The following is a 288,358-nucleotide window of genomic DNA, read 5'->3' as shown; positions in this document are numbered from 1 at the left end:
ACATTGATATTTTTGTTTGTCTGTTCAGGTGCTCAGTCATGTCTGACTCTTTGCAACCCCATGGACTGCAGCATGCCAGGCATCCTTGTCCATCACCAACTCCAGGAGCTTGCTCAAACTCATGGCCATCGAGTTGGTGATGCTATTCAACTATCTCATCCTCTGTTGTCCCCTTCTCCTCCTGTCTTCAATCCTTCCCAGCATCAGGTTCTTTTCTAATGAGTCAGTTCTTTGTATATACTTACTTGTTAAAAAGAGAGTGACTTTGCTAAAATTCTTATCCTTTGATAATGATTTTTATCTAGTTGACCAGGAACTATATCTAAGTTAAGCCTGCTATATTTCCACCCACACTCTCTGCCAGCTTAGAAGTGTAAATGACATGAACCTACTCAGGGGTATCTGCAGGGGCAGGTCCAATCACGGAAGAGACTAGGGCCAACCCCAACCTGGAGGGGCTTTATCCGAAGTGGCTGTTCCAGGGGAAGCAGGGAGACATCAGGAATAGAAGGGTGACCTTTGTCCCACTTCTAATAGGACAGGATGTCCTTCCAGTTCAGTGGAGAGAATCCGGTCATGACCTCACTCTGAGTGAAGTCAAGGGAGTTTGGCTCCTGGGGCAGTGATTTCCAGAAACCAAATAAAAGTCACAGATGCAAAGTGGATCCACATTATCAGTAAGCAAAGACATGTAAATTCAAACCATCCTTTCTCCTAACGGACTAGGAATGATTTATAATACCTAGTACTGATGAGTGCGTGAGAAAATGGCCATTCATGCGCATCATTGAGATATATATGTATGTTGGTTGCTCAGTTGTGTCTAACTCTTTGTGACCCCACAGACTGTAGCCCGCCAGGCTCCTCTGTCCCCTCTGTCCATGGAATTCTCCAGGCAAGAATACTGGAGTGGGTTGCCATTTCCTTCTCCAGGGCATCTTCCCAACCCTGAGACTGAACCTAGGTCTCCCGCATTACAGGCAGATTCTTTACGGTCTGAGCCATTGTTGATAGAGGTGAAAATTGTTGGAAATTTGCTGAAGGGTGACTTGACAATATTTGTCAAAATTATTTTAATGTGTACTCTTTGACCCTGCAATTCAACTGTTAGAAGATATGTTTTAGGGGAATAACAGATGCATACATACATATAGAAGTTACTTGAATTTATATAATATCACCACACCTAGCACATAGTAGGTGCTCCACAAATATGTGTTGATAAGAAATCAATAAAATAATAAATTGAAAGCAATGCAAATGTCCATCAATAGGAGACCAGGTGAATAAGTTAAGGAACTTCTGTATTATGGGATTGTCCCACAGCTACTGAAAAGGACGAGGTTAAATGGAAACTGGGAAAGACTGACTGCAAAGGAATATGAGGGAACTTCTGGCAAAATATTCTACATCTTCATTGTGGTGATGGTTCCAAGTGTGCTTTTAAAATGGGTGCTTTTTATTGTTTGTAAACAGTTCTTTCAACAATACAGCTGATTTTTTTCAAATGGATGAAGGTATACTATTTTCAATAAGACGGAAAGTTGCCTGCAATGTAACAATAGAAAAGGTTACCAAATGATAAATAGATGATGATCCCACTTACATAATATATAGAGGAAATATGTATGTGACAAGGTGTGGAATGGGACTTTTCCTGTGGTCCCAGAATTTGGCAGATGCCCTAAAGTCAAAGATAAAGATAGTGAATGCTCCCATTTTCTAAAGAGAGATGTCAGACCATGTATTTGGAATATACCAACAGATGGTCAAGCCGGTCTAGTAGCTACTGCTCCTGATAGCCTGTGAGAGAGAAGGCTAGAGAAACCCATGGCAGATGCCCAGGCTGACTGGGACATGGCAGGTGGCCAGGAGAGGACAGAGAACGTTGGTGGGAGGAACCTGCCCTTAACCACCAAGCTAAGCAGGGGTATGGCATCAGTCAAGGACCTTAGTGAAAATTAAACTCAATAGTTGAAGCAGAGTATACGTTTTTAAAGGATGCTGCATTCCAGGTGGGTGAGAGCACCAAGTTTCAAACATTTATGGTCAGGAACATGGACTGGACCCTGGTACTGCTCCAGGAAAAGCATCGCTGATGCCACCGCACCACACCCACATCCTCTCCTCCCCAGCTTCCCAGGTCCCAGCTCCACCTGATGAAAAATCGGCAGAGACAGATCACACAGCTGTATCCTGGCTGCAAGGGAGGCTGCCACCTTGCATGGGGGTGGACTCAATATGGGAATTTCCCCAAATCTAGAAAGGCCACTGGAAGGATGTGAGCTGATCACAAATATGGCAATAGTTATGGACTATAGTTATGGACTCCCGTGGACATCTTGATAGGACTCGACCCAAGAGGACCAGAGGGGTGCCAGGGACACAGCATCCAAAGCAGGAACTGAAGGTAGCCCTCTGAAGTTAGGCAAGAATCCAGTGGAATAGTGCGTGCAGCTCCCCTACTGCACCCAGAGGGGCTAGAGTGGGCAGACCACAGAAGGTGGGTTTCTAAGGAACTTGCAAAGTATCCTTGGGTCAGGCCGGGTGAATACAGGGAACTGGGGCTGGGAAGGAGCAGAAAGGCTGGCCTGTAGGTCAGGTTGTGTAGCCTGGACAGAAGTTTTCCTTTACATGGAATATTTTAACACCTGAAAATGAGGCTGTCCTAAATCCTGAAGGGCTTCCCTGGCGGCTTAGACAGTAAAGAATCCGCTGCAATGTAGAAGACCCGGGTTTGATCCTTGGGTTGGGAAGATCCCCTGGAGAAGGGAATGGCTACCCCCTCCAGCCTTCTTGCCTGGAGAATTCCATGGACAGAGGAGCCTGGTGGGTTACAGTCTACGGGTCCGCAAAGAGTCAGACGTAACTAACACTTTTTTAAATTCTGAAAGTGACTAGAAAAGCTAAGGCATCTTGCCACATTCATGTCAGGTGATGGGAGGAGAGACACAGCAGAATATGTTGAAAAAAGTCATCGCTTGATTGTTCCTATCAACCTCCACTCATCTAAAAGGTCCAGATGGCTGCATCCAAAGTTATTAACAGGTAGGGAGGTAGGGGTAAGAAGTGGTATTCTCGAGGAGAGGTTTCATTTCACTGCTTTTTGTTCCTGAGCGTCTTTTGTTAAAAAAAAAAAAAAGACAAGGATAATCCAGATACGACGAACTTTGAAAACACTATGTTGGATAAAAGAAGCCAGACACAAAAGGCCACATACTGTATGATTCCATTTACATGAAATTTCTCAAATTGATAAATCTCTAGAGATAGGAGACAAATTAATGGTTTCTGGGGGCTGGGGAGAGACAGGAATGGGGAATGACTGCTTAGTGATTGCAGGGATTTCTTTTGGGGTTATGAAAATGTTCTGCAACTAAATAATATTAATGGTTGCACAATGATACAAATATACTGTCAGTGACAGTACATTTCATGTTATGTATATGTTAACCACAATTTTAAAAACTAGGAAAGCAAAACCAAAAGTCAACCAAAACAACAACAAAAATCTAGAAATACTGCTTGACAAGAAAAGATGTTCACTACAAGGTAATTAGAAAAAGTAGGCTTTAAACTATGTTCATATCTGGGGGAAAAAAAAGCCCATATATTGTGATGTATATATAAAGCAATCTGAAAGGACAGACCCACAATGGTAAAAGACGTTATCTCTGGGTGGTGGGACTACAAGGAACTGTTTACTTTATATGTTTCTATATTGTCTCATTTTCATTAATAATGTACTAAATCTACTTTAAAACTAAAAAACGTAGATAAGGTTAAAAACTGGTAAGTGTGTATGAGAGATACAGGAAAAGGGCTGTGGGAATCCCAAGGCAGACTAGACAGATTCCAACTGCCTGGGTTCTCGAATCTTCCTCAAAGCAGTCTCCTGACGAGGATCCTTACCTCTAGGCTTCTCTTCTCTGACACATCTTACGTGCAGCCACCACATAACTCTTCTGCTGAAGTTGGGGTTTGCTCAGTCCCCACTACTTACCAATTTGGTGGTGTTCAGCTGCTCAGTTATGACCGACTCTTTGCGACCCCATGGACTGCAGCATGCCAGGCTTCCCTCTCCTTCACTATTTACTGAAGTTTGCTCAAATTCATGTCCATTGAGTGGGGGGGTGTTATCATCTCATTCTTTGCTGCCGTTTTCTCCTTTTATCTTCAGTCTTTACCAGCATCAGGGTCTTTCCCAATGAATCGGCTCTTCGCATCAGATGGCCAAAGTATTGGAACTTCAGCATCAGTTCTTCCAGTGAATATTCAGGGTTTATTTCCTTTAGGATTGACTGGTTTGATCTCCTTGCAGTCCAAGGGACTCTCAAGAGTCTTCTCCAGTGCAATTTGAAAGGATCAATTCTTTGAGCTCAGCTTTCTTTATGGTCCAACTCTCACATCCATATATGACGACTGGAAAAACCATAGCTTTGACTAAACAGACCTTTGTTGGCAAAGTGATGTCTCAGCTTTTTAATATGCTGTCTAGGTCTGTCATAGCTTTTCTTCCAAGGAGCAGGCATATTTTAATTTCATGGTTTACTGCTTACGAACGTGGTCTCAATTCCTCAGCCTGTGGTTCAGAACCCTCCACCACCTGACCTCAACGTTTTAAGCCATTCCTCATCCTCTTTCTGTGCTGTGTTCCAGCCACCTTGTCCAGACACCACTGTTCCCGACGCACAGACACAGGCACACAGTTATCCACCCTCTGCTTCTGCTTATGGAACTCTCCCGGCAGGAACACGGATCCCCCTATTCCACAGGTCCCAACTGTAATCTCTCTCTCATCCAACCTTCTATAACCCAGTGTCACTGCTTGCACCTGAACGCGGTGTCAGGGAGCCATCTCTTTTCTCTCTTCTGTACACTTCAACTGTACATCACTCAGGGCGTGTACCACTTTTCTACTTTGTCTTACAGAGGTTTAGACTCTATTCTAGGCTATAAGCTCCTTAAGGGCAGGGTTCATATTAGCAAACTGAAAGGAAAAAACCTCAAAGCACTTGAAAAAATATTTCATGGTGCTAATTATTAGAGAAATGCAAATCAAAACAGCAACGAGGCATGACTTCACACCGGTCGGAATGGCCATCGTCGAAATGTCTATAAACAATAAATGCTGGGGAGGGTGTAGAGAAAAGGGAACCCTCCTACACTGTTCCTGGGAATGTAAATTGGTGCTGCCACTATGGAGAATAGTATGGAGGTTCCTCAGAAAACTAACAACTTAACTACCCAGCAATCCCACTCCTGGGCATGTATCTGGAGGAAACCATAATCTGAAAAGATATATGCATCCCAATGTTCTCTGCAGCTCCATTTGCAATAGCCAAGACATGGAAAAACCTAAATGTCCATTGACAGAAGAATGGATAAAGAAGATGTGGTACATGTATACAGTGGAATATTACGCAGCCAAGAAAAGAATGAACGAATGCCATCTATAGCAACACGGATGCACCTAGAGAGGATCACACTAAGTGAAGTAAGTCAGGCAGAGAAAGACAAACACCATACAGTATCACTTATATGCGGAATCTAAAAAGATGATACAGATGAACTTGTCCATAAAACAGAAACAGACTCACAGATTTCAAAAACAAATTTACAGTTACTAAAGGGGAAAGGTGGGGGAAGAAGGGTAAATTAGAAGTTGGGAATAATACATCACATTATTATATATAAAATAATCAACAAGGAGCTACTAGATAGCACAGGAAACTCTACTATAGGTTAGAGTTATTATTCTGTAATAACCTATATGGGAAAAAAAGAATCTGAAGCAGAACAGATAAAAGTGTATGTATAACTGAACCAGTCTGCTATACGCCTGCAACTAACACAACAATTGTAAGCCTATACCTCAATATAGGATAAAAATTATATTAAATCCTTAAAAAAAATAAAAGAAAAATCTCTCAGGCACATTTCTATATGCCAGATTTAGTTCAGCAGCTTTTCTAAAGGCAGAAAAATGAGGCAGGGTCCTTGGATGGCCCCATGAGTATGCTTTCTGCATTCAAAAAGTATTCCTCAGTTAACTCATCAAACTCGAGGACAGTTTTCAGCAAGTCAGTGCTGGAGGCACCCTTGGAAGGGCCGTCAGCAGTGAAATGTGCAAGGTCATCTTTGTGCCTAAGGAAAAACACGACTGAGCAATTACCCAGCAAATGATCTCCTCTTGGAACTCAGTAGGATGTTACAAAAATTAATAGACTATTTTTTTAGAGCAGTTTTAAAATTTAAAGTATAGAGCATTTCCATGTGACCACCACCCCTCCCTCCACCCCCCCGCATAGCTTCCAGTGGTATATTTGTTGCAATTGATGAAATCAGAAATCTGCATCTTAACAAGATTCCCAGGAGACTTGTAGGACACTATAGTTAGAAAAGCACTAGGGTGCATGATATTTAAATTCCCTTTCAGTTCTAAGCTTCTAATATAATCTATGACCTTTACTATGACCTGATCAGGAGGGAGGCTGCTAGGAGTTCCCTGGGAGGATGCTGACTGGCTGCGCCTGCAGTAAGCCCGAGGGCGCCTTCCCAATCAGGCTCCAGGGCAGGCATCCAGGCACAGCAGGCAGCTGCTGGCATGACCCTCTTGGAGAGTCGTGCTGCCCTCCAGCCAAGGAAACCTCTCGAGTTGTCACGACGAGTGTGACCCGAGATGAAAGCTGGGGGTGGTGCCCACATGCAGCGAGCTTTGCTGGTTTATGCGGCTTCACGTGGAGACCTGGAGTCCGGGTCCTTGAGCAGGCTCAGCTGCTGGAGGGTGGAATTAAGAGGAGATGGGAATTGCAAGGAAGATTTCTGGCGAGTTCTGAGGCTGTGGACATGGGGAAGAAAATGCCTGCTGAAAATCTGTCCCTGCAAATACAAAGAGAATTTCAGATGTCAAACTCCCATGGTTTGGGGGGCTGATCACCTGCATGACAGAATGACATGGAATAATAACAGTGCAGCGATAATCAGCAAGGTGGGTTCTAGCCCCTGGAGTCCCTTTTTCCATCGAGTCGGAAAAGTCTCCTCTCATTTCCCAATTTCTCCTCTGTAAAGTGAGACCAGATTTGCTCACTGAAATAGTTGAGCTCCTAGGACGAGCCAGACACTGAGGGTTGGTGCTGAAAACACAAGTGATATTCATGGAGATAACAGTTTGGATAATTTTCTAATGAACCTTCCAACTTACATATTCTATTTTATGGACAGGCTTTGGACCCAGTTCAGTTCAGTTCAGTTGCTCAGTCGTGTCCAACTCTTTGTGACCCCATGAATCGCAGCACACCAGGCCTCCCTGTCCATCACCAACTCCCAGAGTTCAGACTCACGGCCATTGAGTCACTGATGCCATCCAGCCATCTCATCCTCTGTCGTCCCCTTCTCCTCCTGCCCCCCAATCCCTCCCAGCATCAGAGTCTTTTCCAATGAGTCAACTCTTCTCACGAGGTGGCCAAAGTGCTGGAGTTTCAGCTTTAGTATCATTCCTTCCAAAGAAATCCCAGGGCTGATCTCCTTCAGAATGGACTGGTTGGATCTCCTTGCAGTCCAAGGGACTCTCAAGAGTCTTCTCCAACACCACAGTTCAAAAGCATCAATTCTTCGGCACTCAGCCTTCTTCACAGTCCAGCTCGCACATCCATACATGACCACTGGAAAAACCATAGCTTTGACTAGATAGACCTTAGTAGGCAAAGTAATGTCTCTGCTTTTGAATATACTATCTAGGTTGGTCATAACTTTTCTTCCAAGGAGTAAGCATCTTTTAATTTCATGGCTGCAATCACCATCTGCAGTGATTTTGGAGCCCCCAAAAATAAAGTCTGACACTGTTTCCACTGTTTCCCCATCTATTTCCCATGAAGTGATGGGACCAGATGCCATGATCTTCGTTTTCTGAATGTTGAGCTTTAGGCCAACCCAGAGCTGGGTTCAAATTTGAGCTTTGTAACTTAGCATCTGAGTAAAAGCAAGCTCTTAAATCTCAGTTTTCTCTACAATATTTATATGTCAAATGTTTCTCAGTGAAGATACTTTAAGGACTTCTCTTGTGGTCCAGTGGTGAAGAGTCTGCCTTGCAATGCAGGGGACATGGGTATAATCCCCGGTCAGATGTCATGAGACCCACATTCTGCCCAGTGAACTCAGTTAATGATCCGTAGGACATGATCTCTACACACATAGAAAACAAAAATTTGTGGACCTAACTTGACCATGTGGGGTCAAGAAAACTCTCCTGCACAACCTGGAGGAGGAGCTGATGATGGAAGCACAGAGTCTACTCAGGAAAGACAAAGAAGCTCTTCTTCCCCCATCCCACTTTTCTTTCAATTATAAAACTATAGCCCTGTAAGTTCTCAGGGTGCAGCATCCTCTTGCCTGCCTGCTTGTAAGGCTCACAAGTGTCCTATTCTAATCAATCACTTCTTATCTATCACTTTGCCTCTTGCTGAACTCTTCTCTGTGCTGGGACATACAGGATTATAGTATTGGAGCTCTTCAGAGTCCCCAATACAATATCCAATGGTGTCAGAGAGTAGGAGGAAAGCCCTTCACAAGGAAGACTCGATGCGGCCACTTCCCAGGCACCTCCCACCCTCCCTGCATGAACTATGCACTCTAGTGCGGGAGCCACTGGTCACATGTGGCTACTGAGCACTTGCAGTGTTGCTGCCCAAACTGAGCTGTTCTGTACAAGCAAAATACACACCGAAGACCTATGAATAATATCAATAAAATCATTTTTTACATTGATCACATGTTAGAATGATAATCTTCTAGATACGCTGCTAAGTCGCTTCAGTCATGTCTGACTCTTTGGGACCCAATGGATGGCAGCCCACCAGGCTCCCCCTTCCTTGGGACTCTCCAGGCAAGAACGCTGGAGTGGGTTGCCATTTCCTTCTCCATTCTAGATATACTTGTTATTAAAAATACATTAAAATTAATCTCACCTGTTTCTTTTAGGGCTTCCCAGGTGGCTCAGTGGTAAAGCATCCGCCTGCCATCACAGGAGACACAGGGGAAGCAGGTTCAGTCCCTGGATCAGGAAGATCCTCTGGAGTAGGAAATGGCAACCCACTCCAGTATTCTTGTCTGGAAAATTCCATGGACAGGGGAGGCTTGTGGGCTACAGTCCATGGGGTCACAAATAGTTGGACACAATTGAGCACACACACATACACACCAGTTTCTAACTTTTTAATGTGTTACTAGAAAATCTGTAAACTGTGTGTGTGGTTTATACTTCTCTTGGACAGTGTGAGCTCAAAGAAACAAAAGCACACTCTGCTGTCCTTGGTCTTCGCTGGTCGCTAATATGAATGGGGAGAGGAGATTTACATGTGAATCCACCCCCAAGAGAAGCCCAGTGTGGTGCAAAACCTCGGGACAAAAAAATAGAAAAGAAGGGGGAATCAGGTGGGTTGGGGTGGCTCTAGCAAGCTTTAAGGAGGAGCTCAGGTATGAGTATGGTGAGGGTAGGCAGAGGGCACTCCCAAAGGGATGCTTGGACTGAGTAAGCTTCTTCAGGGAAGGGCCTCTGATTCTCCCACTGTGCCTTGCATATGACAGAGACCTGGTGACTATTCATTCTCTGCAGGGGCTGAGGGATGCTGGGCTGGAGGGAAGCACAGGAACTATGAGAGGAAGGGTGAATACGGAGGGCCTGTTTGTGAAGAGGCTGGTCCCTCTGAACTGGGAATCTGTGCACCTGGGAACAAGTAGGAACAAGGCTGGCTAGCCAGGGTGGCAGTTTAGCATTGATGCAGTGGGTGGCAAGGCCATCTCTGATCTTTCCTGGGTATCGAGGACTCATGCTCCCATGTATAATCCTTCCCTAGGCACGGGGTGACTGTGTAATGACAGACCGTTGACAAACAGACTAAAATTTGCATGTCTGAGGGAACACGGTTCTGCCATCTAAGTAGGACAGGCCTAAATGTTTATTCATGCACATCCACTCTTCTATCGTCCATTTAAACATTTCCTGAGCCCCTAACTGGTACCCAGGTACGGGGGCTCCTGAGACAATTGAGACATCATCTCTGCCATTCCCTTGAGCAGGGGTTGGCAAACTATGGCCCAGAGGCCAAATCCAGCCCACCGCCTGTTTCAGCAAACAGCATTTTACTGGAACACGGTCACACCCCATCTTTTATGTATTGTCTGACTGCTTTTGTGCTACAATCTGTACAGACTGAATAGTGTGGCAGAGACTGAACAGTCTACAAAACCTAATATATTCACTATCTGCCCTTCTGCAAAAAGTGTCTGCTGACCCCTGCCTTAGCGCAATAGCCATGTAAGCAAATACTGTTCATGTGACACGATCAGAATTCTGGGGGGAAGGATGGGCACCGGTGAGAAGAAAGGGAGGGAAGGAGGTATCAGAGGAGCTGCTGCTTACGCTGTGCCTTGCAGAATCATGGGTCTGCTGGGCAGAGGAGGGACTAGAGAAATGGGAAGGACCCACCGAAGAGAGAAAGCAGCATGTGAACACACAGAGGCAAGACAGGGCAAATTCTGGAAGCTGGCTCTAGCAGGACCACAAACTTTAAGCAAGCCTTCGGCGCAGCGTGGCAATTCCACATCCATCCCCTAATCCCACCATGCTCCTGCTTTCCTGGATGACTACTGATGCCCTCCTCTCTCTCCTCACCCCTCCAATGCCTGTGTTCACACTCAGTGGATGAACTCCTCCTAACTGCCCCAGGGGAACATTTCCAAGAGAACCTCCCCACGCTCCCCATCCCCCAGCCCCTCTCTTATCTGCAGCCTTGCCACTGACTCTGTCCTCCCTCCATCCTCCAGACAAGACATCCATATCTTAGCCATGGGAGCCACGAGGGGATCAGATCCCCTCGGCTCTTCCTTACTCAAGGCATGGTTTTCTCAATTTCCCCTGTGGGGAAGCTTTACTTCCCTTAACATCACAAACCTCTGGCTATTTCTCTGCTCCTTCACAGCACCTTCATCTGAAAAGGTGTGAAGGTGTGTACATGTGCTGTTTCCAATTCCTCTCGCATTCTCTCCAGAATCTACCACCTCACTCAAGCTTTGGTCTCCACCTCTGCAAAACTGCCCTCCCTGAAGTCACTGACGACCTACTTGTTGATAAATCTGCTGGTCAATTTTTTTTAAGGTTATTTAAAAAAATTATTTATTTATTTTGGCTGTGCTGGGTCTTCGTGGCTGCGTGTGGGCTTTGTCCAGTTGTGGTGAGCAAGGGCTACTCTCTAGATGGCGCAGGCTTCTCATTGCAGTGGCTTCTCTTGTTGTGGAGTATGAGCTCCGGAGTGCATGGGCTTCAGCAGCTGTGGCGTGTGCGTTCTAGCTGCTCCATAGCACGTGTGATCCTCCCGGACCAGGGATGGAACCCCTCCCTGCACTGGCAGGCAGATCCTTAACCACTGGACCACCAACAATTCTTGATTTTCAGTCTCCCTGTCCTAATAAAAGCATCTGACCTCCTCTCCAATATACTTTCTTTACTGGCATCCAGAAATCCACCCTCTCCTGGATTTTCCTATTCCTATACAGGCCACTCCAATATTCTTGCCTAGGAAATCCCATGGACAAAGTCTGAGCCTGGTGAGCTACAGTCCATGGGGTCACAAAGAGTCGGACACAACTTAGCAATTGAGCATACAGGCCACTCCTCTTTATCTTCCCAACTGAGAAAAGCTCACTTTTCTCCATCCACTCTCCCGGCATCTCATCCAGACATTATAAGCACTGTCTAAAGAGCTTGCTGTGATGGTGGAAATGTTCTCTATCTGTGCTGTCCAGTATGGTAGCCTCTGCTCACATTTGGCTGTTGTGCACTTGAAATGTAGTTAGTGGGACAGAAGGGGCTAAATTTTAAATGCTATTTAATGTTCAGTCAGTTCAGCTCAGTTGCTCAGTCATGTCTGACTCTTTGAGACCCCATGAACCACAGCACGCCAGGCCTGCCTGTCCATCACCAACTCCCAGAGTTCACCCAAACTCACGTCCATCGAGTCCGTGATGCCATCCAGCCAGCTCATCCTCGGTCATCCCCTTCTCCTCCTGCCCCCAATCCCTCCCAGCATCAGAGTCTTTTCCAATGAGTCAACTCTTCGCAAGAGGTGGCCAAAGTATTGGAGTTTCAGCTTTGGCATCAGTCCTTCCAATGAACACCCAGGACTGATCTCCTTTAGAAGGGACTGGTTGGATCTCCTTGCAGTCCAAGGGACTCTTAAGAGTCTTCTCCAACACCACAGTTCAAAAGCATCAATTCTTTGGCACTCAGCTTTCTTCACAGTCCAACTCTCACATCCATATATGACTACTGGAAAAACCACAGCCTTGACTAGACGGACCTTAGTCAGCAAAGTAATGTCTCTGCTTTTGAATATGCTATCTAGGTTGGTCATAACTTTTCTTCCAAGAAGTAAGCGTCTTTTAATTTCATGGCTGCAATCACCATCTTCAGTGATTTTGGAGTCCACAAAAATAAAGTCTGACACTGTTTCCATTGTTTCCCCATCTATTTCCCATGAAGTGACAGGACCAGATGCCATGATCTTCATTTTCTGAATGTTGAGCTTTAAGCCAACTTTTTCACTCTCCTCTTTCACTTTCATCAAGAGGCTTTTTAGTTCCTCTTCACTTTCTGCCATAGGGTGGTGTCATCTGCATATCTGAGGTGAGGTTATTTAATTCATGTTAAATATAAAAAGCCTTTTGTGGTTAGTGGCTACCATATTGGACAGTGCAAGTCTATTTGCTGATGACTTCCAAATATATCTTTACCCTCAACTGTTCCCATTAATTTCAGACTCATGGATCCAACCGTCAACCAGAAAACCTGACTTAGATGTCTCATCTAGCCCATCACAGCCCTTCCCCTCTCTGTGAAGAACAAACTCATCCTTCCAGTTGCTCAGGCCAAAGAGTCTTGGAACCATCCTGATTCCTTCCTTTCATGCCCCATATCCAATCTGTCAGCAAATCTGTCAGTTCTACCTTCCAAATACATTTCAAATTTTAACACTCCTCACCACCTCTCCACTCCAGTCCAAGCCCCTGTCATCTCTCAGCTGGATTACTGCAATTGACAGCTCACCTGTTCCCCTGCTTCCACCTTCACCTGTCCTTCACACAGCAGAAACCCTTTTAAAACCCAAGTCAGACACATCCCCTCGCTGCTCACCACCTCCAGTGGCTTCCTGTCCTGGCCACTGAGTGATGGCCCTCAAGGTGCTATCCTCTTTCTCCTGCCTTCTCTGCAACTTCCACCTGTCTCCCGTGACTCTGCCTCTCCAGCCTTGCTGACTGTGTTCTAGATATGCCAAGCACACTCTGTTCTGGGCCTTTTCTCTGCCTGGGATGTTTCTTCTCTGCCTGGAATATCTCAGGGCTTGCACCTTCACTTGCTTCAGGTCTTTGCTCAAATGTCACCTTATTAGCAACATCTTCCCAGGCCACCTTAATTCAAATAGCATGCTCTGCTCACATTTCTTATCTCCTCTACCTGCTTTATTCTTTTCACAGCATGTCTCACCATGTGTATAATATACGATATGATTAGTATTTGTTTACTAAGTACCTCTCCCATTAGAACATAAGCTCCTTGAGAGCAGGAGTTTTGTGTCTCTTTCATTTACCACTGTATCCTCAGCATCCAGAACAACAGGTGCTCAAGAAATATTTACTGAGTGAATGAAGTATAAGTGGTGACAAGCATAGGAAGGTGGAGAGGCTTGGGAGGTAGATGACCTGTGAAGAGACTGGCAGATATGACCCTCGGGGACTGGACATGGATGTAGAGTCGCCACCACAGGTCACCCAGCCACCCTGCCCCTCCACCCAGGTGGCTTCTTCACCCCCCACTCAGCAGTGCACCCAGGACCGCTGACCTCCTGCCAACCCCCATCTTCGTGGAGGAGGAGGAAGGCACACCCCTGTTTCCAGCTGAGAAACCTGGGTCTTTGTTTACCACCCAAGTAGTGCCTCCTCCAAAGGGAGGCATCTCTGAAGAAGAGTACCTGCTCCCGACCCCACTCCTACCTCTGCTGGAGCGGGGAGCTGGCCAGGGCTGGCTGGCTACCTGTCTCAGGCTGTCGTCCCGCAGCTCTGGCTGGCTGCAGAGGGCATGGAGTCCATGGGTGACAAAGGGGTTAGGGGAGGGATAGGTCCTCTCTGTGGACCCGAGGCTGGAATCCCAGCCTTCTCTGGATTCTGACAAGACGTTTTGCAATTGTGGTGTCGGGGCGTTTTCATATGGTTAGCGCCCTTGGACATCACCCATGGCCTAGTCCAATCACCTCGCCTCGGAGGTAAAGACACCGAGGCCCAGAAAGAGGCGGTGACCTACCCAAAGTCACTCAATGACTTAGTGCCTGAGCCAGGACCGGAATCTGGGTCTGCCTCCTGTTTCTCTTCACCACATGATACCACCTGGATAACAGTGTCCTTTGGATCCATTTCCCTTGGCCCCTCCTTCAGACCAGGCCTGGTGGCTTCAACAAAATGCTGATTCCTGAATCTAGCTAGGGCTGTGCCATCGCAGCCTGGGTAAGGAGTGTCTTCCTTTGCACCTTAACCTCTGAGCCTGTGCATTAGGGTCTGATCCTGATCCCCACACACTCTGCTGGAAATTAGAGGACTACTGTAGTTGTCACGGCAACTCAGAAGTGCTTTTGTGTTAGGTACTTCAGCTGCTTGGCATCCCTCAGCGAGATGCTTTGCTAGGTCTTGGCTCTGTCATCGACCAGCTATGTTATCCCGGGAAAGTCACTAACTTATCCATCTATCTACTTATCCATCATTCACTGCCATCCAAAAAGAATCTATGCCAACTTAAAATATCACCTACAAAGCAAGACCATAAAAAAATGAAATAAAAGCTCCAAACCATGTTTAGGTAGAAATATAGAGAGATTATAGGGGTTAAAAAAACAAAACAAAACAAAACAAAACCAAGCTAAGTATTGCTTTGGCAATTAGGAACAAAGCTTAAGAACCTAAGCTGATATACAGCTATTCCGATTTCATTGTGGGCTTTCAAGTCTTTTCTGCTCCCTGGCCTTAGTTTCCTCATCTGTAAAATGATGGGGTTGGACGTAATGATCTAAGATTCATTTCAGCGCTGTCATTTTGTGACTCTGCTTTTATAGAAGGATGGGGCAAAGGGGCCACTCCACACCCCTCCTTCTCTCCCCGTCTCCCTCTTCCCAGCGGCAGCATAGTGACTGACACGTAGACATACTCAAGCTGTGTGTTCTGAGTTCCCCAAATTGCGGGAAATGGACACAATCTGCTGCTAACAGAAGCCACTCATCCAGTTCATTCAATATTTACTGAGCACATAACATAAGCAGGGCCCAATGCCAAGGCCACAGAGGTAAGTCAGGTAAATCTGACAGAGACACTGTCCCCAAGGCACTTTCAAAGGCAACGTAAAGTCAGAAGTAGTGGGTTCTAAAGAGGGCAGAAACAGAGACATGGCCTTGCAGGAGCTCAGAGGATTCGAGAGCCCATTTTTTCCTGAAGGAATTAGGGAAGCTTTGGGAGGAAATTTTTAAACATGGCCTTGGAAGAAGGTAGGACTTTTAAATGATGAAAGTAATCCACGCACATAGTAATAATGATTCAATGGTTCGTTAAGTATATAAAATGACAGTAAGTTCTCTCAGCCTCCCACCCCTCAGTCCTAGCCTGCTGAGGCAACCACCTCAGGTGACTTGTAAAATATGTATTTTAAGCTTCCTGTCTGCTGCATCGACTTGGGTCAGTTTCTCCTCCCCCTCCCCCTTCCAGGAAGTGGGATGAAGTTGCTGGCACCTGGGCACTTCTCTCTGCCTCACCTGAGGAAACAGGACAGTGGACTGGAGTATATGTAGATGTAGGCTCTGGAGCCAGACAACTGAGGTGCTAATCTCACTGCTTCTATTTGCTAGCTGTGTGACCCTGGGCAGGTTACTTCACCTCTCTGTGCTTCAGTTTCCTTAGCTGGAAAATGGATATAAAAATAGCACCTAACTCATAGCTTTGTCATAAATTCAATAATCTTTAACAGGCTTAGGATAGTGACTGGGACATAGTGGAGACTCAATGAATGGTAGCTCTCTTATTACTAATACTCTTCTCCACTTCCAAATTTTGATCACCTGTTCAGGTTCTTCTTTACATGTCAAGGTTTAACTCATTCAGATTCTGCTTTGGAGCTACATGAATTTTTGCATGCTTTGTAAACTTCACAAAAATTGAATCTAAAACTTGAAGAACAATAAGCAACATTTGTATTTATGATTACATACACTGCAGAATCAGGTAGGGTGAATAAATCATGACAGAAAGGGCTCTAACACTATTTCCAGCCAAGTTACTGGATGGAAAAAATTCAAATATATAGGTTTATTGTTCTTTTCTTATCTGCCATCAAACTGCTCAAAATCAGATTATATTTCATTTTGCTTCATGTTTGGCCCAGACTTCTTCCACAGGCTTTTCTCTACGTTACTGAGGTTTCTCATTGCCCTTTTTCTTATAGAAAGTAGAACTATATGTTTTCTTCATCTTACAGTAAGACTGTCAAGATCCCTAATTTTCCTGTTAAATGATCAATTTTGGACACATTCCTCTATGGTTCTGCTCCACCACTATCAATTTGACATGGCTCTATTTTTTTCCCCCTCAAATCCCATGTTTCCTCTTTGTTGAGTTTCTTTCATTTTTTTCTGGAGTACACCCTCAAGTAATTTTCCTGAGTAAAATTATGTGGAAAGGAAATGTTCCAAGTATTTGTATGCCTGAATGTGACATTATTTTACACTATGCTTTTTCTAATATTTCTCCTAAATTCTCTTCAACCCTATGGTTTCCATCCCTACCCTCCAATAAAAATGCTCTTGATGTGTTAGTCAGGGATCTCCTAATTACCAAACACAATGGACACTTTTAGCCCTAAACCTTTCTATGACATTTGGCATTGTTGATGACCCTCTGATTCTTAAAACTCTTTATTTTCTTAGTTTTGAGGATTCTTTGTCCTTTTCCTCTTTCTCTGTTTATTTCCTTTGAGGTTTTCCCTTCTCAACTCTACAATACTGATATTAACTTAAAAAAATTTTTATTATTTATTTGACTGTGCCAGGTCTTCTTTGCAGCACATGATATCTTTGTTGCAGCATATGGGATCTAGTTCCCTGACCAGGGTTCAAACCCATATTGGGAGCATGAGTCTTAGCCACTGGACTACCAGAGGAGTCCCAGTGCTGATATTCTTCGATGTTCCATCTCTGCCAAACTCATGATTTCTTCTATATGGGCTTTCAAAAAAGGCTCATCTAACCCTAGGGCTATTTAGGTTGGTCATAACTTTTCTTCCAAGGAGTAAGCATCTTTTAATTTCATGGCTGCAGTCACCATCTGCAGTGATTTTGGAGCCCCCAAAAATAAAGTCTGACACTGTTTCCACTGTTTCTCCATCTATTTCCCATGGAGTGATGGGACCAGATACCATGATCTTTGTTTTCTGAATGTTGAGCTTTAAGCCAACTTTTTCACTCTCCTCTTTTACTTTCATCAAGAGGCTTTTTAGTTCCTCTTCACTTTCTGCCATAAGGGTGACCAACCTAGATAGCATATTCAAAAGCAGAGACATTATCTTGCCGATTAAGATCCATCTAGTCAAGGCTATGGTTTTTCCAGTGGTCATGTATGGATGTGAGAGTTGGACTGTGAAGAAGGCTGAGTGCCGAAGAACTGATGCTTTTGAACTGTGCTGTTGGAGAAGACTCTTGAAAGTCCCTTGGACTGCAAGGAGATCCAACCAGTCCACTCTAAAGGAGATCAACCCTGGGATTTCTTTGGAAGGAATGATGCTAAAGCTGAAACTCCAGTACTTTGGCCACCTCATGCGAAGAGTTGACTCATTGGAAAAGACTTTGATGCTGGGAGGGATTGGGGGGCAGGAGGAGGAGGGGACGACCGAGGATGAGATGGCTGAATGGCATCACCGAATCGATGGACGCGAGTCTGAGTGAACTCCGGGAGTTGGTGATGGACAGGGAGGCCTGGCGTGCTGCGATTTATGGGGTCGCAGAGAGTCTGACACGATTGAGCGACTGAACTGAACTGAACCCTAGGGCTTCAGCCATGGTCTCTGTGTTGAAACAGAGTTCTAACTAAATACTGTCTAATAATTTCAAAATTAGTATGTTTAAATCTCTTTTTTTTTTTTTTGGCCATACCATGCTGCTTGTGGGATCTTAGTTCCCTGACCAGGGACTGAACCAGCATCCTTGGCAGTGAAAGCATAGAATCCTAACTGGTGGACCCCTACAGAATTCCCAAATATGTTTAAATCTTAATCATTACTGTACTTCCATTCAAAGGCTATTTCCATTCTTGTGGTTTTAATTTGGGGTCATGGAGTCACCACTGACCCAAATCTCCCCATTTAAGCTCTGTGCAGTCATCCTCAACCTCTCCTTTGGCATCTCCCAACCAGTTGCTTCACCAATTCAAGTCTATACCAGAAATATCTCTGGAATTTCATCACCTTCCCTATTCTCAGTGCTGCTGCTGCTGCTTCACTGCTTCAGTCGTGTCTGATTCTGTGTGACCCTAAGGACTGCAGCCTGCCAGGCTCTTATGTCCATGGGATTCTCTAGGGAACAGTACTAGAGTAGGTGGCCATGCCCTCCTCCAGGGGATCTTCCCAACCCAGAGATCAAACCTGGGTCTCCTGAACTGCAGGCAGAGTCCTCACCACTGAGCCACTAGGGAAGCCCCATTCTCATTGCTGCTGCTGCTGCTAAGTCGTTTCAGTCGTGTCCGACTCTGTGCGACCCCAGAGACAGCAGCCCACGAGGCTCCCCCGTCCCTGGGATTCTCCAGGCAAGAACACTGGAGTGGGTTGCCATTTCCCTCTCCAATGCATGAAAGTGAAAAGTGAAAGTGAAGTTGCTCAGTCGTGTCTGACTCTTCGCAACCCCATGGACTGCAGCCTACCAGGCTCCTCCGTCCATGGGATTTTCCAGGCAAGAGTACCGGAGTGGGTATTCTCATTGCTACCTTAATTCAAATCCTCGTCACTTCTCACCCGGATTACGGATACAACCTTCTTGTCAGCCCCTCTGCCCCCAGCCTCCTCGCAGTCTCTCTAGCCTTCATTCAGCTAGTTATGTTCCAAAATTTCTTGTGTGATAAAGCATGTGTGTGTGCTAAGTTGCTTCGGTCATGTCCAGCTCTTTGTGACCCTATGGACTATTGCCCATCAGGCTCTTCTGTCTATGGGATTTTCCAGACAAGAATATTGGAGTGGGTTGCCATGCCCTCCTCCAGGGATCTTTCCAACCCAGAGATCGAACACATGCCTCCTGAGTCTGCTGCATCGCAGGCAGATTCTTTACGCACTGGACCACCTGGGAAGCCTGTGTGTGATCATCTTTCCTCTATTTAAGACCCAACTGGCTCCCTACTGCTTATATATATAGAGAATGATGCTCAAACTCCTAAGAATTACACACGACACTTTGCAATTTACCTCTCTACATTTATATTTCAAATCCTTCTCTCACCCTTCAGCCCCACCTTTTCTATACACACTTCAGCCACAGAAATTTCCATGGATCCCATCCCTCCCTAGACTCTATGCATTCTTATTTACTGTTTCAGGCTCAGCTGTTCGTTCCACAATCCCAGAGAACCCTGCTAAGAACTGTCTAGCATACAATACTGTTGAGATCTATTTTCTTCTTCCTCTGTGGCTATGCTGTCAACTTCTGGGAAGCCAGGCCTACGTTATATTTACTGGTCTCATCGGCACCTACCACAGGTCTAACCACAAGATGATTCGATTGATGTCAAGGGAAGAAAAGACAGCAAAACCTCAGGAAATGAGTATGTTCAGGAGCAGAAAGAGGAGGCATGATGAAAGTTTTGTGAGGGTAATAAGAAGCCTGCAGAGTCCCAGAGGCCTAGGGGAGAGAATCTCAAGGAGGAGGGCATGGTTGGTGATGTCGAATGTGCAGGAGGTTGAAGATGAGGCTGGAGATGGTGACACCACTAGATCTGGAGACTTGGAGGTCTCTGGCCACCTTCAGGAAAAACACACCAACAGCAGGAGAAAGGAGTTGATGAGATCCGAAAGGTTTGGGAGGGAAGAAGGGGCGTGGAGGCAGTTATTTTCTGACCTGACTGCTCCAGCACTTGACATTGACCCTCCTCATTTACTGAATCACTTTCCCCTTCTTTGGCTCCTACCAAGCACATTTTACATCTCCTCAGATTCCTTCATGGGCTCCTTGTTCTCTACTGACCTTTAAATGTCAAGGTTTCCAAGGTTCTGTTTTTAGCCTTGTCTCTGCTTAATCCTTAAACTCTCCCATTCGTGATGATTTCAATGATGCCTACCTCTTGCTGACCCCACACTCTTATCTCCAGCCCTGGACTCTCCCCAGGCTTCAGACCAGTCTTTAGTTCTGCCTGTTGCACATGGAGATTCTTCAGGGTTACAAGCTCCACCTTTCTGGAACCCAACTCACCGGCCACCACCAAAAATCCCCCCTCAAAACCTGCTTCCAAATTTTCAGCAACTGTATCAACCTATTAAAGGGCACAATCCAAAGACTTCTGAACTCTTTCCTCCTCATTTTTTGAGTTCTGTCAATCCTACTATCTCCTTTTTATACACTAAAAACAAACTAGGAAGAGAAATTAAGAAAACAATCCCATTTACAAATCACTTCAAAAAGAATAAAATGCCTGCTAATAAATCTAACTAAGGAGGTAAAGAGTCTTCCCTGGTGGCTCAGATGGTAAAGCGTCTGCCTGCAATGTGGGAGACCCGGGTTCGATCCCCTGGGTTGGGAAGACCTCCTGGAGAAGGAAATGGCAACCCACTCCAGTACTCTTGCCTGGAGAATCCCACGGGCGGAGGAGCCTGGTAGGCTACAGTCCATGGGGTCGCAAAGAGTTGGACACGACTGAGAGACTCCACTTTCACTTTCACTTTAAGGAGGTAAAAGACCTGCACTCAGAAAAATGATGAAGTGATGAAAGAAACTGAAGATAATGCAAACATAATGGGAAGATACACTGTGCTCATGGATTGGAAGAATTAATACTGTTCAAATGAACATACAACCTAAGGCAATTTACAGATTCAATACAATCCCTATCAAAATGCCAATGGCATTTTTCACACAACTTGAACAAATGATTCTGTAGAGAAACACAAAAGTCCCTGAATAGCCTAAAGCAGTCCTAAGGAAGAAGACAAAGCTGGAGGTACCTTGCTCCCTGATTTCAAACTACAAATCTACAGTAATCAAAATAGTGGGACTTCCCTGATGGTCCAGCGGTTAAGACTCTGCATTCCCAATGCAGAGGGATTGGGTTCGACCCCTGGTCAGGGAACTAGATCCCACATGCTGGAGCTAAGAGCCTGTGTGAAGCAACTGAAGATCCTGCACGTGACAATGAAGATCTTGTGTTTTGTAACTAAAACCCGGTGCAGCCAAATTAAAAAAAAAAAAAAAAAAAAGCACGTACTGGCACAAAAACAGGCACATGGATCTAGGAAACAGAATAGAGAATCCAGGGGAGGAAACCCACATTGATATGGTCAATCCATCTATGACAAAGGAGGCAAGAATATTCAATGGGAAAAAGACAGCCTCTGCAATAAAGGAAATAAAGGAAAACTAGACAGAGAATGAGATGGCTGGATGGTATCACTGACTCAATGGACATGAGTTGGAGTAAACTCCAGGAGTTGGTGATGGACAGGGAGGCCTGGCGTGCTGCAATCCATGGGGTCGCAAAGAATCAGACACAACTGAGCGACTGAACTGAACTGAACTGAGGCAACTATAAGCAAAAGAATCAGACTAGACTACTCTCTCACATCACATATGAGAATAAACTCAAAATGGATTAAGGACTTAAATGTAAGGCCTGAAACCATAAAACTTCTGGAAGAAAACATAGGCAATATGCTCTTTAACATGAGTCTTAAGCAATACTTTTTTGGATGTCTCCTCAGGCAAAACAAACAAAAGCAAAAATAAGCAAATGGGATTGCATCAAACTAAAAAGCTTTTGCAGAGTGAAACTGTTAACAAAATGAAAAGGCTGCCTACTGAATAGGAGAAGATATTTGCAAATGATATATCGGTTAAGGGGTTAATATCTGAAACACACAAAGAACTTACACAACTCATCATCAAGAAGACAAAAAACTTGATTAAAAAATTAACAGAGGAGCTTAATAGACATTTTTCCAAAGCAGACATACAGATGGTTAATAGACACATGAAAAGATGCCCAACATCACTAGCTATCAGGGAAATGCAAAGCAAAACCACAAGGCAAGAGATGACAAGTGTTGGTGAGGACGTGGAGGAAAGGGAACCCTCACGCACTGTTGGTGGGAATGTAAATTGGTGCACCTACTCTGGAAAGGAGCATAGCGGCCTCCCTCAAAAAATTAAAAACAGAACTACCATACAATCCAGCAGTTTCACTCCTGGGTATTTATACAAAGAAAATGAAAAGATATATGCACCCCTATGTTAATTACAGCCTATTAACAATAGTCAAGATATGGAAGCAATCTAAGTGCCCATCAATAGAAAAATGGATAAAGAAGATGTGATACACATATATACAGATACACATATACACACAATGGAGTATTACTCAGTCAAGAAAAACAATGAAATCTTGCCATTTGTGACAACATGGTTGGACCAAGAGGTACTAAGTGAAATAATATAGACAGAGAAAGACAATACTGTATGATTTCACTTATATATGGAATCTAAAAAACCAAAATAAATGAACAAACATAACTAAACAAAAGAGTCACTGATACAGAGACTAACAGGTGGTTGCTAGAGGGGAGGGGGTTGGAGGAAGAAGAAAAAAAAATCCTCTTACCTCAATAAACTGGAAATTCATTCCCTCTTTTTCCAAACCCATGGCTTAAATTCTAGCATTCTAAAATTTTTCTATTGCATTGTTACAATCACCCCAAGTCAATCCTCAATTCCTCTTTGAGCATTCTCCACACTGTGTCCACAGAAGTCTTTTTCCTCTAGTACTTAAAAAAAAAAGATGCATAATTTACATACAATAAAACACACAAATTGTAAGCGTAAAGTTTGACAGGTTTAAACATAACCACCACCCCAATCAAGAAATAGAACTTTTCCATAGCCTCAGAAAGTTCTATGACTCCCTCCAGTCAAGCCCCTGATGCCCAGATTTCTATTACCACACAATAGTTTTGCCTGTTCTTAAACTGTGTGTCGGAGAAGGCAATGGCACCCCACTCCAGTACTCTTGCCTGGAAAATCCCATGGACGGAGGAGCCTGGTGGGCTGCAGTCCATGGGGTTGCAGAGTCAGAGAGAACTGAACGACTTCACTTTCACTTTTCACTTTCATGCATTAGAGAAGGAAATGGCAACCCACTCCAGTGTTCTTGCCTAGAGAATCCCAGGGATGGGGGAGCCTGGTGGGCTGCTGTCTATGGGGTCACACAGAGTCGGACACGACTGAAGCGACTTAGCAGCAGCAGCAAACTGTGTGTAAATGGAATCACATGGTATGGATTACCTTGTGTCTGGATTCTTCAGTCAACACAGTGTCTGTGAAAGTCATCCAGGCTATGGCATTTTCACTAGTTTGTTCCTTTATGTTGCTGTGCATGCATGCTCAGTCACTTCAGTCACGCCCAACTCTTTGCGACACTCTGAACTGTAGCCCATCAGGCTCCTCTCTCCATGGGATTCTCCAGGCAAGAATACTGGAGTGAGTTGCCATGCCCTCCTCCAGGGAATCTTCCCAACCCAGGGACTGAACCTGAGTCTCCTGCATTGCAGGTGGATTCTTTACTGCTGAGACACTGAGGAAGTCCTTTATATTGTTGAGTAGTACACAATTGTATGGATATACCACAACTTATTTTTCCATTCATCTGTTGATGAAAAATTGAGTTGTTTCTAGTTTTTGCTCTTATGAAAAAGCTGTCATGAACATTTTTGTATGTCTTTTTGGACATATATTTTCAATTTTAGATAAATACATAGGAATAGAAGTGCCAGTTCATAGGATAGGTGTATGTTAAATTTTGTAAGAAACTGTCAAACAGCTTTCCAATATGGTTCTACTATTTTATATTTCCACAAACCGTGTCTGAGAGTTCCAGTTGCCAAAATAAGTTGTTTTCAAATGCAAATACGTCATGCTATTTTCCTACTTAGAGATCATCTCTGTCTCTACACATGCTCAAATTCCACAGGAAATAGGCAAGGCTCTCCATGATCTATGCCCCAATTGTCCAGCCTCACCTCTTACTATTTCTCCACATGTTCCCTTCATTCCAGTCATAGAAACGTCACTCAGTTCTCTCAACTCATGAAGTCTTTTCACTTCTTCGCATAAGTCCTTCCGTCTGCCACAATGCCATTTTCTCCTCATTTGCATAACGGATGTCTACTCATCTTTTCAGAGGTGTTTGCTGATTACGTCACACCTGTACCTACACCCTACGAGTTAATGGCTACACTTCTGTATCGCCTTAACATACACAATATAATTCCATTAGAATACTCCCCTTGAAGCCAAAGTATTAGAACACGTTATTTTCTTCTTGCTATCCGACTAGCTCCTGAAACTATCACTGTTTAATGATGGTCTACTGCCAGACAACATTACTAGCAGTTGTGCATAAAGTAAGTAACAATAGCCATGGCCCTTGCTCCCCTAGAGCTTAGGGTAGAGCGGAAAAGAAAGCGAGGTAACCACACTCATAAATGGAGAATTAGGTACTGAGTTAAGTGTTCTGGACAAAGGGGATGATGAGTCTATGAGTACATAAAAGAAAAAAAATCTGTCCCGAATACGGTGGAGGAGGGGGCATGGAAGGTTTCCCTGAGCAGATAATCTAATTGGAATCTAGAGATTAATCAGGTGAGAGAATTTGAGACAGTTCAAGAAACTGAAATGAAGCTGGTGAGATTTGAGAACAGAGATTGATGGGCCCCGTGTGATGGATAGAGTTGGACAAGGGCCAGACCAGAAGCTGCTCAGATTTGGTCACCATTTTGCTCATGACTGATCTGCAGGAGACCTGGTGGCATCATCCTCCACTGACAGCCGTGACAGATGCCCACTGTCCACCACTGTATGCAGCATGGGGTCATGTGAAACAGACATTTGTGAAATAATTTTAGAAGCATTCAAGAAGTTAGAGAGCTAAAGGGAAGGAGGGACCGCATGTACCTTGAGTGGGCTGCAGAATTAAGGAATCGTGTTTTTAAGCAAGGGCACAACTTGGGTTTGTTGAGGGAATACAGCTAATAAAGGGATGGACTGTGTAAATAGAGTTCTGAATCACAAATACAGAGATTATCAGTTTTGAAAAGGAAGGATAATTCTTCCACTGAGGTATGAGAAAAGGGCAGAAAACCAGGGAAAGATCTAGAGAAAAGACACGAACTCATGGCAGATGTGTTATTACGGGGCAGGAGTGTTATTACAGTCACGTGGGTTCACTGGAAATTTCATTGAATCTGCATGGTGCTATTAGACGATCACTCTTTGTCAGCGGTGCTGTGGATTCTGCCTACAGTCCTGGCAGCAGATTTATAGAGTGGTGACTCGCAACCAGCACGACACTAAGTTTTCACATACATTTGCCATCTCACTAAATTTTCACAGTTCACAATTTTTCAAAGTATATAATTTTAGGCCCAATTTATGGATGAATTACAATTTACACAACTTGGGTTCAAGGGGGTTGAAAACCTTTTCTGGATCCACATTGTCAGTGAGTGGATGACCTAGTCCTGCGGCAACGTGGTAGACTGGCCATTCTGCTCCCCGTGCCCTGGTTCCAGATGCTTTACTCCAGTACAGCTGGAACATGGGCCCAGCGCAAGGCGGCAGAGGCAGTTCTGCCTATACTACTGCTGAGTCGCTTCAGTCGTGTCCGACTCTGTGTGACCCCATAGACGGCAGCCCACCAGGCTCCCCTGTCCCTGGGATTCTCCAGGCAAGAACACTGGAGTGGGTTGCCATTTCCTTCCTTTTGCCTATAGGGCTGGTTTAATTTGACAGTGTGCTTTCCAGGGTCTCCTTATGAGTGAATGAGGAATAAGAACACAGTTTGGGAAGCTAGAATGCAACATTTTGGCCTAGATCCCATTGTCTTCTTACTGAGATGGGAAGAATCATAAAGAAACCAACACTGGAGTATGCCACAGGTTAACTTAACTAAAGATGAGGTCAGTAACTTCTCCGTAGAGTGCCATGAGTCCAGGAATGTCATGGAGACATGCTTTCATGCAGTCTTCAGGCACAAACGCCAAGATGGCAATAGCTTGGGTAACTAGAGTGACTATGGGCGGGGCAGCCCTTAGAAGACAAACCCATCCCAACAGGAGAAAAAAAGCCTTTGAAATAAGTGCCAGAGTGTCCATGGAAAGCTACAAAGCTGTGAAGACCCTGGGCCAGGAGACAGGTGTCCACACCAACAGAGAACAGCAGGTGATGCGGGAACTGGCTCCATCTGTAGAGAGCAGTACTGCTGGAGTGATCTGAATTAGACGAGGGAAAGGGAGCCAGATGGGCAGGTTCCTCGTTTGGAGAGGTGCCTTTAGGGATCTTAACAGGAGACATTGCGCATCACTGCTGCCACCGGCCAGTGTGGTCTCTTGATCATTATTTAGCTTCCTTATGCTATCTTACTGGAGAAGGGGATGGCAACCCACTCCAGTATTCTTGCCTGGAGAATTCCATGGACAGAGAAGCCTGGCGAGCCACTGTCCATGGGGTCGCAAAGAGCTGGACATGACTGAGTGACTAACATTCACACATGCTGTCTTATGGGCTTCCCAGATGGCAGAGCGGTAAAGAAACTGCCTGCCAATGCAGGAGACATGGGTTTGATCCCACGTCTGGGTAGGGAAGATCCCCTAGAGCAGGAAATGGCAACCCACTCCAGAAATCTTGCCTGGAAAATTCCATGGAAGAGGAGCTGGGCAGCTACAGTCCATGGGGTCCTAAAGAGTCAGACATGATTGAGCATACACACACATATGCTATCTTATTGCCCATGCACTTTCAGATTGAGATCTACTTAGTCTGTGCTGTAGTTGACATATTTTTTTATTAAATTTTTTTTTTATCTTTTGTTCATTCCACATGGCATGTAGGATCTTAGCTCCCCAAGAAGGATTGAACCCTGATTGAACCCTGCATTGGCAGCACAGAGTCTTAACTACTGGACCAACAGGGAAGTCCTCAATTCATATTTATTTCAGCATAACCTAAGACTCATTCCAGCCCTTGAAGCTTTTCCAGCTTAAGGAGATATAGTCAGTTGACCAGCGCCCCTGCAAAATTCATGTGTGACCTTATTTAGAAATAGGTCTCTGCAATTAATTAAGGACAGTAGGGTAGGCCCTAAATCCAATGACAGGTTTCCTTAAAAGAGACAAAGAGAAGACAGAGAAGGCCATGTGAAGACCAAGGCACAGACTGGTGTGATGAGGCCACAATCCAAGAAACACCTGCATCCACCAGAACTGGCAAAGATGATTCACTGCTAGAGCTTTTGGAGGGAATATAGCCCTGTTGACTCCTTGATCTTAGACTTTCAGCCTCCAGAACTGTGAGAGAATAAACCTCTGTTCTTTCAAGCCACTGAGTGTCTGGTACACTCAGTGTACTAGCATCCCCAGGAAACTAACACAGGAACTGAGGTCATTCTCCTGAAAGATACATCAATGAGGTCTCCAGGCCTCAGCAGCCCCTTACTTTACCCCTACATGTGAGCACCAAGAAAAAATGTCTGCTGAATAAATACATTTCCCAGATTTTAAATTGAGGGGGAAGCATGATGTTCCCTGAGGAGCGTAGAGGGATCAACAGTAACAGTAGATAATATCTGGGAGACTCCAAGCCTGTATCTCAAAAAGTCTGATCATGTGGCTTTAGCGGGCAAATTCACTAAGCGTCAGAATGTGGTCTCTAGTTTTGTCAATCTCAAGGTTGAGTCGACCTTTGCGTGATTAGCTAAATCATGCTAATCAAACTCCCAAGAAATAAAAACCAGGTTGCAAATGTATTCAGTAGTACATGTGTGAGAAAGAGAGAAAGCTTCCCTTTCAGGATCCAAAATGCTCAAGTTCACTGCCAGGGGCCCAGAGTGAGCACACCAAAAGCTGATCAGAGACTATATTTTTATATATTTGGCTGCATTAAGTCTTAGTTGGCTCTTTACTTGTGGAATGTGGGATCTAGCTTCCTGACCAGGGATTGAACTTGGGCCCCCTGCGTTAGGAACACGGAGCTTTAGCCACTGGACCACCAGAGAAGCCCCAATAATTGTATTTAAACTTGCTGTATTCTAGTTATGTTCTGGACTTGCTTCCCTTCACAAAGCAGGCGATGTTCACTAAACTACCGGGTTCTTCTAAACCCACACCGACTGCAGCACACCAGGCTTCCCTGTCCTTCACTATCTCCCAGAGTTTGCTCAAATTCATGTCCATTGAGTTGGTGATGCCATGCAACCATCTCATACTTTGTCATCCCCTTTTCCTCTTGCCTTCAATCTTTCCCAGCCTCAGGGTCTTTTCCAAAGAGTTGGCTCTTCGCATCAGGTGGCCAAAGTATTGGAGTTTCAGCTTCAGTCCTTCCAATGCATATTAAGGGTTGATTTCCTTTAGGATTGACTGCTTTGATCTCCTAGCTGTCCAAGGGACTCTCAAGAGTCTTCTCTAGCACCATAATTTGAAAGCATCAATTCTTTGGTGCCCAGCCTTCTTTATGGTCCAACTCTCACATTTGTACATGACTACTGGAAAAACCACAGCTTTGATAGTATGGTGACCTTTGTCAGCAAAGTGATGTCTCTGCTTTTTAATATGCTATCTAGGTTTGTCATAGCTTTTCTTCCAAGGAGCAAGTGTCTTTTAATTTCATGGCTGCAGTCACCATCTGCAGTGATTTTGGAGGCCAAAAAAATAAAATTTGTCACTGCTTCCACTTTTTCTCCTTCTATTTGCCATGAAGTGATGGGGCTGGATACCATTTGTTAATAACCATAATTAATATCATAATCAATATCATTACATTTCCTGTAGCTACTGTAACAAAGTATCACAAACATGGAGATATTCTTTTTAAAGAGTATAAATTTATTCTCTCACAGTTCTTGAGGCCAAAGTTCCAAAATTAATGCATTGGTAGGGCTGTGCTCCCTCCGGGGGAAGCTCTGGTTCTGGCCTCCTCCGCCTTCTTGTCACTTCAGGTGTTCTTGGCTTGAGGCCTCATCACTCCAATCTTGGCCTCTGGGTCACACTGCCACTTCTTCTTCTCCATGTGTCCACGATAATCCAGAATGATCTCATCTCAAGAATCTTAACTTAATCACATCTGCCCCAAATCACATTCCCCCCCCCCCCACCGCCCCCTGCCAAAAATAACACTTACAGGTTCCAGGGACTTGGTTTGAATACCTTTTGCAGTTTGTGGGGGGTGTGGTTTGGCAGTCACCATTCAAGGCTTTTGAACACTGGGACCTATCTGTCTTCATATTTCTTCAGTGTCTCACATATGAATGCAAACGAATAGATAATTAAGGCAATCCTATTTCTAAATTCTAAGGTGCCTCACTACCACTACAGACCATCACTGTCTCTCTGAAAAGTAATCTAGAATCTTTATACTATTGGCCACTCAAGCACAGGCCAGTGTGAATGAGTTTCATGGGTTCATGAATCAATGTGAATTATCTCTTACAAGGAACCCATCTCTTTAGGCCAACCTGTCTGTATAACAGTAATCGCAATCAGCACTAACTTTGACTGTGATGTTAAATATCTTGCATGATTATCTTTTGTTCTACCTGTTCAAATCCTTTCTACCTTTTGAGGCCCAGCTAATGCTCTACTTTCCCAGGACATGACATTTTCTTACCCTCCACACATTTTCACAATCCTGCTTTCCTTTGAGGTCTTCCTGCCCTTTCTGCCCATGGGAATCACTTCTGCTTTGTTGCTGTTCAGTCGCCAAGCCATGTCTGCCTCTGCGACCCCATGGACTGCAGCACGCCAGGCCTCCCTGTCCTTCACCATCTCCTTAAGTTTGCCCATGTTCATGTCCATTGCATCCGTGATGCCATCCAGGCACCTCATCCTCTGACGCCCTCTTCTCCTTCTGCTTGGGACTTGGTAAACTCTTTCTAAGAGTTTCTTTCTCAAATTAGACTCAATGCATATAGTATAGTATGTTGTTGGGATTTTGTTAAATAATTGTTGGGTGATGAATGTAAGGAAAACTAGTGAGCTAAAGAACAGATCACACTAAAACAAGACTTCACTCTGAGGCAGGAAAAAAAAACACCTATTTGCTTGGAGGGTCCAAGAGAAGACAGAATACTCATTTTGGGATCAACTGATTTAGAAAATTAGATAATTATCTCCTGGAGGATGAGATGTTTAACATTCAGCTAAAAGATAAAGTTCTTTTACATAAGTGGTAACTGTTAAGAAGGCTTCCCAGGTGGCACAGCAGTAAAGAATCCGCCTGCCAATGCTGGAAATGCAGGAGACAGGGGATCAACCCCTGGGTCAGGAAGATCCCCTGGAGTAGGAAATGGCAACCCACTCCAGTATTTTTGCCTGGGAAATCAAGACAGATTTTTTGATTTCCCAGAGAAATCAAGAGAAGCCTGGGTGGACTATAGCCCATGGGGGTCACAAAGAGTTGGACATGACTGAGCAAGTACACACGCAGACAGCTGTTAAGACAGTCAGGGACTGTGATTTTCTATCAAGGAATCTATCATAAAGGGGCTTCCCTGGTGGTCCAGTGGTTAAAACCCTGAGCTGCCAGTGTAGGGGGCATGGGTTCCATCGCTGATAAGGGAACTAAGATGTGCTGCAACTAAAGATTTCAAAGAAAGAAAGGAAGACAGCATAGACCTTTCAGGAAGGAAAATTAGAGGGCGCAAAGTGTCTTCCTCTCCTCCCAGACAGGATGTGGTGAAGAATTTGTACAGATAAAAGAGCCCCAATTTCAAAATGAATGTGAATATGCAGCAGAAGAACTCTAAGTCTCAGAAGCTGTGAAAGGAAGGAGAATTGCCTGATTCAAGAGTCCCTGACATCTTCAGTTAACTGGACCTGGCGACGAGAGCCACATCCCAAGTACGAGGCATGACCTTCATGCTGCTAAAGACAGCACTCAATTTCTCAGACACGTGGGACAACGGACCGCTCACTCTTCTTTCTTGGAATATTTTGTACTCTTTATCTCTGCCTTCAATGGATGTTCCTTCTCAGTTTCCTTCACCGGGTCCTCTACCTCCTCTTGACCTCTAAATGTTGATATGCCCCAGGGCTCATTACTCAGACCTCTTATCTTATTCACTCCTCCTCTCTTCCAGGGTCTAGGTGAGCTCACTCAGCCTCATGACTGAAAAATGTCATTCACACATGCTTTCTCCAAAATGCTATCTCTGGCCCCATTCTTTCCCTTGAACTCCAGACTTGCATATCCAGCTGCCTACTTGACATCTTCAATGAGACATCTCATAGATTGTAAAACTGAAAATGACTGAAACAGAACTCCTCATTTCACCCCACCTAAAATCTCCTCCTCCTCTATCTAGTGGTTCCCTGATAGCTCAGTTGGTAAAGAATCTGCCTGCAATGCAGGAGACACTGGCTTAATTCCCGTGTTGGGAAGATCTGCTGGAGAAGGGATAGGCTACCCAATACAGCATTCTTGGGCTTCCCTTGTGGCTCAGCTGGTAAAGAATCTGCCTGCAATGTGGAAGACCTGGGTTCGATCCCCGGGTTGGGAAGATCCCCTGGAGAAGGGAAAGACTACCCACTCCAGGATTCTGGTCTGGAGAATTCCATGGACTGTATAGTCTATGGGGTCGCAGAGTCAGACATGACTGAATGACTTTCACTTTCCTCCATCTCCACTTCAGGAAATTGCAATTTCATTCAGTGGCTCAAGCCCAGAACCTTGAAGTCAACCTTGGCTCCTCTCTCTCTCTCACCCCACATCCAATCCATCAACAAATCCTATTGGTTCTACCTTCCACATATATCCAGAATCCAACCACTTGCCTCTGCTTCCACTGAGGGCAACCTGGTCCATGACACTATCAACTCTTACCTGAAAGCAACTCCCCACTGCTTGTCTGCTTTCTCTCCCACCCACTGCTAGTCAAACTCCAGGAAGCAGCCCAGTAAGACAAACTAAATCATGTTACTCCTCCGCCCTCAAGTATACAAAGATGTCCCAGTAAATTCTGCATGAAATTCAATGCTCACCATAGTCCACACGGCCCTGCAAATGCTCTTTTCCAGTTTTATTTCCTTTTGTTACACAGGCCTCCTTGTCTTCAGTAGGTTATTAAACTGAACATATATGCCTCAAAATATGAGATAAAATATAACAAGAAAATTTGTGCCATCAATAACACAAAGTGTGTGTAGTGGGGTTGTGCAGCTGTAAAAAAAAAAAAAAAAGTCCTTGTGTTTATCAGGTACAGAGCTTCGATTCTGCAAGACGAGGAGCGTTCTGGCCATGGATGGTGGTGACGGTGCACAACAATCTGGATTTCCTTAATTGCAGGCTCTATTTCGTTCAGCAGATCTCCAGAACTTAATGTGAACGCACTTAATGTCACTGAACTATATATTTAAAAATAGTCAAAATAGTAAATTCTATGTTATGCATATTTTACCAAAATAGATAAATGGTAAATTCTTTTTTTTTTTTTGGCCACAGCTAGTAGCGTGGGGCATCTTAGTTTCCTGACCAGGGATTGAACCCATGCCCTCTGCATTGGGAGTATGGAGTATTAACCACTGGACTGACAGGGAATTTCCCCAAAAGGGTAAATTCTACGTTTTGTGTATTCTACCAAAATAAACAATAAAAAAGAAAACAATTATTAATATTTGTATATTTGCAAAACAGGTCTGAAAGCATAAGCACAAAAGGGGATAGTAATTATTTATAGAGTAGTGTTAGTTGCTCAGTTGTGTCTGACTCTTTGTAACCCCATGGACTGTAGCCCACCAGCCTCCTCTGTCCATGGGATTCTCCAGGCAAGCATACTGGAGTGGGTTGCCATGCCCTCCTCCAGAGGATCTTCTTGACCCAAGGATTGAACCAGCAAGGTTAAACCCAATTTCCTGCATTGCAGGCAGATTCTTTACCAAGTCTGAGCCACTAGGGAAGCCTGTTAGGGTAAGAGGATTACATATGATTTTCTTTTTGCAGGAAAAGTGCTTCTAATATATGTATTACTTATGTGTGGTTTTTATATATTACACATATTGTAAAATTCATAAAAAGCTGTGTACAAAACTTATACCTAGTATGGTGATATTTAACTACATACAAACTCTGGAAATAAATATGTTATCACTAAACTTCCTATGTAGTGTCATCAATTTCAATGGCTTCATCTCCACAGGAACTAGACAAGAGAACTTTAAATATAGGAGCACTTAGATTTTCATATGCAGACTCAGGTGACAACATGGATGCTACCTGTCTGACACAGGACAATCATGCTACAGATGAACAAGCTATTGCAAAAACTCTGACACATCTCTACAGTGTGTCATTAGATAATGCGGCATCTTTCGACATAGACCAAGCTACAGAGCTGCCTATCGTGCATAATTAAGGGTTTCGGATGTACTAAGGTTTTCTCCTGCCAAATGCCATTCATCTATGCTTGACTCTTCCAACAAATATAACTGAAGTACAATTTGTAAAGCAAGCTCACCGTGTGAATTATTTTGTCCTGCTGTTTTAAGTCACTGCACGGTTCAGAGGAGTAGAGAAATTATTCTGGGATACCTAAATCACAAAGTACAATCCCATCATTTGGGGAGAGGATGCCAAGACCCAGAAGACAAAGTGACTGGTCCAGAGTTACCCTCCTAGTGTGTGGAATGGCGGGGGCTCGACTCCAGAAATCCTTTTGCCTTAGTCCCATGCATTTTCTCAAAAGTTGGAATGTTATCTTTGGAAAAGGAGAGTAACAACAGTCTGAATGTGGTTACAACTAAAAACAGCCTTATCTCTCCCCAACCTTTGTCTTCAAATAGACTCCATAGCTTTCTGATTACTCACACTTTCAAGGACCACCTAATTTCAGCAATTAAGACTAATTTTCAGGTGTTGTTTTTTGTTTTAAATTCATCTGGTCTAAATCAAATCTTCAATCTCACTTTTAGCTCAAAGTTCTTTCTCTCCACATGGCTCAGACTGACTCACAGCTTGAGGTCTTGGAAATGGGGAAGGAGATGACATCTGCTTTTCTCTCCTTCCCTTCTTCCATTGCTCTCACTTCCCAGGATCAGTGGTGGGCCAGGGGTGGAGGAGTTGACAAGGATTGAAGTAAAGGGGCTAAAGTCTTTGCACTTGACTGTAAAGCTCCCTTGACTGACAGCATTCTCTGGGTTGGTGTCCAAAGATTGAACATACCTTGGGATGCAGCTATGGCTTCTGAAAAGGCCTTATGGGAATCTCCATAGGATCTGAGTCAGGGGCACCAAAGTGAGGGTGCTGTGGGAGCCCTCTCCCTTGGCTGGGAGGAACCAAGGCTCTCCCTGCCCATCTCCAATTGCACTGTCCCTCAAACTCTGCCCAGTGAATCAAATCTTGACTAGTCTTTTTTTTTTTAAGTTGAGAATTATGTTTTATTTTTAATATATATTTTATTTTGTAGAGTTTTTTTATTCATTTATTTGTGGCCATGCTATACATGGCCATATATGGATCTTAGTTCCCTGGCCAGGGATTGAACCCATGACACCTGCCCTGGGAGCATGGGATCTTTAACCAGTGGACCACAAGGGAAATCCCTGTCTAGTCTTTTTTTCACACAGGCTGGTGGGTGATGGCAGCCAGAAAAGTTTACCCACCTTTATATAAATCTTGAGGGGTTTTGCCTAGCTATTCCTCTTCAGAAGTATACGGTACTTACCACATAGCATTTTCATTAGAAAAAATTCCATTCAATATTGTCTTATGGGAGTCCTAAGTGTCAGCAAGTTTGTTCTTACTTTTGGTAAGGAAGACAAAGAGGAAGCAGTTTTGGGGAAGATCCTACAGGGAGAGAGGGAATTACTCATGGACTGGAAAATGGAGGGACTGCCTCCAAAGAAAACCCTCCCTCATCATAGGGAATGTCAAAGATTCTGAGAAGACTCTGAGGGGAGCTGCTTCTCTGGGACCAAGCAGATTGGGGGCATCAGCATAAGATCAACTCCTGCCTCTGCCCTCCACCCACTCAGTGGTAATAGACTGAGCTCTTTCCTCCTCTGAACTCTGGGTTCCCCATCTATAAAATAGGGGGATGGTGACTATTTGTCATTTTCGGCTGCATAGCATCGTAGCACCATCTCCGCTGGAGGAATTACAAGATGGGTGGTGGGCAGACTCCCACTTTGGTCATTATGGAAGCCCAAGAGGAGGCCATAGAGTCTCATTCCCTACCCTTCCCATATATTACAGCATGGAAATGTGACTCAGGCTCATCCAAGGACTTTGAATCCTTAATAAGAATGCAAAAGTGTAACTGGTGGAATGAGAGTCCATGGGTACGGCATGAATGTCGGCTGCAAGTGATCAGCCCAGACAAGTACAGCAGCGCCCAGTGCCTGTGAGCTGCGCCTGGCCACGTTGATTATATTCTGAGCCTGGCTCTCTAGCCCCCGATGGTTCTGCAGAGATGTCATGTTCTCTGTGATAATTACCTTAACTCGGCTCATAAGCCCCATTCAACCCTTTTCTCCCTCTACAGTAGAGGCTAGAAAGCAAAATACTTGAACTCCCAGACACCTTCACATTAAGAAGTGGTAATGTGATATAGCCCTGATTAATAAAATAAAACAAGAAGTCCCTTCCCCAGTATGAAGGTAAAACCTAGAGAGGAAAAAGCTTCTTTACTTCATCTTTGTCCCTCTCCTTCTTCCTGCCTGGAATACACATCAAATGCCTGGAGGTGAAGCATCTGCTCATGACCATGAGAAGCAAAATGCTAAATGGAATCCTGGCCTCTGATGACATTCCTGAGCAGCAAGACAAGCCTAGACCACCCCTTTTAGAAGTTAAATACTGGTGAGAAAATAAATCTTGCTATATGGTATACAGCAGGTCAGAAGAGATTCCAGGCATTGGGTCCAATTTGCTAGAGATTCAAATGGAACTATTTTAGTTTATGATATAACAGATGAAGATTCTTTTTGGAAGGTTAAAAACTGGGTGAAATAATTATGGAAAATGTTGGGAAATGAAACCTGCTTATGTATAGTAGGAATCTATGTAGTGGCTCAGACAGTAAAGAATCTGCCTACAATGCAGGAGACCCAGGTTCGATTCCTGGGTTGGAGAGACCTCCTGGAGAAGGGAATGGCAACCCACTCTAGTATTCTCGCCTGGAGAATTCCATGGGCAGAGGAGCCTGGTGGGGTATAGGCTATGGGATCGCAAAGAGTCAGGCACACCTGAGTGACTAACACACACATACAGGTAATAAACTAGACTTGGAGAAGGAGAGACATGTTTTCATTCAAGAAGCAGAGTTGTATGCAGAATCTGTGGGAGCAAAACATCATACTTCAGCCAAACAGAACCAAGGAATTGACTCTTTCTTGACCTTTGTAAAAGAGAAGATAAATACATATCCTTCTACTCCGCCATCTTGATCGCCTCACCACAATCAAAGAAAGCTAACCAAAATGATCACACACATCACAGTCTTGTATAACTGAACAAAGCTATGAGCCATGCCGTGCAGGGCCACCCAAGATGGATGGGTCATGGTGGACAGTCCTGACAAAACATGGTCCACTAGAGAAAGGAATGGCAAACCACCTCAGTATTCCTGCCTCAAGAACCTCATGAATTGTATGAAAAGGCAAAAAGATACAACACAAGAAGATGAGCCCACCAGGATGGCAGGTGTCCAATACGCTACTGGGGAAGAGCAGAGAAATAGCTCCAGAAAGAATGAAGCGGCTGGGCCAAAGTGTAAAAGACACTTGGTTGTGGATGTGTCCAGTGGTGCAAGTAAAGTCTGATTCTGTGAAGAATAATATTGCATAGTAACCTGGAATGGTAGATCCATGATTTAAGGTGAACTGGATCTGCTCAAGCAGGAGATGGCAAGAGTGAATATCAACATTTTAGGAATCAGTGAACTAAAATGGATGGGAATGGGTGAATTTAATTCAGATGACAAGGGAATCTTCCCAACCCAGGGATTGAACCCAGGTCTCCCACATGCAGGCAGATTCTGTACTGTCTGAGCCACCAGGGAAACCCAAGAATACTGGAGTGGGTAGCCCATCCCTTCTCCAGAGGATCTTCCTAACCCAGGAATCAAACCGGGGTCTCCTGCATTGCAGGCAGATTCTTTACCAGCTGAGCTCCCAAGGAAGCCCAGATTTCTGTGTCCTAAGCAAAATCTGAGTTGAGCATGATATTTATATTTGTGAAATATTTTGTAGTTTGTAACTTCAACTGTCATTTTTTGTACCACCTCCCTGATCCTCACAGCAGTGCTGAGCTAAACAGGGCAAGCACAAGGACTATGAGGAGTGATGGGTTCTAGAGATAAGGATGAGATGGATGGATGGCATCACTGATTCAGTGGACATGAACCTGGGCAAACTCTGGGAGACATCGAGAGACAGGGAAGCCTGGTATGTTGCAGTCCACAGGGTCGTAAAGAGTCGGACACTTCACAACTGCACGAATGAACAGCAACAGCAGGAACAATGACCCGAGGCAGTGGGGAAAGAGGAACAGACATTGGACTAGGGGTCAGGAAACCTGTTTTGTGCTCCAGTTCCACCACTAACTTAGTACCTGGACCTTGGGAAAGTCGTTTACCTCTCTGGATCCAGTCTCCTCATCTGGACAGTGAGGATGCTGGATGAACTAGTCAACTTAGACTCCCTTAACAAAATTCCCTAGACTACACAGCTTAAATAACAAACTTATTTTCTCACAGTTCTGGAGATGAAAAGTCCAAGATCAGAGTGCCAGTACAGTCTAGTTCTAGTGAGAGCTCTTCTCCCTGCTATATCTTCACACTGGCGGTGGGGAACAAGGGAGAGGGAGAGAGAGACTGCTAGAGAGAACTCCCTCTTTTTATAAGGACATAGTCCTAGCAGATTAAGGCCCCATTGTTATGACCTCAGTCAATCTTTTCTTTTTAAATTGGAGTATGATTGCTGTTCAATGTTGTTAGTTTCTGCTGTACAATGAAGTGAATCAGCTATATGTATACTTACATCCCTTCCCTCTTGAAGCTCCCTTCCACCCCTCTAGGTCATCACAGAGCATGGAGCTGAGTCTCCTGTGCTATGTAGCAGGTCCCCACTAGCTGCCTATTCTACACATGGTAGTGTGTGTATGGCAATCCCACTCTCGCAATTCATCTCACCCTCCATTCCCCCATGCCCACATGTGTGTTCTCTGCGTCTGCATCTCTCTTCCCGCCCTGCAGATAGGTTCATCAGTACCATCTCTCTAGATTCCATACACACGCATTAATAAACAATATCTGTTTTTCTCTTTCTGGCTTACTTCACTCTGTATGACAGACTCTAGGCCCATCCACATCACTACTGATGACCCAATTTCATTCCTTTTTTATGGCTGATAATATTCCATCCTACATATGTTCCACATCTACTTTATTCAGTCATCTGTCAATGGACATTTAGGTTACTTCCGTGTCGTAGCTAACGTAAATAGCACTACCATGAACATTGGGATACATCTTTTTTTAATTATTGACCTCATTTAATCTTAATTATTTCATCAAGATTCTTTCTCCACAAACAGCCACACTGGGGGTTAGGATTTCATCATATGCATTTTGGGGGAACACAGTTCAGCCCACAGCACGGACATGACATTTGGAGTTCCTTCCACCTGTTAGCACAAGTCTGGAACATTGAAGATGCTCACAGTTGTCCATGGAATCAGTTAGTCTACTGGCTTCCTTGATTCAAGACATTGCACAAGGCTCATTTCTCAACTCTTGGGTAGTGAGCATCTTGGGGTCTTCTGTGTATGCATTTCCTTTTCAAAGGATATTAACACACCAAAGGTGATCTCTGGCCAAAGCAGGTCTCTCCTGAGGCTGGAGCCTTAATGTTTTTCAGAAAGCAGTATATTTACTGTTACTTTCAGTTTGGGGGCGTGACATGAAAATTAGCTACTCTCTTTAGAAAGAACACAATGGTGACTGTCAACTGGAGTTGGGTTTCAACTGGGTCTCAAATCACACGTATACAGTTACATTTTCTGACTGCCATGGACAGTACTGATTAATTGTGGCCCTTCACCAAAGCCCAAGAGGCCTTGTCATTCCTCCTTCACCCCTGAAGCACCTGCAAGTGCTGTTTTCAAGTAACTTTGTGGTCAGAAGCAGCCTCTGGTGAAGAGAGCCGGCCAACCTTAGGTGAAATATAATTTTCTCCAATGGTAATTAACCAGGATTTCTCCAGAAATATTAATTATTTTTGGTTTAATATACTTATTGTCAAAGGTCTAAAAACAATTATATACTCACTGCCAAAGGCCTTAAATACAATTCCAACAAAAATAGTCCAAGATGGTTGAAACAGCCCTAGAATAAGGTGTTATATTCAGATCCAAGGCCGTTAGGGGTAAAATGGTCTCAACTTCTATAACTACTTTATTTGTTTACTTCTTCTTATTTATGATAAAATCTATAACTGCTTATAACACTAAATTTTCCCTGTGTTAGTAATTTCAAACACAAATTCACCTTTCACAGCTATTAAAATCTTCACCTTCAATTGCCCCTAACTGTCCAAATTCTGGTATTCTTACAAAATGGTAACAGGCTGAGTTTCCATGTTTGATCCTATAGAGCAATGGTTCTCAACTGAGAGATGCCAAAGATTCCCAGGGGGCATCTGGCAATATGTAGATACATTTTTTGATCATCTCAACTGGCATCTAGTAGGTAGAGGCCAGGGATGCTACTAAGCAGTGCACAGGACAGCTCCCCTACAACAAAGTTATCCAGCCCCACTGTCAATAATGCTGAAGCGGAAATATCCTGCTACAGAATCTGAAGATGCAAAGAACGTGGTCTGTAAGGTTGCCAGGGTAAGAGAGGGGACACTTCTACCGGCAGCACAACTCTGACTGTACACGACCTCAGAGACACAGAAACTGATGGAGTACATGCCTTGCCAACAGAATGTCAGGAACAGGACTACTTTTTTTTAAGGAGGCAGCCCCTTCTCTGATCTTCATTCAACTTCGCTGTCCTCTCACCTGCATAGTAAGGGGAAAGAAAACAGGACTGGAACACCGCGGCTCAGGAGCAGGCCTGTGACGAGGTCTAAAGATTTGCCACTTAAACCCTCAGAGCTCATTTTACTTGGGATGGATGACATGAGGACAGAAAAAAGCTCCACTTTATAAAATCCTAACAGCTTCATGGGTTGGTAGGATTTCAAACTCCTTTTTAAAAGCATTAAATAACTCCCTGTGCTCCCATTATTTTAATGATTTCTGTATATCCCTCCTCATTCCAAAAAGGTTGAGGTGGTTAACTCGCCCTGTGGTGTCGAGTCAATCTCCCCATATAAAGCTTACATGGGCTTTAGGACCGATCAATAGGTGTTTCAGTGTAGGAGGAAAAAGGATTTTGGGAGGACCAAGGAAACCTATAAATTTCTGGCAGTTCAAAGATATGAGTTAAATTCCTACTATGTGTAAAGTACAGTGCTAAATGCTGAGGCAATATTTTTTAAGAGTATAAATCACAGCTGGTGTCCTTAAGTAATTTATAATCTGCCTGAGAGAGATAGGCTCGGTGCCCAAGGGAGGATGTCTTTCATTACAAGGCGGTCTGTGCTCAGAGCCTCCAGGCAGGCACAGCCCTCAGCTCTCTTCCCTTCCTCTGGCAGGGGGAAGGAGGATCAGAGCAAAGGCTAGGAAGTGGACACAGGCTGGAAAGGGTTGGGGCAGGGAGCAAACTAAGACTCTGAAGGCATCCAAACAGGAAGTTACAGTGATAAAAGGTGACATTGACTGAGTGACTGCTGTTTACCAGGCACACTCATTTCATCTTCTTCCTGACAGCCCTACTACAAAGCTAGTCTTCTTCCCATTTGACTGATGAAGAAACTGAGGCATGGGGTTACTAAATCATTTGTGCAAAGTCACACAATTAGGAAGAACTAGAGCCAGGATTCACCCCCTGGGCAGAGCCCACACTCTAATTTCTTCTCAGGGCTGCCTCTTGATAGAACAGGAAGGTTGAGAGCTGAGGAAAGATCAGACACGTTAGGAAGATGCTGCCAGCAGGGAGCAGTTCAAGGAGTGGAAGTCAATGGGGTCAGATGTTGCTGAGCCATCAGGAACGAAATCTGAGAAAGGGCCATTGGATTTGTGATTAGGCAATCAGGGGTGACCTTTAAGAGTTCTGTTCCGTAGAAGGGTGGGGACAGGGGTTCCCGGTAAGACAGGAAGTGGGGAGTGAAAATGCAGAGAGAGTCCCTGGTAGAAACTGATAATGAAAGGACAGGGAGAAACGAAAGAGACTCTTCCAGGCTTTTCTTTTGAAGCTATGCTACCAGTGGAACACAATTACAATATATTTCACCTTGTCCTTTTGTTTTGAAGGGTATAACTAATACATTTCAGTAGCCATGGTTAAAGAAGAATTAGCAGGTGTCACAGAAATTTTTTTTCTTTTTAAAGCTGTATCAAATTCAGGTAAAATCAAATATTTAACTGTTTGAAGGGAAATCATTACGGGAGAAAGGTTACTTAACCTTATTTCTATGTTGCATTGGCTGGACATGATGGCAATTCTGTAACTGGGATGGGGGCATTGTCAGAAAATCACGGATGAAATAACTCGCTTTAGACTTAGTTCAAGCCAAGAGGAGCAGAAAGCACTGCACGCGTTATGGCTTGAGGCTGAAATTCAGAGAAGAGCTGCCTGATAGCAGCATGCACTTCCAAAAACCTGGGCTGAAAAGGGCAGAAATACTTATTAAAATTCTTTGTTTTAATGAGCTGTGGGAGCCAGAGTTATCGGCCCTGTCCTAGCTACTGAGTAGTTTCCATTACAAATCAAAAGCAGTTTCAGGCAGGCTACATTTTCTTGGAGGGGAATTCTCTCCTGGTAGATAATTCGGACCGCCTAGGGCAGCAATTAAAGGCACTGAGGAGGAGAGAAGGAGAAGGAGGCTTCCCTGTGGCTGAGGAGAGGCTCCACCGAGACTCCATCCCATAGCCATTCCCTCCCTCTGGCACTCCAGTGTACTCAGTTCTACAGTGTTCTGAGTCACGTTTGTGTCCCAAATGCCCATCATTTTGCTGTTGCCCAAGAACTACTGCAAACGATAGATGAATGAACGGTAACTTGGAGTCTGAGACTGCTGGGACCAAAATAATCTCAGGCTGGGATGCTGCTGGGGTACACTTTCTGCAAAACTCAGACTCATGAGATAAATGCTTTGGCAATGAACTTTCACACTCTGGATTAAGCAGGAAAGACCATACCCTCGCTTAAGCAGGAAAGACACCAACAGGTATTCAACCTTAAAAAAAAGAGGATGAAGCTGGTAGTGCCATGATTAACCTGCCTATATGAGTGTCCACAGATTCCTTTTCCTTTCTAGTGACTCAGGTCATGGGAAAGTTGGTGGACTCTAGAGCATCCTTCTTTGGAAGGCTTCAAAATCATTCTGCACTCCAAATAGAAGGGAACTCACACAGGTCTCCTTTCCATCCCAAGCCATATTCCCATGTACCTTTTGCTTCCTTGTTATACACTGCAGCCCTCTGGAGACTGTCTTTTCATCTTTCCAAGGGCTGACTCTGTCTGGGCGGTTCCTCTTTTGCCAACAGCAGCTCAAACGTAAGACAAGATCTCCCTGGATTCTTCTCCACTTTCCTTGTTGTTCTCCCCCACCCCCAACACATGTACAGCCTTTGCATTTGAGAGGTTTCCGCTGCTCACAACGGGGAACTGTAAGGGCTACAAGAAAACAAGAAGTGTGGGAGGCTGGAAAGACTCAAGGATGCCACGGTGACTTGTCAGTTCTTTTCCACAGCACCAGGGTTAGGGGAGTGAACAAAATAGACAAAATCTCTGTGCTCTGGAGCGTTCATTCCCTGGGGCTGATTTTTATAGAGTGTGTTTGGAGGGGCTGTGGATAAAAGCAAGGCAGGAGGAGGGATGGGAATGCCTGTGGGAGGGTGTGTAGTTTTAAAGGAGTGATGAGACTTTGAGCAGAGCCAAAAGGAGGTGAGGGAGCAAACCATGCAGGAATCTGCAGGAAGCATGGTCTAGGAGAGGAACACCAAGGGTGGGGGGGCCCTGTGGACAGGCAGAGGCAGAGGAGGGTGGGAGGCACTCTCCATCCTGCAGTGCAAGTAAGGAGGAGGAGAAAGCCCAGATTCTGAGCCATACTGACCAGGGCCTGAACCTCAGCCTCTGCTCCTTATGTCATGTACCTCGGACTCTTCTAATCTAGAAAGAGTTGACCACAAAGGGTCCTTGCAAAGGGCTAAAGGAGACACGAATGTGAAACTACCTATGGCAGGTCACAGCACACATCAGTTTCCTTCCTCCAGCCCTGGTTACAGGGCTCCTCTCATCTAGCTCCCATTGTGGCCGTGTCTAGAAGTATGGCATTCAAGGGCTTTCTAGAGGTTCAAAGTATACTGCCAAGTGCAAGAAAAGAAACTGCAAAGCAGTATGCATCTATGTATAGTATTGTTGGTGAACAGTAACATTTTAGTATCCGCATTAAAAAATCCAGAGAAATCCATACCAAACTATTAACGGTGGTCTCATGAAGGCATAAGACTATCAAAGATTCTAACCATGGACTTCTATATTAATGTAATGATTGAACATTTTACAATACATACATATTTGCAAGTAGAAATCACAATAGATACTAATGTTGGTACAGGAGAATTGATTTCCTGGCCCTTTTCTATAAGCACCCTCCATCTTCCCTTGCGCCCAAAGCCCACAGATGTGAGCCCACTTAAGGAACCCTTACATCTTCCTTATGGGGCAACTGAGTGTATACAAGCTCAACCAAAGGTTTAGGTCTCTCAGCAGACCAGGACTATTGGAGAAAGTCCTATGGTGGATGTGCTGGCCAGCATTTGTGAACTCTGGTTCAGTTTGGAAAGGGGATGGATTAACTAGCAGGTTGTGAACAGCTTTCTAAATAAAATTAAAACCCTTGCTATAGCTTCCACCAAGGAGAGAAAAAGAAGACTGGTGAAAATCGAGTATTTCAGAGTAAACTTACTGTGAACTTTTGATTCCAGATTGCTGACACATAAACAAATATCTCATTTTAGAGAATACTAAGTTAAGTGTAAGAAAACAAAACATTTCACAAGTAAGTAGCCTACAAGGTCAGTCAAGGAAAGACAAATATGCAAGTTCCCAGTGTCTTACTCAACAATATATTAAAATGTGCATTACAATAAGTCACTGCAATGCATGCTAGTTATATAGCTTGGAAAAATTTTAGTTGCTTCCCCACTTCCAAAGTAAGAAAAAAAAAATCCTTGGTGAAGGGGGAAAAAAATAATAACACTTAAGCATCCATAGTTGCCCATATGGTTTTTCCCAGTAAACATATGTTTCAGGAAAACAAATATGTAGTCAGAAACGTTTTAATGTTCCTCAAATTGACCACTGCACCAAAAAAGGGTGCTCAGCCCTGCAGTAAATAAAATCCTGCTTGAATAGAAGAAAGTAGACTTCTTGGATGCTTTTTAATTATAAGACAACTGACTGTAGAAGATAGAGGTGCTCCCCATCGGAAAACCCATTTACTCCCCAGAATCAAGCAATGCCTCTCTTTGCTTTCCAATTCCCGCTCAGTAACATCAGGATTTATCTTGAGTTTATCTGATCAGAAACTGGAAATCCCCAGGGCAGAAAGGCTCCATCTCAGCATTTCCATCAGCACCAGAGCCGTGTGCTTCCAAAACCAAGTGACTTCCGTAAGGCAAAACGGTTGTAACAAATTGCTTTACTATCAACAGAACACAGTATAACGAAAAAAGTAACATCATGATGTCCTAAAACCAGTCATATTGCCCAAGAAAGAAAACAGAGCTTATAGAATTTACAAGAGAGTCTTTTATTTCTGGCCTAATATTATTCACCAGTTTAACATTAAAGCTGTAACTTCCATGGAATATAATTTTCAAATAATCCCTTATGCCTATCTATACTTTTCTCACCACCATCTCAAATATGTGACCTGAGTATAAAACTTTGTAGCCACCCCCTGGATGAATTTCCCACCAATGCAACTACAGTGAAAACTGTTAGGAATGTGTAGCAAGATCTAATACCGGCATTATAAAAATGCATTTATATAAAAATATTAAATTTACATCCATTGTTAAATGTACAAATTCCAAGATTTTTCTAATGAAGAGCTGCTATAATCACAGAGAGACTGGATTATGGTCTACAGCTTGCATAGATTTCTTCACCTGGTTAAGGCACATACACACAAGTGTGTCAATGTTTTAATGACTGGCAGTGAGACCAGAAAATGGTGTGCAGTGTAGGGAGAAGATAGGACTGGAATGTGACCATGAAAAATGTGAATGATTCATTTTACCTGATGCATATACATTTTATAGATTTAAATGTGAAGGGAAACAACTTTTTGAAACTGTTCTGGGAGTGTTGAACAGAAACATGTCTTAAAAAAAATTTTTTTTTAAAGTTTTTATTTTGTATTGGGGTATAGTCGATTAACAAACAATGTTGTGATAGTTTCAGGTGAACATCGAAGGGACTCGGCCATACATAGACATGTATCCATTCTCCCCCCAACCCCCCTCCTATCCAGGCTGCCACATAACATTGAGCAGAGTTCCATACGCTATACAGTAGGTCCTTGTTGGTTGTCCATTTTAAATACAGCAGTGTGCACATGTCCATCCCAAACTCCCTAACTATCCCTGCCCTCCATCCACCCTCCATCTGGCAACCATAAGTGCATTCTCTGCAAGTCTAAGAAACATGTCTCAAATCCATGTTTATAGGCTCAGTGCCACCTTAAAAAATTCCACACAAATCCATTCTGAAACAACAGTTTCTATTACTGGAAAGTCACAAAGGTTGAATCGAATCTATGAAATGGAAAATCAGATCCAAGCCTGTATGTTCATTCATAAGCTTTGATCTTAATGAAATGTGGATGGAGTGGCAGTACCAGGGTTAAACATTACTCCCACCCCCTTACCCATGCACTAACCACCCCCCCCCTGCCCCCGCTGCCTCCCCAGCAATCAGATGCACTAGAGTTTGTATCCTTATCCTGTCCCTGACTGTGTGACCTTGGGCAAGTTAGCTAACCTAAGTCTTAGCCTCTTCGTGTTCAACATGGAGATAATAGGTTTGTTATGAAGATTAAATGAGATCATGCACCAATAGCTTATAACTCAGTATCTGGTATATATGACCATTAAAAAAATGTGTTCTCATGATTAAATGTGGCACTCTACTATACATTTTAGAAGCAATTATAGTCCTGTTGCCATATCCAAACATCTTGTGATAACCATTTTTATTCTATACTTCTAGCTTTCGCTATTTTTTCACCATAGCATTTCAAGGGGCGGGGGGGGGGGAAGGTAGTTTCATACGTCCCACTTTTGGAACTGTTTCTTGAAGCAAGGTGAAAAGCTGGGGAAATAGGTGACTGAAGAGAAATTTAGTCTTTAGGATATGATACTATATGTGTATGGAATATAAACAAATCATCTCATTTCAATCTATAACATATGGGACATCAAATCATAGTCAGGTTTTATTTTAAAAGAGACAAAAGCCAAGCAGTATTAAAGAATACATTAGGAATCAATATGGGCCTATTGCTATCTCAGTATTAGTGTCTGAAACAGGGATTGGTGGGCTAGATTACAGGGAATTTCATGGGGTCTAACTTCCAACAGGTGGCAAGCTTTAGTCATCCTCAGATGTAAAACCTTAATGAGTTTGAGTATGCAAGTCTCAGGGATTCTGTTCAAGGCCTCCTCTCGGCAATCAAGGGAAACAATTTTCTGGTTTTAAGACACCCTGGCAAGTTAGCAAGCAGGGAAACTGCCGTAGCTTGCACCTGTCCCTAGAACGGGATTCTGGCCTGACAGTGAAAAACCACCATCCTTTCTTGCCAGTCCATTCTGCCGCTGTGGCGCCTCCAGACAAATGGGGGAAGCCCACTAGGAAGCGGTTACGACCAACCAAGCCACAAATCCCCGGGGTGTGGGATTTCCACCTCAATACCACACTCGAAAACCGAAAACAGGCGCTCGCTAGTTATACTGCAATGGGATTTCCCCCAGCAGCAATTCCCCCCCCCCCACCCCCAGCTTGCATGTTTTATTAATAAATGCAAGATGGCACACGGAGGCAAAGAATGGGAGGTAAGGCATCTGCAGCTGGACCCGAACCAGGGCAGTTTGCAAAAATAAATAAGAAGCATGTGACGAGAAGCAGATCTCCAGGCTAGAGCTGAAGCCCTGGGCTGCCCCAGGCACCCTCGCCTGCCCCAGGCACCCTCGCCTTGCTACCCCGGCCAGAGGGGATGAAGGTCAGTGGTAAGATCCCAGCCCTCCCGGGCACGTACCCTGCAAACCCTGACCGGCCCCCACCCCCGCCCCGGCCACAGGACCCGGGCAGCGTGGCAGGGGAAGCCCCGGCCACGGCCGGCTGCGGGGACACATACCTGCTGCCGGGGCTGGGGATTCGCTCGGCTCTGCAGCGGCGCCGGCCGCGGCTCGCGCTCCCGGGGCTCCCCTCTCCGCCCCCCCGCCCCCTCGCGGCCCCGCGGCTTTCTCCGCTCCTCCGCCCACCGCGCTCGGGGGCGCGCGCGCGCGGCCCCGCGCCGGCGGCAGGACCGGGCCCGCGCCTGCGCCCTCGCCTTCTCTTTCGGCGCGCGCGCCCAGGCAGCTGCGGAGCGGCCGCGCGGCTGTCTAGGAAACCGGCCCCCTCGGCGGGTCGGGCGGGCGGGCAGCGGGAACCGGGCAGGGGGCGGGGGCTGGGGACGCGGCGCGCGCCTGGGCCCGAACGGAGCGCGCAGGTTTTGTGGCGTGGGTGAGGGGGTCGCGGGGACGTGTCGGGTGTGGGGGCTGCGCGTGCGCGTGTGGAATCAGGAAGGGGTCGTGGAGAGAAGGTCTGAGGTAAAAGGGCTGGGAAGCAACAAGTGAGAGGGCCCCATTCGAGGTTATTTCGTGCAACCGAGAATAGAAACCTTCTCTGGCTTTGGTGCAGCGCCTTGCAGTTTCCAAAGCTCTTTGCCAGCCGTTGGTTACATCCCCACACGACACCCGGTGAGGCAGCGAACGGCGGGCATGGATTGCCCTTTGAGCTTTGATGAACCCCTTTCTGGCCAAGGTTGAACCAGAGTCAGAGACCCCCTGACCCTCAGGCTGCTGTCTGGGGAAAAAATTACTTGTCAGGACCTTCATTTCATGGTTGACCTCGGGACCCTTGTAGGTCAGTGTTTCTCAACCTTTTTTTTTTTTCTTTTCATTATCGTTCTCTTAAGAAAAGCCTTTTAAAACGTTTTGCTCATCAATCTCTTCCACCTCGACGCCATGAAATTCCGATACCGTTCATAATACCGCATAGCTGCTTCTGTACTGTACGTGTATCGTGTTTTACACATAAAAGGAGTAAGATCTCACCCTTTGGAGGTAAAACATCTTCCCCGTAGAGAATGGTTGCTTTAGGACAGTGGCTGTTGGTTAGCGGGTGTGGCAAATGGTTTAGGTGAGGGCTCTGGGTGCACCCAGAAGACTATAGATTTAAGTTCTTACATCCTCCCTGTTTCTGATGTCTGTACGGGCTGCTCCCAGCAGTGGAATAATACAATCACTTAAGCACCTTCTGGAGTCAGAGTAGCTTTTGTTACTCGTAGTCTCAATTCATGCTGAAAATCTAGCCATTTCCAGGAGAGTCCCGATAGTTTTTCTAAAGTATTTGAAAAGATGGCAAACTCTCTCTTCTAGACCACCAAGTTCCAGGGTGAGCTCTAGCTCTACAGACAGCCTTGATTTCTGGTTCTCATACCTCTTCAAAAGGTTTTGTTGTTTGTTTTGGTTAGGCCTGTTTGATAAGCAGGAATGTCTTAGTCTAGTCATCCCTGCCTCTTCCTCTTCCCACCTCAGCTTTTCTAGCTAAAAGTTGCAAATTGTGGAGTTGAAAGACTTCAAAACCCAGGTCACAGAATTGCCCCAGGGGCTTGGATTATACGTTTCTTAGACAAAGAAATATCTAGATCCGGAGTGTGTATCTACTTTTGGCAAGTTGGGAAATAAGTAAAATTCCTTCTTCAGGCCCTCCCTCATCTTTAACCCAACTCTAATGGAATTTGAGAGGAACACAAAGCCCTTGGAGGTGATATTTGTAGAAGCTACCTGAGTTGCCAGAGGATTTTTCTTCTCCAATTAATGTAGACTTGAAAAGAGAAAGTGGGGATGAGTCTGGAAAAGTTGGGAGGATGGATGGGATGGGGAATGGGTATTTTCTGACAGGTGGTGGCTACATTTCAACTACACTTGAAAAAGTGTAAGAAAAAGTAGCTTTGGCATAGCTTGTTCGTGTTATTTTCCAACCCCATTCCCTGCCCCCTACACGTAGTAGAACTCCAAAGGCTTGATTAAAAGCGTCCAGTTTGCTAGTTGAAACAGTAGGACATGTGTTTTGAAACTTTCAGACAGAAAAATTGGAACACCACTTTGGATTGCCTGGAATCTTTGTAGTCTAATACCAGTTTTACATTCAGGTGTAATACTACTTCAAGGGAACTCTTTTCCTATAACAGCTATCATTGAAGACCCTCTAGAGAGAGAAGACTGTGGGAATTATATGCCAGTGTCTTACCTGGGTCTTTTAAGTGTGCTGCTTTTTTTTTTTTTTTTTTTGGTAATCTGAGTTCATGGAAAATGTAGGTGCACCTATTTTATTTGGTAGTGTGTAGTCCAAAAAAAATCCCCTAACACCTGTAATTTGTCAGCTCTATGCTGCACCCTGGTGGTGTGTACGTCATATCACCTACCCAAACTAAACCCCCACCTCTAAGTCTTTCAGTTCAGTTCAGTTCAGTTTAGTCTCTCAGTCGTGTCCGACTCTTTGCGACCCATGAATCACAGCACTCCAGGCCTCCCTGTCCATCACCAATTCCCAGAGTTCACTCAGACTCACGTCCATCGAGTCAGTGATGCCATCCAGCCATCTCATCCTGAGTCGTCCCCTTCTCCTGCCCCCAATCCCTCCCAGCATCAGTCTTTTCCAGTGAGTCAACTCTTCCCATGAGGTGGCCAAAGTACTGGAGTTTCAGCTTTAGCATCATTCCTTCCAAAGAAATCCCAGGGCTGATCTCCTTCAGAATGAACAGGTTGGATCTCCTTGCAGTCCAAGGGACTCTCAAGAGTCTTCTCCAACACCACAGTTCAAAAGCATCAATTCTTCAGCTCTCAGCCTTCTTCACAGTCCAACTCTCACATCCATACATGACCACTGGAAAAACCATAGCCTTGACTAGACGGAACTTAGTCGGCAAAGTAATGTCTCTGCTTTTGAATATGCTATCTAGGTTGGTCATAACTTTCCTTCCAAGGAGTAAGCATCTGTTAATATCTAAGTCTTTAGGGATGTTGAAAACCTAAATCAGCTGTGTAGACAAGATGCTATTCTGCTTTCTCCAAACTTTTCCTGCTCTGTTTTCAAATTTCTAAGTCCTAATACCTGGAGGAGGATTAGCCCCTGCGGGTGATCAATTTCGAGGAACCGTGAAGAACTCTGGCAGGCCTCTTTAGCTTATTCTTAAATGTGTCTATAGGAATCTCTTGAGGATGCTTGATTAAAATCAGATTCTGGAGGCTCCCCTCAAATCCATTAAAATTGAATCGACACAAGTGTGGCCTGTTATTTTTATTTTTAACTGCCCCAGGTGATGCTTATCAACAGGAGAGGTTGAGGAACACTGGAGCTATAAATAGGACAGGTGCCCGCTTCAGTAGAATGTAGGTGACTAGAGAAGGGATTTTATGGGTGATGGTACCCCACAGCAAAAGGAAAATAGGACCTATACAGCAGAAATAGAAGAAATTAACTGTAGTTTTAAGGCTTCTGTGTCACTGTCTTGCCAGATATATCTGCTTCTAATGTGGCTGTAATTACCATGCTCTTCCATACCAAAATATCTTTTGAGGTAAGTCAGATTTTCTTTTATTTAAAAAGACTGTCTTTTCAAGAGTACCAGAATCACATAATCAGAAAAATTGTGCATGTATGCAGCTGCAAGATTAGGAGAAGGCAGACTGGAGATTACGTTGATCCTATGAATGTCTGAGAAAGATTGCTATTAGTGTTAAAATTTGTTCTCTTGAGGTAGTTGCTTGAAAAAGTAGAACGTGTGAATTCTGATGCCATGTGATTTGTGAAATTTAAATAATATCAAGAGATTTTAAGTTGTTAATGTTTATGTAAATGTTAATATTTTAAAACCTCTGCTGCATGTTGATTTGGGATGCAGCCTCACTTACTGGGAACACACAGGGAGAAAGCCAATCTGAGTCAATGAAAAGCTTGAAAAATGGAATATATATGAATTTGTGTGATAATTATTTAAAAATTTAGTATACATAATACCTGCTAACAAAATAGCTTTCAAAATCCTGCTGAGTGCTTTAATGAATAAATGTGATTGACTTGTAATTAGCAAAATTCATGTGCATATATTCTGTGTGGTTAAAGCAAAGCACAGTACTGTGCACTGACTAGGTCCTCAATATTCTTTTAAAAAATACTTTCTCATAAGTACGTTAAATTTCACTTAATGTAGCAAGCCCATTTTCAAGGACAGAGGGGCAGATTTTACCTTGAGTGGTGGCATGCCAAGAATGGGGCAGTGAGAACATCCCTTGGGGTATAGGCAAAAATGTTCTCATTGTCTGTAGGGAATTTAAACTATAATATACCCACTAAAAGCCTGTCTGATTTTCATTACCAGCAGTTTTTATGTACCAGAAATTCTAAACAATGTCAGTGATAAAATATTCTTTCTTGAAAAATTTCTTATGAACCTAGTTTCTAAACAAGTTCCATAGTATATATTTTCTTTTTGACTGTGCTAGGTCTTTGTGGCTGCATATGGGCTTTCTCTAGTTTCAGCGTACTCTATAGTTGGGATGCTTTGGCTTCTCATCTCGGTGGCTTCTCTTGTTGTGGAGCATGGGCTCTAGCGCCCACAAGCTTCAGTAGTTGCTGCACACCGGCTTTGTAGCTGTGGAACTCCGGCTTAGTTGCCTTGTGGCACATGGAATCTTCTAGATCTGGGATCAAATCCCTGTTCCCTGCATTGACTGGCAGATTCTTAACTACCAGACCACCAGGGAAGTATTTTTGCCTGTTTATGGGGCTCTCCATGCAAGAATACTGGAGTGGTTTGCCATTTCCTCCTCTAGTAGAGTGTTTTGTCAGAACTCTTCAGTATGACCTATTCATCTTGGGCGGCCCTACATGGCATGGCTCATAGTGTCACTGAATTATTCAAGGCCCTTCACCATGACAAGGCTGTGATCCATGAAGGGGAAGAGAAACAATAGGCAAGGGAGTAAGGGAAAGATATACCCAACTGAAGGCTTCCCTGGTAGCTCAGACAGTAAGTAATCAACCTGCAATGCAGGAGATGCAGGTTCAATCCCTGGGTCAGAAAGATCCCCTGGAGAAGGGAATGGCAACCCACTCCCTTGCCTGGAGTATTCTTGCCTGGAGAATTCCATGGACAGAGGAGCCTGGCAGGCTACAGTCCATGGGGTTTCATAGAATCAGACACAACTGAGTGACTAACACAACAACTATATACCCAATGCAGACTTCCAGAGAATAGCAGGAAGAGAAATAAGGCCTTCTTAAATGAGCAATTCAAATAGAGGAAAACAGTAAAATGGGAAAAGTTAAGATCTCTTCAAGAAAACTGGAGGTATCATGGACCATTTCATGCAAGGATGGGCACGATAAAGGATAGAAACTATAGGGACCTAACAGGAGCAGAAGAGATTAAGAAGAGGTGGCAAGAATACACAGAAGATCTGTATAGAAAAGGTCTTAATGATTTGGATAACCACATTGGCGTGGTCATTCACCTAGAGCCAGACATTCTGGAGCATGAAGTCAAGGGGACCTTAGGAAGCATTGATATGAACAAAGCTAATGGAGGTGATGGAATTCCAGCTGAGCTATTTCTGATCCTAAAAGATGATGCTATTAAAGAGTTGTACTGAATATGCCAGCAAATTTGGAAAACTCAGCAGTGGCCACAGAACTGGAAAATGTTGATTTTCATTCCAATCCTAAAGAAAGTTTGAGTGAAAGTGTTAGTCACTCAGTCATGTCCCACTCTTTGTAACTGTATGGACTCTAGCCCTCCAGACTCTTCTGTCCATAGAATTATCCGGGAAAGAATACTGGAGTGGGTATCCATTTCCTTCTTCAGGGGATCATCCCACCCTAGGGATCAAACCCAGGTCTCCCACATTGCAGGGAGATTTTTTTACTGTCTGAGCCACCAGGGAAGTTCCAAACTACTGGACAATTGTGCTCATTTCACATGGTAGCAAGGTAGTGCTCAAAATCTTTTAAGCTAGGCTTCAGCAGTACATGAACTGAGAACTTTCAGATGTACAAACTGGGTTTAGAAAAGGCAGAAGCACCAGAGATCAAATTGCCAACATTCACTGGATCATGAAGAAAGCAAAGGAATTCCATAAAAACATCTACCCCATTGACTGTGCTAAAGCTTTTGACTGTATGGATCACAACAAACTGGAAAATTTTTGAAGAGATAGGAGTACCAGACCACCTTAACCTGTCTCCTGAGAAACATGTATGAGGGTCAAGAAGCAACAGTCAGAACCAGACGTGGAACAACAAACTGATTCAAAATCGGGCAAGGAGTACATCAAGGCTGTATATTGTCACCCTGCTTGTTTAACTTATGTGCAGAGTATATCATTTGAAATGCCAGGCTGGATGAATCACAAGCTGCAATCAAGACTGCAGGCAGGAATATCAACACCCTCAGATGATACTGCTCTAATGGCAGAAAGTAAAGAGGAACCAAAGTGCTCTTGATGAAGGTGAAAGAGGAGAGTGAAAAAGCTGGCTTAAAAGTCAACATTCAAAACACTTAAGATCATGGCATCTGGTCCCATCACTTCATGGCAAATAGATGGGGAAACAATGAAAAGAGTGACAGATTTTCTTTTCTTGAGCTCCAGAATCACAGCAGATGGTGACTACAGCTGTGAAATTAAAGGACACTTGCTCCTCAGAAGAAAAGCTATGACAAACCTAGACAACGTATTAAAAAGCAGAGACATCACTTTGCTGACAAAGGTCCATACTATGTTTTTTCCAGTAGTCACATACAGATGTGAGAATTGGATCATAAAGAAGGCTGCTGCTACTGCTGCTGCTGCTAAGTCACTTCAGTCGTGTCCGACTCTGTGCGACCCCATAGATGGCAGCCCAGCAGGCTCCCCCATCTCTGGGATTCTCCAGGCAAGAACACTGGAGTGGGTTGCCATTTCCTTCTCCAATGCATGAAAGTGAAAGTGAAGTCTCTCAGTCGTGTCCGACTTTGTGACCCCACGGACTGCAGCCTAACAGGCTCCTCTACCCATGGGATTTTCCAGGCAAGAGTACTGGAGTGGGGTGCCATTGCCTTCTCCGATAAAGAAGGCTGAGTGCTGAAGAATTAATGCCTTCTAACTGTGGTGCTGGAGAAGACTCTTGAGAGTCCCTTGGATAGCAAGGAGATCAAACCAGTCAATCCTAAAGGAAATTAACTCTGAATATTCATTGGAAGGACTGAAGCTAAAGCTCCAATGCTTTGGCCACCTGATGCAAAGAGCCAACTCACTGGAAAAGACCCTGATACTAGAAAAGTTTGAGAGCAAGAGAAGGAGGCAACAGAGAATGACATGGTTGGATGGTATCAGTGGACATGAATTTGAGCAAACTCAGGGAAGCCTGTTCATGGGATTGCAAAAGTTGGGCATGACTTAGGGCCGAAGAACAAACAACAGTGTAAGCTTCAAATTAGCATGTTTTAATTATTGATCCTTTAATAAATATTATATTCTACAGAGACGTTAAATCAGAGCACTCCCAATTATATAGCTGGCCTTCAATAAATCTAGACTCAGCTCTACAGATATTTTTCCAAATAAATTCATAAAAATTCAGGGTAATGCAAGGCTTCAGGTGTAGTTCATGTCTGCAACCCCTTTGGTCCATATCCCTGTATTTAAATAGTAGATTCTTATGCAGTGATAGTACAGAGACTGCAAGGTGAAGAAACAGCTTGATTACTTCAGTATTTCATTCCATGTGATGACCTAAGAGTTTTCATTTGTGTCTAAGAGTGAAACAAAGTATAAACTTTAAGGTGTAATCTTTTTGACTTGTAAGTACAAATTTTAGTTAATATGTGAAATTATCCTTTTGAATAATTAAAAATATATTTAACTCTGAAATTTATTCTTTTTAAATTATTGTTTACTCCACAACTGAAGAAGGAATCAAGAGAATAGGAAATATAATGTTATTATTTAGTGCTTCCACAAACAATATATAGGTTTAAGTTTTTCCTTTTTCAAAACATTAATTCCACTACTTTTTTCTTTTTTGTACTATAATATTTATTTTATATTGACATATAAGTGGAGTTGAGTCAAAGAATTTTCACTGTTTCATTCCTATTATTATTTGTTTCATTTCATGGTCATTACTGAAAATAATTTTGTCACACAGAGAAGGGTATGTTTAAAACAAAGATCCCTCTGGGTATTATATTCTGAGAATACCACTGGACTCAAATGATTACAAAATGAATGATGTTCAAATTAAGTGAGCTTTACTATGTGTTTAATATCTGGAATTTTGCATATACTTCATGAGGAAACCATTTTGGGGGTACTGTTTATATGGCAAATGAAATACCAGTGGTTGTATATATAGTTTAAAACATAAAAATGATCTAATGTTCTAATTCTAGTATATTTAGGCTATTTTAAAATCTAGCAAATACATGTCCATGTGTTTATCAGTAGACTTCTAATGATTTCTGACATTTATTAAATGCTTGCAATGTGTCAGACATCATTCTATGAGCTTTATTTGTATTAATTTTTTCATAATAGTCCTATTGGCAAAGTATAATTGTTATCTCATTTTACAGATGAGAAAACTGAGACAGTGAGATTTAGTAATTTGCTCAAGATCACCCAAATAGCAAGTGGAAGAACCCAAAATTCAAACCTGGACAGTCTGACTCAGAGACCTCTCGTTCAACCCTGCTGTGTCACATATATATTCAAAATTGTGCCTCAGTTAGTTTGAGGAATCATGATGTAGTGGGAAAAGCATTCTGGGTTCCAGGGTTTCACCTCCAGTTTGTTATTTTTTTTCTTTAATTTTATTTATTTGTTTATTTTTGGCTGCGCTGGGTCTTCATTGCTGCAAACAGGCTTTCTCTATTTGCGCTTCTCATTGTGGTGGCTTCTCCTGCTGCAGAGCATGAGGCTCTAGGTTGTGGGCTCAGTGGTTGTAGCCCATCGTGGTCTTAGTTGCTTTGTGGCATGTGGAATCTTCCCAGACCAGGGATTGAGCCTATGTCCACTGCATTGGCATGCAGATTCTTAACACTGGGCCACCAGGGAAGTTCCCTCCAGTTCATTCTTTAACTTTGAAAAAGGCAATTAAATGAATGTCTCTGATTTGGAGAGGATTGAAGTTAATATATCTAGAAATTCTCAAAATTTCTTTCTAGCTCTAAATTTTTGTGATTCTATGATTTTTATGTAAAGAAGAAAATGATTTTTCACTTATCCAACAGACTAAAAATGAACCAGAAAAAAAAAAACTAGCATGATTAAATTTGAAGGTAGATAAATTTTTGATATTTTGTTGCAAAATTAGCTATTATTAAGCCTTTCATGTTCATTATTTTTGTGACTACAGAAAGACCATAAACTTCTTTTTTTAATTGAAATATAGTTGATTCAGAAAATTGTGTTAGTTTTCTATATACAGCATAATGGGTTGTTTTTGCAAATTATATCCTGTTATAGATTATTATAAAATTGTTAAAATATTCCATTGTTGTTGTTATTATATTGGGTATTTTGATATTGGGTATAATTCCATGTTATGTAGTAAATCCTTGTTTATCTATTTTATGTATAGTAGTTTGTATCCGTTAATCTCATACTCTTGTTTATTCCTTACCCTCTCGCTCTCCCCTTTGGTAACCATGAGTTTGTTTTCTACATCTGTGAATTGTTTTCTGTTTTGTATACAGATTCATTTGTATTATTTTTCAGGTTCCACATATAAGTGATACCATGTAATATTTGTCTTTCTCTGACTTCTTTTACTAAGCATAATATTCTCGAGGTCCACGCTTGTTGCTACGAATGGCAATATTCTATTCTTTTTTTTTTATGGCATTGTATACATGGCACACATATATATTCCACAACTTATTTGTCCATTCATCTGTTGATAGACATTTAGGTTGGAAAATTCTGAAAGAGATGGGCATACCAGACCACCTGACCTGCCTCTTGAGAAACCTGTATGCAGGAAGCAACAGTTAGAACTGGACATGGAACTGGTTCCAAATAGGAAAAGGAGTACATCAAGGCTGTATATTGTCACCCTGCTTATTTAACTTCTATGCAGAGTACATCATGAGAAACGCTGGACTGGAAGAAGCACAAGCTGGAATCAAGACTGCCGGGAGAAATATCAATAACCTCAGATATGCAGATGACACCACTCTTATGCCAGAAAGTGAAGAGGAATTAAAAAGCCTCTTGATGAAAGTGAAAGAGGAAAGTGAAAAAGTTGGCTTAAAGCTCAACATTCAGAAAACTAAGATCATGGCATCTGGTCCCATCACTTCATGGCAAATAGATGGGGAAACAATAGAAACAGTGACTGACTGTTTTTTTGGGCTCCAAAATCACCACAGATGGTGATTGCAGCCATGAAATTAAAAGACGCTTACTCCTTGGAAGGAAAGTTATGACCAACCTAGATAGCATATTCAAAAGCAGAGACATTACTTTGCCAACAAAGGTCCGTCTAGTCAAGGCTATGGTTTTTCCTGTGGTCATGTATGGATGTGAGAGTTGGACTGTGAAGAAAGCTAAGTGCTGAAGAATTGATGCTTTTGAACTGTGGTGTTGGAGAAGACTCTTAAGAGTCCCTTGGTGTTTATAATAGCCAGGACATGGAAACAACCTAGATGTCCATCAGCAGATGAATGGATAAGAAAGCTGTGGTACATATACACAATGGAGTATTACTCAGCCGTTAAAAAGAATTCATTTGAATCAGTTCTGATGAGATGGATGAAACTGGAGCCGATTATACAGAGTGAAGTAAGCCAGAAAGAAAAACACCAATACAGTATGCTGACACATATATATGGAATTTAGAAAGATGGCGATGACGACCCTGTATGCAAGACAGGAAAAAAGACACAGCTGTGTATAACGGACTTTTGGACTCAGAGGGAGAGGGAGAGGGTAGGATGATTTGGGAGAATGGCATTCTATCATGTATACTATCATGTAAGAATTGAATCGCCAGTCTATGTCTGACGCAGGATACAGCATGCTTGGGGCTGGTGCATGGGGATGACCCACAGAGATGTTATGGGGAGGGAGGTGGGAGGGGGGTTCATGTTTGGGAACACATGTAAGAATTAAAGATTTTAAAATTAAAAAAATAAATAAAAAGGAAAAAAATAAAAAAGAGTCCCTTGGACTGCAAGGAGATCCAACCAGTCCATCATAAGGGAGATCAGTCCTGGGTGTTCATTGGAAGGACTGATGCTAAAGCTGAAACTCCAATACTTTGGCCACCTCATGCGAAGAATTGACTCATTGGAAAAGACCCTGATTCTGCGAGGGATTGGGGAGCAGGAGGAGAAGGGGATGACCGAGGATGAGATGGCTGGATGGCATCACCGACTCGATGGACATGAGTTTGAGTGAACTCCAGGAGTTGGTGATGGACAGGGAGACCTGGCATGCTGCGATTCGTGGGGTCACACGACTTGAGCAACTGAACTGAACTGATACATGGCACACATATATATTCCACAACTTATTTGTCCATTCATCTGTTGATAGACATTTAGGTTGCTTCCATGTCTTGGCCATTATAAATAGTGCTTCTGTGAACATTGAGGTGCACATATCTTTTCAAATTAGAGTTTTTGTGTTTTCTTATTAGCTTCCCAGGTGGCCCTAGTGGTAAAGAATCCACCTGCCAATCCAGGAGAGACGTAAGAGATGCAGGTTTGATCCCTGGGTCAGGAATATCCTCTGAAGGAGGGCATAACAATCCACTCCATTATTCTTGCCTGGAGAATCCCATGGACAGAGGAGCCTGGCAGGCTGTAGTCCATGGGGTCACAAAGAGTCAGACATGACTGAATGACTTTCACTTTCACTTTTTTCGTACCAAGGAGGGGATTGCCAAATCATATGGTTGATCTGTTTTCAGGGTTTTCTTTAAAGGAACCTCCATACTGTTTTCCACAGTGGTTGTGCCAGTTTACATTCCCACCAGTATTGTATGAGTGTTTCCATTTCTCCACACCCTCTCTAGCATTTATTTGTAGACTTTTTGATGATAGCCATTACACCATTGTGAGGTGACACCTTATTGTGGCTTTGATTTGTATTTCTCTAGCATTGTTTAGCTGGAGAAGGCAATGGCAACCCACTCCAGAACTCTTGCCTGGAAAATCCCATGGACAGAGGAGCCTGGTAGGCTGCAGTCCATAGGGTCGCTAGGAGTAGGATATGACTGAGTGGCTTCACTTTCACTTTTCACTTTCATGCATTGGAGAAGGAAATGGCAACCCTCTCCAGTATTCTTGCCTGGAGAATCCTAGGGATGGGGGAGCCTGGTGGGCTGTCATCTGTGGGGTCACACAGAGTTGGACAACACTGAAGCGACTTAGCAGCAGCAGCAGCAGGAGCAGCAGCATTGTTGAGCATCTTTTCATGTGCCTATTGGCCATCTGTATGTCTTCTTTGGAAAAATGTCTGTTTAGGTGTTTTGGTCATTTTTCATTTGGATTTTCTATTCTTTTTGGTATTGAGTTGTATGAGCTGTTTGTATATTTTGAATATTAGCACCTTGTCAGATGCACAATTTGCAAATATTTTCTCCCCTTCCATAGGGTATCTTTTCATGTTGTGAATAGTTTCCGTAAGTTTATAGGATCTCTTTTCATATTTAGATGATTTCCTTTGCTGTGCGAAAGCTTTTAAGTTTGATTAGGTCCTATTTGTTTATTTGGAGAAGGCAATGGCAACCCACTCCAGTACTCTTGCCTGGAAAATCCCATGGATGGAGGAGCCTGGTAGACTGCAGTCCATGCGCTCACTAGGAGTCGGACAAGACTGAGCGACTTCACTTTGACTTTTCACTTTCATGCATTGGAGAAGGAAATGGCAACCCACTCCAGTATTCTTGCCTGGAGGATCCCAGGGATGGGGGAGCCTGGTGGGCTGCTGTCTATGGGGTCGCACAGTCAGACATGACTAAAGTGACTTAGCAGCAGCAGCAGCATTTGTTTATTTTTGCTTTTATTTCCTTTGTCTTGGGAGATTAAGAATATATTGCTGCAGTTTATGTTAAACAATGTTTCGCTTATGTTTCCTTCTAGGAGTTTTATGGTGTCATGTCTTACATTTAGGTCTGTAAAGCATTTTTGAGTTTATTTTTGTATATGGTGTGAGAGACAGTGTTCTCATTTCATTGTTTTAATGTAGCTGTAAGCTTTCCCAGCACTACTTATTAAAGAGGCTGTCTTTTCTCCATTGTATATTCTTGCCTTTTTTGTTGTAGGTCAGTTCAATGTAGGTTAGTGGGTTTATTTCTTGACCCTCTATTCTGTTCCATTGATCTATGTGTCTCTTTTTTGTGCCAATACTATGCTGTTTTGATTGCTGTAGTCTTGCAGTATAGTCTGAAATCTGGGAGCGATATACTTACAGTTTTTGTTCTTTTTTTCTCAGGATTGCTTTGGCAGTTTGAATACTATGGTTCCTTATAAATTTCAGGGTTATTCATTCTGATTCTGTGAAAAATTTCATGGATATTTTGATAGGCATTAAATTTGTAGATTGCATTGGGTAATATGGCCATTTTAACAATATTAATTCTTCTAAGAACACAGAATATCTTTCTGTTTCTTTGAACCATCTTTAGTTTCCTTTATCAGAATTTTACTTTTCAGCATGTGGGTTTAGAAATACCATAAAAGTTCTGAGGAATTAATTATGCATTCTGATAATTGGCTTGATATAAAAATTTATATTATATATGCCACTTCTATATACTTAAGGTGTTCTGAGCCTTGATCTTCTTAGTGTCATATGAAATAAAGCTCTTTGGAAAAAGGAACTTTTAAAGTGGAAGATAGATCATATTGTATACCACTTTTCCCCCCTCCTTTCTCATGAAGTTACCACTTTATTGAAATGATCATTATTAACACTCTGTCCATAATATTGCATGTAAAATTTTTTCTAGGTGGAGACATAATGTAACAAGTAATTTTTATAGAGAAGGAAATAAAATTCCTTGAAAGAAAGTGAAAGTGTTGGTCGCTCAGTGGTATCCGACTCTTTGTGACTCTATGGACTGTAGCCCAGCAGGCTTCTCTGTCTCTGGAATTTCCCAGGCAAGAATACTGGAGTGGATTGCCATTTCCTTCTCCAGGGGATTTTCCTGACCCAGGGATTGAACCCAGGTCTCTCACAATGTGGGCAGATTCTTTACCATCTGAGCCACCAGGGAAGCCTTGCCATCTTCTAAAGTCTCTGAAAGGTTTTCCTTTCTCCCACCCAATATTATTTTAATAAAATTCTGTGTCCTTCTTAATCCACCTTCTAGCCTTGTATTTGAAGTATTAACAATAAATAGTTTTCCTGGGGCTTAAAAAAGGGGAAGAAGGAGAAATTAAGCATATTAAAGTTTCTCTTAATTATTATGAAGTATTCTGAAGGTATACCTAAAGAAATGAAAAAGCTTATGAAATGTGTAAACAGATGCGATTTTCTTCTCTCCATGTGTTACTAAAAGTGCTATATAAAATATTTTGTTTTTATTTATGGTAGCTACAGTTTCTATCAAAGCAGAAGAAATAGAGGTGAATTATAAAGTGAACTATAAAGCTGGTTTCCTCTCTACTCTGCAGTCTAGGAGAACAACTTTCTCCCAAGGACAAATCAGGTAAGTAATTGTTAATTCATTCTTTGTAATGTTTTGGGGCCAATATGTGGAGCCATAATTTGTCAACTATAGCCATAGATTATTGGTTTAGTTCAACTAAGAGACAATAGAAATAGGTTCCATAGTATGGAGGATTCTTTAACTTTTAACTTACAGAAGCTTAGAGCTCAATTCTAATGTTGGAAAAGCCTGTATGTATAGAACCATGTTCATGTATGTGTTAACTATTCATAAAATAGTAAAAACAGAAAACTTGTATGCTGGTTAAGTCCAAGTCTAGTCTTAGTAATTTAAAAATAATATGAACATAGTTAAAGAAGGTTAAGAAGGTCTTGGAGAGCAAGAATCTAGAAAACAGTTCAAGTTGTTGAGTTTAGAAGAGTGAAGGCTAAGGGATGATATTGCTTTTCAAGTAGATGAGAGACTGAGAATGGTGCCTGTCTTTTCCCCATCTCCATAGAGGAAAAACAGCAGAAGAAATATAGATAAGAAAAGTCAAAGCTTTCGAAATTAAGGATGTTTAAGATTAGAATGATTGACCTTGGGAAGTTGTAGAATCCTTTTTCTGGAAGGTCTTCTAAGTAGTCTGATCATCTGCCAAGAACAGTTTATATATCCATCATAAGGCCTTTTAATTTTATGTTGTTATGGTTTTATTTTGACAAACATATGGTGATATGTGTCTAAGGCAGTAGCTGACATGATATATTTCTAATGACAGAATATGTAAACTAGTAGAACTTGACTTTAGGAGTATTGTGGAAACTTATAGAGTTATTTTATGACCACAGGTATATTCATGTGTTTTATTCAGTTACATTGTTGACCATGTGATCATCATTAGCATGTTTAAATTTTCTGGTGCATATAATTCTCTTCAAATACATGTGTTAATGTTAGTAGAAATTGAATTGTGACTCTTAATGAATGACCTCTATCAAGTCTGGAGAGAAGGATGGGAGGATAAATTTAAAGAACAGTTTGTTCAGATAGGATTGTTGAGGACAGCTCTGTGAAATGTGAGACAAGGTGAAGATTTCAAAGGAGAGTGGACCACAGTGTGATAATCTGAAGATGGCATTTGTCTCTCATTTCTTCTTATTGATTCAGAGAAAGAGCAGAAGGTAAGGACTAAATAAGTTATATTGGAAACTTATAAGGTACCTTGTGATCTTAGGGGGAACCAGATTTTTTTTTTTAAGAGTAAATTGCAGAGAAGTGAAAAATAGTTTTGGATAAAAGAGTTTTTCCTCAAATAAACAGATCCGCTAGTAGTCAGTGGATAGGGCAAGATGGTAAAGAATGATGGAAGTGGAAGAATTGGGTGTGAAATGAGCATGGTTGGGGGAGTTTGAGAGATGTGCCTGGCAGTCAGAAGCAAAAGGGAAAAAAGAATTGTGCTGTTGGAGGTGAGTAAATAAAACAAATAAAAGAAGTACTTGAGTAGTAAAGTAGACACAAGTTAAAGGAAAATCAGGGCCATTAGGATAATAATTCTTTATGAGCAGAGATGTATTAAAGATGACCAGTTATTTATACTAAGGAAAATGGGAGGGGATAGTAATTACTCCAGGTCTGAGAATGGCACGTGCATGTGAAAAATAACCAGCATGACTGGCATCTTATTTCAGGAAAAGTTTTCTGGGATGGTGTTCAAAGCCTTAATTCTGTTTGGATATTGACTGTAGGGTTTCTAGGCTCTAGTGACATTGACATAGAAAACCTCTAGGAAGACCAGGATCAATATGGAGAGGTCAGGGGGTTGGAAGTGCTGTGATATTTATCTGCTTCACATCCCTGTATAGAGCTTTACCCTTTTGTAGGAGACATGCATAATTCAAGACTATTCCTGGCAGCAAAGAATGGAAAGTTTGCCATTGCCTTGTGGCGGTAGCTTAAAAGAGTTTATAAATCACTCACCAGCCAGTTTTGAAACTGTGATTCTTAATGAATTATTAATTGGAGGGAATTTTGCATTATTTCATGTTGTGCACATAAAGTGAATCTTAGTTATCAAGTCATTTTACCTGTGCATAAAATGCAGCCATGTACTGTTAGATTTTCCAGCTAACACTTGTTGAGTGCTTCTTATATTTCAAGCACTTTATACATATAAATTAATTTTATATTCAGACAGTTCTGTGAAGTAGGCACTATTATTTTGTCCCCACTACCTTAAACCTCACTTATGGATGAGGAAACTTGGCACAAAGATTTTTGCTCAATTCTGTGGTAGAATGCTCTAATGTGGTAGAATGTTCTAATTAAGAGAACTAGGATTTGCACTCTGGCCTTCTGGCTGTGGACCCATGCTCATAATCCCTGTACCACATACCTTTTTACATATGTAAAATTTTTTATTTGAAAGTTGAAAGTGAAAGTCACTTAGTCATGTCCAACTCTTTGTGTCTCCATGGACTATACAGTCCATGGATTTCTCTAGGCCAGAATACTGGAGTGGGTAGCCTTTCCCTTCTTCCCAACCCAGTGATCGAACCCAGGTCTCCCGCATTGCGGGTGAATTCTTTACCAGCTGAGACACAGGGGCACCCAAGAATACTAGAGTGGGCAGCCTATCCCTTCTCCAGGGGATCTTCCCGACCCGGGACTTGTACGGGGGTCTCCTGCATTGCAGGCAGATTCTTTACCAACTGAGCTATCAGAGAAGCACAGTTTGAAAGTTACTTGGAAACTATTTTGCTTTGAACATTGTGAAAAGTATATTTATAGGTGGCACAATTTACATCAAAGAAAGTGGCTTTTGTGAGCTGCTACATGGAATGAAAATTGATTTATTGTTTCTGCCAATACATTCAGTGCTACTGTTAATTCAGAAGACCAGATTGAATGGTATAACCTTAATGAGTTTACCAGGGTCTAACTCCCAGTCTTGTGGTCTTAAGAAAGCTGGTCTGGACAGTAAGTGTCCCAGAGAGGATTAAATTAGTCTGACGATCTCATCAGGTTAAGATGTAGAGCCAGAATGCAAATTAATTTAAATATAATCAGATGAAACTGTTACAAAAATCAGTTGTAACAGTGTGATCAGTGTATTTTCTTCCAGGTGGTGCATATAGATGGGAAACCAAATTACAAAAGGTTTCTTGGTGAGCAACAGGCATCATGAATATTTTGAATATTTCTTGTTTTTTTTCATAATATTTATATTTCAAAAATTCCTCAAGGATTTTATCAATAATAGCTGCTATTGGCATGTACTGTCAGTCCTTAACTTATAAATAGCCTCCAGCCCTGTGCCCTCCACCAGGGGCTCTGCTGCCATAGAAACAGTTGTTAATAAACATGGGTATTTTAGAGAATCTGTGGGTTCAGAATTGAAGAAAGGGAAGAGTCTGTTGAAAGCAGTTACTAAGGGTGTTAATTTCAGGGACAGACTCCTAAGTAGGCTGCATTTGCCTAAGTAGAGCTCTGTTTACCTAAAATGTATTTCTGTAGCATTGCCTGAGGGGCTTCCCCTCACTTCTGTTGTTCAAATTTCATCAAATAGAGATTGTTTTTTATTTTTCAAACATTCTCTTAAAACTATAAATGTCTCTGTGTGGTAGATATTCTTAGTGACCTCCCTTCTATCCATTCCCTATTGCTTACCTTCACTTTGTTAGGGGCAGCAGAGTTCTCCGCTCCTAGCAAAAAAACTTGAAGCCAGTCATGACAATCCCATTCTCCTTTGCCAGTGATCATAAAGGGAAGACTGCTGAGCTCAGGGATTGCCTTTGCTTTCCTGATAAAGAGAACAGAGGTGGCTGGTGCTCTCTTCTTTCCCCCTCCTTTGTGCCTTAAATGCAGACATGAAGCCCGGAGATACAGCAGCCATCTTGTAACCATGGGGGTGACAGGTATGAGAGTGAAAAGATGATTTTAACAAGCTGAGGACCATGGAGAAGAAGGTTTGACAGAGTCTGGAACATTGTTGAACAGCTCTTCCAGTCTTGGACTGCCTACCTCTAGACTTATGGAGAAAATTAAGGAGAGGAAAGTTGTAACCCATGTTACATGGTCATAGAGCATTTGATTAACCTATACCTGCTATCCCATGGAAGGCTGACTGTGCAAACTGAGACTGCATGTTAGGAGAAATGAAAGGAAAAACTTGGAATAATGTGCATATTGGTTACTTCTTGTGGCTTTTCAGTAGGATCCTACACAAGAGAGTGAACTCAGATTAGTGCTTCTCAGCATGAAAGCAGAGATGCTAGAAGAATACAGCTTTGCTATAGGGATAACATACCTTTAGCTTGTACTCTAAATTGACAGAGTCCTGTAATTTGAAATATTGGGACTGAGGGGTAGTATCTTCTTACCTAAGACTTTTCATTAGAATTGCCTTGTCTTTTATGATGGTTGGCAGCTAAGAGATGAGAGTCTAGATTATTTCTAGAAACTTCTAGAAACAATTTTTTGGTTGTGATTACTCACGCAAGGACTTCCCTGGTGGCTCAGACAGTAAAGCGTCTGCCTACAATGCGGGTGGCCCGGGTTCAATCCCTGGGTCGGGAAGATCACCTGGAGAAGGCAATGGCAACCCACTCCAGGATTCTTGCCTGGAAAATCCCATGGATGGAGAAGCCTGGTGGGCTGCAGTCCATGGGGTCGCTAAGAGTCAGACACGACTGAGCGACTTCACTTTGACTTTTATTCACACAAGGCACTGATCTGAAGCAGTTAGACCAGAAGCTTGATATGTTTTTGAGGGAACTGTAGTACAAAGCTGACAATTAGTTGTGATTGTCTTTACCTTCCAAGCAATCCTCATCCTTTTCTCCCTATGTCAAGCCAGGATGAAGTAGGCTACAAAAGTTGTGAATCCGCTGGAAAGGTCATCCACTTCAAAACCTACCTTAGATATGGCTGCAGAGGACAATGACAAAGCAGATCCTCCTGAGGCTTAAAGTAGGCACGGTCAGATTGACTGACCAAGGGATTTATTACCTGCAGGGGAATCTGTGATTTCCGTCCAATAAGATATCATACGGATTGTTGATTGTGGTCGACTGTGTACTTCTTATTATCTCCCTTTCTCAGTGGAATTTTTACTGAGATCACTTTGTTCTTTTTCATCCTTGTATATATGTGAGGGGAGTTGTTTAGAGACATCTTCTCTTTCAGCGATACAAATGGTCAGATAAGAGTTGTCGTATTTGGTCTTCATAGAGCAGACAGAAAATCAACCAGAGATTCTGCATCATGCAATGACTGGATGACAGAGTGGGGCTGTCTTCCTGGAAGAGAGGATGAGTATGTTGTGTTTAACACTCATGTAAAAAGTGTGTGTGTGTGTGTGCATATTGAGTTGAGGACTGCAGACACTGTTGGCTGACCAATCCATATTCATTTCTTACCTCTTTTGTAAAAATTAGAGAAGTTAAATATTTGATTTTCCAGTCTTCCCTATTGCTACAATAGTCATATAATACAATTGTAGCCCATAAACCTGCTGAGGGACTTCACTGATAAAAGAATCAGACAGGGCTGGAGTTAATGCTTGGAGCTGCAGTGACCATCTTGAAATCATTAGGCAACAAACTGGAATGGAAAAAGTAAACTCACTCAGGCCTGCTCTTGCCTTCTGCAATGGCCCACACTCTGCCCGTGGAGTGTGTTTCTCTCTAAATAAATCCATTTCTTACCTTAAAAAAAAGTAAAACACACTCAGGGTGGTAGAACAGAAATATTGAAGATATTGATGGCATCATTGATTAGTAAACCACCCTTAGCAATCACCAAGTTGAAAGTTTTTTGTCTTGTGAGAGAAGTGAATCCATATTGTTAAGACTCTTGTGAACTGAGTTCACTGTTGCCTACAGCCCAAAGCATCTTAAACTGATGCAGTATACATGTCTGTTTTCTATACTACAACCTCAAAGATAGTTTTTGTTTATTGGTTCATTTTTAGCATGAAGTCTTATTAGTAAATAGTTATATGAAGTGAGAAAAAAGATTTTTAAAAAAGCTTACATTAGGCTGATTCACATTTAAATGGCATTATTGACGTGTTACTATGGATAGGCATTTTCTCCATACGTGGCCACCTACTTTGGTTCCTTTTTTGAAATAGAATATGGGTATAGTTCAGCATTGTACATTTAATATAATTAGGGAACACCTTTTAGAAATTGGTTTCCCATGCTGAGGTATGCAGCAAGAAAAGCTAAAACTGTTACCACCAAATAAAAGTCTTCAGGAAGAAATTGCTGACTGGAGTAGAATACGTTCAATATGAAGTCTTGGCTTTTGTATAGAACAGTCTTTTAGTTCTGCATCATTGACTACTAGTAAATGTTTACTACTTCCAAAATGGTGTTTTACTCTCTATGCTTTATTTCAGAGCATGCATTTTTTTTAATTCCAGTGTCCTTTTAAATGTTTTTCAGAACATTTCATCATTTCAGAACAATTTTTTATTATAATTTTTGCCTCAACTATATGAGGTTCACAATTGTATTTTTCTGTTTTTTGCCTTTCTTAACATTAATTGGTTGTAGAAGACAGGTGTGCCAGCTTTTTATATGAAAAGGAAATTCTTGAATACCAACCAAAGGTAAATATGGAGTTAAGGAGAACAGGCATATTTCTTTGGATGTATTCTGTAGAAAAATTATATTTGGCTTCAAGAAAAACTGGCTTTTTTATTTGTGTTCACATGTTGACAAAATGTGATCCAAATCATTTTTTTTCACTTCCTAAAATCTATTTTAGTCTGAAGGGATTTTTAAAAATACATTAAAATTTAAAAACAAAAACTTTTAAAATTGTTTTTAAAAGAAGCTGAAAAGGGCTGACACTGAAAATCTTATTATTACCATGTCTAAATACACATGAAGTTATTTTGAGGTATTGAGAGGTATTGGTCTCCACTGATTTTCTGGCTTACTGGCTTCATACATAATATTTTGCTTTCCTTTCCTGATGTACCCTGAGTCAGGCCTGATAAAAGAACTACTAATATTGTAAGACTAGCAAGCTAACATCTAAGTGGGAAATTCTTAAATATATGATAAGGCTATTTTTGAGCAACCAATGTAAACTCTCTGATCTGTTTCAGCTAAGATTTGAACACTCTATAGAAAGAGTTTGAAACAGAGCTTAAAGCTTGAGGATTTTCTTGATTTACTCTTATTTTTAAGCATGTGTTGTTGGAGTGGTGGCTTTTATGACTATCATATACAGTCTGTCTGCTGGGTGATTATCTACTTTTTACCCTGTTTTCTGGCTTTTCTTAAATCATGTATGACATACATGTACCCATCCTTCACTCTGAGATGCAGCATTGCTGGGTGGATGCCTCCCTCTCTGCCCTCATCTTACGCCACTATCTGCTCAAACTGCATAAGTCTTCTCTTAGTACAGATATCTCAGTTATCTGACTACTATCTAAGTCCCCACAGTTATGATTCCAAAGGGAAGTCAAAGGTATAATAATATTCACTAATGAATGAATCACTTATAAAGCTGACTGTCCCTCATACATGCATTCTTATCTAGCTTAGGAGCATTGTTGGCCAGTCTTTTCATGACTGTTGAATATTCCTGTAAAACGCAAATACAATACAGGTGATTTTAGGGCACAATTATGAATCTTGAAAAGATGTAGAAGAGATGATGAAAATGATGTTGGGGAACTCAGATCACAAATGAAACCAATGGCAAATGAAGATGTGGCAGACTTAGGCCGCAACAGTTGAAAAACAGAGAAAGTGCAATGATGATGACGACTCATCTCTTAAAAAAGTTCAATATTAGGATTCAAAGAAGGCCTTGGGAAAATTGTCAGCAATGTTAAATTTTTTACAACCATCTTTACAATTGTCCATATGGAAAATAAACATTAGGTGAAGTCTGTTTATATATGATACAACTTTGTCAGAAAAATTACGCCCCAATCCCTACTTGATTTGTTCATTCTAAGGATTAACACACATTGATATCACTTATATATGGAGTCTAAAAAGAGTGGTACAATTGAGCCTATTTACAAAGCAGGAATAGAGTCACAGTTGTAGAAAACAAACTTCTGGCTACCAGTGGGGGAAGGTTGGGGGTGGGAGAGATAAATTGGAAAATTGGGATTTACATATACACACTACTGTACATGAAACAGATAACTAATACTAATCTACCATAAAGCACAGGGAACTAGCTGATACTCTGTAATGACCTATATGGAAACAGAATCTTTAATAAAAAAAGATATATGTATGTGTATGGGCTTCCCAGGTGGCGCTGGTGGTAAAGAACCTGCCTACCAATACAGGAGACATAAGATACTTGGATTCCATCTCTGCGTCAGGAAGATCCCCTGGAGCAGGGCATAGCAATGCATGTCAGTATTCTTGCCTGGAGAAGCCCATGGACAGAGTAGCCCGGTGGACTGGAGTCCATAGGATCCCAAAGAATTGGACACCACTGAAGCGACTTAGCATGCATGTATGTGTATAACTGATTCACTTTGCTGTACAGCTGAAACTAGCCACGTTGGAAATCAACTACACTCTAGGAAAAGTTAATAAGAATTAGCACATAATTGCAATTATAACCCAAACTCTTTAAGTATAAGATGAAATAAGCATCAAAATTCTTACCCCTGCTTTTATATGAAATTTTCATCTCTGTTTAAAGTGGATTTTTTTTTGGCTATGCTCTGTGGCTCATGTGGGATCTTAGTTCCCTGACCAGGGATCGAGCCTGTGCCCCTTGTATTGGGAGTGTGGAGTCTTAATCACCAGGGATGGTTAAGATGCTGTACCACCAGGGAAGTCCCTAAGCAGACTAACTTTAAACGGCTTTTTTCCCCCTAATAGCAATCGATTATCTTCAGAGAAAGTGATCTCATAAACATTCTGTACCTGGGATATAAAAGAATTTTATCTGTCTATCTGATATCTGGGATTTTGAGACTATATTTACATATTCCATTCATAAGTAAATTCATGAGACTAAATATGTACAGCCTATTTACTATGGTAAATTTTTTAAAATTCTGCCACTTACAAGCTGTACTTTGAGAAATGTCACTTCACTTCTCTTGGTGTCAGTTTCCTCTTTTGTTTTATTTTTATTTTTACTTTATTTTACTTTACAATAGTGTATTTGTTTTGCCATACATTGACATGAATCCGCCACAGGTGTACATGAGTTCCCAATCCTGAACCCCCCTCCCACCTCCCACCCCATATCATCTCTCTGGATCATCCCCATGCACCAGCCCCAAGCATCGTGTATCCTGTATCGAACATAGACTGGCGATTCATTTCTTACATGATAGTATACATGTTTCAGTGCCATTCTCCCAAATCATCCCACCCTCTCCCTCTCCCTCAGAGTCCAAAAGTCCGTTCTATACATCTGTGTCTCTTTTGCTGTCTCGCATACAGGGTTATCATTACCATCTTTCTAAACTCTATATATATGCATTAGTATACTGTATTGGTGTTTTTCTTTCTAGCTTACTTCACTCTGTATAATCAGCTCCAGTTTCATCCACCTCATTAGAACTGATTCAAATGTATTCTTTTTAATGGCTGAGTAATACTCCTTTGTGTATATGTACCACAGCTTTCTTATCCATTCATCTGCTGATGGACATCTAGGTTGTTTCCATGTCCTGGCTATTATAAACAGTGCTGCAGTGAACATTGGGGTACATGTGTCTCTTTCAATTCTGGTTTCCTCGGTGTGTATGCCCAGCAGTGGGATTGCTGGGTCATAAGGCAGTTCTATTTGCAATTTTTTAAGGAATCTCCACACTGTTCTCCATAGTGGCTGTACTAGTTTGCATTCCCACCAACAGTGCAAGGGGGTTCCCTTTTCTCCACACCCTCTCCAGCATTTATTGCTTGCAGACTTTTGGATCACAGCCATTCTGACTGGTGTGAAATGGTACCTCATTGTGCTCTTGATTTGCATTTCTCTGATAATGAGTGATGTTGAGCATCTTTTCATGTGTTTGTTAGCCATCCGTATGTCTTCTTTGGAGAAATGTCTGTTTAGTTCTTTGGCCCATTTTTTGATTGGGTCGTTTATTTTTCTGGAGTTGAGCTGCATAAGTTGCTTGTATATTTTTGAGATTAGTTGTTTGTCAGTTGCTTCATTTGCTATTATTTTCTCCCATTCTGAAGGCTGTCTTTTCACCTTGCTTATAGTTTCCTTTGTTGTGCAGAAGCTTTTAACTTTAATTAGATCCCATTTGTTTATTTTTGCTTTTATTTCCAGTATTCTGGGAGGTGGATCATAGAGGATCCTGCTGTGATTTATGTTGGAGAGTGTTTGTAAAATGAAGCTAATCCCTACACTGTAAGACTGTTTTTAAAAATTTATTTGTTTACTTATTTGGCTGTACCGGTCTTAGCTGTGGCATGTGGTGGGATTTGTAGTTGGCAGCATGTGGGATCTAGTTCTCTGACCAGGGACAGAACCTGAGCCACCTGCATTGGGAGTGTGGAGTCTTAGCCGTGGCTCACCGGCAAGTCCCCAGATTACTGTTAAGGACTATATAATGTATATGAGGCTTCTGTTACTTTGTCTGCCATGCTATGAGTGTACAGTAAATGGTAGCTCTTATTATTAACTCACATGGATATTAATGTCAGCCACATTTGAACATTTTTTTTTTTTGGCTTTGATTTTCATATCCACGGTTCTTGTTCATTAAAGACCGAGAGGGCATAGAGCATTCTGTGACAGCCAAGGTATCATAGATATAATTTAGATTCTTTCTTGAGTAATCAGTTCTATTTTCTGAATCTGATTCACATTTGGGGGCTAACAAAGATTTTCTTCTTGACCAGTTTCTAGCCAGGGTCCTCTAAACTATCTTCTTGACTAGACACCAACCATGAACACAACAGTAGCAATGTCTTCTAACAGTTGATGCCACATCCCTAGAATGACCCTACCGTCCCATCTCCAGCCCCTTTCAAGTGCCTGCTTGAGGAAAATCAAGGCTGCCAAAAGAATTTATTTTTTATTTCAGCCAGCACCTGAAGATAGAGTTCCTATCTCCCAGTCTCTATGGGAGTGTAGGAGCTTACCTTGGATGACTGCCAGTTAATAAACCCAGATGGGACTCACATGGAAAAACCTTTGGACCTTCTTGCTTTATGTAATTTTTCAAGTCCTTCACTCTACTAAGCCTCCACTCCCCTCCCCTCCCTATTCCCTCATTCTCCCTTGAAAACACCTAGTCACCTCATAGATTCTTGCCTTCTTTGTTATAGATTAATTTACCATATATACATAGGTTTGTTTCTGGGTCCTCTATTCTGTTCCATTGATCTATGTGTTTGTTTTTATGCCAATACTATACAGTTTTGATTGCTATAGCTTTGTAATATAATTTGAAAGTGTGGAATGTGATGCCTCCAGCTTTGTTCATCCTTCTCAAGGTTGCTTTGGCTATTTGGGGGTCTTTTGTGGTTCCATACAAATTTTAGGGTTATTGGTTCTATTTCTATAAAAAATACCATTGGAGTTTTGATAGGGCGTGTCATATGTAGCCTTTATTACGCAGAGGTACGCTTCATCTACATCTGCTTTGTTGAGAGTTTTTATCATACATAGATATTGAATTTACCGCATAGTGTTCTTTGTGGAATCAGGCTTCAGTCAGGGATCATTTACCTTTAGCCTGAAGAAATTTCTTCTAACTAGGTCTATTAGCCACAAATACACTTATCTTTCATTTTAGTGTGTCTCTATTTTGTGTCATTCTCTGAAGAATATATTTTTAATTAATTTTTTTAATGGAAGGATAATTGCTTTACAGAATTGTGTTGGTTTCTGCAAAACATGAGCATGAATCAGCCATGGGTATGTGTATGTTTTTGTTAGGTATAGAATTCTAAGAATAGAAGAAGTTTTGTTTTTTCTTTAGCACTTGAAAGATACCATTTTTCTTCTGACTTAGTTTGTGATGGTAACTTAGCCATTGGGTTTTTTTTAAGCTACATCATCCCATTTCTTGAATTCTCCAGCTCCTGGCAACTGCTGTTTCACTCCCTGCCTCCAAGAGTTTGACTTTTCCATATTCCACATGCAAGTAAGATGACATAGTTCTTGTCCTTGTGTGTCTGGCTCACTATACCCTGTGTCCTCGAAGTTCATCCACATTATCACAAATGACAGGATCTCCTTCTTCCCTAAAGCTGAATAACAATTCATTGTTAAATACACTACACCAAAACGACTCCAACCATTCATTTGTTGATAGATGCATAGATTGACTCCCTTTCTTGGGTGTTGTGAATAACACTGCAGTGACTGTGGGAGTTCAAATAGTTTCTCGAGCTTTGATATCATTTCCTCTGGATGCATACCTAGACAGGGGGCCACTGGATCACACGGCAGTTCCGATTCCAGTCTTTTGAGCAGCCACCCTACTGTCTTCTGGAATGTTTGTACCAGTCTACCTTCTTGTCACAAAGGCTCCCTTCTCTTCATATCCTCACCAACAGTTTTTTTTTTTTTTGGTCTTTTTAGTAATAGCAATTCCAACATGTATGCACCTCCCTATTGATCATTGATGTTGAGCATCATCCCGTATATTCGTTGGCCATTTGTATGTCTTCCTTTGAGAAATATCTATTCAGGTCCTTTGCCCATTTAAAAAATCGGGTCATCTGTCTTCTTGCTGTGGAGTTGAGTCCCTCATATATTCTAATTGTTTGCTGCTGCTGCTAAGTCACTTCAGTCATGTCCGACTCTGTGCGACCCCATAGACGGCAGCCTACCAGGCTTCCCTGTCCCTGGGATTTTCCAGGCAAGAACACTGGAGTGGGTTGCCATTGCCTTCTCCAATGCATGAAAGTGAAAAGTGAAGGTGAAGTCGCTCAGTTGTGTCTGACTCTTCGCGACCCATGGACTGCAGCCCACCAGGCTCCTCCGTCCATGGGATTTTCCAGGCAAGAGTACTGGAGTGGGTGCCATTGCTTACCAAATGTATGGTTTGCAGAATCCTCTCCTATATCCTCTCCTATATCTTTTTAAGGTAATATGAAGATATCACAGTATTAATTCTTCCAATCCATGAACATGGAATATCTTTCTAATTATTTGTGTCATCCTCAGTTTCTTTTTTCAGTGTTTTATGGTTTTCACTGTACAGCTTGTTCACCTCCTTGGTTAAATTTGTTCCTAAGTTTTTTATTCTTTTATGAGTGGGATTGTTTTCTTAATTCCTCTTTAGATAGTTTGTTGTTAGTGTATAGAAGTACCACTGTTTTTTTGTAAATTGATTTTGTATCTTGCAGTTTCACTGAATTCATTGATTAATTCTATACATTTTTTGGTGGTGTCTTCAGGGTATTCCATATGTGATATCATGTATCTGTAGACAGAGGGAATTCTATTTCTTCCTCTTTTTTTTTTTTAAATCTAATTGCTCTGACTAGGACTTTCACTACTGTGTTGTCTTCTTCCTGATCTTAGAGGAAAAGCTGAAAGCTTTTCACTGTTGGGTATGGTGTTAGCTGTGACCTTGTCATATAATAAATTATGTTGAGGTATGTTCCATCTGTACCTGATTTGTTGAGAGAATTTTTAGTCATGAAAGGATGTTGCATTTCATCAGGTGCTTTTTCTGTAACTATTGAAATGATTGTAGGATTTTAATTCTTCCTTCTGACACGGCACTCCTTCTTGGGTGGGACTGGAACCTAGCCAAAACTCAGACTTGTGCTCGAACCCACAATCCCTGGCTTAGAAAGGGCCTTGAACCCCTGCCTTTTGATTAAAACCACTCACCTGGTGTCAGGACTTACTGAAGCTCAGAGTCTTTCGTCTCATCATGGAAAGAATTCAGCAGCAGGCTGAATTTATCAGCATAGGATGCTTGTGAAAGATACAGGGAGGCGGGCAAAGGAGCACAGCCCCAAGAACAAAGAGGGCTACATTTTTATAATAAAGAAAAATTGGGAAGGGGAGGAGACCACCTTCTTCCTCATTCTTGGACGGACATCAAGGCTTACATCATTAGTTCCTCCTTTGGCCCTGCATGGCCGTGTTATGACAACACCAGGACTGTCATGGTGCTATTTAAATCATACGTACATTAGCAAAAGGGTGGTAAAAATATTAAAATATGGTAATTCATCTCAGGTTTTGGTATAATGTCCCCTTTCACCTAATTTCTTTCCCTTTTCACCAATATTTCTTTCCCGGTTACATGCAGAAAAGCTACTCTTCAAAGACTGTTAACTGTCTGACTTAATGTAACAGGATTCAGACCCATATCTGTTGTCTTGCATTTTAACTGTCAGGGTTTGTGACTTGTGTTTGGTGCTTGGATGCACCTGGTCTTCCTTCAAGTTAGTGTAGATTGTTGCTAGGTTATTGAATTCTCTTCTTGAGTGGTCATTAGCTTGCAACAGTCTCCCAAACTGCCTTAAAATTTCCTGTCTTTAGTCTCCTAGTTGGATTTCTAAACTGACTGATTATCTTACTCTCTCCCTAATCACTTTTGTTAATAAAGAGAATCTCATTGATTGAATTGTGTATGTTGAACCACTTACATCCCAGGAATAAATCCCACTTGATCATGGTGTATGGTGACCTTTAAGATTTCTAAAATACTGTTGAATTGGTAGTGGCTGAATTTGCTAGTGTTGTGTTGAGGATTTTTGCATCTATTTCATCCAGGCTATTGACCTGTAATTTTTAAATTTTTTCTTGCTCAATCTTAATAAATGATAGTCAATTTTTCTAAACTTTTCAAAGATTAGATCAACTTCTGGCCTTGTTAATTCTCTGAATTGTATGTTTGCTTTTCATTTTGTTGTTTCTGTTCTTTGTTTCCTTCTTTAAACTTTCTTTGAATTGTTTTCTTTTTCTTTTTAGCTGGCTGTTTAGCTTAACATCTGTAAGCCTCTTTTTCCCTTAACATATACATTTAAGGCTGTAAATTTTCCTCTAAATGTTGCTTTAGTTTCATCCACATTTTAATATATAATTTCCAAAGTTGATATGTATGATCCTATTACCATTTATTTTATTGTTTTGAGTTAAAATATATTTTTAATTTCTTCACTGAACCGTATAAAATTTCTAGTTTATTCTCACTATGGTCAGAGAACTTACTCCATATGATTTCAGTCATTTAAACATTTCTGAGACTTGCTTTTCAGTAATGATATGTTTTTTATAAATCTGTGTATGCTTGAAAAAAAAGTTTATTTAGTACTTGTTAGGAGCATTGTTTACATATCTTTATTAGCTCAAGTTTTTTTTTAATATTATGTTGTTCAAACTTATATCATTGTTCAAACATTTTGCCTAAAAGAAATAAACTTCCAGGTACTTTTCCAGCAACAATTTTAAAAAGTGGGTTTATTTGGGATCAGCAAAGAATTTCAGTTCAGTGTCTGCAGGCGTGGTAATCTACGTGCAAGCCCCCACACAGCAAAGTTAAAGAGAACACTTTTGTACAGGGAGAAACAAATTGGAAAGGCTATAATAAACAAAGAGTTCATGACTTTCTTATTGGCTGAGTTCCTAAGAGGAGATGGGGGAAATCTTCTTCCTGTTTACTCTATCTCATTTGATTCATAGTTTGTCTCTCGCATCTGTTTTATTTTCTCTCCTTTTGCCTTCTTACCGATTTTTTTTTTTTCAGCTTTCCCCTCTGCTAGTTTAAGTTTGAACTTAAAACACTGTTTCTATTGTACTGGTAGTTACCCTAGAAAGTACCAGATACATTCTTCATTTATTGAAATCTTTCAGACTTTATTTTTTTGGGCTCCAAAATCACTGCAGATGGTGATTGTAGCCATGAAATTAAAAGATGCTTACTCCTTGGAAGGAAAGTTATGACCAACCTAGATAGCATATTCAAAAGCAGAGACATTACTTTGCCAACAAAGGTCCGTCTAGTCAAGGCTATGGTTTTTCCAGTGGTTATGTATGGATGTGAGAGTTGGACTGTGAAGAAAGCTGAGCACTGAAGAATTGATGCTTTTGAACTGTGGTGCTGGAGAAGACTCTTGAGAGTCCCTTGGACTGCAAGGAGATCCAACCAGTCCATTCTAAAGATCAGTCCTGAGTGTTCTTTGGAAGGAATGATGCTGAGGCTGAAACTCCAGTACTTTGGCCACCTCATGCGAAGAGTTGACTCATTGGAAAAGACTCTGATGCTGGGAGGGATTGGGGGCAGGAAGAGAAGGGGAAAACAGAGGATGAGATGGCTGGATGGCATCACCAACTCAATGGACGAGAGTTTGAGTGAACTCCAGGAGTTGGTGATGGACAGGGAGGCCTGGCGTGCTGCAGTTCATGCGGTCACAGAGTTGGACATGACTGAGCAACTGAACTGAATGTCTTCAATGGCACCCCACTCCAGTACTCTTGCCTGGAAAATCCCATGGATGGAGGAGCCTGGTAGGCTGCAGTTCATGAGGTTGCTAAGAGTCGGACACGACTGAGCGACTTCAGTTTGACTTTTCACTTTCATTCATTGGAGAAGGAAATGGCAACCCACTCCAGTATTCTTGCCTGGAGAATCTCAGGGACGGGAGAGCCTGGTGGGCTGCCGTCTCTGGGGTCGCACAGAGTTGGACACAACTGAAGCGCCTTAGCAGCAGCAGCAGCAATGTCTTCAGAAACTGAGATTAAAACCTCAACAAGATACTGCTACCTACCTACTAGAATAACTGTAATAAAAATACTGACAATATAGTTTTGGCAAGGATATAGAGAAACTGAAACCCTTATACAATACTGGTGGAAATGTAAAATGGTATGGCCACTTTGGAAAAGTGAAAAAATTTCACTTCCAAAGTCAAAAGTGTAACTTTTGCTCTCATCCCGCAAACTAAAAGGATCTTAGGACACATTTAATTTACCCCTTGCTAACTTTCATGCTTTTGTTTTCAGGTATTTAATGCTACTTGCATATTGCTTTGCTGTGCCTAGTTGCTCAGTTGAATCCAACTCTTTGCAACCCCATGGACTGTAGCCTGCCAGGCCCCTCTGTCCATGGGGATTCTCCAGGCAAAAATACTGGTGTGAGTTGCCATGCCTTCCTCCAGGGGATCTTCCCAACTCAGGGATCGAACCCAGGTCTCCTGCATTGCAGGCGGATTCTTTACTGTCTGAGCCACCAGAGAAGCCCAATACTGGAGTGGGTAGCCTAAGAATATTGGAGTGGGTAACCTATTCCTTCTCCAGGGGAACGTCCTGACCCAGGAATTGAACCAGGGTCTCCTGCATTGCAGGCAGATTCTTGACCAGCTGAACCCAAAGGACATTTCCACTTTTTATATAGTGTTTATTTAGATTTGCCACCATATTCACAACTTTCTTGGCCCTTATTTCCTTTTTACAGCTAGAATTATTTTCCTTTTTTGCGTTCATTCTTCAGGTACTTTCCATTCATACTTTAATGCAGCTTTTTTAGTAGATTTTTTTCATTTTTGGTTTATCAAAGTGTCTAAATTTAAAAATCTGCTATGAATATTTGTGTACAAATCTTTTGAGTGGACATATGTTTTCATTTCTTTTAGGCAGATTCTTAGGAGAAAGATTGCTGGGTTTTATGATAAACATATGTTGATGTTTTTAAGAAACAGCCACACTTTTCCAAACTGGTCGTACCATTTTACATTTCCACCAGAACTGTATGAGACTTCCAGTTTCTCTACATCCTTGCGAAACAATATTGTCAGTATTTTTTATTATAGTTATTCTAGTAGATAGGCAGTAGTATCTTGTTGAGGTTTTAATTTAAGTTTCCCTAAGTTGAAGAAAAATGATTGCCCGTTTTTTATTTGGGTTGTCTTCCTTTCGTTTGTAAGAGTTCTTTATATTGTCTGGATACAAGTCTTTAATCAGATATATGAGTTGTAAATATGTTCTTCCATTCTGTGGCTTGCCTTTTCATTTTCTTAATTATTTTTAATTGAAAAGTTAAACTTTGATAATCCAATTTGTCAACTTTCTTTTATGAACTGTCCTCTTGCTGTCATAGTCAAGAAATCTTTGCCTAACCCAAGGTCACAAAGATTATCTTTTAAAAGTTTTATAGTTTTAGCTCTTACATATAGATCTGTGATGTATTTTGAGTTAATATTTTTGTATGCTACAGGGTAAAGGTATAATTCTGTTATTTGCACATGGATATTCAAATATTCCAGCACCATTTGTTGAAAAGACTACCTTTTCCTCACTGAATTTCCTTCATACTTTTGTCGAAATAATATAAGGGTTTGTTCTAAGTGTATAGTTCTTGATCTATAGATTAAACACATTCACTAGCAGTATCCCAACAGCATTTAAAAAATAGTAATTGGTAAGCTAATTCTAGAATTTATATAGAAAGGCAGTGGACCTAGAATAGCTGAAACAATTTAGAAAAGGAACAAACCCGAAGGACTTAGACTACCTGATTTCAAAATTTGCTGTTGTAGCCATTGAAGTGTTAGTCACTCAGTCGTGTCTGACTCTATGACTTCATGGACTGTAGCCTGCCAGGCTCCTCTGTCCATGGGGATTCTCCAGGCAAGAATGTGGGAGTGGGTTGCCGTTTCCTCCTCCAGGGACTCTTCCTAACCCAGGGATTGAATTGCATCTCTTATGTCTCCTGCATTGGTAGGCAGGTCCTTTACCAGTTAGTGCCACCTGGGAAATCCAGTGGTGTGGGTAGCCATTCCCTACTCCAGGGGATCTTCCCAACCCAAGGATTGAACCTGAGTCTCCTGCATTGCAGGCATATTCTTTACCATCTGAGCCATCATCAAAGGAGTGTGCTTATTTCCAGGAAGAAAAGAGATATGCCAACTTTAAGCCATTATTTTTATTTTTGAATTCTTTTCCATTATGGCTTATTATACAATATTGAATATTGTTTATCTATTTTATTTGTAGTAGTTTGTATCTGCTAATCTCAAACTCTTGACTTATTGCCCCCACCCTTCCCCTTTGGTAACCATAAGTTTGTTTTCTGTATATATGAATCTGCTCTGTAAAAAGTTCATTTGTATTTTTTTTAGATTCCACATATAAGTGATATCACATATTTGTCTGACTTACTTCACTTAGTATGATCCATGTTGCTACAGATGACATTGTTTCATTCTTTTTTATGGCTGAATATCATTCTGTTGTGTATACATACCACATCATCTTCATCCGTCCATCTGTCTATGGACATCTAGGTTGCTTCCATGTCTTGGCTCTTGTAAATAATGCTGCTGTGAACACTGGGGCACATGTATTTTTGCATTATGGTTTTCTCTGTATACATTCCCAGAAGTGGGATTGCCAAAAGATATGGTAAACCTATTTTTAGTTTTTGAGGAACCACCATACTATTTTTCATAGTAGCTGCACCAATTTATCGGAGAAGGAAATGGCAACCCACTCCAGTATTCTTGCCTAGAGAATCTCGTGGACAGGGGAGCCTGGTGGGCTGCTGTCCATAGGGTCGCACAAAGTCGGACATGACTGAAGCGACTTAACATGCATGCATGCATTGGAGAAAGGAATGGCAACGCACTCCAGTATTCTTGCCTGGAGAATCCCAGGGACAGAGGAGCCTGGTGGGCTGCCCTCTATGGGTTCGCACAGAGTCAGACACAACTGAAGCGACCTAGCAGCAGCACCACCACCAATTTATATTCTTACCAAAAGTGTAGGACAGTTGCCTTTCCTCCACACCATCTCCTTTTCCTCACTGAATTTATTTGTAGACTTTTTAATGATGGCCATTCTGACCGGTGTAAGGTGGTATCTTATTGTGGTTTTGACTTGCATTTCTCTAATAACTAGTGATGCTGAGCATCTTTTCATGTGTTTGCCATCTGTATGTTCTCTTCGGAGAAATGTCTCTTTAGGTCTTGTACCCATTTTTTGATTTTTTTTTTTTTTTGCTATCGACCTCTATGAGCTATTTGTGTATTTTGGATATTAATCCCTGCTGGTTGCATCATTTACAAATATTTTCTCCCATTCTATAGATTGTCTTTTCATTTTGTTTATGGTTTCCTTTGCTATGCAAAAGATTTTAATTAGGTCTCATTTGTTTGTTTTTGTTTTTGTTTTCATTACTCCAGGAGGTAGATCCAAAAAAATAATTGCTTCAATTTATATCAAAGAATGTCCTGACTGTGTTTTCATCTAGGAGTTTTATAGTGTCTAGTCTTACATTTCAGAGAAGGCAATGGCAACCCACTCCAGTACTCTTGCCTGGAAAATCCCATGGATGGAAGAGCCTGGTAGGCTGCAGTCCATAGGGTTGCTAAGAGTCAGGCATGACTGAGTGACTTCACCTTCACTTTTTACTTTCATGCATTGGAGAAGGAAATGGCAACCCACTCCAGTATTCTTGCCTGGAGAATCCCAGCGACAGAGGAGCCTAGTGGGCCGCCATCTGTGGGGTCGCACAGAGTCAGACACGACTGAAGTGACTTAGCAGCAGCAGTCTTACATTTAGGTCTTTGATCCATTTTGAGTTTATTTTTGCATATGGTTTTAGTAAAATCACTTATATATGGAATCTAAAAACATGAGGATTTCACTGGTGGTGTAGTGGAGGAGAGTCTGCCTGCCAATGCAGGGGACATGGGTTTGATCCCTAGTCTGGGAAGTTTTCACATGCTGCAGAGCACTAAGCCTGTGCACCAGAGCTACTGAGCCTTTGCTCTACAGCCCGCGTGCTGCAACCCATGTGCCTAGAGCCCATGCTCCGAAACAGGAGAAGCGACTGCAGTGAGAAGCCCACGCACTACAGCTAGAGAGTAGAGTCCCCTGCTCTCCACAGCTAGAGAAAGGCCCCGTGCAGTCATGAAGACCCAGTGCAACCAAAAATAAAATAGATAAATAAAAATTATTAAAAAATAATCCAACTGTTAAAAAAATGATACAAATGAAATTATTTACAAAACAGAAATAGACTCACAGACATAGAAAACAAACTTGTGGTTACCAAAGGGGAAGTGATAAATTTGGAATCTGGGATTAACAAATACAGACTACTATATATAAATAAATAGCAAGGACCTACTATATAACACAGGGAACTGTATTCAATAGTTTATAATAATCTATAATGGAAAAAAGTCTAAAAAAGAATAGAGACATATATGTGTAGCCGAATCACTTTCCTGTATACCTGAAACACTGTAAATCACCTATACTTCAGCAAAAAAATAAAAGTTAAAAAAAGCAGTAGTTATTATTGTTATGCTGAATTTGGTATTAGTTCTAGATTTGAGCAAGAGATAGAGTGTTGGAAGGGATGTCCAACAAAATGAAAAAAGACTGCATGCAATAAATAGTATGATTAAGACACTGAGTACTTGAGAGCTGGGGCTGGGGCTCTGTGGAGTGAGCACCAGGCCAACTGTCAGGAGGAGCATCCTTGAGGTAGCCCTGGGCCCAGGTAAGACTCATCCAAGTGTGCCCTATCCACCTAGGAAAAACTGCTCTGTCCCTGCCTTCCATTTGGCCCAGGAGGGTGGGTGGCTGGGTGGGTATGGACATTGCAATACGTTCTGGGACTGCTGCCTGAGCCTCTGAATCAGGCCATCAGGCCCTGGTTGCATGCCTACTCTGGTGAGAATTCTGTCCTCATGACAGCCCCATGACTGACTCCTCCTGCACTCCTGGATTACACACTTGACTGTGGACATGCAGTAACTTCCTGTGCCTCCCTGGGCTAAAGTGGAGCCAACCCCAAACTGAAACCCAGGGGTCTTGGATCCTAAAGGAAAGCATAACTAATCAACACAGTTTGCATGTTCCTCCCAAGGACTGGCCTCTACGCCCAGCAGGTGGGGCAACTCTTAAGCCAAAGCAACTGCCACAGAAACAGAAGACAGCTCTAGTGGTTTCTGCTTCTCGTTCCTGTTACTGCCTTTGACCCAGGGACATGGCAGATCCAGTGTCGGAAGTGGAAGCTAAAGTTGATGGCAGAGCTAGAGTCTAGAGTGATTACCAAGCCCATTTCTCTGCCAGCAGATCCAGTGGAACTGAAACATCTGGAGTACAGGCCAGTGAAGGTCAGGAGGCACTTTGACCTCCAAGTTGCTGTACATGATGTCTCGGACCATGGTGGACCGTGCCTGGGAGGCTGGCATACTGGCTCCCTGTGTTTACTGGAGCCTACCTTGTCACTCCCTTTCACTGTGCTGACCTGGGAATTATCATTCTGCTAAACAGGGTGTTTGTGCCCAGGAAAAAAGTGAATCCTGAAACATGTTATGAAGTCCAGATTGAGGGACAAGCGGGCCTAGTCATGATGCTGAGGCTGACAGAAACCAGGAAGTCCTTTGTCTCCAAGAATGATACAGACAGAACCAGTGGCATTACCAGGACCTGGAGACTATGGCCAGGCTCCCAGGTACAGACCCCCATTTTCACTGATGCTGACTTCCAGAGCACAGTTCTTGAAAGACCCATTGGAGGACAACCAGAGTCACTCTGAGGACTGAGCACCAGCATGCACTGGTGCAGACTCTGTGCAGTCACGTCATACCTGTGGTTTAAGAAATTCCTACCTTGGACTCCTGGTGTGTGAAGAGATTTGATGATGTAGCCCTGTCCCTGAATTATTAGGAAGTCACAGAGTAAACATTTCAGGAGATTTGATTTTATGCTGGATCATGTGCTATTGGTATAAATAAATCCCTATACTACAAAAAAAGCAGCTGAATATTTGAGATGTTATGATAAAGCACAGTGTTCTTCAGTTGTCCCTCCAGCCCACCAAAAAGAAGGCAACTGTCAAGCTCTCAAGCTGTTTAAGAAAAACAAGGTACAAATAAAATGCATATTCACATACAGCATGATTTTAATCAATCTAGAGTTGAAGAGAATCTATTTTTTGTCTTTTTGTTGGGAGTATTATCTTACGAATAGCCCAAGTATTGTGGCCTTGAAACAAGAGAAGGAAATATTCACACAGCATGGATCTGCTGTTAATAGTATTTATACTAATATTGATAAAACTGTAGTTTATTGGTTTTCAACTTTTACATGTAGAGGCAAAGTTATGCAACACTTTTTTAGGGTCACAGATGAGAATGTAAATGTTCAAAACCTTCATGATACAGGAGTCAAGGTATAGCTACCAAGGCAGAAAGAGGAAGAGGGGAGAGAAAAGTTGGGAGCAAAGTTATTATAAAGTTAAGCCGGTCTGTGAATTGACTCAAGTTCATTGATGAGGACATAGAAGTAGAAGTATATTATTTAAAATTGCAGATATAACCAAGAGAAGAAATAGAGACAGTGTAACTTATCAAACATTCAAATCAAAGAAGTAGAAGGTAGTGTAAGACAGCTAAAGCCTCATCTTCCATCGCTGGGGGTTAGATGTTGACTAAAGTGCTAAATTTAGAAATAGAGAAGATAAGCATTTTGAATTGTGGAAGAAGAGCTTGCTGTTGGTCACATTTGTTCTTTTCTTATTTCTCTGATAATTTCTCGATGGGCTCCTTCTACAAATGTTCAGTGTTGGTATTTTCCAGGGATCAGTCCATGGCCTCTGTCTCATGCATGCACACTGTGAGCTTGTTCATTCACATAAATGACTTCGGGAACTGCCTGTATCTCTGAGCTGATTGTTATCCTGCACGCAAGATTTGCATTTTCAGGCAATTCCTTCTGCATGTCCCAGTAGCACTTTAAATTTAACATGTCCAAGTAGAAATCATTATCTTACTCATGAACTCTGTTTCAGTATTTCATTTTCTTTAACAGCTTTATTGAAACAGCTTTATATACCATAAAATTCACCTTTTTTTAGCCTGGTCAATTATGCTTATCAAATTTGCAACTGCCTCAACAGTCCAATTGTAGAATATTTCTATTATTCTAAAAAGATCTTTTATGTTCATTTGTATCATTTCTTTTTCCCACCCCCAGTCCCAAGCAATTATTAATCTATTCCTGTCTCTTGATTTGCCTTTTCTAAAGATTTCCATAAATGGAATCATACAATATGTGTTTTTTGTGACTGGCTTCTTTCACTTAGGATGTTTTTGAAATTCATGTTCCAACACACCATCCCTTTTTACTGCTGAATAATATTCCACTGTATGGCTGTACCGTATTGTGTTTATTTGTTTATCAGTTGATGGACATTTGAGTTGTTTTTTAGCTTGGGGAATTATGAGTAATGTTCTAAATGTTACGGTCATGTCTTTGTGTAGATCCATATTTCCATATCTCTTGGATTCATTTATGACAAATATGGGCTTCCCAGTTGGTACTAGTGCTAAAGAACCTGACTGCCAATGCAGGAGACATAAGAGATACAGGTTCAATCTTTGAGTCGGGAAGATTCCCTGGAGGAGGGCATGGCAACCCACTCCATTATTCTTGCCTGGAGAATCCCATGGACAGAGGAGCCTGGCAGGCTACAGGCCATGGGGTCGTACAGAACTGCACACGACTGAAGCAACTTTGTATGCATGCATGGAAAATTTATATTTTAACTTTTTAGGAAGGTATCAAATTATTTTCTAAAATGACTGTGCAATTTTATAGTCCCACTAGCAATGAGAGGTCTAGTTTCTCTTTGTTATTGTTTGCCATTTTTATTATAGACATTCTAGTAAGGTGTGAAATGGTACCTCATTGTAGATTTTTAAAAATATTTTTATTTATTTATTTTTGGCTGTTGTGGCATGTGAGAGCTTTCGTTGCAGGAGAGGGGCTTTCTCTAGTTGGGACGTGGGCCGGCTCTGGAGTGCGTGGGCTCTGTAGTTGCCACATGCATGCTTAGTTGCTTCCGGACACGTAGAATCTTAGTTCCCTGACTGGTGATCGAACCTGTGTCCACTGCATTAGAATACAGATTCTTATCAACTGGACCACCAGGAAGGTCCCATCTCTTTGTGGTTTTCATATACATTTCCCTGATGGGTACTTGCCTGGAGGAGGGCATGGCAACCCACTCCAGTATTCTTGCCTGGAGAATCCGCATGGACGGAGGGGCCTGGCGGGCTGCAGTCCGTGGGGTCGCAACGAGTGGGACACGACTGAGCACAGCACAATGTGTACTTGAAGGTTGGCCTCGACTTTTCTTTTTGTACCCTGCTATCCCATTCTGTGAGTGTACCTATTAAGTATATCTTTAATTCTCTCCTTTATGCTCTTTCCCATTACTTTATTTCTTCACTATTTTTGATTATTAAAATGGCCTCCAAATGGTTTTCTCTGATAGTAGGTCCTCTGCAGATTGCAGTCTATTTTTCTACACCATTATCAAAATGAATTTTCTAAAATGTAGGTGTGATCATGCCACTTCTTTGCTAAAAACCTTTCCAAGGAGCCCCACTGCCCTTTATATAAAGTCCACTGTCTAAACCCTGTTCTTGCCATTCCTTCCCTCCCTATCCTCTCCTCTTATAAAGCCACGTGCACACCCTGAACACATCATGACCTGTAATCTGTCTGCTGTTATCTGAATACATTAGGATTTTCTTTCTTCTGTGCCTTTGAGCATGCTGTCACCTCTGTCGGAAAACAGCAAACCCTTACTCGTTCTTCAAGGCTCAGCACAAATAAAACTCCCTTTCAGAATCTTTCTCTGATTCTCCTTAATAGTTAAGCTTTGTTTCTGAGTGTGTTAATATAGTGACATAAATAGGTGTCTGTGAAAATATATTAGGTTGAATTGCATTGTCAGCCTAAAACATTTCTGTAATTACTTGGCTATTGTTTATATTTCTATCATTTGTTAATGATAGCAGGTCACTTATCACATATTTATCGATAGATGCATGAACAAATTATTTTTGAAGATCATGGCTTTTATTTAGAGTGAAAGTTAACTTGAAAAATGTTAAGTCTTCTTTAGAATCATGTAGCCTCAAAGGTTAAATTTATTTGTATTGTGTGAAAAATTATTAATATCCAACTAACTGCCATGATATGTCTCTTAATAAATAGCATCTTGAATATCCTGAATGAACTCATAGATTATCTCTCACATACAGTTTAGTAGTCATTTTCATGTTAGTGGACAGCAATATATTATTACCATAGTTCAAATCAAATTTACTGAGTTTTCATAAAAATGTCATTTTAAAATCCAAACACTGTAAGCTAACAAAATTTTATATATGTGTATATATATGTTTACACATGTGTGTTTATAAGATTGTAATATGTAAAAGTTACCTTTGAATGAGGGAGATAGTATTTAGTAATGCAAAGAGTTTTTCTCAGAATATGGATTATGAGTTTATTTAAATATTTTCTTAAAAGAGCAAATGTACTAGTTTCTACGTTTTACATCAAACAAGTAGTCATGTCTGAGTTGTTTTAGAAAAGAAAGCCATATGAATGGTTGGCATACTTCAGGTAGTTACTTTCTAAAGAACTCTGTACTTCAATTTTAAACAAAATTATGCTTTACTTTATTAAGTTATTTATGATTTTAAACCTTATCACTTTCTCTAATGCATATATTGCAGCTTTGTTATAGTTTGCAGATAGTTATATTGCCATCAGTATGAGCCACGTTCAGTGCTTACATTCACTTCAAACTGAACATAGTAGCCTATGTATGCTGTGTTGTAACTGTTAACTTCTTTAAATTTTCTCAGTACTTCAAATGATTATTTGTGTAAATATTATATATTTTGTAAGGAAATTCCTTTTTAAAAAACCCCTATGGACATGGATTATTACTCAGCTATTAAAAAGAACACATTTGAGTCAGTTCTAATAAGATGGATGAAATTGGAGCCTATTATACAGAGTGAAGTAAGTCAGAAAGAAAAATACCAGTACAGTATATTAATGCATGTATATGGAATTTAGAAAGATGGTAACACCGACCCTATATATGAGACAACAAAAGAGACACAAATAAAAAGAACAGACTTTTGGACTCTGTGGGAGAAGGTGAGGGTAGAATGATTTGAGAGAATAGCACTGAGACATGCATATTGCCATACATAAGATAGATGACCAGTCCAAGTTCGATGCATGAAACCAGGCACTCAAAGCCAGTACACTGGGCCAACCCAGAGGGATGGGATGGGGAGGGAGCGGGGAGGGGGCTTTGGGACTGGGGACACATGTACACCCGTGGCTGATTCATGTCAATGTATGGCAAAAACAACCACAATGTTGTAAAGTAATTAGCCTCCAATTAAAATAAATTTATTAATTTAAAAAAATCCGTGGAGGGCGAGTATGGGAGTGGGGTCAGAAGCCAGTAGGAACCTGAAATGTCTTGTAATTGTCTGAAGATTCTTCAGTCACTATGACAAGTGACACAGATGTTTCTGTTTCTTACTGAGTTTTCATAAAGATGAAGATCAGAGATCTAAACTTATCCAAAAAGCTAGAGAGGCACCATTTGTCCCCATTGGAATGGCAGGTTTTGCAGCAATTGTTGCATATGGATTATATAGGTTGAAGAACAGGGGAAATACTAAAATGTCTGTTCACCTGATCCATGTTTGTGGCAGCTCAAGGCTTTGTTCTGGGAGCAATGACTCTTGGTATGGGCTGTTCCCTATATCAGGAATTCTGGGCAAAACCTAAACTTTAGAAGAGGAGATGCCATCTTGGTCTTGTTGGTGGTGCTTGCTTTAGTTAGACATCTCGTATTGAGATTATATGTTTACGCTAAAAATAAATTGTTTGGGTCAGACAAAAAAAAAATCCGTGGAATACTTGCCCACTAATTCCATGTGAAAATTCCTTTTCTTCACAAAGTTATACAACACGATGGAATTATTCAGCCGTACAAAGATAAGTTAGGAGCCAAATGAATATGGTTTACTTAATCACTTGAAAATTTTGGAAAGTGATTTGAGAAGGCAGCTTAGAACAACTTATTTTCTAAATAAAATTCTGCTCCATTTGTAACTCTGAACATGTGGACTGAAAGGGCTGGTTCCCTTGGCTGGTGCCTGACCTCTGTGCACACCTTGGTCTTTCTCAATCACACCCACACTGCACATTGCAGCCATGTAAATCAGATTTTTGACGGATTATAAAGGGCAAGGTACAGCTGCTGCAGATTGCATTATTCAAAAACTTTTTAAATGCTGCATATCCAACAAAATTTATTGTTTGTTTGAATGTAAGTTTTTATTGAGGTAAGTCTGTTTCTCTAGAAAAAGAAACTCATACAATGAGCCAGTGATTATTTCAAATTAAATAGGTTTAATTTCTGTCTTTCTCTCTCTCACTGCTTGTCTGTTTAAGAGTGACTCACTTTGAAAGAAGATCTTGCTTATTACACCTGTTAATAGGAAGTTGTTGATTGAGATTTCTGTTACAAAAGTTTTTCTCCTTAAGTCAGGAGTAAGTTATAAAAGTTTATAAAATGAAATTGAGAGCATATAATCATAATGTGAGTATAAATCTATCATCTTTTCAAATGTCTTTTGGAATTCCTTTGTTTCTGTTAAAGCAGATAACTTCATACATAACTCCTTTGTTTTGCCAGATGCCAGACATTTTTCAAAAGAAAGGCACATGTAGATTGGTAAATGTAATATGTAATCTACAGTACATTTAAAAGTACTCTTATAAAAATTTTAAAGCTTCTGTAGAAATGCAAACCTTTTGGTCATTTTTAATAAACTGAAAAATTGAAAGTTGTTCTTTTGAAAAGTCAAATTAGAAATAGGCTTTATGAGAAAGTTAAAATGTCAATTTCAAGTCATTCATTTTTACATATTGACTCATATTTTTCATATAGAAACTCATATAGTATACTACTAAATTAGCAGTGTTTATTGGGCTTCCCTGATAGCTCAGTTGGTAAAGAATCTGCCTGCAATGCAGGAGACCCCTGCTTGATTCCTGGGTTGGGAAGATCTGCTGGAGAAGAGATAGGCTACCCACTCCAGTATTCTTGGGCTTCCCTTGTGGCTCAGCCGGTAAAGATACTGTCTGCAATGCGGGAGACCTGGGATTGATCCCAGGGCTGGGAAGATCCCCTGGTGGAGGACATGGCCCACTCCAGTAATCTCATCTGGAAAACTGCATGGACTGTATAGTCCGTGGGGTCACAAACAGTCGGACACAACTGAGCAACTTTCACTTTCATTAAAAGTAAAACATTAGACTTTTCTTTAGAGAGAGATTTAAGATTGCATTATATTACTTAGGCAGTGATTTGTATCTAGTGCATTTATACTGTTTATTGATCTTTTAGATTTACCTGTTCAGATTTTTTATTGATATATAAGTATCTAAAAATATAGATGTTCTAACCAAAGAATTTTGTCCCTACCCTATAAATGCTTAATTGTTTTCGTCATTTAAAAGAATATCATTGTTACGATATTTGAAATTTTGTAATGCTATCAAAAGAGGATAATTTTTCCTGAATTATTAATTTTAGGTGCTGTTTTTCAACCCTAAACTTTCAGCCAAGAATGAAACTATTTGGAAGTTAAGATGACAACAGGTAATTTCTTGTAAGTTTTTACTTTTGTCAATGTGTGTCAAAAAAATTTATGTCATAAAAATAGAAACAAAAAAGTTATGTATATCAACACAAGACTGTATTTTTTCCATCTAAAATTATCCTAGAAATATGAAATACCTTGGTTTTGAAAGACCTTGCTTTATAACATGGAACTATTTTATTTAGACCTGTAGTTTTAGACCTACATTTTATCACTTTTTACAAACTAATTCTGGTATACTCTAAATCTGCTATCAACTTTACAAATAAGTAAATGAAATCAGAATACAAATAGATTCAGAGATAGTGATTCAGGTTAGATGAGTATTCCTTACTGATAAAATCCCAGATGTTGAGTCATAACTGGTTGTGATGCTACTAAAAACAAGGACGTTAATTTCAGCTACAGAAATCATTCTGTGATAAAGTTGACACTCCACCCTCAATGGAAAACTGTATGTGATGATGTCCATGATTCTAACGTAATGTAATGTCAACTGGGATTTTATTTGTTAGCCAAATTATTCCTGGAAAATTGTTAGAATTATCTTATGAAAAGTTTTGTTTTGAAAAAAAGAAGTTGTCTTATTGTAAAGAAGCATCAGTTCAGTTCAGTTCTTTTACTCAGTCGTGTCCGACTCTTTACGACCGCATGGACTATAGCACACCAGGCTTCCCTGTCCATTGCCAACTCCCAGAGTTTACTCAAACTCATGTCCATTATGTCAGTGATGCCATCCAACCATCTCATCCTCTGTCGTCGCCTTCTCCTCCCGCCTTCTATCTTTCCCAGCATCAGAGTCTTTTCCAGTGAGTCAGTTCTTTGCATCAGGTGGCCAAAGTATTGGAGTTTCAGCTTCATCATCAGTCCTTCCAATGAATATTCAGGATTGATTTCCTTTAGTAAAGAAGCATAACATTGTGTAAAAAAAGAAAAAAGTTAGAAGATTAGTTCTGGTTGGTTTACTTTCCTTTTTTCCACTTAAATTCTTTGTAAGTTCTGTTTCCCTCTTTACATTTTTATACTTTTATAATTGTAATGTGAAGGTGAAACAATTTAAAATAAAAGCAAAGTTCAAATTCTGACAGTGAAGATATCTGGTTCGATAGTAATTATATATTAAGGGTATTAATATCTTCAGTTCAGTTCAGTCACTCAGTCGTGTGCGACTCTTCGCAACACCAGGAATCACAGCACGCCAGGCCTCCCTGTTCATCACCATCTCCCGGAGTTCACTCAGACTCATGTCCATCGAGTCCGTGATGCCATCCAGCCAGCTCATCCTCTGTCGTCCCCTTCTCCTCCTGCCCCCAATCCCTCCCAGCATCAGAGTCTTTTCCAATGAGTCAACTCTTCTCACGAGGTGGCCAAGTACTGGAGTTTTCAGCCTCAGCATCATTCCTTCCAAAAAAATCCCAGGGCTGATCTCCTTCAGAATGGACTGGTTGGATCTCCTTGCAGTCCAAGGGACTCTCAAGAGTCTTCTTCGACACCACAGTTCAAAAGCATCAATTCTTCGGCACTCAGGCTTCTTCACAGTCCAACTCTCATCCATACATGACCACTGGAAAAACCATAGCCCTGACTAGACAGACCTTAGTCGGCAAAGTAATGTCTCTGCTTTTGAATATACTATCTAAATTGGTCATAACTTTTCTTCCAAGGGCGTCTTTTAATTTCATGGCTGCAATCACCATCTGCAGTGATTTTGGAGCCCAAAAAAATAAAGTCTGACACTGTTTCCACTGTTTCCCCATCTATTTGCCATGGAGTGATGGGACTGGATACCATGATCTTTGTTTTCTGAATGTTGAGCTTTAAGCCAACTTTTTCACTCTCCTCTTTCACTTTCATCAAGAGGCTTTTTAGTTCCTCTTCACTTTCTGCCATAAGGGTGGTGTCATCTGCCTATCTGAGGTTATTGATATTTCTCCCGGCAGTCTTGATTCCAGCTTGTGTTTCTTCCAGTCCAGCATTTCTCATGATGTACTCTGCATATAAGTTAAATAAGCAGGGTGACAAAATACAGCCTTGATGTACTCCTTTTCCTATTTGGAACCAGTCTGTTGTTCCATGTCCAGTTCTAACTGTTGCTTCCTGACCTGCATACACATTTCTCAAGAGGCAGGTTAGGTGGTCTGGTATTCCCATCTCTTGAAGAATTTTCCACAGTTTATTGTGATCCACACACTCAAAGGCTTTGGCATAGTCAATAAAGCAGAAATAGATGTTTTTCTGGAACTCTCTTGTATTTTCCATGATCCAGCGGATGTTGGCAATTTGATCTCTGGTTCCTCTGCCTTTTCTAAAACCAGCTTGAACATCAGGAAGTTCATGGTTCACGAATTGCTGAAGCCTGGCTTGGAGAATTTTGAGCATTACTTTACTAGCATGTGAGATGAGTGCAATTGTGCAGTGGTTTGAGCATTCTTTGGCATTGCCTTTCTTTGGGATTAGAATGAAAACTGACCTTTTCCAGTCCTGTGGCCACTGCTGAGTTTTCCAAATGTGCTGGCATATTGAGTGCAGCACTTTCACACCATCATCTTTCAGGATTTGAAACAGCTCAACTGGAATTCCATCACCTCCACTAGCTTTGTTCATAGTGATGCTTTCTAAGGCCCACTTGACTTCACTTTCCAAGATGTCTGGCTCTAGATTAGTGATCACATCATCATTATTATCTGGGTCATGAAGATCTTTTTTGTACAGTTCTTCTGTGTATTCTTGCCACCTCTTCTTAATATCTTCTGCTTCTGTTAGGTCCATACCATTTCTGTCCTTTATCGAGCCCATTAGTGGCTAATAAATACTAAATAACTTTTTAAAAATTAGTGCACTATTTTTTAAAATGCCTAATTGGAACAATGCCATTTTCTTCTTCACATAAGATTCTATGTCACTTTCTGCACAGAAACGATCAGGAACCAACAAAGTTCAATTTTAAAGCAATGTATTAAATAATTCCCCCTTCAGGATCAAAAGATAAAGCATTCAGCAATTGACTTTTCTAATCATAAATAGTAGTCTATAGTAGTATAACTCAATGAGTAAATATAAAGACATGTTTAAAGTATATAGTATATATAATAAACACAGGGGATATGTTATAATGTTAACATTATGTGTTATATGTTATATATGTTTTAACATGATAACATATCTCCTGTGTTTATTTCTAAATTTTTCTGTCTAATGGTTTTGGGGGGATTTTTTTTCAAAGAGTGAGTGAGGAGGTAGAGTCTGGAAGGGAGGGATAGGTACCAAGAAAGAAAGGGAAGGCAGAGAAAGAAGCATAACAGAAAGGTAAAAGATAATGAAGGATGAAAGGAGGGAGAAAGAGGAGAGAAAGGAAGAGAGACACGGAGATTTATTTTCTTAATATTCCAAAATTTTTTGCTGTATCCCATATGATGGTATTACTGTTTTCAGTTTTACTGAGGACTTGAAATATGTCTTTATAGTTACTAGCTATTACCTAATGTCCCCTTGCAAATCAAAACCTAATAAGATATTTTTGTTTTTTGATGTTAGAATTGTCATATATAGAAATAATTAAAGATGATTCTGAACATCAGAATTTATTTAGTAATCTAAAATTTTTTCCCACAGCAATTTCAGGCTTTAATGTATCTGAAACCTTAAAGAAAAGATAGGAATCTAACTATACTATTGGGACAGAACTCTAAGCAAAGCTTACTGAATGAGAAAAGCCACTATTTATTTTAAGATACTGGTCTTCTCCTTTTAATCTATTATATTGTTTAGTCATTAAGTTGTGTCCAACTCTTTCCTGAACCCATGGACTGTAGCCCACCCAGCTTCTCTGTCCATGGAATTTCCTAGGTGCCGGGGTCCAGCCCCGGTGGATCCAGGGAATTCGAAGCGGGGAGGGCGTTGGCGAGGAAAACTTATTTATTTATTAATATAAGATTAAATTAGGAAGAAATAGTGTAGTAGGAAAATTAAGTGGAGAAAGAAGGCTGAATAACTTGGCTTACGGGGAAGGCCAATAAAGTTCCAGACAAGGAGCTTGCACTATCTACGTTGGGCCACCGGTGCCTACTTGAATATCTAAGGGTGCCCCTTCTTAGGCTCCCTTTCGCGCGGGTCTTAAAAGCCAGGGCAAGTAAGTAGACTTAGTGAGCCACCCCGCTCCAGATGGGAATTCAGCCTGAAATTAGAGTAAAGAGGAGAGGGAGGGAGAGAGAGAAAAAGAGAGAGAGAGAGAGACACGGGGGGAGCCAGATTCCCAAGAAACTAGGCCGAGAGACTAGTCCGAGAAACTGGTCCATCCTTTATTGTTCAGAAGGCTTTTTATACTTTTGATAAAACATGGAGATCAATGGGTAACACAAAGTTATGCAGCGTTAGCAGTCCAGACTCTTATCAAAACCAGGCTTTTCTCTCTGCATACCTAATTGTATACACAAGTCTTAGGTAATTTACATAATCTTCCGGCCAAAAAGGCCAATGAACATTTTACAGCCTTTTTTCTGATAAGGGTTTGTCAACCAGAAGACTTATTTGTGTTGATCTTCCCAAAGTCTGGTGCCATTCTCAGAAAGCACTAAATAAAGTTATATTCTTACATAGCAAAGATACAGCAGTTTATAACAAGTGAAAGGAGTACAGTGATTTATAACAAAAGAAAAGTAATTAACTCAAAAGTCTAGTGTTGCTAACATCAAAACTACTATATATCTTTTTCCATATCCCGTTTACATTGATTAACATCCTCCCAGGTGCCTAAAAGATAAAGAATATGGAGGCCTAGCGGCAATCATTAAATCAACAGTGAAGACCCATCACCAATATGATTTTTAGCTCTTTAGAAAAGGCTCTGTATCTTTAAGATGCTTTTAAGCTTTGTGCCTCTCACGGTTGAGGGGCTGTAAGCAATTCACAAGCTGTAAGAGGTCCGGGGAACCTGTTAGGCAAGCTAGAGAGCTATCAGAGGGGGTTTAACTGAAACATCCCTTTCAAATGCAGAAGACTAAAGCCCTGAGTTGACTTTTTTCCAGAGAATATCAGAAGAGTGGAAAAGCAAGTACAAAAGCTGGCAGATTTTTGTTTTTTTGTTGGGGTACATGCTCAGGAAATTCCAGGGGGACCCCTGAAGTCTGATCACGACCTTGCGTATGTCAGCTTCCTTCCTCATGACCTTGTCACAGGCGGGATTCCTCACACTGGCTTCCGGCACCTAGGCAACAATACTGGAGTGAGTTGCCATTTTTTTTCTCCAGGGGATCTTCCTAACTCAGGGTAACCTGCAACTCCTGTGTTGGTAGGTAGATTCTTCACCACTGAGACACCAGGGAAGCCCTTAATATATTATAGAGAGTCCGTATGTCTGCAATACAGTTTTAAGCTCCATTGTAATTAATGGCCATACCCTTAAGACAGATTAATTTCTTTCCCTCAAAGAGATAGAAGTCCCTGCTTATCAGATAAGGAATAAGACTAAGTCCTTCATTTTAAGAAACAATTCTTTATTCTAATTTTTAGAATTACTACTTCAATCTAAGATATTTAGTCCTTTTCCTTATTTTATTAAGAAAACTATAATTTGTCTTTTATTTGTGTATATGTTTTAGATCACGAAGAGCCCTGTGGTCCTAGTCACAGGTCATTCTGCTTGAATGGAGGACTTTGTTATGTGATACCTACTATTCCCAGCCCGTTTTGTAGGTGAGTAAAATGAGCTGGGGGAGAGGGTAATTTTATATTTCATTATCTACTCATTTCTTAAAGAAGTGATAAATATTGAATAAAGAATGTGAGATGAAAAAGGGTAAGGAACACTTCATATTTATATAGAAAAAAATATGGTTTAAAAAAACAAAGAAAAGTGCCAAATCATTTCAAAAGCATTTATTTTGAAAACTTGTAGTCGTTGTTTCAAGTCTATTAGTATTTTTTAATAATCCATTTTAGTAAACTCTCTACAATTTTAGCAAATTAGGGAAGACAGTCTATACTTACTATTCTGGCAAACAGCTAGAGAATTCACTAATATAAGAAAACATACCATGAGATATTTTGCTTTGATTTAGAATATATAAGTACATGACAACTGTGTTGGTACTGACTTCATTTGATATATTAAAAAGAAAGTGAAGAGTTAAGGTTTTCTAACGGCGGGAGCAAATTTTGAAAAGAAAGGATCTTAATTTTTTTTGTTTTAAAAGACTATGATTCACTTTGGGAGTATAGTTATAGCTAGTGATTAATAAAAGACTTGAAAATAGTACTTGTATAGCTGACTTCATGTGAGTTTGGTTGAATAGGATTAAAGGGGGTTATAATAAACCTCTTTTAATATGTGAACTAACAACATAGTACTACCAGCAGTGTTCATAGATTTTAGCAGAGCTGACATCCAAAGATATTTTGTAGCATGTGTGTCAATTACTCTGTTTTTGTTATTTAATTGAAATGAGAGAGATAGAATCTAGATTTAAGACCATATTAAATAAAGGAATAGGAAAGTGAAATTTTCAGAAAAAGAGAAGAATGTTGGGATTTAGTGTGGAGGAGGAGAGACAGAGAAATAACCTTATAATTATCTCAGGAAGTTTTTAGAAGTTTTCATGGAAGGAATAATGACTGACTATTTTTAAAAATAGGTATTTTTTTCCTCTTAAGTGAAAAAAGAAGGGGATAGAAGAACAAATTAGCAACTATTTGTCACCCTCCAGGTGCTTTATATTAGATTGCATTTTAAATCCATTTACTGAAATATAATTTATGTATGATAAACAGCATTCATGTAAGTGCATAACTGATGAATTTTGACTAATGTTTATACCTGTGAAACCACCACCACCACGAAATACGGAGTATTTCCATTATCCCCTCAAATTTCTTTACTGACCATATTCTTTATTTACATTTCCATGTTTCATTCTCAGAAAAACCTTAGAGAACAGGTGGAGAGGAGACCTAAGGAAATAGAAAAATAAGGAGAAAATGAAAAATTAACTGACTGTATACTAACTGTCTGTTATACTGCACTGAGTAAGTGGAAAGAAAGAGTTAAAGAGTATTGAAATATGGAAAGTCATTGAAATGGGAAGAAATCTAGTGTTTTAGTTCAGGCTACTATAGCGAAACACCATAGACTGAGTGGCTTATGAGGAACAGAAATGTATTTCTCATAGTTAAAGGCCAGAAATCTGAGATCAGGGCGCCAGCCTGGTTGGTTTTTGGGGAGTGGCTGCTTCCTGGTTTGCAGATGTACCTGGGTAGAACTTTTGACTGGCAGATTTATTGTCAGGAAGAGCTGGTAAGGAGCCAGCTATCAGACTGCAGAGACAACATGTGATAGAATGAGGAGGACCTTCCTCTAGGTGTAAGCAAATTACAAACCACAGGCCAGATTGTTTTTGTTTGACCCTTGACTTAAGAAGTTGTTGGTTGTTTTTTTTTTTTTTTTTGCTTTTTAAAGGGTTAAAAAACATATTCAGAAAATTACAGAAAATTATGCCATGCATGGCAGGAAGAGAGAGTTCACTAGAGCCTCTTTTATAAGGTTGCTAATCCCATTCATGAGGGGTTCCATCCTCATGATTTAATCACCTCCCAAAGCCTCTACCTCCTAATACTGTCATATTAGGGTTATGAAATTCAACATATGATTTTGTGGGGGGACACAGATGTTTAGTCCATAGCACTTAGGTTGTCACTCTGCTTTTGCATTTTATATAGGTGCATTTTTAGTTTATTTTCAAACAGTGACTAATGAAAGAGAATGGGCTGCTTTGCTGGGAACTCATGCCAGGCTTAAGAATCTATCTGATTTCTTCCTAATTTCAGACTTTAATAGTGGTAGTAATTGAGGAGAAGTTGAAACCATACCCCATGATTCATAATGGCTAGGAAGGAAGCAAGGTCACCATGTTGCGTGATCACAGGAGATTCTTTGAGATTAGCACTTACTGCACAGTGTACAAGGTATACCCTGGAGTTATTAAACATACTGGTAGAAGGTGAAGTCAGGAGGAACAAAAGGGACCTTCAGAAAAAAGGAAGAAATATGGTGACTAAGGGATCAATGAAACTGAATGGCAGATAAGTTTAAAATCATATTTTGTAAAAATAATTGCCTTCTAATAATTTTAGGACCCTGTTTCTAATTTTGTAAAAATAATTGCCTTCTAATAATTTTAGGACCCTGTTTCTAATACAGTCCTATAGGCTATCTTGCCTATATGTAAAGGCAAACTCATTTCGCATCCCAACTCGTACTATTTCCTGCATTCCCCTTTTCTGACAATCCAACCAGTTTGTCACTCACTGATTCATCTTTAACTATCACTGAACCCTTGTCTGGTTGTCAGGTCAAAATTCTGCCTTTGCTGTAGGTCTCTCATCTTTCTAGCCCTCTGTTGTCTTACAATCATTGTGTTAGCTCATACCTTCTTAATCCCTGATTTATCTATAGAAATGGTTTCCTAGCCAATTTTCTTGGACCCTAATTCTCATCACTACTTCTGCTAAAATAAAACTTCAGTGACAACCTTCATACCTACCCATCTGCCACAGATACAATAAAGTTTCACCTTTTGCCATAGCTTTTAGAGACATCTACTGTTTGCCCCCTAACTACCTTTGTGATGGTCTATTCTTCCTTGGTCTGAGTTCTACCTAGAACCATTTACTATTTATGTTGGATACATTTTGCATTTTCTCACCCTTCCTTTTCTTCCTGTCTGTTGGCATCTCACTCCAGAATACTTGCCTGGGAAGTCCCATGGACAGAGGAGCCTGGCAAACTACAGTTCATAGAGTCACAAAGAGTGGAATTGACTTGCAACTGAGTAAAAACGCATGTGCATATTCAAATCCTACTTATATTTCAAGGTTGCCTCCTTCCTAATCACTCACCTCATCACAAATCAAAATTAACCTCCTCCTCTCTGTACAGAGAAATGTGTGGAATTTATTGCCTTATATTTTGTATCACATATATACTCACTCTTTTTATTCTACAATAAATATCCCCCATCATTCTTACCATTTAGGAAATTGCCTTGCCCATGGTAGATGACAGTTTAAATAATTGTTGATTCATTTCTGAATCAGTGGTCAGTATATTTTTCTTTCATGAAATACATAAGTAAATTAATAAAATACTTAGAAATACTACAATGGCAATAAACAAGTAGGCTTTACAAATTTAATTTACTTTTTCTTACACATTGGTCTCTTTCCTCTGTCTCTATTTTTTTTTTCTTATTTGGACTTTCAAACCAGCATCCTTTGGTTTTTCTTATCTAGTTTCTTTATTTGCTTATTTAGCACAGTGATTTTCTTTTTTTTTAAGCTAATATTTTAAAGTTGAGGACTACATGGTATCAGTTTATTAGTATTGAGATTTGCTCTGGAGCCTGATTCATGTACAGAATTTTAAATGGTCTGTGTCTACAAGAGAAGATTGTGGATTCTCTAATTGACAGATGTCGAGTTTTAGGTATATACTTTAGATCAGGCTTGTTGTAATGTGCTGTTCAAATCTCTCATATCCTTAATAATTTTATCTTCATGATTTATCAGTAACTAAGGGATTATGTCCAAATTTCTGACTAATTTTGGATCTTTAATACCATGATTTCTGTTAATTTTTGCTGAATGTATTTGAGGCAGTGTTATTAAGCACATATTAATTTAGAATGGTTATGTCTTCTGGGGTGTGTGTGTGTGTGTGTGTGTGTGTGTGTGTGTGTGTGTGTATGTATGCTCAGTCATGTCCAACTCTTTGCAATCCCATGGACTGCAGCCTGCCAGGCTCCCCTGTCCATAGGTTTTCCAGGCAAGAATACTAGAGTAGGTTGCCATTTTCTCTTCCAGGTCTTCTGGTGAAGTGTCCTTTTTTTTTTTATCATGATATAGTGACCTTCTTCATTGCTAATATTTTTTGTCTTAAAATCTATTTAACTGACATTAATGTGTTATACTAGCCTTCCTGTTTTTGGTACTTGACTAGTATACATTTTTCTTTCAATTTTCTAGTGTGTGTCTATAAACACATACAGTTAGTTGAACTTCACCTTTTCTGTCTTTATTGGAATGATTGAGTTTTATTTTTCCATCCTACATTCTGTTTATTTTCATTGACATGTCTTAAAATTAATGAAAAGAACAGAAAAAAATATTAGAATAAATAGTACATAATGAGTGTATTATTTTGAAACTTGTGCTTCAGATGTGTCAGTGTGCATGTGTTTGGAGTCACATATACTATTTTTTGATTCAGTGGCTCAATATTGTTATTTTTTTAAATTGATGGTGGTATAGTCGCTAAGTCATGTCTAATTCTTGCAACCACATGGACTGTAACCCCCCAGGCAAGAATACTGGACTAGTTTGCCTTTTGGTTCTCTAGGGGATCTTCCAGACCCAGGGATTGAACCCAGGTCTCCTGCACTGTGGATGGTTTCTTTACCAACTGAGCCACCAGGGAAACCCTATTTTTTTAAATTGCAGTATAGTTAATTTACAATGTTGTGTTACTTTCTGTTGTATAGCACAGTGAATCAGTTATACATATATCCCCACTTTTTTAGACCCATTTCCCACATGGGTCATTACATAGTACTGAGTAGAGTTCCGTTGGGCTCTATATGCATACTCAGTCACTTCAGTCGTGTCCTGCTCTTTGCGACCCTATGGACTGTAGCCCATGAGGCTCTCTGTACGTGGAATTCTGTAGGCAAGGATACTGGAGTGGGTTCCTGTGCCTTCCTCAAGGAAATCTTCCCGACTCAAGGATCAAACCAGAGTCTCTTGCATCTCTTGCTTTGCAGGCAGATTCTTTACCCACTGAGCCACCTGGGAGGCCCCTGTGCTATATAGTAGGTCATTATTAATATTTATTTATTTTATATATGGGCTTCCCTGGTAGCTCAGCTGGTAAAGAATCTGCCTGCAGAGCAGGAGATCCTGGTTTGATTCCTGGGGTGGGAAGATCCCCTGGAGAAAGGATAGGCTACCCACTCTAGTATTCTTGGGCTTCCCTGGTGGCTCAGCTAGTAAAGAATCTGCCTGCGATGTGGGAGACGTGGGTTCGATCCCTGGGTCAGGAAGATCCCCCAGAGGAAGGCATGGCAACCCACTCAGTATTCTTGCCTGGAGAATCCCCATGGACTGAGGAGTCTGGCAGGCTACAGTCCATGGGGTTGCCGAGTCAGACACAACTGAGCAACTAAGCACTGCACAGCATTTTCTATATAGTAATATATATATTGTTGTTGTTGTTCAGTTGCTAAGTTGTGTCCAGCTGTTTGTGACCCTATGGCCTGTAGAATGCCAGGCTTCTCTGTTCTTCACTAACTCCCAGAATTTGCTCAAATTCATGTCCATTGAGTCAGTAATGCTATCTAACAATTTCACCCTCTGCAGCTTCCTTCTTCTTTTGCCTTCAATCGTTCCCAGCATCAGAGTCTTTTTCAATGAGTTGGCTCTTGGCATTATATGGCCAAAGTATTGGAGCTTCAGCTTCAGCATCAGTGCTTCCAGGGAATAGTCAAGAATTGACTGGTGTGAACTCCTTGCAGTCCAAAGGACTCTCAAGAGTCTTCTCCAGCACAGTTCAAAAGTGTGTATGTGTTATGCCCTTTTCCTCTTGCCCTCAATCTTTCCTAACATCAGGGTCTTTTCCAATGAGTCAGTTCTTCACATCAGGTGGCCAAAGTGTTGGAGCTTCAGCTTCAGCATCAGTCCTTCCAATGAATATTCAGGGTGGATTTCCTTTAGGATTGACTGCTTTGATCTTCTGCTGTCCAAGGGATTCTTGAGTCTTCTCCAACACCACAGTTCAAAAGCATCAATTCTTCAGTATTCAGCCTCCTTTATGGTCCAACTCTCACATCCATACATGACTACTGGAAAAACCATAGCTTTGAGTATATAGACCTTTGTCAGCAAAGTGATGTCTCTGCTTTTTAGTACACTGTCTAGGTTGGTCTTAGCTTTTCTTCTAAGGAGCAAGTATCTTTTAATTCTGTGGCTGCAGCCACCATCCACAGTGATTTGGGAGCCTGAAATTGAAATCTGGCAGTTTCCACTTTTCTCCCATGTATTTGCCATGAAGTGATGGGATCGAATCTCATGATCTTTGTTTTTTGAACGTTGAGTTTTAAGCCAGCTTTTTCACTCTCCTTTTTCACCTTCATCAAGAGGCTCTTTAGTTCCTCTTTGCTTTCTGCCATTAGGGTGGTATTATCTGCATATCTGAGTTTGTTGATAACTTCTCCTGGCAATATTGATTCCAGCTTGTGAAGTCATCTAGCCCAGCATTTCACATGAGGTACTCTGCATATAAGTTAAGTAAGCATGGTTACAATATATAGCCTTGACATACTCCTTTCCCAATTTTGAACCAGTCCTTTTTTCCATGTCCAGTTCTAACTATTGCTTCTTGAACTGCATATAGATTTCTCAGGAGGCAGGTAAGGTGGTCTGGTATTCCCATCTCTTCAGAAATATTCCATAGTTTGTTGTGATCCATACAGTAAAACGCTTTAGCGTAGTGAATGAAACAGAAGTAGATGTTTTTTTGGAATTCCCTTGCTTTTTCTATGATCCAATGGATGTTGGCAATTTGATCCAATGGATGTTGGCAATTTTCTAAATCCAGCTTATACATCTGAAATTTCTTGGTTCACATAGGGCTGATGCCTAGCCTGAAAGATTTTGAACATAATCTTGCTAGCACATGAAATGAGTGCAACTGTACGGTAATTTTAACATTCTTTGGTATTGCCTTTCTTTGGTATTGGAATAAAAGCTGACCTTTTCCAGTCCTGAGGCCACTGCTGAGTTTTCCAAATTTGTTGGCATATTGAGTACAGCACTTTAACAGCATCATCTTTTAGGATTCTAATTAGCTCAGCTGGAATTCCATCAGCTCCACCAACTTTGTTCATAGCCACATTTCCTAAGGCCCACTTGACCTCACACTCCAGGATGTCTGGCTCTAGGTGAGTGATCACACCATTGTGGTTATCTGGGTCATTAAGAGCTTTTTTGTACAGTTCTTCTGTATATTCTTGCCACCTCTTCTTAATCTCTCTATTATGTTAAGTCCTTGCTATTTTTGTCCTTTATTGTGCCCTCTTTGCATGAAATGTTCCCTTTGTATCTCCAATTTTCTTAAAGAGATCTCTGGTCTTTCCCATTCTATTGTTTTCCTCTGTTTCTTTGCATTGTTCACTTAAAAAGGATTTCTTATTTCTCCTTTCTATTCTCTGGAACTCTGCATTCAACTGGGTTTATCTTTCCCTTTCGCTTCTCTTCTTTTCTCACCTATTTGTAAGGCCTCCTCAGACAACCACTTTGCCTCCCTGCATTTCTTTTTCTTGAGGATGGTGTTGGTCACCACCTCCTGTACAATGTTACAAAACTCTGTCCATAGTTCTTCAGGCACTCTTATTGGATCTAATCCCTTGAATCTATTCGTCACTTCTACTGTATAATCATAAGAGATTTGATTTAGGTTGTATGAATGGCCTAGTGGTTTTCCCTACTTTCTTCAGTTTGAGCCTGAATTTTATAATAAAGAGTTCATGATCTGAGCCACAGTCAGCTCCCGGTCTTGTTTTTGCTGACTGTATAGAGCTTTTCCATCTTCGGCTGCAAAGACTGTAATCAATTTGATTTCGGTATTGACCACCTAGAGATGTCCATGTGTAGAGTCGCCTCTTGTGTTGTTGGAAGAGGGTGTTTGCTATGACCAATGCGTCAATGCATTCTCTTGCCAAAACTCTGTTAGCTTTTGCCCTGCTTTATTTTGTGCTCTAAGGCCAAACTAGACTGTTACTCCAGGTATCTCTTGACTTCCTACTTTAACATTCCAGTCCTCTATGATGAAAAGGGCATCATTTTTGGTGTTAGTACTAGGAGGTCTTGTAGGTCTTAATAGAATCGTTCAACTTCATCTTCTTCAGCATCAGTGCTTGGGGCATAGACTTGGAATACTGTGATGTTGAATGGTTTGCCTTGGAAACTAATCCAGATCATTTCTGTCATTTTTGAGATTGCAACCAAGTACTGCATTTCAGACTCTTTTGTTGACTATAAAGGGCTTCACCATTCCTTCTAAGGGATTCTTGCCCACAGTAGTAGATATAATGGTCATCTGAATTAAATCCACCATTCCCATCCATTTTAGTTCACTGATTCCAAAAATGTCAGTGTTCACTCTTCCATCTCCTGTTTGATCACATCCAGTTTACCTTGATTCATGGACCTAACATTCCAGGTTCCTATGCAATATTATTCTCTTATTACCTTTTAAACATCTGAAAAGTCTGTATCTATAGTGATGGTCACCTTTTAATTTCTGATATAAATGCTTTGTGTTTTTTCTTTTTTTCCTAGAGGTTTATTTATTATTTTTTTCAACACCAGTTTTAAGCTTTTTTGATTTTTCTCAATTGCATTTTTGTTTCCTATTTGATTTTTTTTCCCAATGAAACTTTTAAATTAGTAATTAATTTACCTTAGTCCCCATCCCAAATCACATAACTTCACATCAGTTCAGCCCTTAGCCTGAGCCTTATGACCAGTTGTTTTTATGTAGGATAAATTAAAGATAGTAGTCAACTTTTTCCATTTAACATGATCTCATAAGTGCTTTTTTTAAATTGCCTTATCTCTTGATGTCATTTCTAACGAAGTACAGTTGACATGCAACATTCCATTCATTTCAGATGTATAGCATAATGATTTGACATTCATATGTGTGAATGTCTGTGTTCTTAAGTTAGGGAAGTTTCAGTCATAGTTTCTTTGAATAAGCTTTCTGCCCCTTTTTCTCTTGCTCTTCTCCTTCTGAGACCCCTACTATGTCAATTTTATTGTATTTGATGCTGTCCCATTGGTCCTTTAAGCTGTCTTCTCTTTTTAAAATCTTTTTTTTTTTTTCCTGCTCTGTTTTGGTGAGTTCCACAGAGTGTCCTGTACCCTAGAACACTGATTATTTCTCATTCATCTAGTCTGCTGTTGAACCCCTCCAGTGTATTTGTTTCTTTGGAGAAGGCAATGGCACCCCACTCCAGTACTCTTGCCTGGAAAATCCCATGGGTGGAGGAGCCTGGTAGGCTGCAGTCTATGGGGTTGGGAAGAGTTGGACACGACTGAGCGACTTCACTTTCACTTTTCACTTTTATGCATTGGAGAAGGAAATGGCAACCCACTCCAGTGTTCTTGCCTGGAGAATCTCAGGGATGGGGGAGCCTGGTGGGCTGCCATCTATGGGGTCGCACAGTCTGACATGACTGAAGTGACACAGCAGCAGCAGTGTATTTCTTTAGTTCATTTATTGTATTCTTCAGCTCTCTGACTTCTATTTGGTGCTTTCTTATATTTTCTGTTTCTTTGTTGAAGTTATCTCTGTGTTTATCCTTTCTTCTTCCAAGTTTGGCGTCTTTATGACTGTTACTTTTAACTGGTAGGTAAATGACTTATCGCCATTTCACTTAGGTTTTTTTGTTTTTTGTTTTCCTGGAGTTCAGCTTATTCTTTCATTTGGAACATATTCCTCTGTTTCCTCATTTTGCTTGACTCTGTATTTGTTTCTATGTGTTAGGCAAGATAGCTCTCTCTCCCAATTTTGGAGGAGTGGCCTTGCGTAGGAGATGAACCTTATTGTTTAACTTTGCCCTGGATCTTTATAGTCTCTTCAGCTGCCTTGCTGTTGTTTCAGACCTGTGAGGCTTGGAAATGCATTCCCCTCTGGCCAACAGAGTCTGACAGTCAAGGGGCATCCCCCCTGGCGAGAGGGCTCCACGTGACTACTGGTTCTGGCAGGACTTAGGGAGAAGCCCTGGGAATGGGACACTTGCCTGTCTCCTCTGTCAGGTTAGTGCCTGCATTTATTTCTTATAAATTACTTAAGGATATTTCCTGACACATGGTGAACAATCAACAAATATTTGTGGAATGAATAAGCAGCTCTGTACAATTGGAGTGGAGTTCTCGTTTCAGTTTTTTTCTTAGGATAACTTTCTGGGCCTGGAATAAACAGTCATTGAGTATATATGCTTGCCTGGGAAATTCCATGGAAAGAGGAGCCTGGTGGGACACAGTCCTTGGGGTCACAAAAGAATTGGACAGGACTTAGGGACTAAATAACAACAACAATGTAACAACATATTTTCACAGCAGACAGTGTTGAGTTTTGTTTAAGAATACAGGGTCTAGGAATTGGTGATGGACAGGGAGGCCTGGTGTGCTGCGATTCATGAGGTCGCAAAGAGTCGAACACGACTGAGTGACTGAACTGAACTGAAACTGAACAGGGTCTAGACTTCAGCATAGCTGTGAAACTGTCTTTGCCCATACAAGCTGTATGCTTGTGGACTATTTGCCTCACTTCTTTGACTCACATTTGACTCAGCTATGAAATTGGAGAAACAAACTCCTCTTGCCCAAAGATGTTATGAAAATTTAAGCACAAGTAGTGTTGGCTAATATCTACTCGTTATTTCTTTTTTGCACTTTCTTTGGGCTTAATTTTCTCTTCATTCTTTAGCTCTTTGAACTCCTCATTGGATGTTACTGTTTACACAATGCTGAAGTATATAACTGTGTGTATAAATCTGCACATGTATGGAATCACTTATCTGTAAATTCCTAGAGGTAAGATTTCAGGGTTGAAGACACATACTTTTGTGATTTTAATAGGTGTTGCCAAATAGTTCTCCATGGGGATTATAATACTATTTTGAACTCCCACCAGTAATGTATTTGAGTAACTGTTTCCATTACAACAGAGTTGTCAAACTTCTGGATTTTTGCAAATATGGATTAAAACCATAGTATCTCAGTATTCTTTTCATTTATATTTTCCTAATTATAAGTAAAGTCAGACATCTTTCATTGCTTAAATACTAGTTATATTTTTTGATAAACATTTGTTCACATATTTGCTTATTTTTAAAAATTGGGTCATTGATCCTTTTTATTTCTAGAACTTGTCTTATACTGGGGAGGTTAGCCTTTTATGTGGAGAAGGTGATGGCACCCCACTCCAGTACTCTTGCCTGGAAAATCCCATGGACAGAAGAGTCTGGAAGGCTGTGGTCCATGGGGTCGCGAAGAGTCGGACACGACTGAGCGACTTCCCTTTCACTTTTTCACTTTCATGCACTGGAGAATTAAATGGCAACCCACTCCAGTGTTCTTGCCTGGAGAATCCCAGGGACGGGGGACCCTGGTGGGCTGCCGTCTATGGGGTCACTCTAAGGAGTGGGACACGACTGAAGTGACTTAGCAGCAGCAGCCTTTTATGTATAATATTAATTTAAAATAATTATTTATAGTTTATTATGTTTCTTTTTACCTATCCTATGGTGTTTACTTTTCCATGCAGTAGTTCTTTTATTTGTCTGCAGTCAAAATTTTCAGTCTTTTGTTTTTTTCTTAAACTTCAAATTTGAGTCATACTTAGAAAAGTCTTTCTTACTCCAAGGTTATAATGAATTTTCTCTTGTTTGTTTCAGGTTCTTTTTTAAAAGTTAAAAATTCATTCTACTTAGAATATGTATATGGTCCAGGTTTATCTTCTTAAATAAAACTACCCAGTCCTCTCAACATTATTGATTTAATGTCATAATTCCCATTAGAATGTCATCCTCATAAGGACAAGAACTTTTACTCATGTTTACTGCTGGAATTGTGCCTGAAACATAATAGGTACTCAGTATTTATTAAATGCTTGAATTCCTCTACTGATTTGAAATGCCAACTTTGTTATATACTAAGTTTCAAATGTAAGTATTTGAATTCTTTCTGGAATTTCTCTCATTTTCCTTTGGCCTGTTCATGTGCCAGTAGCAACTTCTTTTAATTGTTAGATCTTTATAGTGAGATTTAATATATAGTAAGTCTAGGTTTTGCATCAGCACACCCCAACCACCCTTGATTTTTAATTTTTTCATATGAACTTTTAGAATTAATTTATCTGTCCAGAAAGAAAGACTGTGGATTTTTTTGAGTAGGTAATTGCATTAAATTGATACATTCACATAAGGACAGTTATTTTTTATTAATTGCATTAAGTTGATACATTCATATAAGGAAAAAAATTTTTATATAGTACTGAGTCTTTCTATCCAAGAATAATACGTATCTTCTCACTTATTCAAATTCCCTTTTGTGTACTTTAGGGGTGTTTTAAAAACATTTTATATAAATTTTGCACATTTCTCGTTTTTTCCTATAGATTTTATGTTTTGCTGCAAATATAAATCATTTTACACATAAACTTAATAAATATCATGTTACTCCTATATTTAAAACTCTTCAATGACTTTCCATTTCACTCACGTAAAGACCAGAGGCTTAAATGGCTCTCATATTTCTCTACCTTCATATCCTGTTCCTCTCCTGTTGTTCCGTCTGCTTCAGCCACACTGGCATCCTTGGTGTTCCCCAAAGCCAAGAAAGTTCCTGACTGTAAGATAATGCCCTGCTTTTTCCTTCTGTGATAGAATGCTCTTTCCTCAAGATATCCTTATGGCTAACTCCCTCACATCATTCATCTCTTCACTGTCAACTTCTGGACCACTATTTAAAAAATGAAACCTATTCTTCTCCCGTTTCCATTCTTCCTTTATCCACATCTCTTATGATCTACTAACATGCTATCTGACTTTTTATTTATTTTTAAAATAATTTTTATTTATTTTATTTTTGATTGTGCTGGATCTTCATAACTACACGGACTCTTCTCTGGTGGTGACGAGCAGGGGCTACTCTACTTGTGGCGCATGGGCTTTTCATTGCAGTGGCTTCTCTTGTTGCAGAGGCTCTAGGATGCGCGGACTTCACTAGCTGTGGCTCCTGGGCTCTAGAGCACAGGTTGATTAGTTGTGGCACACAGGCTTAGTGACTCCATGGCATGTGAGATCTTCCCAGATCAGGGATCAAACCTGTGTCTCTTGCATTGGCAGGCAGATTCTTTATCACTGAGTCACCAGGAAAGCCCTTGTTTACTTTATTGTTTACTATCTGCCCAGGATCGATTATAAACTCTATGGTTTTTTAAATTTAAAAATTTAAGAATTTTTTTTTTATTCAGTGATGTTTCCCATAGATCTAGAACGAGTGCTCAATAATTATCTTTTGAATGAATGGAGGCCCAGCTATTCTGCTAAATTCTTTTATTGTTCTTAATATTTTTTCAGTTGATTCTCTTGGTTTTCTCATCATGTACAATGGAAAACTGATAGAGTGATCTGGTACCCAATTCAAGCATTATATTTTCTATAAAGCTTTTCCAAGTATAATTAACTGGCCTCACATTTACACTCTGTGGCAGAGCCTATTAGTGTTCAATAAATATCTTTGGGGTCTTCTGCATTTCCCAGCTCCACTTGTCGATAGGTTGGATCCATGAGATTGAGTTCTGGGACAGAGTGTTATGGGAAAGGATTCAGGCCACTTCCAAACCTGGCCCCAGACAACTGTTTCCTGAAAAACTCCAGCCTGTCTTTTTCCTACCTCAGTGACCTTGGGGGCCATGTTTTCAAGGTAGTAGATTTAAGTGATGGAGAAGGGCTGCCTGTGAATAAAACACTTTTCTTGCATTAAGCCACCAGTTTGAGGATTACCCTAGATATCAGCTAGTAATTATATTCTCATGTACTCAGACATGTTTTAGACATCTTTATGACTCTTTATGTTACTTAAATGACTTCTGTATATGCTGCTCCCTAATAGAATAATAAGCACCTTAGAGGAAATGCATCCTATTACTTGTCTTTAAATTGCCTCCATCCAGTATAAGTCCTAGAATATAATAAATGCTAAAAGAAAAAAAAATTTCTTGGTAAAATGTTGATGAGGAAAATGGGGATAGAGAAGAATTTGGAAATCTTATCACTGAGAAATAGGGATATTTAATACCAAGTAATCAAAGCTAAGATATAATAAATTCTGTGAGGAAGATGTTTACAATAGATTGGATTTGAAAATAAAAGTTACTTGTGATTTTCTACAGAGATGTATTGAATTGTTTTTTTGCCCTTCTTTTTCAGTTTACACATTTCCTTCTCTCATTAGGTTAATAACAAACCGGTGCTTCTAAAAATCTCAGAAAATTTTCTTTGTCTAATAAAGTATTAGAACGGGAAGGGCTCAAATGAGGGAAAGGCCGTGAAAAGAAGCCTTAAAAATATCATTAAATTAATTTCCTCAGTTTTACACCTGCCTCATTCTTTTTACAAAGCATCTGAACCAATATGTGTTAAATAGAAATTTAAAATATAGAGCTAATTATGGCTATCAAGAAAAAATGTGTAAATCTTATATTTATAGATCTTTATGATGTAATTCTTATAACACATTTCACTGGGAATATTTGAGGTTTGATCTAGGACCTGTTCATTCTTCATTCTGATACAACCATTTTATCTGATTTCTACAAGACAGTACAAGCAGATGTAGTAATAACAAATGTAATACTGAGATCTAATACTATCATTATGTAGGTAAACAATTCATTAGTTGCTGTAAAAATAAATTATTGTAAACAAGAATTGGGCACTCTTTTCCAGTTTTGTGAATGAATCTCTTTTCTGTTACTTATAAGGGGTAGCTGATGTCAAGGACTATATCTGATTTCCTGACCTTTCACTAATGTTCTTTTGTCAGCAGTATCTCTTTATTCCACTGTCTTATGTAATCAAGCACGACTGTTAAAAGCAAAACTAAGTTTTTTAATAATATGAAGATTTACATTTCAAACTCTTGTAATTAAAAAGAAAATGAACTACTCAGTAAAGTTTGTACACCTAGGCCATAAAATAAGTAGGCTTATGAAATACTGTGTAACCATATAACCTTCTTTTCACAACCTGGAGATCTTCTCTTGGTCTCCATGCTTTCAAACCTAATTATGCATAGTGTGGCATGTGTGTATCTGTCCTGTCTGACTCTTTGTGGTGCTATGGACTGTAGCCCACCAAGCTCCTCTGTCTATAGGATTTCCCAGACAAGAATACTAGAGTGGATAGCCATTTCTTTCTCCAAGGGAACTTCCCGACCCAGAGATTGAACCCAGGTCCCCAGCATTGCAGGCAGATTGTTTACCTTCTGAGCCACCAGGGAAGCCCCATGCATAGCATGGCGGGGGGGAGGGAGTTCTCATCTCTCATGAATATAAACTGGGCCTGTAGAGACTAATAACTAAAATAACCATTCCAGTGTATTAATTTTTGAGTGGTAGTTAACACAGACTTGAGTTAATGTGAGTCAGGTATTTTCTCTGTGTAGACTGTTACACATGGGAAGTCAAGTTTATAATTAGAAGATTGCTTAGGGAATATAGAATGGAAACAAAATTATATAAATTGGATTTGTCACTAGCCTGTTGCATTCATTTCCATAAGAGGAATAATCTTACCTAGGACTGTAATACTTGAAATCTGCCCCATAACTTCTCTATTAGTGCTTAGATGAGTACTGCTGAAGTTTGCCTCTTGTGCTCTATGCCCCTGGGTTTCTCTTGCTGACCAACAGCTCCTCAGATTGACAGGCTTTTTCTTTAGATATGTTAATATATATACAGCCATTCTCCATTTTTTGAAGGACCTTGGCTTTGTTCGTCTCTGCTTCATAGACTTTATAATTTAGCTTTTGTTAAATAACCTTGTTTCATTCATTTATCAGTAGTGTACAGCATCTTAACACAGTAAGTGTATTATGTACTTGTACTTAATGCACAGTCTAAATATAGTTGAGGTGTGTTGCAAGTATTATATATCTTATATATATATTTTTCTTTGTTTTAGCCCATGACTACCAACAATATGAGTCTTGTGGCTAGTACTGTTTAAAATGATTAAACATGAAGGTAGAATTTCATTTTAATTTATGAGCCTTTTAACTACCTCTGTATTATATTTTTAATTTTTGCTCCAAGGATATATACAGGTTTAACTTCACAGTTAATATAATCATGACTAATTTTCATTTCATATAAGATGCAGAAATCTTGCCAACCATGTTGTTCCACTTGTTTCCCTATTCCTTATGCTGTCATTATCCTAAGTAATGTATCTACATAAGTCTGTAAGCTCCACAATACAGTATTTTTGTTTTTGGCTTAAATTGTCATATGTATTTTTCTAAATGGAGATTTAAGTGACACTGTTTTTTTAACCGTTTCCAGTGCTCATCATTCCTTTCTATAGATTTGTCTCCATCTAGTTATTTCCCCTGAGCCTGGAGATCTTCCTTTTTATTTTTCTTAGAAAACAGGCTGCTGACCATGAGTTAGCTTTTTTTCTTATATCTAAAAATGTCTATATTGCCTTCAGTCTTTTTCTTAACAGCTTTATTGAGATATAATTAGCATATCATATAATTTGCCCAGTTAAAGTAAATAGTTCAATGTTTTTTCATATGTTCACAGTGTTATGCAATCAACTATCACTGTAATCTAATCTTAGGACATTTTCATCCTCTCCTAAAAGCTTCCCTGGTGGCTCAGATGGTAAAGAATCTGTGAACCTGCCTGCAATGCGGGAGACCAGGGTTCGATCCTTGTGTCAGGAAGATTCCTTGGAGAAGGGAACCCACTCCAGTATTCTTGCCTGGAGAATTCAATGGACAGAGGGCCTGGCGAGCTACAGTCCATGGGGTCCCAAGAATCGGACACAACTGAGTGACTAACACATTCACTTTCACGCTTAGAAGTACACCACAAACATTTCTAATTAATCCCTATCCTCCACCACATACTTAATCTACTTTCAGTCTCATTGTCCTATTTTGGATATTTAATACAAATGGAATGAGACAATAAGGGTTATTTTGTGAATGGCTTCCTTGACTTAGCCTAAGTTGTTTTATGTTGTAGAGTTATCTACTTTGTAGCATGTCTCAGTGCTTCATTTTTATCAAATAATGTTGTATTATGTAGATATAAATTTTATTTTTCCACTTATCGGTTATTGAACCTTTGAGATTTTTCCTACTTTCGGGCATTATGAGTAGTGCTGCTTTTATTGCCGTCATATTTAAAGGGTATTTCTGCAAAATACAGAGTTCTGGGTTCAATTTTTTCCCACACTTTAAATATTTCCTTCTACTGTCTTCTGGTCTCTATGACTTCTGATACAAAGTCAGCTATCATTCATATTACTATTTCCCCATGTATGCTGTGTTGTTCTCTCTGATTACGTTCAAGATTTTCTTTTTCCCCCCCAGCCATTTAACTATGATGTGCCTAAATTTGCTTGGTATATGCCGTTTCAATATGCAAATTTATCTTTCACTAAAGTTTGGAAATTTGAGGGCATCATTTCTTTAAATATTCTTTTCCTGCCCCATTCTCTAATTTTTCTCCTTTTGGGTTTCCAATTATAAGTATGTTGACCTTTTAATACTGTTCCATAAATCATTGGATTTTTCTTTCTTTTTTAAAAAAAATCTTTCTGTATTTTAAACAGATAGTTTGTAATGATCTGTGTTTAAGTTCACTGACCCTCCTATTATTTACAATCTGCTGTTAAGACCATCCAATCAATTTTTTATTTCATATATTATTTTATGAGTTCTAAAATTTCCATGTTAATTATTTTTTCATATTTCCTATTTTTCTGCTGAGCTATCTTATTTCTTCATTGATTATATTTTCTTTTATGTCCTTGAGCATTAAACCTTGGTATTTAAAATTCTTGTCTGCTAATTTCAGTGTCTAGGTCATCTCAGCATCAGACCCCAGTTGATTTTTCTTTACACTGTTACTGTAACATATATATCCTAGTAAGGGAGGAGAAAAATCTTTTTCCTCTACCCATCTTAGGTTTATTGGTTGAGGCCTTGCAAATTAGACTGACAAAAATTAAAAAGAGAAGAACAGAAGTTTACTAATGCATGTATTCTGAATAAATACATGAGACTATTTGGTGATGAGTAACTCAAAGGGTTGGTTTAAACTTGGGGTTTCTATAACATCTGAACAAAAAACAATAAATTTGTAGAGAAGTGACATGACAAGAAGAGATTTTAGACTTTAAGGATGGCAAACCATGGAAAAGTAAATATATGGGGAAAACTAATGGAAGATAAACAGTATTATATATGCAGATGATACCACTGTAATGGCAGAAAGTGAAGAGAAACCAAAGAGCCTCTTGATGAGGGTGAAAGAAGAGAGTGAAAACCTGGCTTTAAACTCAACATTCAAAAACCTAAGATCATGACATTTGGTCCAATCACTTCATGGCAAATAGGTTGGGAAAAAGTGGAAACAGTGACAGATTTCGTTTTCTTGGTCTCTAAAATCACTGCAAATGGTGACTGCAGCTGTGAAATTAAAAGATGCTTGCTCCTTATAAGAAAAGCGATGACAATCCTAGACAAAAGTAGAGGCATCATTTTGTTGACTGAGGTCCGTATAGTCAAAGCTATGATTTTTCCAGCAGTCATGTATGGGTGTTGGACCATAAAGAATACTGAGTGCCAAAGAATTGATGCTTTCAAATTGTGGTGCAGGAGATGACTCTTGAGAGTCCTTTGGATGGATATGAGTCTGAGCAATGCCAAAGAATGTTCAAACCACCACACAATTGCACTCATCTCACACGCTAGCAAAGTATTGCTCAAAATTCTCCAAGCCAGGCTTCAACAGTATGTGAACTATGAGCTTCCAGATGTTCAAGCTAGATTTAGAAAAGGCAGAGGAACCAGAGATCAAATTGCCAATATCTGTTGGAGCATAGAAAAAGCAAGGGAATTCCAGAAAAACATCTACTTCTGCTTTATTGACTACGCCAAAGCCTTTGACTGTGTGGATCACAATAAACTGTGCAAAATTCTTAGAGATGGGAATAGCAGACCACCTGACCTGCCTCCTGAGAAACCTGTATGCAGGTCAGGAAGCAACAGTTAGAACTGGACATGGAACAACAGACTAGTTCCAAACTGGGAAAGGAGTACATCAAGGCTGTATATTGTTACCCTGCTTATTTAACTTCTATGCAGAGTACATCATGAGAAATGCTGGACTGGAAGAAGAACAAGCTGGAATCAAGACTGCTGGGAGAAATATCAATAACCTCAGATATGCAGATGACACCACCCTTATGGCAGAAAGTGAAGAGGAACTAAAGAGCCTCTTGATGAAAGTGAAAGAAGTGAGTGAAAAAGTTGGCTTAAAGCTCAACATTCAGAAAACCAAGATCATGGCATCTGGTCCCATCACTTCATGGGAAATAGATGGGGAAACAGTGGAAACAGTGAGAGAATTTATTTTGGTGGGCTCCAAAATCACTGCAGATGGTGACTGCAGCCATGAAATTAAAAGATGCTTGGTCCTTGGAAGAAAAGCTATGACCAACCTAGACAACATATTAAAAAGCAGAGACATTACTTTGCCAACAAAGGTCTGTCTTGTCAAAGCTATGGTTTTTCCAGTAGTCATGTATGGATGTGAGAATTAGACTATAAAGAAAGCTGAGTGCCAAAGAATTGATGGCTTTGAACTGTGGTGTTGGAGAAGACTCTTGAGAGTCCCTTGGACTGCAAGGAGATCCAACCAGTCAATTCTAAAGGAAATCAGTCCTGGGTGTTCATTGGAAGGACTGATGTTGAATCTGAAACTCCAATACTTTGGCCACCTCATGCGAAGAACTGACTCATTTGAAAAGACCCTGATGCTGGGAAAGATTGAAGGTAGGAGGAGAAGGGGACGACAGAGGATGAGCTGGTTGGATGGTATCACCAATTCTATGGACGTGAGTTTGAGCAAGCTGCAGGAGTTGGTGATGGATAGGGAAGCCTGGTGTGCTGCAGTCCATGGGGTCACAAAGAGTAGGACACAACTGAGAGTCTGAACTGAACTGAGTTTGAGCAAGCTCCAGAAGATAGTGACAGACAGGGGAGCCTGCTGTGCTGTAGTCCATGCAATTGCAAAGAGCAGTACATGACTTAGTGACTGAATAGCAGCAGTGGACGATAAGGACTTTAGGATTTGAACAGGCTTTTGGTCTGCGGTTTCTTTGTTAATGCAGCCCACTTAACAGCTTAGTAGGCTCTAGAAGTGTCCTTGTTTCCACTTTGGTCTAGAATGTAAGTACCATAGCTGGAGATCTAAGGGGAACTGTTTTTTAACTTTAAATTTTAGGTCTTTCACTTAATGTTCTCTTAGTTTATCCTTTCCCTTCCAACTTTGCTTCTGAGCAGGCCAGCATTGTCTGGCAAAGATATGAATAAAAGGCCCGGGGCATGATCTTATCTCCTGCTAAGATTATTCCTTTGCAACCATCTCCTAAGTTTGCTTCAGTTTTGGTTACAAAATACATTGACATATTAAAAACTTGATAAATTTATGTGACCCAACAATTAAGCAATAGTAAAAGATATACAGCATAAATTGTTCTTTTCACCTATTTCCCTATTTTCTGCTCACAACTAATTTTATGTATTGTTTATCTTCTAACATATTTATGCATGTATAAGCCAAAACCAACCTGAGATCTTATTTTCAATAAACTTTTGCACTGTTTTCTACTTTGCTTTTTTCACTTTGTAATACATTTTAGAAACCTTTCAATGACAATACACAGAATGCTTTATAACAATTTCATAGTGTTATGTTTTATATAAAAACACACACACAAAAACACTATGGTGTATTTAATGAACACCTTTTGATGAACCTTTGAGTTGCTTCTCAGCGTTTGCTAATGCAAATTGTGCAGTAGTAAATAACCTTGAACGGAGAGATGTGTGCATGCTCAGTCGTGTCCGACTCTGTGGAACCCCATGGACTGTAGCCCACCAAGCTCCTCTGTCCATGGAATTCTCCAGGCAAGAATACTGGAGTGGGTTGTTATTTCCTCTCCCAGGGGATCTTTCCAGCCCAGGGAAAGAACCCCTGTCTCCTATGTCTCCTGTATTGCAGGCAGTTTCTTTACCCTCTGAGCCATTGGGGAAACCTAAGCTTAAAACGGGGAAACGTCATTAATAGAGTGCAAGTAAATTTCAGGAATTTGACTGGGTCAAGGGTATATGCATTTGTAATCTGGGTAGATATTGCCAGATTGCTCTGGATAGGTATTTGAGATTGCCTCATTTTCCAGGAGAGTATATTATCTAACTTCGGACCTTCACCAATCTGATAGGTGAGAAATGGTATCTGAGTGTTGCCTTAACTCAAACTTACCTTTTTTAAAAAATAATTTGTATTGGAGTATAGTTGATTTACAGTGTTTCATTGTTTTCTGCCGTACAGCAAAGTGAATCAGTTATGCATTACATATAGCCACTTTTTTTAGATTTGTCATTACAGATAATGGAGAAGAGTTCCCTGTGCTATACAGTAGCTCCTTAATTAGTTATCTGTTTTATATATAGTAGTGTGTATATGTCAATCCCAATCTCCCAATTTATCCCTCCCTCTTTCTTTCCCCATTGGTAACCTTATGTTTGTTTTATACATCTGTGACTATTTGTCTTTGGTAAATAAGTTCACTTGTACCATTCTTTTAGATTTCACATGTACGTGATTACCATGTGATATTTATCTTTCTCTGACACATTTATTTTATGATAGATGAGGCTGAGCCATTTGTATTTCTTCTTCTGTCAATTTTTTTTCTTCCCAGTTTTTCTGTTAAGTTGTAGTCTTTTAGGATTCATTTTTAGGGCTTTTTATATAATAAGGAAAATTCTTAAATTTTATTATAGTGTGGAAAATTATTCAAAGAAATGGGAGTTCTAGACCACCTTACCTGTCTCCTGAGAAGCCTGTATGCAGGTGAAGAAGCAACAATTAGAACTGGACATGGAACAACTGATTGGTTCAAAATTGGGAAAGGGGTATGACAAAACTGTATATTGTCACCCTGCTTATATGCAGAGTACATCATGAGAAATGCTGGGCTGGAAGAAGCACAAGCTGGAATCAAGATTGCCAGGAGCTCAGATATGCAGATGACACCACCCTTATGGCAGGAAGTGAAGAAAAACTAACGAGCCTCTTGATGAAAGTGAAAGAGGAGAGTGAAAAAGTTGGCTTAAAGCTAAACATTCAGAAAACTAAGATCATGGCATCTGGTCCCATCAGTTCATGGGAAATAGATGGGGAAACAGTGGAAATAGTGGCTGACTTTATTTTTTTTTTGACTCCAAAATCACTGCAGATGGTGACTTGCAGCCATGAAATTAAAAGACCTTTGCTCCTTAGAAGAAAAGTTATGACCAACTTAGACAACATATTAAAAAGCAGAGACATTACTTTGCCAACAAAGGTCCATCTAGTCAAGGCTATGATTTTTCCAGTCATGTATGGATATGAGAGTTGGACTATAAAGAAAGCTGAGCGCCAAAGAGTTGATGCTTTTGAACTGTGGTGTTAGAGAAGACTCTTGAGAGTCCCTTGGACTGCAAGTAGATCCAACCAGTCCATCCTAAAGGAGATCAGTCCTGGGTGTTCATTGGAAGGACTGATGTTGAAGCTGAAACTCCAATACTTTGGCCACTTGATGCAAAGAGCTGACTCATTTGAAAAGACCCTGATGCTGGGAAAGATTGGGACGACAGAGGATGGGATGGCTGGATGGCATCACTGACTCAATGGACATGAGTTTGGGAAAACTCCAGGAGTTGGTGATGGACAGGGAGGCCTGGTGTGCTGCAGTTCATGGGGTTGCAAAGAGTCGGACACGACTGAGCAACTGAACTGAACGGAACTGAACTGTTTTCACAGTTAAAAAAAAATCTCTATGTGCATATATTTCTCTACTACTTGATGTTTTATTGTTAAATACCTGCTGTGACTGCCAGCCAATGTATGCTTTAGACTGCAGTCCTCACTCCACTCCTATCTTTGTTACTCTCTTCCCAATTTTTGTAAATGGTACGATTTCTACTTTGTCAGAGTATATGACATTTTCCCTGTGTTTTGTCACCGTTTTCCTCATCTGTTTTAGTCTGCGTTCTGTAGTTGAGTATATTCGGTGCTCCTTGCTTGCCCTTTTGTCATTGCCTCTGTAATCATGTCATGATCAGCTGAAGTGTGTTTGCTAGATGCCTTCCAGGAGCCAGGCTCCCAGATTCAGTATTTCTTCCATGCTCTGGCACACTTGCACATTGCTGCTGCTGTGTCTCCTATGTTCCTTCCTGTGTTCCTGGTTCCTTCACAGTCCACTGCAAACAAGTCAAAATGAGCCTTTCATCTTCCAGGAAGCATAAGAGATCTGCTTGCTTCTTAGTCCCCCAAGCTCTTATTTTGTAGTGTCTGCCCAATCGCAGCTTCTTTTGACATTTCTCACATATTTTATAATCTGTAGATCACATCTTTTCAAAAAGTGGGAAGGAAGAAAAGGAGACACTTCTACTCCTTTTAAGGATGTTTTCTTGAAGTTGGAAGTTGCAGCTATCTCTTTCCTACACTCTCTTAGTTAGAACCTAAGTTATATGGCTTTTCCTCAGTGAATGTGGACTTTGGAAGCGCAGTGTTTATTTCATGCAGCCATGTGCCTAGCTACAATTTCTTGTAATTGGAGGAGAGAAAGGATAAAATGATAATGGAGGATAGGGGATATTTAGGTGTTTCTGCCTGTTTTGTAGTCTTATTAGGGAAAAGGAGCATTATTGTCTAAATTGTTATTGTTCAGTTGCTAAGTCATATCCAAATTACACATAATTAAATGATGAAGCATAACATGTATAACATTGGTAAGGATCAAAGGATGTTTATTTCTCAAACTAGAATATGAAATAGTGCTTCTTTTCTAACAATGATGTAAACTGGGAGGAGCCTTACTTATCCAAAAATTTTCCTTGAGAGTGTCTAAATTCTTTAGATGATTAATTGCTCTACTTACCTTTAGTGGGAATAAATGTAGCCAGTTATTATTACCCAAGTCTAGCTAAATGTATAAAGGTCTCGAGTAGTATAACTTGATTATTTTCTATGTATGATGAGGCTCTCTGTTATATGCAAATGATCCCCCAAGGATTACACTTTGGTCATTAGTATTACTTAGTATTTGAAATCAATTTATCAGAACAGAGCAAAATGTCTCTGACGGGTGGAGGCAGCAGAGGGTGGTCTGGAACTTGGGATCTTTTCTGGATATCACAGCACTAGGATGTCCTGAATACCTTTTAAGACTCAAGACTTTGGGAGTGGGTCCCATGTGGCAACAAAGCTGAAAAATGAGCTGAAATGATGCCAGGGATAATCTTGAAACACTGCCATTTTGTTTGGAAATACCCTAGATTTTCATACGGGGTATACTCTTCCTCATACTTTCTACTGATTTACTGTATTTGATTATAGTAATTAACATCAGTTTAAAAGAAAAAGTCACCAGAGAAAACTGTTTTGTTTATTTTGAGTCTACCTGATATTTTTCAGTACACCTCCACTGTTCCTTTCACTAATCTCTGCATTCCCTTTTAATTCTCTGGAGTCTAGATCATTTGGGAAAGCTGACAGTTTCTCATGTGCTTGGTAAAAAATCCTTGAGATGCATTCTCTTTAGTTTATGATTGTTCTGAAACTAATTTGTTTTACTACTAAACAGTTGGTTCATTCTGTCCAATTCTAGACTGTGGACTGTTTTGAAGGAAAGTTCTTTCTCATAGATGTATTTTGAATAGGTTATAAGATTATCAGGTGAAAAATAGTAGAAATAGTCGATAGAATGAAATACTTTAGATACTTATACTCACAAATATTTTTCAGGAAAAAATTGTAAACTAATTGACCTATCCATAAAATAATTCTGAAAGTCTGAAACATAGTAGATATAAGACTTATAAACTACTATTAATGCGAAGGAAGATGCCTAAATTATCATATAAAGTTTTATTTCAACTGAGCTCCTTGTTATTTTATTTATTAGGAAATAGTTAAAATTCTTTAACTGTTTAAAAGGAGATAGTTAAAACTATTGAGAATGAGCATATAGAGGAGGCAGGAAAAATATGTGAAGGAAGAAAGAATAATTTAGTAAATTTACTTTGACATGCAAAAGTCTGAAAAAAAAATTTTTTTTTGGCCATGCCATGTGGCATGCAGGATCTTCCTTGACCAGGAATTGAATCTCTACCCTCTATGGTGAGCACACAGAGTTTTAACTGCTGGACTGTAGAGTCTTAACCGCTGGACCACAGGAAGTCCCCAAAAGTCTAAATATTAAAATGCCATTTGTGTGCATGCTCAGTTGCTCAGTTGTGTCCAACTCTTTGTGACCCCCATGGACTATAGCCCTCCAGCTTCTCTGTCCGTGGGATTATCTTGACAAAAATATTGGTATGGTTTGCCATTTCCTCCTCCAGGGGATCTTCCTGACCCAGGGATCAAACCTGCATCTGCACTGGCAGGTAATTCTTTACCACTGAGCCACCTGGGAAGCCCAAAATGTGTTTATATTCAGCTTTATCGATTTCTTATTTAAGCTATTAATATAATACCCAGAAGTGAAATGTATCATGGTTGGGTGAACTGTGATCATTTTTGTTCACTTTTTTTTGGTCAGTATTTTACAAATCTGATTCTATATAATCATGATTTGAACAGGAAATATTACCTCTTTAATACAGTGTAACCTTTTAAACCAGATTTAAATTTCAACTATATTGATCTTGACAAATAATACTTATAAAATGGTCCCAAGATAAAATTATTTGTGTGTTCTCACGATAAACCTACATATTCAGATAAACTTAATTAAAACAGAAAATTGTATTTCCCACATAATAAGTTGCTTGGAAATACAGAAGTAAGATATGTCTGTGGGTACATATAATTGTATTTTATATGCATAGAGAAAGTTAGCCCAACTACAAAGAAAATGGGGTGTGTGTGTGTGTGTCAAAATCCATTCAATTTGGAGATAAGAAAAGAATAATATAAAGAGTTTTGCTGATATAAGCATAGGCTAATGCTATTACTGCCTAATTATAGCTATACTGAGCTATTCCACTATTATTCAGGTGTCAGCATTTCTATTGTGGACATAGGACATTGTCGTTATAAGAATTTACTGTAATTTATAGTCTAAAATAAAAGGATACTATTGTTTTTGAACTTCAACTGAGAATGTTAATACAATAGGAAGAAAATACAGCACAAGGTTTAGATTTTCAGTCACATTATTCAGCTTTTTATTCACTTTTCGAGAAAATGTATATGTAACTATCTGAAACTTCTTAGGAAATTTCAGAAAAATGAGTAATTATTATACATCTTCATAGATTCATATGTATATAGTATATTTTGTAGTTATTCAGATTCTGTATATAATTTATTCCAGTTTTGTAAATAAATTCCAGGAATCCACATACCAGGCTTTCGTTTAGTGCATTTAGTGTTTTTCCATTTATTCATTTCCTTCTCAGACTTTCTCTGATAACACCATTCTTTAAAGTAGGAAAACAATAAGCAGTCAAGTCACAGCTTGTATTCAGGAGTTTGTTGGATCACTGGATTGCAGCTCATTGAAAAAGACTCTGATGCTGGGGAAGATTGGGAGCAGGAGGAAAAGGGGGCAAAGAGGATGAGATGGTTGGATGGCATCAGTGACACAATGGACATGAGTTTAAGCAAACTTCCAGAAACAGTGAATGACAGGGAAGCCTGGTGTGTTGCAGTCCATGTAGTTGCAGAGTCAGGTATGACTTAGCAACTGAACAACAAAAACAAACATTACTGACCGCCTTGATATGCCAAATGCTTTAAAATACATGGTCTCATTGGATCATTCCAAAGTCCACTTTTAGATGGGCGTGAGGCCCCAAGTTTGAGTAACTTATTTCAGGCCACTAGCCCTTTCTACTATTATATACACCTTCTTGGGCTTCCCTGGTGGCTCAGAGGTTAAAGCGTCTGCCTTCAATGCAGGAGAACTAGGTTCGATCCCTGGGTCAGGAAGATCCCCTGGAGAAGGAAATGGCAACCCACTCCAGTATTCTTGCCTGGAGAATCCCATGGACTGAGGAGCCTGGTAGGCTGCAGTCCACGGGGTCACAAAGAGTCAGACACGACTGAGTGCCTTGACTTGACTTTACTTACTTTACTATACACCTTCTTACCTTTGTGTACCCAGGACTTCTCTTAGGAATACGTATTCTAATTTCTGTCGAAGAAAAAGGTGGTTGTTATCAGGGGCCAAGTGTGAGGTAGCAAAATTTTATCTTTTTACCTCTTTTTGTGCCATGATTATTTTCTTTATACTATGCGTTCTTTCCACTGTTTTGTTTTAAAAATTCTTTCTGGAAATTCCTCCCCACATAGAGATTTAAATGACAGTGTAGCTTAACGTATTACTTTTCTCAAAGATATTGGCATTTTAACTTGTACTGCAGGAAGAGAATTGAAAAGAGAAGCTGAATCTCATGGTACCAATTGCCTAGCTATTAGGAAGACTTTTACCCATATCTCATCAAAGCTGCCACTAAATTCGTTAGCCCTCATCCAAATGGATTTTACTAATTTATCATTTAGTTTCTTGTAAGATAAAGGAAATTATAGTTGCTTTATTGCTTGGCATTCCTTTTTGTATTATTTTAAAAATAATTTTCCTGTTGTATTACTGTGTACAAGTGGCAGAAATTAACCCTTGGCATGTTGTGTGTTTCTGAAAGAAATTACATATTTTTCTTTACTTTTACATACTTAGTTGTTAAAAATAGGGTGGTAGATAGAAAAAAAAATGCAGAAGTACAGTTCTGTAGCAGTGCTTTCTGCCAAGCATCACATTAAAACAAAACTATATAGATGACAGTTACTTAATGACTATGGGTAATTTGTTTCTCTAGTTAATGATATCAGGGTGAATAAGGGTAAAATTTTCTGTTGAAGTATAGTATATAACTATTTCATAAGAGTTTTGATTGGCATTTCCTCTGTATGAACTGGGAATTAATTTCCTGGTGGTCCAGTGGTTAGGACTCTGTGCTTCCACTGAAGGGAGCATGGGTTTGAGAACTAAGATCCCTTATGATGCATGGTACAGCCAAGAGGAAAAAAAACAACAACACTATGTGCAGCAAAGGCATTGACAGATGTCCAGGAAATTTCATAGATTTTTGTTGATTATTTTACTGTAATAATTATTTCTATCATCTCTGTTTTTAAAAGATAGACAAAAAAAATTGTGATTTTCTGGAGTCCTCTGGGAAATCTCAAATATAGTTTTGGATATAATGGATATCATGATTTTTTATTTTATTTTTCCAATATTAAGTTCCAATTTTGGGAAGGCAAAATCAAAAAAGTTATCAGAGGAGATCTGGGCATTTGGTTAAGATAGGTGCCTAAGAAGTAATATTCAGTTACCTCTTTAGTCAGAAAGACAAAACGTATTTTCTGAGCTCTGTTCTTCATTATACTTTCTCATATTCTAGAACAAACTGATCTAGTTCTCTTTTAGGAGTTGACCCATTCAAGCCATTTTTGTAATACTGAGATGTAATTTTTAACACACTTTGTGTTCATTATTATTATTATCTTCAAATGAACCAATTAATAAGTATTTTGTAAATTTATATTTTACTTCCTAATATAGTAAACGCCAATAGTTCTGAACCCATATAAACAAAAGCTCTCTGGAGTCCTAAGTCCTAGAGTCCTTTGGATTGGAGACTGAAAATCTTGAGAACTACTGCAAACTGCTGCTTCCAGACACACCTACCCTTGGAAAACAAAAGTACACACAGAGTTGTATTTCTCTGTCACATTTGTTCCAAGTATAGTCTCATAAGTCATATCAATTATAATTTTCAACCAAGTAACTATAACTAACTTGTACTTTACAGAGAAACTAGGGTAGTGGATAATTTAGAACTGTATGGCATCCACAAGCAGTTTAGTATGTGTGCAAAGTCATGAATTCACGTGTTGCAACTTTCTACTACCACACACATCTCTTACATGACTTTCTAAATGGAAGAAATGAGTATGTTCATTAATATGACCAAAGCTGTAAACTTAAGAAGCAAAATTATATAAATTTAAAATTATACTTAGTGATTAATATTTCAGTATTTTGTCTTGGGCTTCCCTGGTGACTCAGACGGTAAAGAATTTGCCTGCAATACAGGAGATCCATGTTCCATCCCTGGGTCAGGAAGATCCCCTGGAAAAGGAAATGGCAACCCACTCCAATATTCTTGCCTGGAGAATCCCATGGACGAGGAGCCTGACGGGCTACAGTCCACAGGGGCACAAAAGAGTCAGGCATGACTGAGAACTAACACACACATTCTCTCTTACTTAAAATTTATCTATGTCTAATAATAGAATTAATGGATATTAGTATTCAATGGTAATGTAAAAGTTTAAGCTTTTACATTACCTTGGAAATTATCTACTGAAAACAAATACTATGAAACATAATTATGGCTGAAATAAATGTTTGTCAGAATAATGATTGAATTTAACTGAATACAGTGTTCATTTTTCGTAGTTTTTAATAATATGTAGGAGTAACATTAGCTTAACTTGATTAGTAAACCTGTATAATTTTAGGAAAACCAAACCCAAGTGGAATAAAATATATGCTTCTGTAATACTTAATACCAATAATTCAAAGATATAGATGTTTTATTAAGCTAGTATTATTTACCAAAGATTTAGTCTTATTAATGTGAACTTGGATTCTTAGAATATTTCATAGTTTTAGCAAGAAGAATTTTATTTAAGTTTAGTACATTTAAAGCATTAGAAGTTCAGAAAACAAAGTCCTACTCTAGAGCACAGGGAATTATATTCAATAACCTGTGATAAACCATGATGGAGAAGAATATGAAAAAGAATATATATAACTGAGTCACTTTGCTGTATGGCAGAAATTAATACAACATTGTAAATCAAGTATATTTCAATAAAATTAGAAAAAATAAAGCATTAGAAGTTCAATTTCCTATTCTGAGAATTTTAGGAATGTTGAATTTATGTAAGAGCTTATTTATCTCTGTTAAGTCAATCAGATCAGAACTTCTTTAATTTAAGAAACCTTGTACTATCATTTTTTCATATCCTCTGGAGAAAGGAAGAAATTTCACATAGAGTGAAAGGTAAAGGCCTTTCTGAATTTTACACATAGGCACAGAGAGGGCTTATAGCTTCAAATCTATACCTTTGGCACAGATCAAGTAAACACAGAAACTTAAAATCTCACTGTCCATATGTCAAAGAGGTATTCTCCTCCCCAGTGGGTATGTAATTTTTTATTTATTTGAGCTAAAAAAAATAGAGAAATTTTTAATAAGAGTCTAATAAACCAGTTTCTCTGTCATCTAGATAAATAGATCTCTATCATCCATTTACAGAGATCATCAGATTGTCAAACTATAAAAGGTGAAGGCGAAGGTGAAGGTGAAGTTGCTCAGTCGTGTCCGACTCTTTGCAACCCCGTGGACTGTGTAGCCTACCAGGCTCCTCCATCCAGGGGATTCTCCAGGCAAGAATACTGGAGTGGGTTGCCATTTCCTTCTCCAGGGGATCTTCCCGACCCAGGGATCAAACCCAGGTCTCTGCATTGGAGGCAGACGCTTTAACCTCCGAGCCACCAGGGAAGCCCCAAGCTAAACCAAACTCCTTATCATTGCTCTTACTAATGGGAAAATAACTTATCAGTAGTAAGAAAACCAACAACAATAAAAACTAAAACATGAAATTAGTGGATAGGGAAGAAAGCTAGAGAAACAGAGAGCCAGCAAATTTTAAATTCTATTGCTGCTTGAGATTTACCTCTGGGATCCAGGAAAAGACATGCCAGGGCTTAAGCTACTCCAGAGGTGCGCCTCACTGGCAGCTCCGTTTACTAGCTTTGTCAGATGAATCCATCTCAGTGGGTGACCTTCAAACTGGTTAAAAAAAAATAATCTAAAGAGAAAATCATGATTTTCATACAAATACAATATGAACATGTGTCAAAGACATATTTGACTCATTCATTAACAAGGGAACCAATAAAATGTTACAACTGACTCAAAGACAAGTGCAAACAACACATGCATGGGAGTTTCCTGGCCTTCCAGTGGTTAGGTCTTCAGGTTTTCACTGCTGAGGGCCCTCACGGTGGGGCCAAAAACAAACAAATAAAAACCCACACACACATGTAAGTATAGGTGGTCAGTCTATAATGTTGAAGTGAATTTATAAATACTAATCAGTATCCACAGGGAAATCTCTTGTATTATACTGGAAAAAATTAATTTACATTGTAATAGATTTCCTACATTTACAGAGTTGTAAAATAGCTCAAAGACAATGAAAAACACAGGACCCCATAGTATCAGACAACCCAGAGGGTTGTTAGAGGCCTAACAACCTTTCTGTCTATTTCAAAGTCTTTCACTGAGAACAATCCAGGTGAATTCAGTCTTTTACTGCCCTTGTCTTCTTGGCCAACTTAGGCACAAGGTTAGCCAGCCCCTGACCTTTGAGCCTTCCAATTAGAACTTTCTAGGTTTGTGGAGCAAAGATAGGGAGGAAGGATTTGTTTTCACCTGTGTTTGCATCACTAGCTGGATGAGGCCTCTCCTTGCTGCTTCACTTTCCTCCAGGTTTCTTGTGATCACTTTGGAGCCAACCATTGCACAGTGTGGAGGTGGAATTTTAAATATCAGGCAAAAGATACCTTCCCAGAGTGACTCAGTAAGCTCTGGCTTCCTGAGCCTGATGACCAGAATTCTTCCAGAGGGGCATTCCTAAGAATTATCTGCCCACAGAGCCACAGGCTCAGACCAAAGAACCTGAGACCCTGCTGCCTCGGCTAAAGCCAAGCTTTTTTTTTCTTTTTAAAATTTTTGGCTATGTAGGATATGCATTCCCCAACAAGGGTTTGAACCCACACCCCCTGCATTGGAAACATGATGTCTTACCACTGAATTGTTGGGGAAGTCTCTGAAGGCAAGCTTTGTCCCCTATCTACAGCAGTTCCAGTGTTGGGTAGGTAAAAATCATCATTTGTCAAGGTGATAAAGACTGAATTCTATTTAAGAGAGGCAATTTAGGACTGCAAACATAATACATGAAAGTTTTGCTATATGAAAGGCTTGTTTTATGAAAGTAAAATAATTGATGTTGAGAATCAGAATTGAGAAAATATAAGGAAATCAACATTTATCGTATTTCTGCACTGGACATGTTACCTCTTTTAACTGTATATTGCATTTGTGCCTGTCCACGGTTTTGCCGGGCCTCAGTGTACATTTTACTAAACTCAATTTCAAAAAGGAATTTTCTGGTTTTATGAGTTGTTTTATTAATCACATAAAATTTTAGTTTTCTTAAGGTCAGTAGTTATGATAGACCAGTTCTTGGCCCTCTTTTTAGGTAAGACTTGTGGCTTTTCATCTGTAAATTTAGTAGAGGGTTATACTTCAAAGAAAAAGTTCAAAATGCTACTGTGATATTAATCAGAACGGTGTCCTCTTCACTTTGACTTTTGGCAGTGTACCACATGCTTTATTAAACATCAGGATTTAGATTGATCTTTAGAACACCTTTACAGAAAGGAAATCACAGCCTTGAAGCTGATGATAGAACAGTTGCAAAACTTCAAACAACTGCTTTATTTAGCTGTACATTTTGTTGACACTTTTCATTTTAGTAACCTTATTTTTCACTAGTATTCTCAGCAGAAACAACTGATATATCTTTCTTGACCTCACCATGCTTAGAAAAAAAACTTAAAAGGATAAATCTTCTTGAAACCTCACGTTTTTCTAGATCACCTGCTTGTCAAACATGGCAGAATATGGTTTTGAAACAGGGCAAACATACCTGCCGTCTGAGGTCTCCATGTCTTCCACCAGCCTTTGTCTTACTCCTTTGTATCACTTGTCCAAGAGTAGAAACTGTTCTTCAGAACTGACTCAGGTGTTCTAGAAAGCAGAGTGCCAATAAAAGACAACGAATATCCTCCTTTAAAGCATCTTCATTTTCTTCTTATTTGTTGCATTATGAAATTATATCAGACTGTGTATTTGCTTCTGAATTTTGGTTATCCTTTTAGATAGTGTCTTTTTCATCCACTACTTCCTTTGACAGGCCACTGAAAAATATCCCAATTTCTCACCAATAAGATTTCATTTTCAACATAGGAATACCATGCAAACTGGAAACTGTGACTTTTGTTCAGCTCTAATACTTAACTTCTTTTGTCAGGAAGTGAGCTGATGCTGGCTTCTCTTTGTCTTATTCCAAGTTGGGGCATGACATTTTCTCTGCATTAGAAGGTTGTTGAGACCTGAAGCCTGGGAAGGTAAGATGCCAGCATGAATACTGTCCATTTAGAACTGTGGTTTAATTGAGTGGTGATTTAAGAGGATGAGTCTTTCCAGTTGTCCCTGACCTTTCAGTTTTACCAATGTCTACGGTTAGGAGGTCCATTAATATAATTTGTTTTTGTATAAATTTTAAATGTAGTTTTATATTTACTGAAATTATTACTTAAAAGAAAGGAAGAACTGACATTAACTGATTTTATATATAAATAAATCTTTGTATATACAAATATATATATATATATTTATACCAAGGATTATAGCAATATAGACTACAAAAATATATATATTTCCTGCTTATAGTTTTACTTTTCTTCCCTAATCGTTTAAAATATATATATACCTTGTCTTTCAAGAACATTTTTGGATTTCCTTTCTGATTTTTTTTTTTTTGAGGAAAGCAGAATATGGTGAGCAAAGAATTGAGATAATTTTTCTCACACAGAGAAAGACAATATTTGGGAAAAAAATTTTAATCACAAAATTTTGCCTAAAGTATTCTGGTTGAACCAAGCAGCATTCTGTGGCTGTCTCTCCCAAAAAGTCTTCATTGGAAAAGACTAGCCAATGCATGGGTTCAGTAATGAAGGTCCTGTTTTAAATTACTCTTGCTTACTCTTATCATTTGTTTACATGCTTCCTTCATTCATGGTCCTTTAGCTTGTTTCAGTAAGTAAAATGTTTAAAATTTTCACAGTGTTTTACTAAAGCAAAAAGAAAATCATAATTTTTCACAATACTACTACCATACATGACAAATACTAGTTATTCTCTATGGAGAACATTTATCCATTTATATACAGATTAACTTTTATGCAGAGTACATCATAAGAAACGCTGGACTGGAAGAAACACAAGCTGGAATCAAGATTGCTGGGAGAAATATCAATAACCTCAGATACGCAGATGACACCACCCTTATGGCAGAAAGTGAAGAGGAACTAAAAAGCCTCTTGATGAAAGTGAAAGAGGAGAGTGAACAAGTTGGCTTAAAGCTCAACATTCAGAAAACGAAGATCATGGTATCCGGTCCCATCACTTCATGGGAAATAGATGGGGAAACAGTAGAAACAGTGAGAGAATTTATTTTTGGGGGCTCCAAAATCACTGCAGATGGTGACTGCAGCCATGAAATTAAAAGACACTTACTCCTTGGAAGAAAAGTTATGACCAACCTAGATAGTGTATTCAAAAGCAGAGACATTACTTTGCCGACTAAGGTCCGTCTAGTCAAGGCTATGGTTTTTCCTGTGGTCATGTATGGATGTGAGAGTTGGACTGTGAAGAAAGCTGAGTTCCGAAGAATTGATGCTTTTGAACTGTGGTGTTGGAGAAGGCTCTTGAGAGTCCCTTGGACTGCAAGGAGATCCAACCAGACCATTCTCAAGGAGATCAACCCTGGGATTTCTTTGGAAGGAATGATGCTAAAGCTGAAACTCCAGTACTTTGGCCACCTCATGAGAAGAGTTGACTCATTGGAAAAGAGTCTAATGCTGGGAGGGATTGGGGGCAGGAGGAGAAGGGGACGACAGAGGATGAGATGGCTGAATGGCATCACAGACTCGATGGATGTGAGTCTGAGTGAACTCCGGGAGTTGGTGATGAACAGGGAGGCCTGGCGTGCTGCGATTCATGGAGTCGCAAAGTGTCAGACACGACTGAGCAACTGAACTGATAATCTGTAGTCCATTTCAGCACATGAATTATCTGGTTAATAGTCCACCTTGGAAGAACCTAATAGATTTTTCTTTTTTATTGGACTTAGATTATACTTTACACTTTTGAAGTGCAATATTTATTGGTTTTTAAGGGTGCTAATATCATATAAATATTTTATTAAGCAAAACTTTTGCAAAGTTAAATATTAGCTAAGTGTCTCTTACTTAATATTAAGAATCTATTAATGTTTAGTGAAATTACACTTACGGCACATTTATGGCATTAGCTAATAAAAGAATCAGTCTTCCTAAATTCTTGACCTATAAAAATATAGTAGGAGTTCCATAGGATGTTGGCATGTTTTTGTATGGTTATCTGGCTCTGGATCACTAAAGGGATTTAAGCTCATGTGCTTATTAGTTCATGTGTTTTTGAACACTCTAATAGTTTTATTTTATTTTGGATTTACTTTTGCCATTTTTCATGGGTTTCGGATTGAACTTTGATTGCTATAAAGTAGAAATCAAACTTGGAAGTCAATTTTAGCATATGCCAATATTATACTTTTTCTTTCTAGGATAGATTAGCCCAAGTCAAGTGGCATTGACATCAAGTCTCTACTTGGTTAGTGAACTCTTCTATAATTGTTTATTATTTCTGAAAACCTTTTAATTTTTTCTGGCTATAACTTTTCTTCAGTATTTATTCCATGTAGTCATACATGAGATGTAAACATGGCCTTTGTAAAGTAACTAATTTCAGTTTCACTTTTATAGTGTGTTTCCATATTCAAAGCACTTTTAGACATTACTTGTTTGATTCTGACAATAGGCCTATGAAATAGCTACAGCAGGTGTTATTTTGATTTTACAGTCTTACAGAGTTTGAGTGACTTGCTGAAGGTCACACCATCAAGTCATAAGAGTAGATCAAGAAATCAGGTTTTTCTAGCTCACAGTCCAATACTCTTTCTTAGAGCTATATGGCACTGTTTATTTACATGATTAAAACCTTGGTTTTAACAACTTACCTTGAATGCTGTGGAGTCTAATGAATTTATTTCATGTCCAGTGTACTAACATAGCTTCTGGGTTTAAGGAAAGATTGTTGGTGGTGTTCAGCTAGAAAACCAACACATATGTCTTGGATTCTGAATTTTGAAATCTCTAGTACCTGTTCCAGCATTCATCTTTCAGTTCCAGGAAAATGTGCATAATCCTAGTACTTGGTATTTACCTCGGTAGATGGCACAACTGTTTGCTACTTGGCAGTCTGTGCAGAAATGATGTCCAAAAATAAATTAGCAAGGAAGTTACATAAAGACTGAAGGCTACTTAGTTCTACATGAAATGGTGGTACAAATGGCTCACTTTTCTATTTTGCTTCAACTGATACTACTATTTCATTATCTGTCTAAATCTTAATTCACCTCCCCTGCCTTTTTTTTTTTTTTTTCTGAAAGTCACTCAGTCATGTATGACTCTTTGTGACCCCATGGACTGTAGCCCACCAGGCTTCTCTGTCCATGGAATTCTCCAGGCCAGAATACAGGAGTGGGTAACCTTTCTCCAGTGCATCTTCCCAACCCAGGGACTGAACCCAGGTCTCCTGCATTGTAGGCAAATTCTTTACCAGCTGAGCCACCAGGGAAGCCCTAATTCACCCTTATTTATTTATCCTTAAAGGAGCTGACTTTGCCTGAAGTTTGATATTTGTGTCATAACTGGGTCATAACATTTTCACAAATGAGCTCGAGCTTTTAAAGCGGGATCCTCACATCCTGGGCCATAAATCTAGCCTTGGTAAATTCAAAAAATTGAAATCATTCCAATCATCTTTTCTGACCACAATGCAGTAAGATTAGATCTCAATTACAGGGAAAAAAACTATTAAAAATTCCAACATATGGAGGCTAAACAACATGCTTCTGAATAACCATAAAATCATAGAAGAAATCAAAATATACATAGAAACAAATGAAAATGAAAACACAATAACCCAAAACCTATGGGACACTATAAAAGCAGTGCTAAAGGGAAAGTTCATAGCAATACAGGCTTACCTCAAGAAGCAAGAAAAAAGTCAAATAAATAAAAGCACCTAAAGCAACTAGAAAAGGAAGAAATGAAGAACCCCAGGGTTAGTAGAAGGAAAGAAATCTTAAAAATTAGGGCAGAAATAAATGCAAAAGAAACAAAAGAGACCATAGCAAAAATCAGCAAAGCCAAAAGCTGGTTCTTTGAGAAGATAAATAAAATTGACAAACCATTAGCTAGACTCAACAAGAAACAAAGGGAGAAGAATCAAATCAACAAAATTACAAATGAAAATGGAGAAATCACAACAGACAACACAGAAATACAAAGGATCATAACAGCCTACTATCAGCAACGATATGGCAATAAAATGGACAACTTGGAAGAAATGGACAAATTCTTAGAAAAGTATAACTTTTCAAAACTGAAACAGGAAGAAATAGAAGATCTTAACAGACCCATCACAAGCATGGAAATCAAAACTGTAATCAGAAATCTTCCAGCAAACAAAAGCCCAGGACCAGACAGCTTCACAGCTGAATTCTACCAAAAATTTAGAGAAAAGCTAACACCTGTCTTACTCAAACTCTTCCAGAAGAAGGTAAACTTCCAAACTCATCCTATGAGGCCACCATCACCCTAGTACCAAAACCTGACAAAAATGCCACAAAAAAAGAAACTACAGGCCAATATCACTGATGAACATGGATGCAAAAATCCTTAACAAAATTCTAGCAAACAGAATCCAACAACATATTAAAAAGATTGTATATCATGACCAAGTGGGCTTTATCCCAGGAATGCAAGGATTCTTTAATATCCACAAATCAATCAGTATAATACACCACATTAACAAATTGAAAGATAAAAACCATATGATTATCTCAATAGATGCAGAAAAAGCCTTGGACAAAATTCCACATCCATTTATGATAAAAACTCTCAAGAAAGCAGAAACAGAAAGAACATACCTCCACATAATAAAAGCTATATACGACAAACCCACAGCAAACATTATCCTCAATGGTGAAAAATTGAAAACATTTCCCCTAAAGTCAGGAACAAGGCAAGGGTGCCCACTCTCACCATTACTATTCAACATAGTTTTGGAAGTTTTGGCCACAGCAATCAGAGCAGAAAAAGAAATAAAAGGAATCCAGAATATAAAAGAAGTAAAACTCTCACTGTTTGCAGATGACATGATCCTCTACATAGAAAACCCTAAAGACTCCACCAGAAAATTACTAGAGCTAATCAATGAATATAGTAAAGTTGCAGGATATAAAATTAACACACAGAAATCTCTTGCATTCCTATACACTAACAATGAGAAAACAAAAGATAAATTAAGGAAACAATTCCATTCACCATTGCAATGAAAAGAATAAAATACTTAGGATTATATCTACCTAAAGAAACAAAAGACCTATTTATAGAAAACTATAAAACACTGATGAAAGAAATCAAAGGGGACACAAATAGATGGAGAAATATACCATGTTCATGGATTGGAAGCATCAATATAGTGAAAATGAGTATACTACCCAAAGCAATCTATAGATTCAATACAATCCCTATCAAGCTACCCAATAGTATTTTTCACAGAACTAGAACAAATAATTTCACAATTTGTATGGAAATACAAAAAACCTCGAATAGCCAAAGCAATCTTGAGAAAGAAGAATGGAACTAGAGGAATCAACCTGCCTGACTTCAGGCTCTACTACAAAGCTGCAGTCATCAAGACAGTATGGTACTGGCACAAAGACAGAAATATAGATCAGTGGAACAAAATAGAAAGCCCAGAGATAAATCCACACCCTATGGACACCTTATCTTTGACAAAGGAGGCAGGAATATACAATGGAGAAAAGACAATGTCTAACAAGTGGTGCTGGGAAAACTGGTCAACCACTTGTAAAAGAATGAAACTAGAACGCTTTCTAAACCATACACAAAAATAAACTCACAATGGATTAAAGATCTAAACGTAAGACCAGAAACTATAAAACTCCTAGAGGAAAACATAGGCAAAACACTCTCTGACATAAATCACAGCAGGATCCTCTATGACCCACCTCCCAGAGTAATAGAAATAAAAGCAAAAATAACAAATGGGATCTAATTTAACTTAAAAGCTTTTGCACAATGAAGGAAACTATAACCAAAGTGAATAGACAGCCTTCAGAATGGAAGAAAATAATAGCAAACAAAGCAACTGACAAAGAATTAATCTCAAAAATATACAAGCAACTCCTGAAGCTCAATTCCAGAAAAATAAATGACCCAGTCAAAAAATGGGCCAAAGAGCTAAACAGACAGTTCTCCAAAGAAGACATACAGATGGCTAACAAACACATGAAAAGATGCTCAACATCACTCATTATCAGAGAAATGCAAATCAAAACCACAATGAGGTACCATCTCATACCAGTCAGAATGGCTGCTATCCAAAAATCTACAAACAATAAATGCTAGAGAGGGTGTGGAGAAAAGGGAACACTTTTACATTGTTGGTGGGAATCAAACTAGTACAGCCACTATGGAGAACAGTGCAGAGATTCCTTAAAAAACTGGAAATAGAACTGCCATATGACCCAGCAATACCACTGCTGCATGTACACACCGAGGAAACCAGGAGTGAAAGAGACACATGGACCCCAGTGTTCATCGCGGCCCTGTTTATAATAGCCAGGACATGGAAGCAACCTTGATGTCCATCAACAGATGAATGGATAAGAAAGCTGTGGTATATATACACAATGGAGTATTACTCAGCCATTAAAAAGAATACATTTGAATCAGTTCTAATGAGGTGGATGAAACTGGAGCCTATTATACAGAGTGAAGTAAGCCAGAAAGAAAAACACCAATACAGTATACTAACACAAAGATGTTAATGATAACCCTACATGCAAGACGGCAAAAGAGACACAGATGTATAGAACAGTCTTTTGGACTCTGGGAGAAGGCGAGAGTGGGATGATCTGAGAGAAGAGCATTGAAACATGTATATTATCATATATGAAACAGATCGCCAGTCCAGATTCAATGCATGAGACAGGGTGCTCAGGGCCAGTGCACTGGGGTGCCCCAGAGGGATGGGATGGGGAGGGAGATGGGAGGGGGGTTCAGGATGGAGAGCACATGTAAACCCATGGCTGATTCATATCAACGTATGACAAAAACCACTACAATATTGTAAATTAATTAGCTTCCAACTAAAATAAATAAATTAAAGTGATAAAAGCGGTATCCTTGTACATACTCATTGGTAGGCTATGTTTATTTTTTGTAAATATATCTGAAAATTTCAAGTTAATTTTTAGGTTAGTCATTTCTACTTCTTGGATAACAACATAATATTTAAATTTCTCTTTGTTTTTCCTCTAAATTCTGATATGACTAGCTAAATAACAAAAAGATGTATTTTTTCTTGACTTTATTTAAAGATACCATCTTGTGATTTTCTCACAAGAGCATGTGTTTGTTTGGCCGTGCTGTAAGACAGTGGACGGCACTCTAGTGTTGATTGGTTTCCTTTATATGCCTTTTTTTGTCTGTCGGTGTATAACCTCACCTGACCACTCAGTTTATATTTATACCATTCTCTTGACTCCATCCAACTCCTATGATTTAACTAACATATAGTTAGTTACATCAGCTAGTTTGTCATCTTGCTTGAAGTTCTATCCTACCTAAACTTGAACCAGCCTTAAGAAATTTGAGTAATGAGTTTATAGTTTTTTTAAAAAAATCTTCCTCATAAAGAATTCAGTTCAGTTTAGTTGCTCAGTCATGTCCGACTCTTTGCGACCCCATGAACCGCAGCACACCAGGCCTCTTTGTCCATCACCAACTCCCGGAGTCCACCCAAACTCATGTCCATTGAGTCAGTGATGCCATCCAACCATCTCATCCTCTGTCACCCTCTTCTCCGCCTGCCCTCAATCTTTCCCAGCAGCAGGGTCTTTTCAGATGAGTCAGCTCTTCACATCAGGTCGCCAAAGTATTGGAGTTTCAGCTTCAACATCAGTCCTTCCGATGAACACCCAGGACTGGTCTCCTTTAGGATGCACTGGTTGGATCTCCTTGCAGTCCAAGGGACTCTCAAGAGTCTTCTCCAACATCACAGTTCAAAAGCATCAATTCTTCAGCACTCAGCTTTCTTTATAGTCCAACTCTCACATCCATACATGACTACTGGAAAAACCATAGTTTTGACTTGACTAGACGGACCTTTTGGCAAAGTAATGTCTTTGCTTTTTAATATACTGTCTAAGTTGGTCGTAACTTTCCTTCCAAGGAAAAAGCGTCTTTTAGTTTCATGGTGGCAGTCACCATTTGCAGTGATTTTGGAGCCCAGAAAATAAAGTCTCTTGCTGTTTCCATTGTTTCTCCATTATTTGCCATGGAGTGATGGGACAGGATACCATGATCTTTGTTTTTTGAATATTGAGTTTTAAGCCAACTTTTTCATTCTCCTCTTTCACTTTCATCAAGAGGCTCTTTAGTTCCTCTTCACTTTCCTACATAAGGGTGGTGTCATCTGTGTATCTGAGGTAATTGATATTTCTCCCGGCAATCTTGGTTCCAGCTTGTGCTTCATCCAGCCTGGTATTTCACACAATGTACTCTGCATATAAGTTAAATTAGCAGGGTGACAGTATACAGCCTTGATGTACTCCTTTTCCAATTTGGAACCATTCTGTTGTTCCATGTCCAGTTCTAACCATTGCTTCTTGAACCACATATAGATTTCTCAGGATGCAGGTGACTTGATCTATGGGGAAAATAAGTATTTTTTATTTAGACTTTAGGTAATTGTGCTTTCTAAAGTATTTTACTTCCATTTCAGTTTGCCACTCATATTCTGTCCTTTCTCTTCCTCTCTGTATCTCCTCAACTCCATGTTTACAGTAGTTTGAGAGAATGGGAATTGCTGCGTTGGTCAAACTGACACCCCATCTACTGAAAGCTCTAACCAATAACACCACTTTCTCACTATCAGTAGGACTTGAGGTTCATAAAACATCTTTCATATGCTCATTTAAGTAAAATTGATACCTGTGCTGTAACTTGATATTCTTTTCTCTTATTTATTTGTATACTGCTTTATTAGCCTATCACATTAGTTGCCAAGCTTTGTTAGTAATTAATTCACATGTAACTTTCTAGGCCTGCATCCTCATTAGTCTAGGATGGGAGAAAAGAAGGTAACATTTATAAATAGTTTCTAAGCTGGAAAGAGGTGGGGGGGAGAATTAATTAAATAGAACAAATATTTCTGGTTTTGGTAATGCTACCTTGAAGAATATATACACACACATACTTTTTTACACAAAATTTTTGCTAAGTATAGTTTACTGTTTAACTTTGTGGGTTGCTTTATAAATAAACATTAGTATATATTAAAATACTATTATCTTAACTGCAAATATGAAATAATTAAATTGATCTGGTGCCAAACTCACTAATTCATATCAATTTTTATGTTTTATAATCTTTGAACATACTAACAGGGAGAAAGCAACTGGTTGATATTACCAAAGATTATGGATTTCTGTCACATAGTTTTAAAGAGCTGAAAGTAAATGGGCTTAAAATATTTGGCTGGCAAATGAAAATATCACAAAATCTCTAGAAAAGCAAAGTGATAATATAAGGAGTAGAACTACCAGATACTAAAATATAGAGTAACAGTATTGAAGCAGTAAGGTAGAAGCCCAAGATTAGATGTATAAATCACTGAAGAGTAAAGAACTGTTGTCACTTATACAAACTTGACATATATTAAAGGAGGCACTGTTAAACAGCAGGGAAGAGAATGATTATTTAATAAATGGGGTTGGAATAGCTATTTAGCATTGTCAAGGAAAAATACACTTAGAATCACATCTACACCAGAGATAACAAAATTAATTTCAGATGAACCTAAAGTGTGGACAATTACATATTGAAAATATGGAAGATAAAAGGACTGAATATTCTATAATTTCTCTGGAGTTTATAAGCAATTTGAAAAGTGGAAAAGGAAGAGAGTAAAGATCAGACTGAAGATGCTAATTTGTTTTATTATAACTGTAGCTCTGTGAGCATCATAGTATAGCATTCCTAGTCTATGTTCAGAATCTGAAAATTAGTCTTTTTTTTTTTTTTATACCAGCTGGAAAACTCATGCTTCCTATATTAGTTAATGGAACAGAGAACGCAACTCTGTGTCTAACTTTTTTTTTTCCATAGATGCATTGAAAATTATACAGGAGCTCGTTGTGAAGAGGTTTTTCTCCCAAGCTCCAGTATCCAAACTAAAAGTGACTTGTTCACAGCTTTCATGGCATTGACTGTTCTTCTAGGAACTCTTATCCTTGGAGCCCTCTACTTCCTCTGCAGGTAACCAAAATAGAAACATGCTTTTGAAAAGAAAAAAGTAATACATAGTAGTTATTGTTTGACTAAATAATCAATATGCCCTTTAGCTCTAGATTATTTTTCCAGATCATGTTTTCTGTTTAGAGTTATTTCTCTAATGCAGTTATTGTTACTAAATTGTATCTTTTATTTATTTTTGTTATTAAATTAATGTCATTTTTGAAAGGATCTTTTTTTTTAAAGGATCTTATTCTTTGTTACTATCATCATTACCTTAACTTTTCTAAACTAGTAAGGTAGACCCACATTCACTAAAGTCATCATGCCAAAAACATCTAAATATTTGGAGTAAGTCTATTTAAAGTAGACTTTGAATGTGAAAGAAAGCAATGATTTATTAGTTACCCAAGTACCCATCAACAAAAGAATGGACAAGAAGTTGTGATATATTGCTATTAAAGGGTAATATATAAGCTGAAATGAATCACAGTTACACAAACTGTGATTCTGAAAGCTCAGCTTCTCTGTACATCAGTGCCAAATTGAATCTTGGAGACAGTTTTGGGTAAGGTAAAAAGGATAGCTCTATTACTTTACCAGGCAAAGGAGGACACAGTGGACTTTGGCCTCGAAAACTGTGTGTCCCAGCTTGGAGAGGATAGTTAGAAGTTTTCTAGTAATGATTTTAAAAGGGTGTGATCAGCTTGTGGACATTCTTCTGATGGGTTGGTGGTAAGATAAGTAGGAGTCCACATCATCAACCTTTAGGTTCCAACTGATCTGGATCTACATGCTTGTGGATAGCATACCATCTAACTTTCTCCCACCTGGAGAGGTTTCAGTATCTGCAAAACAGCTCAAAGATATTGTGTGTTTCTGTTGATGCAGAACCAGGACCTTGTCCCAAGGCTGCACTACTGTTTCTCTTGACTGTTTCTTCCTGGTCTAGCATTCCCTCCCTTCCCTAATTAACAGCTGCTTGAGTCTGCCCATTAGAACTCAGGAAAAGTCATAGAGGCTGAAAAAAAGGCTATTTCCTGTAATCAAAGAAATGAGAGACACAGAAAGGCTTTGTGCTCAGGAGCCCCAGAGGACCCTGCTTGGTATCAAGTGCCTGGGTAAATCTTAGAAACATAATTTTATGTGAAAGAAGCAAGTCACCTAAGAAAATGTAACAATATGATCCCACTCATGAAAAGTTTAAAACGAGACAAAACTAAATAACGTATTGGTTAGGGTGATATATATGATTGGTTCAAGTAAGAGACTGGTTAGCACAAAATACAGAATGATGGTTACTTGTGGTGGGAAGAGAAAGGGAAGCACCCCAAGAAGGCATGGAATGTTAATAGCCTGTTTCTAATCTTGTGCTTGGAAACGAACGGAGATCATTCTGTCGTTTTTGAGATTGCATCCAAGTACTGCATTTCGGACTCCTGTTGACCATGATGGCTACTCCATTTCTTCTGAGGGATTCCTGCCCACAGTAGGAGATATAATGGTCATCTGAGTTAAATTCACTCATTCCAGTCCATTTTAGTTCGCTGATTCCTAGAATGTCGACGTTCACTCTTGCCATCTCCTGTTTGACCGCTTCCAATTTGCCTTGATTCATGGACCTGACATTCCAGGTTCCTAGGCAATATTGCTCTTTACAGCATCAGACCTTGCTTCTATCACTAGTCACATCCACAGCTGGGTATTGTTTTTGCTTTGGCTCCATCCCTTCATTCTTTCTGGAGTTATTTCTCCACTGATCTCCAGTAGCATACTGGGCACCTACTGACCTGGGGAGTTCCTCTTTCAGTATCCTATCATTTTCCCTTTTCATACTGTTCATGGGGTTCTCAAGGCAAGAATACTGAAATGGTTTGCCATTCCCTTCTCCAGTGGACCACATTCTGTCAGACATTCAATATCACAGTAATCCAAGTCTATGCCCCAACCAGTAATGCTGAAGAAGCTGAAGTTGAACGGCTCTATGAAGACCTACAAGACCCTTTAGAACTAACACCCAAAAAAGATGTCCTTTTCATTATAGGGGACTGGAATGCAAAAGTAGGAAGTTAAGAAACACCTGAAGTAACAGGCAAATTTCGCTTTGGAATGCGGAATGAAGCAGGGCAAAGACTAATAGAGTTTGCCAAGAGAACACACTGATCATAAAAAACACCCTCTTCCAACAACACAAGAGAAGACTCTACACATGGACATCACCAGATGGTCAACACCGAAATCAGATTGATTATATTCTTTGCAGCCAAAGATGGAGAAACTCTATACAGTCAGCAAAAACAAGATCAGGAAATGACTGAGGCTCAGATCATGAACTCCTTATTACCAAATTCAGACTTAAATTGAAGAAAGTAGGGAAAACTGCTGGACCATTCAGGTATGACCTAAATCAAATCCCTTATGATTATACAGTGGAAGTGAGAAACAGATTTAAGGGCCTAGATCTGATAGATATCGTGCCTGATGAACTATGGAATGAGGTTCGTGACATTGTATAGGAAACAGGGATCAAGACCATCCCCATGGAAAAGAAATGCAAAAAAGCAAAATGGCTGTCTGGGGAGGCCTTACAAATAGCTGTGAAAAGAAGAGAGGCAAAAAACAAAGGAGAAAAGGAAAGATATAAGCATCTGAATGCAGAATTCCAAAGAATAGCAAGAAGAGATAAGAAAGCCTTCTTCAGCGATCAATGCAAAGAAATAGAGGCAAAGAACAGAATGGGAAAGACTGGAGATCTCTTCAAGAAAATTAGAGATACCAAGGGAACTTTTCATGCAAAGATGGGCTCAATAAAGGACAGAAATGGTATGGACCTAACAGAAACAGAAGATATTAAGAAGAGGTGGCAAGAATACACAGAAGAACTGTACAGAAAAGATCTTCACAACCCAGATAATCATGATGCTGTGATCACTTATCTAGAGCCAGACATCTTGAAATGTGAAGTCAAGTGGGCCTTAGAAAGCATCACTACGAACAAAGCTAGTGGAGGTGATGGAATTCCAGTTGAGCTATTTCAAATCCTGAAAGATAATGGTGTGAAAGTGCTGCACTCAATATGCCAGCAAATTTGGAAAACTCAGCAGTGGCCACAGGACTGGAAAAAGGTCAGTTTTCATTCCAATCCCAAAGAAAGGCAATGCCAAAGAATGCTCAAACTACCACACAATTGCAGTTATCTCACATGCTAGTAAAGTAATGCTCAAAATTCTCCAAGCCGGGCTTCAGCAATACGTGAACTGAGAACTTCCAGATGTTCAAGCTGGTTTTAGAAAAGGCAAAGGAACCAGAGATCAAATTGCCAACATCCCCTGGATCATGGAAAAACCAAGAGAGTTCCAGAAAAACATCTATTTCTGTTTTATTGACTATGCCAAAGCCTTTGACTGTGTGGATCACAATAAACTGTGGAAAATTCTGAGAGAGATGGGACTACCAGACCACCTGACCTGCCTCTTGAGAAACCTGTATGCAAGTCAGGAAGCAACAGTTAGAACTGGACATGGAACAGACTGGTTTCAAATAGGAAAAGGAGTACGTCAAGGCTGTATATTGTCACCCTGCTTATTTAACTTATATGCAGAGTACATCATGAGAAACGCTGGACTGGAAGAAACACAAGCTAGAATCAAGATTGCCGGGAGAAATATCAATAACCTCAGGTATGCAGATGACACCACTCTTATGGCAGAAAGTGAAGAGGAACTAAAAAGCCTCTTGATGAAAGTGAAAGAGGAGAGTGAAAAAGTTGGCTTAAAGCTCAACATTCAGAAAACGAAGGTCATGGCATCTAGTCACATCGCTTCATGGGAAATAGATGGGGAAACAGTGTCAGACTTTATTTTTTTGGGCTCCAAAATCACTGCAGATGGTGACTGCAGCCATGAAATTAAAAGATGCTTACTCCTTGGAAGAAAAGTTATGACCAACCTAGATAGCATATTCAAAAGCAGAGACATTACTTTGCTGACTAAAGTCCATCTAGTCAAGGCTATGGTTTTTCCAGTGGTCATGTATGGATGTGAGAGTTGGACTGTGAAGAAGGCTGAGTGCCGAAGAATTGATGCTTTTGAACTGTGGTGTTGGAGAAGGCTCTTGAGAGTCCCTTGGACTGCAAGGAGATCCAACCAGTCCATTCTGAAGATCAGCCCTGGGATTTCTTTGGAAGGAATGATGCTAAAACTGAAACTCCAATACTTTGGCCACCTCTTGCGAAGAGTTGACTCATTGGAAAAGACTCTGATGCTGGGAGGGATTGGAGGCAGGAGGAGAAGGGGACAACAGAGGATGAGATGGCTGGATGGCATCACTGACTCGATGGACGTGAGTCTGAGTGAACTCCGGGAGTTGGTGATGGACAGGGAGGCCTGGCGTGCTGCGATTCATGGGGTCGCAAAGAGTCAGACACAACTGAGTGACTGAACTGAACTGAATCTTGTGCTGCGCATGTAAGGGTCTATCACTGATTTTTAAACTGGTGTCAAGTTAAATATTCACAACCAAAAGTTGAGAGTTATGTGTTTTTTTGGCAGGAATTTTTAGGACTTCAAGCCTGGGAGGCAGCATCTCAAGTAATCTTGAGAAAATTGATCCGATGAGGCAGGGGGGGAGCTAGGATAGATAGAAGTTTTGCAACAAAGGGCAGGTAGTCAGAACATCAAAAGATATTAAAGTCTTTTAATTATTGTTAATTAAGTTAAAGAAAACCAGCTACAGTAAGTTAAGGAAGTTAGCACTTTTCTGTATACAAGAAGATGCAAGAATCTAGATTCACTGAAATCATTCCTTTGATATACACTTTAATTATTTGGGGCCATTTTCCTGTGTTTTTACCTCCTGTTTTCCTCAGGGCTCACTACAGGGAGTGGCAGCAGTCAGATGGCAGGTATTCTTTCCTTTCTAAGTTCCCTCAGGGCTCACCAGCAGCCTGTGGGCAGGCTGCAGGCTGATGACTGTGACATCCTTTGTTTACTGACATGGCAGGAGATATTCTATTTCTCCCTAGGCATAAATATTGTCATTCACTCTTTTTAAATGTGTACTTTATTTAAAAATAAAGCAACTTTTTGCCATATGTAAACGTTAAACACTTTCATATTAATTGGAAAATGAATGTAAATTTAATAACTGAGAAAAATAGCATCCTTAAGATTCTTACAAAAATAATATGACATTGAATGATTTTCAGAAATGGTTAAAACATGCTACCCACTGAACCTTTTCCATTTTTAAATGACAACACAAGCAAAGGTATTTCTACATGATGATTTGTGTCTTGTCAAAATCAAGAGTAGAATTAATTTGAAAGAAACATGAGTAGCTATTGCTTATAAAATCTAGTCATAAGATTTAGGCTCTTGCATACTGACCAGGTGAAACATACTGTCTGAAATGTGCTTTCAAGAATTAAAACAAGTCCCTGTTTACTGTAGTAGTTTTTAGGTCCATCAGTGGTTGAAATTGCTTTAAGCTGAAGCCCTTTTGAAATTTAATAACTAATTAATGTCATATTTGAATGAAGTCCAAAATGATAACCCATATGCTGAAATCTAGGCAGAATCAATCATGTTTTATGAAGAGGAATCAGTGTATTTTTGGAAAACACATTTCATTTTGCTATGGTAAAAAGTGGTTTTGAATTAATTTTCATTAATGTAAGGTAAATACTCTAGGCATTGACTTACTGGAAAAAAATGGAAACCAAGGGTACATTCCAATATCTTATTTAATATTAAAAGTGGTTTTTAAAAACTCTGTCATGAGCATTTGAATGTAATTAGAAACTATATTAATTGACCAGATGACAAAAATGACCGATGAACTGTAGCCTTAAAAAGTGCAAGTGAGGGGCTTCTCTGGTAGTCCAGTGGTTAAGAATCTGCCTGCCAGAGCAGGGAACATGGATTTAATTCCTGGTCAAGGAAGATCGCACTTGCTGGGGGACATCTAAGCCCACACACCACAACTGCTGAAGCCCATGCCTCCTAGAGCCTCTGCTCCACAACCAGAGAAGCCACCACAATGAGAAGCCTGTGTGCCGCAGCTAAGAACAGCCCCACTTGCCTCAACTAGAGAGAGCCTGTGCACAACACTGAAGATCCAGTGCAGCCAAAAATAAATAAATGTTTTTAAAGGTGCAATTGAGTTTTTCAGTAGTTGAGTAAAGACACCCCATGTCACATAAAGTGTTACTCAGTAGATTCTGACTCTCTGTGACCCCATGGACCCCACCAGGCTCCTCTGTCCATGGAAATCTCCAGGCAAGAATACTAGAGTGGGCTGCCATTCCCTTCTCCAGGGGATCTCACCGACCCAGGGATCAAACCTGGGTCTCCTGCATTGCAAGCGGATTCTTTACTGTCTGAGCCACCATAAGGATCCCAACTAATAATGAAAACTAACCACCTTAAGAAGAGCACAAAAATGCTACATTAAAATAGCACAGTTCTGCTGTCTTAAAGGAAAAAGACTAAGTGGCATCATCAGCATCTGAAGCCCCTACAGATGACCTACCTGCCCTGGTGCATTTGTTAAATAATGGGGCACAGTTTTAGGGAAGCTGTAGCAGTTTCAGATAGTTGTGGAAAAGAAAATAAACCTCCATATATTCAAATTTAAACTTGTGTTCTGCATTTGCACTTACCCATTTTCCATTTGTGTGTTTCTTTCTTCTTTATTGTCAGGAAGGGCCATCTTCAGAGGGCCAGTTCGGTCCAGTATGATATCAACTTGGTAGAGACAAGCAGTACCAGTGTCCACCATGGTGAGTAAATTCAAAATAAATGTATATTTTAAAACCCTAAGTTAGATGTTGATTGTCTAATGGGATTTGGATCTATCCAAAAAATGTTGACCCTAAAAATTTTTTCTATGGGTTTTTTACCTGAAGATGAATTTCTCATTAGCTGTATGACACAAGTCGTCTTTTTCCCCCAAAGAAAACTATGTTATCGCAATATGTGAAATTATAATGTTAGTTATGTTTCACAGACTGATTTTTACAGAAGTAATTTGAAGTGGACTGGTATATGGACAGGAAGAGGATTTTTATCTATAAGGATAAGCAAATCTTTTGGAAACATATGGGTCAATTCATGTTTTAAAAATATCACGAGACTTCTGCTTCTGACCAAGATAGAGTAACAGAGACTGGATTTACCTCCTCCTTGAAACAGTTTATAAAAGGACATTATACATTAAGTGATGGTTTTCAAGACATTGGACAACAGGAAACAAAGGATCATGAGAGACTGAAAACAGATGAGATGAACCAAAGTATTGCCTTGAGAATTTCCAGGTTGTGGCATGGGAAGTTGGGTGGATGACCCAGGTTGATCAATGTGGCTTGATCAATATAGTTCACTGGAAAAGAAGAGAGCCACATAGAGAATTTCAGAGATCTTCAAGTATTCAGTTAAGTAATAATCACATGTATACTAGGAAAGTACTTGATATTAGGGAAAGAATCACCTGATAGGATTAGAGGTATCCACTATTTGCACAAGGCTAGGAAAAGTGCCTGTTTCCAATAATAAGGCTAAAAATCCTAATTATTCATTGAGTAATAGTGTACACAGAAGATTGTTTCTTTAGTAGTGGGGAATGATTAGCCCTAGATTGAGTGCTGCTCCAGTCCTGCCTAACAGACCATAAAAGCAAGAACTGAAAGAATCAAATTGTTTCTAAATAACCTAACTGCATCATCGTCATCAGCTCAGTCACTCAGTCATGTCCGACTCTTTGCGACCCCATGGATTGCAGCATGCCAGACTTCCCTGTCCATCACCAACTCCCAGAGCTTGCTCAGACTCCCAGCATCAGGATCTTTTCCAATGAGTCAGTTCTTCACATCAGGTGGCCACAGTATTAGAGTTTCAGCTTCAGCATCAGTCCTTCCCAATGAATATTCCGGGTTGATTTCCTTTAAAATTGACTGGTTTGACCTCCTTAGAGTCCAAGGGATTCTCAAGAGTCTTTTCCAACACCACAGTTCAAAAGCATCAGTTCTTTGGTGCTCAGCTTTCTTTATAGTCCAACTCTTACAACCATACATGACTACTGGAAAAACCATTGCTCTGACTAGGCAGACCTTTGTTGGCAAAGTAATGTCTCTGCTTTTTAATACACTGTCTAGGTTCATCATAGCTTTTCTTCCCAGGAGCAAGCGTCTTTTAATTTCATGGGTGCAGTCACCAACCACAGTGATATTGGATCCCAAGAAAATAAACTCTGTCACTGTTTCCATTGTTTCTTATCTATTTTCCATGAAGTGATGAGACTGGATGCCATGATCTTCATATTTTGAATGTTGAGTTTTAAGCCAACTTTTTTACCCTCTTTCACTTTCATCAAGAGGCTGTTTAGTTCCTCTTCACTTTCTGACATAAGGGTGGTGTCATCTGCATATCTGAGGTTATTGATATTTCTCCCAGCAATCTTGACTCCAGCTTGTGCTTCATCCAGTCCAGCGTTTTGCATGATGTACTCTGCATATAAGTTAAATAAGCAGGGTGACAATATACATCCTTGATGTACTCCTTTCCCAATTTGGAACCAGTCTGTTGTTCCATGTCCGGTTCTAACCGTTGCTTCTTCACCTGCATACAGGTTTCTCAGGATGTAGGTAAGGTGGTCTGCTATTCCCATCTCTTTAAAAATTTTCCAGTTTGTTGTGATCCACACAGTCAAAGGCTTTGGCGTAGTCAAAAAAGCAGAAGTAGAGGCTTTTCTGGAACTCTCTTATTGGCAATTTGATCTCTGGTTCCTCTGCCTTTTCTAAAACCAGCTTGAACATCTGGAAGTTCTCGGTTCACATGCTGTTGAAGCCTAGCTTGGAGAATTTTGAGCATTACTTTGCTAGCATGTGAAATGAGTGCACTCGTGTGGTAGTTTGAACATACTTTGAGATTGCCTTTCTTTGGGATTAGAATGAAAACTGATCTTTTCCAGTCCTGTGGCCACTGCTGAGTTTTCCAAATTTGCTGGCATATTGAAAATGGTTAAAATGGTAAATTTTATTAAGTATATTTCACAATAAAAAGCCAGAAAAAGATGCAGTTTTTTGGTTTTTGGTTGCACTGGGTCTTCGTTGCTGTATGCAGATTTTCTCTAGTTGTGGCAAGCTGGGGCTACTCTTCATTGCAGTGCACAAGCTTCTCATTGCAGTGGCGTCTCTTGTTGCAGAGCGCAGGCTCTAGGGTTTGCAGGCTCTAGGGTTTGCAGGCTTCAGTATTTTCGGCAGAGGGGCTTGGTTACTCTGTGGCATATGAAATCTTCCACAACCAGGGATCAGACCTCTGTCCCTTGCATTGGCAGGAGGATTCTTAGTCACGGTACCACCAGGGAAGTCTAAGATGCCATTATTAAATGATACTATCAGATGATTCATTTTGATATACTCAAAATTATCATTTGAGTTATCAAGAGATTGAGTTGTGTTCTTCTACTTTTTGGTGAAATCATGTGTTTTAATGGTTTGATGAGTTTTTTTATTTTTGCTGTTATTTGTAATGATAATGTCTGGAATTGCATTCATTTTTTAAATGCTTGATGATAAAATAACCAGTGAAAAAATTCTCAGAGAACTGAATGTCTTATCATACATGGTTTTAACTGGGAAGATTAATACAAATAGGGCCAAATGTGACAGGAAAAAATGTGGGAATGGCTGACTGCCACTAACGCTTGAATGCACAAGTATCCATGCTTATAATTCACCAATGGTTTATCTCCTCAAAGGATTAGCCTCTTAATTTTTTTTCAGATCATTCAATGGGATGGTAAAAACTCAAATTTATTTTTTAGAAACCACATACACCTAAAAGGCAAGTTGGCTTCTTTTCAGTTTATAAAGACATGTTTGTAATAAAATAGGAACTACCTGGGAGCCTTTCTACACAGAGGTACTCTGGTTTAATTGGGAGAAGAGTTTCAGACCTCAAGTATTAAACTGCTGCCTTCTTTTAATGAGGAAAAAAGGGTATCACAACCAGGGGTAAAAACCTGGATAAGGTGTTGGACATAGCTCACAAAATTAGCTCACTGGCCACTTATTTTTTCAATGTCAAACAGTCTCAGTATCTGCAAAGCCATTACTTTAAGAAAAGCAAAATAAATGCCTTTACCACATGTGACAAGATCTGTGTCATGAAAACAAAGTTGATCGTGGGGATTGGGAATTTCTTCATGCTGCTGCTGCTGCTAAGTCGCTTCAGTCGTGTTCGACTCTGTGCGACCCCAGAGACGGCAGCCCACCCGGCTCTCCCATCCCTGGGATTCTCCAGGCAAGAATACTGGAGTGGGTTGCCAGTCCCTTCTCCAATGCATGAAAGTGGAAAGTGAAGTCGTGTCCGACTCCTAGCGATCCCGTGGACTGCAGCCTACCAGGCTCCTCCATCCATGGGACCTTCCCAGCAAGAGTACTGGAGTGGATTGCCATTGCCTTCTCCTTCTTCATGCTATTAGCTTATATTTGTTATGAAAATCAGAGCATGATGGTACATGTTATTTTAAAATTTATTAATGACCTATTTTCACCAGGAAACTCCTCTTGCCACCATACCATAAAGCTTTATTCAGTTTAATACTCCTTTCTAATAGATTCATTCATGTCACTTTGTATGCCTCTGAACTATAAATCTCCCAAGGCATTTTTAAAATTTGTTCATTAAGTAAACCTACAGCTTTAAGTCCTGGCATCCATTTAGATTGTGATTACATATCATCCCTATTGCAATAACACACTAGTTCTTAAAGTACAGCTCTTTAAATGAAAAGAAAGTAAGGTAACTATGGAACCATGAACATCAAGTACCTATAGGTGCCAGACACTGTGGCTGGTATTTCACTTTGGAGACTCTTATAAGTCTTAATACCCATTGTGAAATATCAGTCACCTCAAATACGCAGATGATACTAAATGTCAATAACCTCAGATACACAGATGATACCACCCTTATGGCAGAAAGTGAAGAGGAACTAAAGAGCCTCTTGATGAAAGTGAAAGAGGAGAGTGAAAAAGTTGGTTTAAAACTCAATATTCAAAATGTGAATATCATGGTATTGTCCTATCACTTCATGGCAAATAGATGGGGAAACAATGGAAACAGTGACAGACTTTATTTTTGGGGGCTCCAAAATCACTGCAGATGGTGATTGCAGCCATGAAAATAAAAGCCACTTGCTCCTTGGTATGCCCAACCTAGACAGCATATTAAAAAGCAGAGGCATTACTTTGCCAACAAAGGTCTGTCTAGTCAAGGCTATGGAATTTCCAGTAGTCATGTATGGATGTGAGAGTTGGACTATAAAGAAAGCTGAGCACCAAAGAATTGATGCTTTTGAACTGTGGTGTTGGAGAAGACTCTTGAGAATCCCTTGGACTGCAAGGAGGTCAAACCAGTCCATCCTAAAGGAAATCAGTCCTGAATATTCACTGTGAAGGACTGATGCTGAAGCTGAAACTCCAATACTTTGGCCACCTGATGCAAAGAACTGACTCATTGGAAAAGACCATGATGCTGGGAAAGACTAAGGGCAGGAGGAGAAGGGGACAACAGAGGATGAGATGGTTGGATGGCATTCCTGACTCGATGGACATGAGTTTGAGCAAGCTCTGGGAGTTGCTGATGGAGAGGGAAGCCTGCATGCTGTAGTCCATGGCGTCGCAAAGAGTTGGACACAACTGAGTGACTGAACTGAACTGAATGCAACCCACTGTGAGGCAAGTGGCATTCTTCTCTACGAAAAAGAAAACTGAGGTTTAGAGAGGTTAAAATCAAGATCGCACATCAAAAGGTGGTAAGACAGGATTTAAGCCCAGGTGAATCTAGTTCCCAAGTCCAAGTTTTTCATACTGTACTTATGCTTCCACAGACAGGGGGTAACAGGCTCAGGGCTCATTGGCTCTTGAGGGAGCCATTTGCCCCTACGTTAAATACCAGCCACAGGTTTTGTTTTTAATCTTGGTTTTTGTTTTTGCTACTTTCTCCAGTTTTCCTGCCATCAGTTATTCATTTTTATCGCTGTTAGAGTGACTCTACCAATCTTTCCCTCTTAGCCTCTTTGTCATTTGTAATATCTTTTTAAAAATTCACCAAGCTTGTTAGAACTTCAGGTAACAGAAAATAGGCAGTGGGAAAAGGCAGGGACACTTCTGTGAGATCTGAATGGAGGTGCTGATACAACTCTTCTGTGTTCTAAGGTGTGTTAAGAGGCTCATTTGGATGTTCTAGGCTAGTTCACCTCAACTTTTCACAAACAGAAGGGGTGGATGTACATGTGTAAACAAAGATGTGTTGACAGTTGTACATATAAAGAAAAACTGAGATGGAGAAAACATCTTGATTCTTATTTTCCATAGGTCATGGAGAACATTGATGAAATAACACAGTGAAGCCAAATCATTGCTTCTTTGTTACAAAGGCAAGAAAATGAAACACTAAATGGTAAAATAAATTAAACAAGTTAATCTTTCTTTGTTCTCTAAATAAAAGACTGAAAGTTATCATACGTTGAAACACAGTCCATCCTGTTGCAAAGTATGTGTGTTTCTGTAACATATATTAACTTATTTGCAGTTGGTAAATAGGAAAGTAATATCAATCCTGTATGAAAGTTGCATGGGTTCAAACATGATTTTTTTTTTTTCCCCAGTAAGCTAATATGTTGAAGCAACTAGAGGCAAACTTTCTCACAGCTCAGGAGAAACTCTTAGTAATATATAAAGACCCTAAAAGAAAAGCGAAAATCCTTTAAGGGCAAAGAGTGACTGTTTCAGTAGCTTTCACTGTATTAAGCTGGATAGGGAAGCTGCAAAGAGCAAGTTAACCATGAAGACATTTCACCTGGTTATTAGGAAAAAAGCATTGATTGATGAAGGTGAAACTGCATAGCTCATCTCAGGACTTAGCAAATCACAGGTTTTTTATGTCTTAGTGCAGAAGGAATTCAGTGAGGGACAAAGTGAGAGGTAAGAAGTGGATTTATAGTTTAGGATGCTTTTGAAGGATACAAGCAGGCAGGCAAGAGACCTCTGCCCTGAGGACTAAGTAGGCAACATGTTTATAAGCAAAGGGAAAATAGAAAGGGTTGAAGAAGACCGCTTTCTTCCTCATTCTTTGAGTGGATGTCAAGCTTACATCACTAGCTCCTCCTCAAGTCAGGCAGAGGACTTTTTGATCCTCTGTGGTCAAACTGGGACTGTCATGGTGCTATCCACATCAGCAGAAGGGTGGTAATGTAAACTAACATAGATCAAAATATGTTAAATAACCTCAGGTTTTAGTATGATGAGGTCTTCTACTTTGGCACCTTGCCCATGTATTCCTGTCTTTGGTATGTGCTAAAGGACTTGTCCTAAGGATCATTCTCATGCTGACCAGGACCAGCAGGATACAGGCCTCACTTTTTCACTTACTGGACTGGAGCATATCTTATGCTTTTATTGTGTGGCTTTGTTGTTAAGCAGGCCTGTTTCACAACAGTCTGATTGCTTTCTTGAGTGATCATTAGCTTACAATGATCTCCCAAAGTTCCTTCGCTATCTATTAACTCCCTAGTGGGATGTCAAAAGCTGCCTGTGTAACTATCCTGCTCTATCCCTATCATCGGGAGCTACCTTTAGATCCTATTTTTAATGTTAATGAGACTGGTTTCTTTTAAAAATAAATATTTATTTGGTTGCATTGGGTCTCAGTTGTGCATGCGGAATCCTTAGTTGAGCATGTAGGTTCTAGTTGCCTGACCAAGGATCAAACCGAGGCCCCCTTTATTGAGAGTGTAGAGTCCTAGCCACTGGACCACCAGGGAAGCCCTGAAAATGGTTTCTATGAGGAGCAATTGATTTCAGGGTCTATATCTGAAAGGAAGAAGCACAAACCCCAATGTTTAAGTATACAAAAGATGGACTAATTCTCAGTGCAGATACTAGTGGAGATTTAGGATTCTTGTTTTTGTTACTGCTCAGGTTATACAATTCCAAACCTTTTTTCCCCTATTAGGCTTTTAATTTTAGGGCATGATTTTACAGATCATGAGGTTTTCATCTTATTAGGAGCAATATAAAGAATGCATTTGGTAAAGCTGGTAACAGAAGTCCGTAGTTTTCATTAAGGCTCCTCTTTTTTATTTTTTTAGTTTTATAGATTTTTAACAAATGCATGATTTCATGTGTCCACCACTACAGTATCACATTGAATAATTTCACCACCCAGAAATCTCCTGTGCTCCATCTACTCTTTCCCAGTCTCAGTGGTAACCACTGAGCCCTTTACTATCTCTATAGCTTTTTACTATGTCTATAGCTTTTTCTGGAATGTCATATAGTTGGAATCATACAGTAGGTAACCTTTTCAGATTGGCTTCTTTCACTTCTTAGCCTTTTACACATGCAATTCAATGGCCTTAAGTATATTCCTGTTGGTTCAACCATCACCACTGTCCATCTCCAGAACTTTCTCATCATCCTATACTGAATGCTATACCCATTAGACAATAACTCCTCATTCCCTCCTCTACTCAGACCATGGTAGCTAACATTCTGCTTAATCTCTAAGCATCTGAATATTCTCAATGCTTGATTTAAGTCTCAGTATTCCATACAAATACATGAATCATGCATTTGTCCTCTTGTGTGTGGCTTATTTCACTTACCATGTCTTCAAGTTTCATCAACAGTATAGTATGTATCCAAATTTCATTCCTTTTTATGACTGAATGATATTCCATTGTACATATTTACCTCATTTTGTTTATTCATTTATCAACAGATGAACATGAGTCATTTCACCTTTTGGCTATTGTGATGATGCTCTTAGGAACATACATCCACAAATACCTGTTCAAACCCCTGTTTTCTATTCTTTTGCATAAACACCCAGAAGTAGTATCAAATGTTAATTATATATTTAATTTTTTGAGGAACTCTGATACTGTTTTCTACAGCAGCTATACTGCATTATATTCATATAAATATATATATGAATATATATATATTATAGCAATGCACTCTAGTTTCTCCACATCCTTGTCAACACTTTTTTAAAAAAATAAATAATAGCCACTCTAATGGGTATGAAGTGCTATTTCATCGTGGTTTTGATTTGCATTTCCCAAATGATTAGTAATGTTGAGCATCTTTTCATGTGCTAATTGGTCATCTATATCTTCTTTGTATACCTGTCTATTCAAGTCCTTTGCCCAGTTTTGAATTGGGTTGTCTTTTATAACTGTTGCTGCATTTTAGGAGGTGTGTGTGTGTGTGTGTGTGTGTGTGTATAAATGGGTAGTAATCCCTCATCAGATATGTGATCTGCAAATATTTGGGCTTTCTCTGCATTGGCTGTGGCAGGCAGGGGCCACTCTTTGTTGTGGTGTGTGGGCTCCTTACTGCAGTGGCTTCTCTTGTTGCACAGCGCAGGATGTGGAGCATATCGGCTTCAGTATTACAGCATGCGGTACAGTGGTTGCAGCACGTGGTCTCCAGGGTGCATGAACTGCAGTACTTGTGCCACACAGGCTCAGTAGTTGGGGAGCTTGGGCTTAGCTGCTCTGTGGCATGTAGAATCTTTCTGCACCAGGGATCAAACCCGGGTTCCCTGCATTGGCAGGCAGATTCTTATCCACTGTGCCATCAGGAAAGTCCAAATGTCTAATTTTTGAAGCTCAGTTTGTCTCTTTTCTCTTTTCATGCCTATGACTTTGGTGTCATATCTAAGAAATTGCTCCTAAATCCAGTGTTCTGAAACTTTCCCCCTGTTTTTTTTCTAAGAGTGGAGTTTTAAGTCTTATGGTTAGGTCTTTGGTCCATCTGAACTAATTTTTGTATATAGTGTTAGGTAAGAATCCATCTTCATTCTCTGGCATGTGGGTATCCAGTTTTCCCAACACCATTTGTTGAAAACACTGTCCTTTTCCCATGAAATGGTCTTGGTGTGCTTCCTCCAAATCATTTGACCATATATGTGAGAATTTCTGGATTCTTTATTCTATTCCACTGGTCTATATGTCTGTTTTTATTCATTATCACACTGTTTTGATTATTGTATCTTTGCAGTAAAATATGAAATCAGGAAGTGTGAGTCTTCCAACTTTGATCTTTTTTAAGATTATTGTTGTTTTTCAGTCGCTAAGTTATGTCTGATTGTGATTCCATGGACTGCAGCACACCAGACTTCCCTGTCCTTCACTATCTCCTGGAGCTTGCTCAGACTCATATCCATTAAGTTAGTGATGCCATCCAACCATCTCATCCTCTGTCACCCTCTTCTCCTCCTGCCCTCAAACTTTCCCAGAATCAGGGTCTTTTCCACTGAGTCGACTCTTTCCATCAGGTGGCCAAAGTATTGGAGCTTCAGCTTCAGCATCAGTCCTTCCAATGAATATTCAAGGTTGATTTCCTTTAGGATTGACTGGTTTGATCTCCTTGCAGCCCAAGGGACTCTCAAGAGTCTTTTCCAGCACCACAGTTTAAAAGCATCAATTCTTTGGTATTCAGCTTTCTTCTTTTCAAGATGTTTTGGCTATTTGGATCCTAGATATTCCACTTGAATTATTTTTCTGTATCTGTAAAGAATGTCATTGAGATTTTGAAGTGAATTACATTGAATCTGTAGATCACTTTGGGTAGTATTGACATCATACCAATATTAAGTCTTCTGGTCTGTTTACATGGGATGTCTTTCAACTTATTGGTGTCATCTTTAACATCATTAATATCAGCTTCCCTGGTATAATGAGTTCTCTGGTGGCTCAGAAGGAAAAGCATCTGCCTGCAATGCAGGAGACCCAGGTTCGATTCCTGGGTCTGGAAGATCCCCTAGAGAAGGAAATGGCAACCCACTCAGGTATTCTTGACTATAAAGTCCAGGCTTCTCTACCAGGCTGGAGAAGCCTGATAGACTTATAGTCCATGGGGTCACAAAGAGTCGGACACGACTGAGTGACTTCACTTTCTTTCTTTCATTTTCCCTGGTATAGCTCAGTTGGTAAAGAACCTATCTGCAATGCAGGAGAGCCGGTTTGATTCCTGGGTCGGGAAGATCTGTTGGAGAAGGGATAGGCTACCCCACTCCAGTATTCTTGGTTTTCCCTTGTAGCTCAGCTGGTAAAGAATCTGCCTGCAATGTGGGAGACCTGGGTTCAATCCCTGGGTTGGGAAGATCCCCTAGAGAAGGGAAAGGCTACCCATTCCAGTATTCTGGCCTGGAGAATTCCATAAACTGTATAGTTCATGGAGTGGCAAAGAGTCAGACACGACTGAGCCACTTTCACGTTAACGTCATTCAGCAATGTCTGGTGGTTTTCAATGTACAAGTCACCAACTTCTTCATTGAGACTTCACTAAGTCTTTGGGGTTGTTCATATTAGTATATAGAAAGGCAACTGATTTTGTGTTGCTTCTGTATCTAAACTTTGCTGGATTTTTTTCTTAGTGCTAACAGATTTGGGGGTGTGGAGATCATTTGTGTTTTCTACACATAGGGCCATGTATTCTGCAGAGATAATTTTACTTCATTCTTTCTAATTTCATTCTTTTTGTTGACTAATTACTCTGCCTTGAACTTCCAACACTGTGCTGAATAGGACTAGTAAAAGCTGCATCCTTGTCTTGTTCGTGATTTCAGTCCTTTTCCATTGAGTATAATGTTAGCTGTAAGAGTTTCATATGTGGTCTTTATTATGTTGAGGTATTCAATTCCTAGTGTGTTGTTGTTTTTAATCAAAAAGAATCTCATCAAATCCTTTTTCAGCATCAATGATATGATCCCCATGGGACCCTCATTCTGCTAATGTGGTGTATTGTATTCAATTCGATTTTTATCTGTTAGACCATCCTTGCATTGCAGCAATAAACCCATGTGTTCAAATGTATAAAATTTTAAAAGTGATCTTGAATTCAGTTTGCTAATCCTTTAAGAATTTTGCATCAGTATTCAACATGGATATTGGTCTTTAACTTTCTTTTCTTGTGTTGTCATTGTCTGGCTTTGGTATCAGGGTAATACTAGGCTTATATAGTGGATTAGGAAGTGTTCTCTCATATTGAATTGTTTTTTTTGAAAAGTGTGAGGACTGATGTTATTCTTTAAATGTTTGGTACAACTGAGAAAAGTCAAAGGTTGCAGGATTTTCTTTTGTTGGGAGGTTTTTGACTGCTGATTCAATCTCCTTTCTAATTATAGGTCTACAAAGACCTAATTTCTTCATGAATCAGTCTCGGTATGGTTTTTACAATTATATCCATCAGATCTAGGTTATCTAAGATGTTTACAACTGCTCTTGTATTCTTGTGGTCCTTTTTATTTTTGTAGACTCATTAGTAATATCCTTAATTGTACTTGTTTTTTGAAGTTGAGTCTCTTCTGTTACTGATCTAGCTAAAAGTTTATCCATTTTATTAACCTTTTCAAAGAACTAACTTTTGGTTCAAATTTTTCTGTTGATTTTCTGTTCAGTATTTTGCTTATCTTAGTTCTAATTATTGTAGTGGCTTTGGGCTTAGTCCATTCTTCTTTTTCTACTTCCTTAAGTTATAAAGTTAGAATGTTGATTTCAATTTTCTTTCTTAAGGTAAACAGTTACTGCTAAAATATTCTCTTATGAGATGCAGTGAGAGCAATGCATGTTGTGTTTTGCTTAATGTATTTTGAGGATGTTATTAGATGTATAAATGTTTATTGTTATATCTGTCATATAAAACCCTATAGGACATCCTTTTCTGTCTCTTTAAATTCACAAAAGTTATAAGTCTATTTGTCTGATAATAGTATACTGTTCTTTTTTGATTACTATTCACATGGAATATCTATCTATCCATCCTTTTACTTTTAACCTATTTGGATCTGAAGTCAGTCTCTTGTAGACAACATATGGTTAAAGTAATTGTTGGTAAGGAAGAACTTAAGTCATTTTGCTATTTCTCTTCTAAATGCTTCATGGATTTTTGCTTCTTATTTTGTTAGTGTCTTTTGTGTTTTGCTTTTTTTTTTTGTAGTAAAACATGTAAATTCCCCCTTTTTGTAGGTATTCTATAGCTATTTCTCTTTTTTGGCAGTTTTTTTTTTTTTCTTCCCCCCTGCTGCACTTCACAGCTTGTGGGATCTTAGTTCCCCAATCAGGGACTGAACCTAGGATCTTAGCACTGAGAGTGCAGAGTCCTAACCACTGGACTACAAGGGAATTCTCCTGTAGCTATTTCTTTGTGGTTACCATGGGGATTCTGTTTAACGTCATAAAGTAATAACACTAATTTGAATTTATAGCAGCTTAAGTTCAACAGTTAATAGAAACGTTGCTACCTTGCTCTTATGTAACTTTGCCTTCACTCCCTTTCAGCCATTAATGTCACAGGATTCCATCTTTAAGCATTGTGTCAGAAAACATAAACCAGTAACTGTTTTTATACGCTGGTTCCTAAGTTGTGTGGAAAATAGAGTTAAACATCAGAGTTATACTTGTTTCTGGAATTGTTCATGTATACCGTTACTGCAGAGTTTAATTTCTTTTTATGGTTTCCTGTTCCTATCCTTTGTCCTTCAAGAATTCCCTTTAGCATCTCTTTCAGGGCATATCTAGTTGTAATAGTCTCTTCCTGCTTTTATCTGATAATCGTTTCATTTCTCCCTCATTTTTGATGGATAGTTTTGCCAGATAGAAGATTTTAGGTTGACAGTTTTTTCTTTTAGCACTTTGAATATATCAAACTATTGCCATTTGCCCTCCATGGTTTCTGATGAGGAATCTGATAATCTTACTGAAGATCCCTTTAAATTTTTTTTACTTTTGGCTGTTCTAGGTCTTCACTGCTGCAAGGGCTTTTCTCTAGTTGTGGCAAGCAGGAACTACTTTCTAGTTGTGGTGCCCAGGCTGCTCATTGTGGTGGCCTCTCTTGTTGTGGAGCGCAGGCTCTAGAGTGCACCAGCTTCATTAGTTGTGGCATATAAGCTCAGGAGTTGTCTCCCAGACTCTACAGCACAGGCCCAATAGTGGTGGCACACAGGCTTAGTCAGGCTTAGTTGCTCTGCGGAACATGGAATCTTCCCGGCTCGGGGCCAAGCCCACGTCTCCCGCTTTTACAGGTGGATTCTTTACCACTGAGCCACATAGGAAGCTTTATGAGTCTCTTCATTCTTGCTGCTTTCAAATTCTTTCTTTTTGTATAGCTTAATTATACAGATCTTCCTTGACTTACACTAGGGTTGTATATTGATAAACCCATGGTAAGTTGACAATATCATAAGTTGAAATGCATTTTATATACCTATCCTACTGAACCTCATAGCTAAGCCTATCCTACCTTAAATGTACTCTGAACAATTACATTAGCAAAAATCATCTAATACTAAGCCTATTTTGAAGTGATGTAATTGAATACTGTGCTGAAAAACAGAATGATTGCAAGTATATTAGATGTTTACCCTCATGATCACGTGGCCGACTGGGAGCTGTAGCTCTCTATCACTGCCAGTCAGCATAAGTGCATCTCATTGCATATTGCTAACCTGGGAAAAGATCAAAATTCAAAACTTGAAATGTGGTTTTTACTGAATCCATATCACTTTTGTAACATTAAGGTTGAAAAATCCCAGGTCCTAGGTTGAAGACAAACTATGATGTATTTTTTTACTTTACCCTATTTGGTGTTCATTGAGCCTCTGGACATCTACATCCACATCTTACATCAAATTTGGCAAGCTTCTTGTCATTATTTATTCAAATAATCATTATATAGTTTTCTCTTTCCTCCTTGGACTCCTGTAATGTTTCTTGTTCCATTTGAGGGTATCTTGCAAATCCCTTAGATTTTTTGTTTTATGGCAATTTCAACTGTCCTGTCTTCAGCTTTGCTGATGAGTTTTTTTGCTTGCTCGATTCTACTGTTCAACCCTCTAGTGAAATTTTATTATTTTAACTTTCTGCTCCAGAATTTCTTTGGTTCCTTTTTGTAATTTCTCTCCATTGGTATTCCCATTTTATTCATCACTTTCTTGATTTTCATTAGTTCTTTGAGCATAATTAACGATTTTTTTCTGTTAAGTTCTGTGTGTAGGCTTCCTCCAGGCCAGTTTCTGTTTCATTGAATTGACCTTGTTTCCTTGTTTCTTTGTACACCTTTCAGGTTTGTTGTTGTTGAAAACTGGGCACTTTACTATTACAATATTGTAATTCTGAATATAACATTCTGTTTTATCCTCAGTTTGCCAGTTGTTGCTGACAGCTAAAGGCTGTTGTTCATTTGTTTTTGAGACTTCCAAGCCCTTTTTGCAAAGCCTATTCCTTGTGTGTGATCATTGAAACCTCTGTCCCTATTATCTCGTTTATCTGATTTTAGAGACTTCCCTGAATGCCAGTTCTCCTTTTTGCAGTTTAGCTGTGTCCTAAGGCATTCTCGCCATACTTAGTTAGGCTTGCTTCTATCCTAGGGATCAGACCAAGATGAAAGCCTAAGGTCTTAAATCTTTTCTGAGCCATTTTTGTCTGTGCACACATTTGGCATTCTGCATTCCTTGGGTACAACTGCTTTTGAACATCTGGTTTGTCAAAAATCTTACCCCTGTTTCTCCTCTGGGCCTTATATGGCCTGTATCTAGGTGCCTGCGATTCTGCAGTCATCGGGCAGCTTTCACAGGCGGTGCCTACCTTTTCTTGCCTGTTTCCAAGTTATGAAAAACCATGATGAACAGCTTGAATCAAACCTTGTAATCCCAAAGACAGATTAGAAAAGGCAGTAATTTGCAAGTAAAGTCTATTCTTCCTCTTCTGGTTTGAGGAAGGGAAATGGAAACCAGGCTTCTCTTATTTTAAGAATAAGCCCACCATTGCACAGGAGGCAAGGGTGGGTAAAAAGTCACATTTTTCTGCCATTTTGACGATGGGTTTTCTTCACTGGGCTATGTGTTGGTTGCTGTAAACCTTTGACTGTTTTCCAGAATTCCAGCAAAGTTGGTTCATATAGTTGCTGCTTTCCCCCTTTTCTCCCCAGTGTTTCTGTGGAGGAGTGAAAGCTAGAATGTCATAGATTACAATTTTGCTTGTGTCAGTCGGATCAATTATGTTTATTCCTATCTGTAATTCTAGTATCCTGACTAGGCTTTGAATAGAGTATGTTTCAGATACATGTACGGTGACTGAATTTTAGTTAGACTTGGAAATTTTGTGTAAATGTTAAGAAAAGGGCCTCAATTATTTTCATCTACATTTAAAACTAATGAATACATATTTTTTCCAATTTCTTGTAGTAATCAATCTTTCCTTTTTTACTATGATGTTACTGTTTTGTTCAGTTACTCAGTTGTGTCTGATTCTTTGCAACCCCATGGACTGCCCCACGCCAGGCTTCCCTGTCCATCACGAACTCCTGGAGCTTGCTCAAACTCACGTCCATCGAGTTGGTGATGCCGTCCAACTATCTCATCCTCTGTGACCTCTTTCTCCTCCTGCCCTCAGTACTTCCCAGCATCAGGGTCTTTTCCAGTGACTTGGCTCTTTGCATCAGGTAGCCGAAGTATTGGAGCTTCAACTTCAGCATCAGTCCTTGCCAATGGCTATTCAGGGTTGATTTCCTTTAGGATTGACTGGTTTGATCTCCTTCCTGTCCAAGGAACTCTCAAGTGTATTCTCCAGCACCACAGTTTGAAAGTATCAATCCTTTGGTGTTCAGCTTTCTTTATGGTCTGACTCTCACATCTCTACATGACTACTGGAAAAACCATAGCTTTGACTAGACAGACCTTTGTCAGCAAAGTGATGTCTCTGCTTTTTAATACACTATCTAGGTTCATCATAGCTTTTCTTTCTAGGAGCAAGCATCTTTTAATTTCATGGCTGCAGTCACCATCCACAGTGATTGGATCCCAAAAAATAAAGTCTGTCACTGTTTCCATTTTCCCCCATCTATTTGCCATGAAGTGATGGAACCAGATGCCATGATCTTAGTTTTTCGTATGTTGAGTTTTATGCCAGATTTTTCACTCTCCTCTTTCATCAAGAGGCTCTTCAGTTCCTCTTTGCATTCTGCTGTTAGGGTGGTGTCATCTGTATATCTGAGATTATTGATATTTCTCCCAGCAATCTTGATTTCAGCTTGAGCTATTTCACATGATGTACTCTCCATATAAGTTAAATAAGCAGAGTAACAATATACAGCCTTGACGTACTCCTTTCCCAATTTGGAACCAGGCCATTGTTCCATGTCTGGTTCTAACTGTTGCTTCTTGGCCTGCATATAGCTTTTTCAGGAGTCAGGTAAGGTGGTCTGGTAATCCCATCTCTTTCAGAATTTTGTAGATGTTGTGATTCACACAATCAAAGGCTTTAGTGCAGTCAGTGAAGCAGATGTTTTTCTGGAATTCTCTTGCTTTTTCTATGATCCAGCAGATGTTGGCAATTTGATCACTGGCTCCTCTGCCTTTTCCAGATCCAGCTTAAACATCTGGAAGTTCTCAGTTCATACACTGTTGAAGCCTTGCTTGGAGAATTTTAACCATTACTGTGCTAGCATGTGAGATGAGGGCAGTTGTGTAATAGTTTGAACACTTTTTGGCATTGCTTTTGTTATTGGAATGAAAACTGACCTTTTCCAGTCCTGTGGCCACTGCTGAGTTTTCCAAATTTGCTGGCATATTGAGTGCAGCATTTTAACAGCATCACCTTTTAGGATTTGAAATAGCTCAGTTGGCATTCCATTCCCTCCACTAGCTTTGTTCATATGAAAAGGCAAAAAGATATGATGTCCACAGAACACTTAACTTTTATAAAGCCTTTCTGAAATGAAATGCTCCACAGACTCTTAGTACCAAAACATTAAATGGTGTTTATTGGTTTCTGCCAATGTTCTCTGCTTTATAGTAGCATATATTCTTCTGTCTCCATCATGGCATAGTGCAGAAATGAAATAAAAGTAACATGTCTCATATAAATATGACTTTTTCTATAAATGGGCCAATATTAAAATGACTTCCTGGTAACACTCTTTTACATAGTATAGGTGTTAGTTTTGTTCATTTAACAAGGATGTTATTACTAATATTCACTATGTTTTATTTTAGGATTTTCTTAACGCAAGACTCATAAATTGTTTCTACAAGTGAAAACCAAGTCAGTCATCTAAAATCTCAGTTTCAAATCAAGAGGATTTAGAGTCTTCTGTTTTGATTTAAATGGAATTTATGGTGGTGTTTAAACGGGTTAGGCTGTGTGGGCACAAAATGGCAAAAGTAGATTTAATTATTTTCTCAAATTTCTGTAGAATGCATAGGGCATTATCAGGTTTGTAAAAGTCTATTTTAAATTCTTTCATGTTCACTGTGTTAAATCTGCGGTATAAATCAGTGGCAAAACCTTTGCTGTTTGGCTTCTCTTACTAGACTGAATATTTACCAATGGTCCAGGTGTAAGCAAAGTTGAGAATTACAGTAGTGAACTGGCCTTCTGGACCCCTTCATTAGTCTAGGTCACAGGCTATTAACTGTAGCAATATGTAGGATGTCTGTTTCCAGGTCTTAATCCCAAGCTTCCCTCCTCTTCCTTACATTGTTACTTGGCTTTTCAAGGAGTTTATTCCTTAAAGCAGACTTTAACAAGGCAGACTGTAGCTGCAGAAAGATTCTGCTTTGAAAGCACATAAGAAAGCATTTTTAAAACATTTTGATTGAATAAACAATCCTGTCAACCCTGTCACTTGATAGAAGGCAGTTCAGTATGTGAAGACACTGAAAATACATCTTTAGTTTTTTTGTGCTTGGGTCAATTTTTTCACGTGATCATTTTTCCGGTTTCACAAATGACTATACAACAGCTGCCATTCTAGGAATTTAATATGTTTTTTTAGCTGAAACAGTAACTTTTCCTTTAATGCTTGCTTTTAAGACAAGCCTTTCAAAAACAGCTAAATACTAATATTCAGAAATATTCCATTGCAATCAAACTTTTCTTTGGACTTTCTTCAAGAACTAATATTGAGGATAATCATAATTTAAAGAAACTTTAAAGTATTTTCATCATTCATATAAACAGCAGAAAGAAAATCTTTTGGAGTAAAAATTGGTTTGGTTTAACAAATTATTAAAAACAGAAAAGTGTGAATGTTCATATATTTTGACTTCACTTACCTTGCAAGTTTCCTTCTATCCTGTTAGAACTACTGACTGTTACAAAAGGGCCATACATCATGTCATACTGTATTAGAATATGCTAATACAGATGTCCCATCACAAAGACCTGGGAAAAAAACAAGTGGCTTAGGCAAGACTGATTTTAATTTCTGTCTTGTAAAACAGCCTAAAGAGAGGCAGTCCAGATCAGTTATGCACTTCAACAGAACACTGTGTGGTTCTCTTCCACAAAACAGCATTGACTCTGCTGTGGAGTCTAAGATGGCTCACTCTCACACCCACTTCTAAGCAACAGCACCGAATAAAGGAAAGCAAAACAAAAACGGTCATACTGTTAAAGGAAATATTATCATTTCCCTCACATTCCACTGCCCTGAACAGTCATACTTGCAAGGGAGCCTAGGAAATGTAGTCTTTATTCTGGTGTGCATGTGCCTAGCTAAAAACCAAAGGTGTTATCTGTGTGAACAGGAAAGAATGGATATCAGGAGAAAACTGGTATTCTCTGCACCTATTTTGATATATTTACAAATAATTAGAAATTTAAACTTGACAGTCTTGTTACTGGAAATGTGCCAGGATTTGCTAGCTGACAAACACCATCATTCTGGGTTTTCCCCTTAGTTTCCTTTACTCACTCACTAAAAGTGCTGAAGGAGATGGTGAAAGACAGGGAAATCCGCCATGCTGCAGTCCATGGGGTTGCAAAGAGTCGAACTCAGCTGGGCAACATAACACCACCACAATTATCTGAGTTTCCAAGGTATGTTATATTGGTATAAAATCAAAGAAAGGTGATGTAATTGCCTGATCTGCCAACTAGCTATATAGAAGTAGATGAAAAAAGAATCTTGCGATGCAGTTTTTTTTTTTTAATCTCAACATTGATGTTTATTTGCTGGTGACTATGCCCTGAGAGCTACAGTGAGTGACTAAGGTCAGCAGTTACTCTTCAAGGACTCTAGCACACAAAGGCAGCAGCTGATACCCAAGTGTGACTCTAGCCTCAACCCTTTGTCCATGTTGCAATGTCTTTATTGAGGGAAAAGGAAAATGTTTTCCCTTATAATAGAGTATGGATTAGTCTTGGCAGTTCATTTGACTAAGCAACTTTATAGAGTACTAAAACAAAACAGTTCTTTAATACTTATCAAGTAAAAAGTCAGTAATAATTTTGTTACAGCTTCCGAAAAGCACGGTGAAACTGTAAAGCAGAGAAAAATTTATCAAGCCGTCTGTATAGTTTTCTCTTTTATTAAGGAAGAAAAATATCTTCATGATTCTGCTGAAAGATCATCTCACACTGCAGAGGTAGTCATGGAATGTCTCAGCTCTCCTTCCAGTGATGGATCCTTTCTCAGTCTTTCCATGCAGAAGACTATGTAAAGTCCTGTCATAGAGCAGTCACACAGCCTGGTGCAATAGTCATAATCAATTCGCTTGTGCCTGATGCAAAAGTTCTCAACTCTGGGTCCCCGTTATGTTATATACAAAGTTATCCTTCCTCTAATACATTAAAAACTACCAAAAAAATCTTTAGAGTGTCAAAGCTACAAAACAGATACATATAAAGTTTCTTTTGTCTGAAATATACACCTCCCAAGTTGCCATTTTCCAGAAAAGGCAGAGCCTACAAGTTATATATTGTGAAAGCCACTTTACAGGTGGCTTTATTTAGATGACCCAAGATGAATCAGTGCCATTATTGTTGTATAGCTGTGAAATAGATCATTATAGTTAAACTCATTACATTTCTTCAATATAAAGTTCCCAGTGACTATGCGATCACATCCAATTTCTCCATTTCCAAAGAAGCCAAATAAAGGAACACTAGGAAAAAACTTTCTAAATGCATCAGCCTCCACATTCTTCTTGGCTCTGTAATACTGAGAGCCCCTGCCGACGCATGCAAACATGAAACCGATGGTGTTCTGCTCCGGAATGTTCGCTGCCTTGAGGCGCTGCATGGCAGCGTCAGCAGCCTTCTCGTCGTTGACATCCTCGTTGAGAAGCACTGTAGCACCCTGGACTTGGTGTCCACTAAATGACAGTCCGACCACACCAGTGGCATCAATGTCCAGGGGGCTCCTAGGAAATGAAATCAGAAAAGTGGCAACGTGTCATGAAACACAATTCAGGTTTACAGTGTGAAAGAAAGCAAGCTCCTCCCAATTCTCACTGGTTGAGCAGAGCCGCCTTAATTTACGGATAGTCTCAGGTGCTCTCTCCCCAAGCAGAGGTAAGGTAGAAAGGGTTAAAAATGAAACTACTGAAATTAATACAATGAAAGAATGCAGAAGGCAGATCTGTGGAGAAGAAAGCAATTATTTCTTCAGTCATAGATACAAAGGGGCCAATGCATCACCACAAAGATTTCTAAAATCCAGCCTGAGCTTTAGAGGGGCACAGAGCATCCCCACCTTACCCTCTTCCTTAAAAGGGAACCTTACAACTTTACTCATATATACAGTGCTGAAGCTTTGGCATTATTTACAGCTTCAGTACCTTTTTATCCCCTACCTCAGCTTGTCAAATTTTAAAAGAGGTGTATTAAATATTCACTCATGGAGGATAATTTTATTAGAACCCATAATTCCAGAAGTTGTAGCTCTCTTCTATTTGGTCCATAAAGTAACAGGTTACATTGCTGTGTCTTATTTATTGCTTTGAGCCAATAATTTAGTTTAATCTGAAGGGAAAAATCATATATTTTGTTTCTATTTACCTGGCATTTTTTAAAATAAATACTTTATGGTTACTAAAGAAAATATAAACAGTGTTAATAAAGTTGTTAACACCCACTGGGGGAAACCAAGCAAGTACCTTTTTTTATCAGGCTTAGCAACATCTGAGTCTGTGAACTGGCAGGATTCACTGGGTTAATAAGAAACTGAGACTTAAAAGGCTTAAGCAGTAAGTCCCTTAAGGCTAAACAGTGGCAAAACCAGTTTCTGAGGGGCAGAATCCATCCTGAGTCTGCTGCTGCTCCTATAACTTTGCTACATTTCCTCCTGGGTGTACAATGGCAACAGGTGTCGCCTGCCTAAAGGAATTAGTCATCTTTTTTTTTAGAGGGAGAGGGGTTTATATCTGGACACCATTAAAATGAAGCACTGATACACTCAGTGACTTCCCTTACTCAATGACACAGTGTAAAGACCACACTAATGGGTCACGTAAAAGGTAATGATTGCTGGAGGGTGTATTTCCCCATATTAGGTATAAAGGGTATATTATATACAGGCAGCCATGCTAAACTAACTGGCCAGCATCTCAGATGTTACATGTCTGAATGAGTTGGCATTTCAAAGATGATAAACTGTGAGTTAAATCACCACTGCCCCATCCGTATATAATTTAAAAGTAAAAGACAATAAGGAAGATGAAACAAGAGGGGAAATAGCCCACAGACAGCTACCGAGAATCAGGTGTGCTTATGCACGAAATCCAGTGCTCAGAGTTCAGTGCGCCTGGCTTTCCTCCTTTCTTCCTCAAGTTCCGGGAAACTCAACTTAGCATCTGCTTCCCCTGACCTGTCGGTGCTGACAACCAGGATGGAGATTATGACTAGGATGATTTAAATTGCTCTTAAAGATGCTGATCTCTAACCGTCTGTCTCCATGTCACTGCTCTAGGATCCAAATACTAAAAATGAATACAGAAATAACGAGGTCTGCAGGAAATATTTGGGGTCGGGAGGAATGTTTCATTTTCTTCCTTTTGGGAACAACTGGTATTTATGTCCACTTAATCAGCTGAAACTCAAAATACTACATACTTTCATTGGAAATGGAAAAGTAGTAATGGTTCAAGATAGAAGAGCAAATATTTTTATCTTTGAAAACAGATGCCTTAGTAATAAAATCAAAGAGATATCATTTTTGAACTTGAAAAAGCCTTTCAAAAGATCTAGTATTGTATTTCCCAAAATGTGTTCCAAGTAATATTGCTTATACATGGAATCTGAAAAAATGGTACAAACGAACTGATTTACAAAACAGAAATAGTCACAGATGTAGAAGACAAACAGGGTTATCAAGGGGGAAGGGGGGTATAAACTGGGAGGCTGGGATTGACACACACACACTACTATATATAAAGTAGGTAACTATATAGCACAGGGAGCCTGTTCAACACTCTAATGGCCTAAATGGGACTAGAATCTTAAAAGAGTGGATATATGTATCACTGATCCACTTTGCTTATACCTGCAACTAACACAACATTGTAAATCAACTATACTCCAATAAAATTTTTTTTTTAATCTAATACAATATTTTTAAAAAATGTGTGCTGAATAATACCAGTAGGCCTGCAAAATGCTTTCGTACAAAAGGTTCTGTGGCCAAATGTATTTAAGAACTGCCACAAGTAACAGTATTACCCCTCCCTCTAAAAGATCCAAAGCACTGAGCACAGTACTGGAGGCTCCAAGAAGTTTTACCACAAAGCTGTGCTACTGAACCACACATTTCCTTTAGAGGAGAACAGAACCAGAGAGGAAGTGATATGCGGCAGTTACAGAGTGATGGAGCCATCAAGGAAACGCAATAAACAATGCTGAAAGTCAATTTTAAGGAGAGTGTAAGTCCAACTAAGAATAAATTCCTAAAAGGATAACATACGTAAGTTTTGTTCTTCAAAGATAAGCAGAATTACGTTGTGTAAGCCCTTCAACCTATGTCTATTGCAAAATGGAATGAACTATTAGCAATCCTTTAAACATGATTTTTTAAAAAACCCAAAGTAATGTAAAGCTGAGAACATAATCCATCACATGCAGAAGTCAAAAGCGCATCAGACATACTTTTCAGAAGTCAGTGATGCCAGGTTGTCCACCTGGCCTCCAGCCAAGATGACATTCATATCACTGAACGTGCTGACGACTCGCTGCAGATAATCACTGGCTCCCACCTTACAGCAGTTATAGCCAAATACAAGGACCACACGAAGCTCAGGGTTATCGACAAGACCTGCAGAAAAACGAAGAGTGACCATTTTAAAAAGAGAGTGTCTGAAAGAAATCCTTAAAAAGGAATTGTGAATTATTTTTCAAAATGAAATGTTATTGCTAATATCTTATATGCCTAATTAAGTGCAACTTAGTGCGTAAGCTGTCAAGTCTTCCATTTTTTTTGCAAGCTCTGCTGCTGCTAAGTCGCTTCAGTCGTGTCCGACTCTGTGTGACCCCATAGACGGCAGCCCACCAGGCTCCCCCGTCCCTGGGATTCTCCAGGCAAGAACACTGGAGTGGGCTGCCATTTCCTTCTCCAATGCATGAAAGTGAAAAGTGAAAGTGAAGTCGCTCAGTCGTGTCTGACTCTTTGCGACCACATGGACTGCAGCCTGCCAGCCTCCTCCGTCCATGGGATTTTCCAGGCAAGAGTGCTGGAGTGGGGTGCCACTGCCTTCTCTGTTGCAAGCTCTAACATTACTCAAAACCTTTGCTATAATTAATTTTTAACCATTAAGAAAATTAAATGGCTATTTGAAAATAATATAGTCAACATTCAACACAAATAAGGAAGTAGCTGTGTAACTGAGCAGCACCCCTTGGTGGGCCTGGGTACAAGCCATCTCCACTCAGGCCGCCACCTGGCATGGGAGGGAACACTGGTTTACAGAACAGAGTTAGATGCAGTGGGAATTTAGATGTCCAGAGAAAATGAGACGCCACTAACCACCTGTGGAGGGTTGAATGTGCTCTCCCCACCACATTCCCAGGAACGAAGAATGTGACCTAACTTGGGAAAAGGGTCTTTGCAGATGTGATTAAGGATCTTGAGATGCGATCACCGGAACTGTCCGGGTAGGCCCTAAATACTACACAAGTATCCTTACTAGAGAAACAGACAGAAGAGGCAATGTGACCTCAGAAGCAGGGACTGAAATGATGCAACCATAAGGAACGTCAGTGGCACCAGAAGGAGGAAGAGAAAAGAGATCCCCGCCCCCACAGCCGCCAGAGGAAGCAGCTCCACCAACACCCTGACTGCAGCCTTCTGGCCTTCTGCACTGTGACAGAATAAATGGTGCTTTAAGCCATTGAAGTTTGCGGTAATTTGTTACAGCAGCCTTAGGAAACCAAAACACCATTATAATACAGGCCTTATCCGCATATTCCAGGAGAGAAAAGGTGGATTAACCATGGGAAACTCATTCCAAAGCAGGGAAATAATTCTGGAGCCCTTCTGGGATGTAATTCTGGAATGAAAAGCAGCTACCACTAGAGGGCAGCACAGGCTGGTCAGGAGGCAGCAGGGCACACACATCCCCGACAAGCTCCCAGGCTTTCGTACGTGCCTCTGGCACCCTGTTCATAGACTATCATCAATTTAAAAGCTGACAAACAGGCGGCTCTGGGGCAGGAAAAAGAAAAAGAAAATCAAACACCTGACCCCCCATTCGAGTATCCACTGACAGCCAGAGGACTTCCATCTTCACAGGATAAAGGCTGCCTGAAGTAAAGCTCACTCAAGCAGACTGGGGTGGGGCGGAGGTGAACGACCAGTTCCTAACACGAAGTAATGACTTCTCTAGGGAGACTGCCTCTGGTCCATTTCTAATTCTCTCCACAGCGCATCACTGCTTTGGAGAGTAAGAAAGTGCCCCATGGACTGTCGCCTGCCTAGGGTCCTCCAACCATGGGTTTTCCCGGGCAAGAATACCTGAGTGGGTTGCCATTTCCTTCTCCAGGGGATCTTCCCGACCCAGGGATCGAACCTGGTCGCCTGCACTGCAGGCAGGCTCTTTACTGTCTGAGCCACCAGGGAAACCCACATTGCAGGGAGAGTAAGAAGAATATTAGTAAAAGCCAGTACTTTCAAGACCCCAAACCATTACTAAAGGCTCTTTTTCTCCACACAGACCAGGCCAGCAAATTTTCAGAAAATGTTGTGGTTTGTTTTTTTTTTCCCAGAATGACTATTTAGAGTTAGAAGAGGCCTGTGGGGTCAACAGTGTAGTCTTATTTTACAAATAAAGGCTGCTAATCTCAAGAAAGTGACTGGCCCAGGACATCTTAGCAGACTAGACCCACATCTTGACTCTCAGTTTTAAGTTTCAGAAACCTAAAGACTTCTAATCTCTCCCCTTCCTACTGTTTTCTAAGCTCTAGACTCTTTTACAGTTGCCGACTAGGCACCACCCTCATTCAGCCACTGCATACCCAGTGCTTTCAATGTCTTCCTCCAGTGGTCTTGTTCTATAGCAGACCACGCAAACACACTAATTTAGAAACCAGACTCACTTCCCTCCACTCAACTTAGAGAACAAGTCCACCGTAGCCCAGGCTGGCTGCCTGTCAAGGCAGACAGGTCTCTATCATATACCAGAAGGAAGGTTCAAACGCCACGCCACTCAACATTGAGAGGTCTAAGATAAATGAGCCTGAGAAGATGACCACCCAGCTCATTTTGAGGTAAATCCTGGCACTGCCTTCAGTCCTGCCTCTGGTGAAACGAGGGGGTCCTCTACTCAGTACAAGTGTCTCAGAACTTTCAACTTCAAGAAAGCAGGCTAGCCATCTTCCCAGCTCTGATGTTTGCTGGGCAGACGACACACTCAACCAGTGATCTCCAGTTCCCTGTTCCTGGAAATCCAGCAAGAGACGGAAGTCAGCAGACTGAGTGCCTGAAGGGCGCGTGGGCCACCCATTCCTTTGGCAGCCCTAAACACTGTTCAGTTGCACACAGCGCTCAGTGACCAGACCTCACTGGTTTGGATCCTACCACTGTTATTTTAAGGAATCAGAGTTGGGGTGATGCCACTGGTGTTCACAGAGAGACATGGTACAAAACAGCTTGAAAAACTCAACCTATTTACTGTAAGGCCATATGGATCCACTAGAATTTATCACAGTTCTCGGAAGACTGGGTCGAGTTCTACTTCTGTCCTGGCTCGGCAAACCTGCACCTCAGGTACTACCCATGGCCCTGGCTGCCCTATGCCCCTCCTACACGCGAGCCTCAGCTCAGTTCCTCCACAGATCGTCTACATATCTTTTTTTGTAAGCTGCCTTAAATTCATTTTGAAATAAGGCAGAATATAAATTCATTACAGGTATGATCAAGCTAGAAGGTTAAAAGGAAAAAACTAAAATCTAGATACCAAGACCAGCATCAGATTCAGGAAAGCCTACTATGAAGAACTATTCCAAAGATTGGCCAGAACTGCCTGAAAAATCTCTAGGTCTGTGTGTTCAGATTTCTGTTCTTTTTAGAGAAACCTCTTTCTGAAGACAGCTCTTTTATGAACTATGTGAAAGTGATAGAATCTAAATGGATGTAGAGTATCGATAATTGCTTTAAACAGGCACACAACAAGCAACAAAGATTTATAGCACAGGGAACAATGCCCTGGTAGCTCAGCTGGTAAAGAACCCGCCTGCAATTCAGAAGACCCCAGTCCGATTCTTGGGTTGGGAAGATCCGCTGGAGAAGGGATAGGCTACCCACTCCAGTCTTCTTGGGCTTCTCCGGGGGCTCAGCTGGTAAAGAATCCGCCTGCACTGCGGGAGACCTGGGAATCCCTGGGTTGGGAAGATCCCCTGGAGAAGGGAATGGCTGCTGGGAGGGACATGCTGACATCACGTCAGTGTCAACCATGAATAAGCAACATCAGCTGCTAAACCTCCTTCCTCTCCTCCTCCAATTACTGTGCCAGCTCCTGTTTCTTCAATCACCTTTAAATTACCTGGTGTTCCCAAATTTCCATCTGTGGTTGAGACCATTCTCTTGAGCTTCAGACCCACATATTAACTGTCGAATCAATGTTCCCATCTCAGATTCAACGTGTCCAACCCAGAGCTGGTAATCTGGCTCTTCTGACCTCTGTGCCCGTCTATTCTGCTCCTCAGCGTGCCCACAGTGGCAGAAACTCAGGTAACAACACTGTCACCATCCTCATTTTCAACTCCCAACATTTAAATCCATCACCTCAACCTCGATTCCACCTCAAAACTTCATCGTGAATCCATCCATGTCTCCACAGATCACTTGCCACAACCACAACAGCCTCTCTTGTGTCCCTCCAAACTGAACACACCACAGCCAGAGGGGCAGTTTCAGAAGACTTAGCTGGCCGTGTCCCTCCTCTGCCTCGAGTCCTGGCTTGCCGCTGCCCTTATGTATGTAAAAATCCTTAGTGTGTCCCTGCAAGGCAGAGCCGGCCCCAGCCTGCCTCCTGGCTCACACCACACTCCCCCACCTTCCATCTCACCGTTCTCCAGACACACTGGAATTCCTTACATTTCATAAATGAGCCAGTGGCTGCACAGCAGTCCCGAAGGTGAGCTGCCAGGCTCTATTTCCTGTCCTTTGATCTGTTTTTGTCAATAACCTGGAAAGAAGGCACAATACTTCTACGATCCTCTTCCTGACTCCACATGTGAGGGACCCCTGCCCACTCCAGTTCACTCGTCCTCGGGGCTCTGCCCAAATGTCACTTTCCCAAGACCCCAGGGTGGATTAAGGCCCGTGCTTATGTTTCCCAGCACTTCTGTGCGTCCACTCGGTGACACTCACACATCGGTGTACTGCATTCAAAGTCGGCCTGGCCTGCTGAACCGGGAGCCCCAGGAGGCATCTCCACAGCCCCGCACATGACGGACTGGCGGAGGAGCTGCACACGAACAGCTTCCAATGAACCAACACTGGCTATCACGGAACATGCGTGTTTCTGCTTTCACTTCAAAAGACGCAAGTGCTGGCCCATCTACACGTGTATATCTATATATTTTTTTTCATTCCAGAGACTATTTTTTAACACGGGGTGGATACCATACAGATCTCAGAACAACCTGTGTCTCTTTAGGGTTTCACTTGTGGTTCAATCGGTAAGGAATCTGGCTGCAATGCCGGAGATCGGAGTTTGATCCCAGGTGGGGAAGACCCCCTGAAGAAGGAAATGGCAACCCACTCCAGTATTCTTGCCTGGGAAATTCCACGGACCGAGGAGCCTGGTGGGCTACAGTCCATGGGGTCACGAGAGTCGGACACAACTTAGCGACTAAACCACCACCACGCCTCTTTTAAAAAACGTGCCATTTTTGTAAGTTCTTCAAAAAGAACGTAACCAGGGTGTGTGGCCGCATGTGTGTGTATTATTTATCTGTATGCCGCTGCTAAGTCGCTTCAGTCGTGTCAGACTCTGTGCGACCCCGTAGACGGCAGCCCACCAGGCTCCCCCGTCCGTGCGATTCTCCAGGCAAGAGCACTGGAGTGGGTTGCCATCAATAAAATCACGTCACAGAGCAGAAGAATGCGGGACTCTTTCCTGTCAGTTTTCTGATTCCTGTACTTAGAGCCACAATGCAAACAAAGTCTAACACAAACCTAATAACTATTTGATTATAAAATAGATGGTTACTCCCACTCAAGATTTTGAGTCTTTCTTATAAATGGACAAAACTAGGCCTCTAGCTTCAAGCAGCGCTACCACGAAGACCTCAACCATGGATCCCCAGGCTGCTTTAAAACAGAAGAGAGCATGCCCAGGAGGCACCATACTCACTTCCGGACAAAAAACAAGAGACAGCACACAAGAAGAAACCACAGGACCTTCAGCAGAAGCACCAAGTCAAAGGCCAAACAAGCTCCCCCAACAAGTTAACCCCAATCAGTTCACCCACAGAGGTAGATGAAAGGCCTCAGCACTGCTTTGCTTGAACAGTCAGTTTAATGCTTACTATATTAAATTAAGCTTTCTCATTAGTGCTTAGAAACTGAGCCAACCCTTTTTATCAACTCTCATGCATGACCTGTCTACATCAGCCAAGTCTCCTGCCTGGTATTTCCTAGTAAACCTTTGTCTGATAGACTCTGCTTTAACTTATACTATCTCTAAAATTTATCAAATTCATCACACTTATTTCTTTCTAATTAGTCGATATTGAACTAACCTGTATCTTCTAGTTTTTTTTTAAACAAATGCTTATTACTATCACAAAAGAGAAATAAAACCTTAAACTTTTCACCTTCAAAAAACAAAACAGGACAAAATGATAAGAAAATATTTAAAGAGGAAGAAGTCCTTCAAAATTCAGAATTAAATACAAGTGAGTTTTTATCAATGGAGTATTTGTGGAAAATTCATCTCTAGTTCTCTCAGGTTTTAATGTAAGTAAAATAACTTAAAAAGTGGATCTATTCTATCAAAAATATTGCACCAGCCTCTGTTAATCACTAGTTTGAACTGTCCACATCTGCAGTAACTTGTACTTAATTCAGACTCTCGGGAACAAACAAAATCAACCAACAATATGGGAAACTAATGGCAACATAACAACTTACCTACTTCAGTGAGTTGATGCCTCTCTAGTGTTAATTTCTTTGGATCCTTAATAAAATGAAAGGGCTTTATTTTTATTCCATCAATTTGAGGAAATAATAGAGCAAAACCAGATTCTCCAATTTCTATTTCCTGAGGTCGATTGCTACGTGATCCTATTGGTGTCACTAGGAAAGAAGTTAAACAATTTTGTGAACAAATTCAATGAAGACAGACGTTTCAGCTCATATAAATTACCCAGCCACACCTAGGTAACTGCGGCTTAGTTTACTAGCATAATCAATGAGATAACAGGCCAATACCCAAGGAAAAACTTCTCAGCTTTCACATTTTTAGAAGTATAAGGTCATGATGCCTACAGTTTACTCTCAAACTATTTATAAAGAAATGTTTTCATAAACACAGAAAAAGCACATGTTTTTCACAATGGTGAACTAGATGAAAGCATATGGGTGTTTATTGTACTATTCTATTATTCTACCACCTTTTCTATAGATTTGAAGTTTTTCCAAATAAAAAGTTGGGGAGGTAGTAATTATAACTTCACAGCAATTCTACTTCAAAAAAAGCTATCACCAATGGCTGTTTTAGAAATAGTTACTAATTGTAGCCTAAGAAAAAGGAATCCAATCAGCTGTCGTGGTGGAAGCATTGCTGTGACAGGTGTGGAACTGGCTCAAAGAAAGCACTCAGCTGCAGGGGAACAAGAATCAACGGGCGGAGTGGAGTGGGTCCAGGTCCCGAATAAAGGGAGCGGGAATGATACTCCCTCCCAACATCAAGATAACACGGGAACTTAGGGAGAAAGATGCGCAATGCTCTGAGCGTGAGAGGAAGGCTTCAGGTAGACTGCCCACCCCTCACTATGGGGTCACGGAGGCAAGGGTGTCGCCCGGGTCTGCCTGCCCTCTCCTGTCCCTGACCCCCAACTCAAATTTTAGAGTTTCTACCTGGTCGTGCTTTGAAGAAGTCACAGCAGGCAGCATGATTGCCCGCACAGAGGCCCAACAAAATTATGTAAGAACTCAGAGCTGTTTCTATAGAAGCATTTGATAACAACTAATAATGGGTAACTAGATCACTCATTTAAGGAAAAATTAAGAGTTAAAATCAGTCACTGCCGTCATTTTTCAATCCAGTGAGAAACAAAGTCTGTGATGACGGGGCCGATATAATAATACAGGAGTAGGAGGTAGCTGCACGAGACAGTCCCCATCAGCCATGTATTTACCCCTACTTGCCTGTGAGCACTTGAAGTCCTTTGTACTTCCTTGCACAGAACTTAATGTCCCATCAAAAGTCTCTCAGTGAAGATTAAAAATGCCAATTATGGAGTACTACTGAGTGCAACAAAGTAAAGGATCATAGCTAACATTTATTCACTGCTTACTACACACCTCTATTCTAAATACTGCACGTGTGCAATTCACTGACTGCTCAAACTCTCTGGGAAAGGTACTGTCAATCACCCCCATGTCAGAGAGGGGGAAACTGAAGCTCCATGAGGTCAGCAAACTCGCTCAAAGTCACGCAGACACTAGAGTGGTACAGCTGGAGTTTCCACCCGGGGATCGGAACCACTGGGCCGTGATGGCCTCAACAGGCTCTCATTCCCGCACGAGCTAGAGAACAGTCATAAATAATTAAAAGTGGCAAAAATTCACCAGGAGCAAACCTAGAAAAAAAACTTCACGCTATAAGCTTCAAAGAGTGGCAGCCAAGGAGAGAAAGAGAAGTGTCTGAGGCAGGTCGAAGGCAGCTCCTGTCCAGGCCAACCTCACCTCCACCCACCAGAAACAGTTCTGGCTGAACTGCCAGAAGTGAGAATTCTCACTAATACTTTCTAATTTGTAGAGAGGAGGAATGAGATCTTTGTCTTCCTCTGAATGGCTACTGGGAAGATATGAATTATTAATACACACAGCTTATATGGACAACCCTGAGATTTGAAAATATTAACCACAATAACCTAAGGAACATGAATGTACGTCAAATATAACTTGAAGGTATATAAGGCTGACTTTATTGTACTTTGGATGGCCAAAAACATAAATCTGCTTTAAGCTACAAATAACCCACCGATCCATAGGACCCCATATTAATGAAAGGCAGGAAATCAAGTTGGTATTCTCTCACCTACAATTCCTGGGGTCACAATCCCAAGGACTTGGCATTGTTTTGGGAAGAGCTTCTCAAGGGCAAACGCTGCTTCCATAGTAGTTCTTTTCCTGGCTGCAGTAATACAGAAGAAGATTATCCAGGTCATCCACTTAAGGTCAAATTTGATGAGGAAAATAAAAGCAAATATTAAAGTTTAAGTCACTTTACACTAGAACACATTACAAGGACGTCTAAAAGCTTTGATTAAAAACAAAAGTCGTGTTTTGTTGTTGTTGTTGTTGTGAGTCCCTGTTTTATATGTTAAATTCTAAATTTGACCTTCAGCATTGCCAGTTTGTCTTTTCCAGTTGTTCACATACTGCTTTTGCCTCAATGACATCAGCAGTAGCAGCTGAATTTCAGATTTACTATTGTTTCTGTTAAGCTGATACGAAATCATGACTTTTCGAGAGCACAGTCATCTGGAATCAAATCACACAATGATAACCCACTGAGTCTTAACTCTGGGGTCAGTGTGCCCATCACGGGACACAGTCTGCCTCTTCACTTAGGAGGCCAAGAAGAATGCACAGTCCTGCCAGAGAATGACCATTTGGTAAATGCTCATCCAACACAATGAAAGGCTTGAACGGCCAAAGACAGACATTCTGTTTTAATAGTAAAAAACAAATGCCTGCACATGCCAGTATTTCAAAATGAGGAAACACCTTTCCAAAGAACTTGTGTCAACTGTACCACAAGGTTTAGAATCTCTGGATAGAATCTCTGAATCTTTAGCCTGCAAGGTTTGCAATCTCTGAAGCAAACGGTTCCTCAAAAGTTCAGAGACAACTATATTCATGCATTCTTCAGGGAGCAGGCCCAGAGCCTCAGAAAGTCAGTAACTCTCAGGATGAAAACAGTACTTAGCTCCAAACAGAGGTACATAAGGAAGCGAACGAATCCAAAACTTTCTCCTTTGATGCTCACCTCTCTTATGGCCACGACACTCCTCCAGATTAATGAAATTTTCCGAATCCGCCATGTAAAGAACTGTCTGTGGTAATATATGGACATTCTGCAAAGGAAAAAATGAAAAAAGGAAAAAAAAACAGAATTTGATCACACAAGTCTACAGATGCTTTGGTGGAGCTTTCAGGTTCTGCCCTGACCCAAACTGCTGCTGCCCTACCTTTCTTCAGGTCAGTGCTGGTGTTTTGAGTCCATCTACTCACTCATTTTTCACTTACGCTCTTTCATTTTCAGTTCATTCATCTGTTGAACATATATTATTTCTTCAGGTCACATTCATTCCAGCCTGACTGAAGAAGTTCACTTTCACCATAATTTAAGCTCTTAGACAAAAACATTAAGTGCCAGCAAAAGATTCCACTGGCTTTATGTGAACAGGTATCACAGCAAGAGAAACATCTCAGCAACAGAGGAAAAGCATACAGACCGGCATCACTCCTCTTTCCTTTGCCCAGTTAGATGATCCAGGCCTTCATTTCCAGCTTGCCGACTAGTTTCCTACAGGAATCTCTCGCTCACCATTATCTGGACAAGCTCACTTCTGTATTTACCCTTCTGCAGCTTTCTTCCTTTTGCTGACGATTGTTTTTCTCCTAAGAAAGAGCTACGTGCCACACTCCATAAAACCTTTCCTAGACTTCCTAAGGATCTCTGCCCTCGTATGTGACGCCCCTGACATCCCAGTCATTCCTACTTGTGCCTTATCTCTTATGAGGGACAGCTGTAAGCCCTTACAACCTGGGCTTATTCAGACTCATGTTTTCCACCAAAATACATATAACAGACAAGTGGCAAAACAGCTCAACTGAATGAAAAGGGTGAACATAGTTTTCCTCCCAAGCTGGTTACTTTCAAAGATTTTTGCTATCAAAATGGAAGGAAGAAGACAGCATTCAGCAAAGCCTCAATAGCAGTTAAATGAAAAAGAAATGCTGATCTGGGAAAGTTAAGTTGTTTTGGAGCAGATTCCATATAGACAAACTCGGAAAAGATACTGAGACAATGATGACCCTGTAGTGGCCTCAGGGCTGGAAAATTAAACTATGGATATAGTTTCCGTGGTCCACAAGGCATCTTCAAAGAATATAATTTGGGGGAATAGGGGGCAAGATAACAGTAATAAGACCTTCAGCCCACATCCTACCACAGAAACTCCAAATTTACAATTATTTACAGAGGAACTACTGATGGGAACAACCTCACGACTAATGGAAAAAGATCTCCTCAGCTGAAGACATACAGCAGGAATCCCCATGAGAAGGCAGAAGCGGGAAACTGGAGTAGGCCACACCCTGAACAGGCAACCTACAAATGTGAGGGTAATCACAACTGCAGAGGCTGTCCCCAGGGAGCAAGGGATCCGAGCCCCACACTGGACCCCCAGCCCATGGGTCCTAAAGCCAGGCAGAGGAGGCCCCAGAACCTCTGGCTCCGAAGGCCAGGAAGGCTTGTGTACAGAAGAGCCAGAGGGCTGGAGGAAACAGACTCTATTCACAAAGGGTATACACAAAATCTCACATGCTCTGAGACCAAGCGCAGAGGCAGTAATTTGAAAGGAGGCTGGGCCAGATCTTGGAGAGCCTCCCGGAAAAGCAGGAAGCAACGAGGACTCTCCCCTAGGGACAGAGATGCTAGCAGCAGCCATTCTGGGGAGCGTGTTCTACCAGGAGGACCCTGATGCCACTAGCACCACCGTGGAGTCCCTCCTCCAGCCTATGAGTGCCATGGGTTTACCTACCTACCAGCCCTGGTCCTCCCTTGGCCACAAAGCCAACTTCACTGGAACCCAACCCCACCCGCCAGCAGCTGGCACCTCCACATGAGCTCCTGGCAGCCAACCAGGCTTGGGGGCCAGCCCTGCCTAGCAGCACACCCACAGCAGTCAGCTCTGCCACAAGAGATGAACCCTCTCAGCCCACATTAGGGGTACTCCTAGAGGATACAGCTCTGGTGATCAGAGAGAACTGTGCTTCTGGGCCCCCTAGGAGATCTCCTGCTTCTCCAAGATCAGGAAGCATAACTGATCTACCTGATATAAAGAACTAAAAACAGAAAATCAGGAAAAATGAGGTGACAGAGGAGTATGTTCCCAACGAAGGAACAAAACAAAATCCCAGAGGGAGCACTAAGTGAAATGAGATACGCGATCTCCCTGACACAGAGCTCCCGGTAATGATCAAGATGCTCAGTGAACTCAGGAGAAGAATGGACGAACACAGCGAGGAGCTCAAGAGTGACTTAGAAAGAACCATCAGATCTGAGAAACACAGTAGCTGAAATAAACTTAGCTACACTAGAAGGAATCAGCAGCTGATTAGACGATACAGAGAAACGGATGAGTGAAGTAAGAGAGTAGTAGAAACATCTCAAGCTGAAAAGAAAAAGAAAAAAAAATCTTAACTGACAGTAGTTTAAAAAATCTCTGGGATAACATCAAGAGTACTAACATTCACATTACAGGAATCCCAGAAGTTGAGGAGAGAGAAAGTGACATGAGAAGTTACTGGAAGAATAATAGCTAAAAACTTCCCTAATCTGGGAAAGGAATATCCAGATCCAGAAAGCACAGATCCCAAACAAGAAGAATTCAAAGAGGTCCACACCAAGGCACATTATAATTCAAAAGGCAAAACTTAAAGCGAGACTCTTAAAAGCAGCAAGAGAAAAACAACTAGTTATGTACAAGGGAACTCCCATAACATGGTCAGTTGACTTTTCAGCAGAAATTTTGCAGGGCAGAAGGGAGCAGCAAAGTATGTTCGATGTGATGAAAGGAAAAAACCCACACTCAGGAGTGGTCTACTCGGCAAGGCTATCATTCAGATTTGAAAGAGCAATAAAGAGTTTCACAGACAAGCAAAACCTGAGTTCCGCACCTCTAAGTAGAATTTACAAGCAATGTTTAAGAGACTTCTCTAAACACCTCACCTGGAAATATAAACATCTACAAGGAAGGTTAAAAGACAAAAGTAGAGTAAAGTCATCAATATCCACAAAAAGTTGTTAAGGCATACAGAAACCAAAAAAAGGGAAACTACGATGTCAAAAATAATTAAGGCTGGGGGTGGATGCAGGTTAGTTTGAATGTGTTCAAACTTAAGAATCACCACCTTAAAATAATCACACACACAGAGGACAAAGGAATCCAAACTTAACACTGAAGATAGTCATGACATCACAAGGGAAGCAAGCAAAAGAAGGGAAAAGGAACTACGTCAACAATCAGAAAACAGTGAACAGGAATAAGTACGTACTTAGTCTATTATCACTTTCAATGTAAATGAACTAAATGCTCCAACCAAAACACACAGACTGGCTGAATGGGTAAAAAAAAATAAGACCCATATATATGCTGCCTACAAGAAACTCACTTCAGATCTAAAGACGCACACTGAGAGTAACGGGATGGAGAAAAAGTGTTCCATGGAAATGGAGATGAAAAGCAAGACAGGTAGCACTACTTTGATAAAGAGATTGATACCACAAGATATGACAATTGTAAATATATATGCACCCAGAAAGAGAACACCTAAATACATAAAGCAAACAGAAACAAAGGGAGAAAGTGCCAGTAACATCACAATAGTTGGGAACTTTAACACCCCACTTATATCAATGAACAGATTATCCAGAGAGAAAATCAATAGGAAGCATTGGCCTTGAACAATACATTAGGACAGATAGACTCAACAGATATAACATATAGAACATTCCATCCAAAAGCAGCAGAATACACATTATTTTCAAGTGTACCTGGAACATTCTCAAGGATAGATGATATGCTAGGCCACAGAACAAGTCTCAATAAATTAAGAAGTCAGAAATCATATCGAGAATCTTTTCTGACCACAAGACTATGAGACTAGACATTAACCACAACAAAACAAAACACTGGTAGGCCAAATATGCAACTAAGTAACCAATAGGCAACTGAAGAAATCAAATACCTGCTGACAAATGAAAATGTAAACACAACCCCAAATCTGTGGAATGCAGCAAAAGCGGTTCTAAGAGCTAAGTGTACAGCAATGCAAGCCTACCTCAGAATACAAGAAAAAATCAGAATTTAAAAACCCTAATCTTACACCTAAATGAACTAGAAAAAGAACACAAAAAACCCAAAGTTAGCCAAAAAATCATAAAGCTTAGAGCAGAAATAAATGAAATAGAGACAGTAAAATCATAAAAAATATCAAAGAAACTAAGAGCTGGTTCTGTGAAGATAAAACTGAAAAACTAGCCATACTCATCAAGAGAAAGAGTCCAAATCAATAAAACAAAATGAACAAGGAGATATTACAACTGACCCCAGAGAAATACAAGAAGATTCAAAGAGATTACTATGAGCAACTATACACCAACAAGATAAACACCTAGAAGAAAGGGATAAACTTCTAGCAACACATAACCTCCCAAGAGTGAATCAGAATGAAACAGAAAATATGAACAAACCAATTACTGACAATGAAACTGAATCAGAAATTTAAAAACTCCCAACAGACAAAAGTTCAGGACCATAGAGCTTCACCAGTGAATTCTATACCAAACATTTAGAGTTAACACCTACCCTACACAAATTATTCCCTAAAAATGAAGAGGAAGAATGGCTTCCAAACTCATGACACATACCCTATACCAAAACCAGATAAAGACACCACAAAAAAGGAAAATTACAAGCTAATATCCCTGATGAACAAAGATTCAAAACTTCTTTAAAAAAAATCAGCACATCAAATTCAATAATACATTAAAAGAGTCACGCACATGATCAAGTGAAATTTATCCCAGGGATGCAAGGATAGTTCAATGTATGCAAATCAGTCCATGTAATACACCACAGTAACAAAATGAAGAATAAATACCTGGTCATCTCAATAAATGCAGAAAATTTTTTGACACTACTCAGTATCCATTTATGAAAATAACTGCACAAACTGGAGACAGAGGGAACACACATCTACATATAGGACAAAAATCACACTCAACAGTGCAAAGCTGAACGAAAACATTTCATAACATAAGGAAAAAGACAAAGATGCCCGCTCTTGCCACTTACTCTCAACATAGTATTGCAAGTTCCAGCCATGGCAATCGGACAAGAAGAAGAAACAAAAGGATACAAATTTGAAAGGAAGAAGTAGAACTGCCACTGTCTGCAGATAACATACTACTACATATAGAAAACCCTTAAGACACTACCAAAAAAAACTATTACAGCTATTAAATGAATTCAGTAAAGTTGCAGGATCCAAAATTAATATACAGAAATTGGTTGTGTTTCTATACGCTAACAATGAACTATCAGAAAGAGAAACAAAGAAAATAATCCCCAAAGAATAAAATAACTAGGAGGAAAATAACCAAGATTTAAAGGACTTACACTCAGAAAATCTTAAGACACCGATGAAAGAAACTGAAGATGGCACACATGAACAATATCCTGTGGTCACCAAATGCTGGGACACTGTGAAAACGACCATATGCCCCAGTGTCATCTACACATTCAGCGCAATCCCTACTAACATACCAATGACATTTCCACAAAACCACAACAAACAACCCTAAAATTTGTTCTGATTGCTGTAATATCGTTTGAAATCATGGAACATGATACCTCCAGCCTTGCTCTTTTTTCTCAAGGTTGTTTTGGCTATGCAGGGTCTTTTGTGTTTCCATACAGATTTTAGAGGCTAAAATCAGAACTATCATTTGACCAGCAATTCCACCTCTGGGTATTTTTCTGAAGGGAAAAAAAAAAAAACTATTTTGATAAGATATATGCTGTCAAGAGCAATATTGGATAGGAACTTGGAATGTTAGATCCATAAGTCAAGGCACATTGGAAGTGGTCAAACAGGAGATGGTAGGAGTGAACATCAACATTTTAGCAATCAGCAAATTCAAATGGACTGGAATGTGTGAATTTAACTCAGATGACCATTATATCTACTACTGTGGGCAAGAATCGCTTAGAAGAAATGGAATAGCCATCACAGTCAACAAAAGAGTCTGAAATGCAGTACTTGGATGCAATCTCAAAAACGACAGAATGATCTCTGTTCGTTCCCAAAGCAAACCATTCAATATCACAGTAATCCAAGTCTATGCCCCAACCAGTAACACTGAAGAAGCTGAAGTTGAACAGTTCTATGAAGACCTACAAGACCTTTTAGAACTAACACCTAAAAAAGATGTCCTTTTCATTATAGGAGACTGGAATGCAAAAGTAGGGGCTCAAGAAATACCTGTAGTAACAGGCAAATTTGTCCTTGGAGTACAGAATAAAGCAGGGCAAAGGCTAATAGAGTTTTCCCAAAAGAATGCACTGGTCATAGCAAACACCCTCTTCCAACAACACAAGAGAACATTCTACACATACACCTCACCAGATGGTCAACACCAAAATCAGACTGATTATATTCTTTGCAGCCAAAGAGGGAGAAGCTCTATACAGTCAGTAAAAACAAGACCAGGAGTTGACTGTGGCTCAGATCATAAACTCCTTATTGGAAAATTCAGACTTAAATTGAAGAAAGTACAGAAAACCACTACACCATTCAGGTATGACCTAAATCAAATCCCTTACGATTATACAGTGGAAGCGACAAATAAATTCAAGGGATGAGATCTGATAGACAGAGTGTCTGAGGAACTATGGATGGAGGTTCATGACACTGTACAGGAGGCAGGGATCAAGACCATCCCCCAAAAAAAGAAATCCAAAGAGGCAAAATGGTCATCTGAGGAGGCCTTACAAATAGCTGTGAATAGAAAAGAAGTGAAAGGCAAAGGAGAAAAGGAAAGATATACCCATCTGAATGCAGAGTTCCAAAGAATAGCAAGGAGAGATAAGAAAGCCTTCCTCAGCAATCAATGCAAAGAAATAGAGGAAAAGAACAGAACAGGAAAGACTAGAGATCGCTTCAAGAAAATGAGAGATACCAAGGGAACATTTCTCACAAAGATGGGACACAATAAAGGGTAGAAATGGTATGGACCTAACAGAAGCAGAAGATATTAAGAAGAGGTGGCAAAACTACACAGCAGAACTGTACAAAAAGATCTTCACCACCCAGATAATTACAATGGTGTGATCACCAACCTAGAGCCAGACATTCTGGAATGTGAAGTCAAGTGGGCCTTAGGAAGAAGCATCACTATGAACAAAGCTAGTGGAGGTGATGGAATTCCAGTTGAGCTATTTCAAATCCTGAAAGATGATGCTGTAAAAGTGCTGCACTCAATATGCCAGCAAATTTGGAAAACTGAGCAGTGGCCACAGGACTGGAAAACATCAGGCAATGCCAAAGAATGCTCAAACTACCGCACAATTGCACTCATCTCACACGGTAGCAAAGTAATGGTCAAAATTCTTCAAGCCAGGCTTCAACAGTACGTGAACCGTGAACTACCAGATGTTCAAGCTAGAAAAGGCAGAGGAACCAGAGATCAAACTGCCAACATCCACTGGATCATGGAAAAAGCAAGAGTGTTTCAGAAGAATATCTACTTCTGCTTTATTGACTATGCCAAAGCTTTTGACTGTGCGGACCACAACAAACTCTGGAAAATTCTAAGAGATGGGAATACCAGACCATCTGACCTGCCTCTTGAGAAATCTGTATGAAGATCAGGAAGCAACAGTTAGAACTGAACATCGAACAACAGACTGGTTCCAAATAGGGAAAGGAATACGTCAAGGCTGTATATTGTCACCCTGCTTATTTAACTTCTGTGCAGAGTACATCATGAGAAACACTGGGCTGGATGAAGCACAAGCTAAAATCAAGATTGCCGGGAGAAATATCAATAATCTCAGATATGCAGATGATACCACCCTTATGGCAGAAAGTAAAGAAATAAAGAGCCCCCTGATGAAAGTGAAAGAGGAGAGTGAAAAATTTGGCTTAAAGCTCAACAGTCAGAAAACTAAGATCATGGCATCTGGTCCCATCACTTCATGACAAATAGATGGGGAAACAGTGGAAATTGTAATAGACTTTATTTTCCTGGGCTCCAAAATCACTGCAGATGGTGACTGCAGCCATGAAATTAAAAGACCTTTGTTCCTTGGAAGAAAAGTTATGACCCACCTAGACAGCATATGAAAAAACAGAGACATTACTTTGCCAACAAAGGTCCATCTAGTCAAAGCTTTGGTTTTTCCCGTAGTCATGTATGGATGTGAGAATTGGACTATAAAGAAAGCTGAGTGTCGAAAAATTGATGCTTTTGAACTGTGGTGTTGGAGAAGATTCTTGAGAGTCCCTTGGACTTGGAGATCCAACCAGTCCATCCTAAAGGAAATCAGTCCTGAACATTCATTGGAAGGTCTGATGCTGATGCTAAAACTCTATTACTTTGGCCACCTGATGCAAAGAACTTACTCATTAGAAAAGACCCTGATGCTGGGAAAGACTGAAGGTGGGAGAAGGGGACTACAGAGGATGAGACGTTTGGATGCCATCACCGACTGAATGGGCATGAGTTTGAGTAAACTCCAGAAGTTAGCGATGGACAGGGAGGCCTGGCGTGCTGCAGGCCATGAGGTCGCAAAGAATGGGATAGGACTGAGTGACTGACTGAACTGAACTGATGCACTGCAGCATTATTTACAATAGCAAGAGATGGAAGCAACCTAGGTGCTCACAAAGAGATGAAATGGATATAAATGTGGTACACTTATACCTAGACAGTGTATTAGAAAGTAGAGACATCACTTTGCCAACAAAGATCTGTATAGTCAAAGCTATGGTTTTTCAGGTAGTCATGTACCGACGTGAGGACTGGACCATAAAGAAAGCTGAGTGCAGAAAAACTTTTGCTTTCAAATTGTGGTGCTGGAGAAGTCCAAATTCCTTGCACTGCAGAGATCAAACCAATCGATCCTAAAGGATATTAACCCTGAAGATTCATTGGAAAGCCTGATGCTGAAGCTGAATCTCCACCTCTTTGGCCACCTGATGTGCAGAGCCTATTAACTGGAAAAGATCCTGATGCTGGGAAAGACTGAAGGCAAAAGAAGGGAGCAGCAGAGGATGAGTTGGTTAGATACCATCACTGACTCAATGGCACTTTGAATAAACTCTGAGAGTTGGTGATGGACAGGGAGGCCTGGCGTGCTGCAGTCCATGGGGTCGCAGAGTCGGACACGACTAAGCAACTGAACTGAACTGAAAATGCCCAGTATGTGAATGGTCAAAGAAACCATGGCACATCCTTACAATATGCAGTCATTAAAATTGGTATTTATAAAGTCTTCATGCCCCGAGCAAATTTTCCCTAAATTACAGAATAGCATCACCAACTCAATGGACATGAGTTTGAAAAATCTCCGGGAGTTCGTGATGGACACGAAGGCCTGGCATGCCTGACCTGAAAGCTGTGCTTAACTGCGACCCCATGGACTGTGGCCCGCCAGTCTATCCATGGGATTCTCGAGGCAAGAACTGGAGTGGGCAGTTGCCATTTCCTCCTCCAAGGGATCTTCCCAACCCAGGGATCAAACTCAGGTCTCCCGCATTGCAGGTGGTCAACTTACCGTCTTGAGCCACCAGGGAAGTCAGACCATATACGAATTGTTTTATAGTATTTAATCTCAACGACTGACCCACCAAACTTGCAAAGGACTGTACGCGACACCCCTTACTTGCCTCAAGCTCTTCGGCTACCACACGGACCAGGCAATGCTGCGCCAGATGGCAGGGATCCGCCGAGAGCGCGGAGATCCAGGTCACATTCCGATGAGTCCGCAACACTCTGCGCACACACTCCCTCCATAAGCGGCACACGCTGGGGACGCACACGCACAAAGGACTGTGAACGGACGTTCACTTCCCTTTCTCCCGCAGCTCTGTACAGACCTCCCTCCGCTCGCCACCACCCATAACCACAACAGCAGGAGATCGCTACGGGATCCCGAGTCCCCGGGACGGCGAGGCGTGTAGCACCGGTTCGGAGGCAGAACTGGGGGCGGAGAGAACCGTAGGGGGAAACTGGCTCCTCTGGGAAGGGTCCCCGGGAGCACTACGGAGGTAGCACTGGGGTATGGGAGCGCCACCTGGGGACACGGGGTCCGGAGCCGGGGTCAGCCCTGGGTCCCGACGGTATCCGCCCACCCGCCAGCCCAGGCAAGCCCGAGGCAAGTCCCGAGGTCAGCTTCCCGCCGCCTCTGCCCTCACCCGGCCACCCGCAGCAACGCCTTAGCAGGCAGGAAGGTGAAGACACGCTCCACCACCTCCGCTAGGTTACTCAGCACGAAGGTGCTTCGCGGGTCTGCGGACGAGGAGCCGCAGCAATCGCCGCCGCCGCCGCCGCCGCCCACCCGCTCCATGCCTCACCAACCCCACCAAACCCACCAACCCCACCAACCCCACCGGGAAACAGTACGGCGGCTCAGAGGGAGCGGCTTAGACAGGGCCCCCGGCGCACTGAGCAGGCGCGCGCGCCACTTCCGGCCGATCCGGGGAGGCGGAACTGCTGCGAGGAAGCCCACGTGACTCCAGGCTAATACGTTTCCGGCGCTGGCCTTGGATGGCAGGCAGGTGTTTGGAAGGGGAGCTTGGCGGACTTAGTAGTCCATCGGGGTAGCAAAGTCGGACAGGACTGAGCGACTAAGCACAGAACACACAGAGTCACGCGTCCTGTAGTTCTTCTGGGACTTTCCCGGAAGCTTCACGCAGTCAAACCAGATCCACCTCATTCTGTGCCGCTCACTGCTCTTGTAGCCTCATTTCCAAGTCTTTCATGAATTCTTGAGAGTCAGACTAGAGAGTGTTGTATCAGTCCTTACAGTCCCAATGTCAGTTAACAACAGCATGAGTCTGATTTTTGAACAGATAGCATATCCTTTTAAAAGTATGAGAATACCTTTATTCAACACCGTGTAACCTCAAGTTCTGAACCTGTAAATCAGCTTAGAGTACCTACCATTGCTGTGAAACCACGCCCCAAACAGCATTAGTTCCCTGCCTATAGCATCAGATTCACCTGGGAAATACCTTGGCGCGTTCTTGATCCCCACCGCAGGCTTACTATGCGGGCTGGGGCCAGCAGTCGGAGTTTCAGCTTTACTGTGATTTAAATTTACCCCTGATGCAAGTTCAAGTTGAGAACCACAGACAGAAAAAATGTAAGCACAGCAGATACTGCTGTCTCCCCAGGGAACACCCACTCCTCCTGTAGCTTGCTTGCTAACAAGGCCCTGATCTGGTGCCCAGCTCTTGGCTGGTAAATATGGTAAGTCTAAAAAAAGCAGGTCTCCAACATTTTGACTTCAGGACTGCTTCACATTCTTAAATACTGATAACGCCAAAGAACTTCTTTATGTGGGTTGTAACTATATTTACCATACTAATTCACTTAAAATAGTTCATCATACAGAGTAACATGAAAAAATAACCTTACCAGATCTCCACCCCACTCCCCAATATTGCATAGAGTAGCATCTTTACATCTTATAAACCTGTAACTACTGACATTAGTTAGTATTAGACAGCTGGATCTGCTTCTGAATTCAGTCTGTTCAATATCCCATCTGTCACATCATGTAGCCTCTGAAAAACTCCACTGTACACTTGTGAGAGAATGAGAGTGAAAATATCAAATAATGGTTTAGTGTTGTTTTGACCTTAAAAACCTCCTGAAAGGGTCTCAGGAGTCTCCAGAGTTCTCCAACAAATAATACCTTGAAAACCACTGATCCAAACTAATTATGATAGTTTCATTCTTTTGACCAGCCATTAATTTAGGGGTAGACAAATGCTCTAGTTCTAGGCCAAGAAAAAGTTGTGTCTTTTTTTGGGGGGGGGGGTGGGTAGGGGGACCTCTAAAGACTTTCTCACTTCCTAAGGAGACACTGGACCACAGGGCCATTATCTACCTCTGGATGGATTAAGGTGGCTGCAGATTCAAGTCTATCCAAAGATGAAACCAACACAGAATGATCTCAAAGCAGCAGAGGTACTACGCCTGGAGTTTTCCTACTTCTGTACTTCTTGTATGTGAGACATTGACAATTGTGTCAAGAGGCTATGGGTACACTGAACAGGGAACAGATTACTGTACCTTGGGGAATTAGGAAAGCAATGAAGAAAGTAGCACTTGAATTTATATTAAAGAATCAGTGTGCACAAGGGAAGAGGTTGAGGAAACCCTCAGTATGCCAAGTCTATACACACCAATTCTGGGTTCTCCAGCTTTCTCTTGTGAAATCAATCTACCTTAAGCCTCTCCTCACCCCATCCCACCATATATGATCCTATTCCAGAAACCCAACAGAGCCTATAGAAACTCAAAGAGTATCTATTACAAAAGGAAAGTGAAAGAGTTATTTTTTAAATGGTTCTTTATTCATAAACTTGATGCAAGTTTACAAAATTTACTGTACATTGCCAAATAAATCTGCAATGAAAAATAAAGTCCAAAAAACCCCCCAAAACCAAAAACCAAAGCATGCCAAATGTGCAGCTGTCAATCTGCTAGCCATCAGGATATTAAAGAATTCAATAATGTATTCAAGATTTAGCCTTAGGTTTAAGGAACTTTAATGCTTTAAAGAATTCTGCCTTGTCACTTGTTATCTGAGCAACTGGCAATTGGAACTGTATACAAATTAACCAAATGAACAAGAATGCCAGAAAATCTTTTTCTACTATCCTCTTAACCAAAATAGGAAAGAAGAAAAAAAAGAAGAAAAAAAAGGAAAAGAAATTAAACACAATAATGCAGAAGTGCCAAGTTTTTCAGATGTGGTTTACAAAGTTAAAAACTGAGTCTTAAAGCATAAGACACACTTTTGAACTTTGTAACTGGTTTGTGCAGAAAAAAATGTGCTTCTGGGTTTCTTTTTAAAAGTGCTTAATAACTAGAGTTTACTTTTAAATCAAATTTGGGTATATTAAAAAAAAAAATCTATTACCAACCCAACAGGACTAATTCAGGTAAGGCAATGAAATGGAGAGTACACTGATTTGAATCTAGATTTTATAAAAGAATTAATATATGTAGAATTCCTATTAGTCTTTCAATGTAAAAGCCATTATTATGACTATAGGAAAAATTTAAGTCTCCAAATTAGATACTTTTTGTACTTAACTGAAGTTTTGTTCAAGAAGTCTTTGTGCCAATCACTTTATAAGATTATTAGTTTACAACTGATTGCAACATCCCGTTAATAAAATGGAAACGTAGAATGACTTAGTATTTTAAATAATTCAAGCTCTATACTTCAAGCTCTTCTTCATAAGAAATATTGAACCAACAAGAAGCAGATTCAGCTCAGCAAGACTCTGATGCCCCAGTGGAAATTACTACGCACAAGCTGAACTGACACAGCCTTGCTTTGCTCTGCCTAAAAAGTTCAACTCAATTAAGAGCAAATCTTCAGCAGATAGTTCAGATCTTCATAGCCAAAAAAAGAAGTTTAACAGTTTAACAAGTACATTTCCTGTCATTATTTTGGCAATATCATAAAATAGTTTTAACCTGAAAAAGCTACTGTGATTCAGAACACCTTAAATTTTCTAAACCGATATTAAACATTGATTAAACTTTATTGGCTTTAATGGAACAATATATTGTAAATCCTCATAACACACGAGCTCAAAAATGGGAAATTTGCCCTCAAGTCATAACTTCAGTAACCTGATGCTGACTTGTCTACTTAAGACATTTCACCTTTCAAGAAAGAGATGATAAGGAGTGGCCAGTATGTGTATTTATCGGAAAAAAATACAGTAAAGGCCCCACTGCTCAGTCCAAGATACCTAAAATGAGAAAAATGGAAAGGCTGTAACTTATGCTGGATCAGTTGACAGATTATCCACTAAAATATCTATCAGCTAACATCTTCGGTACTGCTGTTATAGGGGCACTCAAAGCTTGTCTGCATGTTGGAAAGGTTTTCTTTAAAGCAACACTGGTCCAAGCATACAAAAGTCAACACATTTAGCCATCTTCCTTTGGAGGGGTGTACCAGCCTGAAAAAGAATGGGGAAAAAAAAAGTTTACATATTTTAATTCTTAAACCAACTAGGAGAAGTGACATTTTAGCAAGGTTACATACTTTCTCTACCCATAGTTTTCTTTACTCATAATTTCCCTGTTTAAACCTATTTGTAAAAATTAAGCTTATACTTGGGTTGGTAACACAACATTCTGATATATTCACAATATAGTTATTTTCTATGAATAAACTGTACTTGAATTTTCAAGGTGAGATCTCTGTATTAGTGGCATTTCTACCTAAAGAGAAGAGTGTGGAATATTAGACAACAGGCTAAGTTTTATATAGGAAACTGAACTAAAAATAACTGTCCCCCGAACAAAATCCTGGTATTTTAGAGTATGAGGAACTTGGGCTGTCGTCAGTGCAGTGATGTCATTTTACCAGTGAGGGTGCCATCTCAGCAGGTGCCCTGATTAAGTGATTAAGCTCAAGATCAGATTTAGCAGCATCAGGTTAACTAGAATCCATCTCTTGAATCTGAATCTATTGCTCTTTCTTCATAGCTAATTACACACAAACCTACACTTTCTGAAATACAGGTGCTTTCCATAAACATTTTTGAATGCTGACTATAACGTCTAATTTAACAAAAAATAAGAGATAAGAAAAACGTGTTTCTATGCTCAACAACAAGATAAAAAGTGAAGTCGCTCAGTCGTGTCTGACTCTTTGCGACCCCACAGACTGCAGCCTACCAGGCTCCTCCATCCATGGGATTTTCAGGCAAGAGTACTGGAGTGGGTTGCCATTTCCTTCTCCAGAGGATCTTCCCGACCCAGGGATCAAACCCGGGTCTCCCGCATTGTAGCCAGAGGCTTTACCATCTGAGCCACCAGGGAACACCCTAAGGTAACAACAAGATAAGCTCTCTCTAAAAGGCAAATGAGACTGAGACAAAGTATTGTTTGGTAGGAAGCTGCGCTTCCAACAGTATAAATATACCAAGACTTGTGGAGTGTCCACGTGCTTAATAAAGGAGCATATAGGAATCTTTGGGTCTGTAATTTTAGCGTGCTAGAGATGATTATTATGAAAACCCAGCTTTGTCCTCAAATTTTATCATTTCCCTCTTCAGAAGCTTGAAAATTGTTTTGAATACTATTCTTTCAAAAGTAAGCAGTCACTGCAAAAGTGACACGTTTGCTCTATCACTTAAATGAAAGTGAGCACACAAAAAACACAAATATTAAGTCACAAGCTACCACATTCTAACTAAAGAACACTTTACTGTAGATACTCTTGAAGAAAAACTACTTCCTATCAATTAACCACCTCTGCACAAAAATGCATCCATTCCACTACCCCAGCTACCATGAATATCAGCACACTTGGTTATTAAGTGCCACACACACACACACAACTTATCTCCTTCCTCACATTTGGCAAGACAGAAATCATACCACCTTTAGAGATGAGAAAACTGAGGCTGAGAGGTAATGGGACTTGCTCAGGGCCACAGAGCTAGTGAGTGACCCAAATGGCACCTGATAATCAGTCTTGACTCCAAGTCTACTTTGTCATCTCACTGCTGCTGCTGCTAAGTCGCTTCAGTCGTCTCCGACTCTGTACGACCCCATAGACGGCAGCCCACCAGGCTCCCCCGTCCCTGGGATTCTCCAGGCAAGAACACTGAAGTGGGTTGCCATTTCCTTCTCCAATGCATGAAACTGAAAAGCGAAAGTGAAGTCGCTCAGTCGTGCCCGACTCTTAGCGACCCCATGGACTGCAGCCCACCAGGCTCCTCCGTCCATGGGGTTTTCCAGGCAAGAACACTGGAGTGGGGGGCCACTGCCTTCTCCGTTGTCATCTCACTATTAGAGACAAAAACTCCAAACATGCCTTGTGAATACAAGAAAAATTGAAAATAAGTCCAATAAACTCTTGAAAGATATTTTTTTAAATTTACAATTCAGTCTATTTTTAAGTATAGACTGAAGTTAGAACTTTTTTACTTGAATAAATAAATCTGCACAATTGTCAAAAAGCATTAAGCGGTCTGAAAATGGTTCAGCAACTGGCTTATGATCCTGATTGCAACTTACTCAGTATTAACAGCAAGAACTCCACCTTTAGAATTGCCTTTAACTCAGTTCCTATCCCAATATCACACATTTCAAGTAGGTAAAGGGATTCATTCATTAATCTACTCAAAAATGTTTGACTCAGAGATTCCCAGCCCAAGTATTTAGGATACAAAGATTTTGAATGAAGCACAATATGTGTATCCTCAAGTTAAATTTTTTCACTCTGGTAACCATACTTTGTAAGAAATTAAAGCAAAAACAGAAGAATAAAACAAAATAAGTAAACAGTACATTATGTAAAATTGCACATATGGCAATAAATACTTATTGAAGTAAACATACCATTTTTCTCATGTATCTGTACAATGGAATTATAGGATTGCTGGGCTCTTGCTAGATTATATTGATTCTGAAAGAGAATTATACATTTTATATCAAAACTATAAGTAGATGAAAATCATTACAAATAATTGATGGATTATTTGCATCACTGCTGTACTTAAAAGAACACAAGAAACCAAGTATTTCCATTTGAAAAGTAAATTTCCCAATTTCATTATTCCCAGCTATTTTAGAGGGATAACAAAATCAAAACTGTTTTCTAATAAAGATCTACAAAATTCACAGTTCATGTGCTAAGTCCTCCTGCCAACTGCACAAGTGCAAGGCTTTATGAATAAAGTTAAAGGTGTTATTTGGATGCAAGGAGAATGTACATGTACATATATATGTATATGTGTGTGTGTATATATATGTATGTATAACCATCACTGCTGTAGAGCAGAAATTAACACATTATAAATCAACTATTACTTCAAAAAGAAAAAACATTTGTATCTAGAAATATAAAATCATACATCTCCACTGACAGAAAACTTCCTCATAACTTCCATCAAAAAAATAAATAAATAAACTACAAAATACTGCCTTCAGGTAAGGAAACACTAGGCTTTAAGGACTATACATCTGGATAACAATTTGAGTTAAACCTGAAGAATGCCCATAAGTGATAGCAAGTCACACTACTAAAGCAGTCTTCTTTTGTTAACCTCTACAGATTAGAATGTCTTCTATGGGACCAAGTTTAGGATTGATTTTATTAATTTTATCCCCATAAGTACAACTTGCCTGCATCTTAACTTCTAATTCTCCATCATGGAGAATTATCACGAGCATTCTCCATAGTGGTTCACATCTATTATGTTATGCCACCTATTTTTTTAATAAATTCATAGCATAAGAATGTGTATAAACACATTCCAAATGACAACTTTCATTCCTACCTGGCATGCAACCACCCAGTTCCTTTCCTCACCCACCTTCCTTCTTCCATTCAAATAAACTACTCTTATTAGTATCCTTGTATATCCTAAAGATTAAACAAGAAAATTAATGTACAGCCTATTGTTATTAGTCACTGTCCCGTGCATTTTTTGAGAAATGATAGATAGCATGACCTAGAGTAAAAAACTATATCCTCCTGGTTAAATGAGACTTTTATCATCAAGTAGTCACTGGAATGTGAAATAAAGTGGACCTTAGAAAGCATCACTACAAACAAAGCTAGTGGAGGTGATGGAATTCCAGTTGAGCTGTTTCAAATCCTGAAAGATGATGCTGTGAAAGTGATGCACTCAATATGCCAGCAAATTTGGAAAACTCAGCAGTGGCCACAGGACTGGAAAAGGTCCGTTTTCATTCCAATCCCTAAGAAAGGCAACGCCAAAGAATGCTCAAACTATCACACAATTGCACTCATCTCACATGCTAGTAAAGTAATGCTCAAAATTCTCCAAGCCAGGCTTCAGCAATACGTGAACCAAGAACTACCAGATGTTCAAGCTGGTTTTAGAAAAGGCAGAGGAACCAGAGATCAAATTGGCAACATCCACTGGATCATAGAAAAAGCAAGAGAGTTCCAGAAAAACATCTATTTCTGCTTTATTGACTATGCCAAAGCCTTTGACTGTGTGAATCACACAAACTGTGGAAAATTCTGAAAGAGATGGGAATACTAGAATACCTGACTTGCCTCTTGAGAAACCTATATGCAGGCCAGGAAGCAACAGTTAGAACTGGACATGGAACAACAGACTGGTTCCAAATAGGAAAAGGAGTATATCAAGGCTGTATATTGTCACCCTGCTTATTTAACTTCTCTGCAGAGTACATCATGAGAAATGCTGGGCTGGAAGAAACACAAGCTGGAATCAAGACTGCTGGGAGAAATATCAATAACCTCAGGTATGCAGATGACACCACCCTTATGGCAGAAAGTGAAGAACTACTAAAAAGCCTCTTGCTGAAAGTGAAAGTGGAGAGTGAAAAAGTTGGCTTAAACCTCAACATTCAGAAAACGAAGATCATGGCCTCTGGTCCCATCACTTCATGGCAAATAGATGGGGAAACAGTGGAAATAGTGTCAGACTTTATTTTTGGGGGCTCCAAAATCACTGCAGATGGTGATTGCAGCCATGAAATTAAAAGACGCTTACTCCTTGGAAGGAAAGTTATGACCAACCTAGATAGCATATTGAAAAGCAGAGACATTACTTTGCCGACTAAGGTCCGTCTAGTCAAGGCTATGGTTTTTCCAGTGGTCATGTATGGATGTGAGAGTTGGACTGTGAAGAAAGCTGAGTGCTGAAGAATTGATGCTTTTGAACTGTGGTGTTGGAGAAGACTCTTGAGAGTCCCTTGGACTGCAAGGAGATCCAACCAGTCCATTCTGAAGGAGATCAACCCTGGGATTTCTTTGGAAGGAATGATGCTAAAGCTGAAACTCCAGTACTTTGGCCACCTTATGCGAAGAGTTGACTCATTGGAAAAGACTCTGATGCTGGGAGGGATTGGGGGCAGGAGGAGAAGGGGATGACAGAGGATGAGATGGCTGGATGGCATCACTGACTCAATGGGCGTGAGTCTGAGTGAACTCCAGGAATTGGTGATGGACAGGGAGGCCTGGCATGCTGCGATTCATGGGGTCGCAAAGAGTCGGACACGACTGAGCGACTGAACTGACTGAACTAACGCTTTGTTCCAAAACCACACGTTTACACTGTGTTCTAAAATCACACCTTTTACACAGCTAAATCACCTTTTTGTCAACGTATACAGGCAAACCTCATTTTACTGCACTTCACTTTACTGCACCTGGCAAATGCCACATTTTTTTTGTTGCTGTTTTTTAACAGTTTGAAGATTCATGAGAGCACTGCACCAAGCAAGTCTACTGGCTCCATTTCCCCCAAGAACACTGGCTGACTTTGTGTGTCTGTGTCACATTTTGGCAATTTGAAATACTTCAAACTTTTTCATTACTATGTTTGTTACAATGATCTGGGATCACTGATTTTTGGTGTTAACCACTACAACTAGCTGAAGGCTCAGATGATGGTTAGCATTTAGTAATATTTTTTAATTAAGGCGTGTACATTGTTGTTTAGACACAATGCTGTTACACACTTAGGAGACTGCAGTACAGTGTAACTGTTACACATACTAGGAAACCAAAAAGTTCATGTGGTTTGTTTTACTGTGATACTGGCTTTACTGAAGAAGTCTGAAACTGAACCCATATCTCCAAGGTATGCCTATACTGGTCTATCTCTATTATCTTCTTCCTTTAAAAAAAAATCCATCTCTTTGTATCCTCACATGTTAAACATACTTCTTGTGACAAATTATAATAGAAAATTAAAAAGAATATATTCATAAATGTATAACTCATTCATAAATGAGTCACTTTGCTGTACAGAAAAAAATTAACACGATAGATCAACTGTATTTCAAAAAAATTTTAATAAAAATAAATAAATACACTTCCTAAAGACCACTTAATTCAAACTAACTGGTAACTTCTGTGCATTTATATTTGTTATGATTTATTTATTTGGATTTGCTTTTATAACTTCACTTTCTGATTTCTATTCCTCACTTTTTAATATGATTTTATTACGTCCTCCTGGGATTCAAATAAGACATGTTTTACACCTCATTCTGATCTGTACCTCTTATCTTCTGCTGTACTATCTATTCCTGGGTCCCTCTGTGCAACATTCTGAGTTATTTCTTCTAATAATTCTCTCTTCTGATGTCTAATCAGTTTCTCATTTTAACATTCTTCATTTCTATAGATTCTTATCTCTGATCACTAGATATTACACATAAGTATTCATTTTCTCACAATTTTAATATCTGCTAATTCCAAAACTTCAAGTCTTTGTGACTCTGTGTCTCTTAGTCATTGTTTCTGCCAGTTCTCATGTATGTTAGGTTGTCTACTTGGGTGCTTGTCATCTTTCACTGTCAAGTGAAAAAGATGGCTTAAAACTCAACATTCAAAAAACAAAGATCATGGCATCCGGTCCCATCACTTCATGGCAAATAGATGGGAAAACAATGGAAACAGTGACTTAATTTTTGGGGGCTCCAAAATCACTGCAGATGATGACTGCAGCCATGAAATTAAAAAACACTTCCTCCTTGGAAGAAAAGCTATGACCAACCAAGATAGCATATTAAAAAGCAGAGACATTACTTTGCCAACAAAGGTCCACTTAGTCAAAGCTATGGTTTTTCCAATAGTCATGTATGGTTGTGAGAGTTGGACTATAAAGAAAGCTGAGCATCTAAGAACTGATGCTTTTGAACTGTAGTGTTGGAGAAGACTCTTGAGAATCCCTTGGACTGCAAGGAGGTCAAACCAGTCCATCCTAAAGGAAAGTAGTCCTGAATATTCATTGGAAGGACTAATGCTGAAGCTAAAACTCCAATACTTTGGCCACCTGATGCAAAGAACTGACTCATTGGAAAAGACCCTGATGCTGGGAAAGATTGAAGACAGGAGGAGAAGGGGATGACAAAGGATGAGATGGTTGGATGGCATCACCGACTCAATGGACGTGAGTTTGAGCAAGCTCCGGGAGTTGGTGATGGACAGGGAAGCCTGGTATGCTGCAGTCCACGGGGACACAAAGAGTCGGACACGACTGAGTGACTGAACTGAACTGATCTTAATCTCTGAGAATCTTATAGTCTTAATTCAGAAATCCTTTCTTGTAAAGAGTATTGGCATTTGCTACTGATGAGAACTGTGGCTACGATTAACATGAGACCACTTTAGTCCCCTTAGAGAATCAATTTTCTGCTTCCTCTGTGAGTTGATTCCAGTGAGCTCTTGATTTGATGTGCAATACAGTTAGATATACTTACTTAGATTTAGTACTATTTGGATAGGTATTTAATACAAAATTCACAAGGAATTTTAGGAACATACAGAATTTTTTTAAATGTCAGGTAGGGATGATTTCCATCACACACTTTTCCAAAATATACTAACTTCAGAGTTTGTTTTGGTCTTAAGTGTTCACAGATAACTATAATTAGACATGAAAGATAGTTCTGATATGGTAAGTGAATAAAGAACAGAAGACGGTGGGTAAGAGCAGAGACTAACAGCCAGAATGTCTGGTTCGAATCCTCACTCTCCACCTGTGACCTTACATGAGTCACCTAACTTCTCTGTGCTTCAGTTTCCTCATTTACAAAATGAGGACAATAATAGTACCTACTTCTAGGTTATTAAGAGGATAGAAAGTTAATACAGATAAAAAGTTTAGATTAGAGCCTAGTGCATATATGCTTACTAGGAATTAACTATTACAATGAGATCTCAATTTGGGGAAGCATGTAACTACATACAATTTTTTATTCACTAGTATATATAAACCAATAATAAATTTTAAACCATAGACATATTTAAATATAGTAGAAATAACAAAGACTAAAAGAACAGGTAGAAGCTTCATAACAGGAAAAGTATCTCATAGTTATATGTGATATTCTTAATAAAAGTACCTTATTTGCTCCAAACTGCACTCTGGCTTTGCCTTTAACTAAGGTGGCATTGATTTGCATGATGACCGATTCTATTGAATAGGCACTGCTCCAGCCCTATAGAAAGAAGAAAACACTTCTCTAAAACACTGTGGTATTCCTGATTCTCACTCAGGAAAGCTTAAGAAAATGGCATATAACAACTCAGTAATATCAAATTTATGTTAAGTTTGTAGTCAAGGAGTAAAAGTAAAGTTGGACCACTTCCAAAATCTCACAAAACAAAGAAAGCTGTGTTGTAAGAGCAACAAATGAGCGAATTATAACATACCTCACTCTTATTGCCCATCCTAGCATAGTTTAAGCACCAAGTACAATGTCATTTTACTGGTTTAAATAGCTTTCATTATTAAAATAGGTGCTATTAGCAAAAAATATACATATATTTTAAAGTAGGTACTATTACAAACAGCTCTGTCCACTTAGAATCAACTTACATAATTAAAACACTCTACCAAGGTTGAAATACCTGAGTGCCATAAGAAAAATAGTCACCTGTTTTGTGAGTAGTTCCATGCACAGTGCTCCACCGCCCAACACGTACCTTAAAAAGAAAAAGGAATCATACAAAATTCTCTAGATCTTGGTATTCTTTCTTCAGTTTTTAAAGTATCACTACTAAGAAAGTATGCATACAAGATTACAAGATAGCATGCAAAAATGAAAATAAGTTTTTAGGGTTACAGAACTATAGGTAATTCTAAAATTCTGATGTCATCATCTAAATGTCTTTTTTTAACTAAATAATGGTTCTTAACAACAGAACACTTGAAAACTTTTAAGGTATCAGAAACTAAGAACTTAGCCCTAAACATTCCAGAGAATCGGGACAGGAGAAATCTTCCTTAAATGGTTTTCAACTGTTCTACTCATCTTAAGATTTCTCCACCATCATGTTAAATAGCCAAGAGCTTTTCCTCTGACAGCAGGGATGACTTTACCCTATTTATAATAATGAACATCTGCATTTATAGTTAAAATATTTTTCATTCTGTTGTGAAGATCAAATGGTTCTGACCAGGGAGCCTCGCTGGAGCTCCCCTATTTCTCTTTCTAGTCCTGAGGACTCTTCTCTGAACCAAGGACAACTATGGGGGATTTCATTAGAAATCTCCCTTAGATCTCCCTTATAAATCATTATTTAGATCAAGATTCTTCAGCCTTTGATATTTTCTCAAACAAAGTAACTCCTCCTTTAATGTTAAACTTTAAAACACATTAAATATCATGCCTAAAAATAAAAGGAATGGTAATTAGAAAAGAAAAACTGCGGCAATCTTGAAAACACATAAGGTAGGACCACTGATTAGGTCTGTGTGAAAACTGTGTCCACCACCAGTTTTGTTTGTCCTCTGGGACTCTGCCCATGCCTTTCCCTTGCCCGAGATTCCTTCTGCTGCCTCCTCTCCCAAATGCCTGTTCTTCCTCTTGCCCCATAAAATTTGCCAAGACCACTCGAGCCTGTAAATTTTGCATTCTGGCTAAGCAAATGCATCCTTGTATTGACTAAACCAAGTAAGAGAGAAGTAAGGAATCTAAAAACTTCTACTGTAGACCACTAGTAATAATAGTTACAGTGGAATCACTCACTAACAGAAACTAGTCAATAACTCTCCCCTATCCTGGAGAATTCAGGCAACCATCTCTCTTTTACTTCCTTGTCCCAACTTCCGGGAACTTTCAAAGCAGAAGTTTAATAGGAAGAAAAAAACTCCAAAAAAATTAAATCAGGAAGGAGAATCATGAGATTTTACACTTTGTAGGGGAGGAAAAAATTGGGAGATTGGGATTGACATACACACTACTCTATATAAAATGGATAACTAAGGAGAGTTTACTGTATAGCACAGGGAACTCTACTAAATACTGTGTAATGACCTATATGGGAACAGAATCTTAAGAAAGAGTGGATATACGTAAATGTATTAATTGATTCACTCTGCTGTAGAGCAGAAAGTAATATAACACAGTAAATCAACTATACACCATAATTTTTTTTCAATAAAAGATAAAATGTGTATATTCTCTTGTGTTCCTAAAACTCAGAAATTTGTCTACAATACTCTGAATCTCCCACTGGGCTCAAAGTATATCTTGCATATTTAAAAATCCTGCAGCTTTAAATAAGCATTTGCTGATTTACCGGAATTACAAGATCCAAGTTCTCATTTGATTTTTATTTCTCCAAAACCACTCAAAGTCTAGTAATCTGTTCATGAGTTAACACCATTCTGGGTCCTTACACTTCAGAAACGCTAAAGAGAAACTTATTTTAGGAAAAGGACATATGTAGTTAATGCTGAGTTACCAATTATCTAACCACCACCTTCCCCTTTAGCACCCCACTCTTCATTGTGGGCGTGGAAAGTCTTGTCAGGAGAGAAGGGAAAGTTTTCATACTTGTAGATCAGAAGGAAGTACATTTTCTACATGCACATACTAACTATAAAAGTGTTCAATGGCTCAACACAAGACAGAAGTAGTTCTAGTACCTGTACAAAAAGTGAGCTAAGCATATATTAGTGCATAATAAACTTTCCTTAGTATATACAATTACTAAATTTCTCTTTAATATATATACCACCAGCAGTATTTACACATGAAAAAAAGTCAATTCTACTTTTGTCTTGTATCATTTTATCAGTATGTGTTCTAAGCTCTTATTGCTCTTAGGGTCCAAACAAAGAGCTCCTGCAGAATATTGAGACAATGCAAGGACACTAGGAAAAAAAATAATCTAAGGGTCATTTACAGATAAAATGCCACATACATGGGCACAGTAACATTTTCAACTTAAAAATTTTTTCAGTTGCCAAAGTTATATAGCAAACACTATCCTAAGTTCAGCCTCTTCGGGCATTAGTTTATAAAATTTTTGTTTTACTAGGAGGTTCTTGCAAGAATGTTTGCCAGCTAACCTCCCCACCCACAATCTAGGATGATCAGTTAATTGCTATGAGGGGACAACAGATACCAGTACTTAAGTGGAAAACAAATACCACAATTCATGCAACACTGATTCTTGCAAGGATCCAAAAAAGAGATGAGAAATAAAATTTTATATTAAGTCTAATTCTTGATAATGATCACTTAAAAAAAGGCAGGCTTCCAACACAATACTCTAAAGCAGTTATCCTCCAATTAAAAATAAATTTTTTAAAAAGGCAGGTTTATCAGGCGACATAATATAGTCATGATCTTTCCCTTTGTTGAGGTAAGGAAAGGGGCCATAGATAAGAACCAAGCCCTAAAAGAGCAATAAAGTTCTGGCATTTAAAACCAGATTCTTAAAATAATGTTCCCTCAATACAGACAAAAAACCCATGGTCATATAGAAGTAGAAGTATTCTCTTTGTGAATGACTGGGACACAAACAATACCTCCTATTATATCAGCCAATAAAGCATCTTTAGTTGCTTACAAAGAGCTCTCTAATAATGTATTGTACTACCGTCAAATAATCTTTCTGATTCTCACTACATTGTACCCTGGACTAAGCAAGAAAGATAGCCAAGTTGTGATGGCTCAGTAAAGTAGCTCATAAAACACCAGTGGATTGGAAATTGTATACTACCCTAAACTGCCTATTTACTGTATTTGCCTACATCTTGCTAACTTACTATAATAAAGCTATAAAGCTAAAGGCAAAGGAAAGATATACCCATTTGAATGCAGAGTTCCAAAGAATAGTAAGGAAAGATAAGAACGCCTTCCTTAGTGATCACTGCAAAGAAATAAAGGAAAATAACAGAATAGGAAAAACTAAAGGATCTCTTCAAGAAAATGAGAGATACCAAGGGAACATTTCATGCAAAGATGAGCACAATAAAGGATAGGAAAGGTATGGACCTAACAAAAGCAGAAGATAGTAAGAAGAGATGGCAAGAAAACACAGAAAAACTATACAAAAAAGATCTTCATGACCCAAATAACCACAATGGTGTGATCACCCACTTAGAGCCAGACATCCTGGAATGTGAAGTCAAGTTGGCCTTAGGAAGCATCACTTCGAACAAAGCTACTGGAGGTGATGGAGTTCCAGTTAAGCTATTTCAAATCCTAAAAGATGATGCTGTGAAAGTGCTGCACTCAATATGCCAGCAAATTTGGAAAACTCAGCAGTGGCCACAGGACTGGAAAAGGTCAGTTTTCATTCCAATTCCAAAGAAAGGCAATGCCAAACAATGTTCAAACTACCACACAATTGCACTCATCTCACACGCTAGCACAGTAATACTCAAAATTCTCCAAGCCAGGCTTCAACAGTACATGAGCCCTGAACTTCCAGATGTTCAAGCTGGCTTTAGAAAAGGCAGAGGAACCAGAGATCAAATTGCCAACATCTGCTGGATCATCGAAAAAGCAAGAGAGTTTCAGAAAAACATTTACTACTTCTTCATTATTGCCTATGCCAAAGCCTTTGGCTGTGTGGATCACAACAAGCTGTCAAAAATACTTAAAAGAAAAAAAAAAAACTTAAAAGAGACGGGAATACCATACCACTTTACCTGCCTCCTGAGAAATCTGTATGCAGGTCAGGAAGCAACAGTTAGAACTGGACATGGAACAACAGGCTGGTTCCAAACTGGGAAAAGAATATGCCAAGGCTGTATAATGTCACCCCGCCTATTTAACTTACATGCAGAGTACATCATGCGAAATGCCTGGCTGGATGAAGCACAAGCTGAAATCAAGATTGTCGGGAGAAATATCAATAACCTCAGATATGCAGATGACACCACCCTTATGGCAGAAAGTGAAGAATTAAAGAGCCTCTTGATGAAAGTAAAGAGGAGAATGAAAAAGTTGGCTTAAACCTCAACATTCAAAAAATGAAGATCATGGCATCCGGTCTCATCACTTCATGGCAAATAGATGGGGAAACAATGGAAACAGTGACAGACTTTATTTCCTTGGGCTCCAAAATCATTGCAGATGGTGACTGCAGCCATGAAATTAAAAGATGCTTGCTCCTTGGAAGAAAAGCCATGACCAATCTAGACAGCATATTAAAAAGCAGAGACATTACTTTGCCAACAAAGGTCCATACAGTCAAAGCTACAGTTTTTCCAGCAGTCATGTATGGATGTGAGAGTTGGACTATAAAGAAAGCTGAGCACCTAAGAATTGATGCTTTTGAACTGTGGTGTTGGAGAAGACTTGAGAATCCCTTCGACTGCAAGGAGATCAAACCATCCTAAAGGATGGACTGAATGAATATTAGAAGGACTAATATTGAATCAGTCCTGAATATTGGAAGGACTAATGCTGAAGCTGAAACTCCAATACTTCGACCACCTGACATGAAGAACTGACTCATTTGAAAAGACCCTGATGCTGGGAAAGATTGAAGGCAGGAGGAGAAGGGGATGACAGAGGATGAGATGGTTGGATGGCATCACCGACTAGATGGACATGAGTTTGAGCAAGCTCCGCGAGTTGATGATGGACAGGGAAGCCTGGCGTGGGGCAGTCCATGGAGTCACAGAGTCAGACACGACTAAGCAAATGAACTGAACTGAACTGCTAAGTTACTATATTTTCTTATCTCGTTCATTCATTTACAAATATTTACTGGATATATAGTAATAGTATGTATGCATGCTAAAAACTGAGGCAGACACAAGAATATACAATGAAGAAAACTGATACGACTTGCCTTCATGATTTTGCAATATAGTAAAGATTAGATGTTAAGTGAACAATAAAGTAGTGGAGGGGGTCCCAAAGTTCTGTGAGAAGGAAAAACCAGAAGCCTTATTTTAAATCTGGTGGTCAGGAATAATATACCTACGAGTGAAACACAAGCTGAGACTTGCAGGAATTGAAGTGTGGGTGGAAACAAGAGGACTGAAGAGGCAAGCAAGGGCAAGCTGACAGAAAGTATATGGAATAGGTAAGGACATCAACCTGCAGGAGCACCGGGAAGACATGGGATGTGTTTAAGCAGAGGAGCAACAATCAGAACAAATCTGTAAAGGCTCACTCTAAAGAGCTTTATGAGTGAGGCTGATCAGAAATTCTCTGAAGTGATCCAAGTGAGAACTGATGGTGGTAGCAACAAAACTGGAAACTACTGGATCTGAAAACCCTTTAAAGTGGAGAAACAAAGGAACATGAGAAAAAGACGAGATATACACAATGACTCTAGGTTCACTAAGTGAGATAAGGAAGACTGGGGAAAGGGGGCTGAAAAACAGATGGGCTCAAGTTTTGTCCTGAAGGCCTGTGTAAGAGACATTCGAGTAGAGGTGTCAGTAAAGCAGAAGAATACTGGAAACACCAAAGACATAGGGATGTGTGAGACAAGCCTAGGAGTCATTGGCACACAGAAATATTTTAAAAGCCATGGAGCTTTTTCAACAAACCACACAAGAGCAATTGGACATTAGGTAAAAATCTATGATCTAAACCTCTTACCTTATACAAAAATTAATTCAAAATGATTCATAGACATATCTGTAAAATGTAAACTAAAACCCTGAGGAACAAAAATAGAAGAAAAATCTTTGGGATCTAGGACTAGGCAGAGTTCTTAGACTTGATACCAAAAGCATAATTTTACTTCAAAGCTAAAATATTCTGTTCTACAAAAGATTCTGTTAAGATAAAATTAAGCTAAAAACTGCTGCTGCTGCTAAGTCGCTTCAGTCATGTCTGACTCTGTGCGACCCCAGAGATGGCAGCCCACCAGGCTCCCCTGTCCCTGGGATTCTCCAGGCAAGAACACTGGAGTGGGTTGCCATTTCCTTTTCCAATGCATGAAAGGGAAAAGTGAAAGGGAAGTCACTCAGTCGTGTCCGGCTCTTAGCGACCTCATGGGCTGCAGCCTACCAGGCGAAGAAACTAAAAAAGCACACATCCAAAGGATTACTGTGCAGAATACATCTTAAAAACTTTCAAAATTCAACAAAAGAACAATCCAATTAGAAAACTGGCAAAAGACACGAACAAATATCTCTTTGAAGAGAACATAAAGTTGTCAAATAGGCACATGAAAGATGCTCAACACTGAGGAATATTCATTAGGGAAGTGCAAGTTAAAACCACAATGAGACATCACTGCACAGCTAACAGAATGGTTAAAATAAAAACAAATGATATCACCAAGTGCTGGCGAGAATGTGGAGAAAGTGGATCACTCACACATTCTTGATAGGAATGCAAAATGGTAAAGCCATTCTGGAAAACAGTGTGGTGGTTTCTTTTAAAACTCAATATGCAATGACTGCGAGTGCATGCAATGTTGCTCAGTCGTGTCCGACTTTGGGCGACCCTATGAACTGTAGCTGGCCAGGTCCCTCTGTCCATGGGGTTCTATGACCTAGCAATTGCATTCCTAAACATGAATCCCAGACAAAGGACAATACATTCACATTCGTTCACACACATATACACACACACTGTATACAAGTATTCATAGCAGCTTTATTTGTAATACTCTTAACACTGAAATCAGTCTAGAGGTCCTTCAGTGAGTTACTGGTTAAACAAACTGTGGTACATGGGGTACCATGGAATACTACTTAGCAATAAAAAGGAACAAACCAGTCAGACACTTAGATGACTCTCCAGGGAATTATGAGTAAAAAAAAAAAAAAAAAAAAAAAAAAACCAGCTAATCCCCAAAGGTTACAATACAAAACTTTAAGATTTCATTTATGTAACTTTTTTTATAATGACAAAATATTAGGAATGCAGGCTAGATGAGTGGTTACCAGGAGTTAAGGGATGAGGGGCATTAGAGGAAAATGGGTCTAGTTTCAAGGGGTAACAAAAAGGATCCGTGTGGTGTTGGAACTGCACAGCACTTTGACTGCTGTGTTGCATACACAAATCTACTCAATATAAAATTCAAGACACACATATGCATGCATGCACACTAAGTTGCTTCAGTCATGTCCGACTCTTTGCAACCCTATGAACTCTAGCCTATCAGGCTCCTCTGTGCATGGGAATTCTCCAGGCAAGAATACTGGAGTGGGTTGCCATGCCCTCCTCCAGGGGATCGTCCCGCCCCAGGGACTGAACCCACATCTCCCTCACTGTAGACAGATTCTATAGCGTTAAGCCACCAGGGAAGCCCTACACACGTATGCGCTGTGCTGTGCTCAAGTTGCTCAGTCATGTCCGACTCTTTTCGACACCACAGACTGTAGCCACCAAGTTCATCTGTCCATGGGCATTCTCCAGGTAGGAATACTGGAGTAGGTTGCCAGTGCCCTCCTCCAGGGAATCTTCCCAACCCAGGGATCAAGCCCAGGTCTCTCACACTGCAGGCAAATTCTTTACCATTTGAGCCACCAGGGATATATATGAGTTATACATAAAACTGGGAAAATCTGCATAAGCACTATATACTGTATCCCTGTCTCTATATCACTGTTTCATAATACTATACTATACAGCTTTGCAAAAATTGTACCATAGGGAAACTAGGCAAAGGGTACAAAGTATCTCTAATTTCTTACAACTGTGTGCAACCATACAATTAACTCAATGGAAAAAAAAATTTTTTTTAAAGGCAAAGGAATGAAGAGAAAAGAAAAGAGAAAGGACCTAGTACCAAATTCTAAAAAACTCCAACAGGAAGAAGTTAAGTGAACAGGAATTCCCAGCAAAAAGAGACTGAGAAGAGGCAATCAGAAACCAAGGGAAAAATGTTTCGGTGTTGCTGAGAAATCTAATAATCAGGTATGACAGAACCTGAAAACGTACTTCTGGATTTACCGAAGTCCCTATTGGAAATATCAGTCTGGGAGGAACAGTAACAGCTAATGCCGAATTACATGGGGCTGAAAAGTGAGCAGGAAGGAAATGAAGAGAGTTGGTTACATACACACTGCTTGTGGGAATGTAAATGGTGCAGCCACTTGGGAAAAGTGTGGCACTTCATAAAAAGTTATTACCAAAGGACCTAGTGACTCCTCTCATAGGCATATGTGATACAGAAATGAAGATGTGCACACAGAAACCTGTCTGTGAAAGTTCACAGCATTATTCATAACAGCCAAAAGGTGAAAACAAATGTCCACAGATAAATAAAATGGAATGAGCTACTGATACATGCTGCAACATGGATGGACCTTGAAAAATTTTAAGTGACAGAAGCCAGTCCCAAAAGCGTGTAATTTGTTTGCTTCCTTAAATGAAAATGTCCAGAATATGCAAATCCATAGAGATAAGAATTAGTAGTTGCTAGTGGGTGGAGGGATAGGAGAGAGGAATGAGAAGTGATTGCTAATAGGTACAGAGTTTCTTCTGGAAGGTGATAAAAGCATTCTTAAATTAATGGTAATGGTTACACAACTGAGTATACTATACCACTGAACTGTACCCTTTAAAAGGGCGAGTTTTATCCTATGTGAATTGTATCACAATGAAGCTGTTACGTTTAAAAAATTTTTTGACAAGAAACAAATAAGGAAGTAGCTAGGAGATATGGGATATAAAATATCTGGAACAAAAACTGTTCAATAATCTGTCCAGAGTCACAGTGTTTAATTAAGCATTAGCCTGAGTCAGATCACAAGCTGTTCTATCAGGCTTCACACTTTTTAGTTCTTCCCATGTCAGTCAATAATTCTTACTTTTTACTTAATAGTTGACTGTGAAGATCAAGTCATATTGATTTTGCCTCAAATCACCCTCATCCTTCATTCATCTTTCCATTCCCATCACTATTGTAACAGCTCAGGTTGTTATCACTTTGCCCTATGACAGCGGCATCAGCTCTTAACCAGCCTTGCATTCTTCCAGACTTTGTCAATATAATTTGTCCTGTAGCATTTTCTACTGTCAACAGATTTAGCTTTCTAAGACATTCTTTTTACTGTTATTTTCCTATTTCTGAACCAGTTTAAGAAAAATAAATTAAATATCCATGGGTAATAGTTTGCTCACCAATTCATGCTCCTATATAATTACAAGCTATTGTCAACACAATTTCCTATAATTTTTCTATAGGAACTCTACCCCTCATGCGTTATAGCTCAAACTGTTCTGATAAAACTGAATACACTATGCTCTTTCCTAAATGTGTGATTGTGTTTACTTTTCACCTATATAGACAATTTTCCTTCAGCCTCCAGAAGTTGACCAAACTCCACCCAATACTTTAAGATCTAGCTGAGATCCCACCTCCTTGTCCAAGTCTTCCCAGATCACTATTGCCAGAAGCAATCTCCTTTTCCTTTAAGGTCAGAGAACTTAAGCCCATACTTAACACCTGACAAATCAACTGAATACTCAATACTTCTAATCTTTTGTTATTGCTGCCTTTTGGTATAATGGAAAAAACATTTTATTAGAAGATATAAGGTTTATTTGGATAAGTCACAAACTGACTTCTTATTCTAGTTATTTATTTGAATAATGGGAAAATAACCCCGTTTGGTAAAAGTAATCAATGAAGAGAAAATACATAGCAGATTTAAAAACTGAAAATGGCATTATTTATAATTTAATTATCTCCACAAGATGGTAAACTACTAAGACCATAAACTCTAGGGAATTTTTTCCACAACAGAATGTGAAAAAAATCTATGCTAGTGAAGTTTACATCAGATTTCAAAATAATTTTATAAAATTATTTTATATATTTATCCTGAATTTGCAAAAAGTTTCCAAATATTTTCCTTAATCATTTATAGCCACCCATATGGTTTTAATCTAAATGAGACTATTACTATATCAAGCATAGAAATGATCAAAGGATTGGATATTTTTAGATTTTAATTACCATAATATGATTGTTTCAGAGTGGACTTGATCAGCTGAGCATATCACAATTCTCAAACTAGTTTAACTCCTCTTACTTCAAGGATCTATAGAACCTTCCACAACTAACCTAGGTAAAAATTCTGATCCTTTCCCCATCATTCATATGACTTCTAATCACACACACATAAAAATACAAATTTCAATAAAAAATGCCAGGCAATTACCATTTGATTCTACCAAACTGAGACCACCTCTTTAGAAAATCAATGACCAGCTCAATAGGCCCGTGAGATTTCCTGTGATTATTCCTTGCATCATGGGCATGTGGGAATCACTTAATCCTAACTTTCTCTAAACCCTCAATCACAACTTACATTTTAAAAACATTTTGATTTTTTAAGGTGAAATATATACACATAGGAGTCATTTAAAAACCCCTATAAACATAATGATTTATACCAGTGATGCTTAAATTATGGTTCCCAGCCTGAAACACCAGCTTCACCTGAAACTATCTTAGATATGGAAATTCTCAGGCCTCATGGAGAAGGCAACAGCAACCCACTCCTGTACTCTTGCCTGGAAAATCCCATGGACGGAGGAGCCTGGTGGGCTGCAGTCCGTGGGGTTGCTAAGAGTCGGATACGACTGAGTGACTTCACTTTCACTTTTCACTTTCATGCATTGTAGAAGGAAATGGCAACCCACTCCAGTGTTCTTGCCTGGAGAATCCCAGGGACGGAGGAGCCTGGTGGGCTGCTGTCTATGGAGTCACACAGAGTCGGACACGACTGAAGCAACTTAGCAGCAGCAGCAGCAGCAGGCCCCATAACAAGTCCTACTGAATCAGAAACTTTGAGGTAAAGTTTAGCATTCTAGGCCTCCTGGCATTTGACTAGCCCTCCAAATGATTCTGATGTATACTATCAAAGAAAATAATCACTTAAACTTACCCTCCTGAGAGAACAGGTAATACCACTCGAACAAATGGAGGATCAAACGGAAAGTTATCCTAAAAACAAATAAGCAAGTTTAATTTTAAGAATATCCTTAATACTGTATATTTAGACGATTTTAAAATAATCTATAAAGAATGCATACATTTATTATCTAATGATGAATGAGAGTCATAAACGTAAAAATAGTCCCCCAAAATGAAATGAAAACCAAATAAAAATGAAGATCAGGCCCAAACAGAACAGTATATTTGCAAAATTATGAAATACAGAAAGAGATTCCCACCTGCAAGAGAACTATATAAAGAAACCATTCCAATAATGATGGACTAGGTAATTTGGATCAATCCTCTGGCTATGAACTAGAAAAGGTAGACAAATGTATAACTACAGAGCTAAGATCAGGAAAAGGGAACCTCAGAGTGCAGCTGTTTTTTCCCTGTTTGGATTTTCTTTCAACTGGAGGAGAGGAAGATAAGAGGTTAAGAAGCTGAGAAGAACAAGACTCCTTACAAGTTGCTATAGCACACGTTAGCTTGGGACCCTGAAGGACAAACCACAAACTACACAGGTAGTAGTTTGAAAAGGTAGAGAACAAAGCCCATCTTTATATCATCTCACTGCCATTTGGGATTCCGGGATCCTGGGTTACAATGCCCAACTACCTGATGGGCAGACATACATCTTTTATGTAGAGGACTAGCATCCAAGGCTTCAAATTAGCTCTCTAATCATTCATATATAACATCTATCACCAAAAATAACCAGTCACATGAGACTTAAAGACAGCATTATCAGAAAATGACAGACAAAACTACAAGGTGTCAAGATAAGCATTATCTGACACAGATTTTAAAATAACTAAGCTGAATATTCAGTATCACAGTAATCCAAGCTATGCCCCAACCAGGAATGCCGAAGAAGCTGAAGTTGAATCATTCCATGAAGACCTACAAGACCTTTTAGAACTAACACCCAAAAAAGATGTCCTTTTCATTTTAAGGGACTGGAATAAACAGGAAGTCAAGAAACACCTGGAGTAACAGGCAAATTTGGTCCTGGAGTACAGAATGAAGCAGAGCCAAGGCTCGTAGAGTTTTGCCAAGAGAACACACTGATCATAAAAAACACCCTCTTCCAACAACACAAGAGAAGACTCTACACATGGACATCACCAGATGGTCAACACTGAAATCAGACTGATTATATTCTTTGCAGCCAAAGATGGAGAAACTCTATACAGTGAGTAAAAACAAGACCAGGAGCTGACTGTGGCTCAGATCATGAACTCCTTATTGCCAAATTCAGACTTAAATTGAAGAAAGTAGGAAAAACAACTAGACCATTCAGGTATGACCTAAATCAAATCCCTTATGATTATACAGCAGATTTAAGATTTAAGGGACTAGATCTGATGGACAGAGTGCCTGATGAACTGTGGACGAAGGTTCATGACACTGTACAGGAAACAGGGATCAAGACCATCCCCAAGAAATGCAAAAAAAGCAAAATGGCTCTCTTAGGAGGCCATACAAATAGCTGAGAAAAGAAGAGAAGCGAAAAACAAAGGAGAAAAGGAAAGATATACCCTTCTGAATGCAGAGTTCCAAACAATAGCAAGAAGAGATAAGAAAGCCTTCCACAGTGATCAGTGCAAAGAAACAGAGGAAAACAACAGAATGGGAAAGACTAGGGATCTCTTCAAGAAAATTAGAGATACCAAGAGAACATTTCACACAAAAAGGACACAATAAAGGACAGAAATGGTATGGCCCTAACAGAAGCAGAAGATATTAAGAAGAGGTGGCAAGAATACACAGAAGAACTGTACAAAAAAGATCTTCAGGACCCAGATGATCACGATGGTGTGATCACTCACTAGAGCCAGACATTCTGGAATGTGAAGTCAAGTGAGCCTTAGGAAGCATCACTATGAACAAAGCTAGTGGAGGTGATGAATTCCAGTTGAGCTATTTCAAATCCTGAAAGATGATGCTGTGAAAGTGATGCACTCAATATGCCAGCAAATTTGGAAAAACTCAGCAGTGGCCACAGGACCAGAAAAGGTCCATTTTCATTCCAATCCCAAAGAAAGGAAATGCCAAAGAAAGTTCAAACTACCACAAAACTGCACTCAAAATTGCACATGCTTAGTAAAGTAATGCTCACAATTCTCCAAGCCAGGCTTCAACAATAAGTGAACTGTGAACTTCCAGATGTTCAAGCTTGATTTAGAAAAGGCAGAGGAACCAGAGGTTAAACTGCCAACATCCGCAGAATCATTGAAAAAGCAAGAGGGTTCCAGAAGAACACCTACTCCTGCTTTACACCAAAGCCTTTGACTGTGTGGATCACAACAAACTGTAGAAAATTCTGAAAGAGATGGGAATAGCAGACCACCTGACCTACCTCTTGAGAAATCTGTATGAAGATCAGGAAGCAACAGTTAGAACTGAACATGGAACAACAGACTGGTTCCAAACAGGAAAAGGAGGAAGTCCAGGCTATATATTGTCACTGTGCTTATTTAACTTATATGCAGAGAAACGCTGGGCTGGATGAAGCACAAGCTGGAATCAAGATTGCCAGGAGAAATATCAATAACCTCAGATATGCAGATGACACCACCCTTATGGCAGAAAGTAAAGAAGAACTGAGAAGGAAGTGAGAAAGAGGAGAGTGAAAAAGTTGGATTAAAGCTCAACACTGAGAAAACTAAGATCACGGCATCCAGTCCCATTACTTCAAGACAAACAGATGGGGAAACAGTGGAAACAGTGACATACTTTATTTTGGGGGGCTCCAAAATCACTGCAGATGGTGATTGCAGCTGTGAAATTAAAAGACGCTTACTCCTTGGAAGGAACGTTATGACCAACCCAGACAGCATATTAGAAAGTAGAGACATTACTTTGACAACAAAGGTCCATCTAGTCAAAGCTATGGTTTTTCCAATGGTCACATATGGATGTGGGAGTTGTACTATAAAGAAAGCTGAGCACCAAAGAATTGATGCTTTTGAACTAGGGTGCTGGGGAAGACTCTTGAGAGTCCCTTGGACTGCAAGAAGATCCAACCAGTCCATCCTAAAGGAGATCAGTCCTGAGTGTTCACTGGAAGGACTGTTGTTGAAGCTGAAACTCCAATATTTTGGCCACCTGATGCAAAGAACTGATTCATTTGAAAAGACCCTGATGCTGGGAAAGATTGCAGGCAGGAGGAGAAGGGGAAGACAAAGGATGAGATGGCTGGATGGCATCACCGACTCAATGGACATGAGTTTGGGTGGACTCTGGGAGTTGGTGATGGACAGGGAGGCTTGGTGTGCTGCAGTCCATGGGGTTGCAAAGAGTCGGACATGACTGATCGACTGAACTGAACTGAAGCCAAATATGTGCAAGAAAAAACAAGACTGAAAACCCTGGCTGAAAACTAAAATTATAAAAATGAACTATATAGAAATTCTGAAGCTTAGAAATAAATAACTGAAATTAATAACTTGATGGATGAGTTTAACTACCATGGAGACCTGGAAGAGAAATTTAGTATACTGGAAAAATAAGTCAGAAAACATCCCAAATGAAGCCAAGGGAGAGAAAAAAGTGGAAAATACAGATAATAAGCAAGATGTAGGAAAATGAATTGAAAAGGCTAATCATATACATAGAGTCCTAGAAGAAGAGAGAATGTGATAGAAGTAATATTTGAAGAGATAATGTCTGAGAATTTTCCAAAAATGATTAAAGATTTCATAAGATTTACCCACTGTAAATACTTCAAGAGAAACAATGGAAGCTATAATAGAGGAACGACATCTTTGAGGTAATGAAAGAAAGGAAATTTCCAACCTAAAAATCTATACCAAATGAAAATACTTTCCAAAAATGAAGTCCAAATAAAATTATTTTCCTATAAGCAGATCCACTCTAAAGGAAACAAAAATGGATATTCTTCAAGAAAGAGGAAGGTCCTAGATGGAAACATGGAGAATAAAGACCATGAAGAGAGCTAATACACCCACAGGCCCAAATGAATACTGATGAGTTATGTAATAGTGATGTATAAGGGTTTACATGTATAAGATAAATATAGAACTAAAAGGAATGACAACAAGAGCACAGAGTACATGTTCTAAGATCTCTGTGTTGACAAGGAAAAAGAAGAACACTAACAAATACATATTACACATGGACAAGCTAAGGATATGCATTCTAACTGTAAGGTAGTGAAGAAGAGTAAAGGAGCGAATAGCACCATGCTAACAGAGGTGGGAAACTAGAGCAATTTCTTAAAGATCTGAATGAGATGAGAAAGAGAGAGATGGTTCAAGGACAAATAGAATGAGACACTAGATTGAGACTCAAACAGCAATAACAACATTAAATGTCAATAGATGATCACTTTGGCAAAGATCAGGCTTGATAAACATATAAAGAAGGCAAAATAAGAGAAAAGAATCTTAGTTAATTCTCAGGCTGCACAATTCTTTCAAATTTTCAGTCCTGGAAACTGAGGTTTCCAGAACAAAACTTTTTCTCTCAGTGAACTTAAGACTGTAGCTGAGGTAGCCTCAGGGTGTCAGAGGTCTTGGCCTCTGACAGAGTGTCAGTGTCAGATGAGTCCAAAAAAGGTCCCAGCCACTACAACACAGGAACAAGGTAGCAGCATACTGCCTCCCATGAAGAGATGTCAGGAAGGCTAAGAGAAATTACCTCCAATTGCTATGTTCAAATCAAAAAGAATTAGTCAACAACTATTGCCCCTTAAATCAAAAATCAATCTGCAGGTAAAGGAGCTAAATAAACATTTGTTTCATCCAGTTATTTCTAAGAACACAAAAATTCAATGTTTACTTCTAAAAAACAGAAAAATAACAGTGTTTATTTCTAAGAATACAAAAATACAGTGTTTAACTCCCTACCTCTACCCATCCTTGAGCAAGACCCTGAGGAACATATAAACTATGAAAACTAAATCCTAATAGGAGAGGGAGATAAAAAAAACATACTTCTGATGGCTAAAACAGGTAATCTTAGCTATCTATTGTAAGGCAGAAAAAGAAGAAATCTATCCACACAAGAAACCAACTTAATGACAGTTATTATAATCTAGTTCCGAGTAAGTAGCTCACCTTTTTTCTACAATAAAGAAAAGCATAGATGCAAAGTTTGGTAAAGCACAACTTGATTGAATTTCCTGTATTTTAGACTGTTGAATGTGTGATTCCATATGAGTGACTACAAACCTCTCTGAGTTGATTATGTGACAGTGAGGATTCCCTTCACTTTAAGTAATGCCTCAGATTAACTATTCTATCAAAACCTAGGGATTCTATTCCATAGACTCTGTACCTTGGAACTCAGTAACCAAAATTTTACAGAAATAAGGTGTCGGGGTGGGGGAGGGTAGGTACAGGCACTGGGGGCAAGAGAAGGTTTCTGTTAAAACAGATATATGAGAGGGAATTCCCAGGCAGTCCAGCAGTTAGGACTCCACACTTTCACTGCCAGGTTCAATCCCTGGCGGGGAAACTAAAATCCTGTGAGCCATGCCATGTATCTAAAACAAAAACAAAAATATAGACATGCGAGTTACTGTGGTGTATTAACTCAGAAACTAAGAAGATCAGAGTTTACAGTGATCTCACACAGTTATCTGATTTCCAAATAAACTGTCTAGGCCTTCCAAGCTATTCTTAACGATGAGGAACATTCTATTTTTGAATGACTACATCATTGAATGGCTCTAAATAGTTACAAATCACTTCCTTATACTGAGTTGAAAACCGTCACTTTACAGTCTGACTTACTAATTTAATCACCATGCCTTGTGTTCATCAAAAACAAAATCAAACTAATCCTTCTACATCCCCAGTCCTTGAAATAGTTGAAGACAAGCTATCACAAACCCCCATGTTCTCCTCTCCACATGTACAATCCCACCATCTTAGGACATGGCATGGAATCTCTAATCCCAGCTGAGATTCTCTAGATGAACCCAGATTTGTCTAAACAAACTCTTTTTAAAGTACTACCTCAGAGTTCAACTCCGTAATTCACACGTGGCCGGAAAAGCCAGACCACCACTTCCTAACCAAGCTGCTGACCAATCTATAGGGCAACCCTCCGGCCCCTGCCCCTTCCCAACCTGGTGTCACACTGCATCTCCAGTTTCATTTTCTTATTCTTCAGGACCCTCAAGGGGTCACCGTGGGCAATTAAGGCCTCAAATACTATTCATGTTCCTTCTGTGGATCCTTCTTTCTGAGTCGTATCTGCTATCCTCCAAAATCCATGAATTGAGATTTATAACTTGGCAACTGAGTTTAAGGTCCTCTTCACAAGGGCGGTTAGCGCAGGGCAATCTTAACCTTCCCAGGCCTCTTAAATACTTCAACCCTAGCAAAGGCCCTTCTTTCTGGTATCAGAAACCATGGTCCAGAAACACAAATCCAACAGAATCTCAGCCATTTATTTACCTCCCAGATTGTCCTCCCTGAAGTTCCATCTAGAGCAAGAAAATATAGTGAAAACACTATCCGCAGTCACAAGTCTGTTTCCTGGTCAAGATTTCATATTCCTTTAAGGATATGTCTGAAAGCAGAATGTGGGAGGGGAGTGGCCTGCATTGGGCTTCAAAGATATTGATACGGTTCTATTTCTTAAGCTTGGTGTTGGGCATATGGTTTAATTATTTAGATTTCAAGTTAAAAATAATTTACATAGGGGAATTCCCTGGCAGTCCAGTGGTTGGGACTTCATGCTTTCACTGTCAAGGACCAGAGTTTGATTCCTGGTCAGGGAAGTAGGATCCCACAAGCCACACAGAGTGGCCAAAAATAAATAAAATTAAAATTTGCATTTTTTAAAAAGATACATTCCTAGGTTCTTTGCACCACATGAATCAGTAAATATATGCCAGATTCACTCTCTAGGAAGCTATAACCCAGCTGATAGCCTCAATAATTTCTACAATAACAAAGCTGTGGGAAAATAGTGACATTTGACATTTGGGTTATTTGAAGAAAGTTCAATCATAAATGAGGATATATGCCCAAACAAGAATATACACACACAAACACTAAGTAAGCAGCTTTCAGAACATTACTCCTTTTTGCAAGTGTAAAAGTATCCTTTCATGTCTTTTCTTCCTTCAAAACATCTCATTTTCATCTAATGGTAGTGAAAGTCACTCAGTCGTGTCCAACTCTTTGCAACCCTGTGGACTGTACAGTCCACGGAATTCTCCAGGCCAGAATACTGGAGTGGTTAGCCTTTCCCTCCTCCAGGAGATCTTCCCAATCCAGGGATCAAACCCAGGTGTCCCGCATTGCAGGACAGATTCATCTACTGTCACCTATTCCTACCACTACTAACCTTCGTTACTCTCTCCCAGATTAAAATCAATGCCCCCAGCTTGTCTCCCAGAAGTCTACTCTGTCTTATCCAAACCCTACTCTGATGCTGATGGCATACTAACTGTTTTTTAAAAATAAAATAAAAAGCCAAACAGATCAAACATACCCCTGCCTAAAAACCCCTGCTAGCTTTTTACTACATAAAGGTAAGCTCCCAGACTCTCCATCATAATCTCCAAAGCCCTACAGTTTTCATCACAGACTTCTCTCCCAAGACGACAGGTCCTTAAAGAACAGGGATTACATTTTGGATGCCTCACGTCCTCAAGCCTTCTATAGCAGGGGTCCCCAGCCTCCGAGATCTAATGCCTGATGATCTGAGGTGGAGCTGATGTAATAATAATAGAATAACGTAATAAATGTAACACACTTAAATCATCCCCAAACCACCTCCCGACCCAATCTGTGGCAAAACGGTCTTCCATGAAACCCATCCCTGGTGCCAAAAAGTTGAGGACTGCTGTTTGTTCTATCACACTAAAATGCACTGAAGCCTAACTGAAATAGAAATAAAAGTTTATCTGCAAGACAGCTGTTACACAATTTCTCAATTTCAGAGAACAAGTCAAAAACCAGCTCCAAATAATTAAAACATAATCCCTTAGAAATGTTTCTTAGTGTTTTTAAACAAAGGCTTAAAACCATTACACTTATCCAGAGTCCATAGTAAATCAATTCATTTTATCTAGATTCCATTGCTGTTCTTCTTTAACTTTTGTTTTTTAGCAACTTGGAAAAAAAAAGTTGTTAAATACAACACATAAATTTAGAAAAGTATATAGGTATACTGTTACACATTAGCATGAAACTGTATCCACACAACCACCACCCTGGTCAAGAAACAGACAATAGCCAGTATCCAAGAAGCCCCCAGATGTCCCTTTCAGTTCACAACTCCCTCCTCTCACCTAGATGTACTTGCTATCTTAACTGTATGGTACTCGCATCTTCATTTCCAAGGATGAATCCATTAATGTTTCTCAGCCTTCTTTTCATTTCTGTCCCACTAACAAGCCTTTTTAGAGTATTTTTTTTCCCAATTCCTCCCTGTCCTGCTCCCTCACCAAATTTTAACACCTCAGACATAGTGTGTATGTATATACATACTATGGCCCCTTGAACTGCTACAGACCGTCTTAACATCTAAGCCTTTTTCACTCCAAGGACCAATTTTCACTGCATTGGGTGTGGGGTGGGGAGCAAGGAAGGAGAGAGACCTGCCTCCAATGAGAATGCATGCCCTAAACAATTTAGTTTTACCTATTTTTGAGCTCTATATAAATGAAACTGTACAGAACACGTTTCTGGATCTGCTTTCTGCTCAAACTGTCTTCAAGATTCATCTATCTTGTTGTACACAGCTCTATTCCGTTTTATGAATACCACAGTTCTCAATTTTACTGGGAGACACTTAGGTTATTTTTATTTGAGCCTATTATAAACAATGCTGCTTTGAACATTCTTGCGTTGTCTCCTGGCACATCTAAGTACTCATTTCTTGCAGACTGTATATCTAGAAGGAGAATTCCTGGACCATAGGGTACAAGTATCTTCTACTTTTCCAAATTATACCAAATAGTTTTCCAAAGCAATTGTACAAATATATGTTGCATTAGAAGCATATGTAGTCCCCTTACAATTTTTCTTACCTTAAAAGAGAAGTTAAGCAAAATATATTCTATGCCTTCTTTTTCTTTTAAAATCTGAAGATCACTGTGCAAAGGACTATCAGGATCCACCCTGAGAATTACAAAACAACAAAAAAAAACCAATTCAAACAAAAAGGTCAGATGTTTTTTCCCCACTAACTTCAAAAATGAACCATTCCAGAAGCTAACAGCAGAGCCCCTGGGGCAAGTTTCAAACAGAGAAAGTCTAATGTTGCTCTATGGCCCCTAGAAAAACAAATTACTATAGTCTCCAGTTCCTTGAGACAAAATGTCCAGAGAAGAGACCACAGCATTCTAAATCTATTCTCTCATGCAAAGTTGGCAGTTATCCTAAAGGAAAGGGTCATATGTACATAGTCTTCTCAAGAACTCAAAAATTTAATCTGCTTCTCTCAAACTATATTATTAGACAAAGGGGTCAATGAGAGAAATTTACCAAGGACAAGTGAAATCACTAACAAAACCTAAATTTGTCTACAATTGTTTATATAAAGATCTCCTCATTTCTTACTTCGAGTACACAATGGATACTAACTCATCAAGTTATTTATACACTTTTGTTTGTATAGTTCCTAATTATCTCACTAACTCCATGAAACACTTTCTCTCACAGCTGGCCCTTCTTTTTCCCCTCCTGCTTTCTCATTTTACTTATTAAGCCCAAGAAACAGCTCATTTTAACAACCTAAGAACTACTTCTATACAAACAGGATCTAAAATTCTAAGTAAAAGCCATAGTAAATAGGTACCAAATTAAGCAGGGAGGAAATCTCATTGTGACAGTCTACCATTAAAAAGAGTGTGTTAGCATAAAAAGGCACTTACTTCTGCAGTTTAACATGCCAGTCATATAAACTGTCATTTATGAGTTCCACTGAATAAATCCCTGTAATGATATAGGGCACGTTAGTTACTCTTCACTTATCTTATAACTGTTGCACTTGATCTTATAACTATTGCTCTGCTGTAAATGTACACACTATATAGCCAACAAAAGCAAAAAATTCTGCTATTAAAACATAACAACTAAGTTGTAATGTAATAATTCTTATGCTGGAACAGAGTATCTTATACCCTAAATAGACAGATAACTAAAGTCATCATGAAGAGGATTGTGGGGTTGAGAAACTGTTTACTATTCACTGCAAAAGGAAAAAAAAGATTATGCAAAACCACATGTACTTAAGACTTTTCCCCTATGCATATACAAACATTTCTATTAAAATGGAATCCCTCTAACATATAGTTTTATAATCTTTCAGGGGGCATTTTTCCAGTTTAGCATATAGAAATTTATTGTCAATTTTTAAAATAATTCTACAGTAATTTACTTTATGGATAAGCCATGATTTAATTAAGTTCACCATATATCTGGTTATTAATTTAATTTTTTGTTACTACAAAATAATGCCATAACAAACGTGATGATTTAACATTTCGGTATAAATAGTATTCAAATATTAAACTTTATTAGGTTTCTACACACAAACTTTCAGACTTCTTATAAGAACTGTTAGGACACCAAAACTTGTAATAATCTCAGAAACAAGTCTGACTTATCTTGTTCTATAAAGGGGAGAGGCTGATTGTTTTTAAGTAAGCTCTAATGATTTAGATTTGATCACTCTGAAAAATTCTGAATGAATTATAATGCTACTTTTTTCAAAGAAAGTAAAGTTTGGCTCTTTATCTTATACAATACTGTTAGACTCTCTGCAATAGTATGCGGGAATTTTACATCAGTTATGGAGGTTCCACAATATTTAAGTCTTAAAGTGGTTAAGAAAGAACTCTTAAGTCAAACTATAATTTTAAAAAAAACCTATTTTAACTCTCTCTATAACAGTTAATTATGTATATGAGTTTGTCATTTCAAAAAAGGAATAAAAAACATAAATTAACTTGGCAATAGTTCTTTGTACAATAAAACATATTCATCTTATTTACTTTCTAAAGCAGATATTTCTTGTACCTTTCCCAGAAGATAAAAATCCTACGAATTAATCCCTATCAACAAGAAGACAAAAAACGTGTCCATAAAAACAATTTCTAAAAATCCAAACAATAAGTGAACTCATCCTATTTTATCCCCTACATCTTTTGGTTACTTAAATTTGCATTTGCATTTCACATTCCTAAAATAAAGTTAACAAACATTTCTGTTTCTGTCCAGTTATACTATGAGAAATGAAGTTATATTATATCTGAAAACTTTAGCCATAAGGACAACAGCAGAGATCCAGAGGTCCTTACCTGTTTTATAACTCTGTGATCTGTATATGTCCCTGAGCTCTTTCATAAGTCTATCTGAAGCTTGTACAGACCCAGACACTGCACCCTGAAACATAAAACTTGCTGTTTACCAGGATTTATTGATTCAAACAACTAAAGATTTAAGGTATCTGAACCTGAAATGAATGTTCACGATGAGACTGTAAAAATGGATCACCACTTAACATTTTAAGAAGTCAAAAAAATTAAATCAATGATCATAAAGTTGCAACAGGAATACAAATTTGGAACAGGTCTGATTTATTTACTATTTGTCATCTGAAAAAAAAAGACTAATTTATGTCCAGATCACCACGACCACTTCAATAGCCTAGAACTAATAAGGGTCTATTTCAAATTCATAAATTTTTAAAAAATTTATTTTCTTTTTTTGTGGTTTTACTGGGGTGGGAAGTTTCATGTTCACAGCAAAGTTAAGAGGACAGTACAGAGATTTCCTATATAACTGCCCCTCACAATCAACAGTCACCCTCATTATCAAGCATCCTTCAGGGGCATACTTCTTACAACTTATAAACCTATTTGGACACATCATCACACCATCTTATGGTTCACTTTTGGTGCTGTACGTTCTATGGATCTGGACAAACGTATAATGACATACATCCACACATTACAGTGACATACAAAGTATTTTCATTGCCCAAAAAGTCCTCAGCACTTCACCTAGTAACCCCACCCCATCCCCCAATGGCTGGCAACCACGGATCTTTTTACTGTCTCCATAGTTTTGCCTTTTCCAGAATGCCATATAATTGAAACACAGTCTGCAACCTTTTCAGATCAGCTCCTTTCACCTGTAACATGGATTTAAGGTTCCTCCACACCTATGTCCTGTCTTGACAACTCATTACTTTTTTTCTATCAGGGATTAATATTCCATTGCCTGGATGTATTACAATTTATTTGCTCTCCTACCAAAGATGATCTTGGTTGCTTCCAAGCTTTGGCAATTACAAACAAAGCTGCTATAAACATCTATGTGCAGGTTTTTGTGTGGACATAACTTTTCAGTTTATTTGGGCAAATACCAAGGAGCTCAACTGCTGGATTGTATGGTAAGAATATGTTTAGTTTTTAAAGAATCTGCCAGACACTATTTTCCTATCAGCAATCAGAAAAGTTACCTGTTGCTCCATATCCTCACCAGTCATTTGGTATTGCCAGTGCTCCAGATTTTGGCCGTTTTAATAGATGTGTAGGGGTTCCATGCATTTTTGAAAATTACTAGAAGACCCTCAACATGATACATTAACTAAAGCAGTTTCCTTATAATCAAGAATAATATACTAATAATCTATAGTTTACATATTAAGAAATAGAGAAACATGTCCACATACACACAACTGGTTTCAGTACTTTTCAGTGTTTCAACTTCTCTGAAGATTAAAAGGCACCAGTATCTTATCCTAAGACTGAATACGAATAGAACTATTTATCATAAGAAAAACATTTAGAATGTCTTCTGAATTAAAAAACAGAAAAGAAAACCTGACCTTGTAAAATTTTATTTTATTTGTTTAATATAAATTTATTTAATTGGAAGCTAATTACTTTACAATATTGTATTGGTTTTGCCATACATCAACATGAATCTGCCACAGGTATACACGTGTTCCCCATTCTGAACTCCCCCCCCCCACCTCCCTCCCCATATCATCCCTCTGGGTCATCCCAGTGCACCAGCCCTGAGCATCCTGTATCATGCATCAAACCTGGACTGGCAATTCATTTCACATATGATATTACATATGTTTCAACGCCATTCTCCCAAATCATCCCACCCTCGCCCTCTCCCACAGAGTCCAAAAGACTATTCTGAACATCTGTGTAAAATTTTAAATGCTGCACCTTAAAAACTGCACTACACTTTAAGGTGAGGTAGAAAATCTGGCTACGTTATTTGATGAGTTAAAACCCCAGTTTCACATCTGTAGAATAGGAAGAATATTTCACACAGTGGTTATGAAAATTAAATGCAAAGGCATATAAAAAGTTTAAAGGACTTAGTATGTGTCATGTGATAGTATTCAATAATTTGTAGCTGTTTGACTATAACACACAAACTGGATGCAATCACAAGATATAGAAAGTAAGAGTAAATATCTTTAACTTGAATACCACAAGCTTTTATTTATTTTTTAATAATCAAGGTAAAGACTTGGCTAAATTTCTTTGCTCTCTAAAGAAAGATCTGCCAGTTACATTAGTACAGTAAGTATGACTGACGACATGAGAGTCATCTTCCTATTTACGACACTTCTCATCTCCTTGCACAACAATTCACTCCCTGTGTTTGAGAATCTGTGCTCAGGACAAAAGAACTGGTTCTCAGATTTCATGGGGTTGATAAACAGCTTTAACAGAAAGGCAGTAGGTAAACAGCTAAGTGTTGAGATGGAGAGCTAGACTTTCATTTGATATTTCTCTACATTCAACATTTATATACATCATTCTCCTTTATTATTTACAAAAATCATCTAAACGGTACATAATGTCCACGTTACAGAGTTGGGAAACTGAAGCCACACAGCTGTGTTTGTTACCACGCTGCTTCATATAAAAGATGTTGAGTCAAAAGAAAAAGTTACATTTGGTTCTGTCATGGCAGAACAAACCAGATGCCAGCTTCATGAAGAAGAGAGAATTTGAATTATACTTTGTAGGAGAGACTGAATTTAAATTTACAGATCCCATAGGAAAAGGGTAAAGAGAGAAAACAGGATAAGCAGGTTGGACAGTAACTCATTTCAGATGAACAGAGTAGAAAAGCAGATGAACAGGGTAGAAAGGAGCTATCAGTAGATGAGAAATGTTAGGGGAAAAAGTAAAACTAGGGCAATAAAACATATGACTGAATCTACTACCAAGGCAGGGATGGAGAGGCCTGGCTGAGGTTGATATCTTATTGAATTGCTCTGTATTCCTGTACAGCTGACTCTTGAACAAGATGAGTTGGAACTGCATGGATCCACTTATATGCAGATTTTTTCAATAAATACATACTACACTATCTGCTGTTAGTTGAATCATTGGATGTGGAACTGCGGATATAGAGGCTGGCTGTAGTTACATGTGGATTTCTGACTGTGTAAGGTCAGCATCCAAGGGTCAACTGTAATTATTTAACCACAAAAGTCCAGGTTCTAGATACTTATACAATACTTACACTGAGATGGTCTTGCCTTTGAGTCTTCCTAATTTTCTCTAATATTGCCAAATTTTCTTTTTCAATTCCTTCATCCTCTGACTTTTTCCCACTAATAGGCTCTTCTTCCTTCATCTCATAATGATCCAAGTCTTCTATATCCTACAAAAAATTTAAAAATTTAGCTATTCAAGCTCATGCCAAAAGTTAAATTATTCTTGACCTAGAAAATAGAAGAGAGAAATACATGTATCTTATGAGGAGAGGAGAAAAGCTTTCACCATTCAATTTAAAAGGTTCTCTCCTTTTATATCCTATATTTTAAAGCTAGAAACTGAGTAAAGCATATTTAATAATTTTACAAAGCCATAACCATCTTAAATGGCTTTAAATCTCCTATTAAGAGGAATTTTTGAAATAGTACAGCATGAGGAACCAAGAACTTTAACTTGACTTCTAAAAATCCATTAGATTTAGTTTAGTACCTAGTCTAAAATGTGAACACAGATATAGGCACAAATCTATTGGCCCATTTCAACTTTATAACCACAAAAACAAAATTTTCATGTGCAAAATATCAGAACAGTTAATTAACAGAATGCCAGAAGACCATTAAAATGCCAATACAGTATAATGGCTTCTTCTATATCAGTAATGAAATAAAAGACACAGAATACAAAATTGAATACACAGAATGTTAATTATGTCAAAATAAGCACAGGAAAAAAAGGACATATACTATTATCAGTGTTTTTTCTTCTTTTCCAAGTTTTCTGTAGTGAGCACATATTGATTTTTTATAATTAGGAAAAAAAGTTAAAAAAAGAATTCAAACACCATCTCTAGGTCAACATCATTTATCTCCACATAATTCTTCTCCCTCCTTTCCCTTATTATCTGCTTTTACACATTTAAAGATTCTGCATACGTTTGTATAAATCTATTATCTTCCTTCCAACTTTACTTCAGTCATCAAAATCTCTAAAGAAGTAGTCTATATGTTATCTCCATTTTATCAAGCAGATTAATTCATGATTTCTAGACCAGGTTGATTTAGACCACTTCCATCCAGACCCAATGATCTTTTTCTTGGACTGCCATCTCTTCAACTCCTATTCCTTTCTTATTTAGACCCTGTCTATGACTTCACACTTCATAGAGCTGATTTCCCCTGGATTGCACATTTCAGCTACGATTTACCATCTATACTTGTTTTCTTCAGAGTGCTGGGTTGTATCTCCTCCTCCAACTTAAACCTCAGCCATATTCCAACCCGCAAAATGTTTCCACTCAGTATTAAACAACACAGAAGTCATCATTATCATCTTTACAAAACAATATTCACGGTATACTATTTTCTTCTTAAGGCCTTATCAACAATCACACCAAATATAAACAAATATTGTCTCTAATTAAAAACTCAGCCATCTGCTTTTTCTAGACAAACTTGCTTTCCAAGACTTCAACACATCAATCTTCTTCCAAAAGGACAACCTCCAATGTGCTCACACACCATGCCCAGGGTTGTTCTGGGCCTTTTTACCACATTATTTTAGTTGCCTTGAATATCTTTTCACCTGTCCTAATCTGACATCTCCAAAGTCTATCCCACCTTTCCAGGTTTCCCCAAATGTTGCTATCCTTCCCTCATATTATCTTGTGAATGGAAAAAAGAAAGGTACATAAACTCTTTGAGTACAATATCTACTTTATTATATACTGGGCTCAATAAAAAGTTTAAAATTTTAATTCAGTTTATTCCAAAGTTAAACTCCATGTAAACATTAAAAAAAACTTCCTATATCTCCAAAATTCATTCTAATTGGATAATGTTAAGAATTATTTTAGGGCTTCCCTAGTGGCTCAGTGGCAAAGATTCTGCCTGCCAATGCAGAAGACACGGGTTCGATCCCTGGCCCAGGAAGACCCCACGTGCCACAGAGCAACTAAGCCCCTGCACCACAACTACTGAGCCTGTGCTCTAGAGCCTGGGAATGACAACTCTAGAGCCCATGTGCCATAACTACTGAAGCCCCCACGCCCTAGACAGAGTCTGTGCTGGGCAACAAGAGAAGCAACCACAATGAGAAGCCCACACACTGCAAGGAAGAATAGACCCTGCTCTCTGCAACTAGAGAAAAACTGGCACAGCAACGAAGACTCAGCACAGTCAAAAATAAAGTTATTTTTTCCAAAAAAGAATTATTTTTACTTCCAGACTCACAAAACAAACCTCCAACTACATTAGTTATAAGGCATCCTAAGAAGTGAACTTAAGATTTACATTTTTCCAAATCAAGAAAAATAAGGTAATAACCTGAATCAATTCTAAGACCCAAAACAGAAAAATGTTTTAAAACCAACGTTGTGGAACTTAAATGCCTTTTATCGGGTCAGTACAGAGAAAGAGATCTTCATTATGAAGTTTGAATTTAAATGCAAAGCTTCAGAGTCTGAAAACCTCTAAAATTGTATCAATGACTGGCAACTAGACTGATGTAAGCTCAATGTCTTTGGAATTTCCTCTTTGACACTCTTAAGTTTTCAATATGAAGTAGTTTTCATTACTTCTAATGAACAGTCCCTTAAATGTTCTCAAATTCCCCTTTTATTCCAACTTTTGAAACTTAGTAGTTCCTATTCTTAAACCAAATCAGGTTAAGTATTGGCTACTATTAAATTCATATATAATTTTAGTACTAAATGTTAAGAGCTCTTATTTTCCATGAAATCAAATCCAAGGACATCAGATAAGCAATTTGCTAAAAAGCATATGATGAATTAGAGATAAAGCCAGATTTTATAAATTATATTAAACTTCAAATACAATGTGCTTCTCATTATTCCACATTAACAATGGTTTTAATAAAGGAGATAAGCAAATTACTAAAATGTCCAAAAATGAAGATATTTATGAAATGTTACTTTTACATAAAATACCTACTTCAGCCATCTCTTCCTCTTCCTCCTCTTCTGAAGTCACCTCTTCTGTTGTCCCATTCTGAAAAGAAAAAAAGTTTGCCAGGACTACACAGAACAAGTAAGCACACAGCATATTGGAAGACTTTAGGGACAAACTACTTGTCACTGCAATTCCACTAACAGTTTATTAAAGCTGAAACATTTAATTTTAATTTTAACATTTAATTTTCTTAAATTCTGCTTTGACAAATATTTATCAGCTTTTTAAGAAAATTTTTGAAAAATTCAACTTAACAGATGCCTTAGAAATTAACAAAGGCAGAGTCAAATATAAAGCAACAGAAAAAAATTTAAACATATTCTAATTAATATTTTAAATATTCTAATTTAAAATAAGAAAATATTTTATACATATCGCTATGCCTATAAGGCCAATGGCTTCTTTTTGGCTTAAAATACCCCAAACCAAGGGTTCCTTAAAATATCTACCTTTTAAGGTTTGAAAAACCTGAATCTTTCCATAAATTCTACAGTTTACATTTTAAAAGGTTAAATGCGTTATAAAGGCATAGACACTGCACAAAACTAAAGTTATAAAGTAACCACCATTTCACTAACGAGCGATTTTTCTTTTTTTATAACATGCTATTTACCACAGAATATATCTGTATAAGTTACAACTTAATTCTCATTCACAGAGAGTCAGATGGGGTTTTAAGAAGAGGTTTTATATCTAGTTTAATCAGAGTTCATAAAGACAAGCTTCCTGGACCCAGTGCACAGTTCTCCAGGACACAGAGTTCTCTAGGACTTTAAAAACTTGGTATTTTTTTTCCCCAGAAATTCCTACTCTATTTGTCCAACTACAGCTGGTAAGGATCACGCTCATACAGGAGATCAACCTTGCTGGCCCCTTAGTGTCAGTGTCAGAACCAGAGGAAAAAAAACAATTTTTTAATGTAACTCAATGCAGCAGCAAACTCTCCTAACAGATTTCTCTCTTCTTTTTACTTAGGAACTGCAATGGCCACCTGTCAAGCACTTCCCATTCACACGCCACAGGCAGAGTACAGGTCTGAAAAACCAGGAGAGGCCGCAGCAGAGAAGAGTGACAACTGCTAAGGACACGCACAACAACTCATACCCCATCTAAAAATGAGGAGATAATCAGGGATCACCAGATATTTGAAGAAACTAGCAATCTGAAAGAAAGGCACCAAGTTAAACAAGCAGAAGTGGCCTGAAGCCTGATCAATGAAAGCAATAAAACAATTTAAAATCTGAATTGGAGGGACTTGCCTGGTGGTCCAGCAGTTAAGGAACCACCTTCCAATGCAGGGGATATAGGTTCGACCCCTGGTCGGGGAACTAAGATGCCATATGCCACAGGGCAACAACTACTGAGCCCTTACACCCTTGGAGCTCACACACCATGACTAGAAAACAGTCCATGAACTGTGACAAAGACCCAGTGTGCTGCAACTTAAGACCAAAAATTAAATAAATATTTAAAAAAATCTAACTGGAATCTTTAGCAGTAATTGAGAAGATACTGCATCCACAAAATCTAAAAATATTACTATGTGAAAGAACAAGAGAGTTCTGGGAAATCAAAAATATCTCCCCTCAAAGGGAAAAAAAAAACAACTTAGTAGAAGGGCCAGAGAGCACAATGGACCTGAATGAACAAAATATTTATGATTAAAGAAGACAACTAAACTGTGACATTCCCCTAAAATGTGGAGAAAAAGGAGATGGGGGGTGGGGTGGGAAGAAGGTGATTAAAATAAGAGAAGAGTTAAGGGAAAAGAGAGCAGAATATAGAGAAACAATATTCATCCATTATTCATTCAGAAAATGAGGGAAAGAAAGAGACAAATGTTACCAACCTAAAGAAGGATGTCAAAATATCAAGTAGCTCTGAATGCCCCAAAGTAATGCTGAAAAGTAAAACCCCATACTTTACAGTTAAAGAAAAAAAAACACATCAATTTCCAGAGAGAAAAAGTATAAAGAACTAAGAATCAGACAGGTTTCAGACTTTTCATCTGTAACAAAATATACCAGAAGAAAAAAATGTAAAGAACTTGGAAAAGACTCAGCTATGAATTTAGAATTCCCTGAGTTCCATCAAGATGCAAGCCATACCTGTGTTTATTCAGCACCGGATCCTTAGCACTTACACAGAGTACTTTACACAAAGTCAAATAAATATATTAAATAAATAATAAAAACAGACACTGAGTATTCAAGGAACACTCCTCATATCCACCCTCAGAAATCCTTTCTAGAAAGAAGAATACATTAGTCAGAGATATATTTCAGAGAGGGGCAACCATGGAGTACAAGAAACAGCAATAATCAAAGACATCACTGGTTAAGTCTAAGCAATTGCTGCTAATGCAGCTCAAAGTTTACAGGCCATATTCTGATCACAGTGAAAAACTAAAAACCCCAAAGCTGCCTGAGAATCTTTAAAAATTTTTTCTAAATAATTTTTGAATTTAAGAAGAAATTGACCTTCATATGCCCCTGTAATTCAATTCCTAAATACATGCCCAGAGACATACTTGCACAGGTGTACCATGTACTATAGACAAAAATGATCATGGGAGCACTGTTCCTAATAGCAAACTGGAATCAAACCAAAAGTCAGTAAACAGTCAAATGGATGAGTATGTACAGTACAATGGAATAAATACAGCAATAATAAAGAACTATAACTACACACCATCTAAATGAACACACGCACAATGTTGAGCCAAAGACAGACATGAAAGAATACACAGATAGTATAACTCTTTAATATGAAGCTCAAAAACAGGCAACACTAAACCATATTGTTCAGGGATGGATATATGAGCAATAAAACTAGAGAAAAGTAAGGGGAGGATTACACATAGGAGAATGATAATCTGGAAAGGGCCTAAAGAAGATTTCAGCAGTGCAAGCAATGTTCTGTTTCTTTACCTGAGGGGTGGCTAGGCAATAGTTGCCCAATAGTTGCCAGATATTCCCTATCACTAGTTATTATTCTAAACTTATGCCTATATACTTTCAATACATATTATTTAAAACTTTTTCTTGTAAAATATAAGAAAGGTAATATGAACTAGAGATGGACTCAAACTACTTAAGACATACAAACTGTTTAGAAAATAAGTAAATTTTAAGATCTATGCAATAAAGTCAAACAACACTGTAAAAGAAAACAAATGCCCTTACATGTTTCATTATAAAATTTAAATCACATTGATCCAGTAAACTAAAAGAGAAAAAGAAATGACTAGGACTAGAGTAAAAAATAAAAACATTTAACAAATAAAACTAAGGGTCAATTCTTTCAAAAGACCATTATAATAAAACAGACAAGCCTCAAGATAAAGAAAACTTTAGAAAAGATTATAACCACAGATGAAGATGATGCAAAAAGTGAATACTACTGATTGAAGAAATGGAAAATCTAAGTAGAATATTACATAGAAAAGAAAAATGGAACGGGCTCAGATGTTTGTTTAAATCAGGGCTTCTCAACCTTGGAACTATTGATATTCTTGAACCAAATGACTGTTTGTTGTGGGGAACTGTCCTGACATTGCAGGATATTTAGTAACATCCCCTCTACCCACAAAAAGCCAACAGCACACTCCTCCACCCCTGCCAGCATGACGATACAAAGTATCTCCAAATACTTTCACATGTCCCATGGGAGGCAAAACTACCCCCTAGCTGAAAATTGATTTCAACTGTTTGAGATTTTAGAAAAAAAAAATACACAAAGCTTCCCAAGTCATGATACTGCTTATACTCTGATATCAAAATTAAACAAGAGGAGCCTAAAAGAAAAGAGACTACATTAGACTCTACTTAAAGTAGAAAAGCCCAATATAAAGTATCATATCTATTGTGTTCTACTGAATGTTTAGGTACTGAATGTTTATTATGTGAATGCAAGGAAGAGTCAAAATTAGGAAACTTATGCATGTAATTTATGTTATATCCCTATATGGAATTATTAATATATGCATGGTCATGAAAAACAAGGTAGGTCTATATGTATTGTGTCCATGATATACTGTTAAGTGAAAAACCTATGTTTTCTAAAGAATCAAAGCTGAACATAGAATATACTTTTCTCCCATCTCTTTCCTGAGGCTCCGCTAGAACTACAATGAAGACATACCATGAAGGTCGAACACTGTACAAACACACAGTGTACCAACAACAAAAGAGGGCTACCAGCAGAAAAGACAACTCATGCTAGGAGATGACAGTGACCTGGAGAACGGTAATTTAAGTGGAGCAAACAAGCCAAGCCACAGGTTAGGGGATAAATCGGCAGGCTAACCTGTCCCGCAGCGCCCTGGAGAGGCTCCAGACGAAGACACCAGGAGAGCTGGACAGGAGTGAGGCACAGACTAAGCAAAGGCCAACGACAGAGCAGGCTGTCTAGCCCCCAGAACACACCGCTCTCCTAAGCAGAACTCTGGCAGACACATCTGTCTCAAGCAGGAGACGAGGTTTCACGTCCAGAGAAACCAGACAGTTCCAGCCATCATTTATGATTATACCAAGAAACAGGGAGTGGAGGATAAGGGATGGAAGCCAGCTTAAATTCCTCCAAAGAGCTGTATCAGTTGGCAAGTCTTGGCCTCAAAGAACTCCTTATCAGCCTTTTAGTACCTCTTTCAAATACGAATGAAAAAAAAGGAAAAAATATGAAAAAGCAACAGAATAAAGAGATATATGAGGAAAGTCTTCAAAAAGAAAAAAACAAACCAAGATAAATTAGAAAAAAATTATTAAACTTATTAGAAATAGAGATGCTTGAGGGAGAATATCAAAGTAACTCCTTAAAAACACATATGATTACATCAACAAAACAAAAATAGAATGCTACGAATAAGGAATAATCAGGGAACAAGCTTTTAGAACTTATAGTTTGTTCATCTTTGGAGAGGACCCACAATGACCACACTCCCGGCATTCACCCTCATATGGACCCCGCCCACTGTCAATCTGGGCTGGCCCTGTGACTTGCTTTAACCAGTAAACATGGTAGAAATGACACTGTGCCAATTTCAGATCTAAACTTTAAAAAAAGCCTGACAGCGTCCACTTTTGTGCTCTTAAAAGCCAAAAATAAGAATTTCTGACTACCTTTCTAAAGGAAGAGAAGCCACAATAAGAGACCCGGAATGATGAGATGCCATGTGGTAAGAAGGGCCATGTGAGGAAAGAGCAGGCATCAGACATGCGAACAAAGAAGCCATGTTGGACATTCCAGTGTGTCACATGTCCAAATAACGAGTCCCAGCCACCCTCTGACTGCACAGTGAGGTCAGCAGAAAACCTGTCCAACTAAGCCTAACCAACCCACATAATCCTAAGAGAGAGAAGAAAGTGTTGTTTAAGCCATTAAGTTCTGGGGTAACTGGTTAAGCAGTAATAAAGAGCCAAAATAAAACTTATAAAGTTATGACTGTTCAAATAAAATTTTCAAAAATTGAAAGGTAAATGTTTCAGAATTTGAAATTAAGACAAAGAGACAGAATATAGTGATAATAAGATAAAAAGATTCAAGCAAGGAGGTCTAAAATCCTACTGGTAGGTATTCCAAGGTGAACAAAGAAAAGAATGGAAAGGAGAAAGTGCCACAGGAAAAAAAATATAAGAACATCCACCCAAAAAGAAAGACTCAAGAGCCCAAATTTGACAAGGTCCGTCCATACTAAGTGCTCAAAAACAACGGAAAACCAAACAAACCACGACTCAGTAAACCACTATGATATTTCAGAACGCCAAGGGAAGGACAAAGTCCTAGAAGCTTCCTGAAAGCCACGCAGAGATGACTAAGACTAAGAAGGGCACACCACTACTGACTAGACGATAGCACAGTCTGAAATTCTGAGGTGAAATTTTTTTCAACCAAGAATTACACATTCAACCAAACTATCAATCAAGTGACGAATATAATAGCAGTTAACATTTATTGGGCGTTTATTATGCATCAGGCATTGCCCTAAATGATTTATATGTAACAACCTATTTAATCTTTACATGTCCCCCCAAATATACGTATTACTAGCATTTCTCCCATTTTGCAAATGGGAAACTGATGAAAATACTGCTAGGTAACTAGCCTAAGCTAACTAGTAATACAACTAATGAGCAGTAGATCAAGAGTCAAACCGATGGTGGTCTGGCCTTTTTTATTTTTTTAAGAAGTTAACTCAGAAATGTACCACCTCTTCATGTTTTCTTAAGATTTTACTTGACTAAAATCATTTTACTCTAGAGAAAGGAAAAGAGAAAGAAACATGAAATCTGAAAACAATGTATCTACTACTCCAGTAGAAGAGACAAGAAAAATTTCGAGATGACCGCTGAATAGCCAGCCCAGAAAAAAACCTGCTGAAAAAAAAAAATAAAACCTGCTGAGACTGGTACAGAAGAAACCAAAGGCTGAAGAAGAGAGGGGAGATCTCACAGAAAAGAGACAGGACATAACTTTTTTAAACTAAGAATTATTACTAAGGAAGACACCACAAAGCAAAACATTGTACAAAGGAAATATAACAGGAAACTACACTACAAAGTCCTAATGATAAGTGATGATTATTCATATGACTAAATATAAACATGTTTTAGGAAGGGGAGGTAGGTGGGTAAGTGGGTGGTATAAGAGTTAAATCTTTATTATAGTACAAGTCACGAAATTATACCTAAATAGGTAAATCCAGAAATCCAGAGAAGTTAGAGGTGGTGGTGAGCAAGTGGGTACTTTCTGCTGCATGGAGGAGATAACATTCGAGTTAGGCCTTTAGAAGCACAAAAGGGCAGAGAGATGGCATTCTCAGGTGAAGGTAAGTAAATAAACAAAAGCAAACAATTCCAGAAGCAAGGAACAGTTACGGCAACCAGAAATATTAACAACAAAAAGGTGGTGATGGGGACAAGGGCGATTGTTTGCCTGTTCTAGTAAATATAACCAGCAGCTCCCAAGAGTGAAAAGGCTATTTTTAGTATCTAAAACAAAACAATTCAACAGGAAAACAAAAACTAACTTCTAAATAAGTTGTATAATAATGAGAAATCGTCCTAATTTTATTTGTGCATGAAACAATGTATTTTAGCTCTTGAACACTTGAGAATTTTTACTTTACCTGACCCGTGGGTAGTGGTTGATCTAGCATCTCAACATCCAGGTGCTTAGGAAGGTTATATAATCTGCAGAGTTCACATATCAACCACTTCAATTGCTGACGAAGCTACAAAACACATTTCAGTAAATAAGCATTATGTTAAAGAGCCCTTAGAAGACATGAATAATGCTACAACTATTGTAACTAATCCAGTAGGAAATGGGGGGAAAAAAAGTTTACTATTGCTCAATTACAGCCTACAGATAAAATAACAATCTTTAAGAAATATTTTCGGGGCTGCCTAGCAGAATGACATGAAAAAAATGGCAGAGGAAGAGAAGCTCCAAACACTGCCTAGTTTTCAGTTGTTAACTTCTTTTCTTAGTAACTTATAAGAGTATATTAATACATTAATGAGGCTACAGAAAACAGAAGCAGTGTTGTTGCACATGGATTATAAAATTATATATTTCACAGCCACTCATTTGAAAGTACAGAGGCAAATGTGGTCTAGCAGACAGAGCCTTGGAACCTAGGCAACCTTGGATACAGTACCTAATGTCCTGAGTCTGTCTCCTCATCTGGAAAATAAGGAAATTAAGACCTTCTCATAAGGGTAAAGATTAAAGGAAACCTGTGAAAATACTTGACACTTACAGGCTCTTAAGTGTTTGTCAAAAAAAAAAAAAAAAGGCCTCACTAGGAAAACTGCAAAGAATAACTCCTTTCCACTTTTAAGAGCATATTTTTATGCTCTTATGCTTTCTAGAGCATATTTACTTTAAATAAGCAAGGTAAATTATATGCACAAATATACTTTTCATTCTTTAAAAAATATACATTGTTTTCAATGTATAAGTTTAGCACTGATTTCAGAAGAATGGTCACTATCAGTAGACCTGACTGGGAGCAAATAAGGCAACTTACTTCAATTGGTCAGAACAGTTTCCTAGATGTTGCCAACCAGGAAAAGAGATGAAGAGAAAGAAGCAGATTTATGAAAGACAAAGGGAAAACAGAAACAGAATTAGAATAGGCTAAACAAAGCAAAGAACAAGCCTTTCCAAAGTGGACAATGGAGCGAATGAAAATGAGGAAAGCTGAGCAGTAAATTAGTATCAAAAGTATCCTCAAGCTTAAAAAACAGCAGTGCCCCACTGTGGATTTGTTCTCCACCTGATAAGCTCTGTTCTGTGCTCAGTACACAATAAAGAGGTGGCTGGGTGAGCTGGACAGACCTGGACACTCCACCCCGTTACAGGAAGAACTCCCTGAGCACTGTGGGAGAGACGGCCGCGTGGTGGCAGAGGTGCCCCAGGCAGTAAGCAGCAGGGCTGTACACCTCCCGGGAATTTCAACTCCATGTCCCCAAAAAGGTGTTTAAGGATCAGAAGAAGAAACTAAGACCATGGGGCAAGAATTTAAGAAATATTTAGAAGGGAGAGGAACAAGTCTTAGAAATTTACTAGATAGTTTGGGGTTGAGGCGGCAGGGGTCAGGAAACACTGGTATAAAAAAGAACTCTAAGATAGTTTCCACATTCAGGCATGGGGAACAACTTTCATTATTTCATTTTGCCCCATTCACAATCACAGAGATAAATTTTTGAGGAAAAACGAGATGGGGGTGATGGAGTACTAAGATGTAGATGAACTTAAATTTTAGATGTAATCATTTTGAACAGCCATGGCACATCTGAATGAGATTCCCTGGATCTATGTGATATATAGACAAATAATGGGTGTCAAACTCAGGAGACAAAATTTTATCTAGAGATACAAATTTAGGAATCATTGGAATATAGGCCACAATTTAAGTCCTGGGGGTAGAAGAGATTACTCAGAGAAAGCACAGAAAGAGAACAAAGAGGTGGACCAAGAAATAAGTGCTCAGAGCAGACCAAGGCAAGGTAGCAAGAGACAGAAACAGGAGAAAGTGATTTGATGGAAATCCTCAGAGGACAGAGACAGGACTGGTCTTTTATACTGACCACTTATCCCAAAGCCTGGCACAGAGCCAAACAAGTTTTTAAAAACACTTTTCTGTGTCCTACTACTAATAGTTTCCTGTATCCACCCAGGTTGAAAAAGGTATGTACAAACCAGTGTACACACAGATATATATTTACTTATATATTTTTTACAGCACTGTATACATGCTTCCCTGGTGGCTTGGTCAGTAAAGAATCTGCTTCCAACGCAGGAGACTGCCTGCAGCACAGGAGACCTGGGTTCCATCCCTGGGTCTGGAAAATCCCCTGAAGTAAATGGCAACCCACTCCAGTATTCTTGCTTGGGAATTCCCATGGACAGAGGGGCCTGGTGGACTACAGCGCGTGGGATCACAAGAGGCAGACACGACTTAGTGACTGAACCACCATACAAAAGGGGCCAGATTTCAGAAAATATGCTTTGCCTTGGTTTTTCACTTTAGTACATCTTGGAACGTTGCATGTGCTCTTGTGGAAAGACTGGCTGCCTTAACAACATGATGTTCTATCATAAAACCATACAGCAATTTTTTTTAACCAGCTCTTTATTGGTGGACAGTAAAGCGTATGTGTTTGTTGAATGAAGGACTATTTCAAAACGAAAGAGTCAACAGTATCAAAATGCTGCAGAAACTTTAGGACTAAAGAAGTAGTCCTGGATTTGGCAACTAGGGGTAAAAATTTTAGTACAACAAAGGTGGCAGCATCCATATTATAATGAATTAAATGTGAGAAAAGATAGCTTGTTTGATCAAGAAACTAGATTATAAAATAACTGGCAGAGAGCACAAGAAAGAGTAGAGGATGAGTTTGTTTTTTTATGTAAATACTCGTTCATAAAATTGTACCAAATTTTATATCCTATGTCATTTTACTTCAGGAGCATTTTTTGATGGAATGTTTTAGACATCAAAAAATAAGCCCACTCATTTCTACTCCTATAAAACTTACAACTTTAGATCTTTAGAGGCAACCTCCTAAAGGGAAGCATTGGTAAGGGGGCTATGTCTATTGCTCATTACCTGTCCTGTTGCCCCTCCCTTGCTGGAGATGTGAACAAATGTCTGTCTAGCTTTTAATTTTTTCCTCTAATCTTCATGGCTTTGTTATTACTCTTGTAATACTCACACTGAAGTTCCTCTGATCTTAATTTTAAAAATAGATGTTTAAACCACCTCTAACTTATTGTGACAAAAATCTGAGGTAAGTCTTTAACTTCCTCAAATGGTCAGTTCTCCCAGTACTATTCATAAAATAATCTATGCTTTATTTATTGAGTATTTCGGTTCAATTTAACTGATTCTAGATTCTCAATTGCATGATTATGTTTCTAAATTTCTAACTGCCTTTACCTGTCCAGCTTAGTGCTAGTACTTAATATCTTATTTAGTATCTGGTCAGATAATTATTATTATTTACTCTTCAAAACAAACTTTAGAGTCATTTTGTAAAGTTCCAAAAATAAATCTGTTGGGATTTTTACTGGAATTGCATTCAATTTATAAACTCACATGAAGTTACAGATAACTGACATATTTACAATATGGGAGTCTGCAGATCTAGGAACACAGTTGCCAAGTCTTTAATTCCACTCAGCAAATGTTTATAGTTTTCTTGATACAAAATTTGCACATCTAAGCTTATTCCTAGGTGTCTAATTTTCTTTGTGGCTGTCAATAAAATACCTGTCCACTGTATTTTCTGATTATAGCTGATATTTTGGAAAACTTGATTTTTATATAACAGAACTTTTAATCAATCATTTTAAAAATTGCTTTTTCAACTGACTCCTTTGGATTTAAGGTAAACAATCACATCACCTGCAAATAATGACTGATATTCTTCTATAAGAATTTTGTGATATCGTGGAAAAATGCAAATGATATAACTTTAATAATTTTAACATCTGTTTATGTATTTTACAAGCAAAAGAAAAATACTGAATAAAAAAATTGCCATCATGTCAACGTTTATTATCAGGTAGAGAAAAATTAGGGTGATTTCTATTTTCCTTTTATTGTTTTTAATTTCACTAGTTCTTTCACAAGGGTCACTTAATAGTTTTATAATCAAAGAAATCTGATTTCTTTATATATTAAAAAATAATTTTTTATTTATATTCCTTTGGTTTTTACTGCAGAGTTATATAGACTCTTGACAGAAACATCAATTGGGGTCATTCTATCATTATTTTCCCCTCACATCTATCTGTCTTTTTCCCTTTTTCTATTTCCTACCTTGGATAATGGGCCCAATCAAAAATGCTTACTTAATTTAATGATTAGGATTCATGGGAAAGAGACAACCTAATTTCTGAGCTAAACTAAGACTACAGTTACAGGGAATAAAAATGAGAAACCAAGTACTAAACAGAATTTGAAGGACAAAAAAAAAAATCTTACAGGAGCTAAAAACTAGGTTATCAATCAAGCTTTTGTATCATATTACCTCTTAACACTTGAATTCTGTTACGTTCATGAGAAAAAAAAAAAAAAGTAGTGTGGTTTATTATTTTCTCACCGAATTGTTGTTCTTAGTGTCTTCGAGACATTCCAGAACCGAAGTCAGATTTGGATCATCAGAGTCCACAAACCATATTGGTGAAGAAGATGGATAAGATTCCTGTTACGGAGACACTGATGTTAAATGCATTTGCATACAGGTTAACCTGGATAGGCAAGGAAACCCCACCACCAAATGGCAAGATGATCACAAATTTAAGTAAAACAGATCACAGAAAAAAAGTAACACATTAAAATCCATGTCTTTAAATTCATTAAAAATCCGTTTTTAATTTTTTAAACAAAAATTATTAAGCTCTATAGTTTAATCTTGCCTGCTTCATGTTATATGATTTATAAGCCTTAAAAAAAGGACTTGCAGTCTGATTTAAAACAAACAGAAGAGAATATACTGCAAAAGTTGTTCCATCAAAAGCAGAAAAAAATGTTATGCAAGTACCAAGGATGATGGGTTTCCCTTCCTTTACAAAGAAAGGTCTATCATGGCATGGATTTGCCAGCTTTAACATTTTTTAAGGGCTTTAAAATCTAGAATCATAATAAATCCTTCAAGAAACAGAAACAAATTAAAAGCAAAAACAAAAATTTCCAACCTTAAAGTAGTCTATAGAGTTAAACCATACTACTTTTTGCCTTTCAGTATAATAAAGCTACATTTCTAGGCTTTATATAGATGAGATGTAACTCAATTTTTTAAACAAAGTAGAGGAATACATATCTAGGCACATGTTTTTAAATCCTTACAAATGCTAAAACTAATTTTTTAAATCCACTCACTGTATGACTTGCCTTCTGAGTAGTGTAACTACAGAAGTTACTTTGAGATTTTTTTCTCCATTAGAAAACTGGCCCCTAAAAGCAATCCCATTTAATTTTCGCCTTTTCCCTAATAATTTCCCCTCCTTTCTTAGATTGCAGACAAGAATGTAGTTTCTAAAGGACAGATTTCTTACAAAAGGTTAAGATTACTTCTTAAATATAGCAAGTGTTAGAAAGGCAGAACAAACAGCAACATAGCTATCTTAGGGCTACCTTCAGTGCTCACTTGCCATGGGAGCTGGACTCTGAGACAGGCATTCTCCTTGTACAGCTACTGTCTGTGGGCTCCCACTCATCGAGGTCAGTTGTGTTCTTGAACACTGTGATAAGCTGCCTCTAAAATGGCCCCAATAATCCTAACCAACCTCCTGGTATTCACTCCCTTATATAATTCCCTCCCCTAGATCTAACAACTCACTTGTAACAAGCAGAATACAGTAAAGTAATAGATGTCACCTCTGAAATCAGGTTACAAAAAGATGGGAAGTTCTGTCTTGCTTACCCTTCCTTGCTCTTTCATTTGTTCCCCCAATGGAAAACAGTTCCCTATGGAGAAATACAAACCCACTGGGCAAGGGATTGAAGAAGCCTCTGACCAAGTACCAACTAGAATTTGAGGCTCTCAGACCAACAGCGTTTGAGATGAATCCTACCAACAAGTGCATGAATGAACTTGGAGGTGGAGAGGACTGTCCTGTCCTGCCTTGAGATGACTACAGCCTCAGCCAACACCTTGAATGCCTGGTTAGGTACCCTGAGCCAAGGAACCCAGGTAAGTCACACAGTTTTTTAACCCATAATCAAAATGAGATAATGAGAGATAGTGAGATAATGTCTGTTTTAAGCTGCTAAACTAGTTGCAGAGCAATAAATAATTCAAACACCATAAAACTCCAATATTTTATTACATCACACAAACTGATTACTACCTAGAAATGCTATTACTATTACATACTTTTTTAAAGCACAATTACGTGTTGATTTTTTAGGTTAACGAATTAAGCATTACACATTTCCATCTACTAACATTTACTCTGTTCATTTGTACTGTTTTCTGTTACATATTAGGGAAAGCCATTATTATTAGTATTAGCTGCAGCTAGATCTAGTCACAGAAACATGACAATTTTGCATAGTTTTAAAGAAGCACTGCTTTGAGAATTATAATCTCAATTATAACATAGTTGGAGCCACAGAATATTTTTAAATATTTTTAAAGCATTTTACCAAATGTTCTTTAAAGAAAAAAAGTTGAAATAGAACATCATTATATCCATTCAGCAATGGTTTATTTCTGTATCCCCATCCCTCAAACTCTTACTGTGTTCCAAATCTCTTTAAGGCTAAAACGTAGATGGTCTTCAAAATTAATCCCATTTTTAGTGAGAATTACTTAACTGAATATCACATTTTCCTCAAAGTCTTCAGCCTAATCTGGAGAAAGCACTACTATCTAGTCCATTCTGTTTTATATTTGTATTTTCTTTAGTCTTAAAAAAAGAAAAAAAAAACAAACTACATTTCGAGCTTCATTGCACTGATTAAAGTTCTGCATAAGCAAAAGAAAATATATCAACTGGTGCTCTGGGCTAAAACCCCTCAAAACCATATTATGAAAATTACAAAAAGAAAAGAAAAGAAATATGAGATCAGTTACTACCTATGCCATATTTTTCTAATCCTAGACAAAAGACAGGATATATAGTAGGTCTAAGCAACTATGTTAACAGTTCCCTAAGCGGGGCCCTTGGACTCCAAGGTCCAAACTATTTCTATGGGAATACTAAGATGTTCATTGCCTTTTGCACACTTAACATTCTTACCAATGGTGCCAATACAACGGTGTGTACCTTAGCACAGATAAAGGCAGTGACACCAAACTATACTTGAAGTCATGGTATTATTCACCACTATGCATTAAAGGTGTTTCAAAGAAGAAAAAGGCACTTCACTTACGAACATCTGTGATGAGGCAGTTATTTTACTAAATCTCAATCCTTATGTCTTTTTAATATTGCAGTGATGAAATGGGCACACATGAGCATTGCTACAGAATACATGAGAGAGCACTTGTGTGTTTGAGTTGTGAACTGAACTAACCACTTTGACAGGACACCATTTTCACTTGAAAGAATGACTGTCAAACAATGGTTATTCCAACTTGGGTTTCTGATAGGTTATTTTCTCAAAAAAAGAATAAAAAGAACCTGTCATTTCAAGGAAAACCCAAGGCAGTATTTATTGCCAATAATAAAATTCAAGCTTTTAAGCAAAAATTAGAAGTTTGTAAAGCCTGTTTCCACCATGTGAGCCTGACAGCTTCCCAAGAGTATTTTTATGAGGGTGATGATGATATTAGTGGATATAATGCTATGTTATATAATGAAATGTATTAACATTTATAAGATTCCAGTGAACTAATATTTTCCAAATAATAACGCATGATGTCATATCATGCAAGGGTGAAAGATCCAGTCAAAATCTAGGAAAAACCAAGTTTGGGTACAGTATCCAAAAAGAATGTCTACAGCTATCTAAAATGGCTATTAAAATACTTCTTTTTCCAATCAAGTATCTGTGTGAGGCTAGATTTTCTCATTATTATTTCAACCACAACAACATACCACCATAGACTGAATGCAGAGGCAAATGACAGACCAGATATCAAAGAGTTTAACCCCCCAAAAATGTAAAAGTGTGCCACTATTCTCATTAAAACTGCTGCCTGTCCCCATCCGCCAACCTTCCCCACCCCGCTCCCGACTTTCAGAATTTCTTCCTTGTAAGAAACATCCTTTTACCATTCTGTATTAACGTGGTTCCACTGAGGATACTTTTCCTATCCCCTTTCCATCTTCCTACCTTCCTCTCTTGACCCAAAACCTGATTACCGGCCTCTACCAGCCTATCCTATTCCTGATTAGCTGTCAGATGAGCTAAACTAGGCAAATCTGGGTCTTCTGTGGGACTAAAGCCCTCTTTCTCAGAGATCTAGCATCACAAGGTCAATGCTGGCCAACAGGGGTAGTCAGCATTTATCTTGCTAAATGGAGAGGGTTAAAAGAAACCAACGGAGAAGGCAATGGCAAGCCACTCCAGTCCTCTTGCCTGGAAAATCCCATGGATGGAGGAGCCTGGTAGGCTGCAGTCCATGGGGTCGTAAAGTGAAGAGTTGAACACGACTGAGCGACTTCACTTTCACTTTTCACTTTCATGCATTGGAGAAGGAAATGGCAACCCACTCCAGTGTTCTTGCCTGGAGAATCCCAGGGAGGGCGCAGCCTGATGGGCTGCCGTCTATGGGGTCTCACAGAGTCGGACACAACTGAAACGACTTAGCAGCAGCAGCAAAAGAAACCAAACTGTTTTCTAGAGGGTCATAAATATTTACACTTTTTGCCTTGACTATGAGAATGCTCTTTTCACTTGACACTTGTTAACATTATTGCCAATCTGATAAATAAAAGCTGCTACCTGAAAGGGAAAAAAAAGTTCCTACAATATAATGTGTTACAACATCTCCAAAAACCAATTCATCAATAAGAAAGGAAAGTTATCACTACTAGGAAATTTTCAAAGGATATTACCTATATACGTGAGGATTTAGCTCGATCTAGTAATGTTTAAGGCATTATTTAAAACAGAAAAAAAACAGAAACCATTGGTAGTAGGGACATGACTGACTCAATGCTAAAGCCATATAATGAGACAGCACACAATAATTGAAGACATTGTAAAGTAATGGTTACTACAAAGGTCTACAATATAATTGAGTAAAAAAAAAAATCAGATTATAAAATAATCTGACTTTTTTAAGAGAGAGGGAATCTACATAAATAGAAGAGAAAAAATATGACCAGTTGACAATACATACATCAAAGTCTGGATAGTGGTGTGTTCTGAATGGTAGAATTACAGGCAATTTTTTTTTCTAGTTTTGCTTATCTGGTTTCTAGATTTCTTAATTAAATAAAAATGTCTTGTCTTCCACATTATAAAATATCCACTACCATCACCTCTGGAAACTGAACCTTCAACACAAATTCTACATCATGGTCAAGGCTTGTTCAGTGTAATGTTTAAAAGACAATCCACATACTTTGAAAGGTATCTAAAATTATTACAGAAACTTAGAAACCTAAGCATTAATGCTTTCAACCTCTTATACTTCAAGCTTTTAAATTTTTAGAAGATTAATAACTAAGCTTTCTATCTTAAAAAGACAGTTTCCTTACTATTTCTCTTTAAAATGACCCATGATATACAATTTTTAAACAATGGATGGTGCTGAAAAATCCCAATATAAGTTCAAGCAACTTTCCCCACATTAAATGTTTAAATGCTTCTAACACAGCTCTTTCTCACCACAGTTATGAAAATTTTAGACAATTATCTAAGCGTCTAATTATTCAGGGGCCCTGTTTTTCCTCAATTTTATTAATACTATTGTTTTTATAGTAATTTTAAGGCTTGAAGGATGAAGTTGTCTGTGATCACCACCCTAAAAGTTACCATAATTGGACAAATGACAAAGAAGCTCGCCACCATTGCCAGCATAAAATGCTGTGTTGTTGTCCTAATCTAAGACAACATAACTCAAGGTCAATCAAACCGACCTCTTTGCTTCTCATTAAGGAGTTTGCCTTGTTCAGAAATAACTTTATCTATTTTCCACACAAATCCACTACAAGACCAATGTGCAGCTCTATATCAAGCACCTGCCAGCAAAACTGCCTGCCAGAATGCTCAGTTTCTGGTATTTTTTCAAATGATATGAAATCCTTGGAGATGGCTGTGTCTTAACTTTTTGAAAATTGACGCACATACTTCTTGTTGAAGGTTCAGAGGTCTAACAACTGTAACACTTCTGGAGAACAGTTATAGGACACATTATTTTCACACTTTGCCGTTCAATAAATGTGGGATGGAGAATGAAATAAACTGACAGAATTACCATATGGCACCATATAAAATCCTAAATGACCTGACAACATTAAGAAAGCTATCCCTTCCCCCAAAAAAGAAAAAAAGAGACTGCTCCCTGATAATCATTTTACAAGCAAACAATGTGCAACCAAGTATCTAACATGACTGAAACCCACAGAAGCAGAGTAAATACACTAATATTTGGTAAAAGAATACTGCATACACACTCCTGTGATCTGAAAATGTTAACTGTTTGAGGAGCAAATTACAGCTAATTAAAACTTCATTCTAAATGAATTGAAGCAGAGAAATCAAAAGTGCTGAAAAAGATTCAAACCACTGAATCTGCAGAAACCACTGGTTTCCTTGGTTCCGAGTCTGCTTTGTCTTTCAAAATAATCTTTTAGAAGAGAACACAGAACACTATTACAATGGCCTTGGAAAAAGAGACCTCTGCTTTACCACTCTGATTCTCCAATAATGCTTTATTTGGCAGGGACTATTTAAATTCAATTCCCAGCCCTTCAACCAGCTGACATTTATCTAACACTATCCTTTTCCAGGTCTAAGGAAGTTTAACAAAGAAAAAAAAAATCAAATTACTAAAGGATACACCATTCACAAAATGGAAACCTAAATCTCCTCTTCATATATCTGTTCCTTTCAAGGAAGGTCATAAAAATGGGGATGAGGGAGACTAGATACAAACTAGGAATTTGACTCTATATTATAAACTGGTCAAATGAATGGAAACAATGATTCCTCTGGAGTGAAAGTACCATTTAAGCACTTAACATGACAGTTCTGATACTTCCAAAAGATTCTCCAGGAGTTCAAACTGGAAAAGCAATCTGTCCCAGGAGAACAGACCAAAGACAAGGTCTTGAGCTTTTCAGTCAAGTTTTGTTATTTCCCTTGTATAACACTGTCAGGGCTACTTTTTTTTATCAGTGTAAAGACAAGAAACATCAAAAATTAAACAGCACTGGTTCATTTCCCATGAAAAGCTATTAAAAAGTATTTTCAAACCAGTGTTATTCAGCCACTAATGACATCATCACTTTTATATTTATAGAGATTATTATCACTGTTAAAGAATTCTCCTAAATACGTTCTCATGTGGATCAAAAAGTATTATCTATTTCATAGAAAAATACAGTAAAAGTAGTAGTTTGCTTGAGGTCCCAAAGACTAAAAGTAAAAAAATTTTTCCCATCTCCTAAACTCAGAGCTCTAACATTTTTAATTTAGTATCTTGCTGTTGGGGCGGGGAAAAGAGTACCCTTTTTGGCAATGATGAATAGAAATTTAATTAAACAAAAAAATGTTCCACCACAAATAGCCTGGGAAATAGCCACTCATACATAAAGAGTAATGATTTATGCTATACAAATAATAAAGTACTGTGAGGTTTTATTTGTTTACCACCTAATTTACTTTCTGGGGGGGATTTCTCACTTTAAAACAGTGATTCCCTACCAAGAGTTCCCAGATGGCAAGAAGTCCATAAAAGGAGTAATGGAGTTGCCAAGTTATGCTAAATATTTCAAAAGAACTAAAACAAAGTACTATACTGGCTCTGAATAAGGCTGCACAGGTTATTAAAATGACCTGCTTTGCTTTTAGGTGTGATCATAACAACTGGATGTTAGCTCTGACTGGCAATTAAATCTATTTACTGAAAATGGAAAAAATAACTTTTTAAGTCTGCATGACAAACTTTTTTATCATGAGTTCACAGAAAACAAGTAAAAAAAAGACTCCTTGAAGTTGAATTTAGCCCTCTTTCCCCTTCGTATCTAAGATTAGGACAAATTTATGAAACAGAAAAGAAATTTAGTTCCACTCCCTTGGCCTAAAGAGTACACTTTTGTCTGTTTTTTTTTACTTCTTAAACCACTTTCATGTGAAGTCAAATTGAAGATTTCCTATCAAGCCCTAAGTGGCCTTTCAAATATTTATGCACTACCCAAGACACTTTCTTGATGTTTTCTCTGCCCTTTTGACCAGTTCTTGGCAGTTAACTTATTAAGATTAAGTAGTTAAGATTTTTGTTCAAAAAGAATGTAGCTAAAATGGTGGCCATATTGCCAACAACACAAATATTACTGAGCATTTACTGAGTGGAGGATGGAAAGCAAAACCACTGACTAGTCTCCCCCGTCACCATGAAAAAGACTTTCCAAAAAACCCACCACCGTATTATAACAGAATATCAGAAAACATAACCAAAGCAGCAGTTAAGGACTATAGCAGGCAGGAAGGGAAATAGACACACTGTACGACTAGAGAGCCTTGGGGATGGTCAGACATGTCAGGACAGAATGAGGTGGGGAAAGGGGCACATTCCACATGGGGAAAACTGCTGATGCAGAAGCCTGAAAGAAAAAGGGGCACCATATCTTTAGAGGATTACTCAAATCGACATGCACGTGTGTAAGAAACAACTAATGAGGTACCATTCACTCAAACGTTATAGAAAGTGCCTAAGGATGCTTCTTGGTAAGCATGGAGAAGACAGGGCCTGGCAAGAACTCAATAAATATTTGGGAATAAGAGGAAAAGTTTTCTTTTTTAAATAGATCAAACAGTACATTTTTAACAGCTAAAACTTTTTAGATTATAGCAAATCAAACACAGTAGACAAATCCTGGCATTTGAAATCCAACCCCACTCTTTCCTTGCTCCTTCCCCTCTAAGAAAATGGTATCAACAACAGCAAACTATATTGATTTTATCTAAACACTAAGCCATGCCTAAACAGTCTTTATCTTTTAAAGATACACACCGAAATATTTACAGATGAAGTGCTATGTTTGGAATCTGCTTCAAAATAATCCAAGGTGGGGCAGAGATGAAATAAGATTGGCCAAAACTTTATCACTGTTGTTCAAGTTCTCCATGCTACTGAACTTCTTGAATATGTTTGATGTTTCTCCATAATAATGTTATTAACACAGCATCTACAATGATAATTATCTTCTGATAATGTGTCATAATTCACTGACACCTCAATTTGAGTAGTTTGTATTAATGGTACCAAATCCTCCTTTTGCCAGGCATCTCTCACTTCGTGCTCCACTCCCTAATCCATGTCATCATTCAGTATCTTTGTGTGCAGCTGACTCTATCAGCCTCCAATATGGCTCTCAATAGGGCACTGCTGGCACTTGAAGTGGGATAATTCTGTCTGGCAGACTGCCTGAATATTACACTTGACATCCCTGTACCCCTGCCACTTAAATGCCAGCTCAACACAGCAATACCACCATCCCACCCCCACCAGAATAACCAAAACCACACACACATTTCCTAATGCCACCCACTACAGAGAACTACTCCTAGTCCTGGATGGTAAATACATCTTCCCATTTACCTGAGCTTGCGCCTCCCCAGGAGCCTACAAGTTCAGTTTGTCATTTAAACCAGCCCTACTTTTTCCTGGCCATCCTTCAACTTGTGCCAGAATAATCATCATTCAGATCAGCCAGTCTCTTTATTATCACCTACTTTGTGCTCACTACTACTTCCCGTTTTCCATTCTTGGAAAATGTTCTCCTTCATCCGCCTATATCCTGGGCTTCTCGAGTCTCATTATAACGTCTCTATTCCTAAGCCAACCACATTTTCAAAGCTGTGGTGTCTTTTTCCGGATGGAGTTTCCTCTGCCTGAAATGCCCTTTGGCTCCCTTCCAAAATTCGACTCACCTGTGAAAACCCAACTCCACAAATCCGCCTCTCCTCAAGGCCCCTTCTGAAGCGCCCCCTGCCCCCCAACCAAAGTCAAAGTTAAGTGCTCTCTTTGGCGTTCGCGAGCACACCATAGAACTTGATCACTTTGTTGTGTAAAACTCTTCCCTCAAGAAGCCTAAGTTCTGAAAACAGGGACTGCCCTACCCATTTTCGCGAAACCAGCGCCTAGAAGAGAACACCTCAGTACAGCTCTTTATTGTACTTTTTTTAAAAAATATACACCTGCTCCCCGGTATTCTGAAAACTATTTTAATATTATCATAACCTCAAGGCCTTTGCAGATTCCGGAGCACCAGGTACTCTGTAGGACTTACCTACCTACTAACTTAACCAAAGGCAGTTTAACGACGCTAGAGTCAGCTTTAACCGTATTTACAGAGGAACATGAAACCACCACCTTGACTCCTGTTATAATAAGCGGCACATCCCGCAGTTTGGAACCGATACCGGAGGTCAATTTCACAATGAACATCCTCATCATACACTTTTCTGAGGAAACTTATTTAACTTTTTTTTTTTTTTACGGGTTTGTCACGAGCTTTCCGCCAAAGCAAGTGAGAGAGCTTTAAAGGATCTTTCCGACTTTGTGACATAAAAACGATCTTTCTGGGCAGCAGATTTGGGCACGGATCTCCTTTTCCCTGCTCCCGATTTACCACAGGAGGGGCTACACAAACATCCCCCAGAACACCTGCCGCATCCAAGGTCCCATGCGCCTTCGGAACGCGTTAGCGCGGAGCCAGGCCAGCGGGAAGGGGATCATTCAAACAGCGCCAGAGGCTGCATTCTAAACTTTCCCCCCACAAACGCGTCAGTTTTCAATGTTAGTTTCTCCTTAAACCCAAACTTAAAAAATAACTGGGGGAATAGAAGGAACCAGGGAAACCTGACTGGAGAAGGACGCGTTCAAACTTGAGGGCCTTTCGCCTGCCCCGCCGGGGCTCAAACAACAGCCGACCCGCGGGCCGCGGCCCCCGGGGGCAGGCCCCTGGCTGTGGGCGGCCATGGCGACCCGGCGAGAGCTCGGCCGCCTCGAGGGGCGGCGACCGGGGCCGCGAGGGGCCAGCAGCCCCAAACCCAGCCCTGCCGGGAAAGCCGGAGAAACGCGCCGTCCGCCTCCTCCCAGCCCAGCCGCGCGCAGTCCCGGCGGGGCCCCAGCCGGGCCCCTCACCGGGAAAAGGGGCGGACCCGCCCCGCCCCGCCCAGGGTCCGAGGGGCCTCTCCGGGGCAGCCTCCCCTTTGTCCGAGCACTCGGGGCGCCCCTTTCCTCCCCGGCCCGGCCCTGAGGGGCTGCGGCCGGGTGCCTCACCGTGATGTTGCAGTGGAGTGTGAGCGGCGGCGGCGGGGAGTGCGGGCTGCCCGGCGGCGCCGGTGGCGGCACCAGGAACTGGCAATGCAGTTCGTCCAGCTTCCAGCTGACGATGCGGAATCGCTCGTGGTTCTTGTCGAAGATGGACGCCAGGAACTTCAGCTCGGCCTTGAGCCCTGATACGGACATCTTCCCCTCATCTCCGGCGGGAGGGGTGCGGAAGGGGAGCCGGGCCCGGAGCCGCCGTCACGGCCGCGACCGCCCCGCGGGGCCGGCCCGGGCCGCGCTCTCGCGGCTCCGCCTCTCCTCGCCGCCGCGGCCCGCGTCGGATCGGGGCTGGAAAATGGCGAGGGACGCTGAGGCCTCAACGAGCGGCGGTGTGGCGGCCTGGGCGGCTGCTCCCTTTGTAACTGACTCCACCGGCAGGAGGCGGCGGCCCCGTGGCTTAAAAGGGCAACAGCGACACCACCCCCGCTACCGCCTGGGAAAGGGCTGCCCCCACCCCGCCCCCTCCCCTCCCCTCCCCTCCCCTCCCCTCCCCACCCCTCCCCTCCCCTCCCCTCCCCACCCCTCCCCTCCCCTCCCCTCCCCACCCCTCCCCTCCCCACTCCTCCCCTCCCCTCCCCTCCCCACCCCGCCCCCTCCCCTCCCCACCCCGCCTCCTCCCCTCCCCTCCCCTCCCCGCCCCCACCCCGCCCCCTCCCTCCCCTCCCCGGCTCTCCTGCGCGTCCCCGTTCCGGCGCGTGCGCGCGGCTGAGGCGCGCGCCCGCCTGGTCGCCCCCTCCTCCTTGTGACCCAGTCCCCTTCCCCACGGCCCATCTCCTCTGCTCGCGCCCTCTGACGCCAGGGTTAGGCCAGCTGGTACCCCGGCCCCTAATAAGCAGAAGGACCCGGAGACCCCCGCGCGCCCCTGTCCCCCAGCCTGGGACCATACACGTGCCCGCCCTATCGCGCCGGCCACGTCGGCGGGGCAGCGGCCACGCGCCGGTCCCTGGGGGCGGGGCTCCGCGAGGCTCTGAGCGGGCCACCCACTCACCTGACCCAGCCCGGGGCCCTCCCAGATAGGAGGCTGCAGACAGCACTCCGGACCCAAATCGGCCCACTTAGCTGCATCTCCGCTACTCTCATCCTAGTCACCTAGTCACCTAGCCACCACTTCTCTATCTAGCCTGAGTTCCTGCCAGGACCTTCTCGCCGGACTCTGCCCACTCTTTTGCTCTCAAGCAATCCTTTTACCGATGATGGTAATTTGGTCCCTGCCAGCTGCTCCCTCCCACCTCTCGCAATTTCATCCTTTCCGTACCCAGTACCTCTGTTCACTCTGGCATTCATTTTTCTCTCCCTCTTTCCTGTCTCGAGCTTAAGATAACTCTCTCCACCTCCCATGGAGGCAGGGCTGGCCTATTTTCAGTGAAGTCTTAGCTCAGGGCCTTCCTGAATACCTAATCTAAAATAGCCTTCTAGTCACCCTGTATCATACCATCCTATGTTAATTTTTTTGCTGGACACTTATCACTATCTGATATTTTTCCTGTTTATTCGTTTTTTCCCCCAACGTGAATGTCTTATCCAGAGCCATAGTCCCAGGACCTAGACTGAGGCCTTTTATATAATAGACACTCAGTGTTACTGAATGAATGCTCCTATCTGGAATCCTCAGCACTTAACACAATCCCTGGCATATTCTCAATGCTCCCTAAATGGATAGAGGGCTGCATGGTGGTCCAAAGGAATATAACATAATTGGGCAGGTAATTAACAGTGTATTTAGTGTGTTTAGTGATATGCACTAGAAGCAGGACCAGTTTCATGAGCATGCAACCTGTAGTTGCATAAGTCTCCTAGTTAGAAGGGCCTTGTGTTAGGTTGAACGCCCTGCTATAGACATTTTGAAAGTCTTAATAATTCTCGAGCAAGTTGCTCTGCATTTCCTTTTGCACTTTTTTTAAATTATTTTTAATTGGAGAATAGTTGTTTTACAATATTGTGTTGATTTCTGCCCTATATCAACATGAATCAACCATAGGTATACACATGTCCCCTCCCTCTTGTTTGCACTGGTCTTAACTAGAGGTACCTAAGCCTTCTCCAGTGCCTAAATGTCTTCTCCTCCATGATCTACAAGTGGCCCCTAATCTACTTGTCCTTTAAATAACGAAATACAGGACAACATAAAAAGATATGATACAAACTTATTTACAGAACAGGAACAGACACACAGAGAACAGACTTATGATTCTCTAGGGGAAGGATTAGGGAGTTTGGGATGGACAGGTATACACTGCTATATTTAAAACCAACAAGGATCTGCTGTGTGGCCCAGAGAACTCTGTTCAATGTTATGTGGAAGCCTGGATGGGATGGAGTCTGGGGAAGGATGGATACATGTATTATGATGGCTGACCGAGTCCCTTTGCTGTCTGCCTACAATTATCACAACATTATTAATCAGCTATGTGTGTGTGTTTAGTCATTTCAGTCATGTCTGACTCTTTGTGATCCCGTGGACTGTAGCCTATCAGGCTCCTCTGTCCATGGGGACTCTCCAGGCAAGAATACTGAAGTGGGTTGCCATGCTCTCGTCTAGGGGATCTTCCCAACCCAGGAATCAAACCCAGGTCTCCCACATTGCATGGGAATTCTTCACCTTCTGAGCCACCAAGGAAGCCCATTAATCAGCTATACTTCAATACAAAATAAAGGAATTTAATAAAAAGTTTTAAAAATACAGAAACAAGGAGGTAATAAGTCCACTGAATGGGGAACATATTTTAAGTTTTTATTTTCATTTACTTCTGTAATAGTGTATCATGTTATATTGTTTCTTAGCCTTCCAGTGGTTCACAGACCACTCTGGGAATATAATAAAAGCTATGATCCATCTTCTCAGGAAAATGCCTCTGCATATAAAGTGTTTTATTTATGGGGATTCCTGGCCCTGGAACTAGGGGCACCATTATGAACTGGGACTGAGAGAAAGAAGAATGGATTCCAGTACCAAACTGAGCCAGAAATCACTAGCACTGGCACTATTGCTGGGTTAAGCACACGTGTAGCTTGCTGCCTCTTTTTTCTCAGTCTCTGTAACTCCTAATAAGCATGGTAGTCACAGACAAGGATTTGAGACAAAGAGGAACAAGCTGTTCAGAACTTTATATGACTTTGAGAAATAAAATTCCCTGAATAAGTTATTTAATCTATCTAAGCTTTATTTTATCTCCAAATTGCTATGAGAAAATAGAAAGCTTCATAAATTGTAAACACTTTTATATCTCAGAAATACACAGACCCACACATCCCCATGGACTGTAACCTGCCAGGCTCCTTTGTCCATGGGATTTTGCAGGCAATAATACTGGAATGGATTGCTATTTCCTCCTCCAGGGGATCTTCTTGACCCAGGGATCGAACCCACGTCTCTTGCATTGACAGGCAGATTGTTTACCACTGAGCCACCAGGGAAACCCTAATTAAGTTGACTCCACAATATGCATTCCATCCCAGATGACTGGAAAGCCAGTGAGTGATCCTATCCATTTTCCTGTAATTGGTTAAGGGGCAGGCTTGTGACACATTTCTGGTCAATGACACAGAAGAGTAGTCATAAGATGTCACAGAAGAAGCTTTAATCAACCAATCCTAGTGCCTGCCCTGATTCTGGACCTCTTATTGTGTGAAGTAATATATTTCCTTATTGTCCAGATCATTTTAAGTCAGTTTTCTGTTATTTCCTCCAGGATACAGTGTTTTTTTTTTTCCAATGCTAGACTTTAAGCTTCTTGAATTCAGGAACTATATCTACTTATATTTCTAGCCCTTTTAGGACTTGGAACACAGCAGACCCGAAAAAAATGACTGTGAAATTTAACAATCATTTTTTGAGCATCTTCAATGATATCAAGAGCCCAGACTGTTTCCCTTGTCAAGCTGAGAGCAAGGTGGCTGGAAGTGTTCTTTCAGGTTACCAGACACAAGAACATCCAATCAGAAAGGACTGTTTCTTCCATGTCTCCTTCCAAGATGTGGGACTTTTCCGAGAATATACCCACTGGCTTCTCTTCTGTGTCATTGGCCAGAAATGTATCAAAAGCCTACCCCTGAGTGAACTCCGGGAGTTGGTGATGGACAGGGAGGCCCGGCATGCTGCAATTCATGGGGTCGCAAAAAGTCGGACACGACTGAGCGGCTGAACTGAACTGAACTGAAACCAATCACAGTTATAAATGGATGGGATCTCTCACTGGCCTCCCAGTCATTTGGGATGAAACAGATACTGGAAAGTCAACCACAGTGTCTACTACAGATTCATAAATAAAGGCAACATCAGAGCACAACATCTGCTAGATCGTAGAAAAAGCGAGGGGATTCCAGAAAAACGTCTACTTCTGCTTCATCGACTACACTAAAGCCTTTGACTGTGTGGATCATAAAAACTGGGGAGAATTCCTGAAGAGATGGGAATACCAGATCACCTTACCTGCCTCCTGAGAAAGCTGCATGCAGGTCAAGAAGCAACAGTTAGAACTGTACATGGAACAACGGACAGGTTCAAAATTAGGAAAGGAGTATGTCAAGGCTGTGTATCATCACTCTGCTTATTTAACTTTTATGTAGAGTATATCATGAGAAACGCTGGGCTGGATGAAGCTTAAGCTAGAATCAAGATCGCTGGGAGAAATATCATAAGATTTCCTTATGGCGGAAAAGGAAGAGGAACTAAAGAGCCTCTTGATGATGGTGAAAGAGGAGAGTGAAAAAACTGGCTTAAAACTCAACATTCAAAAAACAAAGATCACGGCATCTGGTCCTATCACTTCAAGGTAGATAGATGGGGAAAAGATGGAAACAGTGACAGACTTTATTTTCTTGGTCTCCAAAATCACATGGACAGTGACTGCAGCCATGAAATTAAAAAGCAGTTGCTCCTTGGAAGAAAAGCTGTGACAAACCTAGACAGTGTATTAAAAAGCAGAGATATCATTTTGCCAACAAAGGTCTGTATAGTCAAAGCTATGGTTTTTCCAGTAGTCATGTATGGATGTGAGAGTTGGACCATGAAGAAGGCTGAGTGCTGAAGAATTGATGCTTTCAAACTGTGGTGCTGGAGAAGACTCTTGAGAGTTCCTTGAACAGCACGGAGCTCAAACCAGTCAATCCTAAAGGAAATCAACTCCAAATACTCATTGGAAGGACTGATGCTGAAGCTCCAATACTTTGGCCACCTGAAGCAAAGAGCTGACTGATTGGAAAAGATACTGATACTGGGAAAGACTGAGGGCAGGAGGAGAAGTGGGTGACAGAGGATGAGATGGTTGGGTGGCATCACTGATTCAATGGACATGAGTTTGAGCAAATTCTGGGAGATAGTGAAGGACAGGGAAGCCTGGTGTGCTGTAGTCCATGGGTCACAAAGAGTCAGACACAACTGAGCGACTGAACAACAAATGACATATCAGAAAAGGAAGAATTTAATTCTAGAAATTATTTGGATAAAAGTACAGCCATTCTCAGAGAACAACCAAGAGACCAGCTGATTGTATAGTACAGGAAGGGACCCAAAGGAAGATAAAGTTGAGGTGCTATTTGAGCTCAGATCTTGAAATCCTAATACCATTCCAGGATGAGTACAGTTTCATTTAAAGAGAGTCATCACTTTTCAGAAGATTAATTTGGCATTAGTACACAAAATAGATCACAGTGGGTTTAAAACTGTAAGGTAGCCATGAAGAAGAGACAGGAAACCCAGATCTAGATCTGGCATGCCATTAATTCCATGGGTCAAGTCACATCCAACTCAGACATTCTCCAGCTCCAAACAACAGAGTCTTTTGGATTGGTCCAAGTCAACAATGAGAAGCATTGAAACAGAAATGGCAGTGGGCATGGAAAAGAACATACTGATTCTAGGGACATATCTGAGGTAGAACTGCTAGATCTTAGAGCTGATATGGGGCTTCCCAGGCGGTGCTAGTGGTAAAGAACCTGCCTGCCAGTGCAGGAGACATAAGAGATGCGGGTTCGATCCCTGAGTAGGGAAGATCCCCTGGAGGAGGCCATGGCAACCCACTCCAGTATTCTTGCTTGGAGAATCCCATGCACCAAGGAGCCTGGTGGGCTGTGGTCCATAGGTCGCAAAGAGTTGGGCACAACTGGAGCGACTCAGCATGCACACGTTGTTTTTATTACTGTATGAACAGAATTGGAATTACTATGTCCCTCAAACTTCAGGGCCCCTTACACAGGCACAGGCCCCTTCTAAATAAATATTAACTTTTGTTTTTAAGTTGATATTTGTAATTCTGTGTTCTTTTTCTTGAAGAAAGCTCCCAAGATCGAATAAGCTTCAGGCTTTTCAACACCTGGATCTGCCCCTAAGGAGAGAGCCGATTATAAGCAATGAAACCTGAAGACATAAGAGGCAATAAGACATAGAACTAGATTCTGGAAGAGGAGGAAAAGGGTGGGATGAGTTACATGTGGAAAAGAATCACCCCTTCAAAGAGGCTGGGGACGGGAGAGAGAATTGGCGAAGACACAAAGAAATGCTGAGAGAGTAGAGAGTTGGTGAGAGACCTTATGCTGAATAAATGACCTTGATTACAACAAGGCAAGTTTGGGAACAGGCAAGACAGATAAATACAGAGGACAAGGTAGTGTTGACAAAAATGGGCTGAAAACTCTTAGCCGTGGAGCCCCACCTGGATGTGCGTGAAGGACCGTGAGAAGAAGATGAAAGTCTCCAGCGAGACAGAGCAAGTTCAATACGGAAGAAAGAGTGGGATAAGTCACAACCCGTACGGAAGACTTTCAAACTCCTAGAATTTGAATGTGGAGTCATTCCCAGTGACAGTGTATTCCATGCTACTCTCTTTAAGCATATCAGTAGAAAGTGGTAATCACACAGTCATGCCCGACTCTTTGTGACCCCATGGACTGTAGCCCACCAGGCTCCTCTGTCCATGGGATTCTCCAGGCAAGAATACTGGAGTGGGTTGCCATTCCCTTCTCCAGGGAGTATCTGTAGGGCTGCTCTCAAATGCCTTTATCAAGCCTTCCCTAGTCCCCTGAATTGAATTTAATCTCTCCCTTTCTCCAATTCCACAGTACCTTGCCTGTTCCAGTCGCCTGGAAAAGGGAATGGCAATGCACTCCAGTATTCTTGCCCAGAGAATCCCATGGACAGAGGTGCCTGGTGGGCTCTAGTCCATGGGGTCGCAAAGAGTCGGACACGACGGAGTAACTAACACACTTGCCTGTTCCAGTATTTATTTCGTTGGTGTTGCTTTGGTTACGACTAGCTGGTTCTACGTTTGTCTCCTCTACTAGACTGTGAACTTCTTGTCTTAAACATCTTCCTGTCTATAGCCCAGTCCTTGAGACATAGAAAGCATGCGATAAGTGATCACAGAGTGAACATGGCCTACTGGAAGCGAAAGCCTTGTAACACCTTCAGTTAAAGAGACTGCAGATAAATCATGAGAGAAGGGTTCTAGTTTCACTGAAATCTCAGGGAAGCTGTGAGAACCTCTCTTCCTCTCCCAATGTTTGAAGTGTGCACACATCAGCCTGTGGCCACATAAGCCCAGACAACCACAGGGCTCCCCACAAGGCACAGGAAATGGAGCCCATCCCTGTTGAGGTGAACAAGTGACTCATTATTCTGATGCAGCCAACTCAGCCAGAAACTGTTCTAAGCTGAAATGTTCACAAGTTTGGGCTCTGGCTTATAATAAAACTCCTATCTTTGAGTTTTACTTACCAAAGCCCATCTCTTACCTGTATGGTAAGAGGCTATCAGACCAAGGTGCAAACACCCTGGAATTGTATGAATTTTAAGTATACATGCATATGAATATTATTCTGGGGAGAAAGTCCGAAGTAGCCCTATCCCATATAACTTTCTGCAGTGCTGGAAGTGTTCTGTATTTGCACTGTCTAATACAGTAGCCGCTGGCCATGTGGCCATTGGGCACTTGAAAAATCATTGATGTGATTCAGAAACTGAAATTTACTTTGATTTATTTGAATTACAAGTTAACTTCAATTTAAATAGCCACACAGAGCTAGTGGCTACCATATTGAGGAACATAGCGCTAGATAATTCTATAATACCATGTATTAGCTCAGTCTAGTGCTTTTTAAAACTTGTCTATCCTTCTTCACCCTTGAAAGCAGCAGCCATCTGTTGCTAATTATCATATATTTGGTGCCTGACACAGACTCAGTGCTTAATAAATGTTTGTTAAACGAATGACTGAAAGATCAAATGTCACATTTTCTCTGAACTTCATTTTCTTGTTTCTAAAATAAAGAGGATGTGCACTAAGATTGGAGAAGGAAAGGGCAACCCACTCCAGTATTCTTGCCTAGAGATTCCCATGGACAGAGGAGCCTGGTGGGCTGCTGTCCATGGATTTGCACAGAGTTGGACATGACTGAAGCGACTTGGCAGCAGCAGCACTAAGATTTCTTCAAGCTAAAAGCAAATCAACAACAACAATAGCAAAAACCCTAAGAATCTAGTAAGCAAATACTCACTCATTAAACAAATATCTATTAAAGTAGCCAAGTTACTTCATCCTTATGGCAGCCTGAGGAAACTATCATTATGCTTCCAAATAACTGAATTTTAGAAAAGGAAAGTAATTTGCCCAAGTGTGTTAGTCGCTCAGTGGTGTCTGGAATTCTCCAGGCAAGAATACTGGAGTGGGTTGCCATTTCCTTCTCCACAGGGTCTTCCCAATCTAGGGATCAAACCCAGGTCTCCTGTGTTGCAGGCAAATTCTTTACCCTCTGAGCTACCAGGGAAGCCCCAAGGTGACACTGTAAATCTGAATCCAGATCTGTCTAGCTGTTTCCACTACACTTCACCTTCTATGTAAATTATAAACATGAATTAGTGCTGTGCTTAGTCGCTAAGTTGTGTCCGACTCTTCACGACCCCATGGACTGTAGCCCACCAGGTCCCTCTGTTCTTGGGGATTCTCCAGGTGGGTTGCCATACCCTCCTCCAGGGGATCTTCCCAACCAGGGATTAAACCCAGGTCTCCCACATTGCAAGCAGATTCTTTACCATCTGAGCCACCAGGCAAGCCCTAAATATAAATTCAGATAAATGTAAAACAGCAAATAACTTAGCATTAAGAGGGCAGGGTGGCACAGAAATGTCAATGGAGTGAAATACAGATCTTCCTGTTAGGAAGATAATAGGTTCTACAGATAGATTCTGAGTGAGAACTGCCAGCTCTTTCAGAAAGACCACCTGGCTCTTGAGAAGGGGCACATGCTCCTCTGGAGAAGCTAATTAATCTAATGGGAAGAACTCCTGACCCCGCTGATGCTGATGAAAGGAGGCAGGAGGGAAATCAGCCTGGGGTTTATTATAGTAAATCCCTAGAAACCTTTCAGAGCATTATCTTGCCTCTGTCATCGGCAAATGAAAGCTTCAAATAAAAAGATTCCTCCCTTATTCCATCCCCAGACACATTCTTACAAAATGTTCTTTTGGACTGTTTAAGGCTAATGAGTGAGAACATCTTTCTCGATCTAGGTATAACATACCTTTGACCCAGTAATTTTTCATATCTAAGCATTTATCCTAAAGAGCTACTTAGGCACATAATCAAGATGTAGTTACCCAAGTGGTTACTAAAAACATCAAACATTTATGAGCCAGTTGGAGAAGTCCGAACATTTAATATTTGATGATATTATGGAATTATTGTTTAGTTTCTTAGGTGTGGCAATAGTATTGTTATTGCTATTCTATTTTTCAAATGAACATTCTCTTTTGGATCTACTTACTGATGAAATAACAAAGACTTGGTTAAAATATTTATCACAGCACTTTTTACTTTATTCATTTATTTTTTAATATTTATTTGGCTTGTCTGGTCTTTAGTTGCAGCACGCAGGATCTTGGTTCCATCATGTGGGCTCTTTTGCCAAGGCACATGGAGTCTCTAGTTGTGGTCTGGGCTCCGGTGCACCCTGGGTCAGTCATTGCAGCTCTAGGGCTTAGTTGCTTGGCAGCACATGGGATCATAGTTCCCTGACCAGGGATCAAACCCATGTCCCCTGCAGTGCAAACTGGACTCTTAACCAGTGGGCCACCAGTGAAGTCCCCCAGCTCTCTTTATGATAGCAAAATGCAAGGAAGGACCCAGTGTTAGAACTGGGTGTATTAGGATGGCCAAAAATTTCATTCAGATTTTGGAAAGCTGGTATGGAAAATCCAAATGAATTTCTTGGCCAACCTAAGGAAAGTTTTTGTCTATCCTCAGAATGAAATAATATGCACCCATTAAATCAAGTTGTATGTATATGTCTGGAAGGATATACTAAAATGTTAACAGTGGTGACTTTTCAAGCAGCTTCAGTTTTCTTTCTGTTTATATTTTCTGAAATAGTTTTATTGAACATGCTATTTATGTAATAAAACAACAATTTAAAATTGATTTATAGATATTTAAGGTGGAGAGAGGTAAATGAGAGAATTTTGCAAAGAAATTTAAAGGACCAGTGACTGTGTGGCTGTTATTGTTTTTGTTTTTTCCCATCACAAAAAGATAGCTGATCTAGAGGCAGCTCAGAGGACAGATTAACCATTACAACTGATATTTTTGAAGTTATATCTGCCGTTGGATGAATTCCCCCTCCCCAGACCAAGAGGAGTGACACTTCCGATGTTTTGACTTCAGGCTGTGGGCCTTAGACCTCTCCTTCTCTGGCTGACTTGCTGTTGGGTTGTTCCTGAAGTTTTGGGTCTTCACTCTCTGCAGAGCCGCTACAGGCTAAATTGAGTCTCACCCTGCCCACGCTCCAGGGCTTCAAGGTGCTACTATTTCCAGGAGGAATTTATGGAAACACAGACTTGATTCTGTGCTTGGGGTTTGCCGTAATCAATTAATACATTCTATGACTCTGAATAGCCCAAATGCTTAGACTCTATAGTCTTCTCCTTGGCTACATTTAGGTCTCATCTTGCACCATATGAAAAATTAAGTAGCAACAAACACAATCCTTCAGATCTAATGGGCCTCAGGGAAGAGGCCCTGGCTCACTCAAGACAGGTGTATTTTTAATACTGACAAACATGCTTCTCCTGCTAAAAGCCTCAGGCTCCACTCAGATGATGAAATGAAACCCAGGAGGAGACGCTGTGTTTGTGGTAGAAAACCAGAGGAGTGGTCAGGAGATTTGGGAGCCAATTCTGGCTTCCCTGGTCACTGTGCATGGAACATGTGGCCAGTCATGTCCCCTGAGTCTCCATTTCTATGTATGTTGGACAATGTTCATATTTTCATAATTCCAACACCCACTTAGTCTCAACTATCTGTGAGCCACTTTGCCAGCTCAAAAGGAAATAAAGTGTCAACGTGTACCCCACCCCTGGTACAGGCCTGAAGGCAGTACCAACATGAACGCCACAAAAGCCAGACAGTGGGAAATAGGATGGTAAGTAGTGCTTTATTTTGGAAACGGAGGCAGGGGTAGGGGAGGAAGAAAGACTGTCTCAATTGAGGAACTGATTTGTTTTCTACTTTCTACGTATAGCAGTTATATTATTTAGTTTCCCTCTGGATTTCCAGGAAGTCCAGAGCTGGTCATAGTTGGGTGCTCCCAGAAGCAAACTCTGAGACAGAGATTCCAGTGCAAGCAGTTTATTTTGGAGGTGATCCCAGGAAGCACTGACAGAGCACTGGGGCAATCAGACAGGGAAGGGGAGCAGGTCACTATGCAGGCAACTCCAGCTTATTCCCCTCCATGGACGTCCGAGAACATTATGGAATACGCCTCCAAGTTATTGCAGCCATGGGGGAGGGCGCTGGTGTCTTCATTCACAACCTCCCCATTCGCTTCTGGTCACAAGCTGCTTCCGGTGGCATTTACTCGGGCACTGCCAGCTTCTGTCATGCATGGCAGAACGTGCTCCCCACGATAGAGGGTTGCAAATGCTCACAGATTACTTAATATCGGATATCCATGTTCTCTCTGTGATGGACTGTTAGTTTCCCACCGCTGGTCCACCTCAACCTCACCTGTTCTCCTTATTTCAAAAGAAGAATTTAAGCTGGGCATGTGGCTACCTAAGTAGAGAGGACTTTTTCAATTTTCCTCTCAGGGAAGTGTGGCCAAATAGCCTAGTTATGGACAATGGGGTGTACCTGGAAGGATGTACAGCACTTCCAAGTCTTGCCCTTAAAAGACAGACGCTCTGCTGCTCCCCTGCCCCCACTCTCTGCTTCCCACTGGAGGGGTTGCTGAGGCCAGAGCAGCCAATTTGGACAGAGTGACAGAAGCCGCGTGGTAATGACAGTGGAGACATTCCACTCAAGACCTGCCAGCTCTTGACGGTATCTCCTGATTGTTACTTAAGAGACAAATACACTTCTTTCTAGTTTAAACATTATCTTTTGGAGTCTCTTTGTGATATCAGCTTAGCCTATACCCTAACCAACTACTCTCTTTCTCTCAGGACTTTAAATGTTTTCCTTTTTAGCCTTATTTTATTATTATTCTTGGATAATGTCTTGCAGTAGGATTCCTGGCATGCTACAGTCCATGGGGTCGCCAAGTATCGGACATGATTGAGTGACTCAGCTGAGGATTCCTTAATCCCTCCTGGCAAGAGGCAAGTAATTTTAAAAAAGAACAACTAAACCCCTGTGATATTTGCCATATCCATGGCTCCCAGTCATGCTTTCAATCATCTGTTTATCTATGGAAAGGTTCTGTCAAAGATAAATGCAACTGGACATGACTGAAAGTGGTAAAAACAGATTTTATTCAGTAGCTACTTGACAGCACAGGAAATGCAGGGCCCTGGTTTGTATAGAGGTGATGAAAGTGAAAGAGGAGAGTGAAAAGGTTGGCTTAAAGCTCAACATTCAGAAAACGAAGATCATGGCATCTGGTCCCATCATTTCATGGCAAATAGATGGGGAAACAGTGGAAACAGTGTCAGACTTTATTTTGGGGGGCTCCAAAATCACTGCAGATGGTGACTGCATCCATGAAATTAAAAGATGCTTACTCCTTGGAAGGAAAGTTATGACCAACCTAGATAGCATACTGAAAAGCAGAGACATTACTTTGCCAACAAAGGTCTGTCTAGTCAAGGCTATGGTTTTTCCAGTAGTCATGCATGGATGTGAGAGTTGGACTGTGAAGAAAGCTGAGTGCTGAAGAATTGATGCTTTTGAACTGTGGTGTTGGAGAAGACTCTTGAGAGTCCCTTGGACTGCAAGGGGATCCAACCAGTCCATTCTGAAGGAGATCAGCCCTGGGATTTCTTTAGAAGGAATGATGCTAAAGCTGAAACTCCAGTACTTTGGCCACCTCATGCGAAGAGTTGACTCATTGGAAAAGACTCTGACGCTGGGAGGGATTGGGGGCAGGAGGAGAAGGGGATGACTGAGGATGAGATGGCTGGATGGCATCACTGACTCGATGGACGTAAGTCTGAGTGAACTCCAGGAGATGGTGATGGACAGGGAGACCTGGCGTGCTGCGATTCATGGGGTCGCAAAGAGTCAGACACGACTGAGCAACTGAACTGAACTGAACTGATGGAGCATTTTAAAAGAAGGAAGGAGAAGAGAGGTGGAGAGAGTGGGAACTCAAGTAAAAAGTTACAAAGGGCAACCAATGTACATGTGATTAGCCCAGCTGTGTCTGATAGCTGGGATTCTACCTCCCACATAGACTGGGAGACAGAGACCCTCAGTTCAGTTCAGTTCAGTTGCTCCGTCGTGTCTGACTCTTTGTGACACCATGGACTGCAGCACGCCAGGCCTCCCTGTCCATCACCAACTCCTGGAGTTTACTCAAACTCATGTCCATTGAGTCGGTGATGCCATCCAACCATCTCATCCTCTGTTGTCCCCTTCTCCTCCCGCCTTCAATCTTTCCCAGCATCAGGGTCTTTTCCAATGAGTCAGTTCTTCACATCAGGTGGCCAAAGTATTGGAGTTTCAGCTTCAGCATCAGCCCTTCCGATGAATATTCAGGACTCATTTCCTTTAGGATGGACTGGTCTGATCTCCTTGCTATCCAAGGGACTCTCAAGAGTCTTTTCCAACACCACAATTCAAAAGCATCAATTCTTCAACAATCAGCTTTCTTTATAGTCCAACTCTCACATCTACACACGACTACTGGAAAAACCATAGCTTTGACGAGATGGACTGTTGGCAGAGTAATGTCTCTGCTTTTTAATTATGCTATCTAGGTTGGTCATAACTTTTCTTCCAAGGAGCAAGCATCTTTTAATTTCATGGATGCAGTCACCATCTGCAATGATTTTGGAGCCCCAGAAAATAAAGTCTGTCACTGTTTCCACTGTTTCCCCATCTATTTGCCATGAAGTGATGGGACCAGATGCCATGATCTTAGTTTTCTGAATGTTGAGTTTTAAGCCAACTTTTTCACTCTTCTCTTTCACTTTCATCAAGAGGCTCTTTAGTTCTTCTTCAGGTTCTGCCATAAGGGTAGTGTCATCTGCATATCTGAGGTTATTGATATTTCTCCTGGCAGTCTTGATTCCAGCTTGTGCTTCTTCCAGCCCAGCATTTCTCATGATGTACTCTGCATATAAAGTTAAATAAGCAGGGTGACAACATACAGCCTTGACATACTCCTTTCCCAATTTGGAAGCAGTCTGTTGTTTCATGTCCAGTTCTAACTGTTGCTTCTTGACCTGCATACAGATTTCTCAGGAGGCAGGTCAGGTGATCTGGTATTCCAACTGTGGAATTTTCCACAGTTTGCTGTGATCCATATAGTCAAAGGCTTTAGCATAGTCAATAACACAGGAGTAGATGTTTTTCTGGAACTCTCTTGTTCTTTTGATGATCCAGCAGATGTTGGTAATTTGATCTCTGGTTCCTCTGCATTTTCTAAATCCAGCTTGAACACAGAGACCCTAATCCTCTTTATTTCATTCTTTTTAAATATTTATTTATTTATTTGACTGTGTCGGGTCCTAGTCACAGCCCTATTTCCAGGGCAGGTCTCTTGTCTGCACTGCAGTTTTATATATTTGATTTTTCAGTATCTTCTCCCTTTTGTCTCCTAGGTTCCTCAAACTTCACATACCCAACCTCTTGGTCTTTCCCTGGAGCCTGCTGTGTTCCCTAGTTCCATGAATGTACCACCATCCCTCCCCCGATTTCATGGTAACACCTGAGAGTGACTGTTGACACCTCCCGTCTTCCTCCTTTTTCATATCCATTTAGTATCCCTGGTGGCTCAGAGGTTAAAGCATCTGCCTCTAATGTGGGAGACCTGGGTTCGATCCCTGGATCAGGAAGATCCTCTGGAGAAGGAAATGGCAACCCACTCCAGTATTCTTGCCTGGAGAATCCCATGGATGGAGGAGCCTGGTGGGCTACAGTCCACAGGGTCGCAAAGAGTCGGACACAACTGAGCGACTTAACTTTTCATTGGGTGTACTTCCTCAATACTTGTGAATGTCTTCACTTCTCTCCATATCCACTACACCTACCCTGGTCCAAGGCCACCATCTTCTCTCACCTGAGCTGTTGCAATAGCCTCCTAAATAACTCCCTGCGTCTACTTTTTTTAAAAATTTATTTGTTTGGCTGTGCTGAGTTTTAGTTATAGCACGCAGGCTCTTCAGTCTTTGTTGCAGCATATGGGATCTGTAGTTGCTGCAATGAAACTCTTAGTTGCATCATATGAACTCTTAGCTGCGGCATGTGGAATCTAGTTCCCTGGCCAGGGATTGAACCAGGATCAGACACCCTGTATTGGGAGCACACAATAGTCTTAGCCACCCGACCACCAGGGAAGTCCCTCCTTGCATTCACTTTTGCTCCCCACCAGTGTAGTCTTCTTAGTTATCTTTTAAAAATCTGATCACAACACTGCTAGGTTTAAAACTCTTCCCTGGTTTCCCTTTACTTTTAAGATAAAGTCCAGACTCTTGTCCATGGCTTGCAGTCAGAGAGTGCCTACCTTCCTAAACCATTTTATAGTCCTTTTCTTCTCATCATGTATGTACTAGGCCATCCATGGATCTGTTTTCAGTTATTTCAGAGTTGCATCTTTGTCCTGCCTCAAGACTTTTGTACATGTCTTTCTTTCTGCGCAGGTTTCTCTTCCCATCTCCTGGGTCCTTCACCTAACTACCTTTCTACTTATCCTTCAAATTTCAGCTTAAATATCACTCCCTCAGGAAAGCCTTCCCTGATTTAACTGTTGTCACTGACACCTGAGCTAGGTAAGTCCTGCCTTCATGAACTCTAATAGTACCCTCTAATTCTCTTTGGTGTTTATCACCTTTATAATTGTTTATTTATACAATCATTTGTTTAATATGTCTTCTCAGTATACTTAAAGTCCATGAGGAGAATGTCTGTCTTATTCATTGCTATAGTCCAAGCACATGTCATTCATCCATCCTAGCACATATACCACAGTGTTAGTCATATGGGGGGGCTTCCCAGGTGGCACTAGTGGTAAGGAACCCGCCAGCCAGTGCAGGAGACATAAGAGATGCAGCTTTGATCCCTGGGTTGGGAAGATCCCCTGGAGAAGGGCATGACAACCCACTCCAGTATTCTTGCCTGGAGAGTCCCATTGGACAGAGGAGCCTGGTGGGCTATAGTCCAAAGGGTTACATAGAGTTGGACACAACTGAAGTGACTAGCATGCATGCAGACATATAGTACCACTCAGTAAATGTTTGATGAATAAATGAGTAAGTGATAAGAAAGCTATTCTGAGAGACAACATAGCTTAGTAGGAATCACACTGGACTAAGAGCCATAAAACCTGGGTTCTAATTGTGGTTTCATCATTTCCCAGGTAGTTTTCAGCAATTATAAATGTCATTCAGCTTCAGTGTCTTCATCTTTAAAACAAAGAGACAGTGAATGGTCTCAGAGATTTCTCCAGTTTCCAAATGCAGTAGTACTTTCCTAGTGGGGATGCCAATGGCCATGTGAAAGGGTGTCATTGTGACTACAGTTCTGGAAAGGAAGCACAACATCTTTGCCCAGGTTTCCCGATTCACCTTGCCCAGGTCCTCCCCATCGCGCCACTCTTGGTTTGCTTACAGAGTAAATATCCCTGTCATCACCACCAAACTGACAGTTGACCCATCTGTTTGGCAGATTAAGAAATAAGAGAAGTTAAGGTGTGTCAGGCTTCTGGCAAAGACAGGAAACTGACTCCCCTGAAAACAACTTTCCTTCCCAGGCTTGAGAGTTAGAGCCAATTTAGTACAAACACCCGAACTTTCCAACACCCGTAGCTCTTCCACTTCCACTTCGCACTCCCACGCGGGAAGGTCTGCTCAGCTGGGAGTGGGGGCCGGTGCTGAGGGCAGAGGCAGCACAAACCCCAGGCTCACTCACAGCAGGCGCTCTGGGATGGGTTTGGGCCCGCTTGCGTGTGGGTGTGTCAGGCATTCTGGGAATTCATGTCAAACAGAATCACTTCTCTACAACAGGAAGGCCTGAATCACAAGATACTGACAAGCTGTCTGGTTTCCCCACCCTACTCCTTGTATTATTCCTTCTCTTCACTCCCACCGCCCCCTCCCCCCCTGCCCTGCCCAGCTCACCCCAGGGGTCAGTGCCCTCTCTGTGTGAGAGGTGCCTGGCTCCCTCCAGAAAGAGCAGGTTCAGAACAACACCCTGACCTCCCTCCCCCAGGCTACTCTCAGGCACAACCCCTGCAGTTTGGGGTTTTAAAGACCTCTCAGGAGAAAAGCAATTATATCCAGAACTGCAAGATGCATTTGCCCCCAGAGATTCTGTGGCCCAATTGCATTATAACACACCTATTTGAACGCTGCCAGTCAGGGCTCTCCTCCCACATTCAGGAAGCTAAGGAGGAAATGTGTGAAAATGATCACCCTGCAAACAAAAATATCACATTTCTACACAATCTGAGCTGTAATAGGCTTCCTCAGAGAATCATACTTCATCAGTCACATTTCTAAGATGGAGTGACCTGCCAGCTTGCTCAGCATAAAGTAGACTAGTTGTGTGAAGTTTGTACATTTTGGACTTCCCTGTTAGTCCAGTGGTTAAGAATCTGCCTGCCAATGCAGGGGACCCTGGTTTAATCCCTGGTCCGGGAAGATCCCACATGCCATAGAGCAACTAAGCTGGAGTGCTATAAATACTGAGCTGGCACTCCAGAGCCTGTGAGCCATAACTAGAGGAAGCCTGGGCACAGCAATGAAGACCAAGTGTAGCCAAAAAGAATTAATTAATTAAGTAATCGAATAAAAAATTTTAAAAGAGATTGTATGGTTTGTTCAAGCACAAGTTACATGGTTTAGGAAGTTGAAAGTCAGTTCACACTCAATGCTTCAAACCCTGGGCTTTAGGGGCACTTCCTTCCAGAGCCTGTGAAAGTGTTAGTCACTCAGTTGTGTCCAGCTCTTTGCGACCCCGTGAACTGTAGCACACCAGGCTCCTCTGTCCATGGGATTCTCCAGGCAAGAATACTGGAGAGGGTAGCCATTCCTTCCTGCAGGGCCTGTGCCTTTTCCTAATTTGCACAAGGGCAGTGTAGCAGCTAGTGGTGGCTCTGGTCTAGGACTCCAGATCCAGAAGGGATAACAACCATCTCAGGAAGAGACACACGTTCATGGTGTGGCTTTGCCTCTCTCCTTTTCTGAACTCCCTGCAAAATGCTATCTTATTTCTTCAAACCAGTATCTTGTTACTTGTTTAGGAAATATGGACAGACTGTTACTAGGAGCTGTGTCAGAAAATATTTCTGGAGAGAAATCAGATGGCAATTTTAGATTCAGAGAATTTTAGGAGAAGGCCTATTACTATTAACAAAATAGTACTGTGTAATGGTGCAGTTGTGGAGGACTCAGAAGAATGTCTGAACTATAGAATCAAACTCTTACTGTTTCTGCAAAATAAGAAGCCACTTTGAACCCAACTTTTTCAGGTTATGCATTGGACAGACAGACCTGCTTTTCTTTGTTTGATATATTGAATATTTCTAATGATTCTCATACTTTCATGCAAGGAAGGAATAGAAGCTTGAAAGAACAGTGTTTCTACAAATTGGAATAGCATTTCAAAACTTAACAATTATCCATAAAGCTGGTGAAAATCCTGATATTGCATATCTGTGAAAAGTTAGCACCAAATGCTTTAAAAATTTGATAGAGCATTTTCAATTGTATTTTTCCTCAAAAGAAGCTCCATGTGTAGGAAATGAGTAGATCCAGAACTGTAACTCTATGAGATAAATTGCTCATGTTGGCTATCTTTTAATAATTCTTTTCAAATATTTATTTTATTTTTAGCTGCCTTGGATTTTAAGTTGTGGCATGCAGGGTCTTCTGCTGAGGCACACAAGCTTAGCCCATGGGCTCAGCAGTTGTGGCAACCAGGCTTAGTTGTCTTAGTTCCCCGACCAGGGATCGAACCTGTGTCCCTTTCATTGGAAGGCAGATTCTTAAGCACTGGACCACCAGGGAAGTCCCTCATGATAGCAATTAATAAAGGATGGGAAATGACTTTTAAAACATAGCATCACTTGTCTCATTTTGTATCGAAGCTAAAAAAAAAAGTAGTCTGAGGCTGCTGAAATTGCTTAAAATTCCTTCTATTCCTGTCAACATACCTTTCTGAGACTAATTCCTCTAAAGTGTAATTTTTAAAAAACATTAAAACCATTTACATATACATCACATCCTGTCGGTATCAGTGTTGTTGATCCAACCTACATTAGATAAATTAATAAGCATAAAATAAGATGTTTGTCACATTAAAAACTTAAAATTGATATGCACAGTGTTCTTTCAAGGTATGCTAAAAGCACTTGACCTGGGCAATTCTACATCCTTCCTAAGTTGGAGTTTAGACACCATTGTAGAATGGCAAGAATTTTTGTGTGTGGCAGCTCTCTAACATTTTAATTTATTTATTTTTAATTGAAAGAGAATTGCTTTACAATACTGTGTTGGTTTCTGCCATACATCAACATGAATCAGCCACAGTTCTTTGCATTAAACACTCACATGCAAACTTTCAATGAGCAACATGTTTAGTTTTTATCATTCTATTGTTTTCCCTCAGTTCTGTTTTTTCTGATTATGTAACTTTTGACTTCAAATCTAGTTATAAAAATCTGGTCTTATATTTTACAAATCATCACATTTTACTTTTCCAAATAATTACCTTTTAAATATTGAATAATTCATTTTAATTGTATTTCATAAGACGTCATTCTGCACTCAATTGAAAATAAGATAAAACAAGTTGACCCTTCACCCCAGAGAGTTTGAAGAGGAAGAAGAGGGTCAGAAGAGCGGCTAGAACTTCAGTGAGGGACGTGGCCAGCCTCAGTCTATCTCCTAGGGAAGGAGTCAGGCACAAACGCCAGGACCTCACTCCCTACCCTCCAATCCTGCTGGGGCCTCTCCCAGTTGACCCAAACCAACCGAAGCCAGAGGGCAAGGAAACCTATGGAAGCCATCCTTTGAGGTCACTCTCCAGGGCAGAGGGCAGGCTGGAGGACAGAGGAAGTACGTTTGTGAGGGAAGGTGTGGACAGAGACACAGTCTGTGTCCCAGGGTGTGTATTGGCTTTGTGGGGTAACAGGCAAAGAGACTTTGGCCAATACTTTGGCCACCTGATGCGAAGAACTGACTCATTGGATAAGACCCTGATGCTGGGAAAGATTGAAGGCAGAAGATGAGATAAGGATGGCATCAGTGACTCGATGGACATGAGTTTGAGTAAGCTCAGGGAGTTGGTGATGGACAGGGAAGCCTGGCGTACTGCAGTTCATGGGAGTCACAAAGAGTGAGACATGACTGAACGACTGAACTGAGGCAAAGAGACAATCACAAGGCAGGGTAATCAGTGCCAGGATAGAAGGAAAACCAGAGTCCTCTGGGAGCATACATCTGATTCAGGGCACGTCTAACCAGCCTGGGCATTCATGTGGGACCAGAGGTAGTCAGGTCTGGAGTAGCTTCCTAGGGCATGTGATATGTGAGCTGAGGAATGAGAGAGAGCAGTAGTTAGCCAGGAGACAGGGCCGAGAGGAGTGAGGGTAAAGGTACCACAAAGGGAACAGCCCATTGAAAAGCATTTTTGCTGAATGACAGGAACAAGGGACAAAGCGGGTGAAGCAGAAGGGGTGAGCCTAGTCAGATCATTCTTGGGCAAGGAATGTGACTTTATCCTGAAACAGACCAAGTGGAAAGTTTATACTGCAGAAGGAATGACTGAGAAGGTCTTGAATTTGAAAAGGGGAAAAGCAGGAAGCCTCAGAGTCTGCATTCAGGAAGGAGCAGAGATAATAATAGTAATAGTAATAGCTAAGCCTGAGAGAGGGCTAATTTGGTGCCACACACTGTTCTAAGCTCTTAATATGTGTTTTAATTTAACACTCCCAGCAACACTGCCAAAAGGATGCTGCTATTACTCCCTCATTATAGAAACTGAGGCACAGAGAGTTTGGGGAATGGCCTGAAATCACACTTAGTAAGTAAAAAGAGCTATAATTTGAACCCAAGACATCTGGCTCCAGCATCAGCGCTCTTAACCACCACCTTGGGGCAGGGAAGCAAGCCACAGTTGGGCAACTGGGGCCAAGGTTGGGGCAGGGGGGTTTTAAAGCTGACATCTGCCTTCCATGTTTCCTGTATGGAGAGTCTGGTGAGTGTAAATGCCCTGGCTACCCCCTTCCAAACAAGCTACTCCTCAGTACCTTATTTGTCCTTGCCTACACCCCTGAGATGCACAAACCTCTTATCTGTGCTGGCTGAGCTTGTCCCATCTCCATTTTGCATCTTGGCTTATGATGTAATGGCAAAAAAACGTCTTGTAATGGCAAGAGATGGGGGACACAGACTCAAGTCCCAGCCTGATCCTGTGGCCCTGATCAAGTCACCAACCCATGGGGCTCCTGTGAAAACTGACTATCCTTCTTCCAGGGGCTCCCCTTTTGTCTTTTTGTACAGCCTGATACCAATTTGCTGTCTTCCCCACATTCCTTCCCATTCTGGACATTTTGGTAATTGATAGCTATCTTATGTTACTTCTGATCTCTGACTGTCAGTACTTGCTTTTTCAGCTGATCTGTGTTGTTTCCGATGTATTTCATCATCTGCTAATGCAGAATAGTTCCTGGGTTCCTATCAGTGGCACAAACAAGCCATTCAATGTATGTGTTTGTGTGTGTCTGTGGCTCTCTCTCTCTCTGTCCCAAGGGAACAGGGCACTGCTGAACTCAGGCTGATTATTACCTTATGGTCTGTCAGCAAACTATGTTCACAAGAAAGCAATTTGCTGTTATGTCTCTTGCAGTGATGCCATGTTGCTCATGTTTTATGTTTTTCATAGTTCATCAGTTTTTATGCATCCTTGGTTAATATCTAGCTCAATGGATTTTGTAAGTGAAATGCCCCCAAACACAAAGTCACCCTCCTAAAATATAATTGAAAATATGTGCACATTAACTTTGTGTTGCTGACTCTGGATATTATAATCATTAAGGGCACAGGATCCTGGAGTTAGACTGCTGGGTTTGAATCCTGACTCAGCCATGGCTAGCTGTAAAATACTTAACAGCTTTAAGCTTCAGTTTCTTGACCTGAAGAATAGAAATGATTAAATGAAAGAGTCTATGTGAAAACTTTTAGTCCGCTGCCTGACTCAGGGTAAATCCTCAATCATCACTGGGTGTGTGCTTATTCGCTTCAGTCGTGTCCAAGTCTGCGACCCTGTGGACTATAGTCTGCCAGGCTCCTCTGTCCATGGGATTCTCTAGGCTAGAATACTGGAGTGGGTTCCCATGCCCTCCTCCAGGGGATCTTCCCAACCCAGGGGTTGAACCTGTGGGTTCTTACATCTACCTGCATTGGCAGGTGGGTTCTTTACCACTAGTGCCACCTGGAAAGCCCCAATCATCACTAGCCATGATTATTATCATCCCAACTACACTTGCATCAACAAGGCAGGAAATTGCTCAAGCTGCACGGCCAAGCTAGGAGGGGCACACGTGTGTTTCAGCTCAAGAGTTCTTAGTCTAGTGAGGCTCTTGAACTCAGAGGCACTGGCACCGTCAAGTTGAGCCATTACTTCTACTGATCAATGAAACTGATATAATGCCCCATTTTGTGAGCACCAGTCATGTGCCTAGAGCTATCAGTGTTGAGAAGAGCAGTGTGCTTTAATTGGCTAGAGTGAGCAATCCAATTATGGAAAGAGTGAGAAATGATGATGAGATCAGGAATATAAACAACTTGGCTAGGGATCACTGAGGTCAGGAAAAGGAATGGGGTGCAGTACCATGTTAGGACACAGCCAGTCATCCTCTGGGCCTATAGATGGAGTTATGGAGAGGACCCTGCCAAGCCTGAGGCCACAGATCCTGAGGGACCACCAGCAGCCCTAGGCTGTCTAAGGAAGAGGAGCAGAGGGGTGACCATTTGGTTGGAAGAGGGAGCTGGGGGGACATGGCTGAGTCCCTTGAGACTAGGGGAGAGAAATGAGCCCAGAGCAAGAGACTTCACATCAGAACTCTGCACACCCATGCCCCCTTCTCCTCGGGGCTTCCTTGACCACAGACAAGAAATTAACTTGGTGGAAAGTCAAGCAGACTCCCACAGGGATGCCTTCAAAGCCAGACCTGTGACTGAGGGTGTTGCCTGACCCTTCAGCATACCTCAGAGAATCTTTCCATCTGCAGATGTACTGCACTCGCTCACAGAGACAACTGCAAAGGGTTCTTTTGGTTTGGGAGCTGTTCCAGCATTTGCCTTACGTGGGATGGGAACGGGATGCCCCAGAACTTAGTGAACTTTTTTTTTCCCCTCTAGAATGAAGAGGCTGCTCATTTCATTCACTTTATGAAAAGTGGATCTAGGGTGTTTTTTTTAAATTAATTAATTAATTAACTTATTTATCTGGCTGTGCCAGGTCTTAGTTGTGGCATGTGGGATCTTTTAGGTGCAGCATCTGGGACCTAGTTCCCTGACCAGAGATCGAACCCAGGCCCTCCACACTGGAAGCTCAGAGTGTCAGCTACTAGACCACCAGGGAAGTCCCTCAGGTTGGGTGTCTAGAACATCTAAAGAAAGATTTGTCAGGAGGTGGCTGGTGTGAACCCTCAGAGATTGCTCTTTCTTCCTAGAGCACCAGCTTTGGAGTACCAGCATTTCATCCTGGCTCAGCCAGTCTCCAGCCACATGGCCTTCATGAAGTTGCTTGACTATGCTGAGTCTTGGCTCTCTCATCTATGACTGGAGATGAGAATAGTAGGTGTATGTATGAAGTCGCCACGGGTCACTCTCATAGATCAAGAATTAAATGAAATAACAAGTGATGAGCTTAGTACCTTATTGGGCATATGGTACATCCTTGATAAATGATATCCCCAATAAACTTTACAGTGTTTTAGGGGAGCCCAATGGCAGGAGCATCTGAAAAGATAGATGTAGATGATAGCTATTTCTTAGAGGTGTGAACCTCCCCCATCTACAACCCCAGAGCCCCTTGGCATTTGCTCAGTGAGGCCCTTCATCCTCTTTACTCTTGCTCAGAGCTGAGACAGTTGCCCTAGGGCTGTTCAGGACACAGCCTCTGTTGCTACAAGAATCCTCCCTCTCCCCAGGCTAACCACAGGTCAGCCACTTGCATAACATGGCTACAGGAACTCAAAGAGAAAGAAAAATGTTAACACTGAACCACAGTTTATTCATTGACTCTTCGGTTGATGGGCAGTAGGTTTTTGCTATCATGAACAGAACTGTTAGGAATCTTCCTTGTACAAGTCTCCTGTTTTACATGGGCAAGAATTTCTCTAGGACATAGAGTGGCATTGATGGGTTTTAAGGCATGAGAATATTCAACTTTATGAGACAGAAACTATTTTCCGAAGCAATTATATCAATCAACACACCCAGCAAGCAACATAGAAGAGATTTCAAGCTCTGAATCCTGTGGTGTTGTCAAGTAACAGTCAAAATGATGAACCAGCTACAAACATTGTTGTTTATATGAATCTTAGCAATATAATGTAAATTGAAAAAATCCCACAAGGATATACATGGCATACTTTATCTAATCTGGAAAACAACTACAGATAAATTATGTATATATACTTTAGGACTATGTAAGACAAAATAAAGCCAGAGCAAAAACAATTCAAGGGGAGGAGATATTGGCATACTCATATTCAGAGTAGCATTATTCACAACAACCAAAAGGTATAAGAAATGTCTATTAACAGATGACTGGATAAACAAAAGATATAATCAGACAATGGGAAATTATTTAGCCTTAAAAAGGGAAAGAAATTCTGACACATTCTATAACATGGATGAACCTTGAGGACACAGTGCTAAGCCATCACAAAGATGTATGATTCCACTTGAATGCAGGACCCAGGGGAGTCAAATTTGTAGAGAGAAGTAGAAGGGTGGTTACTGGGGCTGTGGAGAGGAAGGAATAGGGGGTTGTTGTTTAATGAGTACAGAGTTTCTATTTTTCAAGATAAAAGGTGTTCTGGAGATTCATTGCAAAATGATGTGAACATGCTTAACACAACTGAACTGTCCACGTAGAAGTGATTAAGATGGTAACTTTTACATTATGCGTATTTTAACACAGATAAACAAACAAGCAAGAGGAAGTCAAAGGAGCATGAGATTCAGGAAAGTGGTTATCTAGGGTGGGGATTGGGGGAGTGGATGTAATGGAAAGACTTTGGCGTGCAGAAGTACCATGTACATATGTCAGTGTTGCTGACAAGGTCCTAACTTTCATTTTGAGGGGTAAACTCCCTTAAAAAAGAACAGTAGTTATATTTTAAAAATAAACAAACATATAACAATGCTCCTGTAAGCACTAAAAATAATGAGAGAATGTCATCAACCAGGAATTAGATCAATTCTCTTCTCTACAACTAAGGTACAGAAACAGTTGTCCTCAAGGTTCTGCATAGGAAATTATAAACTTTAAAAAATATTTTACAATAAGAGTTTAACCCCCCCCCCCCGTCCCACTAACATATTCCTCTTGTCATTTTTATAAAGTCTTGAATTAAAGAGCCTTACCAGGTATGACTGCAGGTAGAAGCCTCAACCAGGCAGACCCCCATTTGGCAATCTCAGTCAAAACTCTGGCACCCAAAACAGGCAAACAAGGTGGGAAACTTGCCCTTATAGGAAGGTAACTTTTAAAACAAGCCAATAGGATGCTAATTTATTAATTAACCCTGGTGAGAATTTGGTTCTAAGTTGGCCAGTTAGTGCTTTTAATTTTTCTATATGATTAATCCATAAAAATTTGATGATTGACTTATTCTGACCCAAAATTGTTATAGAATGCTGGTTTAACAAGGTTTTTTTCTGGTCTGTTTATATCACAGGGTATAACAACATGATTTTAGAACTGAGAGTAACTTTAAAGATTATCTTGTCTAGAAATGGCAAATAGTTGGCAGATACACCACTAGTTCTCAAACTCCTGCCCATGGCAGACATTGCTAATCAATCACGGCACACCTTCCCCTTAAGCCTGGTCTACCTCAGAACCTCTTCTAACACAGGATTTTGCATGAGATCAAACCTATTTGGCATCTGTGACCTAGACCAATCCTTTGCTTGTACAGATGGAAAAATAAGCAAAGGAAGTGACTGGCCAGGGTCACATAACAAGTCCAGAGGCTTTTCCACTACCTTTGAGTCATCCTTTCCTTTAGGGCTCTGACATTGTCATCACAAGAATCCCAACCTTGGTTGCTGTTATGAGTTGAATCCAGCCCTCATTTTACAGCCCCATCCACAGACAGTTTTCCTTCTGGGACTTGCAGGCCTCTCTGGCTCCCTGTCCTTTCAGGTGTAACTGCTGCTTTTGGCAAGGCTTTCCACGGAGAAGAAAGCATCTTCTCAAGATTCATGATGTTCTGTTGGCATCTCTCCAAGCCAAATCATCACAAACAACAGTGCCAGGTCTGGGGCAGCGGTAACCCATCACATCACTCAGCAGGGACATGGTCCCTCTAAGGCTCTTTGGTCACCGTGGAGCAGGTTCCCTTCATGGCATGGGATGATTCCCCCTCCCTTACTCCATGAATGACCAGAGCATTGCTTCTCTAAGAAAACCTACAAACTTCAAATTGTTGGGGAAAGGAAATAGAGGTGAAATTGTAGGAACAGGTAAACTGGAGAAAGGCAGTGGCTGAGGGCCTTTCCCTTTGAAGCACCATAAAATGGTAGCACGGAGGTCTCATTCCTTTGAAAGGGACATCCGAGCAGGTAGGGCGTGCTCACCTTCCCTTCAGTCATGTAAGGACCTTTCACAACTTCGGCCAAGCTGCTCAATTTGTTGCTGTTGCTTTATTATTTATTTATTTGACTGTGTCAGGTCTTCGTTGTGGCATGCAGGATCCTCAGCTGTGACATGCAAACTCTTAGTTGCGGCATGTGGGATCTAGTTCCCTGACCAGGAATCAAACCCAGGCGCCCTGCATTGGGAGCACAGAGTCTTAGCCCCTGGCACCAGGGAAGGCCACAAGCGACTAGATTTGAATTACACTTCACACGCTTTTGCCAGATTCTCTTCTAGTTGAGAAGTGAATGCTTCATCTTAAGACCACAGGAAAGGCTTTGGAGATACCTGGTCCAAGTGTCTCCTTTCAGACCAGAGAAAGTGGAGCATGGATCAGACACGGGCTGACCTCAGGCCACACAGGGAGTCAAAGCCCAAAGTCAGAGCTCACAGCTTCTGCCTCTGAAACAAGACTCTTCATCTGCTTTTTCCTAACCAGTGGGCCTTGCTTGGTGTCCTGGGAAAAGGATGTATCAAAGACAGCAGAGAAACTCACATCTGAAGGCTAGCCTTACCAGGTCAGTAAATGAAATTGAGGGATCTCAAAATTGGAGGGTGAAATTGACACAGGCAGGGGTTGGAATCAGCATGGAACCTAGCATGGTGCTATGGCCAGTGGAGATTTGCTCTTTTAATCCTCTCAACAAATCTGGACAATTTAGACCCGTTTCATGGATGAGAACATGGGGGCTCAGACACAGTAAGCACCTTGTCTAAGTTGGCCTCAATAGGAGATGTTGGATGTGCCATTTGAACCCAGAGAGGTCAGCTCTGAGAGCCTGGTCCTTCCTTTCTGACCCCCAACTCAGGATCACCCCTAGGTAATACAGAGTCAAGCCAGTCACTTGTGGATTTTTAAGAACTCAGGTAAAAGTATATTTCATTTTGATGATTCCAAGTCCTGGGTAAGCAAAGGAGATTATGGGCAGGTATGGTGAAATGTTATTTCTGTGTGTAGGATATATAATCCTTTTAGGAGAATACAATTTTCTCAAGCCACTTGGCAGTAACTATTTTTATAGATCCATTCTATTATAAGGTATTATACTTCTAGCTCACTGGCCTGCATCTTTGAAATTTTGCATTTAATGTTTAAAATGAAATAAATACTGATTTGTATAAGGTACACTGTTTATACCTTATTACAAACTTGGGGAATGCAGTTGAAATTGGGGTGTCCTAGGGGCTTCCTTCATAGCTCAGTCAGTAAAGAATATGCCTGCAATGCAGGAGACCCAGGTTTGACTCCTGGGTTGGGAAGATTCCCTGGAGAAGGAAATGGCAACCCACTCCAGTATTCTTGCCTGGAGAATCCCCTGGGCAGAGGAGCCTGGCAGGCTACAGTCCATGGGGTCACAAGAGCTGTACGTGACTTAGCGACTAAACATCACCACCACCATAAGCCCTTTAAGGGCAGGGAGATCCACGGCTTCAGGCAGGGGCTCTTCTGCACATGCTGTCTCGTAATGAGAATATTACTTAATAATTCAGCTAGATCCTTATTGCTAGACATTAACAGCCAACCCTCTGTACCCATGGGTTCTACACCCATGGATCCAAATTATTCGATGGACTTACCTGGTAGTCCAGTGGTAAGATTCCATGCTTCCAATGCAGCAGGTGTGGGTTTGATCCCTGGTTGGGGAACAAGGATCCCACATGTGTGGGGTGTGACCAAAAAAATATTCAAAAACATTCCAGAAAGTTCCAGAAAGCATACCTTGATTGCTGCATGCATTTACATTGTATTAGGTATTATAATCTAGAAATAAGTACATGCAGGAGAGGATGTGTGTGGGTTATATCGAAATACCACTTCATTTTATAGAAGGGACTTGAACATCCACGATTTTGGTTTCCGTGGGGGTCCTGGAACAAACCACTCATGGATGTGAGGGACCACTGTATACTGTTTTCAGTTTTTAAAATGTGATCAACTACATTGTAACAACTATCCCTCAGTTAGGTCATGGCTGATATACGACAATATTTCTTTATAATTACTAGAAATTATAGATCAGATTTAAGACTTTTATAGATATTGCCAATTGGCCTTTATGAAAGTTGGTTCAATTTACATTCTCAGCAGTGTATGAAAGGCCCATTTTCTCAAATTAACACTGGGTTTGGATTTTAAAAAATTATTAGCAAAATTGAATATTGTTTTACATATTAATTGGTCATTTGTATTTCTTCTTTTCTGAATTACACTTCATTTCCTTGCCACATTTTTCTTATTATTTTGCTTGTCTTTTCCCCATTAGTTGACAAGTACTTTTATATAGTGGAAATATTATTTCCACACTTTGACCTATTTCATTGTGTAGAAATAAAAAATTCTACATGTTATGAGATATCAGAAAAACAAATTAAAAGACAAAGAGACAAATGGAGAAAAACAAAATTTTTAGTGATGTAACACTTTCTTTTTAGTCTCATGCTTAGAAAGTCCTTAATCATCCCAAAGTTTATAGAAAAATCCATTTTTGTTTTCTATTCGTTTGTTAGTATGTTTATAGTTTTTATTATTAACATCTAAGCCTTTACAAGAACTGGGATTAATTTCTGATATGAGGTTTAAAGCAGTAATGATCTAACAATTTTTTCCAGGTAGGAAGTTCATTGCTCTACCATAACTTATTTAATAAGCCTGTCTTTCCTTGAGGATTTCAAATGCCATTTAATTACATCCTAATGTATAGTCTCATGAAAATTTGGATTTGTTTCTGGACTTCCTAGCCTATTCTGTGAATTCTGGTTTCTTTTAAATTCTAAAGCTATACCTCTTCCAGGGAGGCTATAACTCTTCTCTGGTGGCTCAGAAGGTAAAGAAACTGACTGCAATGCAGCATACCCAGGTTCAATCCCTGGGTTGGAAAGATCCCCTGGAGAGGGGAATGGCTACCCAGTCCAGTATTCTTGCCTGGAGAGTCCTATGGACACAGTCCCTAGGTTCACAAAGAGTCAGAAATGACTGAGCAACTATTATTATTATGCCTATTCCAACAAGGGCTCCCAAATTATCAGAAATGGATTTTGCATAGCGTTGGAGGTTTCTGTTTATATTCTTATCTCTTACACTAGACACGGAGTTCCTTGAGGGCAGAGGATCTGTCTTATTCCTCTTTGAACCCAAAGTGTCTACTATGGTGCAACAAAAGGAGGACACAGCAGCTCATAGAAAAGGGGAACAAACCCCAGGCAGAGGGTGGCCAGATTCAGCAAATGAAAGTTCAGGGTGTCCAGTGAGATTCGAACATCAAATCAACAATAAATAAATAATTTTTGAATGAAAATAATTAGGACATATTTGTCCTAAAATATTACCTGTTGCCTATCTGAAATTTACTTTTAAGTGGGAGTCCTATATTTTATCTGGTAACCCTACCCGGACTGGATTCAGGAGAACTGGCTTTGGTTCCGCCTCTGCCAGGACTGGCTAGGAGCCATGGAACCTCTCCAGACCTCAGTTTGTCATTGTGGAGTTAGGACTTGGTTCGTTCTACAGACATTTATTGATCAAGCACGCACGACATACCAGGTTCTCTCAGGCAGCTGTGTGGCAAAACACAGGACTGGGAGGCAGGAGGTGGAGCTCTGACTCAAGTTCCCACCACCCACATGATAAGACTACCAGGGAGAAACTGGGCTAGGTGAGCTCTCCAATGTCTCTCACTGTGCATTTCCACAGCTCACCCAGACATCCCGATCAGAATTCTCACACTCCTTGAACTTTGCATTTGGCCTCAGCCCTTTGCTAGGCACTCTGCGCCAGCCAACAGGAATTCATCTTTTGCAGGCCAAAGGCAGCAACTGACACAAGCTCAAGTTAGAAGGGCCCAGCTGGCTGAGTGCAAGGGTGCGTGATACAGCCTTTCATATACTTGCAGAGGCAGCGTTGCAGGCCAGGGGGGCACTGACTCACAGCCCTCCTCCAAAAAGCCCCAGGGACCTTGACCCCAGTGGAGTGGTGCAGACTTTCTGCTCTTTAACCCTTCCTTTGCATGCAAAGGGAAAACAGCAGTCTTCTTTTCTGATACCTCCCAACACGTGATAGCAGACTGAACAAGCCCAGCAGACTTGGGCCAGGTGGAGAAGCAGTCATTCCGTTTCTCCTTTTTCCCTCCACACTATTCCTGTGTACACCCGTGACACAAGCCCACACAGCCTATGTATTTGGTACAAATGGCCTCTGCGTGCAAGCTAAGTCGCGTCAATCAGGTCCAACATTTTACAACCCTATGGACTGTAGTCGGGCCAGGGTCCTCTGTCCATGGGATTTCCCAGGCAAGAATACTGGAGTGGGTTGCAGTTCCCTTCTCCAGGGGATCTTCCCAACCCAGGGATCGAACCTGGGTCTCTTACATCTCCTGCACTGGCAGGTGGGTTCTTTACCACTAGGGCCAGCCAGGAAGCTCCCAAATGGCCCCTAGGTTGTGCCAAATATAGTGCTAAGCACTGGAGTTATAATGGTATACAAAAACTAGCCCAGCCCTTGCTGCCATGGAGCTTTCAGTCTACTGAGGGAGATGGCCGTGAATCACCTGGTCAAGCTTATATAACTGGAAAAGTACGAGGAGATACAAGGGCATATCTGTGTAGGAAATCTGTGTTGAGGGATGGGTAGTCAATATCCCAATCAAAGGAGACTTGAGCAGGAGTTCACTATTCTAGGAGAGGTATTTCTAGAAGAAAGAACTGTATGTGCAAAGGTCCTGAGATGCGAGGGTGTGCCTTCAAGGATCTGAAGGGCTTCAACTTATGAATGGGTTGAAGACAGGGAGGGAACACACCATTCAATTCATAATAGGAGAGAAACACTATTTACTCAAAGAAAGGGGTTTGCTAGTCAGACAAGAGAGAAGGCAATGGCACCCCACTCCAGTACTCTTGCCTGGAAAATCCCATGGATGGAGGAGCCTGGTAGGCTGCCGTCTGTGGGGTTGCTAAGAGTCGGACACAACTGAGCGACTTCACTTTCACGCATTTGAGAAGGAAATGGCAACCCACTCCAGTACTCTTGCCTGGAGAATCCCACGGATGGAGGAGCCTGATGGGCTGCCGTCTATGGGGTTGCACAGAGTCGAACACGACTGAAGCGACTTAGCAGTCAGACAAGAAGAAATTTGAGGGCTCTGATCCCCCCAGTTATTTTATAAAGAACCCCTTAGAAAATGTCCAACACAACAGTTTCTTATCTTCAATACCTAAGATCCACAAGATCTCATGTTGGAACAGATATTGTTTATCAAACAAACTGCATTCATAATCATGCTGCATTCATTTTCCTAAGAGATATCCCAAGTTATATAGAGTGATATGTTTGTTGAGAAAATTATAAGCCAAAGGAAAGACTCTTCTTGTTTTTATTTGCAGTCCAGCCTTATTATGAATCATATTAGATTTCTATGGGGTACTTTGCATTTTGCAAATAATGCTCAAGTCAGAGGCTCGAAAAGAGTACCAGTTTTGGAGGCAAAGATTCTTGCATTCAAATTCCAGCTGAGGGCCCATGGGCAAGTCACTAGCCCACTCCAGTCCTATATCCCTGTTGAGTAAACCACCTAATTCTCACCATTTGCAAGGACGGAGGTAATGTATGTATAGTGCCCACTCTGTGCTCAGCACACAGGAGGAGCTTTGTAAGTTTAAGTTCCCTTCTCCACCATCCTAATATATTTGTTAAAGATGGGAGGCAAGAAGTATGTGGAAATGGGATGGAGAGAACAGTACCAGGGAGGCTCCAACTATATACTTCACAATCCTACCAATCAAATCTCTGAATTAGGCCTCAGCTTTCCCTACATAAACATAGGCAGGACAGGGGTGAGCAGGAAGAAGAGGAACTTGGCTTTGTCGGTTCCAGCTGGACCCTTCTGATTCCATAAACTGGGCTTCTCTACCTGGTTCCTACCCACCTCATAGGCCCTGTTTTCGTGCATTGAAGCTCTTTTGGCCAAGTTCAAGGCTGTGCAAAGGGTGGAGGCCGGGAAGGGAGAGGCGCTTCCCCCAGACAGACTGTAGGTGGCACCAGAGCAGCGCAGGAGCTGAGCATGGGTCTCCAGCCATCCTGACAGCAAGGCAGAGGTTGTGAGGACCTCAGCCGGTGGGCAGCCAGCCAGACTGGGGTATGTGTCTGCACCATTCGAAAATGGCAGAACAGTCCTCTGGCTGATTTCCTCTCTTTGGTAGAATGATCATGTGACTTGCCATTCAAATCCAGACACTGATCTATCGCTCAAATCCAGACTCTGTGAGAGTGAAACCGTGCACTATTATTAATTGCTCCCGGGACTACAGGCTTAAACACATCTGCCCCTGGCACCTTACCATCAGGTCACTTTTTCTTCATTGTTTCCAGTCTTTCAATTTTTAAAAAATTCTTAATTGGAGGATAATTGCTTTACAACGTTGTTTTGGTTTTCTGCCATACAACAATGTGAATCAGTCATAAGTATATATATGTCCCCTCCCTATTGAACCTCCCTCCCACCCCTCAGTCCCATCCCACTCTCTTGGTTGTCAGAGAGCACTGGGTTGAATTCCCTTTGTTCTACAGCAGCTTCCCACTAGCTGTCTGTTTTACACATGGTAATATATACGTTTCAGTGCTACTCTCAATTCATCCCACCCTGCTTTAATTTTTTTTAATACAGTATTTTTTTTCCCCAATCACCAGTGTCTTTGAAAATGCCCTTGCAGTAGGATATTTTAAATCTTGAAACATGTGCTATAGCTTCTCAAGTCTGAACAGAGTCTCT

The 288,358-nt window shown here is 40.2% G+C and overlaps 3 protein-coding genes, 1 non-coding gene and 1 pseudogene across 5 annotated transcripts; 2 read left to right on the top strand and 3 right to left on the bottom strand.

Moving 5' to 3' along the window:
- Positions 1–66,295: 66,295 nt before the first annotated feature.
- Positions 66,296–84,880, top strand: LOC138094977 (surfeit locus protein 1-like; annotated as a pseudogene).
- Positions 84,881–91,830: 6,950 nt separating this feature from the next.
- On the top strand, positions 91,831–162,411 carry NRG4 (neuregulin 4). The gene is made up of 6 exons (XM_068990969.1): positions 91,831–91,840; positions 97,439–97,532; positions 141,047–141,196; positions 147,874–147,953; positions 159,373–159,409; positions 162,309–162,411. Exons 1-6 carry the CDS (start codon positions 91,831–91,833, stop codon positions 162,409–162,411), a joined length of 474 nt encoding a protein of 157 aa, XP_068847070.1.
- Positions 162,412–167,189: 4,778 nt separating this feature from the next.
- On the bottom strand, positions 167,190–167,313 carry LOC138095619 (small nucleolar RNA SNORA3/SNORA45 family). The gene has a single exon (XR_011146369.1). It is a non-coding gene; the product is annotated as a small nucleolar RNA SNORA3/SNORA45 family (small nucleolar RNA).
- FBXO22 (F-box protein 22) lies at positions 167,227–191,056 on the bottom strand. Its single transcript, XM_068991226.1, has 7 exons — positions 190,905–191,056; positions 190,377–190,515; positions 180,682–180,769; positions 179,728–179,823; positions 177,594–177,758; positions 171,110–171,275; positions 167,227–168,390 (listed from the first exon to the last, which is right to left on the bottom strand). The coding sequence occupies exons 1-7, from the start codon at positions 191,054–191,056 to the stop codon at positions 167,973–167,975; spliced, it is 1,224 nt and encodes a 407-aa protein (XP_068847327.1). The 3' UTR covers positions 167,227–167,972.
- Positions 191,057–193,051: 1,995 nt separating this feature from the next.
- Positions 193,052–254,433, bottom strand: UBE2Q2 (ubiquitin conjugating enzyme E2 Q2). 2 transcript variants are annotated; one of them, XM_068991015.1, is made up of 13 exons: positions 254,245–254,433; positions 243,436–243,537; positions 238,947–239,051; positions 231,803–231,859; positions 228,880–229,020; positions 225,672–225,756; positions 224,244–224,304; positions 223,398–223,488; positions 214,329–214,387; positions 203,149–203,197; positions 202,615–202,710; positions 197,098–197,164; positions 193,052–194,702 (listed from the first exon to the last, which is right to left on the bottom strand). In XM_068991015.1, the coding sequence occupies exons 1-13, from the start codon at positions 254,431–254,433 to the stop codon at positions 194,671–194,673; spliced, it is 1,134 nt and encodes a 377-aa protein (XP_068847116.1). In that variant the 3' UTR covers positions 193,052–194,670. The 2 variants fall into 2 exon arrangements, with proteins under 2 accessions (XP_068847116.1, XP_068847117.1); XM_068991016.1 differs by lacking the exon at positions 238,947–239,051.
- Between the last annotated feature and the right edge of the window lie 33,925 nt (positions 254,434–288,358).

The sequence above is a fragment of the Capricornis sumatraensis genome, chromosome 19, assembly GCF_032405125.1.
Source record: "Capricornis sumatraensis isolate serow.1 chromosome 19, serow.2, whole genome shotgun sequence".
In the NCBI taxonomy this organism is placed as follows: domain Eukaryota; kingdom Metazoa; phylum Chordata; class Mammalia; order Artiodactyla; family Bovidae; genus Capricornis; species Capricornis sumatraensis.
The sequence above is the reverse complement of the archived record's forward strand: the minus strand, read 5'-3'. Positions and strand labels throughout refer to the sequence as shown.

Coding starts and splice junctions, on each gene's coding strand:
- NRG4 (XM_068990969.1), top strand. Junction 97,533..141,046: donor ATTCCCAGCCCGTTTTGTAG/GTGAGTAAAATG, acceptor TTTTTTCCATAG/ATGCATTGAAAATTATACAG. Junction 141,197..147,873: donor GCCCTCTACTTCCTCTGCAG/GTAACCAAAATA, acceptor CTTTATTGTCAG/GAAGGGCCATCTTCAGAGGG.
- FBXO22 (XM_068991226.1), bottom strand. CDS start 191,056: ATGGAGCGGGTGGGCGGCGGCGGCGGCGGCGGCGATTGCTGCGGCTCC. Junction 177,759..179,727: donor TGTGACCCCAGGAATTGTAG/GTGAGAGAATAC, acceptor CTTCTTTCCTAG/TGACACCAATAGGATCACGT. Junction 171,276..177,593: donor GCATCAACTCACTGAAGTAG/GTAAGTTGTTAT, acceptor GTTTTTCTGCAG/GTCTTGTCGATAACCCTGAG.
- UBE2Q2 (XM_068991015.1), bottom strand. CDS start 254,433: ATGTCCGTATCAGGGCTCAAGGCCGAGCTGAAGTTCCTGGCGTCCATC. Junction 229,021..231,802: donor AAGAGGAAGAGATGGCTGAA/GTAGGTATTTTA, acceptor AATTTTTTGTAG/GATATAGAAGACTTGGATCA. Junction 197,165..202,614: donor TGCAGTTTGGAGCAAATAAG/GTACTTTTATTA, acceptor ATTCTCTTTCAG/AATCAATATAATCTAGCAAG.